This window comes from Pseudophryne corroboree, chromosome 6 (genome assembly GCF_028390025.1).
Source record: "Pseudophryne corroboree isolate aPseCor3 chromosome 6, aPseCor3.hap2, whole genome shotgun sequence".
NCBI classification, from domain to species: domain Eukaryota; kingdom Metazoa; phylum Chordata; class Amphibia; order Anura; family Myobatrachidae; genus Pseudophryne; species Pseudophryne corroboree.
The window spans coordinates 431,214,913-431,503,270 of NC_086449.1; the positions used below are offsets into that span (position 1 = coordinate 431,214,913).

The following is a 288,358-nucleotide window of genomic DNA, read 5'->3' on the forward strand; positions in this document are numbered from 1 at the left end:
GAACATTTTCTAAACTGAGTCTGGTAGGAGGGGCATAGAAGGAGGAGCCAGCCCCCACTCTCAAACTCTTAAAGTGCCAATGGCTCCTGGTGGACCCGTCTATACCCATGGTACTAATGTGGACCCCAGCATCCTCTAGAACGCAAGAGAAATTATATTTCATGAACTTTGTATCTGTAACACACCTTTAACTGGATTTTCTGGGTAATGGTGTGTATTTAAAGTTATTTCCCTTGCAATGCTTCTCATCTTCACCCAATTCTTGACATGATGTGCTTTTCCGGGAAGTGTTTGGATTCAGGAATACCAGATGGATATTCAGAACCCCCCTCTCCCATGCCCAAAATATGCAGGAATGTATCACACTTAGATATGTTGCAAAAGTCTCCCTGGCACGTTTATTAAAAGGGTCGTGGGTAGCTACTGCTTTTATGCCTTTTATATAAAAAGTATCTTGGATCAATAAAAGAAAAACATATACAAGAGAGACAAGGAGAGGAAATTTAAACAGTCAGTAAAACACATTAACATCTAAAGGTCATATAATGCAGTAATCAGCAACTTATCATCCAGTAAAAGTAAAACCCAACATCGGGATATACATACATAAACAAAGTTCTGTATGGTAGAAGGGACCTTCCCTTTCACCACCTACGCTAGTGGGTACCTCTGGCGTGCTTATCACAAGTTTCATCTACCATACAATGTAATTACATAGACAATGTCCTATTACCACAAGCTGCTAACACACGCAAACTGGCTTGCACACTGCAAAATCATGCAATAACATAGTAAAGCAGTTACAAATCTCCAAATCTTTGATATTCTTTGGTATCTAAGATGCAAGTCCTCGCTCCCAGCTCATGGTCATATATACATGCAATTCAGATGGGTAATAATATAGCACTGCTCTCTGTAATCACTGTGCTTGGCAGAAAAAAATATTAATCACAACAAACTACTTGCTCTATCTCCATAGCAGAAAAATATTTATGCTTCTCAGAAATATATCCAATGCTCCTTCTCCCTCACATGACGCTTCTCAAAATGGGGCTAGGGACATGTGGCTGTTCACTCCTATTATCTTTACTGATGAAACGTGAGTGCTTTGCGTCTTGCAACATTTGTCACACTTTCCACTTGCAGGTTACTCAATGCCAGGCTTTTTCTGCGCATTTAATACACTTGTTCTTCTTGATATCTCAGTCCCAAACTCACTATCTGTCCTTGAACATTACCCATGAAATTAAAACACAGTCCTGCAAAAGGGTTTTAAAACAATATCTTCTGGTCTTCCCATCAATTTCCTATCTAACTAACTGTAGCCACAAATTTCAGTATATCAGCAAATATCACATGGCAAATGTCTGTAACACAGGTACTTATCTCTCATGTATCCAAAGCATGTGTCCATCTTCAGACTTTCCCCTCCGTGGGTCCAAAAATAAGAGTTATGGTAAAACTTACCTTTGTTAACTCTTTTTCTTCGTGGTCTGTGGGATCCACAGGGTTAACGATGGGGTATGGTTGGTGGAGACCAGGATCAGACACAGAACAGCAAAAGCTTATGAGCCTCCCAGGTTGCAATGGGCTCCTCTCCCCTCATACACCACCCACAGCTTAGGCACTTCAGTTTTAGTTAACAAGCCCAGACCAGGAGCTGGAGAGGAGAGAAGGAAGAAAGCTACACACAGGAAACACACCCTCACATAGAGGAGAAGGGAACATAAGGGTGAGCGCCCTGTGGATCCCATGAATCTCAGAGAAAAAGAGTTAACAAAGGTAAGTTTTTCCATAACTCTCATTTTATTCTTTGGGGTCCATGGTATCCACAGGGTTAACAATGGGGATGTCCCAAAGCAGTTGTAATAGGGAGGGTACGCTCCTAAGCTGAAAGGAGGACACTGCGGCCAAAAATTTAATCCTGAGAGGCAAACGTATCAAAGGGATAGAACTTAAGAAACGTGTGGGCAGAAGATAATGTGGCAGTCTTGCAGAGTTGTTCAGCAGACGCGCCACGGAGGGCTGCCCACGACGGACCCACAGAGCAAGTAGAGAGAGCACAGACTGTACTTGGAAAAGGAAGATCAGCCTGAGTGTAAGCCTGTCAAATGGTCATTTGGAGCCATCGTGCCAACGTTTATTATTGGCTGGCCAGCCCCAATGGTGGAATCCATAAAGCGTTAGCGAAATGTGCAGTAGGCGATCTATGCATTTAGAGTCCACTGCAATACCAGTTTATGTTAATGCAATAATAAGGATAATGTGTCCATAGTCCTGGACGGGCTCAATTATATGTGTGTCTAGTCAGTCTGTATGTGTATGGGTTTATTGTCTATCAGTGGGGAATATAGTAAACTATCAGATCACAATGGTAACAACAGTATTTAGGAACAGTATAACATTGTGATTGGGTGAGACATATGAAGGGCAATATAAACGCCAATGGGTGTACTGTTATGATACTCTGAAACAACAGGTCCTTTATTATGGAAAGATTAAATAATCTCCATATCTAACAATCAATAATAAGTAACAATTGTCCTTCGGTTACTTGTTACACTCACGGAGTTACTGTTTAACCCTTTATGAGCTTATAATTACTAACATTAGGTGGACAACCTTATATGTGATAATTGAATGAGGTGATCTCTAAATGCCACTAGCTAAATACAAACAGGTTGGACTGTATTTATGCAAAGATCATCACCATCTGGGACACAAAGTCATATTGCACTATTGGTATTGCTACTGATACTTATATGACAATTTATGACCTGTCTATGATTAATAATAACTTAATAGAAGTGTCACAGAGATCAAAAACACGGGTGTTTTTATATAACAATCCCATAGGTGTTTGTTGATTCAAGTGCCCAATCACACAAGTGTACATGGAAGTAGGGAGGCCAATCCCGGGATCGGGATCGGCGGGATCCCGGGATTTGGGCCCAAAAATGGCGGGATTTGAATCCCAGGATTGGATCATCCAATCCCGGGATTCACGGGATTACACTGCGCATGTGCGGGAGGGAGTGTGTGTAAGTAATACTACTTACACTTAGGCGGGCGGCAGCCATAGACGAACGCTGAATGCGGCGGAACTTCAAATGTGGCGCCGGCCACCAGCCAATCAGAGCTGGCGGACCGGCAGCCAATCAGGGAAGCTGCCGCGGCAGCCAATCAGGAGCGACTGCTGCGGCCGCTTCCCTGATTGGCTGCTGGTCCGCCAGCTCTGGTTGACTGGCGGCCGGCGCTTCATTTGAAATGCCGCTGCGTTCAGTGTGTCCATGGCTGGCGCCCACCTAATAGTAAGTGGTACTTACAAACTACCAACCCTCCCCGCTACCTACCGTACATCCTCCCGCCCAGCTACCTAAACCCTCCCGCCCAGCTACCTACACCCTCCGCACTGCTACCTACACCCTCCCGCCCAGCTACCTACACCCTCCCGCCCAGCTACCTACACCCTCCGCACCGCTACCTACACCCTCCCGCCCAGCTAACTACACCCTCCGCACCGCTACCTACACCCTCCCGCCCAGCTACCTACACCCTCCTGCACTGCTACCTACACCCTCTCTCCCTTCCCCGCCGCTACCTACACCCTCCCGCACCGCTACCTACCCTCCAGCGCTGCTCCCTACACCCTTCTTCACTGATCCCTACTGCAATCCCAGGATCCTGGGATTGATCGTTTTTCAATCCCGAATCCCGGGATTGAAAAAACGGCCCGGGATTGGCCTCCCTACATGGAAGCTACATTATTCACAATTGCTGCTAATTTAGCAATACAATTCTAGAAAATAAACCACTTTCATTGGAGATGCCAGCGTGCTTACACATTAAATCTTGGGAGGGTTAGAATGTCGGTGTGCTGGGTGATATAAGGCTTTATATAGCCCTATTAATTGAGTGGTCTGGGAACTGAATATAATAATGGCACAGCGCTCCCTGGAAATAGGGCCAATATAAATATAAAAACATTTCTTATACACCATTACAGAAGATTATTGGGACCTCGCAACACTAATTTGTTTAGTCTCTTGTATCTGTAGCAAATACCGCCCCAGGATAGAAGTACCATAACAATAAACATTACATACAACAAGTTATAATAAAGAGGAGACACTGACACAAACACAAGGACACATTGCTAATACTAGATATAAGCTTAATTTATTACATATTCAGTGGACAACTGAAGCGCAGTATGCTTGTTTTTTAATCACTTTTCTTATCTATTTCACCGATTCTTTCATTTTAGTCTATATTTTGCTAGTTTTTAATATATTATGAATTAAAAGTTATATTTTAATACAGTACACAACATGCTCCCAATTCAGGAGAGTGCTCCCAAGTCAGAGACTCTTTGGGCTGAAGCATGGCCAGGAGGAAGAGTCTTCATGGTTAACCATTTGAGGTCCACGTTCTCCAATGGTTTAAAGGGAGACCATTGTAGGGCTCAAAGAACCAATGACAAATCCTAAGGAGCCACCGGAGGGATAAATGGAGGTTGTATCTGGAGAACCCCTGAAGGAAGGTACGAACATCTGGTAAGAGGGCAAGTCTCTTCTGGTACCAGATGCCCAAAGCTGAGACCTGAACTATTAGAGAAGCCAGGTGAAGACCTATGGCCAAGCCCACCTGCAAGACGGCTAGAAGTCTAGGGATCCTAAAAATGCTAGGATTGTAGGACCACTGAAAGTAGGAGTGCCAGATATGGTAATAAATGCGAGCTGATGCTGGTTTGCGAGCATGACGCATAGTTTCAATAACTGCACTGGAAAAGCCTTTATACCTTAGGATGGATGACTCAAGAGCCACACTGTCAAAGACAAGTGAGCTAGGTCTGAGTGTAGACAGGGACCTTGTAAGAGAAGATCTGGTTGAAGAGGAAGAGGGGAGGGCTCGTCTATGGAGAGACACTGGAGACCCATGAACCAAAGGCATCTGGGCCATGCCAGAGCCACGAGAATGAGCATGCCGCCTTCCTCTTTGAAGTTGCATAGTACTCTGGGAAGGAGAGATACTAGAGGGAAGAAATAAACCAGACAAAAGGTTCATGGGACTGTTAGTGTGTCCATGAAGCTTGCTTCTGGATCTCTTGTCCTGGCCCTGTACATTGACACCTTGTGGTTGTGTCTGGAGGCCATGAGGTCCACGTCAGGACAGACTCCACTTGTCTACCAGAAGCTGAAAGACATCTGGGTGTATGTTCTGAAATGCAGCTGAGGAAGCAACCAGACTCTGTATAGAGTTAGATAATGAGTCCAATTAGGGATAAGGGACCAGTGGGGCTGCTATGGGCTGATAAACAGGCTGTAATATGGTCAGCAATTTTAGCCAGAAAGTTAAGAGAGCCCATGGATGCTCTTGTACTGGAGCTGGGGTAGCCGATGTCCCCGGAGGTAGAAAGCAAGCAGTGCACTGACCATCTTGTAATAAATCCTGAGGTAAAACTTCAGTGTTCCAAGTTTTACATGCTACCACAGTAGGTGCCCCAGTCTATTTAGCTGCTTTGCCTTTGTTAAACATAGCTGCAAGGAGTGTACACACACAATATGGTAATGTGAAGCGTGTTGCTGAAATAGTATGTGCACAAATTCAATGCACTGTAATGTGAGGCAGAGTAAACACTATACACACCAGTATCCAATGGCTTCTGTAATAAGAAGTACAGGTAAAGCAATATAATGTACAGAGAAAGAGAGAAGCACAGACAGCAGCACTAGCATAAGTCACATACAATGCAGAAATACAATTTAACTGCAGTGGGCACTGATACTCAGCCAGTGGAGACGTTTGGTAAGATGCAGCCAGTAGCGGATCTTGCCACGGGCAAGCAGGACTTTTGCCCGGGGCACCGCCTTCCGGAGGGCGCTGGCACCGTCCGGAGGGCGCCGCACCATGGCAAGATCCGCCACTGCTGTGCCCTCCGCTGCCCGCTGTGTCCCCCGTCTGTGCCTCCTGTGAAGGGAACAAGACGCGTAGCGTCTAGTTTCCCTTCGTGGAGAGTACCTTTGCTGAGCGGTGCGCGATGACATCATCGCGCACCGCACAGCAAAGGTCCTCTCCACGAAGGGAACTAGACGCTACGTGTCTAGTTTCCCTTCGTGGAAAGGACCTTTTGCTGTGCAGTGCGCGATGACGTCATCGCGAACCGCTCAGCATTTAAGCGGGGCTACTAATGTACAGGGGGCGTAACTGACCACGCCCCCATATTAAGCCACGCCCCGGGCTTGAACCGGCCCTGGATGCAGCACTGTGTATAACCTGACTTAAAGGAGAGGTATACAGGGAGACCAAACCCAGCGTTTCCGGAGACCTGCAGAGCTCTGGAAATGGATGCCCAGCGACTCTATGAGGAAGGAGGGTGAGGGAGGAGCAACCCAGAGTGGGAAGACCTCAGCGGAATGGTGCCTTGAGCTGTGGGAGGGTGCCACTGGGGAAGACCTGACATCCCCTTGCTGACATCCACCACCGGTTCCCTGGCCAGCAATTTATTTCCCCAGCACCAGTAACATAATGCTCTGGTGGTCTAGTGGGTTCCAAGGTCACTTGAGGGCCTGGGATACATGTCAGCGCTGCCAGTCCATCTCCCAGGACCGGCAGCATAGAACTGCGCCAAATGCGGGTCCCGCAAGCGGGAACCTGCCTTACATGTCCCCCAATGTGCTCCGGTTGCACAAAAGTGCAAATCTCTTTTTTCCTAAAAATATAGATTTTAGCAAAAATCTGACTTTCTGTAGAGGTGTGTGAAATAAGATGAAGTAATTTCTATAGAAATCACTGCATCTCATTTTTTCTCCTGAAAGGAAAACTTTGTGGCTGCGGGAAAAAGCCCATGCCGCTAGGGTTTTTAAATCTCCTGTGCTCAATTGAATTCCCCCAATGTGTCTTATTCACGGTGGGCTTCTCGCGACATACGGGGTACAGACACCCAGTAAGTGAGGACACACTGTAGTTGCCATGTGTACTGTTTCCCTGCATAGGAAGAGGTGTTTTCTATTGAGTATAAGTTCACAATGTTTATATAGTATCCTAATTATATCTCAACACACAACACAGATTTTTTATATTAATATTGGTGTTGTTGATTTGTAAGAGGCCACAGTATTCCACATCAGCAGAGTCGGCTAAACAGAATTTATATATTCCCAGCTAGCTTTCCATGGGTTTTGTGCAGAGATATATTTAGACTAAATGAAACTTAGAGCAAAGGATACATGGGTGTCAGCCAGAGCCGGCCTTAGACATAGGCAAACTAGGCAAATGCTCCCACAACAGCTCAATGGGGTTGAGATCTGGTGACTGCGCTGGCCGCACCATTACAGACAGAATACCAGCTGTCTGCTTCTTCCCTAAATAGTTCTTACATAATTTGGAGGTCTGCTTTGGGTCATTGTCTTGTTGTAGGAAGAAATTGGCTCCAATCAAGCGCTGTCCACAGGGTAAAGCATGGCGTTGCAAAATGGAGTGAAAGCCTTCCTTATTCAAAATCCCTTTTATCTTGTACAAATCTCTCACTTTACCAGCACCAAAGCAGCCTCAGACCATCACATTACCTCCACCATACTTGACAGATTGCGTCAGGCACTCTTCCAGCATCTTTTCACTTGTTCTGTGTCTCACAAATGTTCTTCTGTGTGATCCAAACACCTCAAACTTCGATTTGTCTGTCCATAACACTTTTTTCCAATCTTCCTCTGTCCAATGTCTGTGTTCTTCTGCTCATATTAATGTTTTCCTTTTATTGGCCAGTCTCAGATATGGCTTTTTCTTTGCCACTCTGCCTAGAAGGTCAGCATTCTGGAGTCGCCTCTTCACTGTAGACATTGACACTGGCGTTTTGCGTGCTTTTACTAGGATTCTAATTGGTTTACCCACAGTTCCAATGTGTTTCACACGTTGCTTTTTGGAAGCGTGTATCAATGTGTAAAGATGATTCTTAGTAAATGTGTGATTTTCACTAATACCAATGTTATTTTGACGTTGTTTGTACAGATTGTAATTTGTTGCAAATCGAACTGCGAAGTCACATTTGACAAGACTTTCCTGAAAACTAATCCTTAGTAAATCTGCGATTCGCAAAATCGCATCTTTCTCACAAATAAACGATAAATCAACCAAAGTTAACCTTTAGTAGATTTCCCCCCCAAGGCTTAGTAAATAGACCACCTTTATCTCTCTCCGCTTTTTCTCTCTCCAAGCTTTGATGTACTGTATCTCAACTTGCTGAAAATACCTTTGAGTGCTACTTTAAGGTTCTTACCTGCAGTAAATCCAACTCAAATGAGGGCACATGGGACAGAGAGAAAGAGAGAGCCAGAGCCATAGTGAGCGTTTCATGCACACGACGAGCTACTGTATAATAAATATCGCGGAGAGACAGTCTAGCAGCAGTCAGCAGCAGTCTCCCGCGCTGTAGCCGCTGTACAGACGCAGTCACTCAGGGAGGTGGTTGTCATGGTTTCTAGGGGGGGGGGTCACATGTGCGGTGAGAGCGCCTCGGTAGCTGACAGGCAGCGGCGGCGGCGACGGCAGGAGGCGGAGGATGCTACTGTACCCTGCTGTATCCCGGCTCCGGGCACTACTATACTGAGGGCGGAGGGCAGGCGCTGATGCTGACTGCAGACAGGATTACACTCCCATGATGACGGTGCTGGGTACCAGTATACCGCTGATTTAGTGTTTGTTGTTGCCACCCGCGGATTTACTGCTGGTGCTGGGGAACGGGCTTCCTGTGAAGTATCAAAGCAGCGGCGTGGGAAGGTATTCTGCATCACTGATGTAATTAAATGGGGAATCTAAGCAACTGAGGACCTCTGGGTTGGTGCCTCCTCCTCCATCATCCGCTCTGTGTGGTAGCGCAGTTGTGTGCCCGCCTGAAGCAAATCCCTGGATTGTCTTCCCTCCTGCAGAGCCTGTCTGGATTTATGTCCCTGCACCAGTCACCTCTCATGCACTTCCTCAGTGCTATGGACCATTATCAGTTTTGCTTACTGTCCTAGTCCTGAATGGCCCTGTGTGATCAGTTTGTGTACATATAATCCTTACTGCCTTGGTTCCTGCCTTGTGTCCATGCATTCATTGTGCTGGACCTCACTGACTCCCCCGTCATAGATGTATGTATTTAGGGAAATTATCATTTAAAATAAAAGTGTAACTCTTCCGGGGTGCTCAGTCCCTTCCCTGCGAGCTGGCACTTCTCCCCTGGAGCAGTATACCCATTGCAGTGGCTATTTTATCTCTCTTGCACCCCCCTATGTTTCTACTCATTTCCACATTCCCTACCTGGGCAACCTGTCATTGTGTAGCTGTTTCCAGAGAAGCACAATCCACAGCTCCCCTTGTGTTGTAAATATATACACACGTACACTCATATCTTTATATATATTTCTATATAGATATTGATATTTTTTTTTATTTGCCACCTAAATCCCTAATTTGATCGTTGCCCCAGGAATGAGTATAGAAATCCCAGAGGGGCTGACGGAGCTGCTGCAGAGGTTTACAGTGGAGGTGCTGAGGAAGCAGCCCGAAGACCTGCTGGAATTCGCCCTGCAGTACTTCACTCAGCTGAAGGAGTCTCAGAGCCAAGGGGCTACCCTAAGTCATGACACGGACTTACCTTTCAGACACTCCAAAGGGGTCAACTTTGCAGATGAGCCCATGCAAACCGACTCTGAAAATGGGGATGAAGAGGAAGATGAGGATGATGATGAAGAATTTGTTGGTGAGTGTCATTTATTAGTGGCATTACATTTTATCCCTGTTTGTTTGCTCTGTGTTTTAGTAACATTATTTTTGTATGTGAGCGGAAACATAAATACATTTGTATAGATAAACTGTCTACATTGTATTCGTATAGCCTAGGAATAAATAGATCGCAGATTGTAATCCATGTTCTAGCAGCATCATCTGCATTCACATCAGTCCATACATGCAGCCGGCCTACATTTATTTATGATTGTGCTGTTTAAAGATAACTTATTGTGTTTCTTTATAGTAATTGCAGATATATATTCATAGCCATGTATGGTAATTATACAGTGCCTATGAAAATTACTCATTGGCTGACGGCACTAGAGTGCCTCATTCTCCTTAGATCGGAAACCAATGATGGGTAATGCTATTTGCTATTCACAACAATGTTATAAGAGGATCTTCTCTGGAAGAACAATCTATGCAAGACTTGTCTGCTGCATTCACTCACATCACCCACCTTACATAAAAGCAGGAATAATGACATGAAATGAGCTAGTGATGACAGTCAGCCTTCTGTAATTGCAGAGATGGGTTAATGTATGCTATAAAGGATGCATGTATGTTACACAGTGAATATCTCATTAAAATGGAGGAAAATGAGCTTGTGCCTAAAATGTGCAACTGCCTATGTGTACATCAAACCCTTATTTTTTATGTTTCTTTCTTTTTGTTTTATCGACAGCTTATTGCTTTTGCAGTATTTCATCATTTGCAAACCTATTAGGTGATTGATGCTGTATTTTATTCCGCTGAGCTGTTGTTCATTCACATATGTATTTGTAAAATGGACTGGAGTATTTTCTTTCAGGATGTGCGGGATCTAGCAGCCAATCACTGACTGCAGCACTTTGCTTATAATGAATGGAAGCATCTGCTAGGCATCTTAAAGCTTAACAGAAAAAAATCCCATGTAAATCTAATAAACTCTATATGTCAGCCCTCAGAATGCATGTAATAATTGGCTTATAACAAAAATGGTGGTGTGAAAAGGCTGATATGTAATGGAATTATTACATTTAAACACTTTTGTTCAAAAGAAAATGCTTGTTGAAAACTGATGGGGTTTTAGAAAGGTGAAGTGAGTATTTGTTTTACTGCAATATTATATAATAAAAGGTGCTATGTTTTTATTTATATATAAAGGCTTCTATACGGTAAGAGGCCTATGCCAGTTAAGGCAGAGTAAAATATGAAAGTTTGTACAGCTCGTGTCCAGAAAACAGTCTGCATGCTTTAGTATGTGTAGATCAGTATACATATGACACATGTGCATTCTTCAATTTAAAGAGAATGGAAATGGTGATAAGCAGAGGCATAGCACAGTAAAAGCGTCTTCACGTAATTGTGGCTGAGTATATCTGCACACAGCTAAATACACGCCTGTCAGAAGCCTTTTTTGGCAGCTGAATGGGAGGTACAGTCTCACACAGTTACATATGTATGCTGGATGATTGTAATATCCATGCAACAAATATACATATTTTATTTGTGTGAATACAGCTTGTGTCCGATTCAGCATCACCTCCTAAGTTTATAGAGTTTAGTTAATGAGAGGTTTTCACCCCGTAAATCTAGGGTACTTCTACTGGATCAAAGTATAAACTGGGACAAAAAACGGGATAGCTGCCGTCATATATAAATCATTTCTCTATCGTCCTAGTGGATGCTGGGGTTCCTGAAAGGACCATGGGGAATAGCGGCTCCGCAGGAGACAGGGCACAAAAAGTAAAGCTTTTCCAGATCAGGTGGTGTGCACTGGCTCCTCCCCCTATGACCCTCCTCCAGACTCCAGTTAGATTTTTGTGCCCGGCCGAGAAGGGTGCAATCTAGGTGGCTCTCCTAAAGAGCTGCTTAGAGAAAGTTTAGCTTAGGTTTTTTTATTTTACAGTGAGTCCTGCTGGCAACAGGATCACTGCAACGAGGGACTGAGGGGAGAAGAAGTGAACTCACCTGCGTGCAGGATGGATTGGCTTCTTGGCTACTGGACATTAGCTCCAGAGGGACGATCACAGGTACAGCCTGGATGGTCACCGGAGCCGCGCCGCCGGCCCCCTTGCAGATGCTGAAGTTAGAAGAGGTCCAGAATCGGCGGCTGAAGACTCTGACAGTCTTCTAAAGGTAGCGCACAGCACTGCAGCTGTGCGCCATTTTCCTCTCAGCACACTTCACACGCTGTCACTGAGGGTGCAGGGCGCTGGGGGGGGGCGCCCTGGGAGGCAAATGTAAACCTATATACTGGCTAAAAATACCTCACATATAGCCCCCAGAGGCTATATGGAGATATTTAACCCCTGCCAAACTTCACTAAAGAGCGGGAGACGAGCCCGCCGTAAAAGGGGCGGGGCCTATCTCCTCAGCACACAGCGCCATTTTTTCTCTCACAGACAGGCTGGAGAGAAGGCTCCCAGGCTCTCCCCTGCACTGCACTACAGAAACAGGGTTTAAACAGAGAGGGGGGGCACAAATTGGCGATATAAATATATATATAAAGATGCTATTAGGGAGAAACACTTATATAAGGTTGTCCCTATGTAATTATAGCGTTTTTTGGTGTGTGCTGGCAAACTCTCCCTCTGTCTCTCCAAAGGGCTGGTGGGGTCCTGTCCTCTGTCAGAGCATTCCAGGTGTGTGTGCTGTGTGTCGGTACGTGTGTGTCGACATGTATGAGGACGATGCTGGAGGAGGCGGAGAAATTGCCTGTAATGGTGATGTCACTCTCTAGGGAGTCGACACCGGAATGGATGGCTTATTTAGGGAATTACGTGAGAATGTCAACACGCTGCAAGGTCGGTTGACGACATGAGACGACCGACAAACAATTAGTAACGGTCCAGGCGTCTCAGAAACACCGTCAGGGTTTTTTTATAAAAAACGCCCATTTACCTCAGTCGGTCGACACAGACACGGACACTGAATCCAGTGTCGACGGTGAATAAACAAACGTATTCCTCATTAGGGCCACACGTTAAGGGCAATGAAGGAGCTGTTACATATTTCTGATACTACAAGTACCACAGAAAAGGGTATTATGTGGAAGTGAAAAAACTACCTGTAGTTTTTCCTGAATCAGATAAAATAAAATGAAGTGTGTGATGATGCGTGGGTTTACCCCGATAGCAAATATTGGCGTTATACCTTTTCCCGCCAGAAGTTAGGGCGCGTTGGGAAGCACCCATTAGGGTGGATAAGGCGCTCACACACTTATCAAGTGGCGTTACCGTCTCCAAATACGGCCGCCCTCAAGGAGCCAGCTGATAGGCAGCTGGAAAAATATCCTAAAAAGTATATACACACAGACGGTGGTTATACTGCGACCAGCGATCGCCATCAGCCTGGAGATGCAGTGCTGGGTTGGCTTGGTCGAATTCCCTGACTAAAAATATTTTATTGATATAGAGCATTTAATAGGATGCATTCTATATATATGTATGCGAGATGCACAGAGGGATATTTGCACTCTGGCATCAAGATAAGTGCGTTGTCCATATCTCCCAGAAGATGTCATGGACACGACAGTGGTCAGGTGATACAGATCCCATACGGCACATGGAAGTATTGCCGTATAAAGGGAAGGAGTTATTTGGGGTCGGTCCGTCGGACCTGGGGGCCACGGCCACAGCTGGGAAATCCAACCTTTTTACCCCAAGTTACATCTCAGCAGAAAAAGACACTGTCTTTTCAGCCTCAATCCTTCCGTTCCCATGTGGGCAAGCGGGCAAAAGGCCAGTCATATCTGCCCAGACATAGAGGAAAGGGAAGTAGACTGCAGCAGGCAGCCCCTTCCCAGGAAAAGAAGCCCTCCACCAGTGGGGGGGTAGTCTCAAGAGTCTCAGCGCGCAGTGGGATCACTCGCAAGTTGACCCCTAGATCATACAAGTATTATCCCAGGGGTACAGATTGGAGAGTCGAGACATTTTTTCCTCGCAGGTTCCTGAAGCCTGCTTTACCAACGGCTCCCTCCGACAAGGAGGCAGTATTGGGAAAAAATTCACAAGCTGTATTTCCAGCAGGTGATAATCAAAGTACCCCTCCTACAACAAGGAAAAGGGTATTAGTCCTCCACACTATATTGTGGTACTGAAGCCAGACGGCTTGGTGAGACATAGTCTAAATCTGAAATCTTTGAACACTTACATAAAAAGGTTCAAATCAAGATGGAGTCACTCAGAGCAGTGATAGAGAACCGGAAAAAAGGGGACTATATGGTGTCCCTGGACATCAAGGATTACCTCCATGTCCAAATTTGCCCTTCTCAACAAGGGTACCTCTGGTTCGTGATACAGAACTGTCAATATCAGTTTCAGACGCTGCCGTTGAATTATCCACGGCACCCCGGGCCTTTACCAAGGTAATGGCCGAAAAGATGATTCTTAAAAGAAGAAAGGCATCTAAATTATCCCTTACTTGGACGATATCCTGAAAGGGACAAGTTTCCAGAGAACAGTTGGAGGTCGGAAAAGAACTATCTAAAGTAGTTCTACGACAGCACGAGTGGATTCTAAATATTCCAAAAATCGCAGCTGTTTTCCGATGATACGTCTGCTGTTCCTAGGAATGATTCTGGGCATAGTCCAGAAAGAGGTATTTCTCCTGGAGGGGAAAGCCAGGGAGTTATCCGACCTAGTCAGAAACCTCCTAAATCCAGGCCAAGTATCAGTGCATCAATGCACAGGAGTCCTGGGAAAAATGGTGGCTTCTTACGAAGCGATTCCATTCGGCAGATCTCACGCAAAAACTTTTCAGGGGGATTTGCTGGACGAATGGTCCGGATCGCATCTTCAGATGCATCAGCGGATAACCCTGTCTCCAAGGACAAGGGTGTCTCTTCTGTGGGGGCTGCAGAGTGCTCATCTTCTAGAGGGCAGCACATTCAGCATTCAGGACTGTGTTCTGGTGACCACGGATGCCAGCCTGAGAGGCTGGGGAACAGTCACACAAGGAAGAAATTTCCAAGGAAGTGTGGTCAAGTCTGGAGATTTCTCTCCACATGAATATACTGGAGCTAAGGGCAATTTACGATGCTCTGAGCCTAGGAAGACCTCTGCTTCAAAGTCAACCGGTGCTGATCCAGTAGGACATCATCATGGCAGTCGGCCACGTAAACAGACGGGGCGGCACAAGAAGCAGGAGGGCAATGACAGCAAGGATTCTTCGCTGGGCGAAAGATCATGTGATAACACTGTCAGCAGTGTTCATTCCGGGAGTGGACAACTAGGAAGATTTCCTCAGCATAAATGAATTCCACCCGGAAAAGTGGGAACTTCATCTGGAAGTTTCCACATGTTTGTAAACCATTGGGAAAGACCAAAGGTGGTTATGATGGCGTCCCACATGAAGCGCCAGGTCTAGAGACCCTCAGGCAATAGCTGGGACGCTCTGGTAACACCGTGGGTGTACCAGTCGGTGTATGTGTTCCCTCCTCTGCCTTTCATACCCAGTGTATGGAGAATGATAGGAAGGAGAGGAGTAAGAACTATACTCGGGGTTCCGGTTTGGGCCAAGAAGAACTTGGTACCCGGAACTTCAAGAGATACTAGAAAGGATCTTGATTCAGCAAGAATCATGTCTGTTCCATGACTTACCGCAGCTGCGTTGACGCCAGGGCGGGTGAACGCCGGATCCTAAGGGAAAAAGGCATTCCGGAAGAGGTCATCCCTACCCTGGTCAGAGCCAGGAAGGAGGTGACCGCACAACATTATCACCGCTTAGGTGAAAATATGTTCCATGGTGTGAGGCCAGGAAGGCTCCACGGAAGAATTTCAACTAGGTTAATTCCTACATTTCCTGCAAGCAGGAGTGTATATGGGTCTCAAATTGGGGTCCATTAAGGTTCAAATTTCGACCGGTCGATTTTCTTCCAGAAAGAAATTGGCTTCAGTTCCTGAAGTCCAGAAGTTGTTAAGGGAGTACTGCATATACAACCCCTTTTTGATGTCTCCAGTGGCACTGGGCGATCTCAACGTAGTTTGGGATTCCTAAAATCACATTGTTTTAAACAACTCAAATCTGTGGATTTGATATATCTCACATGGAAAGTGACCATGCTGTTGGTCCTGGCCTCGGCCAGGCGAGTGTCAGAATTGGCGGCTTTATCTCACAAAGCCATATCTGATTGTCCATTCGGACAGAGCAAAGCTGTGGACTCGTCCCCAGTTTCTCCCTAAGGTGGTGTCAGCGTTTCACCTGAACCAGCTTATTGTGGTGCCTGCGGCTACTAGGGACTTGGAGGACTCCAAGTTGCTGGATGTTGTCAGGACCCTGAAAATATAGTTTCCAGGTCGGCTGGAGTCAGGAAATCTGACTTGCTGTTTATCCTGTATGCACCCAACAAGCTGGGTGCTCCTGCTTCTAAGCAGACTATTGCTCGTTGGATTTGTAGTACAATTCAGCTTGCACATTCTGTGGCAGGCTTGCCACAGCAAAAAATATGTAAATGCCCATTCCACAAGGAAGGTGGGCTCATCTTGGGCGGCTGCCCGTGGGGTCTCGGCATTACAACTCTGCCGAGCAGCTACGTGGTCGGGGGAGAACACGTTTGTAAAATTTTACAAATTTGATACCCTGGCAAAAGAGGACCTGGAGTTCTCTCATTCGGTGCTGCAGAGTCATCCGCACTCTCCCGCCCGTTTGGGAGCTTTGGTATAATCCCCATGGTCCTTTCAGGAACCCCAGCATCCACTAGGACGATAGAGAAAATAAGAATTTACTTACCGATAATTCTATTTCTCGGAGTCCGTAGTGGATGCTGGGCGCCCATCCCAAGTGCGGATTATTCTGCAATACTTGTACATAGTTATTGTTACAAAAATCGGGTTATTGTTGTAGGAAGCCGTCTTTCAGAGGCTCCTTTTGTTATCATACTGTTAACTGGGTTTAGATCACAAGTTGTACGGTGTGATTGGTGTGGCTGGTATGAGTCTTACCCGGGATTCAAAATCCTCCCTTATTGTGTACGCTCGTCCGGGCACAGTACCTAACTGGAGTCTGGAGGAGGGTCATAGGGGGAGGAGCCAGTGCACACCACCTGATCTGGAAAAGCTTTACTTTTTGTGCCCTGTCTCCTGCGGAGCCGCTATTCCCCATGGTCCTTTCAGGAACCCCAGCATCCACTACGGACTCCGAGAAATAGAATTATCGGTAAGTAAATTCTTATTTTTTTTGCCGTCTTGTTTAGTACTAATTATGTTTAGTTAGCAGATTTTTTTTAGGCGGCTATAGTGTCCCTTAATGGGAACTGAAAGGAACTCTGGTGTTTGTAGATCAACCCCATCTCTTATGACCACAACGTTATTTGACTATTAAACTGACTTTTTTTTTAAAGTGCCTTAGAAATTGATGTTTTTTTAATTATATAACATATATGCATTGTGCAGAAATAGCAGCATGTGATGTTGATCGTCACTGACTGCCGCTATCACAGATCAGCTCCATCAGGAAGAAAGGAACTATTTCCAAGGGATCAGTATGATTTCCCGACTGACGGGATCCCGGCGGTTGAAATACCAACGCCAGAATCCTGACATCGAGCACAGCGTGTCACCTCGTGGGCCCGCTGTGCTGGCCACGCTTCTGGCCCGGTTCTATTCTCCCTCGGGTGGTGGCGTGGACCACCATCCAAGTGGGGTTTCTGGCCGGCTGTCGGGATACTGACCGTCGGCATTTCAATGGCTGTCGGGATTTTGGCGTCTGGATTTCAACCTGCCGGGATCCCGACACTCAGGAATATAACTGCATACCATTTCCACTTACAGGACACCAGAGAGGAGTAAAGCCTGCAGTTACATGTGATGCGACCATGGCAGGGAAAACCCATCTGCCTGCCGTTACATCCCATGCAGTGACGCCAGACAAGTGCATAAAAAATCCTACATTCTGATTGGCTCCTCTGGCTTCTCTATATTTATATATACAGTTTGCTAGTAGTTCTTTTATATGATACATCTTGTTTTTTACTTTGGTCAACTTCTAAATATTTTTTTGTCTCTAACATGGGGCCTGTTTCAGAGATGTTTGTTAATCCATTGATTAACGCACATCTCCGATGTTTTGGGGTCTCCGCCTGCGCAGGACCCATTCTGCACATGTGCAGAATGGGACCCGTGATACCGCATGCAGTTTCCCCAAGCCTCTGCGTGATTGACAAGCAGATGCATTTGGGGGGTAGTGCGGGTGCGTTCCTGCCTGGTGTTCCCAGAAACTGGGGCCCCTGTTTTCTGGAGGGGAGAGCCAGGGGTCTGCGTATAACCTTGCAGCCTTCCTGGCCTCGCAGCCCCTACTTCTGTTGGCCAACTGAGTAAGCTGGAGCTTACTCAGCTGGCCTTTTGTGTGGAACCTTTGGTCGTGATGTTGGATCCCAGTTTGCGACGTCGGTTGAAGTGCTGGGATTCCAGCAACATGCAGAAGACGTCTCTTCTACTGAGACATCTTCTGCATGCCCCTCCTGGAGATCGGATGAAAATACAATGCTGCTTGCATACAACACTGCATTTTCGTCTATCTCTGAATCAGGCCTATTGTCGCTGATTGTTGACACTGGTAAACCCTGCTCATTTTCACTTGTTTTCTATAGTCAGTATGATATTTAAGGTATCTTTAACTTGGGTCACCCACATTGTTATATTCAGTCTTTAGCTGTAGCTCATTTTGATATCCTTCATAATACAGACAGAGATGGGTGTGATGGTCATTTTGTTAAGAGCGTTTGTGTTTGTATAAGTAAGGAAAGGCTTGTGTGTGACAGGAACAGTGTTATGGGCCCTACACTTTTATAGATTTCACTAAACCATATGAACATTCTTGTTCATTAATGAACGAGAACTCGTTCATATTGTTCAGTGTGTAGGCACCAACGGTGAACGATGCGCGGCCCTGCGCTCGTTCATCGTTGGTGCCCCGTCGCTTGTGCATGCAGACAATCTCGTCCATATTAACATGCATTGCTATGGAGCAGCGTGACGAGGGGAGTTAAGAAACTTTACTCCCACAGTCACTTCCCCCCGCCGCTGGGTCGCCCATCGGCTGTATCCGCCATCGGGCAGCTCGGCGGCTGGTCGGGTAATGTGTAGGGCCATTATATTGTGAGGGGAGAAATGCAAACAAGATGGTAGTCACATACAGTATTAGATAGTGAAAGAAGTGAAACTAAATTCATGCATCCAATTTATTAGTATGGGGTCTATGTAGTAAGGCTTGAAGAGAGATAAAGTGGACGGTGATAAAGTACCAGCCAATCCGCTCCTAACTTCCATGTTACAGGCTGGTTGATTGGTGCTTTATCTCCATCCACTTTATCTCTCTCTAGGGCTTAGTACATAGACCCCTTAATGGCTTAATGCCTTTCATACTGTATGTGGTTGTGACCACACCCATATATATTTGTGTGGCTAGGTTAAAGGGGTGCTCCTCAAAGTAAAAACAGCATAGTTGTGCTGGGGAAGGAAATGATGCTCCCGGAGTGCTGCTCATAAGGCAGTCTGGGGGGCGCGATTTCGGGACTGATTTCGGTGGTCAGCGACCACCGCGTCACTCCCAGGGGGCCGCTGCAGCTGGAGGATTTCCTCTATACAGAGGGGGGACAGCAGGACAGCACTGTCATATGTGATACCACCAAGCCATGTAATGGAAACTCCTGGCTGCGGTCGTATCACATATGATTATGCATGTGGTTGAGAGCCCTAGAATTACTAACAAATTCAAGCCAGCTGTATTCTGAAATTTGTGCCAAAGATATACCAAGGCACAATACACAGTGGAATGACAGCATACAGTCTGGTCTCGGAATTCTGGTCTGGGAGAGAAGCAAATGTTTATCTTTAATCTGGTATATTTTTATGAAACTAAAATCACTGCCTGCTTTGACATTAATGAGGTGTCCCCAGCTTGGCACAACTTAGGAGATCTTCCCACATACCACTTATAAGCGTCCCTTGTTTGGCATTATACATCCTCCACATGGCCCATGCACTTATATCGAAGTGGTACTATCCCAGAGGAAAGATCCACACAAACACAGCATTTGTATAATTCATGATACCATGGGACCTTTTGAACGTCCCAGAGCAGGACACTCTGTGTAGAACAACTGAAAATTGCCTGCACAGCTACACAAAGTAACACTAACACAGGGTTTCACAAAATGATAAAACATAGTCACATTTCCCTAGTATGTACCCTGTGAAATGTCTACTGTTCCAAGCCTTCCCGCTTCTACTCTATGTGTAGGAACTACAATCGCCCACCCAGTTTCCGACACGTAAGCATCTCTACCAAAACAGGCCAGAAGTCTTCCCCCAAGAACACAAAATCCACAAACCTGACCCTGACAGAGGCGGAGGGAGAGAGAGAGAGAGAGAGAGAGAGAGAGAGAGAAAGTGGGAAACGGAAGAAGCAAGAGAGAGAAAGTGGGGGACAGAGGGAGCAAGAGAGAGACAGTGGGGGACAGAGGGAGCGAGAGAGAGACAGTGGGGGACAGAGGGAGCGAGAGAGAGACAGCGTGGGAGAGAAAATAGAGGAGAAAAAAATACTATTTCTTTTTCCTGTGTGCTCTTTAGTATCCCAGCCCATTATGTAAATTGCAGGAATATTTGCTACATTTCATGCTGAACATCTGCCAGTATGTACAGAGGAAAGATTAATTGCCAAGTGTCCTCACAACAGATACATATTTAGATAGCAGTGGTGGGTGGTCAGTGTGTATGAACAGCCACCATCTGCAGATATATATTTAATTTGTGTCTGCTGCACACCAATATATTTGAAGCAAATAATAAACTGTTAAGCCCCATACACACTAGCCGAGCCGACACCGATATTAGCGGGGACCTGGTGGGGTGTCAGCATCGGCAAGTGCATACACACTTGCCGATGCCAGCGGGAAAGGGAGCGATGGCAGGGGGACAGCTGGGGGAACGTCACCCATGCTGCATCTGCAGCATGGCTGTCGTTAGGGAGGACCTCCCTCATCTGTACATGTTCAGACGAGCGAGGGGGTCGTTAACGATGCGCGGGAGCACATATGTTGTCAGAGTCAAATAAATTTGATGAAGGCATTTCTTTATTCAGGTCACAAATTGCTCAGATTGATGGTGTGCGATTTGGTCGCATGCGATTACAACTTTTTTGCATGTTTAATACAGGTCGCATGTTATATTAGATTGATCAAGGTTAAAGTTATGACTTGTAAATACAGTATATATTTCTCATACGTCCTAGAGGATGCTGGGGTCCACTTCATGACCATGGGGTATAGACGGTTCCGCAGGAGCCATGGGCACTCTTAAGACTTTTCAATGGGTGTGAACTGGCTCCTCCCTCTATGCTCCTCCTCCAGACCTCAGTTTTAGAAATATGCCCAGGCAGACTGGATGCACTCTAGGGGAGCTCTACTCAGGGCCGTCTTTTCGTATGGGCTCAATGGGCTCTTGCCCAAGGGCCCCAGGAGTATAAGGGCCCTAGGCTGATAGCTGAGAGTCCCCTCTTTCCAGGGGTACCAGATTTTTGAAAATCGGCTCTGGGGAACCAGAGATATCGGACTTCAAAGCAGTGGTCCCCATCCAAGCCTGTTAATTGGACTTCCCAGCAAGATATCTCGGGTTCTGTATGACTTAGACTTTTTCTGAGGGTACATTTCAAAATCTGGGACTCTCCACTTTCGGTGGACACTGGCAGCTTCTCTCTACTATGCCCAGAACCAGATATATCAGCCTTCAAGCAGCTGGTCCCTGCTCCAGCTCCACACGTCTAATATGCAGTTTTATATATTTGTTGGTGGATTGCTCTGGTTCCTGAACTGTGATACCCAAGTCCCAGTACCTCCTAACAGGTGGGACTCTCTATTTTTTTTTATCCCATTCAAAGCCAAGGAACTTGAGATATCTGCAGTCAAGTAAGCTGCTCTTTCACAAGAAAATGATGAAAATGATGCCCACTCCACTATCTACCCCTCCCCTTATGTATTGAACACCCCATATCACCCTTTAAGTCATGTACCGGGGCCCCTTCATTCAGCCCAATGCCTCCTTCTACAGTTTAGTGTTCTCCCTCCCGCCCCATCTGTACAGTAAAGGAGTAATTAGCAGAAATGACTGCTCAAGGTCCTACATGCTGAGCGCAAGATAGAACACACCCTACCACCCGCAGGACATCAAAGCTGCCGCTGATAGCACCCCCCACCCCTACCACTGGAGGATGAGTAAGGGCCCCAGTGTGTTGCTGTGCCCAGGGGCCCACACTGCTGTTAAGACGGCCCTGGCTCTACTGAGCTTCTCTGAAAAGACTTGTGCTAGGTTTTTTATTTTCAGGTAGAACTGCTGGCAACAGTCTCCCTGCTTCGTGGGACTGAGGGGGCAGAAGTAGGAACCAACTTCCTGAAGAGTTTCATGGCTCTGCTTCTGGCTGATAGGACACCATTAGCTCCTGAAGGGTACTGAACGCTAGCCGTGTCTAGATGCTCACTCCCACAGCACGCCGTCACCCCCTTCACAGAGCCAGAAGTCAGAAGACAGGTAAGTAGAAGAAGACAGATCTTCTATCAAGAAAAGTGACGGCTGGCGGGAGCGCAGCGCGCCATTGCTGCCCACACTCACAGGCACAGCAGGGTGCAGGGCGTGGGGGGGGGGTGCCCTGGGCAGCAAAAACACCTCTATAAACTGGCAAAAAGGGGGCATAAGATACCCAGGCACAGCCCTACCCCCGCCAGTATAAATATTATGAAAAGTTTCTGAGGTAAAAACTTGCCATTGTGGGGGCGGATCTTCTTCCTCAGGCAGCCAGCACACTGCTCAGCGCCATTTTCTCTCTCCTCAGGCTGCAGAGACATCGCTGGTCCTCCTTCACTTCTGACTACAAGTATCAGGGTGCAAAACGGGGGGGGGGGGGGGGGGAAGCACAAGCGAATTTGGTGCTTTACAAGTGTGTTTTACAAAAGCGCTGCATGTCAGTGGGCATTCTGTGTTCACAGACATTAGATACTGGTGCTGGGTTGTGAACTGGCTGCTCCTAAACTGTGTCCCTCTGACAGATTTTACTGTGGGTCTGTCCCCTATAAGTCCCAGTGTGTGTGTGTGTGTGTGTGTGTGTGTGTGTGTGTGTGTGTGTGTGTGTGTGTGTGTGTTGTACAAGTGTGTAAGACATGTCAGAGGCAGGGAGTTCTTCCCCGGAGGAAACCATTTTAGGGACACAGAAGTGTAATGTGGTGGCGCTGCCGGCACACCAAGAGCCTGCATGGGTGAAAGAAATACGTGATAGTATGCATCATATCAATAGGAGATTAGATAAGTCTGAATCTCATGCTGAGTGCTGGAGAAAGTCTGGAGGATGTGATTTTTCAGGGCTCTGTTCTTCCATCTGCAGGCGACCCCTCTGGGTCACATAAGAGACCATTTGCGAATATTGTGAATTGTGAATACTGATACCGACACGGACACTGATTCTTGTGTCGAACGATAGTGACTCCAGAGAAATAGATCATAAATTGGCAAAAAATATATAATATATGATTGTGGCTATAAAGGAAGTTCTGGAAGTCACGGAAGACACTCCTGTACCTCAGGAGAAAGCTTATTTCTATAAAGAAAAGAAGTCTAAGGTCACTTTCCCTCCTTCCCACGAGCTTAATACACTCTTTGAAGGGATGTGGGTGACTCCCGAAAAGAAATTTTGTATTCCCAAGAGAATTTAGATAGCTTATCCTTTCCCGGTGGAGGACAGAAAAAATGGGAGTCACCCCCTGTGTTAGACAGTGCACTGTCCAGGTTGACAAAGAAGGTAATTCTCCCTGCACCTGGCACGGCTTCACTAAAAGAGCCGGCAGACCGAAAGATGGAAACTACGTTGAAATCCATTTATGTTGCAAATGGTACGCTGCTCAGGCCCACAATTGCTTGCGCGTGGGTGAGTTGCGCTATTATAAAAATGGTCAGAAAGCGTGTCATCAGAAATTGACACGATTGATAAAGATGAGATACTCCTTAAGTTATGGAATATCAAAGACGCTGCCGCATACATGCTAGAAGAGATGAAAGATATTGGACTCTTGAGTTCACAAGCCGCTACCATGGCAGTATCGGCTCGGCAGGCGTTGTGGATTCGCCAGTGGAACGCGGATGTAGATTCCAAAAGAAATATGGAGGCTCTCCCATATAAAGATGAGGCCTTATTTGGCGATGGACTGGATGCGATAGTCTCGGCGGCTTCCGCAGGTAAGTCGACATTTTTGCCCTCTGCACCTGCACCGGCAAAAAAGACATATCACCCTGTTAGGATCTCCTGTTCTGTGCTGCCACGTCGCCATGGCAACCGGGAGGCAAGTGTTAGCGAAGTAACCTGAGCGCAGCTGATACTCCGGTCCGGGTTTTTACTGTGTAGTGGTTACAGGCTCTGTGCACGGCAGGGAATCCGGCGCTGGTTTTGTGCTCACAGTCTGTGAGGTCTGAGTGGGGCGTGGACAGCACCTGCTATATAAACCATCCTCTCAGGCTAGACAAATGCTGCTGAATCTTTGTTTGTTAGTCAGTTCCAGAGAGTTAGCTAGTACTGTGTGACTTTGTATTTACTTGTTGCTTACTGCGAATAGGCCTTGGGATTCGGTACTTCATTCTGCCAATCCGGACCTAGCAGTAAGACTGGAGTCAGTTGTTTAACCTGCTGGGGTTCTTTTGCTATTCTGTGAACCCAGCAGGTTTGCGGCTGTACTCTCAGACCTGCTTGCTTAATCCTCCCTCACTGTGCTGGGCGTCCAGGTGTCAGTTTAGTGGCAGTAGGCTGAACCTGTGCCCTGCAAGTGGGGGTTAGGATTGTGGATACTCTCCTTGTGTCTATATTTCTATCTCTGACCAAGGAGTTTATTCCCACACCCGTTGGTAACCCTTTGGGGTTTTTTCTGTTGCTCTTAGCAACATCATTTCGGGTGCTCCACATGTTAAATCACTACATCTCGCTTCATTGTCCGCTCTATTCCATCTGAGCATTCCTGACACTAGGGAGACACCCAATTCCTGAGCCTTTGGGCTTCCCCGTTCATTTTGTGTTTATTAGTAATTCCATCACCTCCTGTGTATGTTGTGTTATACTGTCTGTGAGTTCGTTTTGCTTCGCATCCCTCTCTGTTCATACACCGGTATACTCCTGTTAGCACTGGTGTGCGTAACATATTCAGCAGCCCTACTCCTGTTGAAATTTTGTGGGAATATGGAGCATACCCCTCAAAATACTTTGCAACAGGTGGTCGATCAGGTGCAGGTCCTGACTCGACAATTTAATGAGATGTCCATTAAAATGAACACCCCGCAGGCCGCTAGCGGAGCTCCCGCAGCAGCAGCGGCAAGTTTAGGGGTTAAGGAGCCGAAAGTAAATCTCCCGGATCGTTTTTCTGGAGATCGCTCGCAGTTCTTTTGTTTCAAGGAGAGCTGTAAGCTATATTTCAGGCTTAGGCCCCAGTCTTCTGGGTCGGAGATTCAGCGGGTGGGCATGGTGATTTCCTTGCTACAAGGAGACCCACAGGTCTGGGCATATGGGTTGCAGCCTGACTGTCCGTCGCTTAAAAGTGTTGATGCTTTTTTTACGGCACTGGGCATTTTGTATGATGACCCTGACAAGGTGGCTTCAGCCGAGGCTCAGATTACGGTCCTTAAGCAAGGGCGACGGCCAGCTGAGGTTTATAGTACGGAGTTTCGGAGGTTGGCTCATGATACCCAGTGGAATAACCCAGCCCTGAGAAACCAGTACCGAAGGGGCCTTTCTGACCAGATAAAGGACCAACTGGTACAATATCCCTCGCCTGATAGCTTAGATCAGCTCATGCAGTTATCCATCCGGGTGGATAGACGGCTGAGAGAGCGTAGGCTTGAAAGGGAGACCGCAGTTTCCTTTTTTCCCAAGGGAACCTCAGACTCTGAGGAATATTCCAAGGAGCCTATGCAGATTGGGGCTACCCGCCTCTCCTCGCGTGAGAAGACGCGGAGGAGACAGCAGGGTTTGTGTTTGTACTGTGGGAATAAAGGTCATGTTGTAGTATCATGCCCAGAAAAGCCGGAAAACTTCAGGGCCTGAGGGTGATGGGAAATATCCTGTCAGGCCAGAAGTCAGATTTTCCCAAAAAGACTTTTCTCATTCCGGTGACTTTGGAGATCCTCGGTCAAACTGTCAAGACTGAGGCCTTTGTTGACAGTGGGGCCGATGGGGTTTTCATGGACCGTCAATTCGCCCTGGAACACTCTGTTCCCTCAGTACCTTTGGCATCAGAGATTGAAATCTGTGGGTTAAACGGGGAACCATTGTCCCAGGGTAAAATTACCTCCTGCACCAGCCAAATTCCTTTGTTTATTGGAGCCACACACTCTGAAAAATTGTCTTTCTATGTGACTGTCTGTTCTTTTGCCCCATTGGTTTTGGGGTTACCCTGGTTAAGGGCCCATAACCCTCAATTTAACTGGGTCTCTGGGGAGATTCTTAGTTGGGGTAGTGATTGTTTCAGGAGTTGCTTGAGCCTTCCAGTCAGGCTCTCGCAGCTAAGTTTGCCAGGATTGCCAGGATGTTATGCAGATTTTGCGGATGTGTTCTCCAAAAAAGTTGCGGAGGTACTACCTCCCCATCGCCCCTATGACTGTGCCATTGATTTGTTGCCGGATGCTAAGCTTCCCAAGAGCAGGTTGTACTCCCTGTCACGTCCTGAGACTCAGGCTATGGCAGAGTACATTCAGGAGAACTTGGCTAAGGGATTTATCAGACCCTCACAGTCCCCAGTTGGGTCGGGGTTCTTCTTCGTGGGTAAAATGGACGGTTCGTTGCGACCCTGCATCGACTTCAGGGAATTGAACCGTATCACGATTAAAAACTCGTACCCACTGCCTCTCATTTCGGTTTTGTTTGACCAGCTTCGTACTGCCACCATTTTTTCTAAGATTGACCTACGCGGTGCTTACAATCTAATCCGAATAAGAGAGGGGGATGAATGGAAGACTGCCTTTAATACCCACTCAGGGCATTATGAATATTTGGTGATGCCTTTTGGGCTCTCAAATGCCCCGGCAGTCTTCCAGGAATTCATGAACGATGTGCTCAGGGAATATTTGGATAGATTTTTAGTTGTTTATCTAGATGACATCCTAATCTTCTCCCATTCCCTGGAGGAACATCGGAAGCATGTACGCTTAGTCCTCCAGAAACTCAGAGACCACCAGCTTGGGGCGAAGCTGGAGAAGTGCGAATTTGAAGTCCAGCAAATCGCATTTCTAGGGTATATTATCTCCTCAGAAGGTTTCCAAATGGAGGGTTCTAAGGTACAGGCAGTCCTGGATTGGGTGCAGCCCACTAGTTTGAAGGCGCTTCAGCGTTTTCTGGGCTTTGCGAATTTTTATAGACGGTTTATCGCTGGATTTTCGTCTATAGTGGCCCCCTTGGTGGCACTCACTAAGAAAGGGGCGGATGTTGCTCACTGGTCTGGTGAGGCCAAAGCGGCCTTTGCCCGTCTCAAAAGGGCATTTGTCTCGGCCAAGGTGCTGCGACACCCAGATCCAGAGCGTCCTTTTGTGGTAGAAGTGGATGCCTCTGAGATAGGTATTGGGGCAGTGCTCTCTCAGATGGGGGTGTCTGATAATCGCCTTCATCCCTGTGCTTACTTTTCCCGTAAATTTTCGTCTGCCGAGATGAATTATGATGTGGGTAACCGGGAATTGTTGGCTATAAAGGATGCACTCGGGGAGTGGAGACACTGGCTTGAGGGGGCTAAGTTTGTGGTCTCAATTCTCACCGACCATAAGAATCTGGCATATTTAGAGTCAGCGAAGCGGCTCAATGCCAGGCAAGCACGATGGGCTTTGTTTTTTGCTCGCTTTAATTTTTTGATAACATATCGCCCTGGGTCAAAAAACATCAAGGCTGATGCGCTCTCGCGGAGTTTTGCTCTAGTCCAAGAGACCACCGAGGAGCCATTGCCCATTGTGTCCCCATCATGTATTAAAGTGGGCATTACCCAGGACCTCTTGTCATTAGTCCTTAGAGCACAGGAGCAGGCTCCTCCAGACCTTCCGGTAGGTCTCTTGTTTGTGCCTCCTAGGTTAAGACAGCGAGTGTTCCTGGAATTCCATGCCAAGAGGTCGGCAGGGCATCCGGGTATTGCCAGAACTCGGGAGTTGCTGTCTAGGGCGGTGTGGTGGCCCTCGGTGGCTAGGGATGTGGATCAGTGGGTTCAGGCATGTGACGTTTGTGCCCGAAATAAAACTCCTAGAGGGGTTCCTGTCGGCCCATTACATCCACTCTCTATTCCATCTAAGCCATGGACCCACATTTCCATGGATTTTGTGGTGGACTTGCCCAAATCCTCGGGGATGACAGCCATTTGGGTTGTCGTTGACAGGTTTTCGAAGATGGCGCATTTCGTTCCACTGGTTGGGTTGCCATCGGCCAGACGCCTGTCTGAGTTATTTATGCAGCATGTTGTGCGCCTCCACGGGTTGCCACTTGATGTGGTCTCTGACCGTGGATCCCAGTTTGTGGCCAAATTCTGGAGGGCATTTTGTTCTGATCTCCAGATTTCTGTGAGCTTGTCGTCAGGCTACCATCCACAGTCTAATGGGCAGACTGAGAGGGTGAACCAGTCCTTGGAGCAGTTCCTCAGGTGTTATGTCTCCAAGTGTCATACTGACTGGGTTGCTCATCTGTCCATGGCGGAGTTTGCCTATAACAACGCGGCTCACTCTGCTACAGGGATCTCTCCCTTCCTTTGTGTGTATGGGCATCATCCTAAGGCCAATTCTTTTGACCCCCTGGATTCCACGCCTGGTGGTTCCTCTGTGGTTTCGGCCCTTAGGGGTATTTGGAGGAAAGTTAAGAAAGCCCTTGTGTCTGTGTCATTAGTGACCAAAAGGGTTTTTGATAAGCGGAGAAGACCCTGCAGCTTCAAATTAGGAGACTTCGTCTGGTTGTCCACCAAGAATTTGAAGTTGAGACAGCCATCTCATAAGTTAGGCCCCCGGTTCATCGGCCCTTATAAGATCACCAGGGTTATCAATCCGGTGGCATTTCAGTTAGATCTGCCCCGTTCATTGGGTATCAATAAAACATTTAATTGTTCCCTTTTAAAACTGGCGGTTAGTAATCCTTCTTCCAGTGGAAGACCTTCTCCTCTTCTGATACGGGGTCAGAGGGAGTTTGTGGTTGAAAGGGTCCTTGACTCCAAGATGGTTCGGAATCGGCTGTCATTTTTGGTGCACTGGAAGGGGTATGGCCCGGAGGAGCGGTCGTGGGTGCGCAGTTGTGATCTTCATGCCCCCAGACTGATACGCTCTTTCTTCTCGCAGTTCCCCGATAAACCCGGTGGTAGGGGTTCTTTGACCCCTTGTCAGAGGGGGGGTACTGTTAGGATCTCCTGTTCTGTGCTGCCACGTCGCCATGGCAACCGGGAGGCAAGTGTTAGCGAAGTAACCTGAGCGCAGCTGATACTCCGGTCCGGGTTTTTACTGTGTAGTGGTTACAGGCTCTGTGCACGGCAGGGAATCCGGCGCTGGTTTTGTGCTCACAGTCTGTGAGGTCTGAGTGGGGCGTGGACAGCACCTGCTATATAAACCATCCTCTCAGGCTAGGCAAATGCTGCTGAATCTTTGTTTGTTAGTCAGCTCCAGAGAGTTAGCTAGTACTGTGTGACTTTGTATTTACTTGTTGCTTACTGCGAATAGGCCTTGGGATTCGGTACTTCATTCTGCCAATCCGGACCTAGCAGTAAGACTGGAGTCAGTTGTTTAACCTGCTGGGGTTCTTTTGCTATTCTGTGAACCCAGCAGGTTTGCGGCTGTACTCTCAGACCTGCTTGCTTAATCCTCCCTCACTGTGCAGGGCGTCCAGGTGTCAGTTTAGTGGCAGTAGGCTGAACCTGTGCCCTGCAAGTGGGGGTTAGGATTGTGGATACTCTCCTTGTGTCTATATTTCTATCTCTGACCAAGGAGTTTATTCCCACACCCGTTGGTAACCCTTTGGGGTTTTTTCTGTTGCTCTTAGCAACATAATTTCGGGTGCTCCACATGTTAAATCACTACATCTCGCTTCATTGTCCGCTCTATTCCATCTGAGCATTCCTGACACTAGGGAGACACCCAATTCCTGAGCCTTTGGGCTTCCCCGTTCATTTTGTGTTTATTAGTTATTCCATCACCTCCTGTGTATGTTGTGTTATACTGTCTGTGAGTTCGTTTGCTTCGCATCCCTCTCTGTTCATACACCGGTATACTCCTGTTAGCACTGGTGTGCGTAACACACCCGCACATACAGTCCTTTCGGCCCAATAAATACAAAAAAGCGTGAGGTTCCCCCTTCTTTGCAGGTAGGGGAAAGGGAAAGAAGTCCACAGCAGCTTCAGGTTCCCAGGAGCAGAAGTCTACCCCTACTTCTGCCAAATCTTCAGCATGACGCTGGGGCTCCTTTGCGGGAGGCCGCTCGGGTGGGGGCACGTCTCAAACTGTTCAGCCAAGGTTGGATTCTGTCTGGCCTGAATCCCTGGGTGTGGCAAATAGTGTCCCAAGGATACAAGCTGGAGTTTCAAGACGTTCCCCCATGCCGATTTTTCAAATCGACCTTACCAGCTTCTCTTCCAGAAAGGGAAGCAGTAACAGCGGCAATCCAAAAATTATGTCAGGATCAGGTCATAGTCCTGGTACCTTTGTCACAACAATGGGAGGGGTTTTATTCAAGCTTTTTTGTAGTTCCGAAGCCGGACGGTTCAGTCAGACCGATCCTAAACCTGAAAAATCTGATTCTCTACTTGAAACGATTCAAGTTCAAAATGGAATCACTGAGGGCAGTGATTTCCAGTCTGGAGGAGGGGGACTACATGGTGTCTGTAGACATAAAAGATGCTTACCTGCATGTTCCCAATTATCCTCCTCACCAGGCTTATCTGAGATTTGCGGTTCAGGATTGCTATTACCAATTCCAGACGTTACCTTTCGGTCTCTCCACGGTGCTGAGGTTATTCACCAAGGTGATGGCGGAGATGATGGTTCTCCTGCGTCAAAAAGGAGTCAATATAATTCCTTATCTAGACGATCTCCTGATAAAGGCGAGATCCAGGGAGCAGTTGTTACAAAACATCACACTCTCCCTGTCAATACTCCAACACCACGGTTGGAACATAAATTATCCAAAGTCGCAGTTGGAACCGATGACAAGATTATCTTTTCTCGGGATGATTCTAGACACAGAAGTTCAGAGAGTATTTCTTCCGGTGGAAAAGGCTCTGGAAATCCAGAAAATGGTAAAACAGATATTGAAACCATCAAGTGTGTCGATCCATTAGTTCATTCGGTTGTTGGGGAAGATGGTGGCGGTCTACCAGACCATACAGTTTGGCAGGTTCCATGCCAGGGTATTCCTGTGGGACCTGTTGGACAAGTGGTCGGGATCCCACCTACACATGCACTGGAAGATAAAGGCTCTGTCGGCAATTTTCATTCCGGGAGTAGACAACTGGGTAGCAGACTTCCTCAGCAGACACGATCTCCATCCAGGAGAGTGGGGCATCCACCAAGAAGTCTTCGCAGAGGTGACAAGTCTTTGGGGAGTTCCTCAGGTAGACATGATGGCATCTCGTCTCAACAAGAAGCTTCAGAAATATTGTTCCAGGTCGAGAGACCCTCAAGCAATAGCAGTGGATGCGCTAGTGGCCCAGTGGGTGTTCCGGTCGGTGTATGTCTTCCCTCCACTTCCGCTGCTCAGGATCATAAGGAGAACAAGAGTTTGAGCAATCTTCATTGCCCTAGACTGGCCAAGGAGGGCTTGGTACCCAGATCTTCAGGAGTTGCAGCAGGGGCCGTGTGTGTATCAAGACTTACCGTGGATACGTTTGACGGCATGGCTGTTGAGCTGAGCGCCGAATCCTAGCCCGTAAGGGTATTCCCAAGGAAGTCATCCCCACCCTTATTCAGGCCAGGAAAGGAGTAACGTCGAAACATTACCACTGTATTTGGAGAAAATATGTGTCTTGGTGTGAATCCAGGAAGGCTCCTACGGAAGAGTTTCAGTTGGGACGTTTTCTTCATTTTCTGCAGGCTGGTGTGGAGGCGGGCCTCCGATTGGGGTCAATCAAGGTCCAGATTTCGGCCTTGTCAGTGTTCTTCCAAAAACAATTGGCCTCTCTTCCAGAGGTTCAGACCTTCGTGAAAGGGGTTCTGCACATCCAGCCTCCATTTGTGCCTCCAGTGGCACCATGGGACCTTAATGTGGTGTTGCAGTTCCTTCAATCGGATTGGTTTGAGCCTCTACATGAGATAGAGTTGAAGTTTCTCACTTGGAAAGTGGTGATGCTTTTGGCATTGTTATCCGCATGGCGGGTGTCTGAGTTGGGGGCCTTGTCTCACAAAAGCCCTTACCTGATCTTCCATGAAGATAGGGCAGAGTTGAGAACTCGTCAACATTTTCTTCCAAAGGTGGTTTCATCTTTCCACATAAACCAACCTATTGTGGTGCCAGTAGTTACTGACACATTCACTGATTCAAAGTCTCTAGATGTGGTTAGGGCTTTGTAGATTTATGTCACTAGAACAGCTTGAATACGGTAAAACAGAGTCTTTGTTTGTCCTGTATGCTTCCAACAAGATTGGGTGTCCTGCTTCCAAGCAGACTATTGCGCGTTGGATCAGAGGTACGAGTCAGCACGATCATACTATGGCTGGATTGCCGTTACCGACGTCGGTGAAGGCCCATTCCACTAGGAAGGTGGGCTCATCCTGGGCGGCTGCCGGGGGAGTCTCGGCATTACAACTTTGCCGAGCAGCTACTTGGTCGGGGTCAAACACATTTGCAAAATTCTACAAGTTTGACACCTTGGCCGATGAAGACCTCAAGTTTGGTCAATCGGTGCTGCAGGGTCGTCCGCACTCTCCCGCCCGTACTGGAGCTTTGGTATAAACCCCATGCTCATGAAGTGGACCCCAGCATCCTCTAGGACGTATGAGAAAACAGGATTTTGATACCTACCGGTAAATACTTTTCTCCTAGTCCGTAGACGATGCAGGGCTCCCGTCCCAGTGCGTACTTTACCTGCAGTTTTTTGTTAATAGATACACAAGTTGTGTTATATTAGTTTCAGCATGTTGCTGTAATTGATTCATGCCTGTTGGTGTGTGTTCTGTTGAATGCCATGTTGTGCGGCATGGTTGAGGTGTGAGCTGGTAAGTATCTCACCGCTAGTTTAAAGTAAATCCTTTCCTCTAAATGTCCGTCTCCCTGGGCACAGTTCCTATAACTGAGGTCTGGAGGAAGGGCATAGAGGGAGGAGCCAGTTCACACACATTGAAAAGTCTTAAGAGTGCCCATGGCTCCAACCATCTATACCCCATGGTCATGAAGTGGACCCCAGCATCCTCTACGGACTAGGAGAAAAGGATTTACCGTTAGGTATCAAAATCCTGTTTTTTGGTACATTTAAAAGGGATTTGCATTATGGCGACATGAGGGTATGGAGACGCACGGCTTCTACACGGGGAGAAATGCGTCTCCGGACACAGTACACGACTGCGTCCCCGTACAATGTACACAGTACCCATACTGGCACAACAGCCTTAAAATGGTTTTCTCAATTTTAAGCACCAGATTCCTCAGCCAGTATAAAAAAGGTGGGAAGACCGTGGCCCATTGAAGGGGCGGGGCTTCACTATGAGAGGATCCAGCAGCTCACCAGCGCATTTTTCCTCTGGTCCATGTTTCCATGTCATTTTATCTCTTCCTTACAATAAAGGTGTGAAGTCTCATGTTAATAATTAAAAGTATACAGAAAAATTATGTTCTGTGTTCTGTATAATGTACAGTATGAACCAAATATTTTACTGAATCCTACAAAATAAACAACTTGTGCTGTTACATGTGGGAAGTTTCATAAACTGCTTAAAATGCAAATGAATTCATTCATATATGAATACGCATATGAATACTTTATTCTTTTGTCAATATGTAGGTCACACGTACAATGCTAAATATATGTTTTGCAGAAATCCTGATGAAGCTCATTTACATATGGTCAAGGAACAGTACACGATTTTCTGATTTTCTTTGGTAATAGTACTTTTACCTAGATATACATATTTTCTTTCAAAGTATATAGGTTTTACTGAGCAAGGTAGCATTTGGGGGCAGTCACGTGTGTGTGCTTGTGTGTTTGGGGCTTTGGGTCTCATCAGTGCTATCAATCCCCTCACACATTATACAGGCAGAGGAGACTGCTGCTGCTCTGTACACCTACTGTAGGCATACTTGACAGGTTTAGTATGTATTGCCGGCGGTTGGGGATCCCGATGAATGAAATACTGACAGGGGTGAGTAAGGGATACTCTCCCCAACCACCTAACCCTAACCCACCCTTACCGAAGCGCAACCCTAACCCCCCCCCCCCCCCCTTAGTGCCAAACCCTAACCTCCCTGTAGTGATGCCTAAACCTAACCCCCGCTCATGCAGCCTAAACCTAACCCTACCTCTCCATCATCCTAACCCTCCCTGGGGGGTAGCAAACCCTAATCCCCCTCCCCGCAGCCTAACCCTAACATCTCCCATGCCGCAACCTAACCCCCCAGGGTGACGGCTAAACTAGACCCCCCTAGGCCCTAAACCCTAAAGCGCTGTACTTGCTATGGTCGCTATGCCGGCGTCGGTCTTCTGACCCTTTCTGGATTTGAGCGTCGGAATACTGGCGAATGTCGGTATTCTGGCTACCAGGATCCCAACAGCCAGCATATTAACCTCATCCCTACTTGACTAGTATTCCAGAATGGCTGGAAGGCTCCAGAAAATCAGGTGGCGCTACTGGCTTCTCGAAGAGTGGGCAGGTTTCCCAGAGCCTTTCATCACCCTTCTGGTTTACAGGGGTGTATCTATGGTGGAAAGTAGACTTGTTCCTTGATGAGCACTGAGTATACCATGTAGGCTAACTGATGCAAAATGGAATGCACTTTATAAATGACCTCCAATGTTGAGTTTCAGGGTCAAATGTAATAGAGTGAGAGTTTCAGAAAGTGAGAGATTTGGTAAGGTTTTTCAGTTTATTTTTAAAGTGGCAATCATTTACACTGCAAAACCAGGTTGATCTTGCAGTGTAAATGATTGCCACTTAAAAAAAAACAACCTGAAAAACCTTACCAAATCTCTCACTTTTTGAAACTCTCTCTATTACATTTGGCCCTCAGTTTATTTGTTTTTTTCTCTTGGGTACAAATATTGATTTAGCTATGCTTTGTTTTTAATCAATTACATCTTAGGCTGGGGCCACACTTAGGGGGTCATTCCGACCTGATCGTACGCTGCCGTTTTTCGCAGCGTAGCGATCAGGTCACTGCTGCGCATGCGTATGCACTGCACTGCACAGGCGCGTCGTACGGGTACAAAGCGGATTGTTGCTGTGCGATGGATTTAACGAAGAATCCATTCGCACAGTCGATCGCAAGGAGATTGACAGGAAGAGGGAGTTTATGGGTGTCAACTGACCGTTTTCTGGGAGTGGTTGGAAAAACGCAGGCGTGTCCAAGCGTTTGCAAGGCGGGTGTCTGACGTCAATTCCGGGACCAGACAGGCTGAAGTGATCGCAAGGGCTGAGTAAGTTCTGAGCTACTCAGAAACTGCACAAACTGTTTCTGTACCGCTCGGCTGCACATGCGATTGCACCCTTGCACAGCAAATATACACTCCCCTGTGGGCGACGACTATGCGTTTGTACGGCTGCAAAAAGATGTTAGCAAACGATCAACATGGAATGACCCCCTTAGTGTTTTAGCGGGTCCCGTTCAGCGGTACTCACTTGGTCAAAAGGAGGGTTTTGTGTTCACACGGATCCTGTACTGCCGGATGCCGCAGTACAGGATCCGGCCAGTGCCATGACAGTATTGCAATAGAACACAGTATGAACACATACATTCAAATGTATTTGTTCAACTTGAAATCCCGCCGTCCTGTCATCCGGATCAACCGCAGCATGCTGCAGTTGAATCCGGCGGCTGCAGCGCCGCCGCATATATGTGTGGGAGCGGCCGGATAAGAGTCCTTGTGCAGACTCCTTCCAGCCAAGCGTGTCCCGCTAAAACGCTAAGTGTGGCCTCAGCCTTATAATGCAGCTATAGAATCAAAGATGAAATTAGGCTTTACTGAAAATGAATGCAAACCTTAACATTGAGGTCAACTACACAGTTTCAGAACTATTGACCCTATTCAGTATTAGTTGCAGATTCCGCTAAAAAGCAGAACCTGCTACTGTTTAAATCGCACTCTGGGAGCCGCCCAGCCCAGGGCAGAAATTAGGGAGGACCCCCTGCATACTCAGCTAGACTGCATATTCAGGCAGACCGCAGCCATTTTTTGGGTCGAAGCAGCCGTGTGTGACGTCACGCGGCTGCCCCAAAAATGGTCCTGACGCGCCTCTGTTGTCCTGACCACAGCGCCATATTGACGCCGTTGCTGTCAATCACAGTGCGATTGCATCCTTCAAGGATGCAATCGCACTGTGAGGGTTTGCGCACGCACTTTATGTCCGCTGCGCGTGCACAGATTGCCGAAAATCGCTTGTTTACGGTTTTCAGTAATCTGCGTGCCTTACTAAATAATGCTCTATATTTGTGTAATAAAATTATAGCGCCACTTGTGAGAGTGAGAAACACAAAATAAAAGTCTAAATTTGACAATAAAACACTCCCTTATATATTATAGGGCGTCAGCGATCCCCTAAAGTTTCAACATTGGTAAGATGCTGTTTCAAATTAAGATAGAGTGTGGGAGAATAGGGGTTCTGGCGACCAACGGTGTTAAAAAGTGTATTTAGAAGACTTAATATAATTGAAAATAGGGACGGAGTAAAATTTTTTGTATACTTTTTTTTTTTTTACAATAAATTTATTTTCAAAAAACATATAAAAGTTTTTTTTTTTTAAACATAACTTCAACACACCGACACATATATCATAAAAGGTATGGGGTGGATTTATATGTGTGAACCTACAGTATATACTAAAAGGGCTGGTAAAAATGATAAAAAAAAGTTTCTCTATCGTCCTAAGTGGATGCTGGGGTTCCTGAAAGGACCATGGGGAATAGCGGCTCCGCAGGAGACAGGGCACAAAAAAGTAAAGCTTTTACCAGATCAGGTGGTGTGCACTGGCTCCTCCCCCTATGACCCTCCTCCAGACTCCAGTTAGATTTTGTGCCCGAACGAGAAGGGTGCAATCTAGGTGGCTCTCCTAAAGAGCTGCTTAGAGAAAGTTTAGCTTAGGTTTTTTACTTTACAGTGAGTCCTGCTGGCAACAGGATCACTGCAACGAGGGACTTAGGGGAGAAGTAGTGAACTCACCTGCGTGCAGAGTGGATTTGCTGCTTGGCTACTGGACACTAGCTCCAGAGGGACGATCACAGGTACAGCCTGGATGGTCACCGGAGCCGCGCCGCCGGCCCCCTTGCAGACGCTGAAGAGAGAAGAGGTCCAAAATCGGCGGCTGAAGACTCCTGAGTCTTCATAAAGGTAGCGCACAGCACTGCAGCTGTGCGCCATTTTCCTCTCAGCACACTTCACACAACAGTCACTGAGGGTGCAGAGCGCTGGGGGGGGCGCTCTGAGAGGCAAATAAAAACCTTATTAGAGGCAAAAAATACCTCACATATAGCCCACAGAGGCTATATGGAGATATTTAACCCCTGCCTAACTTCAAAAATAGCGGGAGACGAGCCCGCCGAAAAAGGGGCGGGGCCTATCTCCTCAGCACACAGCGCCATTTTCTCTCACAGAAAAGCTGGAGAGAAGGCTCCCAGGCTCTCCCCTGCACTGCACTACAGAAACAGGGTTAAAACAGAGAGGGGGGGCACTGATTTTGGCGATATTGTATATATATAAAAGATGCTATAAGGGAGAAACACTTATATAAGGTTGTCCCTATATAATTATAGCGTTTTTGGTGTGTGCTGGCAGACTCTCCCTCTGTCTCCCCAAAGGGCTAGTGGGTCCTGTCCTCTGTCAGAGCATTCCCGGTGTGTGTGCTGTGTGTCGGTACGTGTGTGTCGACATGTATGAGGACGATGTTGGTGAGGAGGCGGAGAAATTGCCTGTAATGGTGATGTCACTCTCTAGGGAGTCGACACCGGAATGGATGGCTTATTTAGAGAATTACGTGAGAATGTCAACACGCTGCAAGGTCGGTTGACGACATGAGACGGCCGACAATCTATTAGGACCGGTCCAGGCGTCTCAGAAACACCGTCAGGGGTTTTAAAAACGCCCATTTACCTCAGTCGGTCGACACAGACACAGACACGGACACTGAATACAGTGTCGACGGTGAATAAACAAACGTATTTCTCATTAGGGCCACACGTTAAGGGCAATGAAGGAGGTGTTACGTGTTTCTGATACTACAAGTACCACAAGAAAGGGTATTATGTGGGAGTGAAAAAACTACCTGTAGTTTTTCCTGAATCAGATAAAATAAAATGAAGTGTGTGATGATGCGTAGGGTTACCCCGATAGCAAATATTGGCGTTATACCCTTTCCCGCCAGAAATTAGGGTACGTTGGGAAACACCCCTTAGGGTGATAAGGCGCTCACACGCTTATCAAGTGGCGTTACCGTCTCCAGATACGGCCGCCCTCAAGGAGCCAGCTGATAGGAAGCTGGAAAAATATCCTAAAAAGTATATACACACATACGGTGGTTATACTGCGACCAGCGATCGCCATCAGCCTGGAGATGCAGTGCTGGGTTGGCTTGGTCGGATTCCCTGACTGAAAATATTTTATTCATGTAGAGCATTTAATAGGATGCATTCTATATATATGTATGTGAGATGCACAGAGGGATATTTGCTCTCTGGCATCAAGATAAGTGCGTTGTCCATATCTCCCAGAAGATGTCAGGGACACGACAGTGGTCAGGTGATACAGATCCCATACGGCAGATGGAAGTATTGCTGTATAAAGGGAAGGAGTTATTTGGGGGTCGGTCCATCGGACCTGGGGACCACAGCAACAGCTGGGAAATCCAACCTTTTTTACCCCAAGTTACATCTCAGCTAAAAAAGACACCGTCTTTTCAGCCTCAATCTTTCCTTTCCCATGAGGGCATGCAGGCAAAAGGCCAGTCATATCTGCCCAGACATAGAGGTAAGGGAAGTAGACTGCAGCAGACAGCCCTTTCCCAGGAAAAGAAGCCCTCCACCGCGTCTGCCAAGTCCTCAGCATGACGCTGGGGCCGTGCAAGCGGACTCAAGGTGGGGGGGTAGTCTCAAGAGTCTCAGGGCGCAGTGGGATCACTCGCAAGTTGACCCCTAGATCGTACGAGTATTATCCCAGGGGTAAAGATTGGAGAGTCGAGACATCTTCTCCTCGCAGGTTCCTGAAGTCTGCTTTACCAACGGCTCCCTCCGACAGGGAGGCAGCATTGGAAACAATTCACAAGCTGTATATCCAGCAGGTGATAATCAAAGTACCCCTCCTACGACAAGGAAAAGGGTATTATTTTTCCACACTATATTGTGGTACTGAAGCCAGACGGCTTGGTGACACATAGTCTAAATCTAAAATGTTTTGAACACTTACATAAAAGGTTCAAATCGAGATAAAGTCACTCAGAGCAGTGATAGCGAACCGGAAAAAAGGGGACTATATGGTGTCCCTGGACATCAAGGATTACCTCCATGTCCAAATTTTGTCCTTCTCATCAAGGGTACCTCTGGTTCGTGGTACAGAACTGTCAATATCAGTTTCAGACGATGCCGTTTGAATTATCCACGGCACCCCGGGCCTTTTTACCAAGGTAATGGCCGAAAAGATGTTTCTTCAAAGAAAAAAGGCATCTAAATTATCCCTTACTTGCACGACCTAAAAAGGGCAAGTTCCAGAGAACAGTTGGAGGTCGGAAGAGCACTATCTAAAGTAGTTCTTCGACGGCACGACTGGATTCTAAATATTCCAAGAATCGCAGCTGTTTTCCGACGATACGTCTGCTGTTCCTAGGGATGATTCTGGACACGGTTCAGAAAAAGGTTTTTCTTCCCGAGGAAAAAGCCAAGGAGTTATCCGACCTGTCAGGAACCTCCTAAAACCAGGAAAGGTGTCTGTACATCAATGCACAAGAGTCCTGGGAAAAATGGTGGCTTTTTACGAAGCAATTCCATTCGGCAGATTCCATGCAAGAATTTTCCAAAGGGATCTGTTGGACAAATGGTCAGGGTCGCATCCTCAGATGCACCTGCGAATAACCCTGTCGCCAAGGACAAAGGTATATCTTCTGTGGTGGTTGCAAAAGGCTCATCTATTGGAGGGCCGCAGATTCGGCATACAGGATTTGATCCTGGTGACCACGGACGCCAGCCTGAGAGGTTGGGGAGCAGTCACACAAGGAAGAAACTTCCAGGGGGTATGGACGAACCTGGAAAAGTCTCTTCACATAAACATTCTGGTACTAAGAGCAATCTAAAATGCTCTAAGCCAGGCGGAACCACTCCTGCAAGGAAAACCGGTGTTGATTCAGTCGGACAACATCACGGCGGTCGCCCATGTAAACAGACAGGGCGGCACAAGAAGCAGGAGTGCAATGGCAGAAGCTGCCAAGATTCTTCGCTGGGCGGAGAATCACGTAATAGCACTGTCAGCAGTGTTCTTCCCGGGCGTGGACAACTGGGAAGCAGACTTCCTCAGCAGACACGATATTCACCCGGGAGAGAGGGGGGTCTTCATCCAGAAGTCTTCCACATGCTAATAAACTGTTGGGAAAGACCAATGGTAGACATGATGGCGTCTCGCCTCAACAAGAAACTGGACAAGTATTGCGCCAGGTCAAGAGATCCACAGGCAATAGCTGTGGACGCACTGGTAACACCTTGGGTGTACAAATCAGTATATGTGTTTCCTCCTCTGCCTCTCATACCAAAGGTATTGAAGATTATACGGTGAGGAGGAGTAAGAACAATACTAGTGGCTCCGGATTGGCCAAGAAGGACTTGGTACCCGGAACTTCAAGAGTTGGTCACGGACGACCCGTGCCCTCTACTTCTGAGAAGGGACCTGCTACAACAGGGTCCCTGTCTCTTTCAAGACTTACCGCGGCTGCGTTTGACGGCATGGCGGTTGAACGCCAGATCCTAAAAGGGAAAGGCATTCCAGAAGAAGTCATTCCTACTTTGATTAAGGCAAGGAAGGAAGTCACCGCGAAACATTATCACCGCATTTGGCGAAAATATGTCGCGTGGTGCGAGGATCGGAGTGTTCCGACGGAGGAATTTCAACTGGGTCGTTTCCTACATTTCCTACAATCAGGATTGTCTATGGGTCTCAAATTGAGATCTATTAAGGTTCAAATTTCGGCCCTGTCAATATTCTTCCAAAAAGAATTGGCCTCAGTTCCTGAGGTACAGACTTTTGTTAAAGGAGTACTGCATATACAGCCTCCTGTGGTGCCTCCGGTGGCACCGTGGGATCTAAATGTAGTTTTAGATTTCCTCAAATCCCATTGGTTTGAACCATTGAAAAAGGTGGATTTTAAATATCTCACATGGAAAGTGACTATGTTACTGGCCCTGGCTTCCGCCAGGAGAGTATCTGAATTGGCGGCTTTATCTTATAAAAGCCCTTATCTAATCTTCCATTCGGATAGGGCAGAACTGAGGACTCGTCCGCATTTTCTCCCTAAGGTGGTATCAGCGTTTCACCTGAACCAACCTATTGTGGGGCCTGCGGCCACTGGCGACTTGGAGGACTCCAAGTTGTTGGACGTTGTCAGAGCCTTAAAAATATACATTTCAAGGACGGCTGAAGTCAGAAAATCTGACTCGCTGTTGATACTATATGCACCCAACAAGTTGGGTGCCCCTGCTTCTAAGCAGACGATTGCTCGTTGGATTTGTAACACAATTCAACTTGCTCATTCTGTGGCAGGCCTGCCACAGCCTAAATCTGTTAAGGCCCATTCCACAAGGAAGGTGGGCTCATCTTGGGCGGCTGCCCGAGGGGTCTCGGCATTACAATTCTGCCGAGCAGCTACGTGGTCGGGGGAAAACACGTTTGTAAAATTCTACAAATTTGATACCCTGGCAAAAGAGGACTTGGAATTCTCTCATTCGGTGCTGCAGAGTCATCCGCACTCTCCCGCCCGTTTGGGAGCTTTGGTATAATCCCCATGGTCCTTTCAGGAACTCCAGCATCCACTTAGGACGATAGAGAAAATAAGAATTTACTTACCGATAATTCTATTTCTCGGAGTCCGTAGTGGATGCTGGGCGCCCATCCCAAGTGCGGATTATCTGCAATACTGTACATAGTTATTGTTAACAAATTCGGGTTATATTGTTAAGGAGCCATCTTTAAGAGGCTCTTTCTGTTATCATACTGTTAACTGGGTTTAGATCACAAGTTGTACGGTGTGATTGGTGTGGCTGGTATGAGTCTTACCCGGGATTCAAATTGCCTCCCTTATTGTGTACGCTCGTCCGGGCACAGTACCTAACTGGAGTCTGGAGGAGGGTCATAGGGGGAGGAGCCAGTGCACACCACCTGATCTGGTAAAAGCTTTACTTTTTTGTGCCCTGTCTCCTGCGGAGCCGCTATTCCCCATGGTCCTTTCAGGAACCCCAGCATCCACTACGGACTCCGAGAAATAGAATTATCGGTAAGTAAATTCTTATTTTTTTGAACAATTTTTTCGAAATATAGAAAGGATAATAAAAATAGAGTAAAAAATATATTGTATATAAAAATATAGCTTATCTTAGTATGGAGGGTCATACATGAGTGCCCAACGTGTTTCGTCAGTCTGACTTCATCAAGGGATAGAGATCAAATGAACAGGACTGACTTTTATACCTGTTAGTGTTAGGAATTCTAATTATGACATAATTTCCTGTTGGATAACAATTGCGAAACAAGAGATTCATTTTTCACTTGAAAAATAAATACTACTAATGGATCTGGTTCAAGTTGTAGTAGAGAGGTTTTACACTAAGTGATTTTAAAAAACGAGCATAAATAAGGTGGAAAACAGAGTTACAGAGTTCATTTTGTTAAATTTCAGTACTTCCGCCACACTTCCTGTGTCAGCGGCTGCTGACACAGGAAGGATGATTGGTTTATTCAGATAACAGCTTGTAGTATATAGAAGATGTTCTGCAGCAGCAGGAACTCACAGTATACATGTGAAACAGTACAGTGGTGACACAGCGACTTAACACACACAGGATGCGGCTGCATACACACAGGGTATGGCTGCGGGGTAGACAAGGTCACACACTCAGGAGAGCAGAAGCTGCACGTCCGTGCAGTTTGTCTCTCCCAGGAAGAACTCTCTCAGACTGTGCACTAAGCACCTCCTCCTGCACTGAGCTGACACTAGGAGGGAAAACACTAGAGCAGGGAAGCTGCCTCTAGTGCTGTGAACGGAGACAGACCATCCACATGTCTAACACTTATAACATGAGAATAGTCCAGCCCCTTGCATGAAAAATTTCAGCCCCTTATTTTAATTAGTATATGGATGTTTTAGTTTTGTGTAAAAGGTATACGACATAAGATATCTTACGATCTTATGTCGCATCGTATAGTGTGTAAGATATTACATGTCTGGGAGAGCAAGGGAAGTTGTATGCAATATCTTATTGTATCCCATCGTTCTAATGTGTACATAGCATTACAGATTATTCCAATAGTTGTAGTTATAAATCTCTAATCCTTCCAATCATTAGGACAGATAAATCGTGAGATTTGGAAGGAATAATTATACAGGTATGGTGTGTGCGCACAAAATCAGATACAGTATTTCCTCACAAAGAAAACTTGTGATTTCCATTGCATCTTAAGTGAGCTATGTATAGTGAAAGATCAGGGGGCTCTATCTCTGTTATTTGTCTGACTTACTACCAAGTTTAAGTTTCAGTGACCCGGTCACACTGTATGACCTTTAGTGTTCTTTATAATAGTATTTACTTATTTTTCCTTTCATTTATGGCATACTTACCTACTTTAAATTTATTAATCTATGGAAGAAGCCCAGGGAGGAGACTCTGCACCACTTCAGGGGGCGTGCCGGCAGTCAATAGGTCAGTGGGCAGGATTTAGCACCGCACTCTATATATACAGTAAATGGCACTGCAAATACCGGGTATAATCTCTTCCTCTTTCTAGGAAGCAGATGGGATGTGGGAGATCTCTTCAGTGGGTGCGGGGGACTACCCGAAAAGTCGGGAGGCAAGTATGATTTCATGGGAGAAATGAATACTGTTTGGATTGTGATCTGGTGTGCAAGAACAGTGAAAAAAAGTGTGGGTGGGGTTTGGTCTAGACTCTGAGGCTATTAGTGTATTTTGGTGTGGTAAGAGAGATGTCATAACAAGCGACTATATCTAGTGTGATGACTTTTGGTGCATCACATAACTAGTTATGTGGTCAGATTTAGCCCTTCAACTTTTCTTGCATAGAGTGTTACATAGTATGAAGAGCATCAGGCATTGTCATGACTGTGAGGAGGAATCGAATGACCTGGCCAGATTAACTGAGAAGGATTTGAGTTGGGGTGGATGATCTTCAGGTATGATTGAGGACAGGTATTTTAATTTAGAATGGGTGTTGGCATTGCTATTACAAGGATCATGTAGGTCAATGTAGAAATGGCAACCTGACTGCAGGGTCGTAAGTAAGTGTGTGCAGTTGGTGCCACTGCCCAAGGCACTGGACCCTGGGGCGGCAACATTGCTCTCCCGCTGCTGCTGCATTTGGCTTGTAGGGTTCTTGGAACGGCAAGCTGTGACCAGTATCACTGTTGCAGAACATCCCTTTCTCACCCAGGATGCTACTAATACCCCTTTCACACCGCAGCTTATACCCGGTATTTTGCCGTTTTAACTGGCTTCCTAAACGGGTCAAGCTGCGATGTGAAAGGGTCCCCTTCAATTTACCGTTTTCAAAATACCGGTATTTTGAAACGGTAAAAAAGCAGGGTTTTACCCGTTTCAGTCCCATTTCACTGTGCAGTGTGAAAGGGTCTGAAACGGTATTTGCAAGCCCCAGAAGATGATAGGCTGTCTCCATGTGTGATGTCACCAGCCACAACCAGGAAACAGCTTGGAAAACACAGGAGACACATGAGAGAGTGGCTTTATAAACGTTTAAATGTGAAAAACACGGAAAAAAATGGCGTGGGGTCCCCCCTCCAAAGCATAACCAGCCTCGGGCTCTTCGAGCTGGTCCTGGTTCTAAAAATGCGGGGAAAAAATTGACAGGGGATCCCCCGTATTTTTAAAACCAGCACCGGGCTCTGCGCCTGGTGCTGGTGCAAAAAATACGGGGGACAAAACGAGTAGGGGTCCCCCGTATTTTTCACACCAGCATCGGGCTCCACTAGCTGGACAGATAATGCCACAGCCGGGGGTCACTTTTATGCCGTGCCCTGCGGCCGTGGCATTAAATATCCAACTAGTCACCCCTGGCCGGGGTACCCTGGGGGAGTGGGGACCCCTTCAATCAAGGGGTCCCCCCCCCCCCAGCCACCCAAGGGCCAGGGGTGAAGCCCGAGGCTGTCCCCCCATCCAATGGGCTGCGGATGGGGGGGCTGATAGCCTTGTCAAAATTGAAAGAATATTGTTTTTTACAGTAGTACTACAAGTCCCAGCAAGCCTCCCCCGCAAGCTGGTACTTGGAGAACCACAAGTACCAGCATGCGGGAGAAAAACGGGCCCGCTGGTACCTGTAGTACTACTGGGAAAAAAATACCCAAATAAAAACAGGACACACACACCGTCGACAGTAAAACTTTATTTCATACGTCGACACACACATACTTACCTATGTTCACACGCCGACATCGGTCCTCTTCTCCATGTAGAATCCACGGATACCTGAAAAGAAAAGATCAATATACTCACCTCAGCCATGGTCCAGAGATAAATCCACGTACTTGGCAAAAAAACAAAGCGAACACCCGCTCCATGCCGGACTGAAAGGGGTCCCATGCTGACACATGGGACACCTTTCCACGAATGAGACCTGTCAGTGACAGCTGTCACAGAAAGGTCTCTAAGCCAATCAGGAAGCGCAACTTCGTTGCGCTCACCTGATTGGCTGTGCGCTGTCTGTACTGTGACAGCACATCGCAAAGCCGCTCCATTACTTTCAATGGTGGGAACTTAGCGGCTAGCGGTAAGGTCACCCGCCGGTCAGCGGCTGACCGGCGGGTGACCCCACCGCTACCCGCAAAGTTCCCACCATTGAAAGTAATGGAGCGGCTTTGCGATGTGCTGTCACAGTACAGACAGCGCCCAGCCAATCAGGTGAGCGCCACGGAAGTAGCGCTTCCTGATTGGCTGAAGGGACTTCAGTGACAGGAGTCACGTGATGTCCCGGCATTCGGGGAGAGGGGTCTCATATGTTAGCATGGGACCCCTTTCGGTCCGCAGGTCCGGGTGTTCGTTTTCTTTTTTTGCCAAGTCCGTGGATTTATCTCTGGACCATGGCTGAGGTGAGTATATTGAACTTTTATTTTCAGGTACCCCTGGATTCTACATGGAGAAGAGGACCGATGTCGGCGTGTGAACATAGGTAAGTATGTGTGTGTCGGCAGTGTGTAATAAAGTTTTACTGTCGACGGTGTCTGTGTCCTGTTTTTATTTGGGTATTTTTTTCCATTAGAACTACAGGTACCAGCGGGCCAGTTTTTCTCCCGCATGCTGGTACTTGTGGTTCTCCAAGTACCAACTTGCGGGGGAGGCTTGCTGGGACTTGTAGTACTACTGGAAAAAACAATATCTTTTCATTTACAACAAAGGCTATCAGCCCCCCCATCCGCAGCCCATTGGATGGGGGGGGACAGCCTCGGGCTTCACCCCTGGCCCTTGGGTGGCTGGGGGGGGGGGGGACCCCTTGATTGAAGGGGTCCCCACTCCCCCAGGGTACCCCGGCCAGGGGTGACTAGTTGGATATTTAATGCCACGGCCGCAGGGCACGGCATAAAAGTGACCCCCGGCTGTGGCATTATCTGTCCAGCTAGTGGAGCCCGATGCTGGTGTGAAAAATATGGGGGACCCCTACTCGTTTTGTCCCCCGTATTTTTTGCACCAGCACCAGGCGCAGAGCCCGGTGCTGGTTTTAAAAATACGGGGGATCCCCTGTCAATTTTTCCCCCGCATTTTTAGAACCAGGACCAGCTCGAAGAGCCCGAGGCTGGTTATGCTTTGGAGGGGGGACCCCACGCCATTTTTTTCCGTGTTTTTAACCATTCCATCTTTTAAAAAAAATTATATTTTAAAAAATATATAAATAATACTTGTGCCTCCAAAAAAGACAAACCAAGTACCTAATCCCATCTAATAAAAATAGATATGCTTCAAGCTGCTGGGTTCCATCGTACGACTATCCAAATTATTAATAATGAATTAATTAGTGATTAATAATAATGTGTGGGCCAGAAAAGTCCATTTATAATGACAACCACTGTTTTCTATGGGTGAAACGGGTTCAGTGTGAAAGGTACCAAAACGGGAATGAAATGGTAATTTACTGGTTACAACATGAGATGTGAAAGGGGTTTAACTGCTCAGACCCGTTTTAAGAACCGTTTCAAATACCATTTCAAAAGCAGGTTTTGCGATGTGAAAGCAGCATAAGACACTCATCCACTCACTGGTCATCTCCAGATTGGACTTCTGTAATCTCCTCCTATGTAGCCTCCCTGACAAATGCCTCTCTTCACTCAAATCTCAATACTGCAGCCCGTTCATCTTCCTCACCAAACGTACTACATCCACCTCCTTTCTTGCAGGACCGTCACTGGCTCCCCTTACATAGTAATATAGTAACATAGTAATTGAGGTTGAAAAGAGGCAAAATACCCATCGTGTTCAACCTGTATTTTGTCACTGGCTCCCCTTCCCATTCAGAATCTAATTCAAGCTTCTCACACTCACCTACAAAGCCCTCACCCACTCTTCTCCCTCTGACCTTATCTCTCTTTACACACCCACCCACCTTATTCATTCTGCTAATGCACCCCGTCTCTACTGCCAACTGATTACCTCCTCCCACTCCTACCTACAAGATTTTGCACGTGCTCCTTCCTATCACTGCAATTCTCTACCTCTCACCATCCGACTCTCCACCACTCTACAAAACTTCAAAGGGGCTCTCAAGACCCACTTCTTCACCAAACCCAGCCAACTCTCCTCCTATCTCTCTTGTCTATGCCCACTGTCTACCCCTTCTATGTCACCCTGGTTTGGGTAGCCCTTCACCTTTTAGATTGTTCCTCGCAAGAGCCGTGCCTTCTTCCCTCATGTGCCTTTCCCTCTCTTACTTACACATCTTATACTCCATACTCCCTTTGATGGCACCTAACCGCTGGTTTCGGTACTTGCCTATATTGTCTTGAACTGTAAGTGCTGTTTTGCTCATTTATTTATGTCCTCTGTAATGGGCCCCTTGTGGTGCCATATAAATATATACGTTATGGTAAGAACTTACTGTGGATAAGTCCACAGGTTCCACAGGATAACAATGGGATATGATGGAGCAACAGCGGATTGACACCAAATTATTAAAAGCTTTCCGGCCTCCCAGGATGCAATGGGCTCGTCCATATATCCCGCCCACTGGCTCAGGCAAATCAGTTGTATTCCAAAGCACAAGGCGTTAGCATCATGTACCTAATCAGGCTAGAAGAACACACATGCACACCCTTCCATACAAGAAGGAAGAGGTTAGTGAGTAGAAGGATCCTCAATTCAGGTGCGTCAGGGTGGGATCCCTGTGGAACCTGTGGACTTAGGAGCAATATCGTTATCCATGGTAAGTTCTTACCATTAAAGTGTATTTCTCTGGCAGGGTCCACAGGTTATCCACATGATAACAATGGGATTTCCCAAAGCAATTTAGTGGTGGGGACGCTCCTGATTGGACATGAGAACCTTATGCCCGAATTCAGCCTCATGAGAGGCAAAAGTATCCAAAGCATAATGTGTTAATGGAAGACCATGTGGCTGCCTTACATATCTGTTCTGCTGAAGCACCATGTTGTGCTGCCCATGAAGGACCTACCTTACGAGTAGAGTGAGCAGAGACATTAGCTGGAATAGGGAGATAGATCAGCTTGAGAATATGCTTCTGAGATCGTCATTCAAAGCCATCTTGCCAGCGTCTGTTTAGTAGCAGGCCATCCTCTCTTGTGAAAGTCGTAGCGAATGAAGAGAGAATCTGTCTTGCTGATGGCACTGGTGCGATCCACGTATATCCTTAATGCCCGGACTATGTCCAGCGACACATCTCCCGCAGAAAGTCCCGATACCTGAAAAGCTGGACTACAATTTCTTCATTAAGGTGGAATTTAGACACCACCTTCGGAAGATACCCAGACCTAGTTCTGAGAACAGCTTTATCTGGATAAAAAGTCAGAAAAGGGGAACGACATGACAGCGCTCCTAAATCTGATACTCTTCTAGCTGATGCCATAGCCAGTAGAAAAAGTACTTTTGCTGTCAACCATTTAAGATCCACCTTGTTAAGTGGTTCAAATGGGGCAACTTGAAGGGCTCTGGGATCCTTTGTTCTTGACCCATATGCGGGCACTTTGTTGTTCAGACGGGATGCCATGAGATCTATCTCTGGCAACCCCCATTTGTTTACTAGAGTCTGAAAGACCTCCGGGTGTAGAGCCCATTCGCTTGCTTGAATGGTGTGTCGACTGAGAAAGTCAGCTTCCCAGTTTAGGGCTCCCGGAACGAACACTGCGGACAAGGCTGGATGATGGAGTTCTGCCCATTTTAGTATGTGACTTACCTCCTTCATTGCTTTTTGGCTGCGAGTTCCTCCCTGATGGTTGAGGTACGCTACTGCCGTCGCAATGTCCGAGCGGATCTGGACTGGTTTTCCTTGAAGAATGTCCTCTGCCTGAATCAGTGTTATATGGCCCGAAGTTCTAATAGGTTTATTGACAGGCAACTTTCTTCTCTTGTCCATTGTCCCTGAAACCATAATTTTCCGGACACTGCTCCCCAGCCCTGAAGACTGGCATCTGTTGTTAGGATCTCCCAATCTGATATCCAAAAGGGTCTCCCTTTGTCTAGATGGGATTTCTGTAGCCACCAGGCTAATGACTTTCTTACTTTTACTGGAAGTACCGTCGTCTGTTTCTTTATTGTCTGATGTACTCCATTCCATCTGACCAGAATCAGATGCTGCAGAGGTCTTGAATGGAATTGTGCATACTCCACCATGTCGAATGATGACACCATCAATCCCATCACTCGCATGGCTGCGTGAAAGGATACCCCAAGTGAGTCATCCGTTGTGACGGCACCAAAGATGATTTTTCCCAATTTATTGTTAGGGTCTCCTGCCCTGTGCTGCCACGTCGTCATGGCAACCGGGAGACAAGTGCTAGTGGAGTAACCTGAGCGCAGCTGATACTCCGGTTCGGGTCTTTTGCTGTGCAGTGGTTATAGGCTCTGTGCACGGCAGGGGATCCGGTGCTGGTTTTTGTGCTCACAGTCTGTGAGGTCTGAGTGGGGCGTGGACAGCACCTGCTTTATAAGGCCTCTTTTCAGGGTAAGCAGATGCTGCTGAATCTTTGTTGGTTAGTCAGTTCATGAAAGTTAGCCAGTACTGTGTAGCTTTGTATTTGTTTGTTGCTTACTGCAAATAGGCCTGGGGATTTGGTATTACACTCTGCCAATCCAGACCTAGCAGTAAGACTGGAGTCAGTCGTTTAGCTTGCTGGGGTTCTGTTACTACTCTGTGAACTTAGCAAGTTTGCGGCTGTATTCTAAGACTTGCCTGTCTAATCCTGTCTCACTGTGCTAGGTGTCAGGGGTCAGTTTAGTGGCAGTAAGCTAAAACCTGTGCACTGCAAGTGAGAAATAGGATTGTGGAGACTCTCCTTGTGTCTATCATTCCATCTCTGACCAAGGAGTTTACTGCCACACCCGTTGGTAACCCTTTAGGGTTTTGCTGTTGCCCTTAGCAACAGCATTTCGGGTTCTCTATGTATTAAAACACAACATCTTGCTTTTTCCATCTGTGCAGTTCTAATACAAGGGAGATACCCAGTTCCTTAGCCTCTGGGCTTCTCTGTTCACTTTGTGTGTATTTTGTTACCCTATTACCTTCTGTGTACGTTATGTCATATTCCCCAGTTTGTCTGTGAGTCCATTTGTTTTGCATAACAGTTCAAACACCAGTACATTCCTGCAGACACTGGAGTGCATAACAGTTCTGACACCAGTACTTTCCTGCAGGCACTGGTGTGCATAACATTTATGAGCCACCCGTGTCTCTGCAGACATGTTATTGTCTGTTGTAAATGGCACAGGAGCAATTCCTGTGATTGTGCCAGGATTAAAAGGTCGTTGAGGTATAGAAAAATTCTTATCCCCTGCTTTCGGAGATAAGCTGCCATAACCACCATAATCTTGGTAAATACTCTGGGGGCTGTGGCTAACCCAAAGGCTAAGGCCTGGAACTGAAAATGCTGCTGGAGGATAGCAAACCTGAGATAACACTGATGGGACAGTGCTATAGGAACATTTAGGTAAGCATCCTGAATATCCAGGGATACCATATAATCCCCTGGCTCCATGGCCAAAACTATGGAGCATAATGTTTCCATGTGGAACCTCGGTACCCAAATATACTTGTTTAGCATTTTGAGATTGAGAATGGCCCGAAATGACCCATTTGCTTCTGGACCAAAAATAGGTTGGATTGACTACTCCTGACTGAAGTAATTTCTGAGCTGCTTCTTGCAAAGCCCTGACCTTTATCTCTACCCGAGACGGGCTGGTGCAGAAGAACCTTCGAGGAGGATGCTTCTTGAAGGGAAAAACATAACCTAGAGATACCGCTTCTTGCACCCAGGCATCTGTTGTAGATTGTCGCCAGATCTGTGCAAACTAAAGAAGTCGGCCCCCCACCCTGGGATCCCCCAGGTGGAGGCCCACACCATCAGGCTGATGGCTTATCTTCTGGTTTGGAAGCTGGCCCTCTGGTAGCCGAGTGCTTTTTTGACTTACCAAACTTATTGTATTGGGGCTGCTTACGATCACTTTTTCCCTTTGGTGTTCCTTCAGACCGAAAGGGCCGGAAAACCGGACCCCTAGGTTTGGGGTTATAGGTGGAAGGAAACTTGACCTTCTTGGAGTCTGCTTCTGACTCCAGAATATCTGTAAATTCTTTACCAAACAGAATATTTCCAGAAAAAGCAAAAGATTCCAAAACCTTCTTGGATTCTGAATCAGCTTTCCATGTACGTAACCAAACTGCTCTGCGAGCAGCTATTGTTGAGGCTGATGCCCCAGAAGCAATAGTACCCATATCTAATGCAGCTTATTACAAGAATACTGCCGCTTGTTTAATATGGGCTATATAAGATTTTTGCTCTCTAGAAGCTGATGAAAAATTACTTTCCAATGCATCAGTCCAGGCAGCCACTGCCTTTGCTATCCAAGCTGAAGCCATAGCTGGCCTTATGACTGCTCTAGACAGGGAAAATATGTTTTTTAGAAAACCATCCACTCTCCTATCCGTGACATCATTTAAGGATGTTGATGGCAAAGGCAATATAGATTTTCGCACTAATCGAATCGCGTGCGTATCTACCTAAAAAGCTACCTCCCTTTTTAAACAGTCCCCGGCTGGTAAAGGATAATTAGAGTCTAATTTTTTGGGAATTCTATATTTTTTGTTGGGTGTTGCCCAAGCCTCTTCCATGATTTCCGTCAGCTGGTCTGACCCTGGAAACTCAGTCTTAACTGTCTTGGGACGTTTAAACACAGGTGCCTTGGTTTTTAACACAGGCTCTGCTGAATCTTTTAAGGATAGAATGACCTTCATTGCTCTAATTAATTCAGCTATATCCACTAAGCTGAGACCTTTTTCCTCCTCTTCGTATACTGAAGTAGAGTAAATAGAGCTTTCATCTTCCGATGAATCGTCATGTGTAGCCTGTGAAGGTGAAGATTTACTTACCATAGGTTTATCAGCTTGTTTCATTTGAGAAGCTGCTGGGGGAAATGGTATACCGTAGGTAGGGAGCTGCATGTATGGATACCCCATTCCTGGTACAGAAACTGTAGGAATTATCCGTTCTGCTATACTGGACAAGGTCTGTGCAAACATAGCCCAGGGTGGATCTATCTTTACCTGATGGTGTACAGGGATCTGCCTTCTGTTCTGCTGAAACGCAAAACAATTTGCACATAAACTATCCTGGTCCAGATACTGAGAGGATAATACAGTTCTGCAAGACAAACATGATATGAGTGTTGCTATAAGTGTACCTTCGTCACCTTTGCCGCTCTCTAAACATGAAAATTAATCAGCACTTTCACAGTGTACTACACAATTTGTGACTGTAATCACTTTAACCACCAGCATTGAGGATCAGAAGAAATAACTGACAAACATATATTAAAGTCAGCAATCACACTAGCAGTCAGTCACGTTATTTATTAGTCATATGAGCACATCATCAACTACAAACACTTTTTAGACGAACATTTACTGAATCCTGTATAAACAGATTTAACGTATTCAGACGCAATGCGAAGAAAACCACAGTAAATGTACACAGACTCATATGCAATAGTCACTTAACTTACCTATTCATACTGAACAAGTAGATAGAAATTTAGTGCTGTATAGCCCGTATTCAGTAGAGTGGGATACAGGGAGACTCACCTCGCTTCCAGTGATCGATCAATACATTAGCGAACGCTGAGTGAATCCAGACGCTACTAGTGTACACTGCTGCTCCAGGAACCTATAGCGGACACAGATGCTCAGTGAACACAGACGCACCGGTGACCAAGTCTCCTCACGGTAACGTTCAGTGAACACAGACGTAGTGGTCACACAGCCGCCTATGCTGCGACCGGATCTCTCGTGGTAGCGCTTAGTGAACACTGACGCAGTGGCCTATGCTGCGACCGAGTCCCCTCTGGTAGCATCTGAGACGGAAGCGAGGAATCAGTTCATGGTGGGAGACTCGGCAGAAACTGGTCATGAACCGGGGGGGGGGGGGGGGGACCAGGAGAGTTTCTGACTCCCCACTGCTGACATCAACCCTAGGGATTGTGGCCTCATGCTATTCCTGGAGCCTCTGATCCCTAAGGCCTAGCGCTGGAGCACCCGCGGTGGCGGCGTGTCAGCTACTGTTTGGTAGTTTCCTCCCAAAACAGTGCGGCTGTGTCCGTATTCCATCTACTAAGTGGAACCGATGCCTTACCTTCTCTCCGTGCTCCGGCCACAGCCTGGTAACGTCTGATGGACCTGCTAGTATACCTGACACAGACGCCCGCCGAAACAGCACTGTACTCGTGAGTAAGCGTTGTCGTGACCCGGCGGAGAGTTGTTGGAGCGACTCTTTCTTGCGTATAAGACGCTGTTTAGAAAGATGACTCAAAAAATAGTAAGACTATAAAAATAAAATAAGAAAGCTTGGGGCTGCTAAGGAAACAGCAGCCCTCTGACCATGGTCTGGCTCCTGCCGCACCAAACAAAAAACTGACTTGCCTGAGCCAGTGGGCGGGATATATGGACGGGCCCATTGCATCCTGAGAGGCCAGAAAGCTTTTGATCGTTTGGTGCCAATCCGCTGTCGCTCCATCATATCCCATTGTTATCCTGTGGATAACCTGTGGACCCTGCCGGAGAAAAAGGATAATAATAATAATCCCCGTGGATGTTGATGACATTATTAAAATTACCCTAAAATTGTGTTTCATCATTTGTGATCTGCACCTTGTCTCAACAAACCTTGGAATATATTGTACTAACGTAATTTCTCTGACGTCCTAGTGGATGCTGGGAACTCCGAAAGGACCATGGGGAAGAGCGGCTCCGCAGGAGACTGGGCACAACTAAAGAAAGCTTTTAGGTCACCTGGTGTGCACTGGCTCCTCCCACCATGACCCTCCTCCAAGCCTCAGTTAGATTTTGTGCCCGGCCGAGGTTGGATGCACACTAGGGGCTCTCCTGAGCTTCTAGAAAGAAAGTATATAATTAGGTTTTTTATTTTACAGTGAGACCTGCTGGCAACAGGCTCACTGCAGCGAGGGACTAAGGGGAGAAGAAGCGAACCTACCTGCTTGCAGCTAGCTTGGGCTTCTTAGGCTACTGGACACCATTAGCTCCAGAGGGATCGACCGCATGGAACTGGCCATGGTGTTCGGTCCCGGAGCCGCGCCGCCGTCCCCCTTACAGAGCCAGAAGCAAGAAGAGGTCCGGAAAATCGGCGGCAGAAGACATCAGTCTTCACCAAGGTAGCGCACAGCACTGCAGCTGTGCGCCATTGCTCCTCATGCACACTTCACACTCCGGTCACTGAGGGTGCAGGGCACTGGGGGGGGGCGCCCTGAGCAGCAATAAAAACACCTTGGCTGGCATATATATCACAATATATAGCCCCAGAGGCTATATATGTGATAAATACCCCCTGCCAGAATCCATAAAAAAGCGGGAGAAAAGTCAGCGAAAAAGGGGCGGAGCTATCTCTCTCAGCACACTGGCGCCATTTTCTCTTCACAGTGCAACTGGAAGACAGCTCCCCAGGCTCTCCCCTGTAGTTTTCAGGCTCAAAGGGTTAAAAAGAGAGGGGGGGCACTAAATTTAGGCGCAATATTGTATATACAAGCAGCTATTGGGAAAAATTCACTCAATATAGTGTTAATCCCTATATAGCGCTCTGGTGTGTGCTGGCATACTCTCTCTCTGTCTTCCCCAAAGGGCTGTGTGGGGTCCTGTCCTCAGTCAGAGCATTCCCTGTGTGTGTGCGGTGTGTCGGTACGGCTGTGTCGACACGTTTGATGAGGAGGCTTATGTGATGGCAGAGCAGATGCCGATAAATGTGATGTCGCCCCCTGGGGGCCGACACCAGAGTGGATGGATAGGTGGAAGGTATAAACCGACAGTGTCAACTCCTTACATAAAAGGCTGGATGACGTAACAGCTATGGGACAGCCGGCTTCTCAGCCCGCGCCTGCCCAGGCGTCTCAAAGGCCATCAGGCTCAGATGGCAGACACAGATGTCGACACGGAGTCTGACTCCAGTGTCGACGAGGTTGAGACATATACACAATCCACTAGGAACATCCGTTACATGATCCCGGCAATAAAAAATGTGTTACGCATTTCTGACATTAACCCAAGTACCACTAAAAAAGGGTTTTATGTTTGGGGAGAAAAAGCAGGCAGTGTTTTGTTCCCCCATCAAATGAGTGAATGAAGTGTGAAAAAGCGTGGGTTCCCCCGATAAGAAACTGGTAATTTCTAAAAAGTTACTGATGGCGTACCCTTTCCCGCCAGTGGATAAGGCGCTCACACGTTTGTCAAAAAAGGTGGCACTGCCGTCTTAGGATACGGCCACTTTGAAGGTACCTGCTGATAAAAAGCAGGAGGCTATCCTGAAGTCTGTATTTACACACTCAGGTACTAGACTGAGACCTGCAGATAGTGCTGCTGCAGCGTGGTCTGTAACCCTGTCAAACAGGGATACTAGTTTGCGAACATAAGACGTCGTCTTATATATGAGGGATGCACAGAGGGATATTTTGCCGGCTGGCATCCAGAATTAATGCAATGTCCATTCGGTCAGGAGGTTATTAGAGACCCGACACTGGACAGGTGATGCTGACTTTAAAAGGCACATAGAGCCTTATAAGGGTGAGGAATTGTTTGGGGATGGTCTCTGGGACCTCGTATCCACAGCAACAGCTGGGAAGAAATTTTTTTTACCTCAGGTTTCCTCACAGCCTCAGAAAGCACTGTATTATCAGGTACAGTCCTTTCGGCTTCAGAAATGCAAGCGTGTAAAACGAGGGAAGAGGGAAAAAGCTGCACCAGTCAGCCAGTTCCCAGAATCAAAATTCTTCCCCCGCTTCCTCTGAGTCCACCGCATGACGGGGGGGCTCCACAGGCGTAGCCAGGTACGGTGGGGGGCCGCCTCAAAAATTTCAGCGATCAGTGGGCTCGCTCACAGGTGGATCCCTAGATCCTTCAATTAGTATTTCAGGGGTACAAGCTGGAATTCGAGGCGTCTCCCCCCCGCCGTTTCCTCAAATCTGCCTTGCCGACAACTCCCTCAGGCAGGGAGACTGTGCTAGAGGCAATTCACAAGCTGTATTCCCAGCAGGTGATAGTCAAGGTGCCCCTACTTCAACAAGGACGGGGTTACTATTCCACACTGTTTGTGGTACCGAAACCGGACGGTTCGGTGAGACCCATTTTATATTTGAAATCCTTGAACACATACATAAAAAAATTCAAGTTCAAGATGGAATCGCTCAGGGCGATTATTGCAAGCCTGGAGGAGGGGGATTACATGGTATCCCTGGACATCAAGGAGGTTTACCTACATGTCCCCATTTACCATCCTCACCAGGAGTACCTCAGATTTGTGGTACAGGATTGCCATTACCAATTCCAAACACTGCCGTTTGGACTGTACACGGCACCGAGGGTCTTTACCAAGGTAATGGCAGAAATGATTATACTCCTTCGAGAAAGGAAGTTTTAATTATCCCGTACTTGGACGATCTCCTTATAAAGGCGAGGTCCAAGAAGCAGTTATTGGTCGGAGTAGCACTATCTCGGGAAGTGCTACAACAGCACGGATGGATTCTATACATTCCAAAGTCACAGCTGGTTCCTACCACACGCCTACTGTTCCTGGGGATGGGGTTCTGGACACAGAACAGAAAAAAGTGTTTCTCCCGCAGGAGAAAGCCAAGAAGCTGTCATCTCTAGTCAGAAACCTCCTGAAACCAAAACAGGTATCGGTGCATCACTGCACACGAGTCCTGGGAAAAATGGTAGCTTCTTACGAAGCAAAATTCCATTCGGCAGGTTCCATGCAAGAACCTTTCAGTGGGACCTCTTGGACAAGTGGTCGGGATCGCATCTTCAGATGCATCGGCTGATAACTCTGTCTCCAAGGACCAGGGTATCTCTACTGTGGTGGCTGCAGAGTGCTCATCTTCAAGAGGGCCGCAGATTCGGCATACAGGACTGGGTCCTGGTAACCACGGATGCCAGCCTTCGAGGCTGGGGGGCAGTCACACAGGGAAGAAATTTCCAAGGACTTTGGTCAAGTCAGGAGTCGTCCCTACACATAAATATTCTGGAACTGAGGGCCATTTACAATGCCCTAAGTCTGGCAAGGCCTCTGCTTCAAAACCAGCCGGTACTGATCCAATCAGACAACATCACGGCAGTCGCCCATGTAAACCGAAAGGGCGGCACAAGAAGCAGGATGGCGATGGCAGAAGCCACAAGGATTCTCCGATGGGCGGAAAATCACGTCTTAGCACTGTCAGCAGTGTTCATTCCGGGAGTGGACAACTGGGAAGCAGACTTCCTCAGCGGACACGACCTACACCCGGGAGAGTGGGGACTTCATCCAGAAGTCTTCCAACTGTTGGTAAACCGTTGGGAAAGGCCACAGGTGGACATGATGGCGTCCCGCCTAAACAAAAAACTAGAGAGATATTGCGCCAGGTCAAGGGACCCTCAGGCGATAGCTGTGGACGCTCTAGTGACACCGTGGGTGTACCAGTCAGTTTATGTGTTCCCTCCTCTGCCTCTCATACCAAGGGTACTGAGAATAATAAGAAAACGAGGAGTAAGAACAATACTCGTGGTTCCGGATTGGCCAAGACGAGCGTGGTACCCGGAACTTCAAGAGATGATCTCAGAGGACCCATGGCCTCTGCCGCTCAGACAGGACCTGCTGCAGCAGGGGCCCTGTCTGTTCCAAGACTTACCGCGGCTGCGTTTGACGGCATGGCGGTTGAACGCCAGATCCTGAAGGAAAAGGGCATTCCGGAGGAAGTTATTCCTACGCTGATTAAAGCCAGGAAAGATGTAACTGCAAAGCATTATCACCGCATATGGCGGATGTATGTTGCTTGGTGTGAGGCCAAAAACGCCCCAACAGAGGAATTTCAACTGGGTCGATTTCTGCATTTCCTACAAGCAGGAGTGACTATGGGCCTGAAATTAGGCTCCATTAAGGTACAGATCTCGGCTCTGTCGATTTTCTTCCAGAAAGAACTAGCTTCACTACCTGAAGTTCAGACGTTTGTTAAGGGAGTGCTGCATATTCAGCCCCTTTTGTGCCTCCAGTGGCACCTTGGGATCTCAACGTGATGTTGAGTTTCTTAAAATCACATTGGTTTGAGCCACTTAAAACCGTGGATCTGAAATATCTCACGTGGAAAGTGGTCATGTTATTGGCCTTGGCTTCAGCCAGGCGTGTGTCAGAATTGGCGGCTTTGTCATGTAAAAGCCCTTATCTGATTTTCCATATGGATAGGGCAGAATTGAGGACTCGTCCCCAGTTTCTCCCTAAGGTGGTATCAGCTTTTCACTTGAACCAACCTATTGTGGTGCCTGCGGCTACTAGGGACTTGGAGGATTCCAAGTTACTGGACGTAGTCAGGGCCTTGAAAATGTATGTTTCCAGGACGGCTAGAGTCAGGAAAACTGACTCGCTATTTATCCTGTATGCACCTAACAAGCTGGGTGCTCCTGCTTCTAAGCAGACTATTGCTCGCTGGATTTGTAGCACAATTCAGCTGGCGCTTCTGCGGCTGGACTGCCGCATCCTAAATCAGTAAAAGCCCATTCCACAAGGAAGGTGGGCTCATCTTGGGCGGCTGCCCGAGGGGTCTCGGCTTTACAACTTTGCCGAGCTGCTACTTGGTCAGGGGCAAACACGTTTGCAAAATTCTACAAATTTGATACCCTGGCTGAGGAGGACCTTGAGTTCTCTCATTCGGTGCTGCAGAGTCATCCGCACTCTCCCGCCCGTTTGGGAGCTTTGGTATAATCCCCTTGGTCCTTTCGGAGTTCCCAGCATCCACTAGGACGTCAGAGAAAATAGGATTTTACTCACCGGTAAATCTATTTCTCGTAGTCCGTAGTGGATGCTGGGCGCCCGTCCCAAGTGCGGATTGTCTGCAATACTTGTATATAGTTATTGCCTAACTAAAGGGTTATTGTTGAGCCATCTGTTGAGAGGCTCAGTTGTTTTCATACTGTTAAACTGGGTATGGTATCACGAGTTATACGGTGTGATTGGTGTGGCTGGTAAGAGTCTTACCCGGGATTCAAAATCCTTCCTTATTATGTCAGCTCGTCCGGGCACAGTGTCCTAACTGAGGCTTGGAGGAGGGTCATGGTGGGAGGAGCCAGTGCACACCAGGTGACCTAAAAGCTTTCTTTAGTTGTGCCCAGTCTCCTGCGGAGCCGCTATTCCCCATGGTCCTTTCGGAGTTCCCAGCATCCACTACGGACTACGAGAAATAGATTTACCGGTGAGTAAAATCTTATTTTTTCCAGTATTTGCCAAAGTAGTACAATGCTCTTTGCAGACAAGCTTTTTTCCTTCCTGAACCACTGAAGGAAGAAATTTTGTAGACTGCTTTTAAAATAAAACCTCATTTAGATCCCATCTGCATGGCAAGCTACAGATCAGTATCAAACCTTCCTTTTCTAAGAAAGGAATTTGAAAAAATGGTTGCAACCCAAATGGAAACCCTTCTATCAATCTGTGATATTTATAATCTATTTCAAACAAGATTAAGGAGATGACATAGCACTGAAACATCTCTGGTACTTAATAATCTTTTAATGGCAAGAGAAAGAAGTGGTTGTTCAGTATTAATCCTCCTGGATCACTCTGCAGCATTTGATAACATGGACCACGACATTCAAGTAGAGTGACTGAAAAATGTTTGTGAAGTGGATGGCACAGTCCTTAGCTGGTTCAAATAGTTCACAGGTGTATACTTATCAGCACCAGTGCCACTGCAATGTGGTGATCCATCTTATCTCCCTTGTTATTTGCAGTATATATGTTACCTCTGGGTGAATCAGAGGTCTTTGCCTGGTCTACCACTGCTATGCAGATGTTACTCAGCTGTACCTGACCTTTGGTATGGGGACTAAGACACTAAATGGCTGTGAAGCTGAGCTACAGGAGTCGATAACTGCGTATGAAACAAAGGTTCTTGTGATAGAAGCTCACCATCAAATGACAAAATTGTAGCTTTTCCAACCGACTGAATTTAAGCTTGAGGACTCTTGGTGTTGTCGTTGATTGTGGCTTCATGCGTAAAGGTGTCAGCCAGTATTATTTATTAATGATTTAATCTGAAGAATATAGCCAGAATCAAACTTCATTCACCCAGAGGTTCTTCCTTCCTTCTTACATTTGGACTACTGCAGCGCTCTCTACCTTGGTCACCCAGCAAAAGCATTGCACCTCTTGCTGCTGGTACAAAATGCAGCAGACAGACTGTTAACTAACCAGACCCTTTTGTGCCACATAACCCACATTCTGCACTCCCTTCACTGGCTGCCTGAAAGATGGCAAATCCATTTAAAAATGTTTTTAAAACTTTCAAAGACTTACATAACCAGGAACTGAGGTACTTGTATCAGCCACTGATTCCTTACACACCACTTGCTTACTTCCATCTGCAGATAAACGGCTATTAACAATACCTAGAATCTCTCATACTTCATTTGTAGCTCAAGCTTTTAGCTTTGTCCAGATTTATACTATGACTTGAAAATCATTGTGCCTATGGTAGTAAAACAGTGCAGGGCTTTACTGTAGCACTTAATTCTTTCTATGTATGCTGTTTTTCTTAAAATGGCATTGTGTAGGTCATTTGGAGTTCTACATCCATTTTAAAAGCATTAGGCCTCTATGGCTTTGTTCCATTATGTGATCGGAGAGTGCCTTCAATACTTGTAATAGCAGGTAACATAACCTGTATAGTCCTTATAATTGAAGATATCTTGCAGTTTCAAATGTTTAGTTTGTCATGATGAATAGCCCAACGCTGCACTATACTTTAGACCTGCAGGCATATGTCTGCATTTGTATATATCACAAAAGCTAGAAAATTGTAGCAATTTCAAAGCCTCTATTTAGATCACATGATAAATCGTAATGAGTGTACACAAGATGTCTTGGCTTCACAAGATGTTTTATCCTATTGTTATCGATGTGTAACCTGAGTTCTCCTTGACTAAAAATATACTTTGGTGCAGGAAATATTGAGCAAGCCACGCTTGACAGTTTATGCTTCACAGTGAGACAGGCAGATTCTTCAAGCTGCAATTTGCATCTGAATTGACATTCCATGAGGTATGTAATTAATGAAAATCCCTGTCCCTCGATTGGCTATAGAGTATGTGCCTGGTGGTTCTAGACCCTGTTATGTTTCATTACGTCACACTCCGGGCAGTGGCAAAACCTGATACTGACATTGAAGAGAAAAGAGTGATGATCATGCCGGGGGAATCGATGCTTTCATCCCTTTGCATGGTTGAAAATGACTTCTAAATCTGGAATTAACAATGCGAAAAAGGTCACCCCATCCAATTATGGTGAGTACAGTTTAAGCAGGGTAAAACCCCAGCCTGAAAGAGGATAAGGTTTTCCAGTGAATGGTATTACTCTCTACTATTCCAAAACAATCATGTAAAAGTGCTGAATATTAGTGATTATTTAGGACTGCAGAAACATATGCACGTAGTTATATGTGTGTAATAATTTATAACATTACAAAGTGAATTCATACAAGCTGATAATTATTATAACATTAATAAATATTAGAAAAATAGTTGCATTAGTTTGCTGTGGTGAATGTTTGTTCCATACCGTTTTTTGTACTGGTGATTATTAGTATTGATTTGTGTGACATTTTCTTCATCATGTGTTCAAGGATGAACCACGAATAATCTCTTAATAAATGCAGCAAAATCCTGTAATGATGTGGCGATATTACCGAGTATTTTAGGGTTTTCATGTTTTGGATTAATGTGCTGCCTCAATGGACTTTGTGCCTCTTTGTGAGTGTTACTGGGAAAACAATCTTGTTTCAGAAATGATTTCAAGTTTTTGCTATTTTTTTGCTAGCTGTGTCGTTAGCTGCCATTGATGTGCTAGTGAGTTTTATATTTGATTTTTAATTGAGAGATTACCATGTCTGCAATACTCTGTTCCCGGTGTGTGATCTTAGCATCAAACAACTGTAATACACAATGCAGAACGTTTTGAGAATGAAGGTACTTTTCATGAGTGTGTTCATGTTTGTGATCCTGTATAGTTTATCACCTAAACTATGCTAGTAAAATAATAACTATATGGTACACAATCATATCGTCTAGTGTTATAGAAAATGAAACATCAGTATTGTAAAAACGAAGTAAGTGATGGTACAACACGTGGAATGGGCATCCTTTATAGCTTTTACAGGTGGAAGAACAAAATAGGAAGAATGCAATTTACTGCATCATCAAATATCATCATTTCAGGCTATTTAATTATTGTTTACTATAATCAATTAACTTTTGAAACATTCTTATTACTGTGAGGGGCATAACTATCGTACTTGCGTGGGTTTCCTCCGGGTACTCCGGTTTCCTCCCACAATCCAAAAATATACTGGTAGGGTAATTGGCTCCCAACAAAATTAACCCTAGCGTGAATGTGTCTGTGTGTACATGTGGTAGGGAATATAGATTGTTAGCTCCACTGGGGCAGGGACTGATGTGAATGAGCAAATATTCTCTGTAAAGCGCTGCGGAATATATGTGCGCTATATAAATAACTGGTAATAATAATAATAATAATAATAATAATAATAATTATGAACAGTTCTGTAGACCCTAATGTGGAGAGTTGTGTCCTCAATGCCAAAAATGAGATGCACTAAGAATAGTATCCGAAACTATGAACCTGGTTTCCCTTATTTTCACTTGTCACAGGTTGCAGTTCATAATATCTCACTAGGAAAACATGAGTCAAGCGGTGGGTTTTTAGAGCGCACTGGAAGGATTAATTGTAGATAGGTGAAAAGTAAGGCCTTATAGGGTATGGAATGAGTAGTAGCATGGTAGATTAAGTCTCAGGGGGTGATTCACTGGCATGTAGCTCCTTTAACGCTCCTCTAAACTGCATGGGAGATATTCAGTTGTTTGCGTGACCAGCCCCTTTCTCACACGAGAATGCATGGGGTTAGTCACGTTAAGTAGGTTGTCCCATGCTAAGGGCCAGGCATCTGGCACTCGCCACCAGCCCCAAAGGCCTACTCTTTGCTGCTTTCTGCTCGCACCTCAGGTTTACACTTAGTACACATTAAAAATGAAAATATCGCGACATGGACCATTAATAGATTTTTTACAGTTTCTGTGAACATTAGGTGGAGCCTTTTTCAAAATGTTTCTATAGGGCCCATAAGGTTATTTCCACGCTTATCTACTGTATATGACCAAGTAAATTACTGTTTAAGACAATGCTGCTAATAATTCTCACATTGCAACAGTACACATAACTAGTATTCATGGCAGGAGAAACTACACGTTATGCAAAGGTAACAGTATGTATTCTGTGCCTTTCCATAAATAATTCCTGTGACAGCTGCATGTTTAAATATTCATGACACCAGTGGTTTTGCTATATATTTTTCAGTGGACCAAAATTACCTCTTTATTTAAGGAGTTTTTCTATCTGAAGATGATTATGTGATGGCAACCGAGATGCGAGACTTCTCCAGGCAAGGGTGGAGAGTCAGTGGAGAAGTCAGGGATCTGATTAGACTAGCCAGCTGTCCAATATGACAGCTAATTGGTCAAAATTCCTTTACATTGTCATCTCACATTTTTTATAGGACTCCCTTAAGTGCTTGATGCTATAGCTTTGTAGATTGTGTAGAAATACATGTAAGGCTGATTCCTCGCAGGAGTGCCTGAATTTTGTAAGGCATTATACACAACCGTACAGGCGTGACTGCATGACATAAGTCTTTGTAACTAAAGTTTTAGCAATGGTACCAACACCACACATTATCCTGGTCATATTGAGTGCCTGCAAAATTCTGCTTGGTAGAGTTGAAATAATGTGATTTGTACAAGGTCGCAAGTACAGGGGTTCGGTATGTTTAACTGGTGGACGGGATGCTGGCGATCACAATACTGATGAAGGCACCCCAGTGTCGAAAATCCCGATAAGGGCGAGGTACTGTTAGTGCGCTAACCCATTTCCCCAACCCTCTAACCCTGACCCTCCCTTCCTGCAGCCTAACTCTAACCTCACAGTGTCTTAACCGCATCACCTGTAGGTCTACTGTACTTCTAAGAAGAGTTATCACAAGAGTCTCTACCATGGTTGCTCAGTAAGTCTATGTAAATGTTATAGACTTATATTATACATTTGTTGCTTTTCTATCCTTTTCAGCTTGCAAAGGTGTTTTGTTTATGTCAAATATTATTACACGAACAATGAAGCAAATACATTCCATATATATTGCTTTTCGTTTTATACAACCTAAAAGAGAACCTGTCACTTTCTTTTAAATATTTTATTTTTATCTGGGTTATCCATTATTCAATAAAGAAAGTTTAACAAAATATACATTGTTCATTTGTTTTTGTTTGTTTTTACATGATATTACAATCAAAATAATATTAACATATAATAAAGGGAGGTTAAGGATAAAAGAAGGGAGAGGGAAACTGAGATGAGCATCTGTTGCATATGCTTAAGAAGAATAGGGTACCAAAGTCGGTTGTGCGGAGTCCCTGCCATTCAGGGTGTCCACTGTTAAGTGTTTGTCTTATTTGTAGTGTATTCTAGCTATACAGCGAGTGCTAAGGGAAGCCAGACTTTTAGAATTGTTGTCATGGATGTTTTAGGTGGTCTTTTCCACGTGTGTGATTGAAGTTCAGTTTGTTTCCAAGCCTTGGCAATTGTGCAGTTGGCTATAGAGTGAATTAAGTGTGAATCTAACCATAGTGGAATAGCTATGTGTGACTTTTTAAACAGTGTGGTTTTATGCTAAGCCACAAACCATGTTGTCTTTTACCCAAAGAATTCCCTGCATTCATACTGAATGTTGATGCGTGAAGGGAGAACAATAACAGCGATTTGATGTACTCTGATTTTTAGAGCTTTTGCACCAAATTCAGTGTTCTCCTCGGGATTGCTTTCACATGCACTTCACCCGGCTATTTTTACATGCTGTCCAGCACTCTGACATCACCACTCAGATAGCTTGCCCAGAGTGAGCCCTCAGCAGAGCGCAACCAGCGTTGCAGTCATGTGACAGATACAGAGTACATTCAATAGTGCCCCATTGCCTAGCAATCAGTGATATTGGCTGAGTTCTGTGTCTGCCAAATAACTGCAATACTGTTTTTCTCTTTGCCAGTTGCTCAGTCTGGGGGACCTATCTGATTAGGGTCTGCCTCTTAAAGACAGGTAAGGGACCTCTGATGGGAGGGGGAACTGTAACTGTAATCAGAGTCTCACTTTGCTGAAGTCACTGTGAAATGGCACAGTCCTAGATATGTCTTTCACTTTGCCTGTGATTCATAATCAATCCCAGTATGTTGTTTTCTCTACCACTGACACCAGACTTTGTAGCTTTTGCTCAGTTTATAGTTGCAAAACTCAGTTTTGCATTTGCAGTGTTCTCTACAAGGACTGTTTCATGGGTGCACCGTCCAGCGGACAGGCAGGGTGTTGCCGCATCAGCCACCCAGGGTTGGCCAGATCTACTGTATACAAGAGTACGCCGGCGCGTACAGCGTCAGCCTACAGAGGGCACCATGAGCAGCTGTGAACCACAGAAATCCTCACTGCACAGAGCCGCTCCCGCTGGAAGAAGGATCCAGGTGGCCTCTTTCTCCACTCTGCCTTTACCCCAGTCCTCCCTTCGCTGGAGGCAAGCACTGTGGACACACAGCTTCCCTTTCTCATACAGGAGCCCACCAAACAATAAGGTTGCGTTTACAATGCAAAATATTTGGGGAGAAGCTGAATGCTGAATTGGGGTATGGAATTCACTTTTGTGGACTTTTTTTGTGTGCAACACTGGTGTGGATGTATGGAGCTTGTTTCAGGAAGAAATCTCCACTGTATAATGGGGTTGAGTATGCGTGACCGCCGCTGGGGAACCCGCTGGTCAGCATGCCGATTGCGGGATTCTGGCGGCGGTGGCTCTATACCCACTCTGTGGGTGTCATAGACACCCACGAGTGAGAATAGTCCATGCTAGTCGGCATGCTGACTATCGGGATTTAGAAGGGGGTGGAATGTGTCACTGACCTGGGTTCGGAGTGTTGAGAACTCGGGGGTTCTTCCGATGATCGGAAGGAGGAACCACAGCTGGGCCGGAGCAGGGATGACCGGATGTAGGTTTTCCTCATGCAGAACTAGCCGTAGTAACTGGCGTATAATGCTGAAGAATTAAATGATGATTTGAGAACGATGGTGAAGCACACAGAAGAATGAAGAACTTGTGAGCGATGCTGAAGAGATGAATGAGGATTTGAGAACGATGGTGAAGTACACAGAAGAATGAAGAACTTGTGAGCAATGCTGAAGAAATTAATAAGGATTTGAGAACGATGGTGAAGCACACAGAAGAATGAAGAACTTGTGAGCGTTGCTGAAGAAATGAATGAGGATTTGAGAACGATGGTGAAGCACACTGAAGAATGAAGAATTTGTGAGCGATGTTTGAAGAATGAGAAGCTTGTGAGCGATGTTGAAGAATGAGAAGCTTGTGAGCGATGTTGAAGAAATGAATGAGGATTTAAGATTCAGTGTAACTTTGGAAGTATGGAAGGCGTTCCACTTGGAGATATCATGTAATACAGGAAACACAGGAGGTGTCCCCCTAAGAGAAACACTGTAACTCAGAGAATGTCCCACTGAGTGATACACTGTAACGCTGGTAGCACAGTGAATGTTCCACTGAGTGATACACTGTAACGCTGGTAGCACAGTGAATGTTCCACTGAGTGATACACTGTAACGCAGGTAGCACAGTGATTGTTCCACTGAGTGATACACTGTAACGCTGGTAGCACAGTGAATGTTCCACTAGGTGATACACTGTAACGATGGTAGCACAGTGATTGTTCCACTGAGTGATACTCTGCAAACGCTGGTAGCACAAGGAAAGTTCCACAGAGTGATACTCTGCAAACGCTGGAAGCACAAGGAATGTTCCACTGAGAGATACTCTGCAAACGCTGGTACACAGGAAACGTTCAGTTAGAGACCTCACTGAACGCTGCTAGCACTGGTGATCATAGAAGAGACGATACTGAGGCGCCGGAGCTCTGCACGGCGTCTTCCTTTGAACTTCCCGCTCTCTCCCAATTGGCGGAAGGGGCCGATGACGTCACTCGCCCACCACGCTCCCGTGAACGCCAGGCGCAATGGCGGCGCCCACACCCCGGGAACCCGCCGGAGGCAGCGCCAGCAAGACGCAACAACCCGGTGCCCACCGGGGGCGGCGACCGCCGAGAGACCCAGCGCACCCGGGGCGGTAAGCGCGGCAGCCGCAGTGCCGCGAGTGTGACAGTACCCCCTCCTCTAGGAGTGGCCCCTGGACACTTTCCTGGTTTCGTGGGATGCTTAGAATGAAAGATCCGGACTAGTCGGGGAACAGTGACTTCAGAAGCTTTGACCCAGCTCTTCTCCTCAGGACCATAACCTTTCCATTCTACCAGATACTGTAAATTCTTGTGAAGATAACGAGAGTCAAGAATAGCTTTGATTTCAAATTCTGTTCCAGCTTTAGTCTCTACCGAGGTCGGCCTAGGAGACTCTGAATGGAACCGATTTAAGATGAGGGGACGAAGAAGAGAAACATGGAACAAATTTGGTACCTGAAAGTGGGAAGGCAACCCCAATTTGCAGACAACCGGGTTCAGGACTTGCAAAACAAGGTAAGGACCGATGAACCTTGGAGCAAACTTCATAGCGGGCACTCTTAAACGAAGATTGCGGGTAGAGAGCCATACCCTGTCACCAACTTTGTATTGAGGAGCTGCTCGCCGTTTTCTATCCGCAAAGAATTTGTAGCGGCCAGAGATTTTTTTGAGATTAGCATGAACCTTACTCCAGATTTGACTGAAGTGCTGGAGAGTAGAAGCTGCAGCAGGAACATCCTCCGAAGGAGAGATGGGTAATTCTGGGACTCGTGGATGGAATCCATAATTAATGAAGAATGGAGACTCACCAGTGGAAGAGTGATACAGATGGTTATGGACAAACTCGGCCCAGGGTAACAGTTCCACCCAATCGTCCTGCGAAGGAGAAAGATAAACGCGGAGAAAAGTCTCTAAATCTTGATTGACGCGTTCAGTCTGCCCATTGGTTTGTGGATGGTAAGCAGATGAGAACTTGAGTTTTATTTGTAAAACTGAACAGAGGGCCCTCCAGAATCTAGCAGTGAACTGTACCCCTCGATCAGACACTATCTCCCGAGGTAACCCGTGCAGGCGGAAGTGTTCACGAATAAATAGTAAAGCCAACTTGGGAGCCGTTGGTAACCCGGACAACGGAACAAAATGTGCCATTTTAGAAAAGCGGTCAATAATCACCCAGATGGTATTGTAACCCTTGGAGAGGGGTAATTCGGTAACAAAGTCCATGGAAATATGTGTCATGGGTTTCTTAGGAATGAACAGTGGACGAAGCAATCCCTCAGGAGGCAGACGAAGAGTTTTGTGCTGAGCACATTGAGGACATGAGTTGACATAATCTTGTATATCCTTCTTCATGGTTTCCCACCAATATGAGCTTCGTAGAAATTCACACATTTTTTGAACAATAGGGATGACCGGAAAACTATATGAGCCCACTGCAGCAACTTTGGACGAAATTCAACTGGTACAGACATTCTCCCAGGAGGAGGACCCAGAGTAGTGGGTGCTGCTGAAATAGAGACTGGACTGAGAATCAAACTCTTTTCAAAGGAATTCTCCTCATCCGAGGCCGTTAAAGAACGAGACAGAGCATCAGCCTTAGCGTTGAGAGTCCCGGCCCGATACTTAATAACGAACGAGAATAGAGTGAAAAAGAGCGCCCATCTAGCTTGACGGGAATTCAAGCACTGGGCCGTCTTGATATACAACAAGTTCTTGTGATCGGTATAGATCGTAATTAGGTGTTTAGCACCTTCCAATAAGTACCTCCATTCTTCTAGGGCAGATTTTATTGCTAAAAGCTCCTGATCTTCAATGGTGTAGTTTCGTTCAGCAGGAGAGAACTTACGAGAATGGAAACCACATGGATGTAACTTCCCATCAGAGGAGTACTGTGAAAGAACGGCACCGATGCCTACTGAAGAAGCATCGACATCCAAGAAGAATATTTTAGAAAAATTTGGTTGTTGGAGTACCGGAGCAGACGTGAAGGCTGATTTCAACCGGGCAAACACTCCTTCAGCTTCTGAAGACTAGTGACCCCTTTTTGGTTAGGGCAGTAATAGGTGCAACAATGGTAGAAAATCCCTTTATAAATTTCCGGTAGTAATTTGCAAAGCCCAGAAATCTTTGTACCGCTTTCAAGGAGAGAGGCTGAGTCCAGTCCCGAATGGCAGTGAGTTTCTCCGGATCCATGCGAAGCTCCGTACCTGAGATGACATATCCGAGGAATGGAATTGAAGGGACCTCGAAGACACATTTGGAAATCTTGCCGTAGAGATGATTCCTTCGTAGGCAAAGAAGTACTTCTTTGACCTGTACTCTGTGCTCTGCAAGATTCTTAGAAAATATCAGAATGTCATCCAAGTACACCACTACGCTTTGATATAACATATCTCGGAAGATTTCATTTACAAATCCCTGAAAAGCGGCAGGGGCATTGCTGAGGCCAAACGGCATTACCAGATACTCGTAATGCCCGTCCCTGGTATTAAAGGCCGTCTTCCATTCGTCCCCCTGTCGGATACGTATCAAATTATAGGCTCCTCTCAAGTCGAGCTTAGTGAAAACGTGGGCTCCACGAACCCTATCAAATAGCTCCGTGAGCAGCGGCAGAGGGTATTTGTTAATAACGGTGATATTGTTTAAGCCACGATAATCAATACATGGTCTTAACCCTCCGTCCTTCTTCTTGACGAAAAAGAAACCTGCTCCAGCCGGGGAGGTAGAGGGGCGAAGAATGAATCCTTTCAGCAGATTATACTTGATGTAATCCGACATAGCTTGGGTCTCGGGTAATGATAAGGGATATGTGTGTCCCCGAGGTGGCATTCTCCCTGGGATAAGCTCAATGGGACAGTCCCAGGGTCTATGCGGTGGTAATTGATCGGCTGCCTGTTCTGAAAATACGTCTGTGATGACAAAGCTAAATATTTGTCTTACTTAAAACCCTTTAAGAGGTCTAAGAACACTGTACGCTATTGACGTATGGAATACCGTAAGGGTACGCACGTTGCGTAACGATCGCTTAGCCGTAGTCGAGACGCTCAAGCGCCACGTTCGCTCACAGCCAAGAGATCACTGGCAGGCCCGCTATCGGCTGCTGACTAACGTTATGGTTCGCTATAGCGTAGCGGACGCTCGGGACCACGGGGAGATCACCAGCGGCGCAGACGCTCACAATGTTAAACCTTTATAACTATACCATAAAACAGTGTATTATGCAGTAAACCTTGGTGTAGTGATAGGGTGTAGATGCAACACAGTGTAACCTTATTAACTTAGAAGCTGTTCGAGCGTCACCGACTCTCTGAGAATACTTAACACTATAAGAAATACACAAATACTGGGCTTAGGGTCTAACGCCTTATATGAATGTTATACTTGAAAAAGAATAATACAATACAAGTCATACACTACAATATAACATAGACTAACTAACCATATAACTACACAGGAAATACAATATCAGTACAATAACTATATAATAGAAATGAGAGAGAAAGAGAAGAGAGAGAGATATGGCTCACAACAACAAGAAAGACAATATGATTGCGGAGAAAAACTTACGCACAAGGGGAACGATCGAATGCGCCTCGATATCCAGCTCCCGATTATCAGCAATGAGAACCGTTGAAGAGAGTGAGCTGGATATGGTCGGCTTGTCTATTTATGCCCCACACACAATACAATTCAATGGTCCCTACAATCTCATTGTTCATTGGACACAGGAATTCGTCTTCGTATTATAACAAAAGGTCATAGGTTGATTCATACAGGTGGGCTGAGACCATTTCCAACTGCTCAGGTGGGTGGGAAACTAGGTTTCCCGCCGCATGGATAAGTAAGTGCAAATAATAGTAAATGGACATAAACTTCTTATGTCCATAACTATTCGCACGAGCGATTAATCCGCTCCAAACCAAAACCGGAATATTGCTAATTAAATACTCTTCCGATGGATACTAAACACCACTGTATGACCCATGTCTGACCCTTCGTATCAAACAAAGAGGGTTCTCTTTGTCCATGAACATGCTACATTAACTAAACTTTCAGAATCTATCAAGGGGACCATGATCTACAAAATACATTATATGGTTAAAATATGTAACGGTTGAGTCGCCCGCTAGACGCACATAAACTTTACCGTAAATGCGCATACCGTGCGCCTGCGGGTGCACGCAACAGCGAGTATGCGCACGCACGGGAGAGCTCATGCACTCGCAGCAGGCACTCGCATGAGGTGCAAATATGGCAGTGTGCATAGTGATATTTTTCTGACTTTGACAGTCCACCCTTTGGCAGTCAACAATAACTGCCACTTCCTAAAACATTTCAAAACGAGAAAAATATATGTCAGGTGTAAATACATTTCCATGGTTGGGTAGGGGAGGAGAGGAGAAGGTAGGAAAAGGGTATGACCTATTGAGATAGCAGAAGCATGTGTGTATGAATCCATGTTTGGGGGGGGGTCATGTATCATCGTGCCGTACGTGTTTTAAATCAAGCTTCGAGGTATTGCGAAGTATACATTTGAATTCCTTCTTATCCCGCGGTACGGGTCTGTGGATGGGCTGTCAAACTTTACCGAGCTCTTTTCGGATTTTGGTTGCAACAAAATGGGGGAGCACATTTTAGTTGATGATACATGAATGGGGGAATATGTGATTGCTGATATCTGTGCCTGTATTCCCTATCGACTATGTGTGTCATTACCTAAAGGTTGTAGAGATGAAGATAAAGAACACTTATGGTAAATGCAGTGGTATTCTATGTCAGGTTAATGAACATTTGTCGGTTGAAGTCTTGTTCAGTGTCTGTTGAATGCAGTCTTCTTTGGGCTTTTGCCAAAAGGTGTGGGCAAAAAGCTTTGTCAATGTCCATAGACTTACAAAAGTGTTGGGCTAGCGTAATTTTAAAATTTCTAGGGAAACTGGGGGTCTATGGCATAGTTCATCAAATATCTGTGTATAAGGTTGTCAAAACTTCTTCTTTAATCCATCAGTTGTCTGTATACAGGATCATCAAATTCCTCGTCAAAAGTGGGTCTTTTTACCTTGGAAAAACCGGAAAAACAGGTGAAAGAAACGGACCGTATAATCGCATTTTCATCACATCATTGTTTCTACAGTTGGGTCATAAATCAAATCCATTGGAATTACAATTTCCTCACTCCTTAGATTCATTACCCTGGTACTACGTTTGCACTTCATTAAAGCCTGTCCGCATCTAAATATCAAGCCAATCGTTATGACAACACCTAAGATACATAGGAGAAACTTCCCTACATCCATTATGACTCCCTGAGCCCATTCTCCTAAACCAGAGAACCAATTTCGCGGGTTCAACCATGACACCCAACCAGTCAGCTCATTACTCACAGCAGCAAGGGTGAGATTGTGTCTCCTGCGAAATTCCCACTTTAATTGGAGAATTTCATCCATCTTTTGGTCTATGACCTCGACCGGGTCCTCGGTGCTATTCGTAATATATGTGCAGCATTTCACGCCGTACTGCGTTGCCAGTGTGACACAATATCCACCTGTCACTGCTGTGAGATAATTAAGAACCATTCTATGCTGAACCAGTTCTGTTTTATAAGCTTGAAGTTCTCTTCCAGTATACCTAAACGTGTCATCATACATTTCTGTGATATTGTCTAACAAATTTGCAAGCGCAGATATGTATCTATAGTTCAGTACTCCTCTAGCAGTGCGAGTGAAATCTAACGCGATTAGGACCTGAATCCCGGTGGATTCATGGATCATGTCAGAGGCCGGATGCTCTGTTCTTTCTATCAGGTGCCGTTTAACTACGTGCTCGTAATGAGTGTGAGTATAAGGAGCTTGGGCACCACGGTGTATATCTTTCATTTTGGCATGTGATACAGTCATTACCTCAGGCAGTACTTTTCCAATATAACACAATCCTTCAGAGTTTGGGGCAAGCCACTTATACGCCTTCCTCCCGCATATGAAATATGCATCATCGGGGAGAACATATGGGACGGAGTAGGACATAACCATATTACACATCCTCCATGTGAACTCCCCTACCCCTAATTCTCCCATCTGTCTAGTACACGTATCAGTTTGTACGATATGTGCACAGTATCCTGGTGATACTTCTCCAACTCTCGTAATCCTACTTCCTAGGGTATACCTATATCGGAAAGATTTTTCTCTACTGGCTATGTGGCGTATAAGCTCTGTATCTGTAGGCATTCTATCTGCTCTATATGAAAAGGTCATGGTTTGGTTACTCCATGACACTTCCCAATTTCCCGGCTTTCGGGGATTGGTAATGTTAAAACATATTAGGGATCTATCCACATGATATTGGTGGAGCTTCAAACTAGGAGGACTGGAGATATTAAACCTCCTGTCCACCGGTCTCCCACCCTTTAACTCAAGTACCTCCCCTACCGTTAAAGGAAATGGTACTAGTCCTGATTTGCTATGACCTTGAGGTACTTGAGAGCATACCCAACAATCTGTTTGATTTAACACACTACCCACTAAGGAGTGATAGTCACTCAAGGGATGCCGGTCCATGTGGATATTAAAACTGGATTGGCATTTCTTGATGCACCCATCCTCAACTACATTGTCACAGAGCTTGCAGATACAGTTTTCTTCAGCTAACAATCCTTCACAATTCCTTCTATTGTCAATGCTATCGGATCGTTTTCTGATACTCGCCTTTACTTGTTGGTTAAGTTGTTCTTGGAAAACTACGCCTCCATCTTTGTCATCAGAACCCATTCCAGAACCTCTCTCGACCTCCATGGTACTCTCGCCGGAACAGACTGCTCTGGTCAACATCATGGTCAACAGGAAAATCCGGATCACAGTCTCTTGGGGCAAGTCCATCTTATAGGAGGAAACGGAGAAGAATGAGAAGGGGGAAAAAAAATAATTGAGGGAGAGGGGATGGGAAGTGGAAAAAAACAATAAAAGGGAACAGGGAATTGACAACTGCTTTTGATCTTATGATTTTCCGATGCTCAGGTGCCGCCTCAGTCCTCCTGGAACAGACACTCCAGTGATACAACTTCCTCTACCGTCTGTTCCTTATCACGGGACCTCTCTGGGTCAGCAACCTTCTTACAGTGGGACGAATGAACCCAAGTCTCTCTCTCTGCAACCTTCAATGCTGTAGTGCTAGTCAATAAGACTTGGTATGGTCCTTCCCATCTGTCAATAAGGCAACCTGAGCGTAGAAAATTCCGTATCATTACATAATCCCCAGGTTCAATGTCATGACAATTACTATCTGGTAAATCAGGAATCACCAACTTCAAATTATCATTTTGATTCCTTAGCTGTTTACTCATGTAAATCAAGTATTTTACAGTCACTTCATTGTTACACTTCAAATCATCCTGAGGGTTAATCATAACATGCGGTTGTCGACCAAACAAGATTTCAAAGGGAGACAGATTAAGAGGGGACCTGGGAGTGGTTCTGATGCTGTACAGTACAATGGGTAAAGCTTCTGGCCATGTCAATCCTGTCTCTGCCATAACTTTGCTCAGTTTATTTTTAATAGTGCTGTTCACTCTTTCCACTTTCGCACTCGCCTGGGGACGGTATGGAGTGTGCAGCTTGCTATCAATTCCCATCAACTTACACATTCCTTGAAAGACATCACCTGTAAAATGGGTACCCCTATCACTTTCGATTATTCTAGGGATACCGTATCTACATACAAATTCCTGCACAATTTTCTTAGCAGTAAACATAGCGGTGTTTGTGGCCGCAGGAAATGCTTCGACCCAATTTGAGAATACATCTATACAAACAAGTACATATTTCAAATTTCGACAAGGGGGTAATTGGATAAAGTCAATCTGTATTACCTGAAAAGGGCCGCCTGTAGGTGGGATATGAGATGGTTCTGTTGGTATTGCCTTTCCGATATTCTTTCTCAAGCAGGTAAGGCATGACATTGCTCTCTTACTCGCATGAGATGAAAATCCTGGGGCGCACCAATATGCTCTTACCAACTTGCACATTCCCTCCTTGCCCAGATGAGTCAGCCCGTGTGCTGCCTCAGCTAAACATGGAAGGCATGCTCTGGGGGCCACTGGTTTACCTTGTCCATCCGTCCAGAGTCCTGAGGACTCCTGGCCATATCCCTTTGCCTTCCAGACTGCCTTTTCCTGTGTGGAACACAAATTTTGCATTTCACACAACTTCTGTGTGTTGATGGTATTAAATACCATCAATTGTGTGGTGTCTGTCTGTCTGGGGGTACCAGCTGCTAACTTAGCTGCTTCGTCTGCTCGGCTGTTACCAAGTGATACTGGGTCCTGGCTATATGTGTGTGCTTTACACTTGATAACAGCCACTCTGTCGGGTTCCTGTATCGCTGTTAGAAGCCTTTTGATGTGGGCTGCATGCGCTACCGGTGTACCAGCTGCCGTCATGAAATTTCTGAGGCGCCATAGGGCTCCGAAATCATGGACTACCCCGAATGCGTATCTAGAATCGGTGTAGATATTGGCTGATTTGCCCTTAGCCAATTCACATGCTCTGGTTAGGGCGACCAGTTCAGCAACCTGGGCTGAGTGAGGTGGGCCTAGCGGTTCTGCTTCTATGGTGCCTTGGTCATCTACGACTGCGTATCCAGTACACAAGTCTCCCGAATCTGACTGTCTGTGACAACTACCGTCCGTGTAGAAAGTTAGATCTACATCTTCCAGTGGGTTGTCACTGATGTCAGGCCTTGCGGTAAAATTTTGGGTCAAATATTCCATACAATCATGTGTGTCCTCCTTTGTATTAAATCCTCCTTCCCCACCACTCTCATCCTCCACCCTTTGTGCCTGTCCAGGCACACCTGGGAGATATGTTGCAGGATTTAGTGCACTGCATCTCCTTATGGTGATGTTTACGGGGGCCATTAGTGCCAATTCCCATCTTGTAAACCGCGCTGATGAGACGTGCCTGGTTTGGGCAGAATTTAGCAAGGCTGACACTGCATGTGGTGTATGAATTGTGAGGTTGTGACCTAGCAGTACATCTTCGCTTTTCGTTACTAGCAATGCTATCGCAGCAACGCTTCGCAAGCATGTGGGGAGGGATCGCGCTACCGTATCTAGCTGAGCGCTGTAGTATGCTACCGGCCTGCTGGCATCACCATGCTTTTGGGTTAAGACGCCTGCCGCGCAACCAGCACTTTCTGTTCCGTACAGCTCAAAGGGTTTCCCATAGTCTGGCATACCTAATGCTGGTGCCTGCGTTAGGCACTGTTTAAGTCTCTCAAATGCCATCTCGGACTCGTCTGTGTGCGAAATCCGATCAGGCTTGTTTGAGGAAACCATCTCCTGCAAAGGTAATGCTAGAATGGAAAATCCTGGGATCCAGTTACGGCAATACCCACACATTCCTAAAAACGTTCTGATCTGTTGCTGGGTTTGTGGCAGAGTCATGTCTCTAATTGCTTGAATTCTATCAGCGGTCAGGTGTCTCAGTCCTTGTGTTAGACAGTGTCCCAAATATTTTACTTTAGTTTGGCATAATTGTAACTTGTCTTTGGAAACCTTGTGTCCTGTGTCTGAAAGATGAAACAGGAGCTGTTTCGTATCCTTCAGGGATGCTTCCAATGAATCTGAACACAGTAGTAAATCATCCACGTACTGTATCAATATTGATCCACTCTCTGGTTGGAAAGACTGTAAACAATCATGCAAAGCCTGAGAAAATATACTTGGACTATCTATGAAACCTTGTGGTAATCGAGTCCAGGTGTATTGGACTCCTCTGTATGTAAATGCAAACAAATATTGGCTGTCAGGGTGCAGAGGTACCGAAAAGAAAGCGGAGCAGAGGTCAATAACAGTGAAAAATTTCGCAGTGGGAGGGATTTGCATAAGGATGACAGCTGGATTTGGCACTACGGGGAACTGACTCTCAACTATTTTGTTAATCCCCCTTAGATCCTGCACTAGCCTGTAACCCCTCCCCCCACTCTTTTTCACAGGGAAGATGGGACTATTGGCAGTGCTGGATGTTCTTACCAGAATGCCCTGTTGTACCAAGCGCTCTATTACTGGGTAAACTCCTAACTCCACCTCTGGCTTCAGAGGGTACTGTGGGATTTTTGGAGCTATCCTACCATCTTTTACTTGTACAACTACCGGAGCTACGTTTGCCATCAATCCAGTGTCCTGTCCATCTTTAGTCCAAAGTGACTCTGGTATCTGGGATGTCATCTCTTCTATTTGGGAGGGAGTCCTATTTGTCATAATGGTATGTGACATTAATTTTGATGGGGAGTCTAACATGTCTCGCACTTCCTGAGCGTGATTCTCAGGTATGTCCAAGAATACACCTTCAGGAGTACAATAAATGACGCACCCCATTTTACACAATAAGTCTCTTCCCAGGAGATTAGTCGGTGCCGATGCAGCCAGCAAAAAGGAATGCTTGGTATGTAAAGGCCCTATTGTAATCTCGGCTGGTTTGCTAACAGGGTAATGCTGGACTACTCCCGTTACTCCCATGGCTGGAATTGTCTTACCAGTGGTTCTCATGCCCACTGTCGAATTTATCACTGATTTGGCCGCCCCCGTATCTACAAGAAAGTTTAATGATTTACCAGCTACATTTATTGCAATTTCGGGTTCACTTCCAAGACTTGCAATCAATTTTACTGGCTGCAGATTACAGGTATGGCCACACCCCTATTGGGTATGGTGACCTCCCTGAATCCCGCTGGCAGCAACTACTTGTGAAGGGGTTAAATGGGAACTACCAGAGGCTTGCCAGTCTCTGTTCGGGGGGTATCTTTTTGTTTCCCCTGCATGTGGCTCATAACTCCGTTTCTGCGGACCCTGCTCCCAATGTCGTGTGTCGTGTCGTTGTCTAGGGGGTTGATAAGACTTTTGTATGTTTCTCGATTTACAGTCTCGTGCAAAGTGTCCCTCTCTATGACAAGAATAACAGGTTACCACATTTGACTTACCCACAGGGTTTGGTGATTTATACAAAGGCTGCCTTGTGGTCAGGGCCTGTATACTTACGGCCATTAACTTATCACCTTGTAATTCCCTGTGTCTGGTGATATTCCGATCGTGATCAACAGCTGCCTCTCTCAAAGTAGCCACCGACAGACCTCGCCAACATGGTTGCGTGGTCTGTACCCTTGTCTTTAATGCCTCTTTTAAGCCATCCATTAGTACAGATACTGCTACTTCTCGATGGTTTATGTTTGTTTTAATGTCCTCTATGCCTGTGTATTTAGCCATATCTAGTAATGCCCTGTGAAAATACTCTGCAGCTGTTTCTGACTCCTTTTGTTTAATGGAGAATATCTTGTTCCATTTAACTACAGCTGGGAAATACTCCTTTAACTGTAAACGTATCCTTTTTACATTGTCTTTGTTGTACACATCTGTAAGAGGTACATCCTGATCCAATCCACAGTCAGCTAAAAATTGAGCTGAGTCGACATTGGAGGGTAAACAAGCCCTCAGCAATACCTGCCAGTTTTTGTTATTGGGCTCTAAAGTGTTCCCTAGGTCTCTGATGTATTTCTGGCTAGCAACTAAGTCTTTCCTAGGGTCAGGGAATTCAGACACTATGGTTCTTAATTCCATTCGGGAAAATGGGCTATACATGGCAATGTTCCTAATGGGAGTGACTCCTGTGGTGTCTGTTTTCCCATTTGGAACAGCTATCACCCTAACAGGATTAAGTCTAGCAACATCATTCTGTGTAGATTCTACAGCCTGTGGTGAAATGGTTTCAGCATAGTGTATGGTGCCGTACTTACCCGTAGATACGACCTCACCTGTCCCTCCGCTAGGGGCCTTTGTTACTAATCTTAAGGGTTGGGCCGTGCCTACTGTAGTTTCTGATATGGTGGCTGCTAGAGAGAGCGCCGATATTGTTGCCGATTCATCCTCTTGATCACACTCCTGGGGAAAGTTCAAAACAGGGTACAACTTGCACGGGTTAATACTTGCATTGGTTAACTTATTAACATTTACACAGTTGCTAAGTGTTTGTTTGTTACACCCTAGTGCGTCATTCTCCGCAACCAATTTCTCTCCTGATATGTAAGGTGGTGGCGGGGCCGTGGCTATCAGTTTCTTGATAGGGTTAGATCCCGCCGCCTGAGCCAATCCTCTCTGTATTTCACCCTCCTGTTGCCATAACTGCAAATAATCATAATGTTTGATTCGTCTCTTTGTTGATTTAATGAGACATATCCTCTTCCTTAAATTTTGTAACACTTCTGGGCTAAAGCTACCTACTCTTGGGAATTTCTCCCCGTCATGTACAGTCATTCTCTCCCATTCATCACATAAAACCTCTGTGTGTGAACCGTATTTTTCACACATTACGTACCCTGCCGACTCGACTGGTCGGTTCACTGAATCAACCCGAACTGAGGTTGATCGCCCCCTACCTGAACAATTGGCCCCCATACCTGTAGGCGTTGCTTTCTTCAGCCAACCCTTACAAAAACCAAAATGTTCAAGATAGGCTGACGGTGGCGGTTTACCGAGTACCCCACTCACTCGCCCACGCCGACCAATACGACCTACACACTGTCCTAGTGCTGGCGTACTCGAACCAGGGCCCCTATAAACCTTTATTTACTGGAACATGTGAGTGTGTTCCGCAGAGCATTGACCCTTTCCAGTAACTGTTGGTTGTTGGATAATTCCTGAGTGACCAGCGAACTTCCCTTTAGAAAATAAAAAATTACACAAATCACGTCAGAATGTACAAATAGTATTTATGACCCGTTTCGTACACAAATGGTACTGGTCAGATTAATTAATGCACACAATTACGTGCGGTACAATCGTTCAGCACATAAGCAACTAATCTTATGTGCGGAGCGACCAGTGGAATCGAAAATTGCGGCTGCGAATTCCTTCAGCATGAGCTTTATTGGCCTATATGGGTTCTGCACCAACCCCCTGGGTTGTGCTCTTTTCTCTATTTATAGCGGACTTCCTTGTCTGCTGTACCTGGACCTCCTGGTCTGTACTACAGTGTGACCTCCTGGTCTGCTATACTCTAATGCTCAGATTTATGTTTAACAAGGGATGCCTCCCTAGCCACCATGTACGTCACTTACATGCATGTACCCTGCAAGAACTCGACTTCTTGTGGTTCAACCTAAAAAAATTGTATAAACTTATATATGCAAACACTCACTCACCACATGTAAACTTTTGTTTCTATTTCTATTTCTGCGCAGAAATTTTCTTTCCTTTAGACCAGATGTGTTGTAAATTTGGAGAAGGATCTGTTAGTCTAAATTTCGGACACTAAAATCGATTTGCGCTATTTATCGCGTTGCCACCTTTTCGCCTGTTACAATAACACTAGTGTGTGATTTGAGTTACGTGGGCGTACCCGGGCGCTCCGCTACGTAATATACGCTGCGTGCGTCGGCCTTTGAGTTGCGTACGCGAGTCTCACCCTTTGTTAGAGACACGTGTACGCAAAGCAAATATCCACCGTAACACAATTTACACGTTTATCAATGTAGATGATCCTCGATCATCTACCGAACACCACACTAATCTCTCCTTGTATCTTTAGGTAGAGCTGCGTGCGTGCTTTGCACTTTATCCCTTAATGTATTACTTTTACACTTTAACTATAAAATAGCGACAAATCTCTCTTAGCACGTTTATCAATTATAAAATGGCAAACAGGAGAGTGATATATGAAAATACACGAATAAAAGAAATGCAGATATGCGTGTGTGCGTACGCAAGACAGAAATAAACAGTTTTAAAAGACACTAGCGTGTTATTCTTACCTCCGGTTCCGGATTCCCTCAGCACCCTTTACTAAGCAAAGCAGACGCTTATCCAGACAGCACTACGAGGAATATGATCTCCCGCCCTTTGCTGATGGATAATGTCTGCTGAAATTACCTAGTGCAGATATGTGAAGGACGGACGAGCCGCCAATTGACAAAGCTAAATATTTGTCTTACTTAAAACCCTTTAAGAGGTCTAAGAACACTGTACGCTATTGACGTATGGAATACCGTAAGGGTACGCACGTTGCGTAACGATCGCTTAGCCGTAGTCGAGACGCTCAAGCGCCACGTTCGCTCACGGCCAAGAGATCACTGGCAGGCCCGCTATCGGCTGCTGACTAACGTTATGGTTCGCTATAGCGTAGCGGACGCTCGGGACCACGGGGAGATCACCAGCGGCGCAGACGCTCACAATGTTAAACCTTTATAACTATACCATAAAACAGTGTATTATGCAGTAAACCTTGGTGTAGTGATAGGGTGTAGATGCAACACAGTGTAACCTTATTAACTTAGAAGCTGTTCGAGCGTCACCGACTCTCTGAGAATACTTAACACTATAAGAAATACACAAATACTGGGCTTAGGGTCTAACGCCTTATATGAATGTTATACTTGAAAAAGAATAATACAATACAAGTCATACACTACAATATAACATAGACTAACTAACCATATAACTACACAGGAAATACAATATCAGTACAATAACTATATAAGAGAAATGAGAGAGAAAGAGAAGAGAGAGAGAGAGAGATATGGCTCACAACAACAAGAAAGACAATATGATTGCGGAGAAAAACTTACGCACAAGGGGAACGATCGCATGCGCCTCGATATCCAGGCGATATCCAGCTCCCGATTATCAGCAATGAGAACCGTTGAAGAGAGTGAGCTGGATATGGTCGGCTTGTCTATTTATGCCCCACACACAATACAATTCAATGGTCCCTACAATCTCATTGTTCATTGGACACAGGAATTCGTCTTCGTATTATAACAAAAGGTCATAGGTTGATTCATACAGGTGGGCTGAGACCATTTCCAACTGCTCAGGTGGGTGGGAAACTAGGTTTCCCGCCGCATGGATAAGTAAGTGCAAATAATAGTAAATGGACATAAACTTCTTATGTCCATAACTATTCGCACGAGCGATTAATCCGCTCCAAACCAACACCGGAATATTGCTAATTAAATACTCTTCCGATGGATACTAAACACCACTGTATGACCCATGTCTGACCCTTCGTATCAAACAAAGAGGGTTCTCTTTGTCCATGAACATGCTACATTAACTAAACTTTCAGAATCTATCAAGGGGACCATGATCTACAAAATACATTATATGGTTAAAATATGTAACGGTTGAGTCGCCCGCTAGACGCACATAAACTTTACCGTAAATGCGCATACCGTGCGCCTGCGGGTGCACGCAACAGCGAGTATGCGCACGCACGGGAGAGCTCATGCACTTGCAGCAGGCACTCGCATGAGGTGCAAATATGGCAGTGTGCATAGTGATATTTTTCTGACTTTGACAGTGAACTCCCGATAGGATATAAGAATAAGGTCCTCATCTGACTTGGAAGATGCACGGAGCGGGTAAACAGGAGTGAGACAATTAGAGTGACAAAACGAACTCCAGGACACTATTTGTGACGACTTCCAGTCGACGTGAGGATTGTGAATTCTAAGCCAAGGTAGACCAAGAACAAGATCGTGAGGCATCTCCGGAATTACTAGGAACTCCAGATGTTCTTGATGCAGAGCTCCGACCTGCAGCTTGATTGGCTCTGTACGACTTGTAATAAGACCATTAGATATTTTGGTATCATTGATGGCGGTCAACGTAATAGGTCTTTTGACAGACTGTAACTGTAAACCCAGACTCTGAACACAAGAAAGAGAAACAAAGTTCCCTGCAGCCCCAGAGTCCAGCAGGGCTTTAACAGGTTTAGCTATAGACTCAGAAAACAGAGACACGGAGAGTAAACAATCCACTGTCGGAGAAGATTTAGATGTAACCCCTAACTCGACTTCTCCGGAACAAGCTAGGACTGCCTGTTTCCCGGACGGGACTTGCAGTATTTGATAAAGTGATCCGCGGCTCCACAGTAGAGGCAGAGTTTACCCTCACGACGGCGCTGTGGTTCTTCCGGGGACAGCCGGGATCGATTGATTTGCATGGGTTCATCCGAACTTGGGGTAACTGTTTGCTTAGACGGGAGAGACCGGAATCTGGATCGATCCGACCGACTACGTTCGCCACCTCGTTCCTGCATGCGGAGATCCACCTTAACGCAGAGTGAGATCAACTGTTCTAAGGAATCTGACAGATCCCTAGTGACCAGCTCGTCTTTTAGACGGTCGGAGAGCCCTTCCAGAAAGCGGCCCGGAGAGCATCATTATTCCAGCGTAGTTCCGAGGCTATGGTCTGGAGGTGAATCACATACTGTGCCACTGAACGGGAGCCTTGACGGACTCAGAGCAGGTCCGAGGAAGCAGCGGTCATTCTGCCGGGCTCGTCAAAAATCCTTCGGAATTACGCAATGAAATTGGTGTAACTGGAAACCAAAGGGTCAGATCGCTCCCACAACAGAGACACCCAATCCAACGCTGAACCTTCAAGCAAGGAAATAATGTATGCTACTTTGGCCCGATCCGTGGGGAAGTTGTGTGAGAGAAGTTCAAAATGCACCTCGCATTGATTGAGAAAACCACGGCAATTCTTTGGATTCCCATTATAGCGAGAGGGAGTGGGAAGCTGAAGGCGTGACCAGTGGCGTAACTAGAAATTTTTCTCCCCCAAGCCAAAAAATTATTCGGCGCCCCCCCATAATTGGCACTATTAAAGGAGCAAATGTGCGCCGCAAAATAGGGTGTGTGGCTTCGTTGGTATGGGCGTGGCTTCACATAAAGGGGTGTGGCATTGCAGGAAAAGACTACGTTATACCCCAGTTTTCCAACCTGCCCGCCCAGACGTTGGCCACCACTGGAAAGAAAAATAATCCTGATTCATGCCCCTTACATTATTTGTAATTTTTCCTCCTTATAGTAATGCCCAGTATACATTATGCCACATACTGCAATGGCCCTTAGACATTATGCCACACACAATAATGCACATGACACAATATGCACACACCATAATGCCCCCGACACATTATGCAACACACCGTAATGCCCCCGACACATTATGACAGGAATCGCAATGCCCGTGATATAGTATACAACACACCGTAATGCCTGACACATTATGACAGGAATCGCAATGCCCGTTATACATTATGCTACACACTGCAATGCCCCTGATACATTATACCACATACCACAATGCCCGTGATATAGTATACAACACACCGTAATGCCTTAACGTGAAAAATTATAAACACATACAGCTAGAGATAGATCTCAAACTGTATATATATCTGGCGCTGAAATACAATATATGGTGATAATTTACCAGATGGTAATCAATAAAAATCGTGACCTAATGGGCTGGCTGAGCAAAACAGCTGGTTAGGCTGAACAACTAATTGAAGCACAAGAAAAGGGAAAAAATGCTCTGCGCACCAAAAATCACTTAGAATTAATTAATTGATTAATTAAGTGCAGTCTAGCAAGTAGAATGATTGACTCAATGATGCTTGACCTTTTTTAAATAAAAAATATTTTATCAAACAATAAATGACACAAAACAAAATATATAGAACAAACAATACATACATATATATATATGGCAGTTTAAAAACTAGAGGTTTTCACCTCTTGTATATATAAACAGAAACACTGTATTAGACTTTATAAACGTGCTGTTTAAACAGCATACAATGTATCTAAAATGCAGATCAGATATCTTAAGTAAAAGAAGCTCTCTACAGAGAACAACAATTGATTCTGACACTGGCGTCCCAGTGTGGAATCATATATAATGTCCACGGATGGCTCCACAATATGAAATTATTAAAAGCAAAGCAAACGGTAATAATTACCCCCGTGCTGATACCTGAGATGTAATGCAGAGTCCTGTATGCATTTGCACGAGGAAGATGTAAAGATTTGTGATTGCTGCCACAATATTAATTAAAGGACAGACTTGCTGGAATACTAATTCTCCGTTGTGAAAAGCCGTCAGTTGACCATCAGATGATGAGATATAGGGAATTTCCCAGTGAGGGACGTGATCCGTATAGCTAGCAGTAGCAGCATGAAACGGCAGCTGGTGGCTGGCGCCGCAATGGTCTCACAGCGGAGATCCGTCTGTGTCCAGCTGATCGTTGCAGGACTCTGATGCAGGAACGCCGTTAGCAACTGAACTCACTTTAACCTCACTGCGGAGGTAGGATCTTGTAGGTCACTTGGCTTAGATGTAAACAAAACCGGAGTATCGGAGCCGAGATAATGGAAGCCCGTCTGTGGAGTAACAGATATCCACTGCACTGAACTTGTAAAAAGGGGCGTCAACGCGTTTTGTCCCCTAGCAACGGAGACTTCCTCAAGACGAGGTATGTGCCTGACACATACTGCAATGCCCGTTATACCCTATGCTACACACCGCAATGCCCGTTATACATTATGCCACACTGCAATGACCCTGAGACATACCACATACCACAATGCCCGTGATATAGTATACAACACACCGTAATGCCTGACACATACCGCAATGCTCGTTATACCCTATGCTACACACCGCAATGCCTGTTATACATTATGCCACACTGCAATGACCCTGAGACATTATACCACATACCACAATGCCCGTGATACAGTATGCCACACACCGTAATGCCTGTGACACATTATGACACACACCGCAATGTCCGTGATACATTATGCCACACACCGTAATGCCCATTACACATTAAGTCCTACAGTAAGGCTTCTAATTACTTTTAAATTACCTGCTCGTTGCCAGGGGTTTCATGCTCTTGGTTCCATGCACGGTGCCATGGGTTTTCATGCTCGTTGCCAGGGGTATCATGCACTGGGTGTCATGCTCGTTGCCAGGGGTTTCATGCACTGGGTGTCATGCTCGTTGCCAGGGGTTTCATGCACTGGGTGTCATGCTCGTTGCTAGGGGGGAGTGCTTGTTGCTAGGGCTGTGCTCCCAGTGCCACATATGTCCCCAGTGCCAGATATTACCCCACGGTGCCAGGTACTCACATGACCCCAGTGCACAATATAGCCCCCTCCCCCCCTATGTGCCAGGTACACATATACCCCCCCAGTGCCACATATGCCCCCAGTGCCAGATATTCCCCCTCAGTGCCACATATGCCCCCAGTGCCAGATATCCCCCCCCCCAGTGCCACATATGCCCCCAGTGCCAGATATTCCCCCCCAGTGCCAGATATGCTCCCAGTGCCAGATCCCCCCCCCCCCAGTGCCACATATGCCCCCAGTGCCAGATATTCCACCCAGTGCCACATATGCCCCCAGTGCCAGATATTCCCCCCAGTGCCAGATATTACCCCCCCCCAGTGCCAGATATGCTCCCAGTGCCAGATTCCCCCACCCCCAGTGCCACATATGCCCCCAGTGCCAGATATTCCCCCCCAGTGCCATATATGCCCCCTCCCCCGCCACCGCCGCCGCTGCTGCTGCTCCCCCGCTGGTTTGTGTTGGAGGGACACGGAGGGCACAGCGCGCGCCTCTCCTGTGTCCCCTCCTGCATCATCTCCGGCGGCCGCGGGTCTAATAAACGAAGTGCCGTTCGTGAGCTCTGATTGGCTCACGAACCGGCACTTCTTCTATTAGACCCGTGGCCGCCGGAGATGATGCAGGAGGGGACACAGGAGAGGCGCGCGCTGTGCCCTCCGTGTCCCTCCAACACGGCAGGGAGGGTTAGTAGGAGCAGATTGACATGCGGACGCTCGTCCGCATGTCAATCTGTGCTAAATCAGTGGCGCCCCCGCAGCCCCTCGCCCCCAAGCCACCGCGAGGGCTGCGGGGGCAGTAGTTACGCCACTGGGCGTGACCTGGTTCCGGACAAGGATTGCACATTACTGGTGGCAACCACTGGAGCGGGTACTGGAACTGGAGCCGGAACTACAGAAGCCAGGGAAGCCTGAATTTGATCCAGCAGGCCGGATAATTCCTGGAGATACTGCATCACCTGGCCCTGTGCCGCCTCCTGACTCTGAACTCGGGAAACTAAGTTTTGGATGGCACTTGATTCTGGGTTCCGATCCCCCGAGTCCATGTGGCCTGAGTATACTGTCACTGACCTGGGTTCGGAGTGTTGAGAACTCGGGGGTTCTTCCGATGATCGGAAGGAGGAACCACAGCTGGGCCGGAGCAGGGATGGCCGGATGTAGGTTTTCCTCATGCAGAACTAGCCGTAGTAACTGGCGTATAATGCTGAAGAATTAAATGATGATTTGAGAGCGATGGTGAAGCACACAGAAGAATGAAGAACTTGTGAGCGATGCTGAAGAGATGAATGAGCATTTGAGAACGATGGTGAAGTACACAGAAGAATGAAGAACTTGTGAGCGATGCTGAAGAAATGAATGAGGATTTGAGAACGATGGTGAAGCACACAGAAGAATTAAGAACTTGTGAGCGTTGCTGAAGAAATGAATGAGGATTTGAGAACGATGGTGAAGCACACTGAAGAATGAAGAATTTGTGAGCGATGTTTGAAGAATGAGAAGCTTGTGAGCGATGTTGAAGAATGAGAAGCTTGTGAGCGATGATGAAGAAATGAATGAGGATTTAAGATTCAGTGTAACTCTGGAAGTATGGAAGGCGTTCCACTTGGAGATATCATGTAATACAGGAAACACAGGAGATGTCCCCCTAAGAGAAACACTGTAACTCAGAGAATGTCCCACTGAGTGATACACTGTAATGCTGGTAGCACAGTGAATGTTCCACTGAGTGATACACTGTAATGCAGGTAGCACAGTGATTGTTCCACTGAGTGATACACTGTAACGCTGGTAGCACAGTGAATGTTCCACTAGGTGATACACTGTAACGCTGGTAGCACAGTGATTGTTCCACTGAGTGATACTCTGCAAACGCTGGTAGCACAAGGAATGTTCTACTGAGTGATACTCTGCAAACGCTGGAAGCACAAGGAATGTTCCACTGAGTGATACTCTGCAAACGCTGGAAGCACAAGGAATGTTCCACTGAGAGATACTCTGCAAACGCTGGTACACAGGAAACGTTCAGTTAGAGAACTCACTGAACGTTGCTAGCACTGGTGATCATAGAAAAGACGATACTGAGGCGCCGGAGCTCTGCACGGCGTCTTCCTTTGAACTTCCCGCTCTCTCCCAATTGGCGGAAGGGGCCGATGACGTCACTCGCCTACCACGCTCCCGTGAACGCCAGGCGCAATGGCGGCACCCACACCCTGGGAACCCGCCGGAGGCAGCGCCAGCAAGACGCAACAACCCGGTACCCACCGGGGGCGGCGACCGCCGAGAGACCCAGCGCACCTGGAGCGGTAAGCGCGGCAGCCGCAGTGCCGCGAGTGTGACAGAATGTAGCCTTCGGTAATGTGACTGGCAGTCTCCTGACCGCAGGTCACATAACTACAGCCCGTAAAATGCTCTCACCTGCATCTTTAATGCTCTACTTTTGCCACAACTCTGAACAGAAGTCTTGTATATAAGCTGAAGTGTTACCATCCGTATTAATCTTATTGTGACTCATTTTCTAACCACTAACTGTACATCATACCAGTTCCCTTACATGTACCCTTTGTATTTTTATACATAGCACACAAATCTTTGTCTCCTCTGGCTGTCAGTAAGTGCAGTGTCTCATACCTTCGGACACTGAAGGTGTCTAGTGTCCTAAGCCTTTAAATGTGCCCTAAAAGCTCACCGCTTCAGTGGAGTCTATCATGCCTCCTCCTTACTCTCAATGTTACTCCTCACTGCTCTGTTCCCCGTACCCAAATGTAAAACCTTGTGAGCATTGCCTTCTCTTCTCGTATCTTGTTACCTAATTATGCATTTTACTGGTTATATTGCATCTATGTAAATTTGTTCATTGTCTATATCTGACTATATTGTTCACTGTATACCCACTTAATGCTATATATGGAACGCCTTAAAAATGAAATGATAATAATAGTGATAATACTGGTGGAAACTAGGAGACAGTATAATATCAAATTTCCCTAGGCTTAAAAGCTAATTAAAACTTCCTGAACCTACAGTAGTTAACAAAGGATAGTTCTAGCTAAGTATATAAAAATCTGCGATACACAAACCAAAGAACAAAATTAATGTTCATTGCTTTACACCGACTATATAAGCAGAAAAAAACATTAATTCCTAGTTTTGTCGAATGACTCATAGGGGCGGATGTAATGACGTCTGAGTTTGGTGGCTGTGTGGGATGCCGGCTGAACTCGGATGTTTTTTTAAAGGGGCAATCACTTATAAGGCAAAACCATGCCTTGTAAGTGATTGCCCTTTTTAAAAAAAACGTACATTGTCATCTCAGGAGGCGATAGCAGGGGAGAATATTGAAGTGAAGAAAGGCTTTAATATATTCTTTATATCGGAATTATTTTTAATGTATTTTTTTTACTTTTTTTTATATATTCAGATGTGTCCATATTCATTTTGCAGTCTATTTGCCTCAGACGTGACTCTATTGCCATGAATAGTTTTCCCGCGGCTGTGCATGGGCATATGCATACATACCTGCTTCCATGGAACTAGATTGTGCATATGCATGCTGCGACTAGTCGCGACAGGGTGACGGAGATCACAAGCGATGGCGTATAATATAAATAAGGATACATTTGTATATTTGTAGCACGGCAAGTTCAGGGAAAGGATGTTGTCTCTTGGGGTAGTAGGGTGCACTTTCACATAGAAGCCAGTTTGTAGCACACCGGTCCAGGGCATTGGTGCAAGTAACCAAAGCTAGTTTTATTTGCAGCATAAAGATAAATAAAACATTTTTAAAAAGCCTGTCCGACTCTAACTAAACACGAATTATTGGAGTTTGAAGGGGCAGGATAGTGGGTGCCCAACGAACATTTCATTTCCAAAGTTGTACGGATATTCAACATTTCTTGATCTATGATGTTACATGTGTACCAGGAATATCTAATGCAAGGCATTACCACCCACCGTGGACAGCGCAGTGCCGACCACAGGAGCTTAATGATCCAGACCAGTGGCGTCTGGACAGAATTATCCATGGTAGCAGACAAGTGGCAGTGGCTCAAATCACATCCACATTCAATGCAAGAGGTACAAGACGTATATTATTTAGCAATGTGTGGGTTCATGTTATTTAGGTGTGCGGCAATGAGTCACGGTTCCAGTTGTTTTGGGCTGATGGTAGGGTTCAATGTGGAGCAGTCCTAATGAGGTCATGGACCCTAGTTGGCAACAAGGCACTGTGCAGGCCTGTGGTGGTTCCATCATGGTGTGGAGTGTGTTCCATGTGCCATGGGTTGGGTCCACTGGTCAGCCTGAACACGTCATTGACTTTTAACCGATACGGATTACCATTTGCAGTCCTTTGTGGACTTCATGTTACCCCACTATGATGGAATTTTCTAGCAGGATAATGCACCGTATCATCGGTCCCAAATTGGTCAGAATTGGTTCAAGGAGCATAGAATTCCCACGAATGGTGTGGTCCCCAATCCTTCTAGATATACTTGAACACAGTTTTTGAAGGAACTCGGCAGGGAGGTTGTTCCAAACGTATGTAAACACAATCTAGCAGCGCTATGCAGTTTTTAAAAAGTATATATGGATGGATTGCTTTAGCTGTAAAAATAGGTTTTATTGATACACAATGATTATAGAAATATATAAAAAAAAAGAATAAAAATGTAAACACATAAAAATGTCATGTATTATGCCCCTCTGCTCCTAGGATCAAATATAAAAGTCCAGTCCTATAAGGGCTTTGCACTTAAATGTAAACTCTATTCTCCTCAGGTAGGCTGTTGTAAAATGAGCAATGATATGTGCCAGTCCACCATTAGCATAGGTGTCCACTTGTATTCTGGCGTAGTGATGGATACAGATCTGCTGGAAATTGCTTCACAAGCCTCCTTCTATTTGTGAAAACAGTGGAGCTATTTGGAATAAAGTGCAGTGCTGGTTCGGACGATTCATGTAAAAATCCTTGGAATCTTTGTAAGGTGCTGGTGGGGTCCTCCTTACATGTTTCGCTGCTTGTCCCCAAATTGCAGCTTTGTCAAAGGTAATTCTGGTGCATTTGGCTTGGGTTAATATACCATGTTAAGTGGTGCTATTGTTAGCACCTGTTGGTATGCAATCAATCCAATTGACATTAATTGTTTAAAAAATACTTAGTAAAAATTAGGGAGGCAGACCTATTAATATACTATGTATCTCCTCACTGTTTTATTAAAAAATTCCAAATATATACAAAGGATTATTACCAAATTTCTTCCCTTTTTGAGATGGGTGGATTAGCTTTCACCAGTTTGTTTAAAGCAGTTGCTTAGTGACCGCTGATCCACACGTCATTGGTTCACCCAATCACCTGATATTTTTAATCCGGTCATGTGTTTAGTCACATGATGCAGCACTAGCATCCAAGTGGGTTTAGTAATCCCCACTATATGTGGCATCATCGGCGCTGTGGCCCGCGTCATCCCCCACGCGTTCCAAACATCTTAGAGAACTAACCACAGATCTTCTTGTGGCTGTAGGCTTGCTCAAGTTCTTCTGTCTCTTCATGTAATCACAGACAGACTTGATGTTGAGATCAGGGCTCTGTGGGGGCCACATAGTCACTTCCAGGACTCCTTGTTCTTCTTTATGCTTAAGATAGTTCTTAATGACATTGACTGTATGTTTGGGGTCATTGTCCTACTGCAGAATAAATGTGGAACCAAGCAGATGCCTCTCTGATGGTATTGCATGATGGATAAGTACCTGCCCTAATTTATACATAGAAGTTGGTGGTGTCGTGTGGTAATCCCTTATTTATACATAGAAGTTGGTTTGTTCTCCCCAGGGTTTAAAAAGTACTGATTCAACAGTGGGTTCTTTTGAGGTTCTTTGTGGGCACTCTTATAGTTTACATTAAAATGTAACTTTTCTAGGTGTATATTAAGATAAAAGGGTTTATTAATTAAATAAAATAAGAGGGAAGAAGAATCTCCTAAGAAAAATCCTAAAATTATTAATAACTTCCTATTTAGAGGTAAATGGGTCTTTAATTATAGGTAATAATCAAGTATTTAGCATTTAGCAGTAATATCATAATTGATAGTGCCAACCAGGTGGGTTGGTGCTGAGAGACCGATGTGCCGGATGCCGGAGGTCAGTATACCGACCCTGGGATCCCGACAGCAGAATGCCAGTGGGGGGCATATGCAACAAAGCCCCTTGCGGTCTCGGTTGCTCACTGCGCTCGCCACAGATTCTATTCCCACAGATTCTATTCCCACTCTATGGGTGTCGTGGACACCCGCAAGTGGGAATAGTCCCTGTGGTTCAGTGTTCTGTCTGCCAGTATTTTGATTGCTCGGGATCCCAGCGTATTCATGGTGACTGCCAGGATCCCGAGCTGAGGTCACATGACCGCATCCCATATATAACACATCTCAGGCATGTATCTACAAAATGTTATTATTGAGTTATAATAAAGTTTAACTATTGATACAGTTCAGCTATTGATTTATAATAGTTGAACTGTATTTATTAATTTATAAAGATGGTGAAAATTTAGAGATCATCAGTCTCTGTACTTATGTCCAGGCAGGAACCATATTGAGACAACATGGAGATTCCTTCCCTTTGGGTCACTGTGACATTTTACATGTGTGCACATTACGGTATAGTAAGCTGATAGTAGATATGCCCAGTGTGCAAAGATAAGTACAAGATGATAGTTGCCTATGGGGGAAAAAGCAGCTTAGCAAAATATCCAAAACTGTTTTCAGTGTGACGCAGTGTTGAATATATTAAAAGACCTTTCAAATAAGCCAATTCCAGTGTCACAGTGAAAACAGACAAAACATAGAGATATTCAAGTAAGGCAATTCTCATATGAAACTGAAACACCGTCAGAGAGGAAGGGACACAATAGTAATATACTGTAACAAGGCTCCACAAGCTGTGATTACTATTGCGCAACAGAGGGAAAAATATATAGTTTATCCAATAATGGAGGATTTTTTACTAACCTCTGTGGGGATCCCCAGAAATGATACAAAGTTACTGAAGAATAGACAAATTCTATACACATTTTTGGAAAAAGTCAGAGTAATGATATAGTCACATTGCAAAATTTCTCCATTTACTATAATGATCCATCATACTGTAAATCCTATACAATTGCTGTATAGCAAACAACAAAACAATGTAAAGAAACCAGGGAGCAGTATGATCACAGGACGCAATTTTAAAGCGCAATAGGTACACATGTAGATATAGGTACACATGTATAAACAATGCTTACACAGTAGTATAGTGTATTAGTCTAAACTAGTTGTCCAGCAGCTTCTGCTTCCTGTCCATGTGTAGGATAATACGTACACATATAGATATAGGTACACATGTATAAACAATGCTTACACAGTTATATAGTGTATTAGTCTAAACCAGTTGTCCAGCAGCTTCTGCTTCCTGTCCACGTGTAGAATACAGTGGATGGATAGTGAGAGAGCAAGATGGTAATGTTATTAGAGTGAAGGAAGATTATACATTTCTGCTGTTAGGGGCACTGGTGAAAACAGCCCTGGTATCAGTATGACATTGTAGGGTATTATCAGCAGTGTCCATTAATGAGAGAACGCAGAGAAAGATACCTGTAACAGGGTGTGTAACACACAAGAATGATTCCTGTAGTCTCTCCTGGTGCCAGGAACTGGGACCCAAGTGCGCACCTCTGGTAACCAGAAGTAAATCGGAAGTTTGACGAGCATTTTGCCCAGCCAGTTGGCTTGTTTATGGGGGTAATTCAGACCTGATCGCTCGCTAGCTGTTTTTTGCAGTCCTGCGTTTGCATAGTCGCCGCCCACCAGGGAGTGTATTTTAGCTGTGGAAGTGTGCGATCGCATGTGCAGCCAAGCGGTACAAAAAAACTTTGTGCAGTTTCTGAGTTGCCCAGGACTTACTTATACCCCTTTCAGATTGACAATAGCCGGGTCGCACCTGGGAATGTGTACACGGGTGCTGCCCAGGTGCGACCCGGCTTGAGACCCCTCCAGACTTGCGGCCTGACCCGGCAATATTGCCTGGTTGGTGACATCACCACTGATGCTACCGAAGGTGGTGCTTGGAGATAATCATCTCCAAGCACCGCCTCCTTCTATGCAGGGAACGGGTGCCGGGTCGCCTTGACACGGCTTACCTGTTCACACTGCATGCATCCCGGGTCGATTCCGGCTTCAACCCAGGTCGAGACCTGGGATGAAATGCCGGGACGCTCGACCCGGGATATTCTTTCATGACCCTTTCACACTGAGCAAATTCCCGGGTTGATGCGCTTTCATGTGCAATAATCCAGGAAATATTTGTCAGTGTGAAAGCTCCCCCTGTTGAATTAGATATTATTGAGCTCAATTGTCTCATTCAAGCCTTGTACCCCTTTCAGACAGAGAAAAGGACTCGGTAATTTCCTCAGCTCGGGAAGGGTCGACCCAGGATTTTTTTCTGTCTGAAAGGGTCAACACAGGACTGAATTCCCGGGACTTCAACCCAGGTTTCTACCTGGGTTTTTTCCCGGATCGTACACGGGTTGCCAGTTGTCTGAAAGGGTCCGACCCGGGATTTTAGAAACGGGTCGCGGTTAACAGCGCTTATTGGCTGAGCTGTCAGGGCACTGGCGATTGGCTGAGCAGCAGGGTCTCTCTGATTGGCTGAGTGGGCATGGCACTGGCGCTGGCGTCTAAGGTCACAATTGTGCTGCAGGGGAGATGGATGAGAGAGATAGCATGGCGCACTGGAAGGAGGAAGAGATCAGTGAGCTGTTTTCTGTTAGAGGGGAGGAGGAGAGCCGGAAGCAGATCACTGGGACGGTGAAGGACGACACAGTGTACACCAACATTGCCGTGCAATGCTGTGATCAGTCAACACCCACTTTCATGACCTCATCTCTGTGTGCCATAAAAACAGTCCATTTCTTATGACACACAAGTCTATTGCAGGGCTGACACGGGTTCTGTCTGAAAGGGGCCGACCCGGGAATAGTCCGGGTTAAATGTGCTGTGTGAAAGGGAGTTAGGAACTGTAACCCGGGTTTTTCCCGGCTTCACGAAACCAGAAAAAAAACGGGATTTCGAGATTTTACTGTCTGAAAGTGGTATTAGTGACTCAGACTCTTCATCTAGAATATCCAGAAGGCTTCCCATTTACATGGACAATTAAATCTGTTTCTGCCCCCTCTCTGTCACCTTTATCTGTTCAGTAGCCTTAAGTTTTACTGTAGGTAGCATTCTTTGAAACTTTTAGTGTGTGTGTGTGTGTGTGTGTGTGTGTGTGTGTGTGTGTGTGTGTGTGTGTGTGTGTGTGTTGGCTCCTCCCCTCTATGCCTCTCCTACCAGACTCAATTTAGAAAAATTTCCCCAAGGAGCCGGGTGCACTTCTCTGGAGCTCCAGAGATTTTTCTTTTAATTTTAATTTAGTTTATTGTTTACAGGTAGCTCTGTTTGGCAGACAGACTACCTGCTTCGTGGGACTTAGAGGGGGGATCGAACCAACCTCCTGAGGGTTAATGATTCGTAATCCCAGCTGACAGTACACCGAGCTCCTGAGGTGCTGATCACTCATCGTCAGTATGTGTGCCCATGCCAGCAGCTAACCGCCACCCTCTAACACAGGGCTGGCCAAACCAGTCCTCAAGATCTACCAACAGTTCACATTTTCCAGACCACCTAGCTGGTGCACAGGTGTAGTCATTACTAATTAAGATGTGCTGCATTCATTCCTAACTGACAATTCTACAGCTCTCCAGGAGGCCTGGAAAACATGAACTGTTGGTAGATCTCGAGGACCGGTTTGGCCAGCCCTGCTCTAACTAGAGATGAGCGGGTTCAGTTTCTTTGAATCCGAACCCGCACGAACTTCACTTTTTTTTCCACGGGTCCGAGCGACTCGGATCTTCCCGCCTTGCTCGGTTAACCCGAGCGCGCCCGAACGTCATCATGACGCTGTCGGATTCTCGCGAGGCTCGGATTCTATCGCGAGACTCGGATTCTATATAAGGAGCCGCGCGTCGCCGCCATTTTCACTCGTGCATTGAGATTGATAGGGAGAGGACGTGTCTGGCGTCCTCTCCATTAGAATAGAGATAGATAGATTAGATAGAGAGAGATTGTGCAGAGTCGCAGACAGAGTTAGTTTACCACAGTCAGTGACCAGTGCAGTTGCTAGTTAACTTTTATTTAATATAATATATCCGTTCACTTCTCTCTGCTATATCCGTTCTCTGCCTGAAAAAAAAAACGATACACAGCACTGTCAGTCACACAGTGTGACTCAGTCTGTGTGCACTCAGCTCAGCCCAGTGTGCTGCACAGTCATCAATGTATAAATTAAAAGCTTATAATTAATTGTGGGGGAGACTGGGGAGCACTGCAGGTTGTTAGCAGGAGCCAGGAGTACAATTATATTAATTAACAGTGCACACTTTTGCTGCAGGAGTGGTGACCAGTGCCTGACCACCAGTATAGTATTGTTGTATACTACTAATATCTCTTTAAATATCAACCAGTCTATATTAGCAGCAGACACAGTACAGTGCGGTAGTTCACGGCTGTGGCTACCTCTGTGTCGGCACACGGCAGGCAGTCCGTCCGACCAGAATTGTATTATTTATTATTATATACCTACCACCTAACCGTGGTTTTTTTTTCATTCTTTATACCGTCATAGTGTCATCCTAATTGTTACGAGTATACTACTATCTCTTTATCAACCAGTGTACAGTGCGGTAGTTCACGGCTGTGGCTACCTCTGTGTCGGCACACGGCAGGCAGTCCGTCCGACCAGAATTGTATTATTTATTATTATATACCTACCACCTAACCGTGGTTTTTTTTTCATTCTTTATACCGTCATAGTGTCATCCTAATTGTTACGAGTATACTACTATCTCTTTATCAACCAGTGTACAGTGCGGTAGTTCACGGCTGTGGCTACCTCTGTGTCGGCACACGGCAGGCAGTCCGTCCGACCAGAATTGTATTATTTATTATTATATACCTACCACCTAACCGTGGTTTTTTTTTCATTCTTTATACCGTCATAGTGTCATCCTAATTGTTACGAGTATACTACTATCTCTTTATCAACCAGTGTACAGTGCGGTAGTTCACGGCTGTGGCTACCTCTGTGTCGGCACACGGCAGGCAGTCCGTCCGACCAGAATTGTATTATTTATTATTATATACCTACCACCTAACCGTGGTTTTTTTTTCATTCTTTATACCGTCATAGTGTCATCCTAATTGTTACGAGTATACTACTATCTCTTTATCAACCAGTGTACAGTGCGGTAGTTCACGGCTGTGGCTACCTCTGTGTCGGCACACGGCAGGCAGTCCGTCCGACCAGAATTGTATTATTTATTATTATATACCTACCACCTAACCGTGGTTTTTTTTTCATTCTTTATACCGTCATAGTGTCATCCTAATTGTTACGAGTATACTACTATCTCTTTATCAACCAGTGTACAGTGCGGTAGTTCACGGCTGTGGCTACCTCTGTGTCGGCAGTCGGCAGGCAGTCCGTCCATCCATAATTGTATTATTATTATAATATATACCACCTAACCGTGGTTTTTTTTTCATTCTTTATACCGTCATAGTGTCATACTAGTTGTTACGAGTATACTACTATCTCTTTATCAACCAGTGTACAGTGCGGTAGTTCACAGCTGTGGCTACCTCTGTGTCGGCAGTCGGCAGGCAGTCCGTCCATCCATAATTGTATTATTATTATAATATATACCACCTAACTGTGGTTTTTTTTGCATTCTTTATACCGTCGTCATAGTGTCATACTAGTTGTTACGAGTATACTACTATCTCTTTATCAACCAGTGTACAGTGCGGTAGTTCACGGCTGTGGCTACCTCTGTGTCGGCAGTCGGCAGGCAGTCCGTCCATCCATAATTGTATTATTATTATAATATATACCACCTAACCGTGGTTTTTTTTTCATTCTTTATACCGTCGTCATAGTGTCATACTAGTTGTTACGAGTATACTACTATCTCTTTATCAACCAGTGTACAGTGCGGTAGTTCACGGCTGTGGCTACCTCTGTGTCGGCAGTCGGCAGGCAGTCCGTCCATCCATAATTGTATTATTATTATAATATATACCACCTAACCGTGGTTTTTTTTTCATTCTTTATACCGTCGTCATAGTGTCATACTAGTTGTTACGAGTATACTACTATCTCTTTATCAACCAGTGTACAGTGCGGTAGTTCACGGCTGTGGCTACCTCTGTGTCGGCAGTCGGCAGGCAGTCCGTCCATCCATAATTGTATTATTATTATAATATATACCACCTAACCGTGGTTTTTTTTTCATTCTTTATACCGTCGTCATAGTGTCATACTAGTTGTTACGAGTATACTACTATCTCTTTATCAACCAGTGTACAGTGCGGTAGTTCACGGCTGTGGCTACCTCTGTGTCGGCAGTCGGCAGGCAGTCCGTCCATCCATAATTGTATTATTATTATAATATATACCACCTAACCGTGGTTTTTTTTTCATTCTTTATACCGTCGTCATAGTGTCATACTAGTTGTTACGAGTATACTACTATCTCTTTATCAACCAGTGTACAGTGCGGTAGTTCACGGCTGTGGCTACCTCTGTGTCGGCAGTCGGCAGGCAGTCCGTCCATCCATAATTGTATTATTATTATAATATATACCACCTAACCGTGGTTTTTTTATACCACCTAACCGTGGCAGTCCGTCCATAATTGTATACTAGTATCCAATCCATCCATCTCCATTGTTTACCTGAGGTGCCTTTTAGTTCTGCCTATAAAATATGGAGAACAAAAAAGTTGAGGTTCCAAAATTAGGGAAAGATCAAGATCCACTTCCACCTCGTGCTGAAGCTGCTGCCACTAGTCATGGCCGAGACGATGAAATGCCAGCAACGTCGTCTGCCAAGGCCGATGCCCAATGTCATAGTACAGAGCATGTCAAATCCAAAACACCAAATATCAGAAAAAAAAGGACTCCAAAACCTAAAATAAAATTGTCGGAGGAGAAGCGTAAACTTGCCAATATGCCATTTACCACACGGAGTGGCAAGGAACGGCTGAGGCCCTGGCCTATGTTCATGGCTAGTGGTTCAGCTTCACATGAGGATGGAAGCACTCAGCCTCTCGCTAGAAAACTGAAAAGACTCAAGCTGGCAAAAGCACCGCAAAGAACTGTGCGTTCTTTGAAATCCCAAATCCACAAGGAGAGTCCAATTGTGTCGTTTGCGATGCCTGACCTTCCCAACACTGGACGTGAAGAGCATGCGCCTTCCACTATTTGCATGCCCCCTGCAAGTGCTGGAAGGAGCACCCGCAGTCCAGTTCCTGATAGTCAGATTGAAGATGTCAGTGTTGAAGTACACCAGGATGAGGAGGATATGGGTGTTGCTGGCGCTGGGGAGGAAATTGACCAGGAGGATTCTGATGGTGAGGTGGTTTGTTTAAGTCAGGCACCCGGGGAGACACCTGTTGTCCGTGGGAGGAATATGGCCGTTGACATGCCAGGTGAAAATACCAAAAAAATCAGCTCTTCGGTGTGGAGGTATTTCACCAGAAATGCGGACAACAGGTGTCAAGCCGTGTGTTCCCTTTGTCAAGCTGTAATAAGTAGGGGTAAGGACGTTAACCACCTCGGAACATCCTCCCTTATACGTCACCTGCAGCGCATTCATAATAAGTCAGTGACAAGTTCAAAAACTTTGGGTGACAGCGGAAGCAGTCCACTGACCAGTAAATCCCTTCCTCTTGTAACCAAGCTCACGCAAACCACCCCACCAACTCCCTCAGTGTCAATTTCCTCCTTCCCCAGGAATGCCAATAGTCCTGCAGGCCATGTCACTGGCAAGTCTGACGAGTCCTCTCCTGCCTGGGATTCCTCCGATGCATCCTTGCGTGTAACGCCTACTGCTGCTGGCGCTGCTGTTGTTGCCGCTGGGAGTCGATGGTCATCCCAGAGGGGAAGTCGTAAGCCCACTTGTACTACTTCCAGTAAGCAATTGACTGTTCAACAGTCCTTTGCGAGGAAGATGAAATATCACAGCAGTCATCCTACTGCAAAGCGGATAACTGAGTCCTTGACAACTATGTTGGTGTTAGACGTGCGTCCGGTATCCGCCGTTAGTTCACAGGGAACTAGACAATTTATTGAGGCAGTGTGCCCCCGTTACCAAATACCATCTAGGTTCCACTTCTCTAGGCAGGCGATACCGAGAATGTACACGGACGTCAGAAAAAGACTCACCAGTCTCCTAAAAAATGCAGTTGTACCCAATGTCCACTTAACCACGGACATGTGGACAAGTGGAGCAGGGCAGGGTCAGGACTATATGACTGTGACAGCCCACTGGGTAGATGTATGGACTCCCGCCGCAAGAACAGCAGCGGCGGCACCAGTAGCAGCATCTCGCAAACGCCAACTCTTTCCTAGGCAGGCTACGCTTTGTATCACCGCTTTCCAGAATACGCACACAGCTGAAAACCTCTTACGGCAACTGAGGAAGATCATCGCGGAATGGCTTACCCCAATTGGACTCTCCTGTGGATTTGTGGCATCGGACAACGCCAGCAATATTGTGTGTGCATTAAATATGGGCAAATTCCAGCACGTCCCATGTTTTGCACATACCTTGAATTTGGTGGTGCAGAATTTTTTAAAAAACGACAGGGGCGTGCAAGAGATGCTGTCGGTGGCCAGAAAAATTGCGGGACACTTTCGGCGTACAGGCACCACGTACAGAAGACTGGAGCACCACCAAAAACTACTGAACCTGCCCTGCCATCATCTGAAGCAAGAAGTGGTAACGAGGTGGAATTCAACCCTCTATATGCTTCAGAGGTTGGAGGAGCAGCAAAAGGCCATTCAAGCCTATACAATTGAGCACGATATAGGAGATGGAATGCACCTGTCTCAAGTGCAGTGGAGAATGATTTCAACGTTGTGCAAGGTTCTGATGCCCTTTGAACTTGCCACACGTGAAGTCAGTTCAGACACTGCCAGCCTGAGTCAGGTCATTCCCCTCATCAGGCTTTTGCAGAAGAAGCTGGAGGCATTGAAGAAGGAGCTAACACGGAGCGATTCCGCTAGGCATGTGGGACTTGTGGATGCAGCCCTTAATTCGCTTAACAAGGATTCACGGGTGGTCAATCTGTTGAAATCAGAGCACTACATTTTGGCCACCGTGCTCGATCCTAGATTTAAAGCCTACCTTGGATCTCTCTTTCCGGCAGACACAGGTCTGCTGGGGTTGAAAGACCTGCTGGTGACAAAATTGTCAAGTCAAGCGGAACGCGACCTGTCAACATCTCCTCCTTCACATTCTCCCGCAACTGGGGGTGCGAGGAAAAGGCTCAGAATTCCGAGCCCACCCGCTGGCGGTGATGCAGGGCAGTCTGGAGCGACTGCTGATGCTGACATCTGGTCCGGACTGAAGGACCTGACAACGATTACGGACATGTCGTCTACTGTCACTGCATATGATTCTCTCAACATTGATAGAATGGTGGAGGATTATATGAGTGACCGCATCCAAGTAGGCACGTCACACAGTCCGTACTTATACTGGCAGGAAAAAGAGGCAATTTGGAGGCCCTTGCACAAACTGGCTTTATTCTACCTAAGTTGCCCTCCCACAAGTGTGTACTCCGAAAGAGTGTTTAGTGCCGCCGCTCACCTTGTCAGCAATCGGCGTACGAGGTTACATCCAGAAAATGTGGAGAAGATGATGTTCATTAAAATGAATTATAATCAATTCCTCCGCGGAGACATTGACCAGCAGCAATTGCCTCCACAAAGTACACAGGGAGCTGAGATGGTGGATTCCAGTGGGGACGAATTGATAATCTGTGAGGAGGGGGATGTACACGGTGATATATCGGAGGGTGAAGATGAGGTGGACATCTTGCCTCTGTAGAGCCAGTTTGTGCAAGGAGAGATTAATTGCTTCTTTTTTGGGGGGGGTCCAAACCAACCCGTCATATCAGTCACAGTCGTGTGGCAGACCCTGTCACTGAAATGATGGGTTGGTTAAAGTGTGCATGTCCTGTTTTGTTTATACAACATAAGGGTGGGTGGGAGGGCCCAAGGATAATTCCATCTTGCACCTCTTTTTTCTTTTCTTTTTCTTTGCATCATGTGCTGATTGGGGAGGGTTTTTTGGAAGGGACATCCTGCGTGACACTGCAGTGCCACTCCTAGATGGGCCCGGTGTTTGTGTCGGCCACTAGGGTCGCTAATCTTACTCACACAGCTACCTCATTGCGCCTCTTTTTTTCTTTGCGTCATGTGCTGTTTGGGGAGGGTTTTTTGGAAGGGACATCCTGCGTGACACTGCAGTGCCACTCCTAGATGTGCCCGGTGTTTGTGTCGGCCACTAGGGTCGCTAATCTTACTCACACAGTCAGCTACCTCATTGCGCCTCTTTTTTTCTTTGCGTCATGTGCTGTTTGGGGAGGGTTTTTTGGAAGGGCCATCCTGCGTGACACTGCAGTGCCACTCCTAGATGGGCCCGGTGTTTGTGTCGGCCACTAGGGTCGCTTATCTTACTCACACAGCGACCTCGGTGCAAATTTTAGGACTAAAAATAATATTGTGAGGTGTGATGTGTTCAGAATAGGCTGAAAATGAGTGTAAATTATGTTTTTTGAGGTTAATAATACTTTGGGATCAAAATTACCCCCAAATTCTATGATTTAAGCTGTTTTTTAGGGTTTTTTTAAAAAAACACCCGAATCCAAAACACACCCGAATCCGACAAAAAAAATTCGGTGAGGTTTTGCCAAAACGCGGTCGAACCCAAAACACGGCCGCGGAACCGAACCCAAAACCAAAACACAAAACCCGAAAAATTTCCGGCGCTCATCTCTAGCTCTAACAGATGCCGAAGACCAGGTACGGTGAGTGTTACACCGGGGTCCCGGCTAACGGGTCTCCGGTGCAGTTTGGCGGCATGTCACGCTGCGGTCACGGGCCCAGAGCTGTGGTGCCCGCCATGGACGGAGCTTGCTCAGGGCTATTGCCCCGCAGTGCTCACTGTCAGCTAATGCTTTGTGTGGACTTAAATGACATTTCCATGGTGCTTTACACTTGTGGCCAGTATAATCTTATCAGGGATCGCGTGCTATTGCAAGGGGCGGGGCTTCCCGGAGCGGGACCAGCAGCGGGAAGGTGCCATTTTCCTGCTGCTGCGGATCATCAAGGCTGCGTGCACACTGCATCTCCAGGACCCACGCTGTTGCAGACTGTCTGAACTGGTACCAGTGGGTCATATACTGCACTGATTTTACATACACCGTTTTTCACACATTGTGCTGCTGTGTTCTGTGTGCTGGGTCCGCTCCTCAGTGTCACTCCAAAGGGCTCTCTAGGGTCTGTGTGGGGTGTTGGGCAAAGGGCTGCACTGTTGTTTACTGTATAATGTCTGAAGACTTGGTTATGTGTGCTGCTTGTAATTTCTACCCCGTCTTCCGCGGGGTCTCTCATGTGTGAGCAATGTTCCTTGTCTCTTCAAGGGTCCAGCTCACAGGCACCTGACTGGTTGGACAGCTTTAGGAGCATAATTCACAATGTCAATTCTGAACTGGCTGCAGCTAAAAGGGAGAGACAGGTGTTAAAACACTCAATTCATTGTGTAGCTAAGGCAACAGATTCCAGGAAGGCTTCGCAGCCCCCTCTAGTGGCTTCACACAAACGCTCACTGCCACAGGTTTTACAGTCCTATTCTGGTTCTGATCAGCCAGATGTGGATGATGATGATGATGATGATGATATGGACGAGGACAGCTCTCTGTCCCCTGGGGTGGAGGCCCTCATTTTTGCCATGAGAGAGGTCCTTCACATACCGGACCTGGAGGCGGAACAAGATGAGTTATACTTTAATGTAAGACCCAAGAGTTCAGCTACTTTTCCGGTGTCTAAGGAGTTAAACTCCCTAGCCAGGGAGGCTTGGTTAAATCCTAATAAAAAATTTTTAAAAAGGTTTTATCTACCTTTCCCCTTCCAACGGATGATAGGGAGGTCTGGGAAAAACCCCTGTCAGTCCATACCTCTGTATCCAGACTGTCAAAAAATTGGTACTGCCTGTCCCTGGGGCTGTATCCCTGAAGGAACCTGCTGACCGTAAAAATTGAGACAACGCTCAAGGCCATTTATACGGCAGCAGGCGCTGCACAGCGCCCCACAATAGTTTGTGGGTGGATCTCCAGGGCTGTGGCGGTCTCAGCGCGCAGAGCTCTGTGTACGTCAATGGACGGCGGACGCTGATTCCAAAAAGGGTGTAGTAAATCTTCACTTTACAGGTGGTGCCTTGTTTGGAGACGAATTGAATAAGTGGATCTCCCAGGCAACGGCGGGTAAGTCTACCTATCTGCTGTCAGCTGCGCCACCTGCTAGACGTTCTTACACCGGACCCTCCTTGCAGTCCTTTCATGTGGCAAGGTTCAGAGGCAGGGGCCGAGGGGTCTCCGTCATTCCCAGAGGATCTCGTAGTAAGTCCCATAAACCTACACCTGCTGTCTCCCTGGAACAGACCACCGGATCAACTGCCGCTAAACCTTCCGCATGACGGTTGGCCCCAGCGACAAGGTAATTTTCAGGTAGGTGCTCGCCTTCAACACTTCGCCCATGTGCGGGCAGAGTCCTGCCAGGATCCTTGGGTGAGGGATCTCATTTCCCATGGATTTCGGCTGGAATTCCAAACACTACCTCCTCACAGGTTTTTCAAGTCGGGCTTACCAGCTTTACTGGCAGCAAAAGTTACTTTGCAAGAGGCTATTCAAAAACTCTTGCAGACAGGGGTGGTAGTTCCGGTGCTTCCTCCTTTATGCAAAAGGGGTTTTTACTCCAGTCTTTTTGTCTTTCCCAAACCAGACGGTTCGGTGTGCCCCATCTGAAGTCTCACAACCCGTATCTGCGGGTGTTCAAATTCAAGATGGAGTCCCTGAGGGCGGTGGTGTCCACTCTGGAGGAGGGGGAGTTCCCAGTGTCTCTGGATGTCAAGGATGCTTACCTTCACATTCCCGTATGGCCTCCTCATCAGGCTTACCTCAGGTTTGCCATCTTGGACGACCATTTCCAGTTTCAGGCCTTACCCTTCGAATTATCCACAGCTCCGAGGGTCTTCACCAAGGTCATGGTGGAGATGATGCTGCAACTGCGCATGATGGGAGTCAACATAGTCCCCTACTCGGACGATCTCCTAATCAAGGATGTGTTCAGGGAACGTCTGCTACACTGCATCGATCTGACAACTCGCCTTCTCACGGATCATGGGTAGATCCTGAATTTCCAGAAATCTCACCTGCAACCGACCCAGTGTCTTCAGTTCTTGGGAATGATACTGGACACAGTTTTTTTCTCCCGATGGACAAGGCCTCGGCTATCCAGGCTTTGGTCCGCTCGGTACTCAGTCCTCGCAGGGTGTCTATCCATCTTTGCATCAGATTACTGGGCAAGATGGTGGCTGCTTACAAGGCAATCCAATATGGCAGGTTGAGATTGTCGGGCACACCATCCAAATCCCCTCAATATCCTTGGATATTCCATTCAGCTCTACCTACACGGCACAAATTGGACAGCTTTTCCCTTGGACATCACCCCCTGTGGAGGAACTGGAGTCACCCCTATCTGCTTAAAATTGCTTGCACCATTGTGCTTAATAAGGGATCTAATCGAACTCCACCGTTTGTACATTTTCTCCAACCAATCAGTGTGGACTTATTTCCGGAGAAAGTCCTAGCCGGGGTATGATATAATTCCTTATTGAGGAGATATATATGTAAATGTGTCACGACATTTGAATGTTTTCTGATTTTAATGATTGTGTCTTAATGACATCTGTGCTTTTACGTGAATATTTCTATTAAATGTAACACATTTAACATAACCTACCGTCCTAAGTTTTATTGATTAGTCTAGTGATATACACTTTATAAGCAACTAAGCGCTGGTGACCATTGTTTTTACAGCAGGTTTCATGCCCGGCCATTTCAACTGGATCTGCTGGACAAGTGGTCGGGTTCTCACCTACATATGCATGAGGAAATGACCCTCTTTCCGAAAGCCCGGATTTCTCTATTATGGTGGCTTCAACTTCCTCACCTGGTAGAAGGCAGATGTTTCAATATCCACCCATGGATTCTACTGACAACGGATGCCAGCCTCTGAGATTTGGGGTCCAGTTCCAAGGGTTGTGGTCAGTTCTGGAATCGACTTTACCAATAAACATCCTTGAACTCAGGGCAGTTTACAATGCTCTTCTACAAGCCTCCCATCTCCTGAAGGGTCAGGCTCTCCAGGTTCAATCGGACAATGCCACGGCGGTGGCGTACATAAACCGACAAGGGGGAACAAGAAGCAGAGCGTGGTCATTTTAATCCATTAGCTTTCTTTTTATATAGACTGGCAGCTAGTTTTCGTTTTACATTTTCCTGAATGTGACTTCTGTATTCTTATCTATTGATGGACAAAGAACTTGATCTGCCTTTAAAATAGGGACATGCTTTTCAATAATTTTTCTAATGCTGTTAGCATCCATGTAAAAGTTTTTATAGACTTATAAACTTTTTGTTGAAACATTCCTGGGTGGATAATTACTACAAAAACAACTGGAATAATTTGCAAAGGCCAAAAGTAGGCACTGTAGCACAAATACATATTTTGTCCCATTGTGTGCCTATAGCGGTAGACACTGCTACATTATATGGACAAAAGTATTCCCGATGTCTGACTATTACACCAGCAGGGACTGTAATGACATTGTATTCAATACATATACTTTAATATGGAGTTGTTCCTCTTTGCAGCTACAACAGCTTCCACTCTTCTTGTAACACTTTCCACAAGATTTTGGAGTGTTTCTGTGGGAATTTCTCCCCATTTATTCTGTTGTGTATTTATGAGGTCAGGCACTGATGTTGGACAAGAAGGCCTGGCTCGCAATCTCCGTTCTAGTTCATCCCACAGGTGCTCAATGGAGGTGAAATCAGGGCTCTGTGCGGGCCTGTCAAGTTCTTCCACACCGAACTAATGTCTTTATAGTCCTTGATTTGTGCACTGGAGAACAATCAAGTTGAAATAGAAAAGGGCCTTCCCCAAACTGTTACCACAAAGATGGAAGTATAGTATTGTTCAAAATGTCTTGTTATGCTGCAGCATTAAGAATGCCCTTCACTGGAGATAAGGGGCCCAGCCCAGACCCTAAAAACAGCCCCATACCATTATCCCTCCTCAAACAAACTTCACAGTTGCAGTCAGGCAGGTAACGTTCTCACGGCATCCGTCAAACCCAGAAGCTCCTAATCTGCCAAACAGAGAAGCATGATTCGTCACTCCACAGAACACGTTTACAGTGCTCCACAGTCCAGTGTTGGTGTGCTTTACACCACTGCATCCAACACTTGCCATTGGACTTGGTGATGTGAGGCTTGCATGCAGCTGTTTGGCCATGGAAACCCATTCCATTAATCTCCCGCTGCACAGTTTTTGTGCTTACATTAATGCCAGTGGAAGTTTGGAACTCTTAAGCTATGGACTTTTACGTACCATGCACCTTAGCAGTTGATGACCCTTCCCTGTGATTTTACGTGGTCTTCCGAATCATAGCTGAGTTGCTGTTTTTCCTAAACGCTTCCACTTTCTAAAAAATATCACTTAAAGTTGACCGTGGAATATCCAGCAGGGATGAAATTTCACAAACCGTCTTATTACAAAAGAGGCATCCTATCACAGTACCACGCTTGAAGTCAGTGAGCTCTTCAGAACGACTCATTTTGTATTACAAATGTTTGCAAATGAAGACTGGATGACTAGGTGCTTAGTTTTATACACCTTTGGCAACGGGTCTGATTGAAACACCTGAATTCAATAATTAACAGGTGTGGCCAAATACTTTTTGTCACGGACCTGGGTTGAAAGTGTTGGGAACTCGGGGGTTCTTCCGATGGTTGGGAAGAGGAACCGTAGCTGGGTCGAAGTAGAGACGGCCAAATGTAGGACTTCCTCATGCAGGATTACGAGACAACTAAAGTTTGTGAACGATGCAGAGTGCACTGAATGAAAGATGACTTGTGAGGGATACTGAAGAACTCGGAGTAAAAGATAACTTGTGAGCGATGCTGAAGAACTCAGAGTAAAAGATAATTCGTGAACGATGCTGAAGAACACTGAATGATAGATAACTTGTCAGCGATGCTGAAGAACACAGAATGAAAGATGACTTGTGAGCGATGCTAATGAACACAGAATGAAAGGTGACTTGTGAGCGATGCTGAAGAACACAGAGTGAGAGATTATCTGCGACCGATGCTGAAGAACACAGAATGACAGATGACTTGTGAGCGATGCTGATGAACACAGAATTAAAGATACTTGTGAGCGATGCTGAAGAACTCAGGAGTACGTGAGCTGTGAGACACACTGAATACTGGAAGCACTGGAGTCTGTTTAGCTGAGAGACACAGAACGCTGGAAGCACTGGAGTCTGTGAACTGTGAGACACTGAATGTTATAAACACTGGAGTCTGTTTAGCTGAGAGACACAGAACGCTGGAAGCACTAGAATCTGTGAGCTGTGAGACACACTGAACGCTGGAAGCACTGGAGTCTGTGAGCTGTGAGACACACTGAACGCTGGAAGCACTGGAGTCTGTGAGCTGTGAGACACACTGAACGCTGGAAGCACTGAAGTCTGTGAGCTGTGAGACACACTGAACGCTGGAAGCACTGGAGTCTGTGAGCTGTGAGACACACTGAACGCTGGAAGTGTAAGGATGTGCCCTGTGGGCACATCCATGTTGCCGTCCCTAGCTGGGGACAGCGCTGGGGCAGCTTGTCTGTCCCCAGCGCTTGGTGCGTGGCGGCGGGTGTCCGGTGCAGGGATTACCTTTTTCCCTGCACCGGACCAGAGACTGCGGGGGCATTTAAATCTTGGCGCCCTCCGGGAGCCAATCGCGGCTCCCGGAGCGGCAGCCAATCGGAGAGTGACGCGGCGAGCCAATCGGCGCTCGCCGCGTCATAGGCCCCGCCCCCGGCGTCTGACGTCAGACGCCGGGCGGGAGCCGTTCGTAAAGGAGGCCGCGCCGAAGAGCGGCGAAGAGGAAGAGCCCGCGCGCAGGAGCGCGAGGAAGAGGATCGCGTGGCAGAAGGAAGAAGACGGGCGGGAGCAGCGCGGACGGAGGTCGGCGCGCCGGAGCGCAGAAGATCCAGACGCCGCAAGGAGGAGCCGGAGGAGGTCATCGGTCGGGATCGGAAGAGAAGATGTCCAGCGGCGGCTGGACGCGGAGGAGAGACGCCGGCGCCGCTGGCCAGGACGGGTCAGCGGCAGAAGACGGTGCCGGAGGCCCCCGGGTTAGGTAAGGCCTCAGTGAGGCATCCTGCCCCCTCCCCTTTTCCTCCCTCGACCACCAGGGACGGGCATTAGGCCCGAGGGCACAAGTCAGGCACTAGGCCTGTGGCGCAGTTAGGAGATTGGGGGTCATTTGTCTGATTAGGTGGTTTGGGCATTAGGCCCAAGCCACCCCACCCCTGCGGCACCAGTTAGGCGGGCACTAGGCCCGGGGGACAAATCAGGCAATAGGCCTGTGGGCGATAGAGGGCATTAGGCCCTAGCGTATTTTGGCCAGTAGGTACAGATAAGGTGACCCTGGGCACAAGGCCCAGGTCACCCAACGGGCAGCAAGTTAGGCGGGCGCTAGGCCCGTGGGCGAAGTCAGGCCTCCGGCCTGTGTGCAGTTAGGGGGCGCTAGGCCCATCGAAGCAGTGTTTTCCCCGAGGTGAGTAAAGGTGGCACTGGGCGTTAGGCTCAGGCCACCCTGAGAGTACGGTAGGTGGGTGAGCTGTGCGGTCCCCACTACTGGGTGTTCTGAGTCGGGTAGAAAAGGGACAGCACCGTTTTATGTTGTAACTCCGATAGTGTGATATATGTTGTTACCGTGCAGGGCAAAGTGTATGTGTTGTGTAAGTTGTGCATAGTTGTGTTGCACCACACCCACAGAGCTAGTTTGAGGGCTCCGCTGTTGTAGATAGTATAGGGTGTGACACTAGGGTAGAGTTAGGCCCTGTACGGCTGTTTCTCTTTGCCTCCTTACAGGGACCTGTAAGTGGAGAAGATCGGAGTACAAGACTTGTGACGGTGAGTAGCATCCGTGTACGTCTGTCCCTTGTTTGTCCCCGAGCGCCGGAGTTAGTATTGCTCACGGACGTGAGAATCCCTTTCATCACACTACGTGCGAAAGCGCGAGTGTGTGAAAGCTGGGTAGCTGAGGCTTTGTGCCGGTGATGACCATTCACCCAGCCGGTGAAGGTCGCAGCCACCCCTGGGGTATCCCCTGTTCCACCGGAAGCAGGGTCGATACCCCCTTTAATGTAGACCATTCTCTCCTCAGCTCGGTCGTCGGTCAGCTCCGAGAGGGAATCGCCGTGTCCGGATCCGAGTGAAGATTTCCAGGTCCGTTGAGGGTTCCGGTACCTGAAGGTGAGAGCGAGCGGCGCCTGGTGAGTACCGAGTCTACACCTGCACGGCAGCAGGCACCACCACACGCACTCGCAGGCCCCCCACCACCTCTCACAGAAGCACTGGAGTCTGTGAGCTGTGAGACACACTGAACGCTGGAAGCACTGGAGTCTGTGAGCTGAGAGACACACTGAACGTTGGAAACGCTGGAGACTGTTTAGCTGAGAGACACACAGAACGCTGGAGGAACTGGAACACAGAGAGCTGGGAACACTCCTTTCCTGTACTGCAGCGTGAGCCTGGGGGTAGCTGTGCAGAGACAATACTCAGGCGCCGGGACTCTGCCCGGCATCTGCTTTTGAACCTCCCGCCTTCCACTGATTGGCGGAGGGAGCTGGTGACGTCACCCGCCCACCGCACCCATGTGGACGCCGAGTGAAATGGCGGCGCCCACGCACCGGGAGACCGCCGGGAGCAGCTCCAACAGGAATCCGGGACCCGGAGCCCAACGGAGGGGGAGACCACCAGGAGACCCAGCGCACCCCCAGGGGTAAGCGCAGCGGCTGCCGCTCCCGGAGCATGACACTTTTGTCCATATAGTATATATCGAAGAGTATATATCGAAGCCTGAGAGGTACAAAAAAGACAGAAAGCGACCCCTCCCAGAGACTACCAGACCCATACTGAAACGTGACGGTGCTATTCTCTACACCTGTATTGTGGAAGCTAGGGTAAGTAATAAGTCATCCCAGTATAATGGGCAGAAGTCTCTAAGATCCCTGCCCATTACATAAAAAGGATTTTAAAATAAAATGTAGCAAGTCTAACCTCCTACCATGTTTTAATAGTCACCACACCATTAATATTAAGTAAAACTTTTTTCTGTAATGCTGCTGATATCCGCCTAAATAAATCATGAGTGTGGGGAGTCAGCCAGACTAGACTGCCTTTGTGGCAGTTTGGGAGTCTTAAAGGTTTTTCTACTTTAATATTGTGAAACTTAAAACTTGTTTTTCTGACAAAGTGCAGTTTAATGGAGAAAATTGTTTTCCATTACAAATATAAGGCAAGATTCAAGTGTTTTTGTGCAACTAAAATGGCATACGCCCAATGACCCCGTGTCCTCAGCATTGTCGGCAATCATCATTTTGCTGTGGCAATTAAGGGGATTCAGGGAAGGCTACAGTTGCACCTTAGCTGTTTCAGATGAGAGAATACAACAACTGGAAAGAAGGCTGCTCTGTGCTGCAGTCATTTTACAGCCCAAAGAAAGATTTTCATTAACTTTACATTAAAGTCAAGATATAGATATACAATTTCAGTGATAACTGAATGTATATTACAGTCCTGCCAAATGCTATCATGGGAAAAAATACAAATCTTAGTGTAACAAAGAAATTACTTTTTTGAATGATGCTTATCGTGCAAAGGTCAGTACTGTATGTCTCAGTTTGTCACTATGCACTAAGAAGAACGACACCACTAATAAGAAGAGGTGCTTTCCTCTTCTAGTACACATTGAAGATGGTTACATGTGTAAGTAGTCGGCTACGAGTTAATTGTAATGCACAGTTGTTAACACCAGGGCCGTAACTAGGTGTGTTCCAGTGGTGCCTGGCATACAGCGCAGATGCGCTGAAGGCGCGGGACCACCTGTACACCCACCTGGCCCCTCCGCCGCCGGACTGTGGGGTCGGCCCACCTCCCCCCGCCTTCACCACCCAGCGCGCCCGTCGTCCAGCTGCATTGCCCGGCTACCTCTCACATAGGTAGCCGGGCAGTGCTGCAGCTCATCCCCGCTCACATCCCTGCTCTGTCCGTTTCCGCCTCGTGTGCTGGGAGAGATGACATCTCTCCCAGCCCGTCGGCAGCTCATCCACAATGCCCTGCGCTGCAAAGAGTGCAGCGTAGGGCAGGAAGTGGACAGGAGAGGCATGCCGGATCGTCGCAGGTCAGGTGAATCAGTCTCTCCCTCCCTCTCTCTCTCTCTCACCCCCCGCCCCTTCCATAGTGTGTAAAATAGGGGGACTGCCTGCCATAATACAAAAAGGGGGACTGCCTGCCATAATGTATAAAAAGGCGGGACTGCCTGCCATCATGTGTAAAAAGGGAGACTCTGCCTGCTTAATGTATTAAAAGGGGACTTCCTGCCATAATGTGTTAAAAAGGGGGACTGCCTGCCATAATGCATAAAAAAAGGGGGACTACCTGCCATAATGTGAAAAAAGGGGGACCACCTGCCATAATGTGTAAAAAAGGGGGACTCTGCCTGCCGTAATGTGTAAAAAAAGGGGGACTCTACCTGCCTAATGTGTAAAAGGGGGACTCTGTCTGCCATAATGTTTAAAAGGGGGACTCTGTCTGCCATAATGTCTAAAAGGGGGACTCTGCCTGCTGTAATGTGTAAAAGGGGGACTCAGCCTGCCGTAATGTGTAAAAGGGAGCTCTGCCTACCATAATGTGTAAAAGGGAGCTCTGCCTGCCGTAATGTATAAAAGAGAGCTATGTGGCCACGCCCCTTCCCTATGAAGTCACGCCCTTATATTTTTGGTGTGCGTGCCTAAGGCGCGCACTGGCCCCTTTTTTGTATATAGTGGGGTGCCAATGTTGTTTCTTGCACACAGCGCTAAAATGTCTAGTTACGGCACTGATTAACACCATCATACTTCAGAAAAAAACTGCTAGGTGACTAGGTGTCTTAAGCGTTAATTAAAGTAGCCATTGGTGTGGGCAGAAGTTCCTGTGACACTAATCCCATGTAATTAAGTCACAGCCGTGTCTTCAATACTGATGTCATGATGTTTCTGAGAAGCAGATTCACAATCCTGCTAGCACATAGGAAGTGCACACTTTTATTACTAGTTCCCTCAAAGATACGTTTCTTCGTGCCGACGCATATAGGAATATATGCTATAAACCGGAGAACACAGTAAATTTTAAATATTTTTAGTTACATGTTATCTGTTTCGAGTTTTGTTTAGTGTGCTGGTTTATGCTACATTTGAGAGACAGCCTTCGAATGACTGGTATTAAGTAGGCAGGCACCTGGGCATTAACTTCACATCAGTAACTCAATGTAAGCAGAAGATGTTGTTTTAGTGGAGGTTTTTTCCTTTTTTTAATTATTATTTTAGCCAATGGATTGCATTGAATCATGAAAAGAAGAAGAGTGCAGGTAAGTAATTACTGACAGCACTTCACTACAGAACTATTTCAGGGGCATTAGGTGCTGGCAACATTACATTTGACAGCAGCAACTGTTGCACTGTTTTTCCCTACACTGTGGTGGAAGCTGTTAGCGAAGGGAGGGGGTAAGCAGCCATCGCATGCACCTCCGTTCAGAATGCACATGCCCATCTAAGGACATGCCAGTCTGTGTTATTATATAGACAGGTGTGATCTGTAAAGGGTAATCAGAAATAAATGGTTGCTACAAGCAACAAACACTACAAGCCTAATGTGACAAAGTACTATATACAGTGTATTATATGGAAGTCTCTAATGTAGGGACCAAAGGAGCCGTTTTAAAATTTATAGAGAATAGAATCTGAGCAGGATGAATAGTATTGACCCAGAATTTGGTACATCACATGTTGAGTATTTACAAGAACATATTTGACCTATTTGTATGGAAAAAAAAAACATCTCTGCTTTGAGGTGCTTGAATTCAGTGATGGTCGAACAGAGTAGAATCCCTCCTTGCATATCTACTTTTGTTGTTTCTTAGGCAGGATACCTGCTATTTCTGGTTTCTATATTACGATTCTGTAGCTGTTGGCACATGTCTAAGGGTCCGCTGTGATAGATTGGGTTCCTTTGTGGTGAAGTATGAGTTTCATGAAGAATCTCCCATGGTAAGGAATATTATAGTCTAATAATATGTCTGATGGGAACAAATTTTCTTGCAGTGGAGGAAATTGGCTGCTGTCTATTTCAGGTCTGTGGTGTGGCCTTCATAAATACATGTTTTGTCTATAAAAGTGGTACTAGGCAATTGTCTGCTGAAATCTGTCACACTGCTTACCTGCTTGGCCTGGTAATAACTGTGGCTAGGTTGTTTCTCTTGCTTTAGGACTCGTGGAAATAGTATTTTTATTATGGAGGTAGTATAGCCCGTAAGGTAACGCCAGGTCAGTGCTTTCAGGTAATCACCTTTACAGTAGACTAGTTTATAAGTACTCACATCTGGCAATGAAGGTGTTTTCCATCTCTGAAACTTCTGCTAATACTGTCTGAATGCCTGCCAGCATACCTTTACATTCATTTTAAATAATCAAATGGAATTCTTGCAGTAATGCTCTGAGATCTGGATCTGGTCCCTGTTTGAGTTCAGCTGGTTTTGAAGTGGTTTTGGCTTCACAAATAAAAAGTCTTAGTCTGACCAGGAGGTGGACTGTTGCCGTATTAAGTCTGATGTGGTGTGAGGCGGGAAGTATTGGGTAAATTTGTCTGCTTACTCCCCTTTGCTGTTCTTCCCCATGCTGTTTGAGTCATTCCTTTTACAGAAACAAATATTAAAGGACAAATGTCGCCTTGAGTCCATATAACAGGTGAGCTACCACTTGGCTTCTATGCAGCCATATGCTGTACTCTACATAAGGGCTGTGTTTTGTCTCTCCAGCTAGCATTATTATACATACAGCATACTACAGGTTGAGTATCCCATATCCAAATATTCCGAAATACGTACATTAATTTGCCAAAAAACAGGGTTTAAACAAATTAAAAAGAAAACAACACCTTTATTTTTTTATTATGTTGCGACTACAAAATTTTGTTTTATTGTAAATAAATCATATCAAAGCCTAATAACTTTGGATTGTTCATGTTAGAAAGCAATAAAACACAATTGATCAACTTTTCTAATACATAGCAATGTTTCCCAGTACCTGTACCAATAAAGAGAGGAATTCTATCCTTTACTTGGATTAGTGACTAGCGACTTTTTTCTACTGGCTTTCATACTTAAATAATGTTTAATCCTGTCAGGTAATACTTCAAATATGTATCTAGACTTATTTTTAAGGCCATGCACATTTAGATCTATACATATTGTTGTTGATTCTCTCAAAAATATATATAGAGAGAGAGAGGTAGAGATATATAGATATAGATTGTATGTGTGTGTGTGTGTGGGTATATATATATATATATATATATATGTATATATGTAGATAAATATGTAGATAGATAGATATTTGACCACAAATAATGTATAACATGACATATCCTATTTTGTTTGTCTTGCTTTTACTTTGGTTTGTGAAATGTAATATTTTTCATGTAAAAAATATATCTGTTACCGACAGCTGATCCTATGTGTTTAGCTTTCTGAGTGGCATCTTTGTACATATCCACTTTCCTTTTCAGAGAAGCTTATGTCAAGCCATATGTTACCAGTTTACAATTTGCATGTTCTCTGCATTATAAGCAGTCAGATTTTTATTGGACCAGATTCCTTATAGTACACCAAAAATACACATATTTGTTCTAAATTTAAGTCTCAGTTTATTTTCACTGCAAAATAATTGTTTTATTTTCCTATTGTATTTTTTGTCTTCCCTCTCTTTAAAATGTTATATACTGTACTATGCCAGAAAAGGCCACCTGTTTGTAGCAGTTAGGGTGTTTAAATATAGTTTGATTAATGATTTAGGAGTCCGTATGGAGAAATATTTTTTTATTATGTTTTTATATTTTCAAAGTGTTTCATAGACACAGGAAACATTGTAAAAATACCATAATAAACCTAATAACATTGAAGCAAAACAGGTAGTAAGGATCACAGGCAGAATATGTATACAAGCCTTTTGGTTGCAAACAAACACATATTTTCCATTTGTGGGATTATGAGCTTATTACCCCAGTGGTTAACTATAGTGTGTCACACACCAGAGGCGGCGTTCGCCGCGCTTACCCCTGCGTGCCTGCTGGTCGGTGTTGCGGCCTCTGCCTTCGGTGGGCCACGGGCTCCGGCGTCTGGTTGGCGCGGCTACCGGCGGTTCTCCGGGGCATGGGCGCCGCCATGACAGTTCACTGCTCCAGCTTCAGTGTATTCAGCGACCCGTAACCTTCCTGCGTTCCAGTCATCCGTGCTCCTAGGAATCAGCGTCTCAAGTCTCCGTTCACAAGTTCCATAGTCCAACAGCGTCTAAAACCCCTGCACTTCAATTCCTCACTTCATCAGCGTCTCAGTCTCCGTTCTCAAGTTCTACAGATCCACAGCGTCAGAAACCCCTGCACTTCAATTTACTCACTTCATCAGCGTCTCAGTCTCCGTTCTCAAGTTCTACAGATCCACAGCGTCAGAAACCCCTGCACTTCAATTCCTCACTTCATCAGCGTCTCAGTCTCCGTTCACAAGTTCTACAGATCCACAGCGTCACAAATCCCTTCATTTCAAATCCTCACATCATCAGCGTCTCAGTCTCCGTTCACAAGTTCTACAGGTCCATAGCGTCTAAAACCCCTGCACTCCAATCCTTCACAACCACAGCGTCTCAGTCTCCATTCTCAAGTTCTACAAATTCAAAGCGTCTGAAACCCCTGCACCTCAGTTACTCACATCATCAGCGTCTCTGTCACCATTTACAAGTTCTTCTACCATCCGTGCTAATTATCATCATTCATAAGGTCCACAGGTTATCAGTGACTTTCAACATCACCCACAGTTTCTTCAATTACCAGCATCCCCATTACTGCTCACTTAACCCTCCAGTGGGTCTGGACTTTCCTTTCATTTATTCCGTTGGCATTTCACTTTAAGTTGTTTTCTTTTGCAATAAAGCTCTTTCTTGTTTCATCGAACTCCACTGTCAGCGTCCTGTATGAGGAGATCCTATATCAGGCCCTCCCTTCTCCAACTCAGTTGTGGTTCCTCTTCCCGACCATCGGAAGAATCCCTGAGTTCACAACACCCTCAGCCTAGGCCAGTGACATAGTGACTAAGCTAACATGCCCTTCACCTGTAACAATGCTTGTTTTCCTACAACCAAGTAGTCAAAGTGGTTTACAGATAGGGAGGACCAGACAGAAGAGGTGAGTAGTCACAAGAATGGACTTCACAAGAGTAGTCCACGCTCATTGAAAGTACAGGCCACCATCCATTTTCCACTGCCTACAATAACGTGAAAATCAGTTTGTTTTCTGGGGTTTAGGGGTGACATAGTCTAATTTAATAAACATAATACACAGCACTCTGGTTTCAGTCCAATCCAGCGATCCATCCCTGTGTGGCAGTAGTACTTACCTCTGTGCCATGTGCTTCCCACAGTTTTTTTTATACTTCATATTAAATTAAGGTTGATAAAAGCCACAAACACCTGTGTAGGTTTAAGGGATAATCGGATGCCCTTTTGGGTTATGCACTTACAAAACTATGAAAATCTAAATGTAACCTTTGGCATATTTAAGTGCTAGTGCAGTTTTCTCTGCATTACTAATTACAGCGTACTGACAGCACCCTGCTGTTTATTCTATATTCTGTTCTGTGTTCCTGTGTTAATTGCTCCTGCTTAGTTTGTTTTCTTACTGAGTACTTCTCATTCTCCTTCTTTGAAGCTATTTTTTTCAACTGCTAAACATTTTGTTACATATATTTACCACGTATAGGAGTTACATACACCATAAATGACAAATAATACCAATATCCTGTATTTACAGTCATAATTCCATCTGTCCTCATTTCTGTAGGAGAGTCCCATGTGAATTAGGACGTATGGCCTAATCACCGCTTCTCTGTATTGCATAGTGGCAGTGGCAGTGGCAGTATCACATGCATTGAAGCAAGGGTTTTTGGCACAGTAGAGGGGAGGTTGCTAAGCACTTTGCGAGCGTTAGGTAAACCACCATGAGATGATTTTGTAAGGGTAAATTGATATTATTAGCATGCCATAATTACCTATACAAAATACATGAACTGTGGTGCAGCTAAAGGGTAGAAACAAGTGTACTAGGTAATGTGAATAGTCAATATATATTTGTCCATCTATTTTGCAGTTACATACTACATATACAGTAGGTTCTGAAGAAAGGTGTACAGGGTGTATGCATTTAGCCATTTGTAATACGTTAGCAGAGAGCTAGTGAGTAACAAATAATAAATGTAATGCTGTTTCAGTATCAGTAGGCCAAATACAGTTGCAACAAATTTCGTTTCTCAAATTTTGCAATCCAATCTGAATAGGGTTCATAGTCGGATTTTCTTGTGAAATAGATCTTGAGATATATATATCTATTATTTATATATGCATACAGTGGTGATTGAAAGTTTGTGAACCCTTCCGAATTTTCTATATTTCTGTTGAAATTTGATCTAAAACGGCCTCAGAGTCCTAAAAGTAAATAAAGAAAACCAAATCAAACAAATGAGACAAAAAAATTAGATGAGCTCGTATTTTTTTATTTAAAAATGATCCAATATCACATTTCTGTAAGTGGCAAAAGTATGTGAATCCCGAAGCGTGGCGAGGGGACTCGCTGCCGTGATTCTGGTTGACGGGATGCCGCTGTCGGTATAGTGACAGCCAGCATCCCGTCTCTCGGTTTCCTGTACGTATTCCATATATGTATATACTCTGAGTGTCGTGTCTGGTTTTTACCTTTATTGATCCTCTCCCTGATGTCACATTAAGATAATACATACCTCAGTTCCTTAATAGATGACTAAGCTATACAATAGTGAATACGCAATCTAAATTCATCCTGTAGTTTTTGCGTGATGCCGGAATGAATAGACAGACAAAAATTCTGGGGGAAAAAATGTCTCCATAGTTCATACACAGTCCTACATTTATCTCCAAAAGTTCTATGTACAGACATAACCATTACAACTTTATTATAAGTATAGATAGGAATGTAATTGGCATACTTCTGCTTTCCTTTTTTAAGATATTTTTTACATGTGATGTTGAGTAACTGGGCCTGATTCAGGTTTGTAAGCAAAGCAAAAAAAAGCACACAACTAGGCAACACCATGCTGCACTTAGATGGGGCAGATGTAACGTAGATTTGGGTCTGAAATCTAAACTGCAGTGTAAAAATAAAGCTAACATTTGTGGGCGACATGCAAAAGCAGCCAGTATTTACCCTGCACAGAAAAAATATAACCCACCCAAATCTCAATTTATCTGCACATGTTACACCTTCCTCACTTGCAGTGCAACATGGTTTTGCCCAGTTGAGTGCTTTTTTCTGCGTTGCCTACAAACCTGAATCAGGTCCAGGGCCGTTTCTAGACAATTTGGCTCCCAGTGCGAGATTTAAAAATGCGCCCCCCCCCCCCCCCCCCATTGCTATAAAAAAAATTGCGCCCCCCCATATAGCTATAAAAAGAAAAAGTTTGCGCGCGCCGGAGGCGCGCGCGCTCCCGACAAGGCGTGGCCTCATCTGATATCACGCCCACCACAGGGGGGAAAAAATAAAAAAAGTCCCCATTTTACACATTACAGCAGCCAAGTTGTCCCCATTTTACACAGTGCGGCAGGCAGGTGTCCCCATTTTACAGAGCGCAGCAGGCAGATATCCCCATTTTACACAGTACGCAGGCAGGTATCCCCATTTTACACAGTGCGGCAGGCAGATATCCCCATTTTACACAGCGCGGCAGGCAGATATCCCCATTTTACAAAGTGTGGCAGGCAGGTATCCCCATTTTACACAGTGCGGAAGGCAGATATCCCCATTTTACACAGTACGCAGGCAGGTATCCCCATTTTACACAGTGCGGCAGGCAGGTGTCCCCATTTTACACAGTGCGGCAGGCAGGTGTCCCCATTTTACACAGTGCGGCAGGCAGGTGTCCCCATTTTACACAGTGAGGCAGGTGTCCCCATTTTACACAGTGAGGCAGGTGTCCCCATTTTACATAGTGCGGCAGGCAGGCGCCCATTTTACACAGTGCGGCAGGCAGGTGTCCCCATTTTACACAGTGCGGAAGACAGGTGTCCCCATTTTACACAGTGCGGCAGGCAGGTGCCCCCATTTTACACAGTGCGGCAGGCAGGTGTCCCCATTTTACACAGTGAGGCAGGTGTCCCCATTTTACACAGTGAGGCAGGTGTCCCCATTTTACACAGTGCGGCAGGCAGGCCCCCATTTTACACAGCGTGGCAGGCAGGCCCCCATTTTACACAGCGTGGCAGGCCCCCATTTTACACAGCGTGGCAGGCAGGTGTCCCCATTTTACACAGTGCAGCAGGCAGGTATCCCCAGTGTGGCAGGCAGGTATCCCCAGTGTGGCAGGCAGGTGTCAAGTGGTGGGGGGGAAGGAAGGGGGAGAGAGAGAGATATACTTACATGTTCCGCTCTTCGGATCCCGCCGCCGGACGTCCCTCGCGCCGGCCGCCGCCGCCGCCTCCTTCCAGGCTTCTCTCCTCCCTCTCCCCGAGCGCTCCTGCTCGGGGGGCGGGGCTTCGTGGAATGACGCGTTTGCGTCATGACGTCACGACGCAAACGCGTCATTTCGCGAAACTCCGCCCCCTCGAGCTGGAGCGCTCGGGGAGAGGGAGGAGAGGAGGAAATAACACTTAAAGTGCCGCGGCGGGCGCCCCGTGCGGTTGCACGGCTCGCCCGCCGCTAGAAACGGCACTGATCAGGTCCCATAAGCACTTTTGGTTAAATAAAGCACAAGGCGTTTTTTTTAAATAAAGATTACATATGTGCACCTAAATTTTTGTGGTTACATAAGACGTAACATAAAAAAACAAAATAATAAATAAAGTTTTTGGGGAAAATATTACATGCTTCAAATGTATTATCAATTGCAAAATTAAAGGTACACAGTAGACATTATCAACTAGGTAACTGTAGTTATGAAATGAGAGTTCTTATTTATCTACAGATCAGAAATGTATGTTTACATTAGTATATCAGTATATTGTGCTTATTTATAATATATAAGTATGAATCATATATATTTTATTTCTTTCAGCTCCAGTGATAAGCAGATTCTCAAGACGTGCATCTGGTAAGGTCTGATTGCATTTTCAATTCAAATTATTTGAACGTTTTTAAAATTTACTTTCCATACTTTCCTAATATGCTTAATTGTATTAATGATTTTAACAATATCTATCCAGTGCTTGCCATGTCAGTGGACCCAGGAGCAGTGCCTAACAACCTTCCAGTCAAAGAGATTTTTACGTTACTTACTATAGATTTTAGTTTTCTCTTTCATTCCGCTAGGGGACACTGGAGCTTACACTAGGGTTAGTGAGGGGTTAGCTAGTGGGAGCTGGCACATTTGAAGATATTTTTGACTCGTGGTTCCAAAACTTTTTTGAATCACGGCACCCTAGATTATCAGCATTTTTTCACAGCTCCCCTAGGCCAAAAGTACATTTTGTTGATATGTCATCTTAGGCTCTATTGTGTGGTGAGGGACAGGATTTACTATGTTTGTCCACATATTTTATGATGGAAGCCACCAGCACTGGTTTGCCCATTACATTGACCATAAATCATTTTAATTGGTCCTAGACTACCAAGCCAGGGCACCCCTCCACGTGCCCCAAGTCACAACAGCAGGTGCCACGGTACCCCAGTTGGCAACCACTGGGCTAGAGCCTTAATTGAACTGATTTTGTTGGAAATACTAGAAAATCCAAGGTGTACTGGCACACACCTTGCGATACATGTAACACTTTACACCACAATGCCAGCCTTTGAAGAGCAAATAAAACCACTGATGGACACCAGTCTTTTTAATACAATAAATTCTGCATATATTATGCCTTGTTGCCTTCCATAAGACTGCCATGTCTAATGAGCATTTCTCTCGCTTTTCTAGTGGCATATGAAAATGCAACTCATCTTATTCCCACAACCCCTTTTGTATATCAACAAATTTCATAAGCAAATGTACCTTTGAAGTAAAGACACAATACATGTATATGGTAAATAAAGTCTCAGCTTTAATTTAAATATAGACTTATTTTGAATGATGGCACCAAAAATAGTACTGCAAAACACCAGCTCCAAAACACATCCCTTCAGCACATACAAAAAAAGCCTTCTAAGGTTTCAGCTTGCCACTAATGGTTTTGAGCAGGACCGCATGGGTGGTATCAAGCGCTTCACTTGTCCTGTGAGTGACCCATTGGCAGTTAATACACAAACTGTTGTGTTGGCCGCAGTGCTTTTCTGGAGCATAGTTGTGGCCATTGCAACTTAAATACTCATCAGTGAAAATATCCTGACATTGAAGCTTACCTTGAGGAATGAGAGGGTGAGAGTAACATTTTTTTTAAGAATGTTAACAAATTAAAGCCCCCTTTTCTTCCTTTAAAACTGTTTTCAAGAGGAGAGGGCTGTAGCCAGCATGACTGTTTGGTATAATGTGCTTAGAGTTGCTCAATTTGAAACATCAGGGGTGAAAGCATATTGTTTATTTTGGTAGAGCAAAGCCTACCCCCTATCCACATGCATTTCTTGGCTGAGTGGGCCAGTATGGGCAAAATATCTTTCCTTTGGCCATTAGTATAGAAAATCAGCAGGTTGCAGGTTTCTCTGTAATGGACATGTTTAAATTAGGGGGATGGTGACTATAGTGACACTGCTACTGGAGACACTGGTTTGATTTCAGTGTCAGCTCCTAGTGGTTCCTGTCACCTAAGAGTTGAGTTAAATAGTCTGTATAGTGTAAAAAATGCAAAATTGTACTGTGCATCCCCAGAAAAGAGGGCAAATAAATATGTACATATGCACTCTGATGAAGGATTAAACTATCCGAAACGTTAGTACTGTATGTGGTGGTACAGTGTCAGTTTGTTGTTACAAGTCCAGAGAGTGCCGCCTCTATTGTTACCTACATTAATATCCGTTGAGGAGGGCACCGTGGCTGTTGCTGCTTGCTGTTTGAGTGCCGGGAACTTTGTATTGTATACATATGCAGAGATGCATGAATCAGAAGCTTGCCCCGTCTGTATCTGGAGAGGCAGGATTGGGTAAAGAAGGGGTGGAGTAGCATAGACCGAGTACAGTAAGTGAATGTTTGTGTAATTGCAAATATAGGCAGACTGACACAGAAAAGTATATCCATCTGTCACAGCAGTATCATTTGCTGATGCCGGAGGCAGGTGGTGAAGATGATGGTCGCCAGTTCTACCTAAATGCTTCTTATTGGCTGAGTACAAATTCATACATCTTGCTGATAGGTGCTTTTTTCATTGCTCATGCATATATGATGTCTTTGTGCTCGTGTTTTAGAAATGTTGTACCCTAAATGTACTAGCAAAGACTTATTTCGCACAGGGTATGGACTTATGAGAAATTAGTTAATATTTTAATAAAAGATTTAAAGCCATGTCACAGCATCCTCATTGCTGCAAGTCCTACACTATCATATTTACTTTGAACACCACTGAATTGCACTTACAGTACCGCTTATATTCTGAGGCTTTCATACAAACTTGCAGTAATCAATGGTGGAAGTAGTTGTTCACAGATTAAAGTTTTGCGCTGTTTTATACGAGATGCATGAAAATTCTAAAAATGTTTCTTAGCACATGGTTTTGCCCAACTGCTAACAAAAAAATCCTGCTGCGATCAACTCAGAATTACCCCCTGTATGTCTTAGAGATTGGGTATAAAATAAATATGAGAAACAAAGGAAAGTTCTCAATCCATTATGACACCAACGTAGTCTTGAGGGCTAGGGTTTATTGTTGTGTTGTCAGGTTGGTTTATGATTAGTTCAGTTTTTGTAATTTTGAATTTATTTTTAGTTTAAGGTGGCAAACAAACATCCAAGGTAAAATGCGATGCAAACCACATGGTGTGATCTATTTACTATGCCTTGTAGAGAGATAAAGTGGAGAGAGATTAAGTTCAAGCCAATTAGCTCCCAACTGCCATGTCACAGGCTGTGTTTAAAAAAAATGACAGTTAGGAGCTGCATTGTTGGTACTTTATCTCTCTCCAAGGCTAAGTAAAAAGACCCTGGTGAGAGGTAAAGAGAGGACAGATACATTTGTGTATCGTCTGCATAGCTACAATACTGAAATCCAATGGAGCTTATTAGTTCTCCAAGAGTTGTGGTATAGAGTATAGCAGGTGGCATAGGACTGAGCCCTGTGGCATTTAACCTGGTAAAGGAAAGCAGAGATGGTGTGGATCTAGAGAAAAGAACAATTTGATAAGTAGTGATTGATCAAAGATGGAAAATGTGAAAGAGGGCTCCAGCAGAACTGAGTATTGTCCTATAGAATTAGCAACCAGTGGTGATATTATTCACAACCTTAGTCATTGTAATTTCCCTTGAACTCCCCTGGGAGCTTCCTGGGAGTGATTCCAAACGATTTGGTACTTTTGTGCTATTTTTGCATAAGATATATCGCATGCGATTGATGAAGCCGCTATACATTGCATGCAATATATCGTACGGCATACAATTGTACCATGAGATATATCTGATGGGCTGGATAGAGGGTTACGGGGGTTGGGAGTGTCCTGAGAATACCAGTCAAACTTCCCTGTGATACATCGCATGCGATATATCACATGCACAAAAACACACTTTTTCATACGATTCCATCCAATTCCGATATATCATTAGTGCAGCACCAACGACCTAGGGGATCCTATCCGACAGCCGCGGGGACGCGCATCAGATTGGATACGATCTAAAACACGTACGATTGTATACAATTTCATACAATATATCAGACGGATATATCGGAATTGTATGAAATCGTGTAAAATCGTACTAGTGTATGGGGCCCTTTAGTCTAGGGAGTTGTATCTTGTAGCTGTCATCAATGTTCCCTCAAGGTTGTGTGGCTGGAACATCCCACCTCCTAGTTACTAAAACTTGTTGGCATCGCGACTCATCTCCCTCATATCTGCTATAAACTGCTTAAGGTTCAAAACACATATATTTGTTATATTTGATTTGCAAGCAACTAATTTAACCCTTACAATACATACATACACACACTACCACAATTCAATTCTGGTAAACTACAGTATATAATCAATAAATGTTTCCATTGCAATGAAACCTGAGGGAATCAATGAAGTCCTCTTACAGGAAACAGAAAAGTAGTGCTCTTGAGTATTTCCAGTCCTTGTAGATCCATGCTATTCTGCATATCATGACGATTTCTAGTGTTTATGGGAAGGTATTCATGTATTTTCTCTAACGTCCTAAGTGGATGCTGGGACTCCGTAAGGACCATGGGGAATAGCGGCTCCGCAGGAGACAGGGCACAAAATAAAAGCTTGAGATATCAGGTGGTGTGCACTGGCTCCTCCCCCTATGACCCTCCTCCAAGCCAGTTAGATTTTTGTGCCCGGCCGAGAAGGGTGCAAACTAGGTAGCTCTCCAGAGCTGCTTAGAATAAAAGTTTAGTTAGGTTTTTTTATTTTCAGTGAGTCCTGCTGGCAACAGGCTCACTGCATCGTGGGACTAAGGGGAGAAGAAGCGAACTCACCTGAGTGCAGAGTGGATTGGGCTTCTTAGGCTACTGGACGTTAGCTCCAGAGGGACGATCACAGGTTCAGCCTGGATGGGTCACCGGAGCCGCGCCGCCGTCCCCCTTACAGAGCCAGAAGAGACGAAGGTCCGGTGAAAGCGGCGGCAGAAGACATCCTGTCTTCAAGACTAAGGTAGCGCACAGCACCGCAGCTGTGCGCCATTGCTCTCAGCACACTTCACACTCCGGTCACTGAGGGTGCAGGGCGCTGGGGGGGAGCGCCCTGAGACGCAATATAACACACATATACCTTAGCTGGCAAAAGGAATACATCACATATAGCTCCAGGGCTATATGGATGTATTTTTTCCCCTGCCATTTTACACAAAAAAGCGGGAGTTAAGGACGTCGTGAAGGGGCGGGGCCTATCTCCTCAGCACACTGGCGCCATTATTCCCTCACAGCTCCGCTGGAAGGACGGCTCCCTGATTCTCCCCTGCAGTACTGCATCTGATTCAGGGTAAAAAAGAGAAGGGGGGGCATTTTGGCAGCAAATAACTAGATTAACAGCAGCTATAAGGGATTAACACTTATATAAGGTTATCCCTGTATATATATAGCGCTGGGTGTGTGCTGGCAGACTCTCCCTCTGTCTCTCCAAAGGGCTAAGTGTGGTCCTGTCCTCTATCAGAGCATTCCCGGTGTGTGTGCTGTGTGTCGGTACGCGTGTGTCGACATGTATGAGGAGGAAAATGAGGTGGAGGCGGAGCAGTTGCCTGTGTTAGTGATGTCACCCCCTAGGGAGTCGACACCTGACTGGATGATTGTGTTTAAGCAATTAAGTGATAATGTCAGCAATTTACAAAAAACTGTTGACGACATGAGAAAGCCGGCAAATCAATTAGTGCCTGTTCAGGCGTCTCAGACACCCTCAGGGGCCCTAAAACGGCCGCTACCTCAGTGGGTCGACACGGATCCAGATACAGATACTGAATCTAGTGTCGACGGTGACGAGACAAACGTAATGTCCAGTAGGGCCACACGTTACATGATCACGGCAATGAAAGAGGCATTGAACCTTTCTGACACTACAAATACCTCAAAGGCGGGTATTATGTGGGGTGTGAAAAAACTGCCAATAGTTTTTCCTGAGTCTGAGGAAATAAATGAGGTGTGTGATAAAGCGTGGGTTTCCCCCGATAAAAAACAGCTAATTTCTAATAAGTTATTAGCACTATACCCTTTCCCGCCAGAGGTTAGGGCACGGTGGGAAACACCCCCTAGGGTAGATAAGGCGCTCACACGTTTATCTAAACAAGTAGCGTTACCGTCCCCTGATACGGCCACCCTCAAAGAACCAGCTGATAGGAGGCTGGAAAATATCCTGAAAAGTATATACACACATACTGGTGTTATACTGCGACCAGCAATCGCATCAGCCTGGATGTGCAGTGCTGGAGTCGCATGGGCGGATTCCCTGACTGAGAATATTGATACCCTGGATAGGGACAATATTCTGTTAACTATAGAACATTTAAAGGATGCATTGCTATATATGCGTGATGCGCAGAGGGATATTTGTACCCTGGCATCAAGAGTAAGCGCAATGTCCATCTCTGCCAGAAGAGCATTATGGACCAGACAGTGGTCAGGGGACGCAGATTCCAAACGGCACATGGAAGTATTGCCGTATAAGGGGGAGGAGTTATTTGGGGCTGGTCTAACAGACCTGGTGGCCACGGCAACGGCTGGAAAATCCACCTTTTTACCCCAGGTTACTTCACATCAACAGAAAAAGACACAGTCTTTTCAAACTCAGTCCTTTCGTTCCCATAAGTACAAGCGAGCAAAAGGTCACTCTTTTCTGCCCAAGGGCAGAGGAAGAGGAAAAAGGCAGCACCATGCAGCCGCTTCCCAGGAGCAGAAGCCCTCCCCTGCTTCTGCCAAGTCTTCAGCATGACGCTGGGGCTTTACAAGCAGACTCAGACACGGTGGGGGCCCGTCTCAAGTATTTCAACGCGCAGTGGGCTCACTCGCAAGTGGATCCCTGGATTCTACAGGTAGTATCACAGGGGTACAAACTGGAATTCGAGGCGTTTCCTCCTCATCGGTTCCTGAAGTCTGCTTTACCAAAGTCTCCCTCCGACAGGGAGGAAGTTCTGGAAGCCATTCACAAGCTGTACTCCCAGCAGGTGATAATCAAGGTACCCCTCTTACAACAGGGGAAGGGGTATTATTCCACACTATTTGTGGTACCGAAGCCGGACGGCTCGGTGAGACCAATATTAAATCTAAAATCTTTGAACACTTACATAAAAAGGTTCAAATTCAAGATGGAGTCACTCAGAGCGGTGATAGCGAACCTGGAAGAGGGGGACTATATGGTGTCGCTGGACATCAAGGATGCTTATCTCCACGTCCCAATATATCCTTCTCACCAAGGGTACCGCAGGTTTGTAGTACAAAACTGTCATTATCAGTTTCAGACGCTGCCGTTTGGATTGTCCACGGCGCCTCGGGTCTTTACCAAGGTAATGGCCGAAATGATGATTCTTCTACGAAGAAAAGGCATCTTAATTATCCCTTACTTGGACGATCTCCTGATAAGGGCAAGAACCAAGGAACAGTTAGAAGTCGGAGTGGCACTATCTCAGGTAGTGCTAAGTCAGCACGGATGGATTCTAAATATTCCAAAATCGCAGCTGATTCCAACGACACGTCTACTGTTCTTAGGAATGATTCTGGACACAGTCCAGAAGAAGGTGTTTCTCCCGGAGGAGAAGGCCAGGGAGTTATCCGAGCTAGTCAGGAACCTCCTAAAACCAGGACAGGTCTCAGTGCATCAGTGCACAAGGGTCCTGGGAAAAATGGTGGCTTCTTACGAAGCGATTCCATTCGGAAGATTCCATGCAAGAACTTTTCAGTGGGATCTACTGGGAAAATGGTCCGGATCGCATCTTCAGATGCATCAACGGATAACCCTGTCGCCAAGGACAAGGGTGTCTCTCCTGTGGTGGCTTCAGAGGGCTCATCTACTAGAGGGCCGCAGATTCGGCATTCAGGATTGGATCCTGGTAACCACGGATGCCAGCCTGAGAGGCTGGGGAGCAGTCACACAGGGAAGGAATTTCCAGGGCTTGTGGTCAAGCATGGAAACATCTCTTCATATAAACATTCTAGAACTAAGGGCCATTTACAATGCCTTAATTCAAGCAAAACCTCTGCTTCAGGGTCAGGCGGTGTTGATCCAGTCGGACAACATCACGTCAGTCGCCCACATAAACAGACAGGGCGGCACGAGAAGCAGGAGGGCAATGGCAGAAACTGCAAGGATTCTTCGCTGGGCGGAAAATCATGTGATAGCACTGTCAGCAGTGTTCATTCCGGGAGTGGACAACTGGGAAGCAGACTTCCTCAGCAGACACGACCTTCACCCGGGAGAGTGGGGACTTCACCCAGAAGTCTTCCACCAAATTGTAAACCGTTGGGAAAGACCAAAGGTGGACATGATGGCGTCACGTCTAAACAAAAAACTGGACAGATATTGCGCCAGGTCAAGGGACCCTCAGGCAATAGCAGTGGACGCTCTGGTAACGCCGTGGGTGTACCAGTCAGTGTATGTATTCCCTCCTCTGCCCCTCATACCGAAAGTATTGAGAATCATAAGAAGGAGAGGAGTAAGAACTATACTCGTGGTTCCGGATTGGCCAAGAAGGTCTTGGTACCCGGAACTTCAAGAGATGCTCACGGACGAACCGTGGCCTCTACCTCTAAGACAGGACCTGCTACTGCAGGGGCCTTGTCTGTTCCAAGACTTACCGCGGCTGCGTTTGACGGCATGGCGGTTGAACGCCGGATCCTGAAGGACAAGGGCATTCCAGAAGAAGTCATCCCTACTCTGGTAAAAGCCAGAAAGGAAGTAACCGCAAAACATTATCACCGCATTTGGCGTAAATATGTTGCGTGGTGTGAGGCCAAGAAGGCCCCTACACAGGAATTTCAACTGGGTCGTTTCTTGCATTTCCTGCAAACAGGACTGTCTATGGGCCTAAAATTAGGGTCCATTAAGGTTCAAATTTCGGCCCTGTCGATATTCTTCCAGAAAGAACTGGCTTCAGTACCTGAAGTTCAGACATTTGTGAAAGGGGTGCTGCACATACAGCCTCCTTTTGTGCCTCCAGTGGCACCTTGGGATCTCAATGTTGTGTTGAGATTTCTAAAATCACACTGGTTTGAACCATTGTCTACGGTAGATTTAAAATATCTCACGTGGAAGATGTCGATGCTGTTGGCCTTGGCTTCAGCTAGGCGTGTGTCAGAATTGGCGGCTTTATCATGTAAAAGCCCTTACCTAAATTTTCATTCTGACAGGGCGGAATTGAGGACTCGTCCTCAATTTCTACCTAAGGTGGTTTCTGCATTTCACATGAACCAACCTATTGTGGTACCTGCGGCTACTAGGGACTTAGAGGACTCTAAGTTGCTGGACGTTGTCAGGGCCTTGAAAATATATGTTTCCAGGACGGCTGGAGTCAGGAAAACTGACTCGCTGTTTATCCTGTATGCACCCAACAAGCTGGGTGCTCCTGCTTCAAAGCAGACGATTGCTCGTTGGATTTGTAGTACAATTCAGCTTGCACATTCCGTGGCAGGATTGCCACAGCCAAAATCAGTAAAAGCCCATTCCACAAGGAAAGTGGGCTCATCTTGGGCGGCTGCCCGAGGGGTCTCGGCTTTACAACTTTGCCGAGCAGCTACTTGGTCAGGGGCAAACACGTTTGCTAAATTCTACAAATTTGATACCCTGGCTGAGGAGGACCTGGAGTTCTCTCATTCGGTGCTGCAGAGTCATCCGCACTCTCCCGCCCGTTTGGGAGCTTTGGTATAATCCCCATGGTCCTTACGGAGTCCCAGCATCCACTTAGGACGTTAGAGAAAATAAGATTTTACTTACCGATAAATCTATTTCTCGTAGTCCGTAGTGGATGCTGGGCGCCCATCCCTAGTGCGGATTGTCTGCAATACTTGTATGTAGTTATTGTTACAAAAAATTCGGGTTATTATTGTTGAGCCATCCTTTCAGAGGCTCCTTTAAATTTATCATACTGTTAACTGGGTTCAGATCACGAGTTGTACGGTGTGATTGGTGTGGCTGGTATGAGTCTTACCCGGGATTCAATATCCTTCCTTATTATGTACGCTCGTCCGGGCACAGTATCCTAACTGGCTTGGAGGAGGGTCATAGGGGGAGGAGCCAGTGCACACCACCTGATATCTCAAGCTTTTATTTTGTGCCCTGTCTCCTGCGGAGCCGCTATTCCCCATGGTCCTTACGGAGTCCCAGCATCCACTACGGACTACGAGAAATAGATTTATCGGTAAGTAAAATCTTATTTTTTCTTTTAAATTGTTCACAAAAACAATGAATGACAATCCCGTATGAGTTACTGTGACAGCCACCCATCTCTGGAAAATATTTAAAATAATTAGTTTGTTCCCTGGGATTTCCATGAACTAACATTTAAATATGGTGAATTAGTAAACAGAATTTCCCTCTTGACCCGCTACAAAGAATAATACAAATATTTTGAATTGCTATTTGAGTTTTGCATTTCAAAACAAGTCAACTCCCTTCCAATAAAACATGTTTTGCCAATCGAGCCATCTGCACATTGCTTTTATTCCAAGAGTCTCCATGAAAACATTCCTGTGTATGTTATGATAATGTGCATGTTCTGAGAGGATATGGCAGAATGAAAGCTTTTTGCAGGAATATGGCTCTGTAAAGTGATACGTAGTCACAATCTGATTTTTCAGGACACATATGCTTTAATCTGAGCTCAGAGATTGTTAAATACAGAAGGGTGGATAAAGCTCTGTAATGTTTCCTAATTAGCGCTAAGTGAACCTAACAATCGATTTTGCAAGCCATTACACTTGATATCTCTGCAGAGAACTGGATATCTCCTGTACGTATCAGCTTTTTCTTTGATTACATGCATATTGATTCAAAAATAAGATTTTATGCTGCCATTACTTTATTTGCCAGGTAATACTTTATGTTATTGCAAAACAGGGTGTAGAAATGTATTCAAATAATAAATTAGCAGCTCTTACAATTTTCAAATGATTGCTACATTTCCACATAGTGTGGTATACGATTTATGTCTTCCTATTACATCTATATGTACTGCACTATGGTGTGTAGATTGATAAATGTACAACCACCAAGAGGAGAAATTAAGCAAAATTAACATTTTCATAATGCCCCAGCTTACATTATTTTCCAAGCAGCGGAAAATGTTTTAATGTAGAGCTACTTGTGTGTCATAGTGGTATATCTTGGTAAATTGCAAAAATAAAAATATGCCACGGGCCCTAAATCTATTCTAAATCTAAAAATGTTATGATATCTTTAAGGCAGCTGTCAAAAGAAGGAAAATCTGATGTCCCTTTAAGCATTAAAAATAGATGAGAACTAGCACTGCAAATAATTATCTTTCTATCTCTAATCAAATTAAATACATAATTAACAGTACAGTTTATATTCTGTCTCAAATATAAGAATATTTTATTTGAAACTTTAATACATTTATTAAAAAAGGGATTGAAAATAAACACACACACACATATATATATATATATATATATATATATATATATATAGTTACTGCACCTCATCAGCGCCTCTCCAACTTTACCTAAATGTAAGCTAATTTGTACCTTTTTTTTATTATTTTTGCACTAAATAAACTCCAGTGTTTTTTAAACAGTACTACACTATGGACTGAATTCTTTTTTCCACATGGAAATCTCCAAATGAATTGTCTGAAAATATAATACTGAAAATCTCAATATTGATACGTGAAATGCCCATAGTCAGACCACTTTGTTTACTTTTTGATAATAGATTTATTTTATTAAAGGATTGATGTGAGATGGAATTTTATATAGCAGCAGTAAAGCATGGAACCAAATCAGGAGGTATAGGGGGTAATTCCAAGTTGATCGCAGCTGGAAATTTTTTAGCAGTTGGGCAAAACCATGTGCACTGCAGGGGAGGCAGATATAACATTTGCAGAGAGAGTTAGATTTGGGTGGGTTATTTTGTTTCTGTGCAGGGTAAATACTGGCTGCTTTAATTTTGCACTGCAATTTAGATTGCAGATTGAACTCACCACATCCAAATCTATCTCTCTCTGCACATGTTATATCTGCCCCCCTGCAGTGCACATGGTTTTGCCCAACTGCTAAAAAATGTCCTGCTGCGATCAACTTGGAATTACCCCCATAGTGTACACCTATTATCTTCTGTTATAGGAAAATCATCAGTAATGTAAGACTTCAATTATTTATAGGTATCTGAAAGCTACTTTGCTATTTCTTGTTTTATATTTTATATCTGCAGTAAGATGGAACCTTAATGGCTGGCAGGCTAGTGATAACTGGTAGTCCCCTGTGTTCTCAGTGGAATTACTTACAATATTCTATATAGGTCACCAGCACGTAGACTTATCAATGTTGTATGAAAAATTAGGAAGTGAATTAATGTAAGCAATTGTCAGTTCTCTATAAACAAAGTGGAAAATGCAAAAAAATATAAAAATGTAAAACCTTTTTCTCAGTGTAACATTTTTTTACTAGACTTTGTCCATATGAAATTGTTTTACTGGCAATTCTTTTTCTCCTAGGGTAGGTTTGATAGAGCTAAAAATTGCCCAGCCAGAGGTTAATTGTTGAATTGCCTGCTGACAGGAGAAAAGATCATGTATTATTCAGCAGTCTGACTCCCCCACATGCTGTGACTGTGCCACTGTGTTTTCTTTTTAAAAGATGCTTCGGGTTGATGGAAGTCCAATAATATATCCTCCTGCATTGCCTTATGTGTCATTTTGTATATCATTAAGGTAACTTCTCTATCCAATGTCTCATAGTACTATAAATAGTAAGGCTGGTGTAAAGTTCAGTAATTTACTATTTGTAAACTGAACAATGAACTAAATAAAATGTATGCCAGCTGTAAATAATACATTGTATTAAACATGTATCATGTAGTATATGCATTTGTAGAGTTACACGTTGACTTTAAGTAAATAATTGTGGAAGGACCAGACTCCTAGCATTGATTAAATAAGGATCCTTTTAAACATTAACATAGCATTTCTCAATAATTTATGCCTGAGCCCAGGAACTAGTATACAGGAAGTCATTTTATATCGGCATACATGCTGCCATTCTGGCTGCCCAATCCAGAAGGAGGAAGCAAAGTCAGTGATGCGTTGGTAGCTAAGTGGGCACCACAGTGGTGTGATGGTGTGTGGGTTTGCATTATTGTGGCCCTGGCCCAGCTACACAGTGCCACTATTACAGGTCACGATGATTTAGGGCGAATTGCGTCATCGGCCTCCCACTGCACTTGGGAAGTGAGTGGATACGGGCAACTGGCGGGTGGCCTTTGGGGGACTTGCCCACTTTTCCAGGCATCTGTATCAGCCACAGAAGATTTGGGAGCCTCCTGGATTTTCAAGGAGAGTAGGCAATTATGTATATCAGTCATACGCCACTTTCAGAATGTTACTTTTCTGTTTATTAGCCAAAATAATGAATCTATAATTATTTGATATAGTATAATAAAATCTATTTCCCTGTAATGGTATTTTAAAGTAAATAGTCATGCCCCTGGAGTCTGGAGACATAGGGGGGAATTCAGTTATTCTCAGAGATGCCTGGTAGAACATCTTGTGAAATAGAATTCTGCCCTAAGAAAGTTTCAGATACGCATTTTCATACCACCCTAATCGTGTACATTGATTCTAGATAGAGCAGGGGTGCTCAACATTTAGCCCACCAGCTGATGTGGAAACTACACATCCCAGCATTATATTCCACAGTTTTACTATTAGGACATACTAAAACTTTGGCAGTGCATGCTGGGATGTATAGTTCCAAGATAGCTGGTGGGTGACATATTAAATACCCCTGAGATAAAAATAAAGAATGTCAGCTATCACCGAAGAAGTTGGAAATACAATAATAGGGATGTAGTTATGTGACTTGTGGTCAGGAGACCGCCTGTGACATTACCTCCCCCTACATCCCGCACCCTCACAATCCCGACGGTCAGTATGCCGACCAACAGGGACTATTCCCACTTGTGTGTGTCCACGACACCCATAGAGTGGGAATAGAACCGTACCGATCCCGCAAGGGGCTTGCTGCGCAGGCCCCCACTGGCATTCCGCTGCTGGGATGCCGGCGTCGGTATGCTGACCGACGGTCACGCAATACACACCCCAATAATACACATGGTTTTTATATTTTAATATACAATTATGTGTTTATTGATTTTTTTTAATTATTATTTTGCTTAAGGGGGAGATGAAATTTTGTTTAATTTAGTTTTTTTGCTAAAATTCCACAAGGGGATTAGTAAAGACAGGACTGGTGCTAATAAAAGTATTTTTCTGGACTACTAAAATAAATCCAGGTAAATGCTGTATGAAATTAACTTGATTATGGGGGTAATTCAGACCTGATCGCTACTGTGCGTTTTCGCACAGCGGGCGATCAGGCACAAACTGCGCATGCGTATGCACCTCAATGCACAAGCGTGTCGCACGTGTACAAAGCGGATCACCGCTCAGTGATGGGTTTGTGCGACGGATCCGTTCGCACCGACGATCGCAAGGAGATTGACATGAAGAGGGCGTTTGTGGGTGTCAACTGACCGTTTTCAGGGAGTGTCTGGAAAAACGCAGGCGTGTCCATGTTTTAGCAGGGAGGATTCCTGACGTCAATTTCCGGTCCTGTACAGGCTGATGTGATCACAGCGGCTGAGTAAGTCCTGGGCTGCGCAGAGACTGTACAAAATCTGTTTGTACAGCTCTGCTACACATGCGTTCGCACACTTGCACAGCTAAAATACCCTCCCCTTGTAGGCGGAGACTATCTGATTGCAGCAGTGCAAAAATCGCTTGCTGCAATCAGGTCTGAATTAGTCCAATGTATTGCACCATCTGTTTTTTACCCGTTTATGTTATTTATATTATGTGTAAGATAGTTATGTAAGATTGTTATGTTAACAAGTATATACAGTATACAACATCTGAAATGAAGATAGGTCTTCATGTAATGTTATATAAGTATGATTGCCCATATGGAAGCACGGTTGGTGTAACTGTTAGCATCACTGCCTCCATTTCGCTCAGGAATTGCCACAATTCTTGATAGGATGATATGTACACTGACTGTACAATTAGGGGGGTCATTCCGAGTTGATCGCTCGCTAGCAACTTTTTGCAGCGCTGCGATCAGATAGTCGCCGCCTATGGGAGAGTGTATTTTCGCATTGCAAGTGTGCGAACGCCTTTGCAGCCGAGCGGTACAAAACCACTTTGTGCAGTTTCTGAGTAGCTCTGGACTTACTCAGCCGCTGTGATCACTCCAGTCTTTTTGGTCCCGGAATTGACGTCAGACACCTGCCCTGCAAACGCTTGAACACGCCTGCGTTTTCCCAAACACTCCCAGAAAACGGTCAGTTGACACCCATAAACACCCTCTTTCTGTCAATCACCTTGAGATCGACTATGTTAAATCCATCGCCCAGCACTGATCCTCTTTGTATCCGTACGATGCGCCTGTGCATTGCAGTGCATACACATGCGCAGTTTTGCCAAGTTTTAACCTGATCGCAGCGCTGCAAAAAGTTGATAGCGAGCGATCAACTCGGAATAATCCCCTAGGATTGGTGTGGACCGAGTGCTAAGGCGAGATAACATATAATTTCCTTCAGGCAGGCAATGCGGTACTAGGGGATAGGCAAAATAAGGAACGTAGAATTTGACAGCAGATAAGAACCACTTAGCCCATCTAGTCTGTCCCTATTTTTATGCTTTAGGCAATGTTAACCCTTTTTGATCCTTAGTTCTTTGTAGGAATATTCATATGCCCAAGCATGTTTAAATTGCTCTACTTCAGACCTGATAGCTCACTAGCAGTTTTTCTCTTACGTCCTAGAGGATGCTGGGGTCCACATTAGTACCATGGGGTATAGACGGGTCCACCAAAAGCCATTGGCACTTTAAGAGTTTGAGAGTGTGGGCTGGCTCCTCCCTCTATGCCCCTCCTACCAGACTCAGTTTAGAAAATGTGCCCGGAAGAGCCGGTCACAGCTAGGGGAGCTCTCCTGAGTTTTCCTGGTAAATGTTTTTTTTAGAGTTTATTATTTTACAGGGAGGCTTCTAGCAACAACCTCCCTGTAGCGAGGGACTGAGGGGGAGAGCATTGCCTGAGGGGGGGAGCAGTGTCTGCCCTGCGAGGTCTGAACCACTGTTTCCGCTGTCTGGACACTAAGCTCCAGAGTGGTCCGATCGTTCTCCGCCACAGGGGACTGCTCACCCCAGCAGCATGCCGCCACCCCCTTGCAGAGCTGAAGAATCGGTGGCGAGTGAGACACCGACCCCCATAGCAAGAGGGGGGTCGGTGTGAAGATAGCAGCACAGGGTAGGAGCGCAGTATTAACTGCGCTCCGGGGATGGCTCAGCGATACATGGTGCGGCACTGTGAGGGGCGTCCTGAGCCAGCGCAACACTCTACACTGGTCCAGAAGCCTGTCGGGGTCCCCAGATCTCAGCCAGCACTAATTCTTCATGCCAGTATAATCCATGAAGAGCTGGTAGACAGCTTCTCCTCAAAGCGGACCCAGCAGCGTTTCAGCGCCATTTTCCTGCCTGCACAGCGCTGAGAAGGAGAATCAGGTCCCTCCACAGCAACTCCAGCTATCTGTAAACGGTACCAGGGGGTTGTAGAAAGGGAGGGAAGGCTGTAATAAGACTGTGTGTCCTATTAAGGTGCACAGTCAGCGGTGACAATGGGTCTCCCTTTGGTAAAAGCGCTGTGTGTAGGTTGGCTCCAATCTCTGTGTCTCTCTTGCCATTCTTGGGGGGGAAACTCTGTCCTCACCTGTGTGTGTGTAGAGTGTTTGGTGGTCTCCTTTAGCTATGTCCAGGGACACTGTGCCATATGCTGCAGAGGATTTGTCCTCCCAGGATGATCCCATTCCATGTAATCAGGATAGCACTGGTTTCGCACAGATACCAGCAAGGGAGCCTGAGTGGTTTTCCTCTATCAAATCTTGGATTTCTCAGATTTCTGACAGGGTTGCAAGTAATGAATCTGCAACCCAGGTATTACAGAGCTCTATGGCAGTATGGCCAGTTTCTGGTACCTCAGGACGCTCCGCTATATATCCCCATAAGCGTGCACTTGTGCATATCACACAAGACGACACGGATACCGATTTTGACACCACAGACGGTGATGGGGTTGTGTTGCGGGGGTCCGCATCTCTTGCGAAGGAGGTGCAATTGATGATAGAGGCTATCAGGGATGTGTTGAATATTAATGATACCACACCTGAGCAGGTTGAGGAGGCCTTTTTCACTGAAAATAAAAAAGCCTCGCTAACCTTCCCTGCGTCAAAGGAATTGAATGCTATATTTGAGAAAGAATGGGAAAACCCTGCGAAAAAATTCCAGGTCCCTAAAAGGGTACAGGTAGCGTTTCCTTTCCCTGAGGAGGATAAAAAAAAATGGGAAAACCGATTGTTGACGCATCTGTGTCCAGACTCTCAAAGAGGGTGGTTTTGCCTGTTCCAGGATCTACCGCCTTAAAGGAGCCGGCTGATCGAAAAATTGATAACACACTTAAATCAATGTACACTGCTTCAGGGGCCATATTACGTCCCACTATTGCTAGTGCATGGATTGCAAAGGCTATAGTAAGGTGATCGGCTACCTTACTTGAGGATTTGGATACGATGGATAAGGATGATGTTGCATTATTTTTACGCAACATACATGATTCAGCAGGTTTTATGGTAGAATCCATGAGAGACCTGGGTTCCATGGCTGCAGGAATATCTTTCATGTCTGTTTCAGCTCGTCGGGGACTGTGGCTTCGCCAGTGGTCGGCCGACGCGGAATCCAGAAAAAGTGTGGAGTCCCTACCCCATACAGGTCAGGCTCTCTTTGAGGAAGCTCTAGACACGTGATTATCCATGGCTGCAGCGGGTAAGTCTCCGTTTCTTCCCTCAGCAGCACCTGCTCCGAAGAAATCCTTCTCTTCATCTGCAACACAGTCCTTTCGGCCTAACAAGCCTAGAAAGGCCAGACTATCCAATACCTTCTTTAGGGGAGGTCGAGTTAAGTCCAAGAAACATGCCGCCGCAGGTTCCCAGGAACAAAAACCTGCTTCAAGTACGCCAAAGTCCTCCGCATGACGGTGGACCGCACGGCCTGGAGGTGGGGCCGGTGGAAGCGAGACTCAGACACTTCAGTCACGTCTGGGTTTCGTCCAGCCTGGATCCCTGGGTGATATATATTGTATCCCACTGTACTACAAGAAGCTTTCCAAAAGCTGGTGGAGGCACAGGTCGTTGTGCCAGTTCCCCCTCCTGCGCAAGCCACAGGTTACTATTCGAACCTTTTCGTGGTACCGAAACCGGATGGTTCGGTCAGGCCCATTCTGAACCTAAAATCATTGAACCCCTTTCTAAAAGAGTTCAAGTTCAAGATGAAGTCACTCAGGGCAGTGATATCAGGTCTGGAAGAGGGGGAGTTCCTGGTATCCCTGGATATCAAGGATGCGTACCTCCACATTCCGATATGGCTGCCGCATCAGGCTTATCTCCGTTTCGCATTGCCGGACTATAATTTCCAGTTCAAGGCCCTGCCATTCGGCCTCTCCACAGCACCAAGGGTATTTACCAAGGTGATGGCAGAGATGATGGTTCTCCTCCGCAAACAAGGGGTGAACATCATTCCATATCTGGACGATCTGCTGATAAAGGCATCGTCCAAGGAGAAGCTGCTGCAGTCCATTGTTCTCACAACATGCCTCCTCAAGAGTCATGATTGGATTCTGAACCTTCCAAAGTCACATTTGGAACCAACCCAGAGGTTGTCCTTTCTGGGAATGATCCTGGACACAGAAGTGCAGAAGGTGTTGGTGATACAAAGTATGGTCCGGGATGTCCTGAAGCCAGCCCGGGTGTCGGTTCATCAATGCATTCACCTGTTGGGAAAGATGGTGGCCTCTTACGAGGCTCTCCAGTACGGGAGGTTCCACGCTCGGACCTTCCAACTGGATCTTCTGGACAAGTGGTTGGGATCTCATCTCCACATGCACCAGAGAATTCGTCCGTCACCGAAGGCCAGGATTTCGCTCCTCTGCTGGTTACAATTACCTCACCTTCTGGAGGGGTGCTGGTTCGGGATTCAGGAATGGGTCCTTCTAACCACGGATGCGAGGCTTCGGGGCTGGGGAGCAGTCACTCAAGGAGTAATTTTCCTCCCGATCAACATCCTGGAACTAAGAGCCGTCTACAACGGTCTTCTTCAGGCGGCCCCTCTTCTAAGAAATCGGGCCATTCAAGTGCAATCGGACAATGTAACAACAGTGGCTTACATAAACCGACAGGGCGGAACGAAGAGCAGAGCAGCAATGTCAGAGGTGACAAGAACACTCCTCTGGACAGAAAAACACGCGTTGGCGCTGTCAGCCAGCTTCATTCCGGGAGTAGACAACTGGGAAGCAGACTTCCTCAGCAGACATGATCTCCATCCAGGGGAGTGTGGTCTCCATCCGGAGGTGTTCAAGGAAATAACAGATCTTTGGGGATTACCCCAAATAGACATGATGGCCTCTCGTCTCAACAAGAAGCTTCAGCGTTATTGTTCCAGGTCGAGGGACCCACAAGCAGTGGCAGTGGACGCCCTGGTGTCTACGTGGGTGTTCCAGTCAGTGTACATGTTTCCACCACTCCCACTCATCCCAAGAATCCTAAAGCTCACAAGGAGAACAAGGGTTCAAGCGATCCTCATTGCTCCAGCCTGGCCGAGAAGGGCTTGGTACGCGGACCTTCTGAATCTACTGCATGAAGAACCGAGGTCTCTTCCTCTTTGGGAGAACCTGCTGCAGCAGGGGCCGTTCACCTATCAAGACTTACCATGGCTACGTTTGACAGCATGAAAGTTGAGCGCCTGATATTTGCTTGGAAGGGCATTCCGAAGAAGGTCATTCCTACCCTGATACAGGCTAGGAAAGGGGTAACGTCTAAACATTACCATCTTATTTGGAAGAAATATGTCTCTTGGTGTGAATCCAAGAAGTTTCCTACGGTGGAGTTTCAACTCAGACGTTTTCTCCTCTTCCTGCTAGTAGGTGTCGATATGGGCCTGAAGTTGGGATCTGTGAAGGTCCAGATTTCGTCCCTATCCATTTTCTTCCAGAAACAATTGGCTGCCCTCCCTGAGGTTCAAACTGTTTTGAAGGGAGTTCTGCACATCCAACCTCCCTTTGTACCGCCTACGGCGCCTTGGGACCTTAAAATGGTGTTGCAGTTCCTCCAGTCGGATTGGTTTGAGCCTTAGAGGAGGTTGAGGTAAAATTTCTTACATGGAAGGCTGTCACGTTGTTGGCCTTAGCTTCTACTAGACATGTGTCAGAATTGGGGGCTTTATCCTGTAAAAGCCCTTACTTGATCTTCCACGAAGATAGAGCTGAGCTCAGGACACGTCAGCAGTTCCTTCCGAAGGTTGTGTCGGCATTTCATATCAACCAACCTATTGTGGTGCCAGTGGCTACTGACTCCTCAATTACATCGAAGTCCTTGGATGTTGTGAGGGCTCTGAAGATATATGTGAAGAGAACTTCTCGTCACAGAAAGTCGGACTCTCTGTTTTTCCTTTATGATCCCAAGAAAATTGGGTGTCCTGCTTCTAAGCAGAGAATCTCTCGCTGGATTAGGTTCACTATCCAGCACGCTTATTCTACAGCAGGATTGCCGTGTCCAAAACCTGTTAAGGCCCACTCTACTCGTAAGGTGGGGTCTTCCTAGGCAGCTGCCCGGGGTGTCTCGGCATTGCAACTTTGCCGAGCTGCAACTTGGTCTGGGTCGAACACGTTTGCAAAGTTTTGCAAGTTCGATACTTTGGCCTCTGATGATCTGAAGTTCAGTTGATCAGTTCTGCAGGAGCCTCCGCGCTCTCCCTCCCGTTCTGGGAGCTTTGGTACATCCCCATGGTACTAATGTGGACCCCAGCATCCTCTAGGACGTAAGAGAAAATAGGATTTTGGTTACCTACCGGTAAATCCTTTTCTCGTAGTCCGTAGAGGATGCTGGGCGCCCGCCCAGTGCTTCGTTTTCCTGCAACCGTTATCTGATTCACTACATCTTTGTTTAGTTATGTACTGCATTGTTACTTGGTAAGTAATGTTTTAGCAGTTGCTGAGTAGTTCAAGCTACTTAGCTTGATGTGCCTTGTATGTGTGAGCTGGTATGAATCTCGCCACTATCTGTGTTGAATCCTTCTCCTCGGGCACAGTTTCTAGACTGAGTCTGTTAGGAGGGGCATAGAGGGAGGAGCCAGCCCACACTCTCAACCTCTTAAAGTGCCAATGGCTCCTGGTGGACCCGTCTATACCCCATGGTACTAATGTGGACCCCAACATCCTCTATGGACTACGAGAAAAGGAATATTTTTGTAAATATATGGAAACCATGCTATAAAAATCTGTTTACATGATAAAACAACTAAAAATGCAACACTAAAGGAAAAGAACAGCTGGTTATACAATACTTATATATTGATAAGTCTGTCTATACTATAGTATAGTACTATAAGGAGTAATAGCTCCAGAAAGGGCTTAGTAGCTAAGTAGATGGTGCATAAATAAGTAAAGTAGCATAAAAACGACATGCATAATGATTATGTAAGGTATGAATATTTAGTTAAATACAAATATTTAATAAAAAGTATATATTGCTTTATAACAAGGACATAAATGATCCTGTTTGTAGTGTCTTTTTATATAAACTAGCCAGAACAATGAAGATGGAAACATTACCATCTAACCTTAGAACTAAGGAACATTTATAATAAACAGTGTAAAGCCAGTGTTTCCTTAAGGCCCCTAGGTGTTAATGTGCCCAGCCTGTCAATCCATTTATTCTCTAATTGTAGAAGAATTTTGGCCCTGTTACTACCTCTTTTTAGCGGGGGGCCATGATATCTGATGACAGAGAAATTATGTTTTGCAGAAGCAAAATGCCTTGCCACAGGTTGGTCACTGGACCCCTTAGCAATGGCAGCTCTAATTGCTGAATGATGGAGCGCCATGCGTTCTTTTAATTTGGCACTCCGTTTTTCCGACATTTTGGTGTGCATAGGGACATGTGATGGTATAAATGACAGATTTGCTCATACATTTAAGGTGGTGATGTATTTTAAACGTATTCCTTTTCTAGGGATGATAGAAGAAACTACCTGTTTGTAAGTACCGGCATGTCAAACAGTTGGGGCATTTGTAGCACCTTATCTGCGGATGGCACAAAAAGGTTGTAGATTCAGGTTTGCCCATATTAGTGATGTCTATTTGAATTAAATGGTCTTTCTGCAATAGCAGGATATCAAGGTAGTATTACTTAAGGGCTTCAAATGTGGGTTGGACACTATCATTGGCCATCAGTTTTTTGGCAGCTTTATTGATATGTGTACTCATGTGGTTAAATGAATTAACCCATGTGTTTCCCCAAATTTCTTCTGGGTTTTTTGGGTCAAAATGTTGTCATGTGGTATGGACAATGCGTTGTTTTTAAGCTTAGTTAAACTGGCAGGTTGGTAACTCCTTGCAGCAAATTTGTCAAATATGACATCAATTTGTTTAATAGTTTTGTTCCTGTCACTAGAAATTCCTCAACACCCTAAGGAACTGAGAGTATGGCAACTCTGCTTTCAATGGTCACGGGTGTGCGCTACTTGCTAATAGTAAGTTATTTCTGTCAGTGGACTTAGAAAAGGTCGACATTTGCAGGCAATTGTCCTCTTTAACAGTAGTAAAGTCAAGAAAATTGACTTTTTAATAGTCAATTTGATACATAAATGTAACAGGACTATTAGACACATTGGGGCAGATGTATTAACCTGGACAAGGCATAAGGAAGTGATAAACCAGTGATAAGTGCAAGGTGATAAACGCACCAGCCAATCAGCTCCAATATGTAAATTAATAGTTAGGAGCTGATTGGCTGGTGCGTTTATCACCTTTCACTTATCACTGGTTTATCACTTCCTTATGCCTTCTTCAGGTTAATACATCTGCCCCATTAGGTGTGTCAGGGGGTGGTCTTCAGTATGCCAGCTGTCGGGATCCCGGCGCACAGTATACTGGCGCCGGAATCCCGACAGCCGGAATACCGACACTTATTCTCCCTCGTGGGGGTCCACGACCCCCCTGGAGGGAGAATAAAATAGCATTGCGCGCCACCGTGCCCGCAGCGTGGCGAGCGCAGCGAGCCCGTAAGGGGCTCATTTGCGCTCGCCACACTGTCTGTATGCCGGCGGTCGGGCTCCCGGCGCCGGTACGCTGGTTGCCGGGAGCCCGAGCGCCGGCATACCATACTACACCCGTGTCAGGTAATGCTCTGAAGTCAGCCTTAGTACCTCTCCACAGAATTAACAAGTCCTCTATGTAATGGCAGTATGCAAAGATACTATTACTGATTATCGTCAGAGAAAAATATGTCATGCGCTACTATGAACATAAATATATGACAAAGGTTTTGTGCATGTAGAAAAAAAACAGAACACCAAATTCCACAAAGACTAAACATTAAAACCCAGAAGCTCTAGATTAGATTGGAATGCAACTATATTATTATTGTATGCTTATCTCAATTAATATTTCTAGAGTTGTATGGCTTCATTTAGAGTTGGATATAAGATTGTGCTTTTTGAAGCGCTGCACAAACATATCCTGTCATTTCACCAATCCACTCACTGCATTCTTGGAGGGCAAAGGGCTAATACAGAGTTGGCCGCAAATGAGCCCCAGATAGCAGGCGCTATTTGTAGTCGTAAGAAACAGCAAATTTGTTTACATTTGCAAAACGGCAATTATCAAGATATCCTACAGTAAATGAAGTGGACATTTCCTCCATTGTTTGGAAAATTATATTTGCAATTGTATTTTGGACAGATCCTGTATTTTGTAAATTGTGCAGGAAAGAAGGTATACACTGATAATCCTGGGCACTTTTGTATTGCAGTGTGTGCAGAAGCATTTAATCCAGATGAAGAAGATGATGAAACGGAAAAAAGGGTACGTAACTTTAAACATGATACTTCCTTAATGACCAGATCAGTTTCCAGATATTGAGATGCTTCATGCACACAGCAACTATTTATTATGTACAATACAGTATATTTGTGAGAAAAACTAATAACATTTTTATTTATTTTATTCAGATTATGTAGAAATAAAAAACAATGCCTGTCTTTATTTCATATTTGTTTACAAGTCAGTGCTTTAGTATGCTATTAAAACAGTGCATAATGCCACCTCTGCGGTATTGGTAGAATTACGCACAGCTGGTTGTATTATGTTTTGGGACTGCCAGTTACAAACAGAAAAGCCTTTCATTCTGCATGATGCACATATATGTTCAGCATTAAATACTCTGCCTATAAAGTGCAATCTTGCCTTGGCTGCTACACAGAACATCTATGATGATGTGAAAGTAGATGCAGTGGTTTGAAAACTGCACTAAAGGTTTAAAAGGGATGTAGTTATGTGACCTGACACAATACCGGCACTTAAATCCCGCCCCCTCACTATCCCGACGGTTGGCATGTTGACCAACTTTGTTGCGCTCCCCCCACTGGGCATGTAAATGCTTGGAGAACGTCGGTCACACACACCCAACGCATTTAAAATAATACTGTACAACTGCATTGTGTAGTCTGTAAGTGACCCAGGGTATAATACTGAAATGACAATCTTTTTATTAACAGTGGCGGGTATGTGTAGTATGGACTTCAGTCCCACAAATGGTGGTACCTATGCTAGCCATGTCCATTTGTGCAACACTTACGCATAGAACATTGATATTTACTGTGGCTCCAAAACTTAGCGCCTAATTCAGACCTGATCACTGCAACAGCAGCGATCGCAGCCTGAAGCCCTTTGTGTAGTGCACACACGCAGCGACCGCACTGGGCGTGCGCTTTCGCATCTCACTGCTGCGATCGCCTCTGTCTGATTGACAGGCCGAGGCGGTCAAGTGGTGGGAGGGGGCGTGCCAGCTGCATTTCAACGACATTGGGGAAGAGGGGCGCGGTGTCGGACAACGCAGGTGTGTCCGGACCTTTGCTGGGGCGGGCCGTGGCTGCCCAAAACATGCAACCGCACAAAAGCATCGCCACCGTGCTATGCTTCCACATCTCTGTGGGAGGGGGGGGGGGGGGGGCTTGACATGCATGTCAGAGATTCTGATCATAGTTGTGCTAATTTAAGCACATCTACAGTCAGCTCTGCATCGGTCCCTTACATCTATCCACAGTAGCTATCACATATATGTCACGCCCTGGACTGTTAGGGCGGGATTCAATTCTTTTCACCCCTTTCCACACTCATTCTGTTTCTGCCCTCAGGGACGTTGTATCATTATTTCACCTTGCTACCCCCGGAGTAATGAGGCACCCAACCCTTTACACAGCTAAACCTGATTACTATGGGTGCAATATGCGCCGTAACAGTGATCATTTTAGAAAGGAAATTGGGCGTGATATATCATTTGAATCTCACCCAGTGTGTCACCTGTTACCTGCCTCATCGCTGTCTCTCCAGCTTGTCCAGGAGGTCTGCAGCCTCTGTCAGAGTTAGGCCTTCCCAAATTGCGCAGCCCAGTTTGTTTTCTTGCTGGCGTTCCCTTTAAAACCGGCATATGGGTGGATCCAGTCACCTGTTCACTTTCAACGAGTCAGAGCACTGCACCTGCTCAGCTGATCACAGCATCCAGTTGGAAGACAGCGATCAGTATAAAATGACTTCCTGGAGTACCAGACATTTGCCAGTGCAACGTTGATCTTCCAGACGCTAACCTGGTCTCTTGCGGACTGCAGACTACTCCGTTGTTCCTGACTAGTTCCTGCAGTCAGCATTCCAGCTCCAGTCCGGTTCAGTCATCTGATCCAGTCCGATTCAGCCGTCTGGTTCAAGTCCAGCTCAGCATTCCGGTTTGAGTCCGGTTCCATTCCAGATCAGCATTCTGTTTCAAGTCCTGTTCAGTTATCCAGTTCCAGTCTGACTGGAACAAAATGTGACCCCACCTCCTGAGGAACAACAGGACCTTTGGGTTTTGGTGTGAAGGTTTACGTAATTAAAGTGAGAGCGATGCTCTCAGCCAATAAGAACATATACCCCCCACAGCCTATGGGTATATACGCCTCCTCTTCCTCATGCTGAGCACAGCGGAGTAAGGGGGTACAGACCTGATAGCTAGCAGGCGATTTTTGCACTGCTCCGATCAGATAGTCACCGCCTACAGGGGAGTGTATTTTAGCTTTGCAAGTGTGCGTTTGCATGTGTAGCAGAGCTGTACAAACAGATTTTGTACCGTCTCTGCGCAGCCCAGGACTTACTCAGTCGCTGCGATCACTTCAGCCTGTCCGGTGCTGGAATTGACTGCAAACGCTTGGGAATGTCTGCGTTTTTCCAACCACTCCCTGAAAATGGTCACCCATAAACGCCTTCTTCCTGTCAATCTCCTTGAGAACGGCCATGCAAACGGATCTGTCGCACAAACCCATCGCTGAGCAGGGATCCGCTTTGTACCTGTGCGACGCGCCTGCGCATTGCGGTGCAGTTTAGACCTGATCGCAGGCTGTACGAAATCGCAGCCTAGCGATCAGGTCTGAATTAGGCCCTATGTGTGATCAGCCAAATTGTGCAGGGAGAGGAACTGAATTACCCTCTCTGTGCTTCCCGGAGCATACACTCTAGAATGCATGGCAATCTGGGGTGCGATTCCGGAAGTGATGTTGGCGGTCAGAAACCACTGCACCGCTCCAGGGGATCTGGGGAGCCAGAAGAGATCCGGTCTGTAGGCTTCTTTAAAAACCAATATTATTTAACACTATAATTACCATTACCCCTGTACCCAAAGTCCAGGGAGTGCATGGAAGAGTTTCAGCCCAGGACTGGTTGTCCCGGGGGAGGATGTACTCCATTTAGTGTGTGTATGTGGTGTGTGTGTGTGTGTGTGTGTGTGTGTGTGTGTGTGTGTGTGTGTGTGTGTGTGTGTGTGTGTGTGTGGTGGGGGTCCCAACTCCTCTAGGGATTACAACCCTGACCTGACCAATTTGGGGATGGGTAATGATGTGGCATGAGGACCCCATGCTGTGTGTCTGCCTGCTATAGCTGTATCTCCCAGCTGGTTCAGCCTGGCACTGGTTTTTGGAAAATATGGGAACCTCCATGATGTTTTTCTTCCCTATTTTCCAATACCAGCCTAGGCTGAGAAGTCTTGGGCTGATTATTGAATTGGAGGGGGGAACGCAACTTTTTTTTCTGTTTTTTTTTAAACATTTAATTCATATACACAATAACAAAGCCTGCACAGATCATCTGTGCAGTGCTTCATGTAAACCTTCTTGCTACAGGCAGGTCAAATGTTGTTTGGGTGGGTTTTCCATCGTTTTATGGTCAATGTTTAGTCAGTTTTAAAATCAGCCATTAGTCAATCTTCTGAGCCTTTAATTATCTATGTAAAAAAATTGATTGTTCTAAAGTGCTCTAATGTCGGGGTTTTTTGTTTTTTTGCCATCTTCTTTGACTTTAGTAAATGGTCAGTTTGCAAAACCGACAGTTAAACTACCAGAAACCCAAACTCGATCTTTAGTAAATATAGCGCAAAGTCTTGAGGCACAGTAAAAAATAATTTCCATGGGATGATTAAAGAAATTGTTCAAATATTTTGCCTAAAAGATGAGAATTTATAAATTGCATATAATGAAAGGATAGTGATGTGTGTATGGCAACAACTATATAATGGTAATAAATACTTGACAATTAATATGATTAATTTACATTGTAAAAAAAAAAGGAGAAAGATTTTTCCGCACCAGAATATGACAATTTGATTAAACGGGATCCTTGGACCTAATCTCTGGGACAATTATGTCTCCACTAACAGTAATGCTGTCCTAATTGGGTGCCACCCTCCAAAATAGATATACATAATGTCAACTAGAAAAGAAAAAATAAATTGGATTTAATTGGGTGCACTCCGTTCCCCCAGTCTCTTTAGTAATTAAAATACTCTTTATTAATTTTCATTTAAAAATACAGATACAACCACAAATACTCAATTTAATAGCCTGTACGGCTAGTAACCAGTGTAGTATACTCTTATATTACAAATTTTGAGCGAAGTAAGAAAGTTAAGAAAGAAAAGATTTAGTGTAAGAAATATGAAATTGGTGATTAGAGATTAAAAATATATAGATGGTGTCATGTCTCTTAGTAATGATATTTTGAAACCCACATTGTTGTTACCAAATATTTATATTAAAGACACGGGTGCTACCTATATTGTTGCTGATAGAACAGTGAGTATTAATGAATACCCCTACAAACAGGTGTATTAATATGCCTGTTTGTAGTGAACAGATTTAAATGGCTCAATAATTTATAAAGCCAATAATATAGTAACATAGTATCTAAGGTTGAAAAAAAGACAATTGTCCATCGAGTTCAACCTATTTGTGGTCTCCTATGCACGATTATTTTGTATAAAATTTTGACTGAATTTGATGACTGCCGTTACGTTTTACCCCTCTTTCTTATAATAACCATAGTGCGTGACTATGCCCCGTAACCCTGGATATCCTTATCCATTAGGAATTTATCTAACCCATTCTTAAAGGTGTTGACTGAGTCGGCCATTACAACTCCCTCAGGCAGGGAATTACAAACACGTATCGTCCTTAACGTAAAAAAGCCTTTACGCCGTATTGTACGGAATCTCCTTTCCTCTAACCTGAGCGAGTGTCCACGAGTTCTCTCTGTTGATCTAACCAAAAACAGGTCCTGCGCAAGATCTGTATATTGTCCCCTTATATATTTGTAAATGTTGATCATGTCCCCTCTTAATCTCCTCTTTTCCAGTGTAAACATGCCTAGTCTTGCAAGCCTTTCCTTGTATTCCAGCGTCTCCATACCCTTAATTAGTTTGGTCGCCCGCCTCTGAACCTTTTCTAGCTCCAGGATATCCTTTTTGTAGTAAGGTGCCCAGAATTTTACACAGTATTCAAGGTGTGGCCTCACTAGTGATTTATATAACGGGAGTATAATACTCTCGTCCCTAGCGTCAATTCTCCGTTGTATGCATGCTAATATCTTATTAGCCTTCTTTGCTGCAGTCCTACTTTGGGTACTACTGCTTAGTTTGCTATCTATGAGAACACCTAAGTAATTTTCAAGTACAGAATCCCCTAATTTTACCCCATTTAGTAGGTAGGTGTTATTTTTGTTCTTGTTACCACAGTGCATTACCTTACACTTGTCTGTATTGAAGCGCATTCTCCATTTCGCTGCCCAAGCTACTAATTTAACTAAGTCGTTCTGAAGCGACTCAGCATTCCCCTCCGCATTTATAACTTTACACAATTTGGTATCATCTGCAAAAATTGACACCATGCTCTCTAGACCTTCTGTTAGGTCGTTAATGAAAATATTGAATAGCGGTCCTAATACTGAGCCTTGCGGCACACCACTTAGCACTTCAGTCCAATAGGAAAAAGATCCATTAACCACAACGCGCTGCTCCCTATTATCTAACCAGTTTTCGACCCAAGTGCATATTGTGCTTCCTAGCCCTATTTCTTGTAGCTTGTAGATAAGTCTCATGTGTGGTACAGTGTCGAATGCTTTGGTAAAATCTAAAAAGATTACATCCACCTCTTTACCCTGATCTAGGTTTGCGCTTACTGTTTCATAAAAGCCAAGTAAGTTGGTTTGACAGGATCTGTCCTTCATAAACCCATGTTGATTCCTTTTAATTACCTTATTGACTTCAAGGAACTTCTGAATACTATCTCTTAGAATACCTTCCAATACTTTCCCCACTATAGATGTAAGACTAACTGGTCTATAATTACCTGGTTCAGCTTTACTTCCCTTTTTGAATATAGGCACTACTTCCGCTATACGCCAGTCTTTGGGAACCATACCTGATATTAATGAATCCTTAAAGATCAAAAATAGCGGTTTTGCAAGTTCAGAGTGAAGCTCCATTAGAACCCTTGGGTGAATACCATCGGGACCTGGTGACTTATTAATCTTTAAATGTTTTAATCGGTCACAGACTACTTCCTCGCTTAAATAAGTACCTATCAGTGGGATATTCTCATTTTTGAGATTATGTGTTAGTCCCTGAATTGGGTCCTCTCTAGTAAATACTGTTGAAAAAAACTCATTTAGTGTGTCAGCTATGTCATTATCATTTTTGCTTAAGACTCCCAACTTGTCTTTTAAAGGGCCTATACTCTCCTTCTTTATTCTCTTGCTATTAATATATTTAAAGAATTTTTTGGGATTCGCTTTGCTTTCCTTTGCTACTAATGCTTTCCTTTGCTACTAGTTCTAGTTATTAAAGTTGCTAAATAATGATCTGTTCTGTCCAGCAGTTCATAGATACAATGTTATACAGGTTGAGTATCCCTTATCCAAAATGCTTGGGACCAGAGGTATTTTGGAATAATTGCATACCATAATGAGATATCATGGCAATGGGACCTAAATCTAAGCACAGAATGCATTTATGTTACATATACACCTTATACACACAGCCTGAAGGTAATTTTAGCCAATATTTTTTTATAATTTTGTGCATTAAACAAAGTGTGTCTACATTCACACAATTCATTTATGTTTCATATACACCTTATATACACAGTCTGAAGGTCATTTAATACAATATTTTTAATAACTGTGTGTATTAAACAAAGTTTGTGTACATTGAGCCATCAAAAAACAAAAGTTTCACTATCTCACCCTCGCTCAAAAAAGTCCGTATTTCGGAATATTCCGTATATCGGATATTTGGATATGGGATACTCAACCTGTATAAGGATTAAGGATTGATAGCCATCTGATTGTTTTATATTTAGTAATAATTGGCAGTGTAATCCACCCATTAGTACACTGCTTATAATAGTGTGGCCTCACACAACTTAATCTATTAGGTCGCTGGACTATAGATGTTTTAGTTCAATACAAAACAGGCTGTAATTCAAGTTGATTTATAGCTCAAAATGTCAAATATTACTGACTGCATAAGTAGTAATTCTTGTAATATGTAACATAATCATGGGCTATTATAGATAGCCCTCACCTTTGTGTCATATTTTATTCTAATAACAGCATGTTGCGGCATTGTGTATCATGCACTTCACTATAGTAAATCATCACACTGAATAAGATGTTTTAAACACTAAAGTTCTTGTTGAAAATAATCACTTTATTATATGTTGTTGTGTTAATGCAGTGCAGTAATTTACATTGTAGCCACATTATCAAATCAACGAAAATGAAAAATAGTAAGTTGTAATCCACAATGTAATATTTATACAGTTCATACATTTCTTTTTAAATTAACATGTTGGAATAAAGTGCAGAAGATGTGGTACTAACGTCTTTTTTAAATGAAAGTGTAAAGGCTTCAGCCTTTTTCCAGATATGTAATGTATTTGACTATGTACATAATCGTAAAGCTAATTGTCTGTCTTACTACAATTCATTGGAAAGTAATGTGTATTACATGTGTACTGTATGTGTGCTTATAAATATTATTATTCTGTTTATTCAGATCATCAACCCAAAAACAGATGATCAGCGAAACAGATTGCAGGAAGCTTGCAAGGATATCCTCTTGTTCAAGAGCTTGGATCAAGTAAGTTGCACTGCTGTCTACTAAAAATGACCAGTTAAGACATTTGTGTTTAACTGTACTTACAATAAACACTATGGGGTCTATTCAATGCATGTCGGATCTTTTCCGACTGAGAGGATCCGACAGGGCAGTATTCAATTTGCGGGCAAATCCGACTTGTTTTGCCCGTTTTCGACAATGCCAATACGACTTTTTTTTTTAAAAGTCGGATTGACATTGTCAAAAACGGGACTAAAACCTGTCAGATTTGGCCGCAAATCCGACAAAACACGTGGATCTGTGGCTAATCTTGAAAAATGGCAGTACCATTGAATAGGTTGAATCATGATTCGACCTAAAAAAGTCAGAACTGCCGTCTTTCTGACTAGACGGCAGTTCCGACTTAAATATATTAGACCCCTATGTTGAGATTTGTGTTCTTTGTCAAATATATAAAAAAAAACACAAATTGACCTTGCACACCAAAAACCGACCATAAACAACAATATTGCTAAATCACAAAAAAGATAACTATCATTTTACAGCCCCCATTGTCATAATATAATCCATGGCCCAAGGCTATGAGGCATGAAATGACTGCACCCACCATACAGCATTGTTTCAACTTTAAAAGGCTGCTAATTAGTGCAAGATGGTGGAAATAAATGCTAAATTAGTTATAATTCACATTTTAGGTTTTTATAATTCCGTGTGCATTTAGAGATTCCCTTTATTTTTTTTATTTCAAACTCTAGCTCCAGTCATTGCATGGAGAACATCTGCTTATTACGTTAAGAAAATATTGCTTGTGTTGAATGTTACATGGCATGATTTGAAGACATTGACAATCTCAGAGGATACAAAGACACAAAGTATATCAATATTAAACATGAAAATATAAGACCTCACAGTTCATGTTAAGTGAGATTATGGCAACCAGCCACAGACAAGCTCGGCTTTTCTGAATGGTGGTGATGCTTTGCAAATCAAATCCCAGTCAAAATGCTGTTAGCTTGCAATTCATATAGAGCCCGATTCAGACCTGATCGCTGTTGTGCGAAATCGCACAGCGGCCGATTATCAAATGACTGCGCATGTATATGCACCGCAATACGCACGCACGTCACCAAACAGTGACAGGATGGTGCGAAAATTTAGATTGCACGGGCGTTTGCAAGGTGATTGACAGGATGCGAACGTATGTGGGTGGTAACTGAACGTTTTCTGAGAGTGTCTGGAAAAATGCAGGCGTTCCCAAGCATTTTCAGGGCGGGTGTGTGACCCGATCAGCCTGATTTCTTTGTCCTGGAGGAGTAAGTATTAATCTACGCACAGACCTCGCACACTGCACAGAATGGGAAAAACATCAGATGGTGAGTGTGATGCGAACGGTTTTGCTGCACAGGGGGAATTTTCTCTCCCCCTGGGCAGCGACTATCTGATTACAGGACAGTGTAATTTGCAGCACAGCGATCAGGTCTGAATTAGGCCCTAAGTTTGCAATTTGCTGTTAAGGTATTCTCCATCTGGGCTGGTGTCCCAATTGTGTCATCAAATGAGTGCTATAGTTCCAAGTGTTGTCTGCCCAGTAATGAAGATTCTGCTTCTTAACGCAGCCAGACAAATGAAAATGAGCGTTGTCAATAAATTGCAGCTATAACTCTGGAAATGACCCGTCGAGTGATGCCCGACTTCAGAAATCGATTACAAATGTGTATCACGAATGCCACCATCTGGACGATATCATATTCATAACCAATTGAAAATAAATTGTATTTCATGCACTTTTAGATTATGTACTAATTGCCACACACCTGAGGCGGCGTTCGCCACGCTTACCCCTGCGTGTCTGCTGGTCGGTGTTGCGGCCTCTGCCTTCGGTGGGCCACGGGCGCCGGCGTCTGGTTGGCACGGCTACCGGCGGTTCTCCGGGGCATGGGCGCCGCCATGACACCCGGCATCACGTGGACGGGGGGCAGGTGACGTCATCAGACTGCTCCGCCAATCCAGCGCTGGCGGGAGATTCAAAGTCAGACGCCGGACAGAGCTTCAGTGCCTGAGTATCGTCTTTCCCTGACGTAGATGCCAGTGCTCTTGTTCCCGGCAAGGATCCCTGCAGTCGTACCTCCAGTGTCTCCGGCATTTCCAGCTGCCAGTTCACTGCTCCAGCTTCAGTGTATTCAGCGGCCGGTAATCTCTCTGCGCTCCAGTCATCCGTGCTCCTAGGAATCAGCGTCTCAAGTCTCCGTTCTCAAGTTCGACAATCCAACAGCGTCTAAAACCCCTGCACTTCAATTTCTCACATGATCAGCGTCTCAAGTCTCCGTTCTCAAGTTCTACAATCCAACAGCGTCTAAAACCCCTGCACTCCAATTCCTCACATCATCAGCGTCTCAGTCTCCGTTCACATGTTCTACAAATCCACAGCGTCAGAAACCCCTGCACTTCAATTCCTCACATCATCAGTGTCTCAGTCTCCGTTCTCAAGTTCTACAAATCCACAGCGTCAGAAACCCCTGCACTTCAGATCCTCACATCATCAGCGTCTCAGTCTCCGTTCACAAGTTCTACAAATCCACAGCGTCTAAAACCCCTGCACTTCAGTTTCTCACATCATCAGAGTCTCTGTCACCATTCACAAGTTCTTCAACCATCTGTGCTAATTATCTTCATTCATAAGTTCCACAAGTTATCAGTGACTTTTAAACATCACCCACAGTTTCTTTAATTTCCAGCATCCCCAATACTGCTCACTTAACCCTTCAGTGGGTCTGGACATTCCCTTCATTTATTCCTTTTTGGCATTTGACTTTAAGTTGTTTTCCTCTGCAATAAAGCTCTTCATATTTCATCAAATTCCACTGTCAGCGTCCTGTATGAGGAGATCCTATATCAGGGCCTCCCTTTTCCAGCTCAGTTGTGGTTCCTCTTCCCAACCATCGGAAGAATCCCAGAGTTCACAACATCCTCAGTCTAGGCCAGTGACAGTATACTCAGGCCCCATGGACCCGGGGAATCGGAACCCAGAGGCAAGCGTCATGCAGGACCTAGTTTCCCGAGTACAGAGTCAGGAAGCAGCACAGAATCAGGTGATGCATTATCTCCAGGAGTTATCTGGTCGGCTGGATCAAATTCAGACTTCGCTGGCTTCAGTGGTTCCAGCTCCAGTTCCAGTATCCGCTCCAGTGGTTGTCTCTGGCAATGTTTCCTCCTTGTCTGGAACCAGGTCACGCCTTCAGCTTCCCACTCCTCCTCGTTATAACGGTAATCCAAAAAATTGCCGTGGATTCCTCAATCAGTGTGAGGTGCATTTCGAACTCCTCTCACACAACTTCCCTACTGATCGGTCTAAAGTGGCATACATTATCTCATTACTTGAGGGTTCAGCGTTGGAATGGGTGTCACCGTTGTGGGAGCGTTCTGATCCGTTAGTTTCCAGTTATACCAACTTCTTGGCGTCATTCCGAAGGATCTTTGATGAGCCTGGCAGGACGACTGCTGCCTCAGCTGACTTGCTCCGAGTTCGACAAGGCTCTCGTACAGTGGGACAGTATGTAATTCACTTTCAAACTATAGCTTCTGAACTGAGCTGGAATAATGATGCCCTTCGGGCTGCTTTTTGGAACGGGCTTTCAGATCGTTTAAAAGACGAATTGATTACTAGAGATTTGCCAGATTCCTTGGAACAGTTGATCTCACTCTGTGTAAAGGTGGATCTTCGTATGCAGGAACGAGCTGGTGAACGTAGTCGGTCTGACCGGTCGAGGCTCCGATCTCTTCCTTCTAAGCAGACAGTCAATTCCAGTCCAGACGAACCCATGCAGATTAATCGGTCTCGGCTGTCCCCAGAAGAGCGTCAGCGTCGGCGTGAGGGTAGACTTTGCCTCTACTGTGGAGCCGCGGATCATTTCCTCAAGTCTTGCAAGTCTCGCCCGGGAAACGGGCAGTCCTAGCTTGTTCCGGAGAAGTCAAGCTAGGGGTTGTTTCTCAATCTTCTCCGGCAGTGGACTGTCTACTTTCAGTGTCTTTGTTTTCTGAGTCAGAAGTCAAAACCGTTAAGGCTCTGTTGGACTCAGGAGCTGCGGGGAATTTTATTTCCCTTTCCTGCGCCCAGAGTTTGTGCTTGATGTTACAGTCGGTCGAATGACCTATTACGATAACTGCTATTAATGGTATGCAAATTCCTAATGCTTTGATTATAAGTCATACCATGCCAATTAAGCTGCAAGTGGGAGCTTTGCACCAAGAACATCTGGAGTTCCTTGTGATTCAGGAGATGTCTCACGATCTAGTCCTTGGTCTTCCCTGGCTCAAGCTTCACAACCCTCATGTCGACTGGAGGTCGACACAGATAATTTCTTGGAGTCCTTTCTGTCACTCGAGTTGTCTTACTCCTGTCTACCCACTTCGTGCATCGTCTAAGTCGGACGTAGAGCTTATTCCAGAGGCTTATCGGGAGTTTACAGATGTCTTCTTGGAACAGGCGGCCAATAAATTACCTCCGCATAGACCCTGGGATTGTCCTATTGAGCTTTTTCCGGGGAAAATGCCACCTCGAGGTCGTACCTATCCTTTGTCAGTTCCTGAGACTCAAGCCATGTCAGAATATATCAAGTCTAATCTGCAGAAGGGATTCATCCGTCCCTCCACTTCCCCAGCGGGAGCAGGCTTCTTCTTTGTGAAGAAAAAAGATGGAGGCCTGAGGCCATGTATCGATTATTGTGGTCTAAATGAAGTCACCATTAAGAAAAAGTATCCTCTGCCGCTCATCACAGAGCTTTTCGATAGAGTTCATGGAGCTCGAGTCTTTACTAAGCTTGACTTAAGGGGAGCATATAACCTAATACGTATCCGACAAGGGGACGAATGGAAGACGGCCTTCAATACTAGGGACGGGCATTATGAGTACCTGGTAATGCCGTTTGGCCTCAGCAACGCCCCAGCCATCTTCCAGGGATTCATTAATGAAGTTTTCCGGGACATGTTATACCTAAATGTGGTGGTATATTTGGACGACATCCTGATATTTTCGAAGAATCTCTCTGAGCACAGAATACAAGTTAAGGAGGTTCTCCTTCTGTTGCGAGAAAACCATCTTTATGGCAAAATTTCCAAGTGCACCTTTGAGGTCCCATCTATTCCATTTTTGGGCTACATTATTACAGGAACAGAGTTGCGTATGGATCCGGAGAAACTTTCTGCCATTCGGGACTGGACTCAGCCTCTTTCTCTGAAAGCAGTGCAACGATTTCTAGGGTTCGCAAATTACTACCGGAAATTTATAAGGGGTTTATCTACTATTGTGGCGCCTATTACTGCCCTAACCAAGAAAGGGGCTGACCCAAGCCTTTGGTCCTCTGAAGCAGTAGCAGCGTTCGCTCAGTTGAAGGCAGCCTTTATGACCGCTCCGGTACTTCAGCAGCCAGACTTCCTAAAACCATTCTTTCTTGAGGTTGATGCTTCTACAGTAGGCATAGGTGCCGTACTTTCGCAGTACGCTCCAGATGGGAAGTTACATCCGTGTGGTTTCCATTCTCGCAAGTTCTCCCCTGCTGAATTAAATTACACCATTGGAGACGAAGAGCTGTTGGCAATTAAATCTGCCTTAGAAGAATGGAGATATCTTTTGGAGGGTGCTAAACACTTAATTACGATTTTTACAGGTCACAAGAATTTACTGTATCTCAAGACGGCCCAGTGCTTGAATCCCCGTCAAGCAAGATGGGCGCTCTTCTTTGCTCGATTTTCGTTTGTCATTAAGTACCGGGCTGGAACTCTTAACACCAAGGCGGATGCCCTATCCCGTTCCGTAATGGCTTCGGATGAGGAGAATACCGTTGAAAAGGCATTGATCCTGAGTCCCGTCCCTATCTCTGCGGCTCCCACTACGTTGGGTCCTCCTCCTGGAAGAATGTCTGTGCCAGCTAAATTTCGACCAAGATTGTTGCAGTGGGCTCAGATTTCCAAGTTTTCTGGCCATCCGGGAGTTCAAAAGATGTGGGAATTTCTGCGAAGATCTTACTGGTGGGACATTATGAAGAAGGACGTCCAAGAGTATGTCAACTCGTGTCCTCAATGTGCTCAGCACAAAACTCTACGTCTGCCTCCTGCGGGATTGTTGCACCCACTGTCCATTCCTAAGAGGCCTTGGACTCATATCTCTATGGACTTTGTTACTGAACTACCTCTCTCTAAGGGTCATAACACCGTCTGGGTGATTATCGACCGATTCTCTAAGATGGCACATTTTGTTCCGTTGACCGGATTACCATCAGCTTCTAAGTTGGCTTTGTTATTCATTCGGGAACACTTCCGCCTGCACAGGTTACCTCTGGAAATAGTCTCGGATCGATGGGTACAGTTTACGGCAAGATTCTGGAGAGCTCTCTGCACGGCTCTACAAATAAAACTCAAGTTTTCATCTGCTTATCATCCACAGACCAATGGGCAAACTGAACGCGTCAATCAAGAGTTAGAGACTTTTCTCCGTGTTTACCTCTCTCCCTCACAAGATAATTGGGTGGAGTTGTTGCCTTGGGCCGAGTTCGCCCATAACCATCTATATCACTCTTCGACTGGTGAGTCTCCATTTTTCATTAATTACGGATTTCATCCCCAAGTTCCGGAATTACCCATTTGTCCTCCAGAAGAAGTTCCTGCTGCAGCCTCTACTCTCCGACATTCCAGTCAAATCTGGAGTCGAGTTCATGCCAACCTCAAGAGAGTTTCCGGTCGCTATAAGTTCTTTGCGGATAGGAAGCGACGGGCAGCTCCTCAATACAAGGTTGGTGACAGGGTATGGCTCTCTACCCGCAATCTCCGTTTAAAGGTGCCCACTATGAAGTTCGCTCCAAGGTTCATCGGTCCTTATCCCGTGTTACAAGTCTTGAATCCGGTTGCCTGCAAATTGGGGTTGTCTTCCCATCTCCGGATACCAAATGCCTTCCATGTCTCTCTTCTTCGCCCTCTTGTTTTGAACCGGTTTCATTCCAAGTCCCCAAGGCCAACCTCTGCAGAGGCTGAAGAGGGTACGGACTTCGAGATCAAAGCTATTCTTGATTCCCACTATCTTCACAAGAATCTACAGTATTTGGTGGAATGGAAAGGTTTTGGCCCAGAGGAAAGGAGCTGGGTCAAAGCTACTGAAGTTTCGGCTCCCCGACTGGTGCGGATGTTCCATTCCAGACATCCAACAAAACCTGGAAAGTGTCCAGAGGCCACTCCTGGAGGAGGGGGTACTGTCACACACCTGAGGCGGCGTTCGCCGCGCTTACCCCTGCGTGTCTGCTGGTCGGTGTTGCGGCCTCTGCCTACGGTGGGCCACGGGCGCCGCCATGACACCCGGCATCACTTGGACGGGGGGCAGGTGACGTCATCAGACTGCTCTGCCAATCCAGCGCTGGCAGGAGATTCAAAGTCAGACGCCGGACAGAGCTTCAGTGCCTGAGTATCGTCTTTCCCTGACGTAGATGCCAGTGCTCTTGTTCCCGGCAAGGATCCCTGCAGTCGTACTCCAGTGTCTCCGGCATTTCCAGCTGCCAGTTCACTGCTCCAGCTTCAGTGTATTCAGCGGCCGGTAATCTCTCTGCGCTCCAGTCATCCGTGCTCCTAGGAATCAGCGTCTCAAGTCTCCGTTCTCAAGTTCGACAATCCAACAGCGTCTAAAACCCCTGCACTTCAATTTCTCACATGATCAGCGTCTCAAGTCTCCGTTCTCAAGTTCTACAATCCAACAGCGTCTAAAACCCCTGCACTCCAATTCCTCACATCATCAGCGTCTCAGTCTCCGTTCACATGTTCTACAAATCCACAGCGTCAGAAACCCCTGCACTTCAATTCCTCACATCATCAGTGTCTCAGTCTCCGTTCTCAAGTTCTACAAATCCACAGCGTCAGAAACCCCTGCACTTCAGATCCTCACATCATCAGCGTCTCAGTCTCCGTTCACAAGTTCTACAAATCCACAGCGTCTAAAACCCCTGCACTTCAGTTTCTCACATCATCAGAGTCTCTGTCACCATTCACAAGTTCTTCAACCATCTGTGCTAATTATCTTCATTCATAAGTTCCACAAGTTATCAGTGACTTTTAAACATCACCCACAGTTTCTTTAATTTCCAGCATCCCCAATACTGCTCACTTAACCCTTCAGTGGGTCTGGACATTCCCTTCATTTATTCCTTTTTGGCATTTGACTTTAAGTTGTTTTCCTCTGCAATAAAGCTCTTCATATTTCATCAAATTCCACTGTCAGCGTCCTGTATGAGGAGATCCTATATCAGGGCCTCCCTTTTCCAGCTCAGTTGTGGTTCCTCTTCCCAACCATCGGAAGAATCCCAGAGTTCACAACATCCTCAGTCTAGGCCAGTGACAGTATACTCAGGCCCCATGGACCCGGGGAATCGGAACCCAGAGGCAAGCGTCATGCAGGACCTAGTTTCCCGAGTACAGAGTCAGGAAGCAGCACAGAATCAGGTGATGCATTATCTCCAGGAGTTATCTGGTCGGCTGGATCAAATTCAGACTTCGCTGGCTTCAGTGGTTCCAGCTCCAGTTCCAGTATCCGCTCCAGTGGTTGTCTCTGGCAATGTTTCCTCCTTGTCTGGAACCAGGTCACGCCTTCAGCTTCCCACTCCTCCTCGTTATAACGGTAATCCAAAAAATTGCCGTGGATTCCTCAATCAGTGTGAGGTGCATTTCGAACTCCTCTCACACAACTTCCCTACTGATCGGTCTAAAGTGGCATACATTATCTCATTACTTGAGGGTTCAGCGTTGGAATGGGTGTCACCGTTGTGGGAGCGTTCTGATCCGTTAGTTTCCAGTTATACCAACTTCTTGGCGTCATTCCGAAGGATCTTTGATGAGCCTGGCAGGACGACTGCTGCCTCAGCTGACTTGCTCCGAGTTCGACAAGGCTCTCGTACAGTGGGACAGTATGTAATTCACTTTCAAACTATAGCTTCTGAACTGAGCTGGAATAATGATGCCCTTCTGGCTGCTTTTTGGAACGGGCTTTCAGATCGTTTAAAAGACGAATTGATTACTAGAGATTTGCCAGATTCCTTGGAACAGTTGATCTCACTCTGTGTAAAGGTGGATCTTCGTATGCAGGAACGAGCTGGTGAACGTAGTCGGTCTGACCGGTCGAGGCTCCGATCTCTTCCTTCTAAGCAGACAGTCAATTCCAGTCCAGACGAACCCATGCAGATTAATCGGTCTCGGCTGTCCCCAGAAGAGCGTCAGCGTCGGCGTGAGGGTAGACTTTGCCTCTACTGTGGAGCCGCGGATCATTTCCTCAAGTCTTGCAAGTCTCGCCCGGGAAACGGGCAGTCCTAGCTTGTTCCGGAGAAGTCAAGCTAGGGGTTGTTTCTCAATCTTCTCCGGCAGTGGACTGTCTACTTTCAGTGTCTTTGTTTTCTGAGTCAGAAGTCAAAACCGTTAAGGCTCTGTTGGACTCAGGAGCTGCGGGGAATTTTATTTCCCTTTCCTGCGCCCAGAGTTTGTGCTTGATGTTACAGTCGGTCGAATGACCTATTACGATAACTGCTATTAATGGTATGCAAATTCCTAATGCTTTGATTATAAGTCATACCATGCCAATTAAGATGCAAGTGGGAGCTTTGCACCAAGAACATCTGGAGTTCCTTGTGATTCAGGAGATGTCTCACGATCTCGTCCTTGGTCTTCCCTGGCTCAAGCTTCACAACCCTCATGTCGACTGGAGGTCGACACAGATAATTTCTTGGAGTCCTTTCTGTCACTCGAATTGTCTTACTCCTGTCTACCCACTTCGTGCATCGTCTAAGTCGGACGTAGAGCTTATTCCAGAGGCTTATCGGGAGTTTACAGATGTCTTCTTGGAACAGGCGGCCAATAAATTACCTCCGCATAGACCCTGGGATTGTCCTATTGAGCTTTTTCCGGGGAAAATGCCACCTCGAGGTCGTACCTATCCTTTGTCAGTTCCTGAGACTCAAGCCATGTCAGAATATATCAAGTCTAATCTGCAGAAGGGATTCATCCGTCCCTCCACTTCCCCAGCGGGAGCAGGCTTCTTCTTTGTGAAGAAAAAAGATGGAGGCCTGAGGCCATGTATCGATTATCGTGGTCTAAATGAAGTCACCATTAAGAAAAAGTATCCTCTGCCGCTCATCACAGAGCTTTTCGATAGAGTTCGTGGAGCTCGAGTCTTTACTAAGCTTGACTTAAGGGGAGCATATAACCTAATACGTATCCGACAAGGGGACGAATGGAAGACGGCCTTCAATACTAGGGACGGGCATTATGAGTACCTGGTAATGCCGTTTGGCCTCAGCAACGCCCCAGCCATCTTCCAGGGATTCATTAATGAAGTTTTCCGGGACATGTTATACCTAAATGTGGTGGTATATTTGGACGACATCCTGATATTTTCGAAGAATCTCTCTGAGCACAGAATACAAGTTAAGGAGGTTCTCCTTCTGTTGCGAGAAAACCATCTTTATGGAAAAATTTCCAAGTGCACCTTTGAGGTCCCATCTATTCCATTTTTGGGCTACATTATTACAGGAACAGAGTTGCGTATGGATCCGGAGAAACTTTCTGCCATTCGGGACTGGACTCAGCCTCTTTCTCTGAAAGCAGTGCAACGATTTCTAGGGTTCGCAAATTACTACCGGAAATTTATAAGGGGTTTCTCTACTATTGTGGCGCCTATTACTGCCCTAACCAAGAAAGGGGCTGACCCAAGCCTTTGGTCCTCTGAAGCAGTAGCAGCGTTCGCTCAGTTGAAGGCAGCCTTTATGACCGCTCCGGTACTTCAGCAGCCAGACTTCCTAAAACCATTCTTTCTTGAGGTTGATGCTTCTACAGTAGGCATAGGTGCCGTATTTTCGCAGTACGCTCCAGATGGGAAGTTACATCCGTGTGGTTTCCATTCTCGCAAGTTCTCCCCTGCTGAATTAAATTACACCATTGGAGACGAAGAGCTGTTGGCAATTAAATCTGCCTTAGAAGAATGGAGATATCTTTTGGAGGGTGCTAAACACTTAATTACGATTTTTACGGATCACAAGAATTTACTGTATCTCAAGACGGCCCAGTGCTTGAATCCCCGTCAAGCAAGATGGGCGCTCTTCTTTGCTCGATTTTCGTTTGTCATTAAGTACCGGGCTGGAACTCTTAACACCAAGGCGGATGCCCTATCCCGTTCCGTAATGGCTTCGGATGAGGAGAATACCGTTGAAAAGGCATTGATCCTCAGTCCCGTCCCTATCTCTGCGGCTCCCACTACGTTGGGTCCTCCTCCTGGAAGAATGTCTGTGCCAGCTAAATTTCGACCAAGATTGTTGCAGTGGGCTCAGATTTCCAAGTTTTCTGGCCATCCAGGAGTTCAAAAGATGTGGGAATTTCTGCGAAGATCTTACTGGTGGGACATTATGAAGAAGGACGTCCAAGAGTATGTCAACTCGTGTCCTCAATGTGCTCAGCACAAAACTCTACGTCTGCCTCCTGCGGGATTGTTGCACCCACTGTCCATTCCTAAGAGGCCTTGGACTCATATCTCTATGGACTTTGTTACTGAACTACCTCTCTCTAAGGGTCATAACACCGTCTGGGTGATTATCGACCGATTCTCTAAGATGGCACATTTTGTTCCGTTGACCGGATTACCATCAGCTTCTAAGTTGGCTTTGTTATTCATTCGGGAACACTTCCGCCTGCACAGGTTACCTCTGGAAATAGTCTCGGATCGAGGGGTACAGTTTACGGCAAGATTCTGGAGAGCTCTCTGCACGGCTCTACAAATAAAACTCAAGTTTTCATCTGCTTATCATCCACAGACCAATGGGCAAACTGAACGCGTCAATCAAGAGTTAGAGACTTTTCTCCGTGTTTACCTCTCTCCCTCACAAGATAATTGGGTGGAGTTGTTGCCTTGGGCCGAGTTCGCCCATAACCATCTATATCACTCTTCGACTGGTGAGTCTCCATTTTTCATTAATTACGGATTTCATCCCCAAGTTCCGGAATTACCCATTTGTCCTCCAGAAGAAGTTCCTGCTGCAGCCTCTACTCTCCGACATTCCAGTCAAATCTGGAGTCGAGTTCATGCCAACCTCAAGAGAGTTTCCGGTCGCTATAAGTTCTTTGCGGATAGGAAGTGACGGGCAGCTCCTCAATACAAGGTTGGTGACAGGGTATGGCTCTCTACCCGCAATCTCCGTTTAAAGGTGCCCACTATGAAGTTCGCTCCAAGGTTCATCGGTCCTTATCCCGTGTTACAAGTCTTGAATCCGGTTGCCTGCAAATTGGGGTTGTCTTCCCATCTCCGGATACCAAATGCCTTCCATGTCTCTCTTCTTCGCCCTCTTGTTTTGAACCGGTTTCATTCCAAGTCCCCAAGGCCAACCTCTGCAGAGGCTGAAGAGGGTACGGACTTCGAGATCAAAGCTATTCTTGATTCCCACTATCTTCACAAGAATCTACAGTATTTGGTGGAATGGAAAGGTTTTGGCCCAGAGGAAAGGAGCTGGGTCAAAGCTACTGAAGTTTCGGCTCCCCGACTGGTGCGGATGTTCCATTCCAGACATCCAACAAAACCTGGAAAGTGTCCAGAGGCCACTCCTGGAGGAGGGGGTACTGTCACACACCTGAGGCGGCGTTCGCCGCGCTTACCCCTGCGTGTCTGCTGGTCGGTGTTGCGGCCTCTGCCTACGGTGGGCCACGGGCGCCGCCATGACACCCGGCATCACTTGGACGGGGGGCAGGTGACATCATCAGACTGCTCCGCCAATCCAGCGCTGGCGGGAGATTCAAAGTCAGACGCCGGACAGAGCTTCAGTGCCTGAGTATCGTCTTTCCCTGACGTAGATGCCAGTGCTCTTGTTCCCGGCAAGGATCCCTGCAGTCGTACTCCAGTGTCTCCGGCATTTCCAGCTGCCAGTTCACTGCTCCAGCTTCAGTGTATTCAGCGGCCGGTAATCTCTCTGCGCTCCAGTCATCCGTGCTCCTAGGAATCAGCGTCTCAAGTTTCCGTTCTCAAGTTCTACAATCCAACAGCGTCTAAAACCCCTGCACTTCAATTCCTCACATCATCAGCGTCTCAAGTCTCCGTTCTCAAGTTCCACAAATCCAACAGCATCTCAGTCTCCGTTCTTAAGTTCTACAAACCAATAGCGTCAAAAACCCCTGCACTTCAGTTCTCCACACCACCAGCGTCTCAGTCTCCGCTCTCAAGTTCTACAAACCAACAGCGTCTAAAACCCCTGCACTCCAATTCCTCACATCATCAGCGTCTCAGTCTCCGTTCTCAAGTTCTACAAATCCACAGCGTCAGAAACCCCTGCACTTCAGATCCTCACATCATCAGCGTCTCAGTCTCTGTTCACAAGTTCTACAAATCCACAGCGTCTAAAACCCCTGCACTTCAGTTTCTCACATCATCAGCGTCTCTGTCACCATTCACAAGTTCTTCAACCATCTGTGCTAATTATCTTCATTCATAAGTTCCACAATTTATCAGTGACTTTTAAACATCACCCACAGTTTCTTTAATTTCCAGCATCCCCAATACTGCTCACTTAACCCTTCAGTGGGTCTGGACATTCCCTTCATTTATTCCTTTTTGGCATTTGACTTTAAGTTGTTTTCCTCTGCAATAAAGCTCTTTTCATATTTCATCGAACTCCACTGTCAGCGTCCTGTATGAGGAGATCCTATATCAGGCCCTCCCTTTTCCAGCTCAGTTGTGGTTCCTCTTTCCAACCATCGGAAGAATCCCCGAGTTCACAACACCCTCAGTCTAGGCCAGTGACACTAATGGAATAGCATTTACCATGCCTTATTTTTGTCTCACCCTATACAATACTCTGTGCAGTCAGGCATGTTTCATGACCATCTAAAGGAGACAACCTTTTCTAAGACAAATCCAAAATCCTTATTTAAGTTACAGACAGCTATCTAACTTTTATTTTCTATATAGGGATAATGAGAAAATGGTAGCAACCCAATTGCCAACCCAGGATATTTATTATGATTGATTTCAGTCAACATTCAGGAAATTATATATGAAACAGCCCTGGTGTGGGTGCTGAATAATCTGATGGCAAGAGACAGAGGCAGTAGTTAAATCTTAAACCTACTGGATCTCTCTGTAGCATTTTATATAGTGGATCATGGAATTATTTTCAATTCTCATTCACAGAGTCTTTTAAGGATTAGCACCTGTGCCACTGCCATATTACACAGGGTTCTGTCCTATCTATCATGCTATTTGCAGTATACATGCTACCGCTGGGTGAAATAATTGGGCATTATGGCCTGCTCTGCCACTGCTTTTCAGATTGTACCCTCTTGTATTGTCTTTGGTGAGACCTATTGGATATGTTTTAGTACATGTTTTTATATTATAATTCAGGTTGAAATTACAAGTTGAACTAAACCATGCCTCCTTAGTTAATAAATAAATAAATATATATGTATGTGTTATTGTGTCTGTTTATCATATACAGTATGTGTGTGGTCTTTATATACACATAAATGTTCTGCCTACTATCACAGTTGTGTAGCAGAAATGTGGATATACACTTTAAGGTGTATTGTACCTTTAATCATATTTTTTAATGTACTGGAAAATTAGGATATGCTGGGCATTAAATGACAATTGACCATTTGCTCCCAAACAATGGAAAACGGACAAAAACTCTGATTTAACCAATTTGTCTGAACGACAGGTTTTGTCCATTTACCAGGGTTTTACCAGGGTTTGGAAGCAAATGGTGGATTGTCATTTGATGTCATCCATTACCAGATTTTCATCCCAACCAGCCAGATCTGGCAGATGATCTGCCAGATAATTGTATAGTGTATGCCCAGCTTTACTCACCTTGTCATTTTGTATATATGGATCATTAAAGCTGGTTGCACGGTATTTATAGCCATTTGTGCTTAGTGGTGAAGAGGCTAGCATCTTATACCCCTTTTCCACTAGCTTTTAAAACACGGGTAAATGCGCAGGGGCGCGCATTTACCCTTGTTTTTCCCTAGTGGAAAAGGGTCCCCCTGCAAATTCCCGGATCAAGTGATCTGGGAATCCTACCCGGGTAGCTAGCCGGGTTGAACACGTGTTCAACCCGGTAAGCTGTCTAGTGTGAACGGGAGCTGTGTCGCGGCGACATGGCTCCCGTTCACAGTGTATGGGAGGGCGGCGCTGGGAGATCATGTGATCTCCCAGCGCCGCCCCTGACGCGTCACTAGCAGCATCACCCACCCGGCAATATGCCGGGTTGGCGAGCACCGTGGGAATAGGGGGCTGTAGCACGGGTCGCAGCCGTGTCAGGTGACACGGCTGCGACCCATGCTACAGTGGAAAAGGGGTATTAGTGAATAATGCACTGCAAGGTTAAGAATAATGTAAAGATAGAACCCCTTAATCTGCACTACCCTAGTACTATTTTCTTGTGGTGCAGTTTTGTAATTTCAGTTATGGGCTAATTTTGAAACTGCATATTAATTGACCCTGAACTATTTCAAGGCATTTTTATGAAATATGTTTAAAAACTGCCAAGCTTGTTTGCAGGAGTGTAGGCCATTTTTACATAGGTGCCATGAGTGCAATTGCATTTTGTGCCATTTTTCCCTACTATTACATTACTCACAGGGACTGATTCATGTTTGTAAGCAAAGCAAAAAAGCACACACCTGTGCAAAACCATGCTGCTTTGCAGGTGGGGTTGATGTACAATGGCCCTCATTCCGAGTTGTTCGCTCGTTAGTGGTTTTCGCAGCGGAGCGATTTGTCGCAAACTGCGCATGCGCAATGTTCGCAGTGCGTCTGCGCCAAGTAAATTTGCCAAAAAGTTAAATATTTTACTCACGGCTTAACGAAGAAATTTCTTCGTTCTGGTGATCGGAGTGTGATTGACAGGAAGTGGGTGTTTCTGGGCGGAAACTGGCCGTTTTATGGGTGTGTGTGAAAAAACGCTGCCGTTTCTGGGAAAAACGCGGGAGTGGCTGGAGAAACGGGGGAGTATCTGGGCGAACGCTGGGTGTGTTTGTGACGTCAAACCAGGAGTGAAACTGACTGAACTGATCGCAGTGGCAGAGTAAGTCCCGAGCTACTCAGAAACTGCAAAGAAATTTCTATTCGCACTAATGCGAATCTTTCGTTCGCAATTCTGCAAAGCTAAGATTCACTCCCAGTAGGCGGCGGCTTAGCGTGTGCAAAGCTGCTAAAAGCAGCTAGCGAGCGAACAACTCGGAATGAGGGCCAATGTGCAGATAGATTTAGATTTGGTTGGGTTATATTGTTTCTGTGCAGGATAAATACTGGCTGGTTTTGCATGTAGCCCACACATGCTGGACAGCTTTATGTTTACACTGCAATTTAGATTTCAGGTTGAACACACCCCACCCAAATCTAAATCTATCTGAACATGTTACATCTGCCCCACCTGCAGTGCAGAATATATAGGGAAGGTGCCCTAGGCTGCACACCCTAACTGCAAGTAATGAAAGGTGCTACCTTGCTGAGACCTGTAGTGCCACACACAAAGATAACGAATGCATATGCACTATTCAAACATTACTAATTGGAATAGCAATACATTTTGCAATATGAGGCTTTTTGCATAATCTTGGCCAAAATTACGAACTTACCCACCACTTCGGTAACCTCATCGTCAAAAATAGCCTAGCCAAAACCACCTCAAGGCATCACACTAGTGAGGAAAGGGAAGTGTGAGAGAAAGTTGGATAGATAAAGCAGATACTGCATGTGTTCGTGTTACAGGGGTGAAAAATAAATGTGTGAAAATTGTTACAAATGAAAAAACAAACACTAAAGTGTTATAGGGTGCTAAAGTAAGTACTATATTGCGATGCCCTGGAGCAGCTTTTTTGCTGTGCTTACAAACATGAATCAGGCCCAGAGAGAACTGATCCTCCTTAATACAGTACCTATAAAAACATGTCGGCAAAACAGAAAGCCTTTTGGTGAAGTTCTTTCTTTGGTTCTTGATGAATTGATTTAATTATTATCAATAGTGGTCCAGCCCACAGATGGCTACATTATTGTGTGTGAGATGACATAGAAACTGTTTTCCATGACATATTTTAAGCCCATTTTAGCATCAACGTAAATCTGGATTAGCACAGTGATGCACATAGACGTACTGCACTCAGTGGAGTTACTGACCAATTGTAGCACTGGAGTTAAGCCGTTTTTATTTATTTTGTATTTACAGGAACAGATGTTTCAAGTATTAGATGCCATGTTCGAGAAATTGGTCAAATGTGGAGACCACATAATTGATCAAGGTGATGACGGGGACAACTTTTATGTTATTGACAGGTACATAGATCTTACCACTCTAGAAAAGGGACTGCAAATTACCATCCTCGGCATGTGCAGATGCGGAGAATCCAAACACATTGGCAGCAATTATATCACTGCAATCTTCAGTGCTGAATCAATGTATTAACATAATTACCTTTATTGTAGAGTACACAATGCCTTATTACTACTGCAGATGTGTCCTCCTACATCCTTGCTGCAGTCACATTAAACAGCTCTTCTAGGTAGCGCCAAGTGTCTTTATGTGCGACTTTTCCGTTTAAATGCTTCTAAGTCGCATTGCTGTATATGCATACAAAATGGTACGTTATAGTGTTTTCCTGGAAATCACTGTAAGGTGTGTATACACGGTGCAATATTTCTTTTGCTTTTGACTATATCGTTAAAATCGTAAGAAAATATAGTGCATATCGCACTGTGTGTATAGTCCTTGCGATGCCGACGCGCGTGCCCAATATTGACTATATCGAATAGTCAATGTTGGGCTGTGTAGAGCATCGCGCTGTGTGTACACAGCCTAATGTAGCACTTTGTATGCAGATACAGCCACAGTCGCACACAAAATACAGACATGCCGCATATAATTTTACTCAGCATAACCTGCTTTGTCATCAAGACGCCTGACGTTAGCAGAGCTGCCCGGGAACTGCCGGCTGACTGACGCCAGGCATCTCCTGCTGCATGGCGCATTGAGGCAAGATGTATGAGGACACATCTGTATGCACATGATAGAACAGTGAATTCATCTGTTTAGTGACATTTACCAACATAAGAATAGATTGTTTTATCTTTATTTACATTTCGTGTAGAATAAGCTAAAACACATATTTACATCGTAGCAGTGTTTCCTAACTCCTGACACGTGCCCAGCAGCTCACGTTTTCAGGATTTCTGTCTGTGGAAAGACCCAGCCAAGCAGACTCAGGGAAATCTTGTCAATCTACTACATTGTAACTGTGTTTCTGTGAGTTTTCAAACCACCAAATATCCTGAAGGCTAAGGGCTATATTTATGAAACAGCTGCACTTTTTTAAAGATTTCTCATCATTCAGAACATAGGCACAGTACTCATTAATTGTGAAGGCAGATAATTATGGGACAAAAACAATTAGTAATTATCTTCTGGGAGAAAATGTATTTTATTTTAGGGAGGACAATTGTATATATGATTATATTAGAGGGCAATATTATTTTAACATTATTTTATGAGGGCACTATTATTGAATAATTTTATTATAGGGACAAAAATATTTATTTTTGATGTGGCAGCACTTTTTTTTTTATAGGGCATCATTTATAGTGAAATGAAATTATAAGTATTGCACCCTTCATAAATAACTCTCTATTCCACAATAAATATAATTGCCCTCTTAAAATATTATTGCTGGTGATTGTGTTACAGCATTGTTTGGAGGCGAATTACTTGAAGATGCACGACCCCTGGGGCCAGATAGGTACTGATGATGAGACCCTCAGTGAGAGAGCATGCAACAGACAGTGCCATCAGTATTCTTACTTTCTTCACCTCCATCTGCTTCACTTCCTTACCATGTTACAGATTAAAGCACTTTCATTTTTTTTATCAGGCGTTCATTTAAGGGTAGGGTGGATGAGAAGGATCTCTCATGGTTGCTGGTTGTGTGTAGAAGCTCATTGTCTTCCTAAGAAAAAATGTAACCAAAAGATGAACATACAACTAACCATGTTTTCACATTAAAGAATAATTTTGAGGTTACCATGCTTGGGATTATCTTGAGGGAAATTAAACACTATGCTACTTATTAAAAGTTTCTTTGTTGTATTTTACACAAGTATATCCCAGATCTCACTAGTTCTTCATTGTCAATCCTGATTTGTTGTTGTGTATGAAAATAAAATGATAATGGAGGATGCAGGCCAGGGAACCTAAAAAGACTTTGTGTCAGTGCCGGCGGTTTCTAAGGCACTGTAGGGCATAGGTAACTCAACACAGGTGATAGCCGATGCAGTGGACAAAAATATGACTTGTAGTGATAATGGATATCCCTCATCACTATAGGACCTAAATTATTGCTAATTTTCAAGTACATCCTGCTTTCAGTGAGTGCAACACTTGCATTTATCTTTCTAGCTGCCTCCACCTTGTGTTGGATGATACTCACTGCACCTCTCTTTTACCCAGTGTGTAGTCTAGTCACTGTATTAAAGGCATTAATGCGTAAATCCTGCAAAGAACGAGTTGTGGCTTTTACATAATTATCATGCCTCGCAGCCAGCAATGGCCGTCACTAGGTGTCGCCAGTGGTGCCTATGCCAAGGACTCTCCTGTGATAGCATCCCTATGAATAGGGAACCTACAGTATTTACCACATATCTAAGAAGAATAACAGTAGTACCTATATCACAGTAAGCAGATGCCGTTCCCAGAAAAAATACTTATTATACAAATAAAAAATGTAAAATTTGTATAATAACCCTCAAGGCGCCAGCAGATGTTATAATCAAAATAGAATCTCAAATAAAAAAGTAACTGCAGCAATCCTCCAGAACCCTTCTGTGAAGGTTCCAATACAAACAAGAATAGATAAACAGAAATAAAGAGGATAGCGCATTAATTATATAAAATTATATATCAAAATGAATAAAAAATTGCCAGTGGTTATAATAAAAAAAGTCTTTATATTTAATCATCAGAATTACATTCAAAAAGCATAAAAACCATGAATTTATAAAGTGCAATTATTGATGTAATATAATACACTCTCCAGAGTATCGCAAGTTCAAAATAAGTTGCAACTGTAGCAAGCCTAAACCACAGGTGTTTATTCAAGTGTTACCGGATACTTTGTATCTATTATAAAAAGTTTCTCCACACAGTCACTTTGAAACACTGAATGTCAGTGATTGAGGGCTAAAGTCAGTGTTGGATATGCCAGCTAATATTGTACAGGTAGCGCTGTTCTGATCCCGTTCGACTCACATGTGTGCAATTCCGCCGTCTGGGCACATATGTGACCGCACTAGTAGACACTGTTAACAGTTGTGAGTCCAAATGCAGCGTGCGATACACACTTATACTTAGCAGTCTGAATTAATGTGTGTTACCCCTGCTGTAAGCGGTACCTTGTTAAGTGTACCGTCACTGCACGCAGGGCGTCCCCGGCATTCTGCGGCTACCGCTGATCCCACTACTTCTATCTCGGGGTGGTGTGCACGTTCAGCCGGTAGTCTGTAGACGGTGAAGCTGGCAATATGTCCACAGCTACAGCAACGTTTTCCAAATGATTGCACAGAGTTCTAAACGCGTTTCGTCGCTTCCGGGGACTTTTTAAACTTATTTTAAACTTTTGATACTCTGGAGAGTGTATTATACTACATCAATAATTGCACTTTATAAATACATGGTTTTTATGCTTATTGAATGTAATTCTGATGATTAAATATAAAGACTTTTTTTATTATAACCACTGCCAATTTTTTATTCATTTTGATATATAATTTTATTTAAATAAAAAATGTTTTCTTCTTATACATGTATTATAGTATTATTATTTTTTTCAGTTGAATCAGCACCTGGAAGCCCGAAACCGGGTCCTTAATTGGCCGACAATGCAGAAGTTACTACATACTGTTGCTGACCGATATTGCTAGGGTGCTGAGAATGACTCGGCTACCCTGGCGATTTTATGTTCTAAAAGTCCCTGGAAAACGATTTTCTAGCAGTGCTATCAGCTACAATAGAAAACATTTCTTCATGGGACTATTTGATAATAATTAATTTATAAATTGCTTTTCATTTGAAAATAAAGATACATTTATTTATATCTAAAATGGTTGACTATATATCATTGAGTTTCTTTATACAACAGGGGGACGTATGACATTTATGTAACGATAGATGGCGTGGAAAGATGCGTTGGTGGTTATGATAACCATGGAAGTTTTGGGGAGTTGGCATTAATGTACAACACATCTAGAGCTGCTACTATTATTTCAACATCTGCTGGAGCAATATGGTGTCTGGTAAGTACAGAGTCAAGAACTAGGATAAGGTAGAGTGCATGAGAAAGTTATTTATGATGTCCAATATGCATTATGATGTCATTGTTTAAATAAAATCAGGATAAAATAATGCATGTCCAAACCATCTACTAAGCCCACAGTTTCTGCAAAGCGCACCCTCAAACTATTGATGAGTCTACTTTATATTGGGTTTGACAATGTAGTTTATTTACAGTAGAGATGTGCGGGTTCGGATTTACTCGGTTCTTAATGCCAAAATTAACTCAAGTTTGAATGTATCCGGATTTTTCTTATTGGCTATACAAAACACATGACATCGGAGAGCAAATAAGATGACGTTTTGAGATCCAGGTAAATCCGATCCCCGCAGATCTCTAATTTAGAGGTATGCTTAAACTGATTATTATATGTTATATATTATATTATTATACATTTATGTTATTATGTAATGATCATTTTGTGATGTCACGTATTCATTTGATGAAACTTCTTGTGCATGCTTATTTAAAAGTTAGATGTAAATCAGTATGGCCAAGGTACAAGGGATTTACATGAGAAAAACGTTGTTGCCCAGTTATAGATTGCACACACTGGCAGGCCAAGGTCAACAGCCAACAAGAATTTCCAGTGATCCGAATATATGTTGATCCAAATGTATCATCAATCCTGGTCGGATATCATTGGGGATTTCTGTTAGTTTTGTACATGCAACACTTTCAGGCAGATGTATTAAGCCTGGAGAAGGGATAAAGAAGTGATAAAGCAGTGATATGTACAAGGTGCGTTATCACCTTGCGCTTATCACTGCTTTATCACTTCTACAGGTTAATACATCTGCCCCTTTTTTGGTCTGAAATCAATTTAGCCACTCATAGGGGCAGATGTATTAAGCCTGGAGAAGTGATAAAGCAGTGATAAGTGCAAGGTGATAACGCACCAGCCAATCATTAAGGGGTTTGAAAAGTGATAGTTATGAGCTGATTGGCTGGTACGTTATCACCTTCCACTTATCACTGCTTCATCACTTCTCCAGGCTTAATACATCTACCCCACATTGCCTTATGTATTACCACTGATGCTACTCAAATATTAATTAAAAAAGAATACTTTACTGCAGTATGGGTCAGAGGATACAGAGCAGTATACTCAGTAATGTAAAAGCAGAGATTTGCAATGCCACTATGTGGATTAAGGGTATCCCACTGGTAAGAGGAAGCTCATTTTTAACAGTTCAGAACCAAATAAAAAATTGATGATCTTTTTTTCGTGTGGCTCATCAGGGTGCCCATAAATGTCAGACTCCCCTTCAAGCACACGCTCAGCCATTCAGGCCTGTTGCTTTAACGCTTCAAATGGCTAATACAGGATTGTCTACAGGAGGGTTAGACATGCCAAATCCATGCTTTTGGTAATATGCTAATGTATATTATATACTTCATTTCTGAGATTACAGTGGGGAATCTATAGTGAGCTAACTTCTAAGTTTATATGTGTACAGTTAATTTTGTGGCACATGGGGGGGATGCAATTTGCTCCGTTTTTTTCGCCTAGGTGAAACAAAATGAGCTTATCGCTATTGTTAGGTTGAATGAGGATTCGCCCTATGCAATAGCAGGGACGGATTTTTGCCTAGGCAAAAAATGCGTCAGGGGCAGAAAACTCGTGGATTGGCGAAACCACGTGTTTTCCATCGAAAACGCTGGCCATTGTCGCTGATTTTTTAAGGCATTTTTCGCCAATGCCTTTTCACTTAAAAAAAAAAAGTGAAAAGGCATTGGCAAAAATGCCTTCAAAACGGACGAAAATGTCCCTTAATTGAATACTTAGTGGGGCAAATTCATTAGCTCCGAAATGATCGGAGCTTATTGCATATCCCCCTTAATATGCTTTTTCTCTACATAAAAAACTAACATAATCTGCAATGTTCTGAAATTAATAAAAAATTAGACATCTGCATTTGTAACTCAAAGTGCCTGATTCATAGTTGTACGCTATGTCAATGCTTTCGGAGTTAAGCAATTATCTATAAACTGCGCATGTGTCACAGCCACAGTAAGGATTGATTCGCAAGTGATTGACAGGCAGCAGTAATTTTGTGGGAGGTCACCGGAGTTGCAGTAAAATCACAGGCATGTTGGGAGTTGGGACAGGCTTCAGAGCATGTGTTTTCCGTCAACTGCAACCATGTATGCAGGAAATACGTCTCCAGTATCTCAGTTGCAGCGACCATTCTGAGTGACCATAGACTTACTTTAGGAGTCAGTTTTCCATATCTGTGTCTATGCTATGAATTTGTATGCAGTTGCTAGCTCAGGTAGGCGTCTCTATACAAATCCCTGTTACATTGCCATATTTTATCACATCCTCTGAGCCAAAATCGCATGTGTGGCGACATTAGTGTACAACTATGAACCAGGGCCCCAAGAGTGAATTTACAAAACCTAAAACAGTAGTGAAAAACTTTGGGTCCACTATGTGTCTACGTTCTCCCTCTGTTACGGCTCAGAGATCCCCTGCTGATCATTACACTATGGGAACTAAAGTGTCCTTAATTTTGACAGTTTTAACTGGATTTGTGGAATTGCAGAAAACTTATCACTGCTTTATCACTTCGCCAGGCTTAATACATATGCCCCATTGTTCTTAGCCGCTATACATGTAGAATTGCCAAAATTGCTTTCACGCGTGTAAACCTATTGTTTTCACCTATTCTCTATATATGCTTTGCGCTTTGTTTCATGTCTGTTTGAATAAATCTGCTCTCTATCAATGGCCCTGGTTGTACACTTGCTCCTAGGTTCATTCCTGTTCTCTCTGTTCTGTATGTACAAGTAAGAATGCACAATTTATGTATAGTATGATTAATTCCCTTTTTCTTGTCGTTGGTTATGTGTTTTGTTTGTAAACTAAAGGACAGAGCAACTTTCCGAAGAATTATTGTTAAAAACAATGCCAAAAAGAGAAGAATGTATGAAAATTTCATAGAATCCCTGCCATTCTTAAAGTCTTTAGAAGTAAGTAATGCTCATAATGTGGAAGGCAAAAGGGAATCTTTCACTGTAACGTGACCTGACAAAAATCATATATTCATCTTTTTCCATTTGTCTCTACTGTAGGTATCAGAACGTTTAAAGGTGGTTGACGTCATAGGCACCAAAATGTATCGTGATGGAGAACAAATCATAGCTCAGGTACTTATGTATTATTGGCCAATAACAGACATGGGTGGTACATTTATTATGCAGAGCTTTTCATAGCTGCCGCGTATGTAATACAATACTCAAAGTCACAACCAGCTGGAGTGCTGTGGGTGTAGCAGTAAAATAGTGCATGTATGGGCCTTGAGGGTCATTCCGACCCGTTCGCATGCTGCTGTTTTTCTCAGCGGTACGAACGGGTCGGTTCTGCGCATGCGCGGCGGCCGCAATGCGCAGACGTATCATTGCGGGCAATGACAAGAAGAATGAAGAAAGCGAACGCTACCGCGATCGCAAGAAGATTGACAGCAGGAAGGCGTTTCGGGGCGGCAACTCACCATTTTCTGGGAGTGGTGAGTCCAACGCAGGCGTGTCTGGGCGTTTGCAGGGCGGGTGTCTGGCGTCAATTCCGGGACCGGACAGGCTGAAGACATCGCAGCGGGTGAGTAAGTTGAAAGCTACTCAGAAACTGCACAAAATGTTTTTGCATAGCACGACTGCACAAGCATTCGCAGCCTTGCTATGCAAAAAGCCCTCCCCCTTAGGCGGCGTTTAGTTGATCGCACGGGCAGAAAAAAGTTGCTACGTGCAATCAACTCGGAATGACCCCCTTATGATGAGTCGTAATGGTGAGTGTGTGTCTGTGCTCCTCTGACCAGCTTCCTTATCTCAGTAGTTCCATGTATAAGAAGTATATGTATGTGTGTGCGTGTATATATATATATATATATATAAAATATATATACAGTACTGTGCAAAAGTTTTAGACAGGTATGGAAAAAATGTTGCAAAGTAAGAATGCTTTCAAAAATATAAGTGTTATATTTTATTTTTATCAGTTAACAAAATGCAAAGTGCATGAACAGAAGAGAAATCAAAAATTAATATTTGGTGTGACCACCCTTGCCTTCAATACAGCATCAATTCTTCTAGGGAAATACATATGTATTACCGGCGGATAGGATGCTGGCTGTCAGTATTCCTACAGCAGAATCCCGGCAGCGAGTCCTTTCGCAGGCTCGTTGCGCTCACTATGCTTGCGGCCTGGTGACTCGATTCGCTCGCCACATGTTATATTCCCACTCGGTTGGTGGCGTGGACCCTTTAACCAAGTGGGAATACCCGCCGGTGATCAGGATTCCGGCTGTCGGTATTTTGACTGCATCCTCTTCTAGGTTCACTTGCAACAGTTTTTGAAGGAACTCTACAGGGAGGTTGTTCCAAACATCTTGGAAACTAACCACAAATCTTCTGTGAATGTAAACTTGCTCAAATCCTTCTGTCTCTTCATGTAATCCCAGATTGACTCGATGATATTGAGATCAGGGCTCTGTGTGGGTCATATCATCACTTCCAGGACTCCTTGTTCTTCTTTATGCTAAATATAGTTCTTAATCATTGGCTGTAAGTTTGGGGTCGTTGTCCTGCTGCAGAATAAATTTGGAGACAATCAGACTCCTCCCTGATGGTAATGAATGATGGATAAGTACCTGCCTGTATTTCTCAACATTGAAGACACCATTAATCCTGACCAAATCCCCAGGTCTATTTGTTGAAATGCACCCCCAATTTTGCAAGGAACCTCCGCCATGCTTCACTGTTGCCTGCGGACACTCATTATTGTACCACCCTCCAGCCCTTCAGCTAAGTAGTTGCCTTCTGTTACAGCCAACTATTTAAAATGTTGACTCATCCGTCCAGAGCACCTGCTGCCATATTTCTGATGTACTAAGCTTCCTTGGCCGACCACTGTGTCTACAGTCCTTTACATTACCACTTTCTTTGTTCTTCTTCAAAAGAGCTTGAACAGCACTTCTTGAAACCCCAGTCTACTTTGAAATCTTTGCCTGGGAGAGACCTTTCTGATGCAGCATAACTACTTTGTGTCTTGTTGCTGTGCTCAGTCTTGCCATGTCGTATTACCAGTCACATGAAACTGTCTTCCACAACCTCACTTTTGCAGAAGAGTTTGGCTGTTGCTCACCTAGTTCTTTCAGTTTAAATTAATGATTGTGTTTCCACCTACATATGAAAAAGATTATCATTATCACCTGTTTGTATGATTGATTAATCACTCACCTGGATATAATCCTACAAAATCTCTAAATTTGTGCAAGTGTACCTAGAATAATTGATGCTGTTTTGAAGACAAAGGATGGCCACACCAAATATTGATTTTATGTAGATTTCTCTCTTCATTCACTTTGCATTTTATTAATCGATAAAAATAAACTATTAACACTTCCATTTTTGCAAACTTTTTCAAAATTTTCTAAAACTTTTGCACAGTATTGTATGTGTGTATATATATATACAGGTTGAGTATCCCATATCCAAATATTCCGAAATACGGAATATTCCGAAATACAGACTTTTTTGACTGAGAGTGAGATAGTGAAACCTTTGTTTTTTGATGGCTCAAAGTACACAGACTTTGTTTAATACACAAAGTTATTAAAAATATTGTATTAAATGTCCTTCAGGCTGTGTGTATAAGGTGTATATGAAACATAAATGAATTGTGTGAATGTAGACACACTTTGTTTAATGCACAAAGTTATAAAAAATATTGGCTAAAATGACCTTCAGGCTGTGTGTTTAAGGTGTATATGTAACATAAATGCATTCTGTGCTTAGATTTAGGTCCCATCACCATGATATCTCATTATGGTATGCAATTATTCCAAAATACGGAAAAATCCCATATCCAAAATACCTCTGGTCCCAAGCATTTTGGATAAGGGATACTCAACCTGTATATATAATAGTATAATCCCTTAGTGCGCTTAGTATACACTACTGAATTTTTGTTTTCTTTATGTCAGTTAGTCGGTTCTAAATTAGCCAAAATCATTACTGTTATATTTCCAAAAAGGGGCAAGCTTCAACACAGAGCGGATCCCTTGTCGATGGAGATCAATAAGAATAAAAATAAAGAAGCTATCTCTGTGGAGCGCACTTATTTTGTAAACTGATGTAATTAGATTAATTTTAACGGATAATTTATGAAGAGAGGATGACCTTACACATGTAAACACCCATATTTAAAACACATATATCTTTTTATTATAAGAATAATATAGTTTAAATTCACATTTGCATTAAAATAAATTAAAAATGAACATTTCTTTTACATTGAAGATACAGTTGTATGTTTCAACATTATTCATGTAAAAATAAAACAAAAAATAAATAAAAGAGCATTCACCCTCTTTTATTTTATTTTAAATAAAGTGCGCTCCACAGAGATATCTTCTTTATGTATGTGTATATATATATATATATATATATATATATAAAAGAAGAAATATCTCTATGGAGCGCTCTTATTCTATAATCTGATATAATTAGATGACTGTTGGTGGATATTATATAAAGAGAGGATGACCTTACACATTTATACACCCATATTAGAATCACATATATCTCTTTATTAAAAGATTTTGATTTAAAACTTATCATAAAACTTTTCCTTTTCTTTTACATTGGAGATACAATTGTATATTTCAACATTATTTGTATAAGGAAAAAAACAACAATATAATGAGCTTTCACCCATATATATACAGGTTGAGTATCCCATATCCAAATATTCTGAAATACGGAATATTCCAAAATACGGATTTTTTTGAGTAGAATGAGATAGTGAAACCTTTGTTTTCTGATAGCTCAGTGTACACAAACTTTGTTTAATACACAAGTTATTAAAAAATATTGTATTAAATGACCTTCAGGCTGTGTGTATGAGGTGTATATGAAACAAATGATTTGTGTGAATGTAAACACACTTTGTTTAATGCAGAAGTTATTAAAAATATTGTATTAAATGACCTTCAGGCTGTGTGTATAAGGTGTATGTGAAACATAAATGCATTCAGTGATTAGACTTGGGTCCCATCACCATGATATCTCATTATGGGATGATTATTCCAAAATACGGAAAAATCCGATATCCAAAATACTTTTGGTCCCAAGCATTTTGGATAAGGGATACTCAACCTGTATGTGTATATATATATATATATATATATATATCAACCTACTACAAACACACTCCCTGCATCCATGACTTGGATGTTAGTTCCATGGGTTGCATCTGGTTTTGGCTTTCAATCTACCTCTCACCTGTTCCTGGTTCCCTGTGCCAGCTCCGCCCACAACGTCATCCTAGGTGGTGGGACTGACAGAAGAAGATGCATGGAGAGCTGCCAAGACGCTCTGGGCAGCTCTACACACTGCAGTGTGTGTGTCCAGAGCAACCTTTGGATACTCCACATCACTGGCTACAGGGTGCTGTTCCTGGCACCTTGATAGCCAGATGCAAGGGTTGTGGGGCAGCAACAATGCTCTGTGTGACAGTACTGCTTGCACAGCCCTCCCTATGGCCCTGACTGTCGCAGCCTATTGTACTGAAGACAGTAGTACCTAAATACTCAGCACACAAGTGTACATGCTGGCACACACTATGTTAGGTATAAATGAAGATACCAGCATTCAAATGGTAAACACATCCTTCCTTGGCACTAAAGCTATCATAGAGTTAGCACAGTCAGAAACGACATGTAACAACTCATCGACATCATGTCGACAGTCATCAGGTTGAGAATTGAAGTGGCATGCTCAGCATGTAGTCAGTGACCATGTCGACGCTCATCAAGTCTACCTGGATGATATATTGACATGAACTGTTGGCAAACCCTCGCTGGTGGTCTACTGGCTACTTACCTTCTCCCAGCAGCAGCAACTCCAGCATCTTCTCTCGGGTCTCTTCCGATGCAGAGCTCCGATGCTGCAGCATTCAAATTAATATTTTTCCCTCTATCCCTAATTGTAATTCCTAACCCTAACCCTAGTGCCTAGTCGTTGGAATGAAAACCTGGTAATAAATGAGAATGAATGACAATTGTCATTTGCTCTCATCCATTACCAGGTTTTCCGTCCAACCAGCCAGATCTGACAATAAATCTTTATGTGTATGTGCAGCATTACCCTAACTGTCTGCATCCTGAAACTGTTGGCATTTCACATGGCGGCATTTCAAATGTCGACATTGGGAACCTGGCCACCTAATATCTGTCCACAGTTAAAGCCATGTTGATATATACATTGTGGCAATGATATTCTGACCGTCAACATGGTTACTGTCAACCATTTGACAGGATACCATCTCAGAATGTATCTCTCGATGCAGGCTTATGGATTTGTTAAAGTAACAATGGCAAAGCATATTACATTATATATTAAAGTTAACAAGGTACAGAGGGCATTGGATATAAAACATATAATAAAGCACATATAAAAGTGCAGTACAGTCATAAAATCTTGGATGTCATCTCTCCACCTCAAACTTAATATTTCCAAAACAGAATTGATTATATTTCCACTGGCCAATAATAGTTGCCAACCTGATATCTCTATCACTATTGATAACTCAACAATCAACCTTACCCCTCAAGCTTGATACCTAGGTGTCATTCAGTCTGTCTCAAAATTATGTTAAATACATCTAAGAAACATATCCAAAATACAACCATATCTTACACAAGACACAGCAAAAACTTGAATTCATGCACTCGTTGGGCGGTATTCAAATTATATATCACGCCCAATCGCCTTTCTAAAGTGATCCCCGTTATCGCATATATCGTGCCCATAGTAATCAGGTTTAGCTGCATAAAGGGGTAACTCTAACTCTCTCTGCACATGTTACATCTGCCCCCCCCCCCCCCCCCGCAGTCACATGGTTTTGCCCATTAGCTAACACATTTTCTGCTGCGATCAGATCTGAATTAGGCCCCATGTCTTTTTCACATTATTGATATATTGTTTTCATGTTACCAATATATTTTGTATTGCATATTATTTATACACCTGTCTAACTACTTTCAATCCTGGTGACTGAGAGGTGGAGCCAGTCAGTAGATTGCTTTGTATATTTAAACACTCTTCACAAACATTGCTCGTATCCTGACGAAAGAGTTCAAGTAAAAACTCTGAAACGTTGACTGACATCTTGGGAGTCTGGGTATTTTTGATAGACATCTAAGTGCCGCCCTAAGCTATATATATATATATATATACCACTCCAACTAAGAACGGCACTCAGGAGACTGTCAGCATATACAAAACTGTATTAGGTTCAAGTCAGATCGAACGTTTTCGGGGACACAGCCCCTTCCTCAGGACCACAGACAATGATACAGAACAAAGAACAAACACACACTTAAATACCGATATTGTTATTCACCTGTCCACGTTCATTCATCAGAGATCCCGGCGCCGGCTGTCTGCAATGACGCGCTTCCTGTGGAGACAGGAACAGTGTCCATGGCAACCGCTGGCGTGCGTTCCACATGACCAGAGTCCCTACCTCCCGGTCCAGCGCGACCTGCGCATGCCCGGCAGCCCGGGGCTCTAATAGAGTGACACAGGGATAAAAATAATTACAAAACACACATGAAAAGAATATACATATAAATAAAAAACAAAGTGCAGGTACATCTAAGTAATAATGATAATTTATCACCTTAGATATTAATCATAAGTACCTCTGGAGCATAAAGCCTATAGAAATCAAAAACCTTCAGTTTTGTGCAGTTTCTGAGTAGGTCTGAACTTACTCAGCTGATGCGGTCACTTCAACCTGTCCGGTCCCGGAATTGACGTCAGACACCTGCCCTGCAAACGCTTGGACACGCCTGCGTTTTTCCAACCACTGCCTGAAAACGGTCAGTTGACACCCATGAACGCCTTCTCCCTGTCAATCTTCTTGCAATCGGCTGTGCGAATGGATTCTTCGGTAAATCCATCACCCACCACTGATCCGGTTTGTACCCGTGTGACGCGCCTGCGTATTGCAGTTTTGCAGAGTTTTGACCTGATCGCAGCGCTGCAAAAAAAAGCTAGCGTGCGATCAGGTCGGAATGACTCCCTAAGACCATGATATGCAAAGAAGTATGTTTTGCAGTTTCATATATCCGTTGATAATTATATAGGCTGCTTGTATCCACCATATGGATCTACAAATCTACACCATGGGTTTTCAACCTGCGGCCCTCCAGCTGCTGTGGAACTACACATCCCAGCATGCTCTGCCTCAGTTTTCGCATGCCTTAATAGCAAAATGGTGGCAGGGCATGCTGGGATGTGTAGTTACACAGCAGCTAGAGGGCCACAGCTTGAAGACCCAAGATCTACACCTCCTCGTTAATTGGCATGATGACTCCTGTTGATCACTATACTCTTGTCTGGGCAGACCTTAATTTAACTATTTATCCTAGAGGGGAAAATTATTTAAAAAACATTCACATAATTTCTGGCCTCACAGTGATATGGGCATGTTAAGCTAATTACTTAATCATTTGTCCACTTTGAGATTGTTAATTAATTTCAGAACAGCAGTCAGTGTACTGGATTAATATTGCTGCAATCTACCTGAACTGTAGTACAGTCAAAGTTCTGCATAGACCAGTTACCAGTCAGCATGTTTGAAAAGGTTGATAGCAATTTTCCATTCTCACCTTTTCTTGCCTTAAAAAAAGCCCTGAAGCTACTGTGTCTAATGTACTCATTCACATTGCAGCTTTGGTTTCCTTTTTAGCTTTCATCCCTGTAGGCGTAAATAACCTAATTTATTCACCCACAGGCTTCTTTGTAACACACTCTATCTTCTATTGTAACATCTTGCTGCCTGTCTTGCTTGCCTACTGTTTGCCATTCATATTCAAAGCCTTCTCTGCAAACTGTATTTCATACAATTTAAACATAGACACATAGAATATGACAGTAGATAAGAACCTCTTGGCCCATCTAGTCTGCCCCTTTTTTACCTTTTGCTAACCTCAACTAGGGTGGCCAATCCCGGGCCTTTTTTTCAATCTGGGTATTGGGATTGAAAATGATCAATCCCGGCATACCCAGGATTGGTTTCTTTTCATTGTGTGTCATGCCTCCACCCCGCCCTGCCCAGCCCTGCCCACATACGTAACTCACCCTCATTCGAAAAAACAAAGGGGCTGGCCAATCCCGAAGTCGCTTCCAATCCTGGGATTGAATCCCGGAATTGGCCACCATAACCTCAACCCAATTTGATCCTTAGTTCTTTGTAAGGATATTCTTATGTCTATCCCATGCATGTTTAAATTGCTCTACTGTATGCGCGAGGACTTAAACTGCGATTGCATGTGATTGCAATCTAAGTCTCGGTCCCGTCATGGCGGCGTTTGGGGGTGTGGTCTGGACAACGGAGGCGGTCGGTCCACAGCAACTGCGTGACATCACACGCAGCTGCTGCGACCCAAAACATGACGGCCCTGCGCCTGCCGCTGCGAAGTCAGATAGATACCCTAAAAATGCGAGTACTTTGATGTTTAGCGAAGCGCTTGCATTTCAGCAGGGGAAAGACCCGGTATGCGGAGCGGCATTGCCCTGTGCTGGGTGGGCCCCCCCAGCATGCTAGAGAAAGGAGTGGTAGTTTTGCAATTTTTTCGCAAAACTAAAACTCAACCTGAATTAGGCTCATAGTTGTTAAATGTAAATCACAGACAGAATCTTTTTCTCAAATGGCGCAATCACATATATATGAATACAAAAAATCCTTACTCTATAGAATAATTTTATGTATAATAGGTGAATGTCCAATTCCTTTATATAAAACTTGTTCCTTTTCCATTTTGTATAGCAGTATTGACATCAAACATTAGGCATCTCCACAAACACATTACCAATAATGAGGCTCAATATCGCAAAAATAGAAGAAAAGGGAACATATAGTGCCTAATTCAGTAAGGATTGTAAATTCAGCTAATTAGCAGAATTTGCAATCCTTCTGTTCACATGCTGGGGGCCGTCTATTGCAGGGCAAGGATGGCCACCCCCCCCACCACATAGAAAATGCACAGGACGGGCGCTACGCATGCGCCCGCATCTTTTTCTAATTTTTCACTGCGATCCAACCTGTTTTAGCCCCATAGTGCAATAATGTCAGAAAAAAAGAACAAAGATCTATTTTGACATCACACTGACAATGTAAAACATTAATAAAAGCATATAACCACAAAGTCAAGGTGGGTTCACAAACGTTCTGTCATCACTCAGTTACCCTCCCAGGTGGAATAGCGATGAGGGTCCAGAGGCCCAGGACTCTTTATCCTCCTCTGGGTAGAGTGATTGCAGCAGCAATTTTCCGTATACCAGTCACCAGCTTAAAGGTTTTCGGACCTCAAGTCCTTCCTCAGAAGCATGGTGACTAAATCAACCAGGTCCAGTATTTATACCCATATAGATTAAAAACACATCCCAGGTGTGTGCTCCAGTGCCCTATATCCATAAAGAATTTCCGGTTCTGCCAGGGCGCCAAACTTCTTGCCGCGGCAAATGTTGGTACGCATATCAGGTTTCTGGTTCCGGCTAATGAGTCATTTCCCCCCATGGCAACAAAAGTATCACCCTCCCATGTAACAATCAATCATGGTACCTCTACCATGATTGATTGTTACATGAGAGGGTGATACTTTTGTTGTTCACAGAGATTAAAAGAAGAATCATCAGATGTCTATCTAGTCTGCGTTTGCTCTGGGACTTGTTCTGCAAAGCATAGAAGGATTTGTGCATACAGGAACAATTGGGACCAGAAGTGTAGCGAGGGTGGCTCCAGTGGAGCGCGAGCTCCGGGCTCTGGAAGAGTTAGAGGGCTCGATGCCGCCTGGCCCCTCCAACCTCTATACCGCGGACCGTTGTACAGGCAGCCGCAGGAGGAGGAGAAGCAAATGGGTGCACATTGACTCAGAGACTAGGCAGGAAACAGGGCAGGCCAGAGGCGACAGCAGGAGACACTGACAACCAGCATATGCTGGAACTCTGTCGTCCTCTTTATATGTGTCACTGTCTGCTTGTAGCTGTACAGCAGGATTAGTTCTGTCCAGCTACACCATTCTCTGCTCTGGCTGCTGCAGCACCTCTTGCTGCTGCAGCACCTCTCTCTGTTCCAGCTGCTGCAGCACCTCTCTCTGCATTAGAAGCTGCAGAGTAACATGTATAAGAGGCTCTACTGTGGTGTAACATGTATAAATGGCTCTACTGTGGCATAACGTGTATAAGGGGCTCTACTGTGGTGTAACATATATAAGCGGCTTTACTGTGGCATAACATGTATAAGTGGCTCTACTATGTTGTGTAACGTGTATAAGGGGCTCTACATAGTTAATGAGGTTGAAAAGGGGCGAAATGCCCATCGGGTTCAACCTGTATTCTGTAAAGTGTGGCGTAAAGTGTAACAGGGTTATTACTGTGGTTAGTGTAATATGAATAACGGACAATACTGTGCGGTGTATTTTGAATTGGTAATATTCTGTGGCCACGCCCCTTCACCTTGAATCCATACCTCTATATCTTTGTTGTGCTACTTCAGCATGCACTGTCCCTATTTTAAACATGGGGACGTCCAAAAGAAACTTTTGCCCTTAGATCCACAAGGTCTAGAACCGTCCCTGTCACCATTTTAGGATTTTAAAATATTTTTTCTTTTCAAATGTAACATGCACCCAATTCAGTACAGGAGAGGGGGTGCCGAAAGATACGCTTGCTCCGGGCACCATGGCACCTAGCTAAACTTCTGATTGGGACTATAGGAAATTAAACAGGGTGATATATATTTTTTATTGGGTGGTAGTTGAAAGTGCACCTTGAATCCTTTGAAATTATTGTTCACTATGTGGTGTACAAATGAGCATATTTATATAGGAAAGCGCTGTTGGTTTGCTTAGTTTTTCCACATTGTGCAATTTTGTGGAGTATTGGATGAATACTCCTATATGCAGCCTCTGCTGCATGTCCTATTTTAACTGCACATTATTTTAAGTATTTTTTTACTCGTTACATGTGAATGCAGACAGTATTTACCCTGCATGCAAAACAAATGAATGTATTTGCACCCCTTACATTGCAATAGTGTCTAGGGACAAAGCTACTCCTTTTTTTGGCATTGCTCCCAACTCAGAATCACTCCTTTAATGTGTGCCATACTCCTGTTTGTACCTTATTGCTGCATGAATCATTAATATTTATTTTATTCTTCTTACAGGGTGATGAAGCAGAGAGCTTTTTTATTGTAGAATCTGGTGAAGTAAAAATAACAATGAAAAGCAAGGTACGTTTGCTATTATTTGCAGAAATAACTTCCCTAATATATTATAGTGGAAATGTTGTCCCCTGTAAAGTTATCAGCTCTATGAGATGCTACGGTATATAAAACACTGCATTATATTGTCAAATATTTTAAAAGCATTAATATGTGCAGCATATTGGCTCTATGGGCCTAATTCAGTAAGGATTGCACATTCTGCTAAGTAGCAAAATTTGCAATCCTTTGGATCGCATGCTGGGGGCCGCCTATCGCAGGGCACGGCTACCCAGCATGCTACCCGCCACCTCCCCCCCTTTAACATGCTGAAATTGCGGTCGCACCGTAATCTCAGCATGATCGTAAAAAATGGGGTAATCCTCATGCCACCGCAGGAGGTCTGCCGCCATTTTTGTGATTGCAGGGGCTGCGTGTGATGTCACATAGCCGCCCCAATCATGCCCACCAGTTGCTCTGCCACCCCCCTGTCTTGAAGCTGCGCCCCCCACAATGCTCCGTCTCCGTGTTGCCGCCCAACCCCCCCTTCCTCCATGCACGCGCGAACGCCTCTGCCTGATTGACTGGCAGAGGCGATCTTATTTTCTGGACGGGCCCTGCGTATGCGTTCACAACCTCTTAGCATATTTTGCGATTGGATCGCGTATTGCGGTCCAACCTGAATCAGGCTCTATGTACAGTTATTAAATCATGTATAAAGAGTAATATTTTACACATTGCGCTATACTATATTTTTAATACGGTAAGATGCATGTATCACGTAAACAGGAACCTAAAGCACCTTCAAACTTTCTAACTCATGTGCAGTGGTCAGTGCTTCTCTCCCCTTCACTAAACCTTCTTTGATGTCAGTGCCTGTGCTCACATGCCATATCCAAGGTAAGATGTGTTTCCTGGGTCTGTGGCTGTATATGCAGAGCAGGATGCCAGTTGGGGAGTCTTTTGATTCATATGGTGTAAGACATATAGTGTAAGAAGTGTGGTTAAAAAAATCCAGTAGTATCTAAGAAGCTGCTGGATGCTGCTCCTTCTTGTAAGCGCCCATGTGAGAGGCTGCGAGAACCTTAAAAATACTGTGTGAGTGACATGCCAACCTAATCATTGGTGCCCTAATTGTAGCACCACCTATGTCAATTTTAAATTCTTCCTAATCATATCTTACATTTTATAGATGAGCTTGAACGCATTACTGTATGCCAAGAGACTATATGTACGTATACAGCTGTGTATAGTGGCTTTTAAGTGACTAAAAGCAATTCTGAGCCCTATATATAACAATTCCTTCACATTAAAGTATTGTGTTATAAAAACCTTATAACACTCTTCTTTCATGGGGAAAGAGTGATAAACACAAAGACGTGCAAAAGTAAACAAAGTTCATATCTTTGACATCACCAATCCACATGAGAACCATTATGGGAAAATAACTGCAGAGAGGAACAGCTGATCCTCATACTATATATTTATGTTCAAAATAACTGAAGAAACCATGGAAATATTATTACAAGAAGCTCTTAGGAAAACACAGTATTTAAATACCTCTCTGGGCATCCCAGGATCACAATTTGACAATGTCCTTACACAAAAATAAATCCCAGTTAAGTGCAGCCTGTGGGCTGCCTTTGAGGATTAAGGTCTATTTATGAAGCAGTGAAAAGTGTGGAGAAGTGAGCCTGTGGAGAAGTTGCCCATGGCAACCAATCAGCATTCAAGTAACATTTATAATTTGCATACTATACAGTTGTACGGAGCAGCTGATTGGTTGCCATGGGTAACTTCTCCACAGGCTCACTTCTCCACTCTTTTCACTGCTTCATGAATAGACCCCAAATTGAATAATAGGTCCGGGAATTTATCCTGGATTCTATATGTTAACACTCAATAACAGGCTAATTTACCTGTTAGAAAAAGGGCTTTAATTAAATTGCCCCAGGCGCTAAAGCCCGAGGCTATCACCTTTTTTCACACTGGGTTTAATTGAATTCTCCCCAAAGTTTAAGAAATATATTTCTCTATCGTCCTAAGTGGATGCTGGGGTTCCTGAAAGGACCATGGGGAATAGCGGCTCCGCAGGAGACAGGGCACAAAAGTAAAGCTTTTACAGGTCAGGTGGTGTGTACTGGCTCCTCCCCCCATGACCCTCCTCCAGACTCCAGTTAGATTTTTGTGCCCGGCCGAGAAGGGTGCAATTCTAGGTGGCTCTCATAAAGAGCTGCTTAGAGAGTTTAGCTTAGGTTTTTTATTTTACAGTGATTCCTGCTGGCAACAGGATCACTGCAACGAGGGACAGAGGGGAGAAGAAGTGAACTCACCTGCGTGCAGGATGGATTGGCTTCTTGGCTACTGGACATGAAGCTCCAGAGGGACGATCACAGGTACAGCCTGGATGGTCACCGGAGCCACGCCGCCGGCCCCCTCACAGATGCTGAAGCAAGAAGAGGTCCAGAATCGGCGGCTGAAGACTCCTGCAGTCTTCTTAAGGTAGCGCACAGCACTGCAGCTGTGCGCCATTTTCCTCTCAGCACACTTCACACGGCAGTCACTGAGGGTGCAGGGCGCTGGGGGGGGGCGCCCTGGGAGGCAAATGTAAACCTTTAAAAAGGCTAAAAATACCTCACATATAGCCCCAGAGGCTATATGGAGATATTTACCCCTGCCTAAATGTACTAAATAGCGGGAGACGAGCCCGCCGGAAAAGGGGCGGGGCCTATCTCCTCAGCACACGGCGCCATTTTCTGTCACAGCTCCGCTGGTCAGGAAGGCTCCCAGGTCTCTCCCCTGCACTGCACTACAGAAACAGGGTATAACAGAGAGGGGGGGCAAAATAAATGGCAATATATTAATATAAAAGCAGCTATAAGGGAGCACTTAATCATAAGGCTATCCCTGTCATATATAGCGCTTTTTGGTGTGTGCTGGCAGACTCTCCCTCTGTCTCCCCAAAGGGCTAGTGGGTCCTGTCTTCGTATAGAGCATTCCCTGTGTGTCTGCTGTGTGTCGGTACGTGTGTGTCGACATGTATGAGGACGTTATTGGTGTGGAGGCGGAGCAATTGCCAAATATGAGGATGTCACCTTCTAGGGGGTCGACACCAGAATGGATGCCTTATTTGTGGAATTACGGGATAGCGTCAACTCGCTTAAGCAGTCGTTTGCCGACATGAGGCGGCCGGACACTCACTTAGTGCCTGTCCAGGCGCCTCAAACACCGTCAGGGGCTGTAAAACGCCCCTTGCCTCAGTCGGTCGACACAGACCCAGACACAGGCACTGATTCCGGTAGTGAAGGTGACGAATCAACCGTATTTTCCAAAAGGGCCACACGTTATATGATTTTGGCAATAAAGGAGATGTTACATTTAGCTGATACTACAGGTACCACTAAACAGGGTATTATGTGGGGTGTGAAAAAACTACCAGTAGTTTTTACCGAATCAGAAGAATTAAATGACGTGTGTGATGAAGCGTGGGGTGCCCCGATAAAAAACTGCTAATTTCAAAGAAGTTATTGGCTTTATACCCTTTCCCGCCAGAGGTTAGGGAGCGCTGGGAAACACCTCCTAGGGTGGACAAAGCGCTAACACGCTTATCAAAACAAGTGGCGTTACCCTCTCCTGAGACGGCCGCACTTAAAGATCCATCAGATAGGAGGATGGAAAATATCCAAAAAGGTATATACACACATGCAGGTGTTATACTACGACCAGCTATTGCGACTGCCTGGATGTGCAGTGCTGGGGTAGTTTGGTCAGAGTCCCTGATCGAAAATATTGATACCCTGGACAGGGACAATATTTTACTGTCGTTAGAACAAATAAAGGATGCATTTCTTTATATGCGTGATGCACAGAGAGATATCTGCACACTGGCATCACGGGTAAGTGCTATGTCCATTTCGGCCAGAAGAGCTTTATGGACACGACAGTGGACAGGCGATGCGTAGAGGAGTTATTTGGGGTCGGTCTATCGGATTTGGTGGCCACGGCTACGGCCGGGAAATCCACCTTTCTACCTCAAGTCACTCCCCAACAGAAAAAGGCACCGACCTTTCAACCGCAGCCTTTTCGTTCCTTTAAAAATAAGAGAGCAAAGGGCTATTCATATCTGCCACGAGGCAGAGGACGAGGGAAGAGACAGCAACAGGCAGCTCCTTCCCAGGAACAGAAGCCCTCCCCGGCTTCTACAAAAGCCTCAGCATGACGCTGGGGCTTCGCAAGCGGACTCGGGGGCGGTAGGCGGTCGTCTCAAGAATTACAGCGCGCAGTGGGCTCACTCGCAGGTAAATCCCTGGATCCTGCAGATAATATCTCAGGGGTACAGGTTGAAATTAGAGACAGAGCCACCTCGCCGTTTCCTGAAGTCTGCTTTACCAACGTCCCCCTCAGAAAGGGAGACGGTTTTGGAAGCCATTCACAAGCTGTATTCTCAGCAGGTGATAGTCAAGGTACCTCTTCTACAACAAGGGAAGGGGTATTATTCCACTCTTTTTGTGGTACCGAAGCCGGATGGCTCGGTAAGGCCTATTCTAAATCTGAAGTCCTTGAACCTGTACATAAAGAAGTTCAAGTTCAAGATGGAGTCACTCAGAGCAGTGATAAGCGAACCTGGAAGAAGGGGACTTTATGGTATCCTTGGACATCAAGGATGCGTATCTCCACGTTCCAATTACCCCTCACACCAGGGGTACCTCAGGTTCGTTGTACAAAACTGTCACTATCAGTTTCAGACGCTGCCGTTTGGTTTGTCCACGGCACCTCGGGTCTTTACAAAGGTAATGGCCGAGATAATATTTCTTCTTCGAAGAAAAGGCGTATTAATTATCCCATACTTGGACGATCTCCTAATAAGGGCAAGGTCCAGAGAACAGCTAGAGATGGGTTTAGCACTATCTCAAGAGGTGCTAAAGCAGCACGGATGGATTCTGAATATTCCAAAATCCCAATTAATGCCGACAACTCGTCTGCTGTTCCTGGGGATGATTCTGGACACAGTTCAGAAAAGGTTTTTCTTCCCGAAGAAAAAGCCAAGGAGTTATCTGACCTGGTCAGGAACCTCCTAAAACCAGGAAAGGTGTCTGTACATCAATGCACAAGAGTCCTGGGAAAAAATGGTAGCTTCTTACGAAGCAATCCCTTTCGGCAGATTCCATGCAAAGGGATCTGTTGGACAAATGGTCAGGGTCGCATCTTCAGATGCACCTGCGGATAACCCTGTCGCCGAGGACAAGGGTATCCTTTCTGTGGTGGTTGCAGGAGGCTCATCTATTGGAGGGCCGCAGATTCGGCATGCAGGATTGGATCCTGGTGACCACGGGTGCCAGCCAGAGAGGCTGGGGAGCAGTCACACAGGGAAGAAATTTCCAGGGAGTGTGGTCGAGCCTGAAAAAGTCTCTTCACATAAGCATTCTGGAACTAAGAGCAATCTACAATGCTCTAAGCCAGGCGGAACCTCTGCTTCAAGGAAGACCGGTGTTGATCCAGTCGGACAACATCACGGCAGTCGCCCATGTAAACAGACAGGGCGGCACAAGAAGCAGGAGGGCAATGGCAGAAGCTGCCAGGATCCTTCGCTGGGCGGAGAATCACGTGATAGCACTGTCAGCAGTATTCATCCCGGGCGTGGACAACTGGGAAGCAGACTTCCTCAGCAGACACGACCTTCACCCGGGAGAGTGGAGACTTCATCCAGAAGTTTTCCACATGCTATTAAACCGTTGGGTAAAACCAATGGTGGACATGATGGCGTCTCGCCTCAACAAAACACTGGACAGGTATTGCGCCAGGTCAAGAGATCCGCAGGCAATAGCTGTGGACGCGCTGGTTACACCTTGGGTGTACCAGTCGGTATATGTGTTTCCTCCTCTGCCTCTCATACCAAAGGTATTGAGGATTATACGGCAAAGTGGAGTAAGACTAGTGGCTCCGGATTGGCCAAGAAGGACTTGGTACCCGGAACTTCAAGAGATGGTCACGGACGATCCGTGGCCTCTACTTCTGAGAAGGGACCTGCTTCAGCAGGGTACTTGTCTTTTTCAAGACTTACCGCGGCTGCGTTTGACGGCATGGCGTTTGAATGCCAGATCCTAAAAGGAAAAGGCATTCCAGAAGAAGTCATTCCTACCTTGATAAAGGCAAGGAAGGAAGTCACCGCGAAGCTTTATCGCCGTATTTGGCGAAAATATGTTGCGTGGTGCGAGCAGCGGAGTGCTCCGATGGAGGAATTTCAACTGGGTCGTTTTCCTACATTTCCTGCAATCAGGATTGTCTATGGGTCTCAAATTGGGATCTATTAAGGTTCAAATTTCGGCCCTATCAATTTTCTTCCAAAAAGAATTGGCCTCAGTCCCTGAGGTCCAGATTTTTATCACAGGAGTACTGCATATACAGCCTCCTGTGGTGCCTAAGGTGGCACCGTGGGATCTAAATGTAGTTTTAGATTTCCTCAAATCAAATTGGTTTGAACCACTAAAGAAGGTGGATTTGAAATATCTCACATGGAAAGTGACTATGTTACTGGCCCTGGCTTCGGCCGGGAGAGTATCTGAACTGGCGGCTTTGTTTTATAAAAGCCCTTATTTAATTTTCCATTCGACATAGGGCAGAGCTGCGGACGCGTCCGCATTTTCTCCCTAAGGTGGTATCAGCGTTTCACCTGAACCAGCCTATTGTAGTGCCTGCGGCTACAGACGACTTGAAGGACTCCAAGTTGTTGGACGTTGTCAGAGCCTTAAAAATATACATTTAAAGGACGGCTGGAGTCAGAAAATCTGACTCGCTGTTTATACTGTATGCACCCAACAAGTTGGGTGCACCTGCTTCTAAGCAGTCGATTGCTCGTTGGATTTGTAACAAAATTCAACTTGTACATTCTGTGGCAGGCCTGCCACAGCCTAAATCTGTTAAGGCCCATTCCGCAAGGAAGGTGGGCTCATCTTGGGCGGCTGCCCGAGGGGTCTCGGCATTACTACTCTGCCGAGCAGCTACGTGGTCAGGGGAGAACACGTTTGTAAATTTTTACAAATTTGATACCCTGGCAAAGGAGGACCTGGAGTTCTCTCATTCGGTGCTGCAGAGTCATCCGCACTCTCCCGCCCGTTTGGGAGCTTTGGTATAATCCCCATGGTCCTTTCAGGAACCCCAGCATCCACTTAGGACGATAGAGAAAATAAGAATTTACTTACCGATAATTCTATTTCTCGGAGTCCGTAGTGGATGCTGGGCGCCCATCCCAAGTGCGGATTATCTGCAATACTTGTACATAGTTATTGTTAACTAATTCGGGTTATTGTTCAGGAAGCCATCTTTCAGAGGCTCCTCTGTTATCATACTGTTAACTGGGTTTAGATCACAAGTTGTACGGTGTGATTGGTGTGGCTGGTATGAGTCTTACCCGGGATTCAAAATCCTCCCTTATTGTGTACGCTCGTCCGGGCACAGTACCTAACTGGAGTCTGGAGGAGGGTCATGGGGGGAGGAGCCAGTACACACCACCTGACCTGTAAAAGCTTTACTTTTGTGCCCTGTCTCCTGCGGAGCCGCTATTCCCCATGGTCCTTTCAGGAACCCCAGCATCCACTACGGACTCCGAGAAATAGAATTATCGGTAAGTAAATTCTTATTTTCATTATTACCCAAAAATTGCACAAAAAAAGTCAAAACCATGATGTGCAGATGGAATAAAAGTCAAAAGGAGGAGTGGTTTACTTCACTTCACCCTAAACGACTCCACACCAGAGGCATGTGATCCGTGCTCGCAGAGGTCCGGACCCTAACTGCAGAGTATCTGGTTATAGAAGGGGCAGTGGAGATAGAGGGTGACAACCCAAAGTCTGTGTTTGCAAGGTAGAGAATAGAAAGATATACTCCACAGATTTGTGCAAGGGTTAGTTTCTAATTTGATGGGCCTGGCAACCTCATGCCCATGTGAAGTGTGACTATGTCCTTCAGACAGACACCTGTTGTCTTGCCTCCGATGCTTCATTCTTCTTTTTCTGGCTATTTTTCATTGTCAAATGTATCAGAGATGTTATGAAGGTGTTCTAGGTTATTTTGGAGAACTGTTGAGCTAGAAACTGTGGTTTTCTGCAGATGAAACAGAACTGATCAGGAGATATTTTCTCTAAAATGTTGTTGTTTGATAATTTTACTAAAGCCACACTAAGGGGGTTAGCGATGCGACCGCAGTAACCCTGTCGGCGGTGCCAGTGCACACGCGCAGGTACTGTCCTGCACGGGTGCGGCCGCTGAATGCGTTCGGCTTGCAGTGGGTGCGAACACCTCTACCTGATTGACAGGCAGAGGTGTTCGTGGAGGGGAGGTGGCGATGGAACATTGCGGGGGCGGCACGTCGAAAACAGAAGCGGGTCAGCTGTCTTTTCAGAGCTGCTGCATGATGTCACATGCAACCGCTCTGATCTAATAAATGACGGCGGACCTCCTGCATACGCAGCCTAGCTGCAGATGCAGAGGCTCATCCACAGTTGCTGTGACCGCAATTAAATTGTATCCGCAGCCGCTGGGCAGGTCATTCTGCATACTGGGTGGCCTTGCCCTTCAATGGGTTGTCCCCGGCATGCAAAAGAAAGTATTGCAGATTCTTTTTAGCAGAATCTGCAATCCGTACTAAATAACCCCCTAAATTGCTACTTTGCCATTTTTAAGCTCTTAATCTTGTTTTTCTCATACGTCCTAGAGGATGCTGGGGTTCACTTCAGTACCATGGGGTATAGATGGTTCCGCAGGAGCCATGGGCACTTTAAGACTTTTTCAGAGTGTGAACTGGCTCCTCCCTCTATGCCCCTCCTCCAGACCTCAGTTTAGAAAATGTGCCCAGGCAGACTGGTCGCACTCTAGTGGAGCTCTACTGAGTTTCACTAAAAGATTTTATGTTAGGTTTTTTATTTTCAGGGAGACTGCTGGCAACAGTCTCCCTGCTTCGTGGGACCTAGGGGGAAGAAGTAGGAACCAACTTCCTAAAGAGTTTCATGGCTCTGCTTCTGCTGACAGGACACCATTAGCTCTTGAAGGGTACTGAACAGTAGCTGCGGCTATGCGCTCACTGCCACAGCATGCCCTCGGGTGTAGTATGGTATGCCGGCGGCCGGGCTCTCGGCATACCGGCACTGGAAGCCCGACCGCCGGCATACTGACAGCTTGGCGAACGCAAATGAGCCCCTTGCGGGTACGGTGGCGCGCTACACGCGCCACGCAATTTGTTCTCCCTCCAGCGGGGTCGTGGACCCCCATGAGGGAGAAAATGTCGATATGCTGGCTGTCTGGATTCCGGCGCCGGCATACTGTGCGCCGGGATCCCGACAGCCGGCAACCTGAAGACCACTCCATGCCGTCCCCCCCCAACAGAGCCAGAAGTCAGAAGACTGGTGAGTAGTATTACCGGAGGTCTGCAGAGAGGAATCTCCGGTCATCGTGACGACTTAAGGTACCGCGCAGCGAGCAGGAACGCTGCGCGAACATGTTCTCCATAACACAGTGCACAGCATTGTGAGGGGGGGGGGGTGCCCTGGGCAGCATGAAACCTACTCTCAATGGCAAAAGGTGGCATATGATGCTGTGGCACAGTCCTACACCCCCACCAGTATAAATATCTAGTTCAATAGCTGAGGTAAAAACGTGCCATTGCAGGGGGCGAGGCTTCTTCCTCAGGCAGCTAGCACACTGCTCAGCGCCATTTTCTTCCAGCAGACAACAAGGGAAGAAACGCTGATCCTCCTCTCCACTTCTGAATCAAGTATCAGGGTGCTAAAAGGAGGGGAAAGTGTATATTGTGGTACTATAACCTATTATTGGCAATATATATAGTGCGAAAAGTCTCTGTGTACAAAGTACGCGTCACAGGGATATTTTCTTTAGGCGCTGAGTTGTGGACTGGCAATTCCTTTCTGTGTCCCTCTGACAGATGTTACTGTGGATCTGTCCCCTATAAGCCCCGGAGTGTCTGTGGTGTGATTGTGCACGTGTGTGACATGTCTGAGGCAGGGAGCTCTTCCCCTGAGGGAGCCATTTTAGGGACACAGAGTTGTAATGTGGTGGCGCTGCCGTCTCACCAAGAGCCTGAATGGGTGAAAGAATTACGTGATAGTGTGAATCATATCAGTAAGAGATTGGATAAGTCTGAGTCTCATGCAGAAAACTGGAGAAAATCTGTCGAAGATGTGATTTTTAATAGTTCTGCCTTTTCAACCACAGGGGATGCCTCTGGTTCACATAAAAGGTCATTTGCACAAATAGTACAAACTGATACCGACACGGACTCTGATTCCTGTGTCGACACTAGTGATTCCAGGGGAATAGATCCAAAGTTAGCAAAACACATTCAATACATGATAGTTGCTATAAAGGAGGTGTTAGTAGTTACGGAGCCCCCTCCTTTACCACAGGAGAAGGCTTACTTTTGTAAAGAAAAGAAAATGAATGGAACTTTTGCTCCATCTCATGAGCTGAACAGTCTTTTTGAGGGAGTATGGACAAATCCTGAAAATAAATTTCAGGTTCCCAAAAGAATTCAGGTAGCTTACCCTTACCCTGCAGAGGACAGGAAAAGGTGGGAGTCACCCCCTGTTTTAGACAGTGCCCTGTCAATGTTAACAAAAAAGGTGATAATCCCTGCGCCTGGGACGGCTTCACTTAAGGAGCCGGCAGACCGCAAGTTAGAGACTACGTTGAAATCTATTTATGTGGCCAATGGGACACTACTCAGGCCTACCATTGCCTGTGCCTGGGTGAGTAGTGCTATTGAAAAGTGGTCAGAAAACTTTTCATCAGACATTGACACAATAGATAGAGACGAGATACTCCTAACGTTGGGCCATATCAAAGACGCTGCTGCGTACATGCTAGAAGCCATGAAAGATATTGGTCTCTTGGGATCAAGAGCCGCTACCATGGCAATCTCAGCACGGAGGGCGTTGTGGATTCGCCAATGGAATGCTGACGCAGATTCCAAAAGGAATATGGAGGCTCTCCCATACAAAGGTGAGGCCTTGTTTGGAGATGGGCTGGATGCTTTAGTTTCTGCGGCTACCGCGGGTAAGTCGACATTCTTGCATAATGCTCCTGCGCCAGCGAAAAAGACACATCACTCTCAGATGCAGTCCTTTCGGCCCAATAAATACAAAAAGGGTAAAGGTTCCCCTTCCCCTTTGCGAGTAAAGAAAGGGGAAAAGGAAAAAAAACCACAGCGTCTCCCGGATCACAGAAGCAGAAATCAACCTCTGCTTCTGACAAATTTTCAGCATGACTCTGGGGTTCCCTTGCGGGAGTCCGCTCAGGTGGGGGCACGTCTGAAACTCTTCAGTCAATTCTGGGTTCAATCCGGCCTGGACCCGTGGGTCGTACAAATAGTGTCCCAAGGGTACAAACTGGAGTTTCAAGACATTCCCCCATGCCGATTTTTCAAATCGACCTTACCAGCTTCTATCCCAGACAGGGAAGTGGTAGCAGCAGCAATACAAAAATTGTGTCAGGATCGGGTGGTCTTCTGTATGCCGGCGGACGGGCTCCCGGCGCTCAGTATACCGGCGCCGGGAGCCTGACAGCCGGCATACCGACACTTATTTTCCCTCGTGGGGGTCCACGACCCCATAGAGGGAGAATAAAACAGTGTGGCGCGCGTAGCGCGCCACCGTGCCCGTAGCGTGGCGAGCGCAGCGAGCCCGCAAGGGGCTCATTTGCGCTCGCCACGCTGTCGGTAAGCCGGCGGTCGGGCTCCCGGCGCCGGGATGCTGGTCGCCGGGAGCCCGACCGCCGGCCAGCCGTAGTGAACCCGTCGGGATCAAGTCATTGTCCTGGTTCCCTTGTTACAACAAGGAGAAGGGTTATATTCAAGCCTATTCGTAGTTCCGAAGCTGGGCGGCTCGGTCAGACCGATTCTAAAACCTGAAAACTCTGAATCTCTACCTGCAAAGGTTCAAGTTCAAGATGGAATCTCTGAGGGCAGTGATTTCTAGTCTGGAGGAGGGGGAATTCATGGTGTCAGTGGACATAAAAGATGCCTAACTACATGTTCCCATTTATCCTCCACATCAAGCTTATCTGAGATTCGCATTACAGAATTGTCATTACCAATTTCAGACGATGCCGTTCGGACTCTCCACGGCACAGAGGGTGTTCACCATGGTGATGGCGGAGATGATGGTCCTCTTTCGACAGTAAGGAGTCAATATAATTCCTTACTTGGACGATCTCCTGATAAAAGCGAGGTCCAGGGAAAGGCTGGTGCAGAACATTGCACTCTCCCTGACAGTACTTCAACAACACGGTTGGATCATAAATTTTCCAAAGTCACAGTTAGAACCGACGACAAGATTGTCCTTTCTGGGGATGATACTGGACACAGAAGTACAGAGGGTATTTCTTCCAGTAGACAAGGCTCTGGAAATCCAGAGAATGGTCAAACAAATTCTGAAACCAACAAGAGTGTCGATTCATCAAAGCATTCGAGTGTTGGGGAAGATGGTAGCGGCCTACGAGGCCATACAGTTTGGCCGATTCCATGCCAGAGTATTCCAGTGGGACCTATTGGACAAGTGGTCCGGATCCCATCTACACATGCATTAGAGGATAATCCTGTCATCCAAAGCCAGAATTTCGCTCCTGTGGTGGCTACACAGTTCTCACCTCCTAGAGGGACGCAGGTTCGGGATTCAGGACTGGGTCCTAGTAACCACGGATGCAAGTCTCCGAGGCTGGAGAGCAGTTACACAGGGGGAGAGCTTCCAAGGAAGATGGTCAAGTCAAGAAACTTGTCTTCACATAAACATTCTGGAGTTGAGAGCCACCTACAACGCCTTCTACAAGCAGGGCATCTTCTTCAAGATCAACCCGTACAGATCCAGTCGGACAATGTAACAGCAGTTGCGTACATAAACCGTCAGGGCGGAACGAAAAGCAGAGCAGCAATGGCAGAGGTGTCAAAGATCCTCCTCTGGGCAGAAAGACATGCAAGAGCTCTGTCGGCAATTTTCATTCCGGGAGTGGACAATTGGGAAGCAGACTTCCTCAGCAGACACGATCTCCATCCAGGAGAATGGGGCCTCCACCAAGAAGTCTTCGCAGAGCTGACAGGTCTTTGGGGAGTTCCTCAAGTAGACATGATGGCATCTCGTCTCAACAAGAAGCTTCAGAAATATTGTTCCAGGTCGAGAGACCCTCAAGCAATAGCGGTGGATGCACTAGTGACCCAGTGGGTGTTTCGGTCGGTATATGTCTTCCCTCCACTTCCACTCATACCGAAAGTTCTCAAGATCATAAGAAGAACTGGGGTTCGAGCGATCCTTATTGTCCCAGACTAGCCAAGGAGGGCTTGGTATCCAGATCTTCAGGAGTTGCTCATAGAAGATCCTCGGCCTCTTCGTGAGGACCTGCTGCAGCACGGGCCGTGCGTGTATCAAGACTTACCGCGGCTACGTTTGACGGCATGGCTGTTGAGCACCGGATCCTAGCCCGGAAGGGTATTCCCAAAGAAGTAATTCCCACTCTTATTCAGGCCAGGAAAGGAGTAACGTCTAGACATTACCATCGTATTTGGAGAAAATATGTGTCTTGGTGTGAAACCAAGAAGGCTCCAACGGAAGAGTTTCAGTTAGGATGTTTTCTCCATTTTCTCCAGGCGGGTGTGGATGCGGGCCTACGATTGGGTTCAATCAAGGTCCAGATTTTGTCCTTGTCCGTTTTCTTTCAGAAACAATTTGCCTCCCTTCCAGAAGTTCAGACATTTGTGAAAGGGGTTCTGCACATCCAACCTCCATTTGTGCCTCCTTTGGCACCATCGGATCTTAACGTGGTGTTGCAGTTCCTTCAATCGGATTGGTTTGAACCTCTCCAGGAGATAGAGTTGAAGTTTCTCACTTGGAAAGTGGTCATGCTGTTGGTCTTGGCATCCGCAAGAAGGGTGTCTGAGTTAGGGGCCTTGTCTCACAAGAGCCCTTACTTGATTTTCCATGAAGATAGGGCTGAGTTAAGAACTCATCAGTAATTTCTTCCAAAGGTGGTTTCTTCTTTCCATATATACCAACCTATTGTGGTGCCTTCGCACCTTCAAAGTCTCTGGATGGGGTCAGGGCTTCAAAGTCTCTGGATGTGGTCAGGGCTTTGAGAATTTATGTCGCAAGAACAGCTCGGATACGGAAAACAGTGGCTCTGTTTGTCCTGTATGCTCCCAACAAGATTGGGTGTCCTGCTTCTAAGCAGATTATTGCGCGCTGGATCAGAGGTACGATTCAGCACGCTCATTCCACAGCAGGATTGCCGATACCGAATTCGGTGACTGCCCATTCTACTAGAAAGGTGGGCTCATCCTGGGCGGCTGCCCAGGGGGTCTCGGCATTACAACTTTGCCGAGCAGCTACTTGGTCAGGGACAAACACGTTTGCTAAGTTTTACAAGTCTGACACCTTGGCCGATGAGGACCTACAGTTTGGTCAATTAGTGCTGCAGGGACATCCGCACTCTCCCGCCCGTACTGGAGCTTTGGTATAACCCCATGGTACTGAAGTGGACCCCAGCATCCTCTAGGACATATGAGAAAACAGGATTTTAATACCTACCGGTAAATCGTTTTCTCCTAGTCCGTAGAGGATGCTGGGCAACCAGCCCAGTGCGTACTTTACCTGCAGTTGTTAATTTGTTGAAAATGTTTTCAGCACGGTTGATGTAATGTTCATGCTCGTTGGCATGTGTTTTGTTGAATGCCATGTTGTGTGGCATGGTTGAAGTGTGAGTTGGTATGAATCTCACCATTAACTTAAAAGTAAATCCTTTTCTCGAAATGTCCGTCTCCCTGGACACTGTTCCTATACTGAGGACTGGAGGAGGGGCATAGAGGGAGGAGCCAGTTCACACTCTGAAAAAGTCTTAAAGTGCCCATGGCTCCTGCGGAACAGTCTATACCCCATGGTACTGACGTGAACCCCAGCATCCTCTACGGACTAGGAGAAAAGGATTTAAAATCCTGTTTTTTTCACCATTGTACTTTCATTTTAATGTGAATTGCCTGGTATTCAAGAGCAGACATCAGATTCCATAATATCAATAAGCAATCAGTAAAACAAAAAGAAAATGCAGTGACAATTTAACTGACCGAAAATTACAAAACATGGAGATAGCCTGGAACTGAGCCAAACATCCAATAACTATGAAGATTAAAAGCAAATGGGGGATCCTGTAGGAGGGTGTGTGTCTCATACCACAACATTTTGCCGAAGCAACAGTGGATAGCCTCTTTAGTACTTGTTTTTTTTTAATATATGTAAATAAGTAAAAATAAAATAAAATTCAGAGATATAATAGGTTCTGTGCAAATAAAAAGCTCAAAAAGCAAAAATAATAATAATAATAATAATAATAATAATAATGCAATATATTATATAATAATTTAATAATGTAAGAAACATACTCAAGCCCATGACAGAATAGCTATATAAAATAAGGTTATTTGCATAATGTATTTTCATTGGATTTGTTTTCACATTTAGCATATGTTGTAATCCTTTCCTTGTCTTGAGATCATATTATTTCATTTTGATATGCAGTACAAGTGCATAATAAAATAGCTGTATATAATAAATACTTGACCAAAGGCATTTCTTGATTGTATGATTGAAGTACTAGCATTTGTTGTTCTATAAATAAGCCTGATGCATGTCAGAATACAGTGACTCTTACATTGTTTTATGGAGCTTTGTTGTCACAGTTCTAAGCTAGGTGTGTCTTGAGGAAATATCAGGTAGTAAGATATTTAATAAATCTAAGGGGGAAATACAGGGTTCTGACAGACTAAACTGACCAAACCACATGTTGAGTTATTTCACCTGTCAGAATGGAAAAAAATACTACAAGACAAAAAATGTCTCCTCCCTTGCGTTCTTTTACAACCCACCCCACTCATCATAGGGCTCTGTGATTAGCTGAGCATTGCAGGACATTGCTCCTGATTGGCTGCCTGGCTATTAAGCAGCCAAACAAAGTTTAGATTAATGTATGGGGCATTGGGTCTTTCTTTGGAGCTGACAGTTTGTTATATAGGTTTGTTGTTGTTGTTTTCATTTATTTCTATGGATTATAAAATACCCACTCGATTATGTCAGACCGAGAAATAAATAAAATTAATAGCTACGCATTTATCATGGTGCCAATATTTAATTAATAAGTATAGAACCAATAATTCATGATTTTGAATGGTTAAAACAAGTATTTTGAATGGGGGCAACCATTGCAAGTATTTTGAATGGGGATGGGGGGGGGGGGGGGGCAAGCAGTATTATTAACATCTTGAATAGGGACAGTCATCATCATTTAAGAAAACATTTATTTACAATGGTGTACTGTTTATAGTATGCACTTTTACTCACGTACATGCTGGCACTTGCAGTGCTGCTATAATTTGCACTGTTTCTTGGCTGTTTAACCCTGTTACCCAGTGGCCAGGGGCACCAAGAGGGGCCCAGAGCTAATCAGCATACTGTCTCAGTACAGGGACCTGACCACTTTTCTCTCTGAGAACTGTGCCCTTTGCTGTTTTTTTTTTTTTACTTTTTTTTAGATTTAATACAAGATAGGCAGGGTAGATGGGCCAAAGTGGTTCTTATCTGCCGTGAGATTCTATGATTCTATGTTACTTTTCCCTGTCTGTTTCGGTAGGCAAACCGAAGATTTTACCCTACACAGGTGTCCTAGAATAAGCCACATGTTGTTTAGAGCTGTGCTTCTCAGATCCAGTCTTCAGGACACCACTTCACAGTGCACGTTTTCCATAAGTCTTTGCTGGAGCACAGGTGTATTCATGACACATTTTAAAAGACTGACAGGTGGTTCTAATTATTTCTCTTGTGATTCTGTGATATGTTAAGGTGTGTACACACTGTGCGATTTTTCTTTCGATTTTGACTGTATAGTCAAAATCATAAGAAAATATTGTGCATATCGCACTGTGTGTATAGTCCTTCCAGTGCCGATGCATGGTCCCGCAGGATCGGCATCGCAAGGAAAAATAGACTGTGCAGGCAGCCCAACATTGACTATATTGGTGGGGCCGGGCTCCAGTCACATCGAATAGTCAATGTCGGGCTGTACAGCACATCGCACCGTGTGTTGCCTTTACAAAGATATGTTTCAAAGTAATGAGATATGTTACAAAGTAATGTTTCCTCCTTGGGGAGGAAACATTTCCCTGTTCCTCGCCTGTGAAGTAACAGGGGACATGTCGGGCTGACCAGGCCAATAATGCCGCTTTCAGACATGTGACCCAGGAATTTGCTGGGTCTAGCAAGTCTGCAAATTCCTGTGTCTCAGCACCATGACCATGGTCTGGAGCAGGGGCTGAGTGCTTAGGGGGGGTCATTCTGACCTGATCGCTCGCTGCAGTTCTTCGCAGCGCAGCGATCAGGTCAGAACTGCGCATGCGCCAGCAGTGCGCATGGCTGACAGCCGATGGCAGTCGTTGCCTAGCGATCACCTCTACCTGATTGACAGGCAGAGGCGGTCGCTGGGCGGGAGGGGGCGGCACAGCGGCGTTTGGCAGCTGTTTTGTGGGCGCAGTCCAACCAACGCAGTCGTGGCCAGACCGTGTGGGGGCGGGCCGCAGCTGCTGCGTGACATCACACGCAGCCGCTGCGACCCGGGCAGCGACGAGAATTCCCGGCCAGCACGCCAAAGCTGCGCTGGCCGGGAGCTACTCCTGAAGTGCAAAAGCCGCTTTTGCACTTCTGCGACGCAGCAGGGACTGACATGCAGGGCGGCTTAGCCCCGTGCCGGGCGTCCCCCCGCATGTCTATGTTCCTGATCGTAGCTGAGCTAAATTTAGCACATTTATGATCAAGTCTGAATCACCCCCTTAGTCCCTGGTTGTTTCCTTTCATACTAAGCAACTCCAAAGTTGCTGTGTGTGCGTGTGCAATAACCCGGGATTTTGCTTCTAGTGTGAAAGGGATACCATTGAACACTATGTGCCCACTGCCCAGCATAGAATTCACATGCCATTCAGCATAGAATTCTAATGCCATTCTTACCAGGTCTCCTCACAGAATAACAAGTGAAAAAGTTAGAATCTTTTAAAATGTGTCATCAGTAATGAATACTTCTATGCTCGGACAAGGATATTGGAAAACATGCACTGTTAGTTTGTCCCTAGGACCAGATTTTAGAAACACTTATCATACAGACATTAATTTGGAATAATTTGATAATGGCATGTGAATTCTACTTTCTTAGCTTAGGGGGTCATTCCGAGTTGATCGCTAGCTGCCGTTGTTCGCTGCATAGCCGTCAGTGAAAAAAACGGCTAATCTGTGCATGCGTATGCTCCACAATGCACACGCACGTCGTACGGGTACAAAGTCCATTGTGGTTTTGCACTGGTTCTAGCGATGATTCAAATCGCACAGCCGGCCGCAAGGAGATTGACAGAAAGAGGGCGTTTCTGGGTGGCAACTGACCGTTTTCAGTGTGGAGTGTTTGGAAATACGCAGGCGTGGCAGAAAAAACGCAGGTGTGACTTGTCGTTCGCTGGGCGGGTGTGTGACGTCAAAAGCCGTCCCTCCGTCGTTAGAATCAACGCACACGAAGAGTAACTACAGGGCTGGTCTTGTTTTGCACAAAACGATTTTGCTGGCGCTCTGCTGCACAGGCGTTTGCACTTCTGCAAAGCGAAAATACACTCCCCAGTGGGCGGCGACAATGCGTTTGCATGGCTGCTAAAAACTGCTAGCGAGCGATCAACTCGGAATGACCACCTATGTGTGGATATCAGAAAGGCTCTTTTTATACAAAATAGCATAATAAATTAAAGTTGTTTAATACATACTGTGGTGTTTCTGTTAAAGTCTGTGCCACATCTTAGTACAGGGTGGATGTGTAATACAGCAAGTATTAGTTGAATATATGCAGGTGCTCTCTGTAAACTATTTTCATATGGCCCCAAACAAGGAGTGACACTTTTAAAAGTGTGTATTCTAAGTCCCTATTTTGTGCTGATAACACAATTATGACCAGTATATTAACTGACTGTAAGTGACCACTAATCACTATGTGATAAATGTCCATATTATAATACACATCCATGTTCAGCAGAAATCATAACCCTATAATCGGTGTATAATACATCCCAACTAACTTGTGCTGTCATTAGCTGCATCCCGGGTAAAATTCCGGTGAACTTTTGCAGCCTATTAGAGATTCTTTGAATTTAAGTCAAATCCCATTAACACTAGGAGATAATAAATAGGAGCACATCCATTGACATCCCTTTTGTTGAAGGCAGTAAAACATGGGTATTTTGGTTACCCTGTTGCCCAATGATGTTCCTTTAATAGACTGTTGTGTGAGCACTAGTAAAGGCCTCATCACAATCACAGTGCTTGTAATGGCCATTTGTGTTGAAAGTGCAACAACAATTCTTAAAGATCCAATGACCTTGATAAGTAAAAGCTGTTTCACCTTTGCAGATGACTTGTGTGTATTGTGTTACTTATCCTTAATTCATTACTTTATGAGTCCCGTGAGTAATTTGTGCATTTGTTGTTTACATGTAATATATAGAAAGCTATGACATCATCACTGATGCACTTCATGACCAGTATAAGTTGGTGAGTCCTTGTGCACTGAATACTTGTGACAATTGGTCCAGGCCATAAAGGTCTGCTGCCACCTGTGTAAATGACAGGTGCTCTTTAAGGGGCTTTTTCTGAGTTAGGAGCAACTGTATCTGGAACAAACCATGTGTAGTATAAGGAGTGCAAATACAAATACTGGCTGCTTCCACAAATGCTGGACAGCTTTATTTTAAACTGGAATTTAGAATTGACATTGGACGTACCCCTCCCAAATCAAAATCTAGCTGCACCTTTTACATCTGCCCCAGCTGCAGTGCAATATGGTTTTAGCGAGGTGCAAAGTGACTTGCTTTGCTGCCACCTCAGAATCAGCCCCTAACTGTGTACTCTTAATCTACTTCCAATAAATAAGAATTTCTTCTTATATTCCCAGAGTAAAGCAGACGCTGAAGTGAATAAAGCCGTGGAAATAGCTCGATACTCCAGAGGGCAGTATTTTGGAGAACTTGCCCTGGTGACGAACAAACCCAGAGCTGCTTCTGCATTTGCTGTCGGCAGTGTAAAATGTTTAGGTAAACTGTATGACTTTACTCATGAAATTTTTAGGGTTTATATTGGTATTTATAATATTTATATTGGTGATGTGACTGTGTGATGCAAGTTTATTTGCTGAAATTCTGTTGTACATGAATAACTAAGATAAATCAAGTCAAAGCAGTGTTGGACTTCCCTATTGGAGTCGTTACCTCACACATTCTGTGGCTGACGCAGAGCTCGTGTGTATCTTGTGTTTTTTCTTACTACCTGTGCACAGGAAATAAGCGCATGTAACTACAGGCGATGCAGAGCGTTGCCATTTCACACTACGCATTTACAGAAAATGTTCTTATGCAACTACAGACGATGCAGACTGTACGCATTTCACACTACGCGTGCACAGGAAAAAAGCGTATGTGACTACATTTTATTCACACTTGCAACTCAAGGGGCTGCAATAGGGTGTTCAGTTAAGGCATTTCAACGGAACTGCAGACCGTGCTGAGTTGGCTGGAAGCATACACGTGTTCAGACATAAAAAGTGGTTACTTCATGGATCATGTGAATGGAAACATATTTTTGAATACTGTACAATGTTTCCTCTATATGGCCAGTGTAAAACACAGACCAAAACTTTATTTCCACAGGGAAAACATCGGGGTGTAGAGTAGGATCTTGATCCAGAGGCACCATCAGGCAAAGCTTTGACTGTCCCAGGATGCATTGGGGCCTCCTCGATAACCCCGCCTCCAGACACTGAGATCTCAGTTTCGAGTGGTGCCTGCAGGCAGCAGGTCACCTAACAGGTGGTCTGCACTGGGCAGCCCTGAAAAAAACTAAAGAAGACTTCAAGGGCCGCAGCACTGTTATGTCAGGGAGACATTCAGTGCTGCGTCTCCGTCACCTCCCAAGCGGTGTCACATACTCTTGCGGCTTAGTTCCCGGGTACTTGCGGCGGAGGTGCTCCGGCTTAGGCACACGGTCGCAGATGCTCTCCTGGCTTGGGGAAGGGAAGAGGTAAGAGGGTCCCCCAGGTGGGACCTGCCACTAAATTGCGTTCCTGATCACAGTCTAGGGAGATGCACTGCGACACTGGCGTAGACACTGTCACTGAGCAGGGACCCCACTATATCCACCTGGGCATAGGAGTATAGGTCGGGTGTACTAGCGTCCCTATTGGTAAGGCTCCATAGTACCAGCGGAAAGGCCCAGCATAGGGGAGCCGGCGCTTGACCTGTAGCCCCTCCCCCGGCCCAGGGCGCCATCTCCTCGCAGATTTCCCGCCCTGGAGCTGCCTCACACTCTCTAGTGTTCGGTCTAGGCAGGGCGCTGGAGTTCGGGGGCACATCAGCGCGCGAGTGGCAAAGACGCTCGCGTGCCCGAAACGGGGGTGCGGCCATGCAAATTAGGGGGCGTGGCCACGTCCACAACATTTTAGTGGGTGGTGCGGCCTACAGACGCTGCTATAGAGGGCGTCTGTGGCCGTTGACGTCACTGTTGGGGGCGTGCCCAGCACTCTCCCAATGCGTGAATGGATGCCGCGCACATGTGTTGAATGCCCTGCAAGAGTCTCCATTTGAACATCTTGAATTGGTGGTCCTTAAATGGCTCACAGCCAAGGTCCTGTTCTTGCTGGCCATTGCCTCTGCAAGACGGGTGTCGGACTTAGAAGCTTTGTCCTGTCGTCCACCCTTTGTCATATTCCACCGGGACCGGGCGGTTCTACGAACTTGTCCCGGTTATTTGCCTAAAGTGGTGTAATCTTTTCACCTTAACCAAGAGATTGTGGTTCCGTCCTTTGTCTCTTCGGATTTGTCTCCCAAAGATTGTTCTTTGGATGTGGTTAGGGCTCTCCATGTCTATGTGGAGAGGACTGCCTCCATCAGGAGGTCAGATTCCCTTTTTGTATTGTTTGGTTTTCACAAACGTGGCTGGCCTGCAAATAAGCAAACCTTGGTCAGATAGATTAGAATGGTGATTGCACAAGCCTATGCGCAGGCTGGACTCCAGGTCCTGCTGCAGTTAAAGCCCATTCTACTCTGTCTGTTGGACCTTCTTGGGCTGCCGGCCGTGGCGCATCCCCAGAACAATTGTGCAAGGCGGCTACGTGGTCCTCAGTGAACACGTTCTTTAGGTTCTATGCCTTTGATAGTTCTGCCTCCCAGGATGCTTCCTTTGGACGCCGGGTTCTCTTGCCCGCTAGGGCGCGTCCCCTCCCTTGAGGAACTGCTTTAGGACATCCCCAATGTTTTCCCTGTGGAACACAGTGTACCACGATGCAGAAAAGGAGAGTTATGGTAGGCTTACCATGGTTAACGCTCTTTCTTCGAGGTACATTGGGTTCCACAGGGCGCCCACCCTGACGCACCTAGCTTTTTTGGGTTGTATGGCATTAGCCGCTGGTACCCTCTCCTGTCGTGAGATTGTGTTTCTATGTGACTAACATCTGCCTTCTCTTTTACCTGCTCCTGCATTGGACTGGTTAACGAAACTGAGCTCTCAGTGCCTGGAGGCGGGGTTATAGAGGAGGCCCCAATGCATCCTGGGACAGTCAAAGCTTTGCCTGATGGTGCTTCTGGATCAAGATCCCGCTCTACACCCTGATGTTTTCCCTGTGGAACTGTTAAAGTGTGTACCTTTTGTCTGAGGTTGTTTGTACTCCTCCCCCTCCCTCTGGGGGTCTGATAGTCACACAAATACAAAATAACCTTTATACCAGTATTAATTGTTATAAGTAATTATTGGGAAATGATACAATACTTTCTTCCATTCCATATTCCTTACATGTGATACTACTTCATCTATGACCTTCTGACTAATATTCACTAGCCTTACCATGCAGTCTTATAATATAGATTTGTCTTATACCACAACAGCCCACAGACAGAAGGTCCCAGCTGAAATGCATTATGCGTCTCAGCTAGAGTCCCATGTGAGCTACACACGCGAACTCTCTACTATTGCCTAGGCCAAAACCGCCCAAATATTACTCCTTGACAAAATCCGTCAAGTAACCTCGTTATATCGCTATATTGCATTATACATATGATTTAAACATTTAAATCCTTCTTACCCTCAGTTGTAATGAACCAAAGACCATATAAAGTATAACATCTTTTACTCCATAAACAGTAACTGCAATGTTATAGATGACTTACATGTGGACAGTTACAAATAATGCAATATAGATTACCAGGTCAGATACACAATACAGTTTAACAACTCAGAAGTGAATTCCTAATTTGATCCCAGTAATGTATTACCCCATTCTGTTGCTAAATAAACTTGCAGGTTCTAGTTATTCCTTGCTCGTATATGTTCTTGGTGTACGTGAAGATATATATATATATATATATGTATGTGTGTGTGAATGCATGAATGCAAGAAAGCTGTGCTAGTGTTATCAGATTGTGCTCTTCCCTGTGTACGTGTGTATAAGGATGTGAGTAGATGGCTGTTCCAGAAAGCATGGTGAGAAACGTGTGTGTGTGTGTGTGTGTGTGTGTGTGTGTGTGTGTGTGTGTGTGTGTGTGTGTGTCTGTGTGTCTGTAGCATGTATTGTTAGGGGATGATAACGTGTGTGTGTTTGTTGCATTTATTGTTAGGGGATAAATGTTTAACACGCACTCGGCTAATCAGTGGACTAACTGGTAAATGCTGTATAATCATCTACCTGAAAAACATCTAGTGTGTGTGTGTGTGTGTGTGTGTGTGTGTGTGTGTGTGTGTGTGTGTGTGTATGTGTGTGTGTGTATATACATATTTGTGTGTATGTTAAAAAGTTATCAGTATGTGTATAGAGATAGAGAGATGAAAGCAGACAAATGAAGAAAGCAGTGTCCATTGTATAGGCCAGCCCAAGTGCAGGCATAACACAAACAGGCATAGTAAAGATATCAAAGTCCAAAGTGTTGTGAGGACTAGCCTCAAAGAAAATTCCTTTTTTGGAGCACTCTTTTGAAATAGTAAATAATATGAATTGTAGAGAATTAGTGATTTGATATTAAAACTTAACTTTTATTTCTTACCAATCTAAGATAAAGAGGAGAATATTCACACACATTCTATTTCTCCCAATGTCATATCCAAAATGAATAAATAATTTTTTAATGAAACATTGCGTTAATACTGATGTACAATCTCGGCATGTGAAATCATTGCGTTAGTACTAATGTACACTCTCAACATGTAATTATTGTATCACTAGGACCAATTGTCCTGTTTCAGACACACTCTTGCATAAGAGCCATCAATTCCACTGGCTCAACAATATTCCCAAACATACATTATATATGACTGAGACTGAAAAACCACATCACCACATTGTTGCACATAGAACGTATTCATAATACTGTGATTTCAAATATGGTATCCAATCACAATTTAACCCTTTAGATCACACACGGGTCACCAATTCCACTGGCACTACAGTATTCTTAGCAATATATTCAGTATAGTTGAGCCTTATTGAAAATTTCACAGACTGTTTTGTATTAGATATTTTACTAAAGTTACCGGCAGATGGACTCTATATTGATTAATAAATCAAATTTATAAAACCGATACAAGCCTGTAAATATTTCCTCAATGAGAATTAGCAGCAGAATACACTCGATCCCACAAGTTTGCAATAACACTTCACCTTTTGGTCTATAATGTATATCCTATATCATATAACACTTGAAACATGTCAACGACCCTTTAAATTTAACATTGAGCTCACAATTGTTTTATGCCTTATCTAATTATAATAAGGCATCGCAACTCATAAAGTACCACATATAGGGTCGTATGTCTGGACTGTGTCACATACAGTATACGGTGAGGGACAAAATGTCTCCTTGTATTCACCGTTATACTGATATGATCAATCTATGAATTCTTAGATGAATTGAGGCCATGGGTGCACCCCTTTTAGACAATTTGTTTTGAGGCCTCAAACTTGAATTCAACTGTATATGTTGGATCAATTTTCCTTGTGTATAAGGTGAAGGAAAGGAGAACAGCAAGTACAATCCAATATGCAGCTATCCCCATCTGCTGCCCAACCTCATCAAAAAAAATGAGCGGAGGAAGAGTGAGAGTAGGGGTACTGATAGATTGGTGGAAAAATAGCAACAATATCTCCTAATGTCTCCGTCTCTGGTGTTAGAGCAGACCTGTTGCTTTAAGCATTGCAGGACTTGCAATACGCCACGGAGACCAGTGAGATATCTGTGAAATACCACAGAGGAAAGAGGATAGAAGAGGGCGTATATATATGATCTTTATACCCTTCAGAGTGATTGGATGCTCAATAACGTTGAAGTTGTCTGTACTGTGTGGATATAATCCGTATTTTATAATTCCTCCATGGCTATTTAAAGAGGAAGGATGTGTTTTTCATGCAAAATATAGTCAGAGGATTATGGGGCCAGATATATATCTCACACAGCTCCCTGCAGCTGTGCCGTTGCTGTTTATAATCAATTAGTTATTCACATTGTGTCTTCTTCTGAATTCAGATTGCTGACAAATATTTGAAAAGATAATAGTTCAAAAAGGTTTCACGAAAGTTCCAGAAAAAAAGGGGGGTTATACCGACACCATATCTGTAACTTTCTGTACCTAAGGAATTTTTCAGTGAGATAGGAAACAGTCACTGCATAAGTGATTAAGGGGTTTTGTGTGCTAGGCTGCACTCTGCAACATAATTGGGATTTTTGATTCCTCAGCAGAATGAAAGCTTACCTGAACATATTCAGGTCTTTTACACTTCAGGCTGGTGATCAAGCACGATTGTGAAACGTACGTACAGCTGGGACGTGGTGTTCCACAGTCACAGCTCCTCACTGCAGGAGGACGCTGTGCAAAACGGCATGTGAAAACTACCAAATTGGATCCGGCAAAACAGCCATGAAAGCAAGCGGCATCTTGAAAATCCAATTCAGACGCATCGACATAGGACAGTAGAACACACTGTCAATAAGGAGCCAGTAAGACAGTCACTGCAGGGGGCAGTGGTAACCGCATTCAGGAACGGACTGAAGGGAGAAGGTATACGGCATCAGAGACTCTCCAGCTATATGCGGGGGCAGTGGTAACCGCATTCAGGAACGGACTGAAGGGAGAAGGTATACGGCATCAGAGACTCTCCAGCCACATGCGGTAAATATTCAAAAACATTGCCGTTACAAAAAGAAAAAGACATCAATAGCCTTTTTCTCAGTCAAACAGTTAATTGCGGTATTAAACTGAAGTGTAAAAGACCTGAATATGTTCAGGTAAGCTTTCATTCTGCTGAGGAATCAAAAATCCCAATTATGTTGCAGAGTGCAGCCTAGCACACAAAACCCCTTAATCACTTATGCAGTGACTGTTTCCTATCTCACTGAAAAATTCCTTAGGTACAGAAAGTTACAGATATGGTGTCGGTATAACCCCCCTTTTTTTCTGGAACTTTCGTGAAACCTTTTTGAACTATTATCTTTTCAAATATTTGTCAGCAATCTGAATTCAGAAGAAGACACAATGTGAATAACTAATTGATTATAAACAGCAACGGCACAGCTGCAGGGAGCTGTGTGAGATATATATCTGGCCCCATAATCCTCTGACTATATTTTGCATGAAAAACACATCCTTCCTCTTTAAATAGCCATGGAGGAATTATAAAATACGGATTATATCCACACAGTACAGACAACTTCAACGTTATTGAGCATCCAATCACTCTGAAGGGTATAAAGATCATATATATACGCCCTCTTCTATCCTCTTTCCTCTGTGGTATTTCACAGATATCTCACTGGTCTCCGTGGCGTATTGCAAGTCCTGCAATGCTTAAAGCAACAGGTCTGCTCTAACACCAGAGACGGAGACATTAGGAGATATTGTTGCTATTTTTCCACCAATCTATCAGTACCCCTACTCTCACTCTTCCTCCGCTCATTTTTTTTGATGAGGTTGGGCAGCAGATGGGGATATCTGCATATTGGATTGTACTTGCTGTTCTCCTTTCCTTCACCTTATACACAAGGAAAATTGATCCAACATATACAGTTGAATTCAAGTTTGAGGCCTCAAAACAAATTGTCTAAAAGGGGTGCACCCATGGCCTCAATTCATCTAAGAATTCATAGATTGATCATATCAGTATAACGGTGAATACAAGGAGACATTTTGTCCCTCACCGTATACTGTATGTGACACAGTCCAGACATACGACCCTATATGTGGTACTTTATGAGTTGCGATGCCTTATTATAATTAGATAAGGCATAAAACAATTGTGAGCTCAATGTTAAATTTAAAGGGTCGTTGACATGTTTCAAGTGTTATATGATATAGGATATACATTATAGACCAAAAGGTGAAGTGTTATTGCAAACTTGTGGGATCGAGTGTATTCTGCTGCTAATTCTCATTGAGGAAATATTTACAGGCTTGTATCGGTTTTATAAATTTGATTTATTAATCAATATAGAGTCCATCTGCCGGTAACTTTAGTAAAATATCTAATACAAAACAGTCTGTGAAATTTTCAATAAGGCTCAACTATACTGAATATATTGCTAAGAATACTGTAGTGCCAGTGGAATTGGTGACCCGTGTGTGATCTAAAGGGTTAAATTGTGATTGGATACCATATTTGAAATCACAGTATTATGAATACGTTCTATGTGCAACAATGTGGTGATGTGGTTTTTCAGTCTCAGTCATATATAATGTATGTTTGGGAATATTGTTGAGCCAGTGGAATTGATGGCTCTTATGCAAGAGTGTGTCTGAAACAGGACAATTGGTCCTAGTGATACAATAATTACATGTTGAGAGTGTACATTAGTACTAACGCAATGATTTCACATGCCGAGATTGTACATCAGTATTAACGCAATGTTTCATTAAAAAATTATTTATTCATTTTGGATATGACATTGGGAGAAATAGAATGTGTGTGAATATTCTCCTCTTTATCTTAGATTGGTAAGAAATAAAAGTTAAGTTTTAATATCAAATCACTAATTCTCTACAATTCATATTATTTACTATTTCAAAAGAGTGCTCCAAAAAAGGAATTTTCTTTGAGGCTAGTCCTCACAACACTTTGGATCATGAATTTTTTCATAATTCCAGGAGCACCTCCAGCCTGTTTATGATGTAGATATGATTATCTTCAATATTAATTGTAGCTGGTTCTTAATATACAAAAACGTTCAATAGATGTTATTATCCAGTGCAGGATAACCCTTTCAGCTTTCTAAGATATCAAAGTCAAAAGGAGAGGTGATTTAAAGTGAAGGTAAATAAAGGTAGAGTGTGTTCTAGTATAGTCAGAAGTATGGTTACCTTCCAAAGAAATGTTTTGTTGAGTGGATTTCCAGAAGCCAAGTCAGTGTTGTGTCCTGTATTGTAGTGTCAGGAAAAGAGAGCTTGTTTTTGGGCGAGGGGGCTTTATATAACCTTTCCCAGCATGCACTTCACCAACCTACCCCCACAGCTGCACATGGCTTGGAAGTGGGACATAAGGTCCATAGCTGGCTAGGTGTCATTTCCTGTTCTTTGTATTACTGTAGCTCATGTTACGATCACTACAGTATATTTCTTTTGTTCTATATACAGCTGATTTATTCCCAGTGTATTTCTTAATGTGCGCAAGCACAGTCTTGCGCATGCGCACATTATCAGTGGCGCTGAGCAGACGCAAATATCGATGCTCCTTCACAGGAACCCAGTATACCTCGCAGAAAGAGAGTTAACCATAGTAAGTCTACCATAACTCTCCTTTTATCTTAAGGGTGACCTTATGAAAGGGATGACCTACATACCCAGAAAAATAAATCTTATGTTATAAAGTGAAACTAAGTCAGTATTATCTGAGAATCAGCCATTTTATGTTCTGCTTTCTCATAGTCATGGACGTGCAAGCTTTTGAAAGGCTCTTGGGACCATGTATGGAGATTATGAAAAGAAACATTGCAAACTATGAAGAACAGCTGGTTGCACTATTTGGAACAAACATGGACATTACTGACCCAAGTTCCTGAAGTGAAAATGCTGGCAAGGAAGAGCCAAAAAGAAGAAAATAGCACAGTTGTGGTCAGTCCACAAAGAAAGTGTCTGTATTTGTAGATGCCAAGCATATTCTGCAGTATATTTGTTTTTTACATTAGCCCCTTTAGTGGCACAAGAGCTTGCAATTCATAACAGCTTTGCAATAGCTTGCGATCACGCTAAAGGTTGTAATTTTATTTATTTTTGATTTTTTTTTACGTTTTTTTTTATATATATTACTTCAGGTATACTGGTAAAGAACATTGTGATTTTATAGATGACAAACTTCATCTAAAATACTTCCTGAGCATTTAGGTTCTAAAAATTCAGTATTCTGTTTTAGAGGGATTAGCATCTCCTCCATACTGTCATTGCTCAGCTAATGGAGCAAATGCATCTGCTACTGTTAGGATACTATATGTAATGGCTTCCCCCAAACACAGAACACTGCTGTTATATTCATGAGATAGACTTAGCATGGTTTGTTCCTGCACTACCACTTAGAGAAAGTAAATACACAAAAATGAGCCAGTTAGCATGCCACGTTATTCTGTAGACCACGTGTTCCTTATGTGTTTCTATACTTTGTTTCTGCAATAATTTGCTTTATTTCACATAATTTATTTTTAAGTCTGGTACAACCAGTTGAGAACAATATTGATGGACCCATGAAGGTAGTCAGTTCACCTAAACGGTAGGATGCAGTACTTGAGTAATTAGCACCAGGTGTGCTGAGTATTTGGCAGAGGCTCAGTGATGTCCTGATTTCTAGCAAAAAGAATAGTCCACAGACTGGTGCCTCTGCTGCATAGGTGACAGATCCACTTTGACATATTGTAGGGTCTAAGCAACTACTATTTTCAATCCACCGTAGTAAGCAAGGCATGTCCTTTTTATTCTAACAGTAAAGCATTTTGAAGCTAACACCTTATACAAATTTAACACTTTGCATTGCAGCATAGCATCTGCCAAGGGCTAGAATTGTATTATCTGGAACATAAAATGGTAAGTCAAGTCTGGTTAGTAATCTTTCCAAAACATATGTGCTGCTCCTTGCTGCACCCAAAGAGTTACACAACAAGCAACCTGGGTTTATTTGTATATAAATAGTAGTGTTTTGGTTTATAACACTACTGTCTACCACTGACAAGTAAAATAGCTGTATCCCTGTGATTATTTGACAAAATCCTGAACACGTTAGTATGGGCAGCAGACTTTGTATTGTAATGAGGTATAAGAGAAGACTAGCCATGGATTGGTGCGTTGCAGTTTTACGGACCAGTTTCCACACTTACCTTTTCTGTCCGTCCATATGTAATATATAAAGAGGCTTCCTTTATACCTTTATAACATTGCTACATTACCTGATTTGAAGCTTTCTACAGTAAAACGAATAACAAAATGGAGTATTACATAATCTAGATTTGTTTTTCTGTAGATAATATCTCACTTCTCTGAGAGAAGTTATTGTATTATCCATTCATTTAACAGGTCTAAGCACAGAATGGCAGTATAATTACCAAGGATCTCATAGAATACATCCGATTATAAGCAGTTTCACGAGTATAACTAACACCTTGTGTGCAATGTAATTAGTGTGACCATGCCATGGAGTAGAAATGTATTCCTTACAACTGTGTGACTGTGAAAATGCAATCAAATAGCCAGTGGTATAAATCCACAATCTTCTCACATAATGGGTGATTATTTCAGAAGACATGAAAGATCAGCATGTGAGTCTGGTTCTTCCCTTCTTTCCTGTCGCTCTTCCCATTTGAGAAATGACCTCATTTTGTCTTCACAGTGTTCGAGTATTACTGTATAACAACTGCTTTCTACCCTAATTGTTGAATTGAATGTGCTCTATTCACGCTAATTACATACTTTCTGTCAGGAATTTGTTAAACCACATCTCCCAAAGTGGGGTATAGCTGCATGTGAATATTTGGGACTGAAACAAGGCTGATCTATATGGTTACCATCCATTGATGTCCTATGCAGATTGTGTTCTAACCACTGAAGCAGAATTTTAGGCACATATTAAGGGTCATTTTACAAATGCTGTTTTGTGAAATAATGGGGCTTATTCAGACCTGATCGCTAGGCTACTAAAATTGTAGTCCTGCGATCAGATAGTCGCCTCCCAAGGGGAGTGTATATTCGCCATGCAAGTGTGCAATCGCATGTGTACGCCGAGCAGCTAAAAACACCCTCCGTCAGCGGACAGCTGCAAATCCGTTCACACTTCACTCACCAGTGAATGATTTGCCCTGTGTGTGCAGTTTCTGCGCAGCCCAGGACTTACTCCTACAGGACGGTCAGAACGGGCTGATCAGGGCACACCCTCCCTGAAAACACTTGGGAATGCCTGCGTTTTCCCTGACACTCCCAGAAAACAGTCAGTTACCACCCACAAACGGCTTCCTCCTGTCAATCAGCATACGATTGGCTGTGCGATTAGAATTTTCGCACAAGCCTGTCGCTGACCGGCGATGACTGTTGTTTGCCGACACGCGCGCGCATTGCGGTGCATACGCATGCGCAGTTATTACCTGATCACCCGCACAGCAACTATCAGGTCTGAATCACCCCCAATGATCCTACCTCTGCACAGATGCTCCAGAGTACGCAGCCTATTGGCTCAAGGCTGAGCTTGATTCAGTGATGCGATTTATTGACTCTAATAGTAGGATTGAGATGTTCTTTGCTGAATGCAGGTGGGGTAGATGTCTCATATTGTGCACACATTCAAAAATGTATATATTGTGCTATAGGCCCATATATTGAGACTGGATTCAAGATGTTGTTAGATCCTGGTTAAGTGGGTGGCTGCATAGCTCCCCTTGATTTTAACATGTCCTCTAAGTTGACTGCAATGGGGAGTCTGCCATTACTTTCAATGTCTTTTGTAGCAACCTGGAGCAATTTATACAGGAAGGCTTATTTTTATGCGCAAAAATACCTCTGTAATACAAACATTCAAATGTACAAATGTGACACCTGAAATAAAGACAGTCCCAATGTTTACTTACGCTCATGATTTTTTTAATGATAGTAAATACAAATTGGAATGGATAACGTTTAATTTAACTGCTGTTCCAAAAGTGATACAGTATTCATAATCCATTTTTACTTTTTTGCTATGTGCATTTCCATCTGTGCCCACAAAACTGTTGCACAACGCATTTCATTGGAACATTCATCAAATGTACTGTGCATCTGCATATTTTCTGGTTAGTAAATAACCATCAGTTATGCTTGAGAAGCTGTTATCCTTGCAGAAACATTACTATAGAAACAACATTTTTACTTTAATGAGAAATAGTTATAGCATTGTTTATTCTTCATGTCTATAGGACATGCAGTATTGTGAGTACATACGGAGCTTTAGAACCATTTCAAGCATGCAGACACAATAGGAATGGGGATCCTGTTCACTGCTAACAATTGAAGGGAAGTGGATATAAACTTAAAGTTAAGGATAACATGCAGGGAGATGTATCAAACCTTGGTTGGGGGAGAGCACCAGGGAAATATTATTACTTACCACAACAAGAAAAATACTTAGGGAAAATATAAGGAGAACTGGAGGAGATGGAGACCACAAAAACAAGGAGACTTCAAAAGACCATCCACTCAGGAAACCATCCAACTGTATTGGAGGGTCATTTAATTATATTCGTGTCTTATGCTACATTGGGCCTGATTCATGTTTGTAAGTAAAGCAAAAAGCAAGCAACTGGACAAAACTATTTGTACTGCAGGTGGGCAAATGTAACATGTGCAGAGAGATTTATTTATGGGTTGGGTGTGTTCACATTGAAATCTAAATTGCAGTGTAAAAATAAGCTGTTTAACATTTGTGGGCTACATGTAAAAGCAGCCAGTAATTACCCTGAACAGTAAAAATATAAATGTATTTGCTCCCCTTGCATGACAACATGGTTTGGTCCAGACACAAACGTACATGCTTTTTTCGCTTTACTTACATGTCACCCATGTTTTCAGACAAAGTGGCCTGATTCATGTTTGTAATAGCCTGCAAGAAGCAGGAGATGCCAGACTTTGTGCAAGTCTGGCCGGATTTTTGCAACGACAATTATTTATACGACAAAACCTGGTTTTACTGTGTAACTGATTGCCGCTTTAACCACTAAACTGACAATTTATTTTACTGAAATTGTTTTTTTTATGAGTGAATTAGGTGAAGAACATGAATTTAACCCTATCCCAAATGATTTTAGTTAAAAAAGAGAAATAATATATTTTTTTTTATTTAAAAAAAAAATTATATATAAAACATCGATCGTGGAACATCGCGGCTTTCATTTTGAAAGCCGGGACAGCCTCCAAGTGTACAGGGGGGGGGGGGGGGGTTCTGGGGGTGGCTTGGGAGGGATAATTTACACTCCCCAGCAGCTGCCATTATCTGCAGCCGCTGGAGGGGGGGTCCTGCCGTGATGACTGATCAGCAGTGATCGGCAGCACGGCAGACACAGGGGGAGAGTGCAGGGAGAGTGCAGAGAGTGTCCCTCTGACAGCAGCAGCAGAGGGAAGTTTCCCTTCCCTGCCGCTGCTAACACTCTCTATCTGACTTGTCGCATCCTGTGCGACCAAGTCAGATAGAGCACTTGCAGGCATGATCGCATCTGATGGACCGTGCCAGGCAAGTGGTTAAAAATCAGGGTAGAACGGAATGGAACTTTGGTGTTCCTTTCCTCTGTGAGCAAGAGCTGAGGCGCAGAGGGGCAGTGTATGGAGAAAGAGAAGGCATCTTCCTTCTTTAAACTCTTGGAGGGCCCATAAAAATGTGGGTATGGGGCTACCAAGGACCTAATTCTTTTGGTATCTTTAAATTAAGCTGAAATTCAAAAAAAGAAGAAAAAAAACGTCTATCAAGAAGACTGCATTGGAGCAGTTCTACAAATTATTCTGCTGTATCTTCAGTATGCGTCACAGTAAAGGTGTACTTCCATGTACTTGTCTTGGTTGTATGAAATGTTATGAGTTAGGTCTGTTTCTAAAGATGGTTTTCAGCACTGTTTGTTGCCGGCATACAATTTTGGAAGACATACATCACACTTGAAAATATAATGAACTCCATGATTAAATGTAAAATTATGTAAAATTCCAATTTTTTTTTCCATCCAATAGCAGACCTGAGATCTTAAACATTTTTTCAGAGCTTGATGTCTGCTAAAATTGGTACCAACAGTCATAGTTGTACAGCATATGACGTAAATTCACATTAAGTGCACTATTCAGTTCAGCTTTAAAACCCTTAATGTGAAGCAGATACTGATCATAAAGACCATTGTACACAGCTGGGAATGTCCATCAAACGCAGCATAACAACATCCAGCCGGAGTGCTCACTTCCAGGCAGAGGCGTAACTAGGGTTTTTGGAGCCCAGGGCAAGATCAATAATGGCGCCCCTCCCCCCCCAAAAAAAAAAAAACTACCAAAGGAAAGTATGTGCGCACACCATAGGTGTCACTGTATATAAAGATGTCAGGGTATGTAGGTTTAGATGTAGGTGCAGTGGTCGAAGTGTGATTTTTGAAGGGGGAATGAAAAAGTGAAGGTAGCAATTATGCACGCGCCGAAGGCAGGTGCGCTCCTGAAAAGGGGGCGTGGTCACTCAAAGGGGGCGTGTCCGTCAGTGTAGTAGGACCCCTTATACTATCTAGTACTGTTGCCCCTTTCACATTATAGCACACAGTATGAGCCGAAATTCACATTATAGCACACAGTATGAGCCAAAATTCACATTATAGAGTGAGGGGATCCTACCCCCTTAATTAACAAGGCATGTGGGGCACTGTGGTGAGGGGTGCCTACCCCATTAATTAACTAATCCTGCGGGGCACTGGTGAGGGGAGCCTACCCCCTTAATTGACTAACTGCAGAGTTTAGCAGCGGAAGAGTTGCAGCAGTTTCTCACCCCAAGCTGCGGCGCTTCTCCCACCTCCGACACACCACGTCTTCTGCGCCACCCATGATGCAGAGCACCGCACCGGGGATGCACCCTTTTCAGTGTGATCTGCTACGCCTTGAAGGGGGTTCTTCTCTCCTGCTGCAGGATCCCGATGTGCGCCGTCGATGTGCGCTGTTACTGCAACGGTAAGCATTAGTATCGTTTACCGCAGAGGCCATTTACTGAGGCATATGTATTAAACCTTGGGCACTGAGATGCCCTTTTCACTGTACAGCTGTGGGGCCGAGCCGGGCGGGGGGACAGCCAGCAGCAGCATACCGGATATCAGCAGCCGAGAGTGCGGGTTGTACATACTTGAGGCAGCTGGATATTCAACAGTGCTGAGAGCCTCCGGAGCCCGCACCCCCCGGAGCGGCAGTACACCGCCAGATGACACCCATCCCCCGAACCCTGCGTAGCCCAAAGCCGGAGATCGGTAGCATGTTGAACGCGGAAGAAGCCACTTGTTGCCGGTCAACATGCTGCCGATCTCCGGCTTTGGGCTCTGCACCGCTCCGCAGGTGCCTCACAACCGGCACCCTCGGCTGCTGATATCCGGAATGCTGCCCCTGCTGCTGGCTTTCCACCAGCTTGGCTCCGGATGGTGAGTGAGAAGGGCATCTCAGTGCCCTTGGTTTAATACGTATCCCTCTTCGGTAAATGGTCTCTGTGGTAAATGGTACTAATGCTTACCGTGGCGGTAAGCATTAATACATCCCGCCCTATAGGTGTAAAGCCAATATCAAACACACACACAGACTGCCCCACCCCCTTACTTACACACACACACAGTCAGACTGTAGATTACACACACACAGACTGACCACCCCAAACCCCACACACACCCACTCAGACTACACACACACACACACACACTCATACTTTCCCCTCCCCCACACACACTGGACTGCAAAAATTAACACACACTCACACTGCCCCCCCCCTCACACACACACACACACACTGGACTGTAAAAATTAACCCCCACACACACTCACACTGTCCTGCACCCCCCCTCCCCCCACACACACACACACACTGGACTGGAAATATTAACACACTCACACTGTCCTGCACCAACCCCCCCCCCCCCCCCAACCGAGACACACACACACTGGACTGGAAGAATGAACACACTCACACTATCGTGTAACCCCCCCACCCCCCCGGCCTGCTCGCCTGCTGTTGATGGCCCACATGTTGAGGGTGCAGGAGCCGTTCTCTCAGTGGCCGCACTTCGGGGGCTGCGCCGGCGCTCAAAGTCCTTATCCCTCCTCCGCAGTCCACACACACTGACCGCCCAGGCCACACTGTGCACCGGGAAGACGCTGCAGGGACTCTCCCACCGCCGCCGGTGTCTCCTGTCAGCTGGGTACCGGCCCCTGTCAGCCAGCCTGGCTGCTGTGGTGGCAGCAGGCAGGGCGGGCACGGCCAGTGCCAATCCGGGGCCGGACATGTGTCTGCTGTAATTGTAGAGCTTCCACCGTCCATCACCCCAGAGAGCAGGGGGAGCTCCCTGCCCAGCACACAGCGCGCTGCCCGGCTCCGGATACACGGCGCTGCACCGCTCTGCCAGAGACCCTGCCCCATTCTGCCCCTGCCTCCGGGTGGATGTACAATCCTCAGCAGTGCTCTGAGACTGTACACGCCGAGGACCCACTCGCTTCCTTCTCAGTTATTTCACATTTTGGCTGGTTGCGCCGGCGCCGCCGAAACCCTGACGCATGGGGCGAGCGGGCCGTGCAGGTGTCGGTGGCGCCCCCCTCTGCTGGGGCTGTCACGGCGCCCAGGGCACGTGCCCTGCTCGCCCCGTGCTAGATACGCCTCTGCTTCCAGGGCCACGTGGTGCTGACAGTCAGGTGCCAAGTGTACTCAAACAAAATAATTTGGTGCAACCTGCATTTTCGTATATGCAATATAAAGGTTGTTATACTAGAATGAAGTCCAGTTGTTTGGAATGCACTATGGGAAGTTCAGTATTGATTATGTAAGCAATAACCTCCAAACTACCTGTCAGGCAACTAAGCAGCATAATTGTCCCATGAAAGAGCTCGCCATGTGATGAGCACCTGTACCAAGCGACTATTTAAAATGTCAAATGTTTATGTAAAAATGATTCTCGCTTTCATCCACAAATACTAAGCAACATACTTGGGAATTATACACCAAGAGCATTATTTCATCATTTACTTGCATTAAGAATCAGTGGCAGCTGTCATATTGCTTACCCTGATATGGTATGATGATATTTCACCCCCATAGGTCAAAGGGGCACTGCCCCTAGTGGCCACATGATTATGGAACATGATAGGATACTTGGGGGGTAATTCAGAGTTGATCGCAGCAGCAAATTTGTTAGCAGTTGGGCAAAACCATGTGCACTGCAGGGGAGGCAGATATAACATGTGCAGAAAGAGTTAGATTTGGGTGGGTTATTTTGTTTCTGTGCAGGGTAGATACTGGCTGCTTTATTTTTACACTGCAATTTAGATTTCAGTTTGAACACACCTCACCCAAATCTAAAGGGCCCCATACACTAGAACGATAATGCCCGATTTCAGCCAATTTAGAGCATTCGGGCCGATATATCGGGTGAAATCGGGCATTTTGGAGGTGTTTCCAATCCGATGCGCGTTAGCATGAGCTTTGGATCGGATCCCCTAGGTCGCTAGTGCTGCACTCGTGATATATCGTAATCGCCTGGAATCGTATGGAAAAAGGTGTGTTTTTTGTGCCTGCGACATATCGCCTGCAATATGGGGGTCATTTCGAGTTGATCGTAGCTGTGATAAATTTAGCACAGCTACGATCAGGCACTCAGACATGTGGGGGGACGCCCAGCACAGGGCTAGTCCGCCCCGCATGTCAGTGCCGCTCCCCCCCCCCCCCGCAGAAATGCAAATGCAAAAGCATCGCACAGCGACGATGCTTTTGCATTTGAGGAGTAACTCCCGGCCAGCGCAGCTCCTGCGGGAGAACCTCTTCACTGCCCGGGTCGCAGCGCCTGCATGTGACGTCACGCAGCTGCCACGGCCCGCCCCCCAACTGCCCGGCCACGCCTGGGTTGGCCGGATCGCCCCCCCCTAAACGGCGGCTTAACGCCGCCATCCAGCCCCCTCACGCTCAGTGACCGCCTCTGCCTGTCAATCAGGCAGAGGCGATCGCTAGGGAACATCAGCCTTCAGCCGTCCAGCATGCAGTGCGCCGGCGCATGCGCAGATCCGACCCGATCGCTGCGCTGCGATAAACTGCAGCGAGCGATTGGGTCGGAATGACCCCCTATATTGTAGGAAGTTTGACTGGCATTCTCAGGACACTCCCATCAGCAGCAGCAGCGATGCAGCAACTGGAGAGCTCTACTCTGTATATCCGATTTGATTGGATTTCCATTGCCCCAAGTATGTATTTCCACACTGACCACCAATCACTGTCCACCAATGTAATCACACTGACCATCAATGTAATCACACTGACCATCAATGTATTATAAATTATTGTTCACATTTTATTTATTTCTGTGTGCCCAAAGTGATTTTTACCCCGTAAAGCCATGTGTTTTCACCGCCACAGTACCCCAATGCTGCACCATGTGTTTCTGTGTGGCCAAAGTCATTTTAACCCCCAAATGGCACTCACGGGAATGTGTTTTCACCGCCACTGTACCCCAATGCTGCACCATGTCTTTCTGTGTGCCCAAAGTGATTTTTTACCCCCTAAAGCCATGTGTTTTCACCGCCACTGTACCCCCATGTTGCACCATGTGTTTCTGTGTGGCCAAAGTCATTTTAACCCCCAAATGGCCATGTGTTTTCACCGCCACTGTACCCCCATGCTGCACCATGTGTTTCTGTGTGCCTAATGTGTTTCTGTGTGCCTAATGTCATTTTAACCCCCAAATGGCCATGTGTTTTCACCGCCACTGTACCCCCATGCTGCACCATGTGTTTCTGTGTGCCTAATGTGTTTCTGTGTGCCTAATGTCATTTTAACCCCCAAATGGCCATGTGTTTTCACCGCCACTGTACCCCCATGCTGCACCATGTGTTTCTGTGTGCCTAATGTGTTTCTGTGTGCCTAATGTCATTTTAACCCCCAAATGGCCATGTGTTTTCACCGCCACTGTACCCTAATTCTGCACCATGTGTTTCTGTGTGCCCAAAGTCATTTTAACCCCCAAATGGCCATGTGTTTCTACCGCCACTGTACCTAATGCTGCACCATTGATGTATGTGTAATGAGGAAAGTATTTACAAAAAAAACTTTATTTTAAAAACATATATTATAAAAATGTAAACACCATTTAAACAAAAAACCATTTAACCATATAAACATTTAACCATATACCTTAATTAAAACCATTTGTACAAAAAAAATATATAACAGTTTGTGGACCATGAATGTCTCTGGAAGGTCAAGGCCAAGGGGTATTCCAATAAAGTGCGACGGAATGCGGCATTGGAGTAGTTAGTGGAGTACTGCAGGCCCTTTGTGTCCGGTGCTGACAAAGAATGGGTCAAGAAAAAGATCCAGAACCTGCGTACGGTGTTCCTCACAGAACACAAAAAAATGGAACAGTCTAAAAGGTCTGGAGCAGGTTCTTCCCAGATATACAAGACCTTGCTCTGGTACTACCCCATGCTGGAGTTTGCCACAGCAGAGTCTGAAGTCTCTGTCGGCATCTGTAAGTATATTTTTTTGAATATGTTTTTAAGTTTTTCCAAGTTTCACCATCAGTCCAACACAGTACACTAATTACATGTGGGCCTCCCGCCAATCGACTGCACCCACCCTGTTAAAATAGGCCAGGTACTCATTGCTGACCTGTTTTGCCCGTAGACTCAACCTAAAATGGAGTGGCGTTGGTACCAGAGAGGGAAATGGTGAAGTCTCCTCTGGGTGTCCTGGGTCTGAGTCTCCTGGTGCTTCTCTGGGCAATGTCCTATGCTGGATGGTTTTGCTGCGCAAATAGTTATGCAGGACACAGCACGCAGTCACCACCCAATCAATCTTCTCCACCTGCAAATTGATAGCCGTAAGGAATATGCAAAAGCGGCTAGACAGGATCCCAAAAGTGTTCTCTACAATTCGTTGTGCCCGGGATAGCCTAAATTTGTAGATGCGCTTCTCTCTTGTCAGGTGCTTTTGGGGGTATGGCTTCATAATGTTCTCGTGGAGTGCGAATGCCTCATCAGCCACGAAATCAAAATTGAGGCCGTGCTGGGTTTGCTCCCTAGATGGCAAGTTCAGGGTCTTTGTGGCGAGCCGCTCGTAGAAGGTGGTATTCTACAGCGACCCACCGTCTGATGCACGTCCGTTTTTGCCAACGTCAATGAAGATTAATTTATAGTTGCCATTCACCACTGCCATCAGCACAATGCTGAAATACCCTTTATAATTATAATAAAGGGATCCACTGTTTGCAAGAGGGTTGATGCGGACGTGTTTGCCATCTATCGCTCCCCCACAGTTCGGGAAATGCCAGGTGGTGGCAAATTCCTCTGCCACGGCTTGCCATTCTGATGTACTTGCAGGGAGCTATAAAAAAAAATAAAAAATTAAAACATGTATTTCAACAGTGTATTTTTTTAAAATCTACTATAGATTGGAAGTGTGGAGATTCCCGCCACCCCAGACCTCAGCATCATCCACGATACGGAGGAATCCCAGCCCCAAGTTCCTACACCTGAAACACCCGCTACCCCTGATACCTCTGCAGCACCAGCTCCTCTGATACCTCTGCAGCACCATCTGGGACATCATGTCTCGCTCCATGCACCAACGCCACGTTGCACCACAGACTGTCCAGGAGTTGGCGGATGCTTTAGTCCAGGTCTGGGAGGAGATCCCTCAGGAGACCATCCGCCACCTCATCAGGAGCATGCCCAGGCGTTGTAGGGAGGTCATACAGGCACATGGAGGCCACACACACTGCTGAGCCTCATTTTGACTTATTTTAAGGACATTACATCAAAGTTGGATCAGCCTATAGTGTGTTTTTCCACTTTAATTTTGAGTGTGACTCAAAATACAGACCTCCATGGGTTAATAAATTTGATTTCCATTGATAATTTTTTGTGTGATTTTGTTGTCAGCACATTCAACTATGTAAAGAACAAAGTTATTAATAAGAATATTTCATTCATTCAGATCTAGGATGTGTTATTTTAGTGTTCCCTTTATTTTTTTGAGCAGTATATATATATATATACACACACACACACAAATTGTGATATGCTGTTTTTTTACATTTTTGTGTGCCATGTTGGCAAATAATTGCATAAATTTGCACAGTTGGTAAAATAAAAACCACCTTTTTTCTATAAACAGTTTAAATATAACTAAACAGATTATGGGGTAAATTTACTAAGATTCGTATTTTCCCGTTTCAGGTCAAAGTTCAATCACGAATGACATCGAAAGTGTAAAACTGCAACTTTTTGAATTTGTTACGATGGATTTACTAAGCTGTCGTATTCGGGTTTTTCTTTTCTTCCGATGTCGATGTCATTCGTGTTTTTTTTGTGTTTTTTACGGCAGTGATTAGCAAAACACTGCCGACTTTTTTACAATTAATCTCGGCCGGATCTGTGTGATCCGTGCTGGGGTTCTATTTTTTTTTTTTTTTTTAATTAAACACTGTAAAATAAAAAATAAAAATTGCGTGGGGTCCCCTTTCCTAAGCATAACCAGCCTCGGGCTCTTTGAGCCGATCCTGGTTGCCGAAATATGGGAAAAAAATTGACAGGGGTTCCCCCATATTTAAGCAACCAGCATCGGGCTCTGCGCCTGGTCCTGGTTCCAAAAATACGGGGGACAAAAAGAGTAGGGGTCCCCCGTATTTTTAAAACCAGCACCGGGCTCCACTAGCTGGACAGATAATGCCACAGCCGGGGGTCACTTTTATATAGTGCCCTGCGGCCGTGGCATCAAAAATCCAACTAGTCACCCCTGGCCGGGGTACCCTGGGGGAGTGGGGACCCCTTCAATCAAGGGGTCCCCCCCCCCAGCCACCCAAGGGCCAGGGGTGAAGCCCGAGGCTGTCCCCCCCCATCCAATGGGCTGCGGATGGGGGGGCTGATAGCCTTTGTTGTAAAAGAAAAGATATTGTTTTTAGTAGCAGTACTACAAGTCCCAGCAAGCCTCCCCCGCATGCTGGTACTTGGAGAACCACAAGTACCAGCATGCGGCGGAAAAACGGGCCCGCTGGTACCTGTAGTACTACTACTAAAAAAATACCCAAAAAAACACAAGACACACACACCGTGAAAGTATAATTTTATTACATACATACAAACATACATACATACTTACCTTATGTTCCCACGCAGGTCGGTCCTCTTCTCCAGTAGAATCCAAGGGGTACCTGTTGAAGAAATTATACTCACGAGATCCAGGGGTCCAGGCTCCTCGGGAAATCCAGGGGTAATCCACGTACTTGAAAAAAATAACAAAACGGTGTCCCGACCACGAACTGAAAGGGGACCCATGTTTGCACATGGGTCACCTTTCCACGAATGCCAGAAACCCACTCTGACTTCTGTCTAAGTGGGTTTCTTCAGCCAATCAGGGAGCGCCACGTTGTAGCACTCTCCTGATCAGCTGTGTGCTCCTGTCCTCACTGACAGGCAGCACACGGCAGTGTTACAATGTAGCGCCTATGCGCTCCATTGTAACCAATGCTGGGAACTTTCTTGCTCAGCGGTGACGTCACTTTAGGTCAACCGCAGGGCAGAAAGTTCCCAGCATTGGTTACAATGTAGCGCATAGGCGCTACATTGTAACACTGCCGTGTGCTGCCTGTCAGTGAGGACAGGAGCACACAGCTGATCAGGAGAGTGCTACAACGTGGCGCTCCCTGATTGGCTGAAGAAACCCACTTAGACAGAAGTCAGAGTGGGTTTCTGGCATTCGTGGAAAGGTGACCCATGTGCAAACATGGGTCCCCTTTCAGTTCGTGGTCGGGACACCGTTTTGTTATTTTTTTCAAGTACGTGGATTACCCCTGGATTTCCCAAGGAGCCTGGACCCCTGGATCTCGTGAGTATAATTTCTTCAACAGGTACCCCTTGGATTCTACTGGAGAAGAGGACCGACCTGCGTGGGAACTTAAGGTAAGTATGTATGTATGTGTGTATGTATGTAATAAAATTATACTTTCACGGTGTGTGTGTCTTGTCTTTTTTTGGGTATTTTTTTAGTAGTAGTAGTACTACAGGTACCAGCGGGCCAGTTTTTCCGCCGCATGCTGGTACTTGTGGTTCTCCAAGTACCAGCATGCGGGGGAGGCTTGCTGGGACTTGTAGTACTGCTACTAAAAACAATATCTTTTCTTTTACAACAAAGGCTATCAGCCCCCCCATCCGCAGCCCATTGGATGGGGAGGGACAGCCTCGGGCTTCACCCCTGGCCCTTGGGTGGCTGGGGGGGGGGGACCCCTTGATTGAAGGGGTCCCCACTCCCCCAGGGTACCCCGGCCAGGAGTGACTAGTTGGATTTTTGATGCCACGGCCGCAGGGCACTATATAAAAGTGACCCCCGGCTGTGGCATTATCTGTCCAGCTAGTGGAGCCCGGTGCTGGTTTTAAAAATACGGGGGACCCCTACTCTTTTTGTCCCCCGTATTTTTGGGACCAGGACCAGGCGCAGAGCCCGATGCTGGTTGCTTAAATATGGGGGAACCCCTGTCATTTTTCCCCCCATATTTTTGCAACCAGGATCGGCTCAAAGAGCCCGAGGCTGGTTATGCTTAGGAGGGGGGACCCCACGCAATTTTTTTTTTAAAAATAAGCACTTTCCCACCCCTTCCCACTGATATACATGCACGGATCTCATGGATCCGTGCATGCCTATCTAATCACGGGAAAAAAAATAAGGTCTGGTTTTTTTTAGCACTTTTTTACGAGTTGTAATTTTTCACGGCAGTGTTTGTTTTTTTTTGCTTTGCACTTCTTAGTAAATGACCGAGATTCATACTTAAACAGCCGCGTTTTGACCGATGGTGTATTCATTCGTAATTTTTTACTTGGACTTGCAAAAAATTACGAATGCCCTCATCTCTGCCGTGATTAGTGTTTAGTAAATTACCGAGATGACACTTTGATGAAAAAACGGCATCTCGGTCAAAATCGGGAGCTTAGTAAATTTCCCCCGTGGTGTGTATTTTATTTACCTTTAAATACTGGTCCTGCAGCACCTTCACAATGGCCTTGCAGGTGTCAGGGATTATCCGACCCAAAGCCTGGGGGGAGATGAGGGTCCCGAACTTCATGTCCTCCAACGACCGCCCTGTAGCCAGGAACCTCAGCGTAGCAGTCAGCCTCTCAGCAGTGATGGCCTTCCATATCTTGGTGTCCTGCCTCTGGCTGTAGGGAGTCACAAGGCTCAGCAACTCCTGGAAGGTTGCGTCATCCATTCGCAGGTAGTTCCGATAGTCCTCGGGGTAGTTCTCCATAATCTCGGTCAAGAGCGACATGTGAGAGAGTCCCCCTCTTCAACAGCCACCCCTTGCTCCAAACAGACCTCTGCCTCTTCCGTTTCAGATCCCTGTCACGTTTCAGCTTCATATAGCCATAGGCTAACAGAAGTTGATACCTGTAGGAATCCATCACAGAACAGGATAAAGAGCACTTTGTTCAGAAAAAAAACAAACAAAGCAAAGCACACTAGCAATGTGGAACGCTCGGAAGGTATAAACCAGCCTCACTAATCACAGAGCAACAGTGTGCACATGGCTAAAATGGCTGCTGCTATTTATATGCCTATTTGGCCCACCCCCCTAGCACCAATCCAACCAATCACATAATCTATAGCTGCAGTGTCCATAGGGCTAATGGATGCTGCTAGTTATAATATGAATTTGGGTCAGCCCCCCTAGCACCCTAATCCATCCCATCAGATACATCTTATGGTACATGTGAATGCAGTGCGATAAATCGCCTGCGGTATGTCGCCGCGTGACATATCGCTGGCGATATATCGCATGCAAATATAGTCACACATGTACCAAATAGTTTGGAATCGTTTGGAACCACTCCTGGGAAGCTCCCGGGAGAGTTCAAGGGAAATAGCCTCCATCTTCAGCCTCAGACATATCGTTCTAGTGTATGGGGCCCTTTACTCTCTCTGCACATGGTATATCTGCCCCCCCTGCAGTGCACAAGGTTTTGCCCAACTGCTAACAAATTTGCTGCTGCGATCAACTCTGAATTAGGCCCTTAATCTGTATTTTTCGGACCATAAGACGCACCTGACCATAAGACGCACCTAGTTTTTAGAGTAGGAAAACTGGAAAAAAAATATTCTGAACCATTTCTGCTTTATCATCCTTACGCTGCCTCCCTAGTTTTCACCAACCTCTAAGAGATATTTCTGTGTGATTTCTCAGACTCCTACAAGGATTCTGTACAGTGCAGCCTCTGTCAGACCCAGCATACAGAGACACACACACATCAGAGCCAGCATACACAGACACACACACACACATACTGACAGTACCAGTGGTTCCCCGCATCCAGGCTCTCAGCTAACGCTGCCCGCGGTGTACTCCTTAGGAGGGAGGAGGTGGGGGGGAGCGGGGGAGTCACATGATGCCGGGGCTCTGCTGCTGAGATGGGCTCTGAGATGCGGGCGCTCTGCTGATGACGGCGCAGCAGCAGCATCCAGGACCCGCCGCTACCCGCCGGCCGCCAGCGCTACCCGCAAAAACGTCTTATTCGCTCCATAAGACGCACATACTTTTCCCCCCACATTTTTGGGGAGAAAAAGTGCGTCTTATGGTCCGAAAAATACAGTAATTTCTAAAAGTGACTTGGATTACTTTTAGGATAACGTGCGATTCCTCTTCTACAAGTATGTTACAGTATAATGCACATTTTCCTTTTATACTTCTTTGTTGCTTTATTCTACATGTTACATTGAAATGTGATTGGAAAGGTGAAGTGGAAGCACATGAAATAAAGCATCTTATAGAGAAACAACCAAGCTCTTAGAACTACTAGCATTTGTGTACTTGGTAACATTTACTGAAGGGAAAGAGATAATACTTCATTGATTCATATGCTTAGTCAAAGACTCTTGTATTTTAGGGCACTAGATTTATGTTAATTATATTAGGAATTATCTGTAATATTTGTTAATTGAGGCATATACTGCCTGTCACAATACTTTCAGTATGTTATCTTAATTTTCATTATCAATGAATAATACTTATAAATAAACAGCACTTTACTAAATTACCTTTGCTATTGTGCTTTCTTGCAAATGCATATTTCTATAACACTGGCTTGTATTTTTCCCATTAGTACTTTAAAAGACTACTCACTAGTGTTAATAACAAATATAATGCACATACAATGTACTAGTAATAGGTGTTTTCACCCAGATTCGCACAACATCACTTGGGATGCGGTTATGTGACGATCACTATACCGACGCCAGAATCCCACTTGGTGGAAAGCCCGACAGTCGACTGACAGGGACTATTCCCGTTCGTGGATGTCCACGATACCCATAGAGTGGGAGTAGAACCTGTGGCGACCCACAGAGCCCGCAAGGGGCTTTGTTGTGCCCCCCCCCCCCCCCCACCGGGATCTAAAATACAGGGATCCCAGCGTTGGTATGGTGACCGGCGGTATCCCGATCGCCGGTCACCCATACCCAACCCCATCACTCTATTGGGCTGATCCAGATATACCAGCAGCTGTATCTATTGGCGGCTGCCAATAATACTACTATAGAGTCCTTCCCTGGTGTACATCTGTGCATATGAATGTGCAAGAACTGATGCACCCCCTTTCACCATCCGTACATGTTGTAATACCAGTTGGTATGTCCTTAGATGTCACAATTGGTCACAAAATCGAAACTTGCACCAGCACTATGGCAGATGCAGATTTACCGTCTGAGTATGGCCTTCAACTGGAAACAATTGAGCGTCCACAACACATTTCTGTGCATCTGTTTAGCCACCTCATAGTCACCACCCAGGAAAGCCCGGCACTTTTCCTAGACATCTCTGATACTTTATTTGCAACAGCGCCTCTGTGTGTAAGCACTGTCATGCATGTACTGTAAGAGTTTTTAGTGGTTTTTGTGCACATGTAGTATCAAAAAATCAGTCAACTCCATCAAAATCGGCATTGTGTGTAACTTAAAATCAGGCGAGCAAGAAGCACAGACTCTGTGATCAGATCTGCTCACTGTGGCCAGCTAATGATTGAATGTTTATGATATATTCTGTTAACCACAACATAATGAGCTCATGATCTAATGACAACTAAACAGCTAGATAATTACAATATTTCATTCTGAACTTTTTGCCTGCCATAACATATGAGTTATCTCCCTAATCAGCTGCGTAGAGACACCAACTAAAATCTTTCCTAGTTCACCAAATTGGTCCGGAATGGCCCTGATTTTAAAGCCTCTTGGAAGATAGAAATGCAACACATGAAAAGGTGCTCACTCTAACCACTAAGAACACTGGTAATCAGAACAATTTCACTAAACTCTGCAATTTAACATGGAGTAAATTTGAGGTACTTAGCATCATTTTTGACCAAAAATATGGGCCAACCTACCAGGTCATCAGTATAGAAATGGAGCAAGTCTCATCACTGTGTTTATGGAAGATGTAACAAATCGTTGAGGATACATTAGGAGGCTTTGAGTGTGATTGTATTACTCTCCACAATGAAGCCACAAATCAGCCTCGTGAACAGGTTAAACAGTTAATTTCCTGGGTGATGACATCATGCTGAACCTGTACTATCACAAAAGATGATTTCTGTGCTGTACAGGGACTGAAGAGTATGGGTACACTCCTGGCAGGACTGTCTTGTGATCCACCGTTGCACCGACTGAGTTGTTGGGTAAGCTTGTACACTAACCAATCAGCCGCTCAATGGGGGTAATTCCAAGTTGATCGCAGCAGGACATTTTTTAACAGTTGGGCAAAACCATGTGCACTGCAGGGGAGGCAGATTTAACATGTGCAGAGAGAGTTAGATTTGGGTGTGGTGTGTTCAATCTGCAATCTAATTTGCAATGTAAAAATAAAGCAGCCAGTATTTACCCTGCACAGAAAAAAAATAACCCACCCAAATCTAACTCTTTCTGCACGTTATATCTGCCTCCCCTGCAGTGCACATGGTTTTGCCCAACTGCTAACAAAATTCCTGCTGCGATCAACTTGGAATTACCCCCAATATGTCGGTGACACACACTGTGCTAACAAACCATGGTTAAATGATCGATTGTTTGCCTTGCAAAAAAAAAAATCCAGGGAAATGCCACTCAAAATTGTACGATTCATCATATGTGCATAAAACATGGTACGATGTGCATATGATTAAGACATATAATGTGGGCTGCACGTATGATCTGAGGATGCAACTTTCGAGCCGTGGGACTGCGCATCGTAATCGTACTCAAAACATGCACAATGTGCACCAGATGCAGTGTATGAGGCATCAAAATTGGTATCCGGACTCCAGGTCGACAACAAAAAGGTCGACACACCTTAGGTCGACGCCAATTGGTCGACACACCTTAGGTCGACATGGACAAAAGGTCGACAGGAACAAGGTCGACATGGAAAAACGTCGACATGAGTTTTTTATGTTTTTTTTTCGAACCTTTTCATACTTAACGATCCACGTGGACTACGATTGGAACGGTAATCTGTGCCGAGTGAAGCGAAGGCACCATGCGAGGGGACGCGGTGCACTAATTGGGGTTCCCGGTCACTCTACGAAGAAAACGACACCAAAAAAACATAAAAAACTCATGTCGACCTTTTTCCATGTCGACCTTGTTCCTGTCGACATATTGTCCATGTCGACATTTTGTCCATGTCGACCTAAGGTGTGTCGACCAATTGGCGTCGACCTAAGGTGTGTCAACCTTTTTGTTGTCGACCCTGAGTCCCAGACCCATCAAAATTGTGTATTCGTACACGATATCGACCTAATGTATGGCCAGCTTTAGTAGATATTAAATCCATCCCAGACAATGGGTCTTGCATGAATTTCTGACATTCTCAAATAGACCTGTTGGCGACAACTTAAGAAACGAATGTCCTCATTCAGCTTGGATCGCTATATTCCAAACACACGCACGGGCCAATTATCAGAAGACTGTGCATGCACTGCGCGTGTGTGGAAGCCACAATGTGATCGCTGTGCAACTGCAGCTTCAGTAAAATGCGATAGCAGAGTGACTGACAGGAAGTGACCCTTCCTGGGTGTTAACATGGCGTTTGAGTTGCGATGGCATCAGCGGGCATCTTTGGACATGTCTGGGCGGCTCTTCACGTGATTTTTAGCAGTAGCAGTTTGTAGACAATTGCAATTTCAGTCTCAATGGCGATCCATTCTGAATCTCTCCCTAAGGCAGCTCAGTTTGACCACCGTCACAGAGACATGGATGGTCTGTTGATGCCATGAAAGCATACGTGCCTACTTTTGAAAAAGCATTTAAGGGAGATTGTGAAAGCAACACCTATGTACGGAGACATGCCATAAAATTGACTTCTTGAGCCCAAGTGTAATTAAGCCCCAAAGTAGTAGAAATACAGCCACTTACTGTACGTAGTCATCAGTGTGCTAGACACATTCCCTTTATAATTCTCCCAACTAATTTGTCCATTTTTGGGAAAGTGTAATGGCATCATGACTATGTTTTTCTCTCCCGGTCTGGCCTCAGGGAGAATGCTAGACTCTTCAGCGAGTGAGGGAGATTACCCCTATTTCAGGAAGTCTCCTGACATCAGGGAGAGTTGGCAAGTATGCATGAAAGCTTCACCTAGGGCAGTGATGGCTAACCTTGACACTCCAGCTGTTGTTGAACTACACATCCCAGCAGTCAAGGTTAGCCATCACTGACCTAGGGTATGTGTTCCCTTCTTTTCAACTCTTTGCCAGCTTGATCAGGAGAGAAACAGTAAAGGTCACAGCAGTTCTTCAAATGTGTGCATGTCATCTGTGACTTGCAGTGGGCAATGGCCCTCATTCCGAGTTGTTCACTCGTGCAAACGCTAAGCCGCCGCCCTCTGGGAGCAGAGCCGGATTAAGGCGGGGGCCCAGGGGGTAAGTACCCCGGGCCCCCTTTCCAAAAGGGCCCCCTGCCGCCCACCTCAGATCCGATCTGATCTACGGTGCTGCGGTTCCTGCTCTCCGCTGTACGTACAGACAGAGCCGGCGCCGCATAGCACTACAGGACAGCTGAGCGACGGCTCAGCTGTCCAATAGCGTGTGAAACAGCAGCCTGCGCTCAGTCATTGGCTGGACGCGCAGGCTGCACAGCAGAGAGAAGAAGGAGGAGGGCTGATCCCGGGCGGCATGTGGAGCCCTGTGTCACAGCAGCCTGACTGCAAACAGTAAGGCTGGCTTTTTATAAGATTTTTCTTCCCCCTGCTGCTAACATTAAAATTTAAATCTTAGGCTGTGGGTCACACACACACACACACACACACACATATATATATATACACATATATATATATATATACATACATATATATATATATATATACATATATATGTATATATATACATATATATATATACATATGTATTTATATATATATATATATATTTATATATATATACATATACACACACGTGTGTGTATATATATATATATATATATACACGTATATATAAATATATATATATATATACACACTATATAGTGTGTGTGTATGTGTGTGTGTATATATATATATATATATATATAGCAGTGACTGATGGCGGCACTCTTTGGACTTAGGGGGTTCTTCGCTGCGGTGCGAGCGGGTCGGAACTGCTCATGCGTGGCGTGCGCATTGCGCATGCGCGTCGTTGCCCGGCGTCAGAGGCGCGCACAGTGAACAAAGAAGACGCAGCGCCGAACGCAAGAAGGTTGACATCGGAGAGGCTTTTCGGGGCGGATACTCACCGTTGGATGCCGTTTTCGAGGAGTGGTCGTCCGAACGCAGGCATGTCCAGGCAAATGGAGGGCAGATGTCTGACGTCAAAGCTGGGAGGAACGTCGCTGGATCCGTCGCACAGGGTAAGTAGTACCAGCCTTACTCCTCAGCAGCACAAAACTTTTTTAGCTCAGCAGGGCTGCACAAGCGAACGCAGCCCTGCTAAGCTAAAATACACTCCCCCATAGGCGTGGATTAGTTGATCGCACCAGCAGCAAAAAGTTGCTGGCTGCGATCAACTCGGAATGACCACCTTAATACAGAAAGAATCACACACGACTAACAAGTTAATTTAAGTGGCAACACCGAAACGTTGGACTAAGAAGGACTTGTTAGTCGTGTGATTCTTTCTGTATTAAGTCACTGCTGTACTATGGGTGTTCGTCACTCAGGAGAGCACCTTGGCAAGTATTAAATGTACAATTGGAGTGCCGGCCTGCTTTCTCTCTGTATATATGTGTATATATACCTGTGATTATATAATTTATCTTCCTGCCTCTTAATTAGGGGCCCCACTGTCTGTAGTGCTCCACCCCCCCATCGCCTTAATCCGGCTCTGTCTGGGAGTGCATCTTAGCTTAGCAGAAGTGCGAACGAAAGGTTCGTAGCGCTGCTACAATAAAAGATTGTGCAGTTTCTGAGCAGCTCGAGACCTACTCCTAGCTTGCGATCACTTCAGACTGTTTAGTTCCTGTTTTGACGTCACGAACACGCCCCGCGTTCGGCCAGTCACGCCTGCGTTTGTATCTGACACGCCTGCGTTTTTCAACACACTCCCCGAAAACGGTCAGTTACCTCCCACTTCCTGTCAATCACTCTGCGGCCAGCAGTGCGATTGAAAAGCGTCGCTAAACCTTGTGTGAAACTGCATTGGCTGTTGCGAAAGTACGTCGCGCGTGTGCATTGCGCCGCATACGCATGCGCAGAAGTGACATTTTTTTGCCTGATCGCTGCGCAGCGACCGAAAACAGCTAACGAACAACTCGGAATGACCACCAATGTCCTATATGTAACGGTGTGGTGTGCTGATGAAGATGTAGATGTAGAAATAATTTCTCTAATTAAAGTAGGATTTAGAAGAGATTCATTCTTTGGTGCAAACCTGAACTGGATGATCCTGCTTCTGCTACCATTCCACACATTCTTCATTTTCTTCAGGATGGAAAAGTTAAGGACTTTACTTTCACTATTCTAAAAGTTCTTAAGCTGTAAAGAATGTTAGACCTGGTAGCATCCTCTGCCTGGTAACAATGCCATATATACATACATAACAGTACAACAGTTGTCAGTGCTTATCCCACTGCAAATCTGTGCGCATCTGTGGATTTAGCTGATATTTTGATCAAACCATTTAAATTAGCAGGCCAGTGTCACGCTCTCCTTATTTCTGCGACACCCACAATACCATATATGCTTTAAACACCATTGAATTGCAGTTAAATGCACTCGTCTCTCATAGTCACAGACTCAGGATCCGGTCTCTAGGTCAACAGTAACTGGGTCGACGTTACCTAGGTCGACCACTATTGGTCGACAGTAACTAAGTCGATAGGGTCTCTAGGTCGACATGTACTAGGTCGACAGGTCAAAAGGTCGACATGAGTTTTTCACAATTTTTTTCTTTCTTTTTAACCTTTTCATACTTAACAATCCATGTGGAGTATGATTGGAACGGTAATCTGTGCCGAGCGAAGCAGTAGCGGAGCGAGGCACCTTGCCCTAAGCATGGCGAGTGAAGCGAGCCATGCGAGTGGACACAGTGCACTAATTGGGGTTCCCGGTCACTCAACGAAGAAAACGACACAAAAAAACCCTCATGTCAACCTTTTGACCTGTCAACCTAGACCATGTCGACATAAAGACCCTGTCGACCTAGTTACTGTCGACCAATAGTGATCGATCTAGACACTGCCGACCTAGTTACTATCTACCTTCTATACCACACCCACAGACTCATATACAGGCTTGAGCTCAGGGATGCCTCTAGAGAGAAGGAGACCCATGTGCAGACTTCGTCTGGGCCCCCTCCACTCTTGCTGGCAGAGCTGGGCACTGGGGTCACTAGGGGATCCTAGCAATGTCCCAGGAGATCTGAGCATGTGCAGATATCCGGGAAAATGGCGCTACGGCAATTTTCCCAGTGATTTCCGTTGTGTGCATGCATGAAGCCCTGGAAAAATGGCCACAGCGCCATTTACCTTGTGATCTCTGCACCGTTGCTGTGTGCGACGTGGACTCCTTAGGATAAGTCTTGTGCAGGGTATGCCCCCCCCGGAACTTCAGGGGCCCGTGTGCACCATACACGCTGCACCCATTATGCCAGTGCTTGGGCTGGCTTGTAAGACAGACTCATTTACACCTGATAGACAGCAGTAGAGATGGGCATTGATTCTCGATATCTGAAACCATTAATATGTCATTGGTGTTTATGGTGCCCCCAGGCTGTTATAAATGCTCTTATTTAATAACTTGCCAGTCTTAAAGCATGTAAAACCTTGACTTAAAACATCCACACTAAGGAAAGACATTTGACATATTTCATGTCCTATCATGTATGGGGTGGGGGGCTGGACTGCACACCCTAATTCTAAACATGAGATGTGCTACCATGCTGAGACTTGTAGTGCCACACAGAAAAAAATAATAAGAATTTACTTACCGATAATTCTATTTCTCGTAATAATAATAATAATAATAATTTTATTTATATAGCGCTCTTTCTCCAATAGGACTCAAGGCGCTTAACAGATATATAGCATGATATAATACAGAAAATAATGAAGTACATTTTCATAAAATACAGAAGCATGAAGATAGTAAAAGGGACATTATGGAAATGCTTGAGTAAACAGGAAAGTCTTGAGTCTACTTTTGAAGGATTCTATAGTTGGGGCCTCTCGCACTGTGCGGGGAAGTGAGTTCCATAGAGTCGGAGCCGCATGACTAAAAGCTCGACCCCCAGATGAATTACGGTAGATTCTAGGTACAGCTAAAAGTCCTTCATCTACAGATCGCAGTAATCGAGTGGGGCAGTATGGGGTCAGAAGCTGTTTCAGGTACCTTGGGCCTTGGTCATGTAATGCTTTGAAACTCAGTAAGCCAATCTTGAAGATGATTCGCCATCTTACAGGCAGCCAGTGAAGGGAGTAGAGGATGGGTGTTATGTGGCTAGAACGGGGCTGGTTGGTTAACAGCCTGGCAGCTGTGTTTTGCACCAGCTGTAAGCGTTGCAATTCTTTTGCTGGTAGACCAAGGTAGAGGGCATTACAGTAGTCTAATCGAGATGATACAAATGCATGTATGACTTTTGGCAGATCATCTGAGGGAATTAAGTGCTTGATTCTGGCTATGTTCCTCAGGTGAAAGAATGAGGATTTGATTGTGGCTGATATCTGATGTTTAAGTGTCAAGCCACCATCCAGGACAACGCCAAGATTCCGCACACGATCACTGGTCTGTAATTCTGAATCCCCGAGTGTAAGTCCAGTTGGTTGGCTATGCTGCAGTCCTGTCCTTTGATGTTGCGGTCGTATTATAAGGACCTCTGTTTTATCCGGGTTCAGTCGTAGCCAGCTGGCGCTCATCCACTCCTGTAGTTCAGCTAGACAGCCATTTAGGGTTGCTATTGGGTTATCAGTGCCCGGAGCAAAGGACAAGTACAATTGTGTATCATCTGCATAGCAGTGGTAGACCAGGCCATGGCGCCTGATTATTTCGCCCAATGGGAGCATGTATACTGCAAAAAGCATGGGGGATAGTATAGAACCTTGTGGGACACCACATGGCAATGGCACTGGTGGTGATGAGTATAATCCAGATGATACTCTCTGTGACCTGCCTGTGAGAAATGATTTGAACCAGCTTAGGACTGTGCCATCCAAACCACAGAAATGTATCAGTCGCTCAATCAGAAGCCCATGGTCCACGGTATCAAATGCTGCCGAGAGATCCAGAAGGATTAATATTGAACAGTCACCTCTGTCTTTTGCCATCAGAAGATCATTTAACACACACACCAGGGCTGTTTCAGTGCTATGTCTTCTCCTGAATCCTGATTGAAATGGATCATAAATATCATGGGTTGTCAGGCGGGTTTCCAGTTGATTTGCCACCACTTTCTCAATAACCTTTCCTAGGAAAGGAAGGTTTGATACCGGTCTGTAGTTGGTCATGCAGTCGGGATCTAAATTAGGTTTTTTAAGAAGCGGTCTAACAATTGCTTCCTTTAGGGGTCCAGGAAAAATGCCTGTCTGCAAAGAGCATTGAACAATTTTTGCAAAGACAGGACCAATTATATCCATACAACCTATTAGAAGCTTTGTTGAGGCTGGGTCCAGACCACAGGTGGTGGGACGCAAAATCCGAGCAATTTCAGCAGTGTCCTTTACATCCACTGGGTCAAAGCTGGTCCATGAAGGCAGGTAGCTTATATTGGCAGGCTTTGTAGTTTGGCACTCCTTTGATGGCACTGTGGAGATTCCAGCCCGGATGGTGGATATTTTATCTGCAAAGAAGTTTGCAAACTCGTTGCATCTTGCCTGGGAAAGGGTCTCATCAGTCTGCAGGCATGGTGGCTTGCAAAGCATCTCCACTGTGCGGAAAAGTTGAGCTGGCCTATTGTTTGCTGCTGTGATCTCATTTGACAGGAACTGTGATTTCTTACGAGTGATTGTCGATTGATATTCTTCGTTATGCTTTATTAGTTTTATTTTGTCATCCACTAGGTTAGTCTTCCTCCATCGTCTTTCCAGTCTACGCCCCCTTTTCTTGAGCTCACTAACACTGTTGTCGAACCATGGAGCTTGACGTTGTGGTTTGCGAGGTCTTATACACACAGGGGCGATAATATCAATTGCAGCCATAACATCCCTATTATAATAACGGACTAGGGAACAGGGATCTTTACAGGCACCCAGTATAGCAGAGAGATCCAGATTTGCTGCAAGAGCCTGGGGAGTCATACCCCTCCTTGGACGATACCTGGTCAACTCCACGGGCAGAGATCTTATTTGAGGGGTTGCAACTGAGAACCAGAGGGAGTAGTGGTCTGACCAGATGACTGGGTTTATTTTTAGGTCAGTGACTTCTAATCCAATCTGAAAGACAAGATCAAGAGTATGACCACTTTTATGTGTGGCAGAGGGAATGACCTGTGTGAAGCCCAGACCATTCATTGTGCACAGGAGGTCTTGGCCAAGGCGTGAGAGCTCATCATCCACCCATGCATTGAAATCTCCGAGGATGAGCCATCTTTGATGTTCCAGAACCAGGCCAGCAACAGTGTCTGCAATTTCTTGTAGAAATATCTTTCCATCTCCAGGTGGACGGTAAATGAGAAGTACTCTGAAACCTAATCCTGTCGAACTCCGGGCAGCAATGCACTCGAATGAGCGAGTAGTTTCAATAGGGTGGACCCTAAGTTTAAGTTCTTTTTTGAAGCAGATAGCCACCCCGCCACCCCTGCGGTCCAGTCTTGGGTTGTGGATGACAGAGTAGTTTGTTGGTACTGCAGCCTCCAATATAGGTGCTGCATTTTCATCTAGCCAGGTCTCTGTAATACAGGCTAGATCTGCAGATTCAATAAGGTCAGCAATTGTTGCAGTCTTGTTTCTTATAGATCTGGCATTAGATCTAGTAGTCCGTAGTGGATGCTGGGGACTCCGTCAGGACCATGGGGAATAGCGGCTCCGCAGGAGACAGGGCACAAAAGTAAAAGCTTTAGGATCAGGTGGTGTGCACTGGCTCCTCCCCCTATGACCCTCCTCCAAGCCTCAGTTAGGATACTGTGCCCGGACGAGCGTACACAATAAGGAAGGATTTTGAATCCCGGGTAAGACTCATACCAGCCACACCAATCACACTGTACAACCTGTGATCTGAACCCAGTTAACAGCATGATAACAGCGGAGCCTCTGAAAAGATGGCTCACAACAATAATAACCCGATTTTTGTAACAATAACTATGTACAAGTATTGCAGACAATCCGCACTTGGGATGGGCGCCCAGCATCCACTACGGACTACGAGAAATAGAATTATCGGTAAGTAAATTCTTATTTTCTCTGACGTCCTAAGTGGATGCTGGGGACTCCGTCAGGACCATGGGGATTATACCAAAGCTCCCAAACGGGCGGGAGAGTGCGGATGACTCTGCAGCACCGAATGAGAGAACTCCAGGTCCTCCTCAGCCAGGGTATCAAATTTGTAGAATTTTTCAAACGTGTTTGCCCCTGACCAAGTAGCAGCTCGGCAAAGTTGTAAAGCCGAGACCCCTCGGGCAGCCGCCCAAGATGAGCCCACCTTCCTTGTGGAATGGGCATTTACATATTTTGGCTGTGGCAGGCCTGCCACAGAATGTGCAAGCTGAATTGTACTACACATCCAACTAGCAATCGTCTGCTTAGAAGCAAGAGCACCCAGTTTGTTGGGTGCATACAGGATAACAGCAAGTCAGTTTTCCTGACTCCAGCCGTCCTGGAAACATATATTTTCAGGGCCCTGACAACATCTAGCAACTTGGAGTCCTCCAAGTCCCTAGTAGCCGCAGGTACCACAATAAGCTGGTTCAGGTGAAACGCTGACACCACCTTAGGGAGAAACTGGGGACGAGTCCGCAGCTCTGCCCTGTCCGAATGGACAATCAGATATGGGCTTTTGTGAGACAAAGCCGCCAATTCTGACACTCGCCTGGCCGAGGCCAGGGCCAACAGCATGGTCACTTTCCATGTGAGATATTTCAAATCCACAGATTTGAGCGGTTTAAACCAATGTGATTTGAGGAATCCCAGAACTACGTTGAGATCCCACAGTGCCACTGGAGGCACAAAAGGGGGTTGTATATGCAGTACTCCCTTGACAAACTTCTGGACTTCAGGAACTGAAGCCAATTCTTTCTGGAAGAAAATCGACAGGGCCGAAATTTGAACCTTAATGGACCCCAATTTGAGGCCCATAGACACTCCTGTTTGTAGGAAATGCAGGAATCGACCGAGTTGAAATTCCTCCGTGGGGGCCTTCCTGGCCTCACACCATGCAACATATTTTCGCCAAATGCGGTGATAATGTTGTGCGGTCACCTCCTTCCTGGCTCTGACCAGGGTAGGGATGACCTCTTCCGGAATGCCTTTTTCCCTTAGGATCCGGCGTTCAACCGCCATGCCGTCAAACGCAGCCGCGGTAAGTCTTGGAACAGACATGATCCTTGCTGAAGCAAGTCCCTTCTTAGTATCTCTTGAAGTTCCGGGTACCAAGTCCTTCTTGGCCAATCCGGAGCCACGAGTATAGTTCTTACTCCTCTCCGTCTTATAATTCTCAGTACCTTGGGTATGAGAGGCAGAGGAGGGAACACATACACCGACTGGTACACCCACGGTGTTACCAGAGCGTCCCAGCTATTGCCTGAGGGTCTCTTGACCTGGCGCAATACCTGTCCAGTTTTTTGTTCAGACGGGACGCCATCATGTCCACCTTTCGTCTTTCCCAACGGTTCACAATCATGTGGAAGACTTCCAGATGAAGTCCCCACTCTCCCGGGTGGAGGTCGTTCCTGCTGAGGAAGTCTGCTTCCCAGTTGTCCACTCCCGGAATGAACACCGCTGACAGTGTTATCACATGATTTTTCGCCCAGCGAAGAATCCTTGCTGCCATTGCCCTCCTGCTTCTTGTGCCGCCCTGTCTGTTTACGTGGGCGACTGCCGTGATGTTGTCCGACTGGATCAGCACCGGTTGACTTTGAAGCAGAGGTCTTCCTAGGCTCAGAGCATTGTAAATTGCCCTTAGCTCCAGTATATTTATGTGGAGAGAAGTCTCCAGACTTGACCACACTCCTTGGAAATTTCTTCCCTGTGTGACTGCTCCCCAGCCTCTCAGGCTGGCATCCGTGGTCACCAGAACCCAGTCCTGAATGCCGAATGTGCTGCCCTCTAGTAGATGAGCACTCTGCAGCCACCACAGAAGAGACACCCTTGTCCTTGGAGACAGGATTATCCGCTGATGCATCTGAAGATGCGATCCGGACCATTCGTCCAGCAGATCCCACTGAAAAATTCTTGCGTGAAATCTGCCGAATGGAATCGCTTTGTAAGAAGCCACCATTTTTCCCAGGACTCTTGTGCATTGATGCACTGACACTTGGCCTGGTTTTAGGAGCTTTCTGACTAGCTCGGATAACTCCCTGGCTTTCTCCTCCGGGAGAAACACCTTTTTCTGGACTGTGTCCAGAATCATCCCTAGGAACAGCAGACGTGTCGTCGGAAACAGCTGCGATTTTGGAATATTTAGAATCCACCCGTGCTGTCGTAGAACTACTTGAGATAGTGCTACTTCGACCTCCAACTGTTCTCGGGACCTTGCCCTTATCAGGAGATCGTCCAAGTAAGGGATAAATAAGACGCCTTTTCTTTGAAGAAGGATCATCATTTCGGCCATTACCTTGGTAAAGACCCGGGGTGCCGTGGACAATCCAAACGGCAGCGTCTGAAACTGATAGTGACAGTTCTGTACCACGAACCTGAGGTACCCTTGGTGAGAAGGGCAAATTGGGACATGGATGTAAGCATCCTTGATGTCCAGGGACACCATATAGTCCCCTTCTTCCTGGTTCTCTATCACTGCTCTGAGTGACTCCATCTTGATTTGAACCTTTGTATGTAAGTGTTCAAAGATTTCAGATTTAGAATAGGTCTCACCGAGCCGTCTGGCTTCAGTACCACAATATAGTGTGGAATAATACCCCTTTCCTTGTTGTAGGAGGGGTACTTTGATTATCACCTGCTGGGAATACAGCTTGTGAATTGTTTCCAATACTGCCTCCCTGTCGGAGGGAGACGTTGGTAAAGCAGACTTCAGGAACCTGCGAGGGGGAGACGTCTCGAATTTCCAATCTGTACCCCTGGGATACTACTTGTAGGATCCAGGGGTCCACTTGCGAGTGAGCCCACTGCGCGCTGAAACTCTTGAGACGACCCCCCACCGCACCTGAGTCTGCTTGTACGGCCCCAGCGTCATGCTGAGGACTTGGCAGAAGCGGTGGAGGGCTTCTGTTCCTGGGAAGGGGCTGCCTGCTGCAGTCTTCTTCCTTTTCCTCTATCCCTGGGCAGATATGACTGGCCTTTTTCCCGCTTGCCCTTATGGGGACGAAAGGACTGAGGCTGAAAAGACGGTGTCTTTTTCTTTATACGGCAATACTTCCATGTGCCGTTTGGAATCTGCATCACCTGACCACTGTCGTGTCCATAAACATCTTCTGGCAGATATGGACATCGCACTTACTCTTGAGTGCAAATATCCCTCTGTGCATCTCGCATATATAGAAATGCATCCTTTAAATGCTCTATAGTCAATAAAATACTGTCCCTGTCAAGGGTATCAATATTTTCAGTTAGGGAATCCGACCAAGCCACCCCAGCGCTGCACATCCAGGCTGAGGCGATCGCTGGTCGCAGTATAACACCAGTATGTGTGTATATACTTTTTAGGATATTTTCCAGCCTCCTATCAGCTGGCTCCTTGAGGGCGGCCGTATCTGGAGACGGTAACGCCACTTGTTTTGATAAGCGTGTGAGCGCCTTATCCACCCTAAGGGGTGTTTCCCAACGCGCCCTAACTTCTGGCGGGAAAGGGTATAACGCCAATAATTTTCTATCGGGGGAAACCCACGCATCATCACACACTTCATTTAATTTATCTGATTCAGGAAAAACTACAGGTAGTTTTTTCACACCCCACATAATACCCTTTTTTGTGGTACTTGTAGTATCAGAAATATGTAACACCTCCTTCTTTGCCCTTAACATGTAACGTGTGGCCCTAATGGAAAATACGTTTGTTTCTTCACTGTCGACACTGGAGTCAGTGTCCGTGTCTGTGTCGACCGACTGAGGTAAATGGGCGTTTTAAAGCCCCTGACGGTGTTTGAGACGCCTGGACAGGTACTAATTGGTTTGCCGGCCGTCTCATGTCGTCAACCGACCTTGCAGCGTGTTGACATTATCACGTAATTCCCTAAATAAGCCATCCATTCCGGTGTCGACTCCCTAGAGAGTGACATCACCATTACAGGCAATTGCTCCGCCTCCTCACCAACATCGTCCTCATACATGTCGACACACACGTACCGACACACAGCACACACACAGGGAATGCTCTGATAGAGGACAGGACCCCACTAGCCCTTTGGGGAGACAGAGGGAGAGTTTGCCAGCACACACCAAAACGCTATAATTATACAGGGACAACCTTATATAAGTGTTTTCCCTTATAGCATCTTAATATATAATAATATCGCCAAATAAGTGCCCCCCCTCTCTGTTTTAACCCTGTTTCTGTAGTGCAGTGCAGGGGAGAGCCTGGGAGCCTTCCTAGCAGCGGAGCTGTGTAGGAAAATGGCGCTGTGTGCTGAGGAGAATAGGCCCCGCCCCCTTTTCGTCGGGCTTCTTCTCCCGTTTTTCTGACAACCTGGCAGGGGTTAAATACATCCATATAGCCCCAGAGGCTATATGTGATGTATTTTTAGCCAGCATAGGTATTTTCATTGCTGCCCAGGGCGCCCCCCCCAGCGCCCTGCACCCTGGTGTGAAGTGTGCTGAGAGCAATGGCGCACAGCTGCAGTGCTGTGCGCTACCTCATGAAGACTGAGAAGTCTTCAGCCGCCGATTTCTGGACCTCTTCTCTCTTCAGCATCTGCAAGGGGGTCGGCGGCGCGGCTCCGGTGACCCATCCAGGCTGTACCTGTGATCGTCCCTCTGGAGCTAGTGTCCAGTAGCCTAAGTAGCCAATCCATCCTGCACGCAGGTGAGTTCACTTCTTCTCCCCTAAGTCCCTCGTTGCAGTGAGCCTGTTGCCAGCAGGACTCACTGAAAATAAAAAACCTAACAAAACTTTTACTCTAAGCAGCTCTTTAGGAGAGCCACCTAGATTGCACCCTTCTCGGCCGGGCACAAAAACCTAACTGAGGCTTGGAGGAGGGTCATAGGGGGAGGAGCCAGTGCACACCACCTGATCCTAAAGCTTTTACTTTTGTGCCCTGTCTCCTGCGGAGCCGCTATTCCCCATGGTCCTGACGGAGTCCCCAGCATCCACTTAGGACGTCAGAGAAAAGATTTTACTCACCGGTAAATCTATTTCTCGTAGTCCGTAGTGAATGCTGGGACTCCGTAAGGACCATGGGGAATAGCTCCGCAGGAGACTGGGCACAACTAAAGAAAGCTTTAGGACTTCCTGGTGTGCACTGGCTCCTCCCCCTATGACCCTCCTCCAGACGTCAGTTAGGATACTGTGCCTGGAAGAGCTGACACAATAAGGAAGGATTTTGAATCCCGGGTAAGACTCATACCAGCCACACCAATCACACCGTACAACTCGTGATATTATACCCAGTTAACAGTATGACAACAACGGAGCCTCTGCACAGATGGCTCTCAATAATAACCCTTTAGTTAACAATAACTATGTACAAGTATTGCAGACAATCCGCACTTGGGATGGGCGCCCAGCATCCACTACGGACTACGAGAAATAGATTTACCGGTGAGTAAAATCTTATTTTCTCTGACGTCCTAAGTGGATGCTGGGACTCCGTAAGGACCATGGGGATTATACCAAAGCTCCCAAACGGGCGGGAGAGTGCGGATGACTCTGCAGCACCGAATGAGCGAACTCCAGGTCCTCCTCAGCCAGGGTGTCAAACTTGTAAAATCTTGCAAATGTGTTTGACCCCGACCAAGTAGCAGCTCGGCAAAGTTGTAAAGCCGAGACCCCTCGGGCAGCCGCCCAAGAAGAGCCCACCTTCCTCGTGGGATGGGCTTTTACTGATCTAGGATGCGGCAGTCCCGCCGCAGAATGTGCAAGCTGAATTGTGCTACATATCCAGCGAGCAATAGTCTGCTTTGAATCAGGAGCACCCATCTTGTTTGGTGCGTAGAGGATAAACAGCGAGTCAGTTTTCCTGACTCCAGCCGTTCTGGAAACATAAATTTTCAGGGCCCTGACTACATCCAGCAACTTGGAATCCTCCAAGTCCCGAGTAGCCGCAGGCACCACAATAGGTTGGTTCAAATGAAACGCTGAAACCACCTTAGGCAGAAATTGGGGACGAGTCCTCAATTCCGCCCTATCCATATGGAAAATCAGGGCTTTTACATGACAAAGCCGCCAACTCTGACACACGCCTGGCCGAAGCCAGGGCCAATAGCATGACCACTTTCCACGTGAGATATTTTAACTCCACGTTGAGATCCCAAGGTGCCACTGGAGGCACAAAAGGAGGCTGAATATGCAGCACTCCTTTAACAAAAGTCTGAACTTCCGGCAGGGAAGCCAGTTCTTTTTGGAAGAAAATCGACAGAGCCGAAATCTGGACCTTAATGGACCCCAATTTGAGGCCCATAGTCACCCCTGACTGTAGGAAGTGCAGGAATCGACCAAGTTGAAATTCCTCCGTTGGGGCCTTCCTGACCTCACACCAAGCAACATATTTTCGCCATATGCGGTGATAATGTTTTGCGGTCACGTCCTTCCTGGCTTTGATCAGCGTAGGAATGACTTCCTCCGGAATGCCCTTTTTCTTCAGGATCCGGTGTTCAACCGCCATGCCGTCAAACGCAGCCGCGGTAAGTCTTGGAACAGACAAGGCCCCTGCTGCAGCAGGTCTTGTCTGAGCGGTAGAGGCCATGGGTCCTCTGAGATCATTTCTTGAAGTTCTGGGTACCAAGCTCTTCTTGGCCAATCCGGAACAATGAGTATAGTTTTAACTCTTCTCCTTCTTATTATCCTCAGCACCCTTGGTATGAGAGGAAGAAGAGGAAACACATAAACCGACCGGTACAACCACGGTGTCACTAGAGCGTCCACCGCTATCGCCTGAGGGTCCCTTGACCTGGCGCAATAGTTTTCTAGCTTTTTGTTGAGGCAGGACGCCATCATGCCCACCTGTGGCCATTCCCATCGGTTTGTAATCAGCCGGAAGACTTCTGGATGAAGTCCCCACTCTCCCGGGTGGAGGTCGTGTCTGCTGAGGAAGTCTGCTTCCCAGTTGTCCACTCCCGGAATAAACACTGCCGACAGTGCTAACGCGTGATTTCCCATCGGAGAATCCTCGTGGCTTCTGCCATCGCCATCCTGCTTCTCGTGCCGCCCTGTCGGTTTACATGGGCAACCGCCGTGATGTTGTCTGACTGAATCAGTACTGGCTGACTTTGAAGCAGGGGTCTTGCCTGACTTAAGGCATTGTAATTGGCTCTTAGTTCCAGAATATTTATGTGTAGGGACATTTCCTGGCTTGACCATAGTCCCTGGAAATTTCTTCCCTGTGTGACTGCTCCCCAGCCTCGAAGGCTGGCGTCCGTGGTTACCAGGACCTAGTCCTGTATGCCGAATCTGCGGCCCTCCAGAAGATGAGCACTCTGCAGCCACCACAGTAGAGACACCCTGGTCCTTGCAGACAGGGTTATCCTCTGATGCATCTGAAGATGCGATCCGGACCACTTGTCCAACAGATCCCACTGAAAGATCCGTGCATGGAACCTTCCGAACGGAATTGCTTCGTAAGAAGCTACCATCTTTCACAGTACTCGCGTGCAGTGGTGCACCGACACCTGTTTTGGTCTTAGGAGGTCTCTGACTAGCGATGACAACTCCTTGTCCTTCTCCTCCGGGAGAAACACCCTTTTCTGTTCTGTGTCCAGAACCATCCCCAGGAACAATAGACGTGTTGCAGGAACCAGCTGCGACTTTGGAATATTCAGGATCCAGCCGTGCTGTTGTAGCACCTGCCGAGCAAGTGCTACTCCGATCAACAACTGTTCCTTGGACCTCGCCTTTATCAGGAGATCGTCCAAGTACGGGATAATTATAACTCCCTTTTTTCGCAGGAGTATCATCATCTCGGCCATTACCTTGGTAAACACCCTCGGTGCCGTGGACAGACCAAACGGCAGCGTCTGGAATTGGTAATGACAGTCCTGTACCACAAATCTGAGGTACTCCTGGTGAGGAGAGTAAATGGGGACATGCAGGTAAGCATCCTTGATGTCCAGTGATACCATGTAATCCCCTTCCTCCAGGCTTGAGATAACCGCCCTGAGCGATTCCATCTTGAACTTGAACCGTTTTATATACGTGTTCAAAGATTTTAAATTTAAAATGGGTCTCACCGAACCATCCGGTTTCGGTACCACAAACATTGTGGAATAGTAACCCCTCCCTTGTTGAAGGAGGGGTACCTTGACTATCACCTGCTGCGAATACAGCTTGTGAATTGCCTTTATCACAGCCTCCCTGTCCAAGGGAGACGTTGGCAAGGCAGATTTTAGGAAACGGCGAGGGGGAGACGTCTCGAATTCCAGCTTGTATCCCTGAGACACTACTTGTAGAATCCAGGGATCCACCTGTGAGCAAGCCCACTGATCGCTGAAGCACTTGAGACGGGCCCCCACCGCACCTGGCTCCGCCAGTGGAGCCCCAGCGTCATGCTGTGGACTTAGCGGAAGCGGGGGAGGACTTTTGTTCCTGGGAACTGGCTGTATTTTGCAGCTTTTTCCCTCTACCTCTGCCTCTGGGCAGAAAGGACGCGCCTTTAACCCGCTTGCCTTTCTGGGGCCGAAAGGACTGTACCTGATAATACGGTGCTTTCTTTTGCTGTGAGGGGACATGGGGTAAAAATGCTGATTTTCCAGCTGTCGTTGTGGAAACTAGGTCCGAGAGACCATCCCCAAATAACTCCTCACCCTTGTAAGGCAAAACTTCCATGTGCCTTTTAGAATCTGCATCCCCTGTCCACTGCCGGGTCCATAAACCCCTTCTGGCAGAAATGGACAGTGCATTTATTCTAGATGCCAGCCGGCAAATATCCCTCTGTGCATCTCTCATATACAGAACCGCGTCTTTTATATGCTCTATGGTTAGCAATATAGTGTCCCTGTCTAAGGTATCAATATTTTCTGACAGGGAATCTGACCATGCAGCTGCAGCACTGCACATCCATGCTGAAGCAATAGCTGGTCGCAGTATAATGCCTGAGTGTGTATAAACAGACTTCAGGATAGCCTCCTGCTTTCTATCGGCAGGTTCCTTGAGGGCGGCCGTGTCCGGAGACGGCAGTGCCACCTTCTTTGATAGTCGTGTGAGCGCTTTATCCACCCTAGGGGGTGTCTCCCAGCGTAACCTGTCCTCTGGCGTGAAAGGGTACGCTATTAGTAACTTTTTAGAAATTACCAGTTTCTTATCAGGGGAAGCCCACGCTTCTTCACACACTTCATTTAATTTATCAGATGGGGGAAAAACCACTGGTAGTTTTTTCTCCCCAAACATTATACCCTTTTTTGTGGTACCTGGGGTAACATCAGAAATGTGCAAGACATTTTTCATTGCCGCAATCATATAACGGGTGGCTCTATTGGAATGTACAGTAGTCTCCTCGTCGTCGACACTGGAGTCGGTATCCGTGTCGACGTCTGTGTCTGCCATCTGAGGTAGCGGGCGTTTTAGAGCCCCTGATGGCTTTTGAGACGCATGGGCAGGCACGAGCTGAGAAGCCGGCTGTCCCACATCTGTTATGTCGTCAAATCTCTTATGTAAAGAGTAGACACTGTCACGTAATTCCTTCCACATTACCATCCATTCAGGTGTCGGCCCCACAGGGGGTGACATCACATTTATCGGCACCTGCTCCGCCTCCACATAAGCCTCCTCATCAAACATGTCGACACAGCCGTACCGACACACCGCACACACACAGGAAATGCTCTGACTGAGGACAGGACCCCACAAAAGCCCTTTGGGGAGACAGAGGGAGAGTATGCCAGCACACACCAGAGCGCTATATAACACAGGGATTAACACTATAACTGAGTGATTTTTCCCTATAGCTGCTTATATATATGTAATACTGCGCCTAAATTTAGTGCCCCCCCTCTCTTTTTAACCCTTTGAGCCTGAAAACTACAGGGGAGAGCCTGGGGAGCTGTCTTCCAGCTGCACTGTGAAGAGAAAATGGCGCCAGTGTGCTGAGGGAAATAGCCCCACCCCTATTTCAACTGACTTTCTCCCGCTTTTACTGGATCTCTGGCAGGGGTATTTTTACACCTATATAGCCTTCCTGACTATATATGGTGTAGATTTGCCAGCCAAGGTATATTATATTGCTGCTCAGGGCGCCCCCCCCCCCCCCCAGCGCCCTGCACCCATCAGTGACCGGAGTGTGAGGTGTGCATGAGGAGCAATGGCGCACAGCTGCAGTGCTGTGCGCTACCTTGTTGAAGACCGAAGTCTTCTGCCGCCGATTTTCCGGACCAACTTCTTGCTTCTGGCTCTGTAAGGGGGACGGCGGCGCGGCTCCGGGACCGGACGATCGAGGTCGGGCCCTGTGTTCGATCCCTCTGGAGCTAATGGTGTCCAGTAGCCTAAGAAGCCCAAGCTAGCTGCAAGCAGGTAGGTTCGCTTCTTCTCCCCTTAGTCCCTCGTAGCAGTGAGTCTGTTGCCAGCAGATCTCACTGAAAATAAAAAACCTAAACTATTACTTTCTTTCTAGGAGCTCAGGAGAGCCTCCTAGTGTGCATCCAGCTCGGCCGGGCACAAGATTCTAACTGACGTCTGGAGGAGGGTCATAGGGGGAGGAGCCAGTGCACACCAGGTAGTCCTAAAGCTTTCTTTAGTTGTGCCCAGTCTCCTGCGGAGCTATTCCCCATGGTCCTTACGGAGTCCCAGCATCCACTTAGGACGTCAGAGAAAAAAGAAAAATACAAGTGCACACTAAACACTGCTAATCAAAACAATGATAAGAAACTCATACAGAGTAAAATTTAGGTGCTTTGCATAATTTTGGCCAAACATATGAGCCCAACTACCACGCCCAGGTGATCTCATCAGGCGGGTCGCTAATATTCCTAAAGTTCAAGTCCAGAACACAGGACACTCCAGAGACAGCACAACCCAATCTCCCCAATGCATCATCCTAGTGAGAAGTAGCAATTAAAGTGTTAAAAGGTGTTACATTAGTAAGAAGTAGCAGCTATGTGTTAAGAGTGTTACATAAGTGAGAGGTAATAATTAGGGTGTTAAAAAGTGTTACATTAGTAAAAAAATAAATAAAGAAAATTAAGTGCTAAAAGCACTAGACTGTGTTGATGCCCTGAGACAGCCCAGCCACACCAACCCAGGGATACCCATTCCCTGAATTCATCCGTAATACTGACATTGTATAACTGTATCTACGATTTACCATTCATAATGCCTATTACTATATGGGGTGGGATGTAATGCTGCCTGAGTTCGGTGGCCGTGCGGGGATGCCAGCCGAACTCGGATGTTTTTTAAAGGGGCAATCACATACAAGGCATGGTTTTGCCTTGTAAGTGATTGCCCCTTTAAAAATACATCCGAGTTCAGCCGGCATCCAGCACAGCCGCCTAACATGGATGGCATTACATCTTGCCCATATAGTCTACAACTGCAAGCACCCTATGCTAATTAAAAAACACCTGAGGGCAGGTGTCAATATGTTAATATACATTTTAGAAAATTCCAGTTTGAATTTTTCATTTTCAAAAGTGAGTCTTCCGGGGTCTACTTCCAAGGAGCCCACTGTCACTCAAAGGCGTCAGATGGTGTAATGAGTCACTGACATACCTTGCCTTGGAGGTCAGCTTGTATCTCTTTATTAATCATTCTGTTTAATCTGTGGTTGATTTTCTTCTTGTCCAGAGAGGTTGAATAGCATCCTATGGACTTTAAACTTCTTAATATTTGCAACTGTATTCACAGGAACATCAAGCTGCTTGGACATGGGGGGTCATTCCGAGTTGATCGCTAGCTGCCGTTGTTCGCAGCACCGCGATCAGTGTAAAAAACTGCTAATCTGCTCATGCGTATGCACCGCAATGCGTAAGCACGACGTACGGGTACAAAGAGCTTTGTGGTTTTGCACAGGTTCTAGCGATGTTTTCATTCGCACTGGCGGCCGCAAGAAGATTGACAGGAAAGGGGCGTTTCTGGGTGTCAACTGACCGTTTTCAGGGAGAGCTTAGAAAACCGCAGGCGTGGCTGGGCAAACGCTGGGTGGGTGTGTGAAGTCAAAAGCCAACCCTCCAATGTTAGAATCAACGCACACGAAGAGTAAGTACAGGGCTGGTCTTGTTTTGCACAAAATGTTTTTGCAGGCGCTCTGCTGCACAGGCGTTCGCACTTCTGCAAAGCGAAAATACACTCCCCAGTGGGCGGCGACAATGCGTTTGCACGGCTGCTAAAAACTGCTAGCGAGCGATCAACTCGGAATGACCCCCATGGTCTTATATCCTATAACTTTAACATGCTTATTTTTTTTTCTGATCTCCTAAGAGAATTCTCTCCTTTGCATTCTCTGGTCAATGTTCAGTGTGGTGCACACGATGATACAAAACAGCATATTGACAGCTTTTCTCTATTCAAATAGGCTAAATGATGGATAACAAAATTGAAGACATATGATGCTAACTCCAGAATGCAATTAGTTTGAAATATCACTATAATTCAATTGTTTATTATATTTTCTAAGAGTTAACAACAAATCTGCCCAGGCCATTTTAGAATATCTTGGAGTATAAGAAATAATTTATCTGTTTTCACAGTTTCTTTGATTTATTTTATGACATAGCAAAGGCATGCATGTATACATCGGACAATATATTTTAATTGCATCACTATTCAAGAAGAATGAAGCATTGTTTCAATGAGTTGTAAGGGTGTCAACTAATTTGTCCATGACTGTAACTGGGCATATTGTAAGGGATTAGAATGTTGTTTAGATATTTTCCTAGTATAAACTCACTTGTTCGTGGCTAATTATGAAATGGATACTGCTAAGCTGTTTATGCTTTAAATAATTATTAAAGAATTATACAAACTTGCTAATCTTCTGAGGAAATCAACAGGATGGGTGACAAAACGTATCATGATGGTTACTTGCTGTTATTTTTTAGTGCACTACAGTTGTGCTGTACAATATATCTAAAAAGTATACACACAACTCAATTATGTACATACTAGGTGATTCATCATGCCCTACGGGCGCTCCTCGCGGGTGTAGTACGGCTGACCGGCGGTCTCCTGACCGCCAGTCAGCTTACCGACGCCGGGATCCCGGCAGCTTACCGACGCCGGGATCCCGGCGGGGAGGGGTGAGTGCAGCAAGCCCCTTGCGGGCTCGCTGCGCTCGCCACGCTGCGGGCTCGGTGGCGACCTGCGGTCGCCACGGGTTCTATTCCCACTCTATGGGTGTCGTGGACACCCACGAGTGGAAATAGTCCCTGTTGGTCGGCATGCCGACCATCGGGACAGTGACCCGTCGGGCTGGTGGAGGAGGTCATGTGACTGTCGGTCAGCTGACCGGCGGTCACATGAATACCACCCCTCCTCACACCGTCACAAGGGGCTATGCCTCCTTAACCCCTGCACGTCGTTTGGGCCGGCAATATTTTTATTATATGAAGTATTACCTTCAAGCATAATGTTGTTAGTGGTTAAATATTTTACAGCCAAAGGGCGTGCGATGGTCAAGGGGGCGTAGGCCCTTGCGATGGCATGAAGAGAGGAAGCAGGGCACGATGGATGACCTAGTGTGTGAGTAATATGTTATGTGTACATAATTTAGGCATAAAGACAATGTTTGGTAAATATCACATACACAGTGTGTGTGTTGGGAGATTATTTCTCATGAAAATATGGTCATACAATCTCCCCTATATAACATCACATACACAGTGTGCGCGCTGGGGACTTATCCCTCATCAAAGTATATGGTATTAACCTCTCACCAGCTTCATTGTCCCCGCACACTACAGACTCTCACTCTGCACCAGAAACAGCAACCACCATGTGCCTTCCTGGCAGCACAAGGCATGCCTAGAGTTGTAGTCTTCCCACAGCACTGCCGTGACGTCACAGTGACACGCTCCTCCCGCAGTCTATGCCCGTGCAAGGGAAGGCGGGCTCAGTGATACAGTGTATCGTCCCGGGGTGACTGCTAATTGCCCCATTACCCATGGGGGGGGGGGGGGGCGCTGTCATCAGGGCACTGGCTGCTGCTAGGTGTAGCTCTTACTATTAGTCAGCGTGTGTTTTTCCTAGTCTCTCCTATCCAGATCTGTGACTCTAATGCTGGCCATACATCAAGACGATATCTTTCCAACCAGCCAACTAGTTGGCTGGTTGGAAAGATAATCTGGCAGTGTGTTTGAGCAAACAATTATCAGCCGTTTGCTCCCACACGCTAAAAAACATCCAGAAACGGTCTGTCCAACTAGTTGAGAAAATCAAACTTGTTTGATTTTCCCAACTAATCGTTCAGGTGTGGGGGAAACTTTCCCCCCAACTGAACGATTACTAGGCGGACACTGCCTGCTAGAGTCTGCCTACTTTTGTCTCTCGGACTGCAGAGGACCCTCTCCGCTCCATCCCCCTCCGGCCACCTCACCGCTTCAACCTTTCCTGCCCCAGCCGCAGTGACCGGCTACTGCACAGCCGCCAGCCTTACCGCACCGTCCATCTCTGTCTGCATCGGCCGCCAGCCTCAATCCCCCTCCGGCCGCCAGCCTCTGTCCCTCGCGGGGACCACGTCACTGCCGCCTCGTCCATCCCGCCACTTCCTTCAGCGCTGCCAGGCTCCATCCCTCTGGCCACCTCACCGCCCAGCATCTTTCCCTCACAGCCGCCAGTCTCCCTCCACGCACCGGCCGCTAGCCTCCCGCACAGTTAATTAATCCCCCTCCGGCCGCCAGCCTCTGTCATGTGCCGGGATCTCCTCACCGCCGCCTCGTCCATCGCGCTGCTGCCTTCATTTGCACGGACCAGCTCCAGCTACAGGCACCGGGCACCTCAGCGCCGCCAGGCTCCATCAGGGACCAGTCACCCTTTCCTCTCAGAGCAAACCACCAAGTAGGCGCACAGTACCAATGATGTTGATAAAAAACAATTTATTGACATAAAAACAATAACAGACTCATTAAAAGACCACAACAATACACAGAGCATATAACTGAGGTATTATAAGCCTCTAATACACACATAAGATGTGTTAATATGTGAAAGGGACGCTGAAATACCCTCTATTTAAATCTGGACACCTCTATGGTCATAGACGCTTATTACATCATTTTGCAGGATTTCATTTCCATTTGAACTGTTTGATATGGAATTAATGTGAGAGATTAACCCTATCCTACAGAGACGGGCTCTCCCGTATTTCAGCGTCCCTTTCACATATTAACACATCTTATGTGTGTATTAGAGGCTTATAATACCTCAGTTATATGCTCTGTGTATTGTTGTGGTCTTTTAATGAGTCTGTTATTGTTTTTATGTCAATAAATTGTTTTTTATCAACATCATTGGTACTGTGCGCCTACTTGGTGGTTTGCTCTAAGTTGTTTTACTTTTAGGAGGCTGGCTACCTCCTTACCAAGTGGCTGCCATTATCAGTGTTATATTTGCACGACCCTGCTCAGCGCCTACAAACTTTTTTTCCTGTTTACCCCTTCCTCTCTGCCACCAGCCTCCATCCTCCACCGGCCGCAGAGAGGGCACAGCTGAGAAAACGGGACTGGAGCTGCCGCCGCTCAGTGAAGACAGACAGGGCACAGGGTGACGGACACACGGTGCTTGGTGGCAGCATGGGAGAGAGCTAGAGACCTGGACTGCGTCCTTCGCCGGCTGCAGCGCCCAGTACCTCCTGTTCTCCACCATCAGCTGTCCTCCATCAGCTCACCCCCCAATACCCCCTGTCCTCCACCAACAGCTGTCCTCCATCAGCTCACCCCCCAATACCCCCTGTCCTCCACCATCAGCTGTCCTCCATCAGCTCACCCCCCAATACCCCCTGTGTCCTCCACCATCAGCTGTCCTCCACCATCAGCTGTCCTCCATCAGCTCACCTCCCATACCCCCTGCCCTCCATCATCAGCTCACCTGTCCAGTACCCCCTGCCCCCCCCCACCATCAGCTGTCCTCCATCAGCTCACCCCCCATCCCCCACACCCCCCATCCCCCACAGACTTTTTAGATGGTCAGTTATTGCTCCTCATCAACATAATATGTGGGCAGTAATGTAAGTCCCCCACTCCAGTACTTCTGAACCCCAATTCACCACTCTTGCTGCACCCCTGATACTCAGACCCACACCCCACACTTGGTAAAATGTGGGCAATAAGCCCCACTCTCCAGTACTATTGCATCCTGCACCAGGATTGAACCGTGGCACCCGCAAGCCCCGCCATAACACTCCCCCCAACACACTTAGGTGGTCAGCTATTGTCCCTCATACACTTAAGATATATGGGGGTGTGAGAGAGAGATATGACGGGAAGTGAAATGTGGGTGTGAGAGAGAGACGTGTTGGAGAGTGAGTTGTGGGTGTGCGAGGGAGACGTGATGGAGAGCAAGATGTGGGGGTGTGAGACAGACGTGATGGAGAGCGAGATGTGAGTGTGCGAGACAGACGTGATAAAGAGAGAGATGTTGGTGTGCAAGACAGACGTGATGGAGAGCAAGATGTGGGGATGCGAGACAGACGTGATAGAGAGAGATATGTGGGTGTACGAGAGAGACGTGATGGAGAGCGAGATGTGGGGGTGCGAGACAGACGTGATGGAGAGCGAGATGTGTGTGTACGAGACAGACGTGATAGAGAGAGAGATGTGGGTGTGCGAGAGAGACGTGATGGAGAGTGAGATGTGGGGATGCGAGACAGACGTGATGGAAAGTGTGGTGGGGTATGGGAGAACAAGAGATAATAAGATTTTACTTACCAGTAAATCTATTTCTCGTAGTCCGTAGTGGATGCTGGGGACTCCGTAAGGACCATGGGGAATAGACGGGCTCCGCAGGAGACAGGGCACTTTAAGAAAGAATTAGGAATACTGGTGTGCACTGGCTCATCCCTCTATGTCCCTCCTCCAGACCTCAGTTAAGGAAACTGTGCCCGGAAGAGCTGACAGTACAAGGAAAGGATTTTAGGAATCCAGGGTAAGACTCATACCAGCCACACCAATCACACCGTATAACTCGTGATAAACTTACCCAGTTAACAGTATGAACAAGAACAGAGCACCAGATAAACCTGATGCAATCATAACATAACCCTTATTTAAGCAATAACTATATACAAGTATTGCAGAAGAAGTCCGCACTTGGGACGGGCGCCCAGCATCCACTACGGACTACGAGAAATAGATTTACCGGTAAGTAAAATCTTATTTTCTCTAACGTCCTAGTGGATGCTGGGGACTCCGTAAGGACCATGGGGATTATACCAAAGCTCCCAAACGGGCGGGAGAGTGCGGATGACTCTGCAGCACCGAATGAGCAAACACAAGGTCCTCCTCAGCCAGGGTATCAAACTTGTAGAACTTTGCAAAAGTGTTTGAACCCGACCAAGTAGCTGCTCGGCAAAGCTGTAATGCCGAGACCCCTCGGGCACCCGCCCAAGAAGAGCCCACCTTCCTTGTGGAATGGGCTTTTACTGATTTTGGAGGCGGCAATCCAGCCGCAGAATGAGCCTGCTGAATCGTGTTACAGATCCAGCGAGCAATAGTTTGCTTTGAAGCAGGAGCACCCAGCTTGTTGGATGCATACAGGATAAACAGCGACTCAGTTTTCCTGACTCCAGCCGTTCTGGCTACATAAACCTTCAAAGCCCTGACTACGTCTAGTAACTTGGAATTCTCCAAGTCACGAGTAGCCGCAGGCACCACAATAGGTTGGTTCAAATGAAAAGAGGACATCACTTTTGGCAGAAATTGCGGACGAGTCCGTAATTCTGCCCTGTCCATATGGAAAACCAGATAGGGGCTTTTATGTGACAAAGCCGCCAATTCTGACACACGCCTAGCCGAAGCTAAGGCCAATAGCATGACCACCTTCCACGTGAGATATTTTAACTCCACGGTTTTAAGTGGCTCAAACCAGTGTGATTTCAGGAAACTCAACACCACGTAAAGATCCCAAGGGGCAACTGGTGGCACAAAAGGGGGCTGAATATGCAGCACTCCCTTTACAAACGTCTGAACTTCAGGAAGAGAAGCCAGTTCCTTTTGAAAGAAAATGGATAGGGCTGAAATCTGGACCTTAATGGACCCCAATTTTAAGCCCAAAGTCACTCCCGACTGTAGGAAGTGAAGGAAACGGCCCAGCTGGAATTCCTCTGTAGGGGCATTCCTGGCCTCACACCAAGCAACATATTTTCGCCATATACGGTGATAATGTTTAGTCCTTCCTAGCCTTTATTAGCGTAGGAATAACTTCATCCGGAATGCCTTTTTCTGCTAGGATCCGGCGTTCAACCGCCATGCCGTCAAACGCAGCCGCGGTAAGTTTTGGAACAGACAGGGCCCCTGTTGCAACAGATCCTGTCTGAGAGGCAGAGGCCATGGGTCCTCTGTGAGCATTTCCTGTAGTTCCGGATACCAAGTCCTTCTTGGCCAATCCGGAACAATGAGTATTGTTCTCACTCCTCTTTTTCTTACGATTCTCAGCACCTTGGGTATGAGAGGAAGAGGAGGAAACACATAAACCGACTGGAACACCCACGGTGTCACTAGTGCGTCCACAGCTATCGCCTGAGGGTCTCTTGACCTGGGGCAATACATTTGTAGCTTTTTGTTGAGGCGGGATGCCATCATGTCCACCTGTGGCAGTTCCCATCGATTTGTAATCTGTGTGAAGACTTCTTGATGAAGTCCCCACTCTCCCGGGTGGAGGTCGTGCCTGCTGAGGAAGTTTGCTTCCCAGTTGTCCACTCCCGGAATGAACACTGCTGACAGTGCTTGCACGTGATTCTCCGCCCAGCGAAGAATTCTGGTGGCTTCCGCCATCGCCACCCTGCTCCTTGTGCCGCCTTGGCGGTTTACATGAGCCACTGCGGTGATGTTGTCTGACTGAATCAGCATCGGATGGTTGCGAAGCAGAGGTTCCGCTTGACTTAGGGCAGTACGGATGGTGTAATGGTTAGCATTACTGCCTCACAGCACTGAGGTCATGGGTTCGATTCCCACCATGGCCCTAACTGTGTGGAGTTTGTATATTCTCCCCGTACTTGCGTGGGTTTCCTCCGGGTACTCCGGTTTCCTCCCACAATCCAAAAATATACTGGTAGGTTAATTGGCTCCCAACAAAAATTAACACTAGCGTGAATGTGTCTGTGTACATGTGGTAGGGAATATAGAGTGTAAGCTCCACTGGGGCAGGGACTGATGTGAATGGGCAAATATTCTCTGTACAGCACTGCGGAATATGTGTGCGCTATATAAATAACTGGTAATAATAATAATAATTGTATATGGCCCTTAGTTCCAGGATATTGATGTGCAGACAAGTCTCCTGACTTGACCACAGACCTTGGAAATTTCTTCCCTGTGTGACTGCCCCCCACCCTCGGAGGCTTGCATCCGTGGTCACCAGGACCCAGTCCTGAATGCCGAACCTGCGACCCTCGAGAAGGTGAGCACTCCCCAGCCACCACAGAAGAGACACCCTGGCCCTGGGGGATAGGGTGATCAAGCGATGCATCTGAAGATGCGATCCGGACCACTTGTCCAACAGATCCCACTGAAAGGTCCTCGCATGGAACCTGCCGAAGGGAATGGCCTCGTATGACGCCACCATCTTTCCCAGGACTCGCGTGCAGTGATGCACCGACACCTGTTTTGGTTTGAAGAGGTCTCTGACCAGAGTCACGAGCTCCTGAGCCTTCTCCGTCGGGAGAAAAACCTTCTTCTGGTCTGTGTCCAGAATCATGCTCAGGAAGGGCAGACGCGTCGTAGGAATCAGCTGCGACTTTGGAATATTCAGAATCCAGCCGTGCTGTTGCAACACTTCCCGAGAGTGTGCTACGTTGATCAGCAACTGCTCTCTGGACCTCGCCTTTATGAGGAGATCGTCCAAGTATGGGATAATTGTGACTCCTTGCTTTCGCAGGAGCACCATCATTTCTGCCATTACCTTGGTAAATATTCTCGGTGCCGTGGACAGACCAAACGGCAACGTCTGGAATTGGTAATGACAGTCCTGTACCACAAATCTGAGGTACTCCTGATGAGGTGGATAAATGGGGACATGCAGGTAAGCATCCTTTATGTCCAGAGACACCATAAAATTCCCCTCTTCCAGGCTTGCAATGACCGCTCTGAGCGATTCCATCTTGAACTTGAACCGTTTCAGGTAACTGTTCAGGGATTTTAAATTCAATATGGGTCTGACCGAACCGTCCGGTTTCGGTACCACAAACATTGTTGAATAGTAACCCCTTCCCTGTTGAGGGAGGGGAACCTTTACCACAACCTGCTGGAGATATAATTTGTGAATTGCCGCTAACACTATTTTCCACTCTATGGGGGAAGCTGGCAGGGCCGATTTGAGGTAACGGTGAGGGGGCATCACTTCGAAATTCCAGCTTGTATCCCTGAGATACAATCTGTATAGCCCAGGGATCCACCCGTGATCGAACCCACTGGTGGCTGAAATTTCGGAGACGCGCCCCCACCGATCCTGGCTCCACCTGTGGAGCCCCAACGTCATGCGGTGGATTTAGTGGAAGCCGGGGAGGACTTCTGTTCCTGGGAACTAGCTGTATTGTGCAGCTTCTTCCCTCTACCCCTGCCTCTAGCAAGAAAGGACGCACCTCGGACTCTCTTGCCTCTTTGTGATCGAAAGGACTGCATTTGGTAATAAGGTGCTTTCTTAGGTTGTGAGGGAATATATGGCAAAAAATTTGACTTCCCAGCCGTAGCTGTGGAAACTAGGTCCGAGAGACCGTCCCCAAACAATTCCTCACCCTTGTAAGGTAAAACCTCCATGTGCCTTTTTGAGTCGACATCACCTGTCCATTGCCGAGTCCATAGGACCCTTCTGGCAGAAATCGACATTGCATTTATTCTAGAGCCCAGTAGGCTAATGTCTCTCTGGCATCTCTCATATATAGGACCGCGTCTTTTATATGCCCCAGGGTCAGTAATATAGTATCCTTGTCCAAGGTATCAAGTTCCTCAGATAAAGTATCTGTCCATGCTGCTACAGCACTACACATCCAGGCCGACGCAATTGCCGGCCTTAGTAGGGTACCTGAATGTGTATAAATGGACTTCAGGATACCTTCCTGCTTTCTATCCGCAGGATCTTTTAGGGTGGCCGTATCCTGTGACGGCAGGGCTACCTTCTTAGATAAGCGTGTCAAAGCTTTGTCTACCCTAGGGGAGGATTCCCAGCGTAACCTGTCCGTTGGCGGGAAAGGATACGCCATAAGCAACCGTTTGGAAATCTGCATTTTTCTATCTGGAGATTCCCAAGCTTTTTCACATAACTCATTTAACTCATGTGAAGGGGGAAAGGTCACCTCATGCCTTTTTTCCCCAAACATATAAACCCTCTTGTCAGGGACTGGGTTTTCCTCTGAGATGTGCAATACATCCTTCATTGCTATAATTATGTAGCGGATGGCTTTAGCCATTTTCGGCTGCAACTTTGCATCATCGCCATCGACACCGGAGTCAGATCCGTGTCGATATCTGTGTCAACAATTTGGGATAGTGGGCGCTTCTGAGACCCTGACGGCCTCTGCGCTGTAGGAGCAGGCATGGGTTGAGACCCTGACTGTCCTAAGGCTTCAGCTTTATCCAACCTTTTATGCAAGGAATTAACATTATCATTTAAAACCTTCCACATATCCATCCAATCGGGCGTCGGCGGCAATCCCACATTCATTTGTACCTGCTCTGCTTCCACATAGCCTTCCTCGTCAAACATGCCGACACAAGCGTACCGACACACCACACACACAGGGGATGCTCTATTTGAGGACAGAACCCCCACAAGGCCTTTTGGAGAGACAGAGAGAGAGTATGCCAGCACACACCCCAGTGCTATATGTCCCAGGAATTACACAGTAACTTAGTGTTTACCCAATAGCTGCTGTATATACTGATTTTGCGCTAAATTTATGGGCCCCCCTTCTCTTTTTACCCTCTTTCTACCGTGAATCTGCAGGGGAGAGCCTGGGGAGCTTCCTCTCAGCGGAGCTGTGGAGAGAAAATGGCGCTGGTGAGTACTGAGGAAGAAGCCCCGCCCCCTCAGCGGCGGGCTTCTGTCCCACGATTTTGTGTAAAATAATGGCGGGGGCTCATGCATATATACAGTGCCCAACTGTATATATGCCCACTTTGCCAAGAGGTCTCTAATTGCTGCCCACGGCGCCCCCCCCCCCCCTGCGCCCTGCAGCCTACAGTGACCGGAGTGTGTGGGTTTAATGTGGGAGCAATGGCGCACAGCTGCAGTGCTGTGCGCTACCTCATGTGAAGACTGGAGTCTTCTGCCACCGCTTTTGAAGTCTTCTTGCTTCTCACGCCGGCTTCTGGCTCTGCGAGGGGGACGGCGGCGCGGCTCTGGGATCGGACGACCAAGGGTGCGTTCCTGTGTTCGATCCCTCTGGAGCTAATGGTGTCCAGTAGCCTAAGAAGCATGACCTATCCACAGTGAGTAGGGCTGCTTCTCTCCCCTCAGTCCCACGTATCAGAGAGTCTGTTGCCAGCAGACCTCTCTGAAAATAAAAAAATCCTAACAAAATACTTTCTATTCAGCAAGCTCAGGAGAGCTCACTAAAGTGCACCCAGCTCGTCCGGGCACAGATTCAAACTGAGGTCTGGAGGAGGGACATAGAGGGAGGAGCCAGTGCACACCAGTATTCCTAATTATTTCTTAAAGTGCCCTGTCTCCTGCGGAGCCCGTCTATTCCCCATGGTCCTTACGGAGTCCCCAGCATCCACTAGGACGTTAGAGAAATGAGGTTAGGTGGTCAACTATTGCCCCCAACATACTTAATATGTGGGCAGTAAGCCGCCCACTCAGGTGCTCCTGTATCCCGGCACCCCAATTCCACAGCGCCATCCCCTCCCAGCACTTGCGAGCCCCGCCACAATAAGGGCCAACGTACATATAGCTTTGTATACTGTTATCCTATACAGTATGTGTGAGTCCAAAATATGTAGAGATTATTAATAATAATAATAATAATAATAATAATAATATTATTATTATTATTTCTCTTACATCTAGGGAAGCCAATCCCGGGCCATTTTTTTCAATCCGGGTATCGGGATTGAAAAATGGCCAATCCCGGGATACCCGGGATTGGCTTTTAGCTAGGTGGCCGCCCCCTCGCCCCACCCTGCCCTGCCTGCCCCGCACATATAACTCACCATATACCGGGGGCGGGCGAGGAACATCAGCTGATCGCTGCTGGCGTCTCCCAACAGCGGCTCACAGCGCAGCATGACCTCTCACGCTGCACTAGGGAGCCGGAAGGAGGAAGCCGGGCAGTGTCTGAGCGTCCTGTGGACACTCAAAGCTGATCCCTCAATCCCCGGGATTGGAGCTTCCAATCCCGGGATTGAATCCCAATCCCTGGATCCCGCCGATCCTGATCCCGGGATTGTCCACCATACTTACGCCCTAGAGGATACTGGGGTCCATTTAGTACCATGGGGTATAGATGGGTCCACTAGGAGCCATGGGAATTTAAGAATTTGATAGTGTGGGCTGGCTCCTCCCTCTATGCCCCTCCAGCAGACTCAGTTTAGAAAATGTGCCCGGATGAGCCGGTCACGCTTATGGAAGCTCCTGAAGAGTTTTCTGCATTTATTTTCTGTGTTTGTTGTTTTCAGGCAGGACTGGAAGACACCAGCCTGCCTGCTTCGTGGGACTTTGGGGGGGGGGGCAACCTCTTGAAGGGTTAATGGTCCCATTCCCCACTGACAGGACACTGAGCTCCTGAGGGAACTATTCGCAAGCCCCACCACGGCGAGAGCACATTCCCACAGCACGCCGCCACCCCTAACAGAGCCAGAAGAATAAAGAGTGGTGAGTACTGAGCCGGCGTCCCGGTTAGTGGGGTGCCGCCCATAATGGCGGCATTAGGGTACGGAGACGCACGGCTTCTAAACGAGGCGTAATGCGTCTCCTGGCACAGTACACAACTGCGTCTCAGTACACTGTACACAGTACCCAAACTGGCAAACACAGCCTTAAAACGGTTCTGCTCCATTTTAAGCACAAAAATTACCTCAGTCAGTATAAAAAAAGCGGGGCTTCACTATGAGAGGATTCAGCAGCTCACCAGCGCCATTTTGACTTTGCAGTTGACACAGACGCTGACTGACAGGGACGCGCAGCTCCTCCGGTGTGACTCCAAATTACCCCAGCAGTACCAGGGGGTCATAGCAGGGGGGGAGCGACTATCAGGGTACCTAGTCTGCAACCCGGCTAAGTTTGGCTAAGCTTGGCAATAGCAATAAGGGCGCGGTGGGGGCTGGCTCCAAACAACTGTGTCTCCCTGAAGGGCTCTTTGTGGGACCCCAGTATCCTCTACGGACTATGAGAAATGGATTTACTGGTAGGTAGTAAAATCCTATTTTTTTATTTATATGGCGCCACAAGGGCTCTGCAGCGCCCATTACAGAGTACATCAGGGCCGTTTCTAGCCAATTTGGCTCCCAGTGCGAGATTTAAAAATGCGCCCCCCCCCCCCACCATTCACATAAGAAAAAATGCGCCCCCCCCCCATAGATATAAAGAGGAAAAGTATGCGCGCACCGAAGGCGTGCGCGCTAACGGCAAGGGGGCGTGACCTCATTAAAATGGGCGTGGCTTTGTTAAGATGGGTGTGGCCTCATCTGATCTCATCATCACGGCCACCACACGATAAAAAAAAAAAAAAGTCCTCATTTTACACATTACAGCAGGCACGCGACCCCATTTTACACAGCACGGCAGGCAAGTGTCCCCATTTTACACAGCACGGTAGGCAAGTGTCCCCATTTTACACAGCACGGTAGGCAAGTGTCCCCATTTTACACATTGCGGCAGGCACGTGCCTCCATTTTACACATTGCGGCAGGCACGTGCCCCCATTTTACACATTCCGGCAGGCAAGTGTCCCCATTTTACACATTGCGGCAGGCACGTGCCTCCATTTTACACATTCCGGCAGACAAGTGTCCCTATTTTACACATTCCGGCAGGCAAGTGTCCCCATTTTACACATTCCGGCAGACAGGTGTCCCCATTTTACACATTCCGGCAGACAAGTGTCCCTATTTTACACAGTACGGCAGACAAGTGTCCCCATTTTACACAGTACGGCAGGTGGTGGGGGGGGGGAGGGAGAGAGAGAGGGGCTGACTTACATTTGAAGCGGTTCTTCCCGCTCTTCAGCCACCTCTCCCTCGTCTGCGCAGCGCTGGCCGTCTTGGCTCCCCCTTCTCCCTCCTCCCGAGTGCCCAGCTCGGGGGGCGGGGTTTCGCGGAATGACGCGATTGCGTCGTGACGTCACGACGCAAACGCGTCATTCCGCGAAATCCCGCCCCCCGAGCTGGGCACTCGGGAGGAGAGGGGAGGGGGGTTTGAAAGTGCTCAGGAAGTGCCGCGGCGGGCGCCCCGTGTGGTTGCACGGCTCGCCCGCCGCAAGAAACGGCACTGGAGTACATAAACAAACGAGCAGAACAAGAGAACAGCACTTACAGTTCCAGACCATATAGGACAAGTACAAGGTATTTAACCATAGCTGCATCTGCAAAACCTGACACTGGAACAGTTAACAGGGTGGCAGAAAACTGAGAGTATGGTGCCATCGAATGGAGTATTGAGTATAGCATAGTGTAACAGAAGGAAAAGCCCTGCTCGTGAGAGCTTACATGTATAGTAATAATGAATGGTGTTTAGCTGCAGTGAGAATACCATTCTTAGGGCGGAATCCAGTTTGGTCTGAACAGCTCTAAAGTAGGCGGTTAGAACAAAAATATGTGAGTCCGGTGGTACTGCGAGTGCCACAAACAGCCACACTTATTTGTGGGCGCGAGCTGTTTGCACTTATTTGTATTTACCTCTACCCTTTCACTCATGCGACCTGGGAATTTCCTGGGTCTGTCAAGTAAGAAATTCCCAAGTCTCAGCCTGGCTGCGTCCCAGCTAGTTTCCTTTCAAACATACCAAAAACCCAGGTTGATGCGCATTCACGGTTTTCGCTGCATGTGTAAAAGGGGTATTAAGCTGCTCATAACTGAGCAGTGAGAATTCCATTCCTAACTGAACATAACAAACTATTTTTTTTTCCAATTGTTACATTGTAAGTCTACAATTAGAAATGTATCCACAATGAGATACAATCTTCAGCTATAGTGGAGTTGATGCCTGCATAATTAACAGGAACACTTTTTTTTAACCCCTGGATGCCTACATGGACTGAAGAGGACAGATTTTCACTGGAAATAGGTATTTTTTAATATATTTTTTTACAGGTACCGTCATGGATTCTACCGGACAAGGGGAGATGAATGGCGGTGTGGGATGTAGGTAGGTATATGTAAGTGTGTAAATAAACTTATACTTTCAAGGTGTGTGTGTTGGTGTGTGTGTGTTTATTTCTATATTTCTTTTACTGTGGAACTACAAGTACCAGCGGGCCCATTAATGCCTCGCATGCTAGTACTTGTGGTTCTCCAAGTACAAGCATGAGGGGGAGTTCAAAAGGTATGCTTTTACAAATTAAAAAGATCAAAAATAAAAAGGAGATACTGAAGTAGACGTACCAGGGCAAGCTTGTACTTGTGGTTCTCCAAGTTCCAACTTGCCTTGGCAGCCCAAACATGCTGGGATCCATACTTTACTATAAAAATAAGTCCTAAGCTGGTTCAAATAATTTCTCACAGGCAGGTCACAGAGAGTATCATCTGGATTATACTCATCACCACCAGTGTCATTGCCATGTGGTGTCCCACAAAGTTCTATACTATCCCCCATGCTTTTTGCAGTATACATGCTCCCATTGGGCGAAATAATCAGGCGCCATGGCCTGGTCTACCACTGCTATGCAGATGATACACAACTGTACTTGTCCTTTGCTCCGGGCACTGATAACCCAATAGCAACCCTAAATGGCTGTCTAGCTGAACTACAGGAGTGGATGAGCGCCAGTTGGCTGCGACTGAACCCGGATAAAACAGAGGTCCTTATGATACGACCGCAACATCAAAGGACAAGACTGCAGCATAGCCAACCAACTGGACTTACACTCGGGGATTCAGAATTACAGACCAGTGATCGTGTGCGGAATCTTGGCGTTGTCCTGGATGGTGGCTTGACACTTAAACATCAGATATCAGCCACAATCAAATCCTCATTCTTTCACCTGAGGAACATAGCCAGAATCAAGCACTTAATTCCCTCAGATGATATGCCAAAAGTCATACATGCATTTGTATCATCTCGTTTAGACTACTGTAATGCCCTCTACCTTGGTCTACCAGCAAAAGAATTGCAGCGCTTACAGCTGGTGCAAAACACAGCTGCCAGGCTATTGACCAACCAGCCCCGTTCTAGCCACATAACACCCATCCTCTACTCCCTTCACTGGCTGCCTGTACGATGGCGAATCATCTTCAAGATTGGCTTACTGAGTTTCAAAGCATTACATGACCAAGGCCCAAGGTACCTGAAACAGCTTCTGACCCCATACTGCCCCACTCGATTACTGCGATCTGTAGATGAAGGACTTTTAGCAGTACCTAGAATCTACCGTAATTCATCTGGGGGTCGAGCTTTTAGTCATGCGGCTCCGACTCTATGGAACTCACTTCCCCGCACAGTGCGAGAGGCTCCAACTATAGAATCCTTCAAAAGTAGACTCAAGACTTTTCTGTTTACTCAAGCATTTCCATAATGTCCCTTTTAGTATCTTCATGCTTCTGTATTTTATGAAAATGTACTTCATTATTTTCTGTACTATATTATGCTATGTATCTGTTAACCGCCTTGAGTCCTATTGGAGAAAGAGCGCTATATAAATAAAATTATTATTATTATTATTATAAATTTAATAAATGTATGGTGGCGAAAGAAAAGTCCAGTTTCACTGAAATAAAGACACTTCTGTATGTTTTGAATTGAAACACCCACCCCCCCCCACCCCCACCCCCCCACAAAAACTGAAGTACTGTAGACAGGCACTGTCCACCTACTTCGGTGACATCACAAGTTGGACAGAAGTTGGCAGGTTGGTTGGTCTGATGAAAAGTTGGTTAGATGCGTGGAGCACTGGTAAAAAGTTGGTTAGATGCGTGGAGCACTGGTAAAAAGTTGGTTAGATGCATGGAGCACTGGTAAAAAGTTGGTTAGATGCGTGGAGCACTGGTAAAAAGTTGGTTAGATGCGTGGAGCACTGGTAAAAAGTTGGTTAAATGTGTGGAGCACTGATGAAAAGTTGGTTAGATGTGTGGAGCACTGGTGAAAAGTAAAAAGTTGGTTAGATGCGTGGAGCACTGATGAAAAGTTGGTTAGAAGTGTGGAGCACTGGTAAAAAGTTGGTTAGATGTGTGGAACACTGGTAAAAAGTTGGTTAGATGTGTGGAGCACTGGTAAAAAGTTGGTTAGATGCGTGGAGCACTGATGAAAAGTTGGTTAGATGTGTGGAGCACTGATGAAAAGTTGGTTAGATGTGTGGAGCACTGGTAAAAAGTTGGTTAGATATGTGGAGCACTGTTTTAGTTGAACAGACAAGTTTGATGGTTGGAAGTTTGGCGTGTTGGAGAAAAGTTGTTCTAAAGTTGGTCTGATGTATGGCTAGCATAAGACTCAGAGCTCCTAGCCATGCCCAGCATTAGCAAATGAGTCATAGAGTCACAGATCTGGACAAATATATAGGAGATAATGATCAATAACATTCCTCTTCGATAGGCTTAACAATGCACTTATTGGGAATTGAACACAAGTTGGCCATAATTACATTAACATGACGTGCACGTAACTGATTGTGATGTTCATCAATACGCTTGGTAGGTTTTATATTGCCCACCATTATCAATGTGCATTTGCCTCAGGAGATCTGTCTGAAAACAAGCATAATTATACATATACACACTGAATAGCGTGCAATTCTATCAACGCGCCCTCAAAACAGAGTGTGTTGTGTGTGACTCAGTATCACGCATAGTTGTGTACGCTCAGCTTTGGAGTATATACACAGTAGGAGAACAAGCAATGCTTACATCAGTCCAGTGGTGCAAGTAGAAAAAATGTCTTATGGGTACTGTGTGCCAAATGTCACATGGGGCATGGCCAATGAAACTGGGGGCGTGGTACACATATGGGGGGAGGGGTAGATACAGGTATGACCCCAATAGTGCCAGATACACGTTGCCCCACAGTGCCAGATATACATTGCCCCACAGTGACAGATATACATTGCCCCACAGTGCCAGATACACATTGCCTCACTGTGCCAGATACACAAATGCCCCCAGAGTGCCAGATACACAAATGTCCCCAGAGTGCCAGATACACATTGCCTCACAGTGCCAGATACACATTGCCTCACTGTGCCAGATACACAAATGCCCCCAGAGTGCCAGATACACAAATGTCCCCAGAGTGCCAGATACACATTGCCTCACAGTGCCAGATACACATTGCCCCACAGTGCCAGATACAGAAATGCCCCCAGAGTGCCAGATATACATTGCCTCACAGTGTCAGATACACATTGCCCCACAGTGCCAGATACACAAATGCCCCCACTGTGTCAGATATACATTGCCCCCCAGTGCCAGATACAGAAATGCCCCTACAGTGCCAGATATGCCCCCAGTGCCAGATACAGAAATGCCCCCAGTGCCAGATACACAAGTATGCCTCCAGTGCCAGATATGCCCCCAGTGCCAGATACACAAGTATGCCCTCAGTGTCAGATATGCCCCAGTGCCAGATACACATGTCTCCGCAGTGCCAGATATGGCCACAGTGCCAGATACACATGTCCCCCCAGTGCCAGATATGCCCCCAGTGCCAGATACACATGTCCTTCCAGTGCCAGATATGCCCCCAGTGCCAGATATCCCCCAGTGCCAGATATCCCCCAGTGCCAGGTACACAAGTCCCCCCCAGTGCCAGATATGCTCCCAGTGCCAGGTATACATGCCCCCCCCAGTGCCAGATATCCCCCAGTGCCAGGTATAACATGCCCCCCCCAGTGCCAGATATCCCCCAGTGTCAGGTATACATGTGTCCCCCCCTCCTCCCCTGCACACCGCTGCCGTCTGTCTGTGTGAGGGGAGGAGAGCGCACCCTGCGCCTCTCCTTCCCCTCAGTCTCCGGCGGGTGTCTCAGTTTAATTCAGCGACGATCCGTGAGCCAATCAGAGCTCGCACCGCTGAATTAAACTGAGACACCCGCCGGAGACTGAGGGGAAGGAGAGGCGCAAGCTGCGCTCTCCTCCCCTCACATCAGCGGCGGTGCGGCTGGGACGGCGGGTGCGGCGGGGAGCAGCAGAGGGAGGGAGGGATGAGGAGCGGCGGCCCGTCGGTGTGGGTACGGCGTACCCACAGCTAAATTCTTACGGGTACGCCGTACCCACCCGTACCCACACACTTGCACCACTGCATCAGTCCCAGAGTGATCAATAACTTTCCGCCTTGTCTTCTATGGTTTAAAATGTACACATAATGAAGAATAATTTTCCACCTCTACGGCCTAGGGTAGGTTAGCAAACAAAATATACAGACAACTGTATAGACAAATATATAATTTTTTCGCCCCAAAATATAAATATGGTCACAATCAAAACATTCTAACACATCAGAATAAAATTGTAACAACACATTATTCCCAAAGCTATCAAACATACAAAAGAAATCATAGTAAAACATAAGGAATATTGTTTTAATACATAATCTTCAATACTCAAGTAAATTAGTAACTCCAACAACATAATGCAGAAACCCCTGATATATTTACCAGTACTCGTATAAAAGAGTCCTGCAAGGCATGCTCAACTGACGTTCTCTTCCCTGGCTGCACCTACTTCACAGAAATCACCCAATTTTTATGGGAGACGTTAGGGGTCATTCTGACCTGAACGCTTGCTGCAGTTCTTTGCAGAGCAGCAATCAGGTCAGAATGGCTGTCGCTGCCTAGCGTTCAATCAGGCAGAGGCGGTCGCTGGGTGGGAGGGGGCAGCATGGCCGCATTTGGCTGCCGTTTTGTGGGCACGGTCCGGCCAACGCAGGCGTAGCCGGAGTGTGCGGGGGGCGGGCCGCAGTGACTGCGCTACGTCACACGCAGCCGCTGCGAGGCGGGCAGCGATGAGTAGCGCCCGGCCAGCGCGCAAAACTGCGCTGGCCGGGAGCTACTCCTGAAGTACAAAAGCGTGATGCTTTTGTACTTCAGCGACGGGGCAGGGACTGACATGCGGGGCGGGCTAGCCCTGTGCTGGGCGTCCCCCCGCATGTCAGTGTGGATGATCGTAGCTGTGCTAAATTTAGCACAGCTATGATCAAGTCGGAATCACCCCCATTGTCTTGTGGACAGCCAGAGCCGGCCATAGGTATAGGCAAACTAGGCAATTGCCTAGGGCATTTGATATGCCTAGGGGCATCAGCAGCTTCTGCTGATTAAAATGATATGCGGCATGCCTATATTCTGTGTGTAGCATTTCATATGCAGATACAGCCAGTGTCTCACACAGTATATAGGCATGCTGCATATCATTTTAATCAGCAGAAGCTGCTTGTGCATCCTAGCCACATAGCAATGCAAATAAGTTTCATTTTAATAGAAAAAAGGTGCCCAACGTTAGCATTGAGGCAAGATTTATGAGGACACATCTGTATCCAAGCAGGGGCAGAGGTCACAGTGTTAGTGGAAGTGTGAGTGCTGTGTGCATGTGAGTGGGTTGGTTCTGCAGTAGTGTTCAGAATATGTGTAAGGAGCATTATGTGTGTCATGTAAAAATGCATTAACAATGTGCAACATATGTGTGTCATTATGTATATAAGGGCATTAATAATGTGCGGCATATGTGTAACAGGGTACTACTGTATGTGTGTCATGTGTATAGGGGCACTAATAATGTGCAGCAAATGTGTAGGGGGCACTATGTGTGTCATTATGTGTATAAGGGTATTAATAATGTGCGGCATATGTGTACGGGACATTATGTGTAAAAGGGCATTAATAAAGGCTGTCATAATGTGTAAGGTGCATTATGTTTATAAGGACATTAATAATGTGTCTCATATGTGTAAGGGGCATTACTGTGTGGAATTATGTGTATTAATGCATTACTAATGTGTGGCATTATATGTATAAGGTGCTCTACTATGTGGCCTTGCGTATAGAAAGGTCACTACTGTGTCGTCTAATGTGAGTAAAGAGCAATAGGGTGTGGTGTAATGTGAATAAGGACTAATTCAGTGTGATGTAATGTGAATAAGGGGCTCTACTGTGAGGAGTAACGTTTATAAGGTAAAGTGATACTACTGTGGGATGTAATATGAATTATGGACACTATCACATGATCAAATGTGAATATAGTTGCAGTACTGTGTGGCGTAATTGGAATTGGGGATACTATTGTGTGGCAATGCCCCTTGTCAGCAAAAACACACCCTTTTTGGGCTGTGTGCAAATGTGCGAACTGTTCCTATTTAAAATATAGAGGGTACAAACACCAAAATAAAGACCGCTATGGGTGAGGGGTGATGGTGCTGGGAAAGAGGTGCAAGGTCAGAGGCGGAACCAGCGGTGGTGCTAGGGGGCACCAGACAAAATCTTGCCTAGGGCATCATATTGGTTAGGGCCGGCTCTGTGGACAGCTGTTATCTGTGATCAAAGGATCCCCAGGCATTCCTACATCTGTCCTACATTCTCACACATGGATCTCACTTTATCTATTGTAGCAACATCCTCTGGACAATTAGTTTACAAGCTCCTCTTAGACCATCTTATAGGTTAAATAAGTGGCCTGGTGCTAACTCTTTATCCAAGAATGCGACCACATAATGGAATCTCTGTTGTTGATATGCATAGAAGCCTGTAATTACCTATTACCTTATTACATGACATTACTAACTCTTCATGAGAAAGTCTTCAGGAATGTGAGTTTGTGAGATGCTAAGTTTGAACCGATTTGTGCATAGAATGCAGATATAAAATATATTCTTTTATATATATATATATATATATATATATAAGATGCTAGAACCGGCACTCTCCCTGAAATCACTATGCTCCGGTGCCCTCTGGAATCATGAGTATAGGAGTATAGAGCCAGAGGTGACATGCAGCGGCACTCAGGGACTCGTTGTAAATGAATAAAGTGCAAAAATGTATTTTAATCCATAATGGAATCAGGTGACCAACGTTTCGGGGCCGTGGCACCCCTTTGTCAAGGTGATATCACCTTGACAAAGGGGCGCCACCTGTATATACACTATATATATATATATATATATATATACACTATGCAGACAAAAGTGATTGGACCCCCTTCCCCCTCGTGCGTGCAAGTGCAATGGTGTGCTCCTGCAGCAGGCACGTGTTGGTGATGGAATGGCTAGCTAGGAGGAGCTAACCGAGTTTGTAAAGGGGATCATCGTAGCCTGCGCGATGTCATGTTTCCAAGGCGACACTGGTATGCTATACAGAAAATTCGGTAACACGGATGGACTGGCCAGCTCAGAGTCCAGATCTTAACCCCACTGAGAACCTTTGGGATGAATTGGAGCAACGGGTGCGTTCTAGACCAACTCAAACTTCTTCAGTGTCACATTTGGTCACTGTACTTAAGGTGGAATGGCAAAACATACCGCCTGCTGTTGTCCAGGAACTTGTGGACAATTTGCCAAGAAGGGTGTCTTCAGCAGTGACGTGCGGTGGGGTGAGGCAGGAGAGGCAGAGCCTTTCCTGTCATACTTACGTTTAAACCAGAGTTTTGACTGAATAAAATATATGAAAAATACTGACAAATTGTTTGAAATATCTTCTTTGCATTATTCTAATAATTTTTATAGCCCAAACTCTGGAGTAAAAAGTCTATGGCAGGTGAGGCAGCGCCTCACCTGTGTATCCTTTCCACACATCTCTAATCAAAACTCACTAAATTTCCAGGAGTTTATAATGCTGCACCTGTGTATAATGCCCAGATGTACCCTTTAGCTCATATATTGTGTGTAAATCTGGCTCTGGGGTTAGCCAGTGCCTCCTGAGCAATTTAGCTCATCGCACGTCCCTGGTCTTCAGTAATTACTGTACGTGGTGGACGTACAAAGTACTGACATCAATAAAATCTTGTAGATCTATTTTCTGTCAGTGTCCATCACTTTTATCTACATAGTATATATACGCATGAAGCTATGCACCAGTAGTATATTCTCCAGGTTTACATCAGATACACTTTATCCAAGATGCCCAAGAAGCAGCTAGCTAGTACTATCATAATGATAATCAGAATGTATTTGTCTGGGATACACGACTACAGACAGGCTTTATACTCATCCTACTTTAGACTGTCCCATCCTTTTTTGTACTACACAAAAATCCCATGTCCAACTCAGCATCATCTCCAATGACTCAACACAGCATAAAAGCATAAACTCTGAAAAAAGTGCAACTTGTAATACGTAGCTGTGTTAGCAATCCTGTAGCCTTTTGTGAGCGATGGAAAAATATGTGCAGTTTTTCTTGACATTAGCATACCAACAGTGTAGTTTTTGAGATCTTTTCTCAAGGCCAAAGTAGTAAATCAATTACTTTTATCAATTACATTCTTTTTAGGTCCAGATGGCAAACAAGGCAGAATCAAGGTCACAAGGTGAGATCAGAATACCAGGCCAGTCCAGGGCCATACCCAAGACGAGATATATATAAACATATACATTCATATACACTGTTGTGACCACAAGAGTAAAAACAAGATGCCAGCAGAGGAAAACAGAAACACTGCAGAGTGCAGATCCCTGCACTTTGTAAGATTGGAAGCTTGCGAGCAGAGCCTTCCTACCTATGTCTGTCTGTTTTTACCCAGTTTTCTTCTATTACTGTTGTTCCAATTGTTATGCGCAACGGAATATGTTGCACTATATAAGAAACTGTTAATTAATAAATAATAAATATTTGAATGCACTGTCCGGAACCTTGAACAACAATGGTATATATGCATTGAAATAAACTGTGAGTATTATATATAACTAGCTGGAGTATCCGGCGTTGCCCGGGTTTTTAAGAATGTCTGTTTACAAAAATAAATGTAAATATTAAACACACAGTATAAATAACATTGTAGATAGCCGAATACCCGTGCTTCGCTATGGGATGAGGATGGTAAATGAGAATGATAGTTGTTCGTTAATTTACGTTGGTTGGATATCTAGTATATTTTTTCATATCTTGCTTCCCTGACGCACTGTGTGTAGTGGCCAGACCTCTTTTTGATCCCCCAAGAGACCCTGCTCTTCCCACTATACAACTCTCAGTCTGTGGCTTCCTGCTGCCTCCATTATCCTCCTCACATCATGTCAGTGCCCCAGTGAAATTATTGATTTTTTTACAGTTTCTTATATAGCGCAGCACATTATGTATCTCCTGATATACTCTGTGCTGCTAGAGGTCCGTGCTACTTCCACTATATAACTGTCAGTGTGTCGGTTTGTGCTACCTGCATTCCACTCCTCACATCATGTCACTGGCCCTGTCACATGCAGCCCTGTCATCACTGACATATCATGCATGTCCTGATATAGGGGGTAATTCTGAGTTGATCGCAGCAGCAATTTTGTTAGCAATTGGGCAAAACCATGTGCACTGCAGGGGGGCAGATATAACATTTGCAGAGAGAGTTAGATTTGGGTGGGTTATTTTGTTTCTGTGCAGGGTAAATACTGGCTGCTTTATTTTTACACTGCAATTTAGATTTCAGTTTGAACACACCCCACCCAAATCTAACTCTCTCTGCACATGTTATATCTGCCCCTCCTGCAGTGCACATGGTTTTGCCCAACTGCTAAAAAATTTCCTGCTGCGATCAACTTGGATTTACCCCCATAGTCTGTGCTGCTGGCCCACCTCTAGGGGTGCTAGGGGTGTCTTACCCTTACAGTGTTTGTTCCCAGCTTGTAAGCCATAAGTGTACCAAGTTTGTTGTAAATTGGTCCAGGCTTTCGGGAGTTATGCTGTATCTTGAAATACTTTGTGCTGCTGTCCCAGCCCTAGGGGTGCTAGGGGTGTCTAACCCCCACAGTGTTTGTTTCCAGAGTGTAAGTCATATGTGTACCAAGTTTGGTGTAAATTGCTGCAGGCATTTCAGAGTTATGCTGTCTGCTGAAATACTCAGTGCTGCTGCCTCACCCCTGGAGATGCTAAGGGTGCCCCCCCAGTGTTTGTTTCCAGATTGTAAGGCATATGTGTACCAATTTTTGAGTACATTGCTCCAGCAATTCCGGAGTTATGCTGTTTCCATGATATAATCTGTGCTGCTGTCTGCCCCCCTAGGGGTGCTAGGGATTTCAAATTGTTTTAGTTGTCTCCACCGTGTTTTAATACACTTGTATGTAAAATTTCAAGATCTTAACTTGTAAACTGTGGATTTGTATAGAAAGACAGAAAGACAGAAGGACAAATTTTCATTTTTATATATTAGATAATATAGCAGCAGGTGTGTCTAGGAGGCAGCGTGACATCATCATTGAGCACCCTGTAGGTCATGCCGCATGTTACCGGTGGCTTTGCACAGGTGGTCTCTCTTACTTATATTAAGGGGGTAAATGGCTTAATGTTCTTTTATTATAGCTGCTGCATTATGTAATACTGTCGTATAATTGTCCTGACGATGGTATGGAACGTCGACGACATGAATGATTGTATATTGGAATATGGAATTGCATTTTGATTACAAGAAACTGGGCAGAATTCAGTTGTTTTTCAACTAGCTGCCACTAGATGGCGGCCAAACCGAGCTATTCAACTGTAGCTCCGTTCAGGCGCAAATGGCTGTCGTCTTCTGCATTTCAGCTCACACTCCCCGGGGTGGAAAGCTGAAATGACTAAAAAGTGACCTATTTGGACACCAGAACAGCATTTTTTGCAATCGCACTCAGCACTTTGGTTGGGTTTAGCTGCTTTACGTGGCTAAACCCGATCTCTATGGGCACAATAGCCGCGCTAAGAAAGATCAATTGAATATCGCCCGGCGTTCTTCTGTCACTTTAGATGGCAGACTGGTACAATATAACAATTGAATTCTGCCCCGTGAGCGCTGTTCTTTGTATGCTTTGTGGATTTGGGCAGTTTTTACTGTCTTGCGACCGAACACCTGGATGGAAACATTGATGTATATGTGAGTGTCAGTACATGAAGCAATATGTGAGCTATATCTTTGTGTTGTCACAACCGAAGGCCCTTTGGAAAATAATCGGCAATGGATATACTTTTTCTCAGAAGTACAAAAATCCAGGGCCAAGTTTGTCTAAGCCACGAGACGTTCGCGTCACTTACAACTTCTGTTTGCCTTTTTTTTTTCTTGCCTGATTAAGAGTATCGGATTAGGAGATCACATTTCTTTGACTCCCCTCAGGATGTTGCTGCCTGGCTTGACCTACAAGTGCCCATACATGGAGGTACCCTGGATGATCATAACCTGTTTAAGTACTGTACAAGGTAAGCTTTGAATAGTTAAAACTCTCCAGCTTGGAATTCTCTAACTTTCTATGCAAGGGCAGATAGCTCAATGACTAGAGTGCCTGAATGCAATGTTATCGGCCATGGGTTTGAAACCTGGGCACATCAGCATCCCGAAATGTAATAAAGGACAGTGCGACTGAACACAATGGGTGGGATTCAAATCTTGCAGCTCCCCTCCCGCCCCCATCGCACCCGCCAGCAGTATTCAAATATTACTGCCGATGGGTGCAATATCAGCATTTCAGCTCGCCACCCCTGGGGTGGTGAGCGGGGGTGGTGAGCTGAAATGCACGAAAAGTGAACAGTTTGGACGCCCAAATGGGACTTTTCGCGATCGTGCCCATGACTTTAGTTGGGTTTATCTGCTTTACGTGACTAAACCTGTCTCTTATGGGCACGATCAAAGCGATAACGGGGCCATAGAATATCGCCCCTTGATCTCCCGTCACTGTAGACGGGAGATCGGGGGCAATAAAACATTTGAATCCCGCCCGAAGAGTGCTCAAGTCAAGTCCATGAATGCTGTATAGGTATTAGCAACAAAAGGGGTGGGGATAGGAGACTGGGGTGATCAGGAGATGCTGGGCTTCAAAATAGGGGGAACTACAAGTGAAAGTAATTAGATAAATCATAGGTGCTGCCAACAGCACCCCCTACCCAGTAGCGGATCTTGCCACGGGCAAGCAGGACATTTGCCCGGGGCGCCGCCTTCCGGAGGGCACCGCACCATGGCAAGATCCGCTGCTGCTGTGCCCCCCCTGATCGCTCTGTCCCGCTGCCCCCCCGCTGTGAAGGGAACTAGACGCGTAGCATCTAGTTTACCTTCATGGAGAGGACCTTTACTGTGCGGTGCGCGATGACGTCATCGCGCACTGCACATCATTTCACTACTGTACAGGGGGCGTAACTGACCATGCCCCCTGTATGAAGCCATGCCCCTTTGCCCGCCCGGGGCGCTGGAAGACTTAGAACCGGCCCTGCCCCTACCTTTAAACGCTATGTGCGGGGTGCTGTTTCCTGCTACTATGTCTCCATAGGCATAAAGCAGTTAACACTTTCTTCAAAAGATTTTGGCACATAGGGCTCAGATTGTAATCCACAGAGTCGGCTTTAGGCATAGGCAAAGTAGGCAAATGCCTAGGGCATTTGGTATGCTTAGGGGCACCAGCAGCTTCTGCTGATTAAAAATAAGAATTTACTTACCGATAATTCTATTTCTCGTAGTCCGTAGTGGATGCTGGGGACTCCGTCAGGACCATGGGGAATAGCGGCTCCGCAGGAGACAGGGCACAAAAATAAAGCTTTAGGATTAGGTGGTGTGTACTGGCTCCTCCCCCTATGACCCTCCTCCAAGCCTCAGTTAGGATACTGTGCCCGGACGAGCGTACACAATAAGGAAGGATATTGAATCCCGGGTAAGACTCATACCAGCCACACCAATCACACCGTATAACTTGTGATCTGAACCCAGTTAACAGTATGACAAACGTAGGAGCCTCTGAACAGACGGCTCACAATAATAACAACCCGAATTTGTTTTTAACAATAACTATGTACAAGTATTGCAGACAATCCGCACTTGGGATGGGCGCCCAGCATCCACTACGGACTACGAGAAATAGAATTATCGGTAAGTAAATTCTTATTTTCTCTAACGTCCTAAGTGGATGCTGGGGACTCCGTCAGGACCATGGGGATTATACCAAAGCTCCCAAACGGGCGGGAGAGTGCGGATGACTCTGCAGCACCGAATGAGAGAACTCAAGGTCCTCCTCAGCCAGGGTATCAAATTTGTAGAATTTTGCAAATGTGTTTGCCCCTGACCAAGTAGCCGCTCGGCAGAGTTGTAATGCCGAGACCCCCCGGGCAGCCGCCCAGGATGAGCCCACTTTCCTTGTGGAATGGGCCTTGACAGATTTAGGTTGTGGCAAGCCTGCCACAGAATGTGCAAGTTGAATTGTGCTACAAATCCAACGAGCAATCGTCTGCTTAGAAGCAGGAGCACCCATCTTGTTGGGTGCATACAATATAAACAGTGAGTCAGACTTTCTGACTCCCGCCGTTCTTGAAATATATATTTTCAATGCCCGGACTACGTCCAACAACTTGGAATCCTCCAAATCGTTAGTAGCCGCAGGCACCACAATAGGCTGGTTCAGGTGAAACGCTGACACCACCTTAGGCAGAAAATGAGGACGTGTCCGCAGTTCTGCCCTGTCCGTATGGAAAATCAGATATGGGCTCTTATATGATAAAGCCGCCAATTCTGATACTCTCCTGGCTGAAGCCAGGGCCAGTAGCATGGTTACTTTCCATGTAAGATACTTCAACTCCACCGATTTGAGCGGCTCAAACCAATGGGATTTGAGAAAATCCAAGACTACATTAAGATCCCACGGTGCCACTGGGGGCACAACCGGGGGCTGTATATGTAGTACTCCTTTTACAAAAGTCTGGACTTCAGGAACTGAAGCCAATTCTTTCTGGAAGAAAATCGACAGGGCCGAAATTTGAACCTTAATGGACCCCAATTTGAGGCCCATAGACAATCCTGTTTGCAGGAAATGTAGGAATCGACCCAGTTGAAATTCCTCCGTGGGGGCCTTCCTGGCCTCACACCACGCAACATATTTTCTCCAAATGCGGTGATAATGTTGTGCAGTCACCTCCTTCCTGGCTTTTACCAGTGTAGGAATGACCTCTTCCGGAATGCCTTTTTCCCTTAGAATTCGGCGTTCAACCGCCATGCCGTCAAACGCAGCCGCGGTAAGTCTTGGAATAGACACGGTCCCTGCTGAAGCAGGTCCGGTCTTAGAGGTAGAGGCCACGGATCCTCCGTGAGCATCTCTTGAAGTTCCGGGTACCAAGTTCTTCTTGGCCAATCCGGAGCCACTAGTATCGTTCTTACTCCCTTTTGCCGTATAATTCTCAGTACCTTTGGTATGAGAGGCAGAGGAGGGAACACATACACTGACTGGAACACCCACGGTGTTACCAGAGCGTCCACAGCTATTGCCTGAGGGTCTCTTGACCTGGCGCAATACCTGTCCAGTTTTTTGTTGAGGCGGGACGCCATCATATCCACCATTGGTTTTTCCCAACGGTTCACAATCATGTGGAAGACTTCTGGATGAAGTCCCCACTCTCCCGGGTGTAGATCGTGTCTGCTGAGGAAGTCTGCTTCCCAGTTGTCCACTCCCGGAATGAATACTGCTGACAGTGCTATCACATGATCTTCCGCCCAGCGAAGAATCCTTGCAGCTTCTGCCATTGCTGTCCTGCTTCTTGTGCCGCCCTGTCTGTTTACGTGGGCGACTGCCGTGATGTTGTCCGACTGGATCAACACCGGCTGACCCTGAAGCAGGGGTTTTGCCAGACTTAGAGCATTGTAAATCGCTCTTAGCTCCAGTATATTTATGTGAAGAGACATCTCCAGGCTTGACCATACTCCCTGGAAGTTCCTTCCCTGTGTGACCGCTCCCCAGCCTCTCAGACTGGCATCCGTGGTCACCAGGACCCAGTCCTGTATGCCGAATCTGCGGCCCTCTAACAGATGAGCACTCTGCAACCACCACAGAAGAGACACCCTTGTCCGTGGCGATAAGGTTATCCGCTGATGCATCTGCAGATGCGATCCGGACCATTTGTCCAGCAGATCCCACTGAAAAGTTCGTGCGTGGAATCTGCCGAATGGAATCGCTTCGTAAGAAGCCACCATCTTTCCCAGGACTCTTGTGCATCGATGCACAGACACTTTTCCTGGTTTTAGGAGGTTCCTGACAAGTTCGGATAACTCCCTGGCTTTCTCCTCCGGAAGAAACACCTTTTTCTGAACCGTGTCCAGAATCATTCCCAGGAACAGCAGACGTGTCGTCGGGGTCAACTGAGATTTTGGAAAATTCAGAATCCACCCGTGTTGTTGCAGCACTAGTTGGGTTAGTGCTACTCCGTCCTCCAGCTGTTCTCTGGACCTTGCCCTTATCAGGAGATCGTCCAAGTAAGGGATAATTAATACGCCTCTTCTTCGCAGAAGAATCATCATTTCGGCCATTACCTTGGTAAAGACCCGAGGTGCCGTGGACAATCCAAACGGCAGCGTCTGAAACTGATAATGACAGTTTTGCACCACGAACCTGAGGTACCCTTGATGTGAAGGGCAAATTGGGACATGTAGGTAAGCATCCTTTATGTCCAGGGACACCATAAAGTCCCCTTCTTCCAGATTCGCTATCACTGCTCTGAGTGACTCCATCTTGAACTTGAATTTTTGTATGTACAGGTTCAAAGATTTCAGATTTAGAATAGGTCTTACCGAGCCGTCCGGCTTCGGTACCACAAATAGCGTGGAGTAATACCCCTTTCCCTGTTGTAGGAGGGGTACCTTGACTATCACCTGCTGAGAAAACAGCTTGTGAATGGCTTCCAATACCGTCGCCCTGTCTGAGGGAGACGTTGGCAAAGCAGA

General features: G+C 45.7%; 1 protein-coding gene across 3 annotated transcripts; it reads left to right on the top strand.

Moving 5' to 3' along the window:
• The first annotated feature begins 8,472 nt into the window (after nt 1-8,472).
• PRKAR2B (protein kinase cAMP-dependent type II regulatory subunit beta) lies at nt 8,473-221,461 on the top strand. 3 transcript variants are annotated; one of them, XM_063927057.1, is made up of 12 exons: nt 8,473-8,775; nt 9,467-9,739; nt 122,373-122,408; nt 145,964-146,016; nt 153,566-153,649; nt 170,857-170,963; nt 174,815-174,968; nt 177,881-177,982; nt 178,085-178,159; nt 189,246-189,311; nt 209,298-209,436; nt 218,294-221,461. In XM_063927057.1, the coding sequence occupies exons 2-12, from the start codon at nt 9,469-9,471 to the stop codon at nt 218,425-218,427; spliced, it is 1,221 nt and encodes a 406-aa protein (XP_063783127.1). In that variant the 5' UTR covers nt 8,473-8,775; nt 9,467-9,468; the 3' UTR covers nt 218,428-221,461. The 3 variants fall into 3 exon arrangements, with proteins under 3 accessions (XP_063783127.1, XP_063783126.1, XP_063783128.1); XM_063927056.1 differs by having other exon boundaries at nt 8,473-8,669; XM_063927058.1 differs by having other exon boundaries at nt 8,473-8,662.
• Nucleotides 221,462-288,358: the final 66,897 nt, after the last annotated feature.

Excerpts from the sequence above, each read along its gene's own strand:
- PRKAR2B (XM_063927056.1), top strand. Across the intron at positions 122,409-145,963 it reads ATTCTCAAGACGTGCATCTG|TGTGTGCAGAAGCATTTAAT; the intron begins GTAAGGTCTGAT and ends TTTGTATTGCAG. Across the intron at positions 177,983-178,084 it reads CATTCTTAAAGTCTTTAGAA|GTATCAGAACGTTTAAAGGT; the intron begins GTAAGTAATGCT and ends TCTCTACTGTAG.